The sequence below is a fragment of the Aplidium turbinatum genome, chromosome 7, assembly GCF_918807975.1.
Source record: "Aplidium turbinatum chromosome 7, kaAplTurb1.1, whole genome shotgun sequence".
NCBI lineage: Eukaryota > Metazoa > Chordata > Ascidiacea > Aplousobranchia > Polyclinidae > Aplidium > Aplidium turbinatum.
The window spans coordinates 14,943,806-15,204,401 of NC_137478.1; the positions used below are offsets into that span (position 1 = coordinate 14,943,806).

At 38.7% G+C, this 260,596-nt stretch overlaps 2 protein-coding genes and 1 non-coding gene across 3 annotated transcripts; 2 read left to right on the forward strand and 1 right to left on the reverse strand.

The window, feature by feature from the left end:
• The first annotated feature begins 15,783 nt into the window (after positions 1-15,783).
• LOC145773775 (gamma-aminobutyric acid receptor subunit alpha-6-like) lies at positions 15,784-213,774 on the forward strand. The gene is made up of 13 exons (XM_082584905.1): positions 15,784-15,788; positions 16,188-16,321; positions 19,244-19,346; positions 43,678-43,875; positions 44,444-44,540; positions 75,460-75,592; positions 86,079-86,182; positions 96,982-97,030; positions 148,558-148,701; positions 168,584-168,692; positions 187,242-187,381; positions 188,477-188,601; positions 213,631-213,774. Exons 1-13 carry the CDS (start codon positions 15,784-15,786, stop codon positions 213,772-213,774), a joined length of 1,485 nt encoding a protein of 494 aa, XP_082441031.1.
• On the forward strand, positions 69,125-69,207 carry Trnal-caa (transfer RNA leucine (anticodon CAA)). The gene has a single exon. It is a non-coding gene; the product is annotated as a tRNA-Leu (tRNA).
• Positions 213,775-220,257: 6,483 nt separating the features above from the next.
• Positions 220,258-221,397, reverse strand: LOC145773776 (uncharacterized). The gene has a single exon (XM_082584907.1). It carries the CDS (start codon positions 221,395-221,397, stop codon positions 220,258-220,260), a length of 1,140 nt encoding a protein of 379 aa, XP_082441033.1.
• Positions 221,398-260,596: the final 39,199 nt, after the last annotated feature.

The following is a 260,596-nucleotide window of genomic DNA, read 5'->3' on the forward strand; positions in this document are numbered from 1 at the left end:
CGTTTGTCCGGAAGTAGACGGAGTAGTGTGTAGACTAGGCCACGGCGCAAAACGGTTTCATAGGCTGTTCAACAAACACAGATGAACTTCATTTTGCAGAAAAATTCTTTTAAATGTCCTGAGTAAGTAGTGTGGCTTGATCTACGGTTGACCTCCCTTGTCGGAATCCAGCTTGTTCTTTGAAAAGCAATGGGTCAATTATTATTTCTGTGCTTGTGTAGATCAGTATCTTAAGGACCTTAAAAGGGATGCAGAGCAAAGAGATTGAGCGGTAGCTTTTTAGATCTTCTAGAGGTTTATTCGGCTTAGGTATCGCGACTGCCTGCTACTTTTAGGCAACAAGCAGATTTCAGTTTGTGAAATAACAATGAATAACCACTGTAACATGTGAACACTGAACATGCGACAGGCGTCATTTGGACAGCAGATATAAAGTAGCGTGTTAAACCGTCACCTCCGATATAACAAGGCCAATTGTCCGAATGTGACGTAAATGGCTACGTCACAGCTAGTAGATACACTACGGTTTACTAGCGACCAGCAAGTAGCCTATCTTGCTTTTTTTAACTCTACTGTACTAGAGACCAGTTATGCAATGTCCTGTTATTTGAAAACACAAACTTTTATGCAATTTGTTTTATTTTTAGTACACACAACAGGCACGACTAGATAAACATCAAAGCATGCAGTGAGAGTAGCAAAAGCAACATTTATTTATTGATGCCGATAAATTTCGAATATACAAAAGCAACACAAAACAATGAGACGACAGTTTCGCATTGGTTGAGCGTTTGACAATATTGAATCAATGTAAAGTTAAAACTCAGTCCTTCATCATGCAATAAAGGTAGTAAAAGTTCAGACAAATTTCATAGCACAATAAAAAAAATAAAAAAAATACAAGCACTTCAAAACAGCATACCTTGGCCACAAAAAGTATAAATTACTTCAAAGTTCTGAACAGAACAGAGTCCAAATATTGCTGCTCAGAAAACGATGCTTTGCTGTTCTCTATGGCCTTTGCGACATTTGCACTTTCTTTTAAATGGAGCTTTTCATCAAATGACCGCTTCTTTCATCAAATGCACATGTAGTTCTTTCAATGTCTTTTGCTAGGAAGTGCAATTCACAAACCTATGAAAATAAAGCCATGTAAATTGTAGCCTACAGAGTGTTCAAAGGTAGGCTACGTATTCTTTAAGACAATTAATATGTATGTATGTATTATGCATTCCCACTGTCGTAAATAGCGAAATTGGAAAAACCTACCTTACTGCTGTTGGTAACAACAAACTTTTTTTCTCTTCGAATAGCATTTAGCCACTTTTTTTTTTGAGCTTTTCATTCTTGGGAAATCCGAATACACGAACCTTTGGTCCATTTCTATAGTTACCTTGGCAGTTTGGTACCCAACATGAATAAGGCATATCTCAAGAATAAAATTTCACTTACGGTGTACAAATAAGCTGTAGATGAGAAATTAACAGATTAACTATTTAGCAACTAACTTTCCAATATGAACGTAAGTTTAACAGTACAAAAAGTTATACAATGTGATTTCTTACTGCTTGCAACCACCATATTAACGAATTTATTATTATGACCCATGTGCAAAAATGTAAAAGCTTAATAACACATGTTTTAGCCTATCACCTTGCACAGCAACAACCCCAATTTATCAAAAATGAACCTATGAACAAAAAATAAATAAGTATTGCTTCTGATAGGCACACAAACGTTTTTTCCGTATTTTTCTGCCTGTAACGTGCTGCTGCAAAAGTGCAGATAAACGGTAATGTAAAGATGGCTTAGCCTATATTCAGTACCGTAGTCTGCTGCTGGGCTACACACTATTTAATCAAATCCTATTTTCTTGCTAATCTAATGGAACATTTTGATGGAATAATTCTCCAGCAACAATAATTCAACGATCGGAAAACTTCACTTTTCCAATAAGCCTCTATAAGTAGCTATTCGAAACTACTATAGTAATAACTTATCAGAGATTTTGTCAGTCCGAGGATGAAGATTCAAAACCAAACCAAGGTACGATTATATAGCTTAATAATCCATCAATGTTCCCAGACCACTATGCTTAATTAACATAACTTGCTGCACACGAATCGCTAAACGTTGCTACCTAAACGCATTCTGTGTTTTATAGAGTAGTCCTATCACCTGAACATTTTTCTACAGCAGCACGGCCTAACTGTGGTCATGTACTTCAGCAATCTGTATCCACAGTGTGTGACGTTACAATCGGACAATTGGCCTTGTTATTACGGTGGTGACGGTTAAACACCTTTGTAAATGATAAGATTTGGCTGAAGGATACCCACTATCCACTACCTAACAATGGTTATAGTTTAAATTGATGAGCTTACATTTAAATGGCGGAAATAGTCATTGCTTCCTCGAGCTACCCAGTAGATGACTGGAGTTTCATGGCATATTACTCGTATGGTGTTGTGGCTTCCTCAATTCCTAGATTGATGGCTGGAAGTACAGTACAAACATAACAACACAGGCAACATAACAACATAACAATACATAACAAAATATTGCCAGGGCACGAGTATCACTGAAACTGTTTATCTTTCATTTGGATGTTATTCTTTTGGTGTAAGAGTATCCTTCTTACTGTCAGGAAATACTTGCCTATGCTGCAGTACAACTTGATGGAGGTGCTGCAGCTGATCCTCATCTCTTGTTATTTATCATCAATACTCTTGAATAAGTGCTACACTGCCTTCGGCATGATCGTTGATTAGCTTAACTCGAACTATTAAGGTTGTTTGAAAAATACCGTCTGCTTTTTATGTTTCCGCATCTTTCTTGAAAAAGCTCACGGAAAAGTTCGATTTTGGAAGAAAACTTTTGAATTTGATTTTACGAAGTCTGTCAGTAATGCTCATCAGTAATGTCAGTAATGCTCATCCACCTTTATTGAGTGCTTTTACAAATTGCTCCATTATACCCAACTTGCTACGTAAGTTATCATGAAGCAAAAAAAGCATTACTGTGCTTGCAACACCATCATTATTATTATATTAATGTGAAGAGGAGGTAACACAATTTTTGATCATTCCACCAGAGAATGAGCTTGAACATTTTTCTCTCGAGGAATCATTTCACTTCTCGTAGGCCAATGTTTCCTTTTCCAATGCTGATCTCTTGCCCTGCTGTCGCACAAACAGAGAAAACAAGGAAGCTTTGTGTATCCACCTTGGATTCCAAGCAGAAATCCAACCATTTTTAAATCAACTCAAAAGTCCAATTGTGTGCGTAATATGAAATGTTTTCCGAAACAAATTTGACTTTGTTATACTTTTCTTTGAGAGTTGTTGAATGTCAAAGTGGTACAAATCTATAAACATTTCAATTATGCAGTAGGCCTAAAACACATGTTAGACTCGTTTACAGCTGTCAATAAAAAGTCGCCAATTTTGAGGGTAGTATTCTGCTATACCAAACTTTTTAAGAAGATCTTCCACATCGGTACAGTATACAATATCATTTCCCTGAGAAAGAGGACAAAAATTCGACATGGCGTTTCTGATCATCGTCGGCGTATGAGCAGATCTTTCCAGGCTAGATTGGAGGGCAGGAAATCATCAGCCACTCAGCAGTCTCGTCGTCCAGGACCCTATGACCATTCGCAACCGTGTGGAGGCCAGTGGGTTAGGAAGTGCTGGATGACATGAACTGCGGCCTGTTCAGTAGCACCACACTCGCATTCTAATGAAGGAGCCAGGCCCAACTTGTGCATGTCCGAACGAAAGCGGCCGACGCAAGTTCGCAGGCGGCCTGACCCAAGCGAGCCTTGCGAGGGACATCCCTGGTGGACGGGGATCGGCGTCGGGTATGAAGTCACGGAGCGTGGATGTGTGGTTTTGCCACTTCGTGTTCCACATGTGGTTCGTCCAGTGTTCCGCACTTAAACCAAGTTCTTCTGCGTTCTTGAGTAGTTGTTGTGCGGCAGGCACAAAGGGGCGTCTTGATTTCAGCCGCTGCTTATAGGTGGTGGTCGCTTGAATGCTGCATGGAGGGGATGGTCTACTAGAGTGTGGCGAGCGAGAGAAATCGTGATTCCTATACGGCCTAGCTCAGCGGGTTGGATGCCTGCTTGGATGGGTAGGTAGTCCTTCTGAGTGGAACCTAGGCATCCAGTCACAGTACGCAGTGCATCGTTGATGGCGGTATCAACGTGGTGGGTGTGAGAGCTACAATACAGACTGGTGTGCAGTACTCAGCGATTGAATGGACAAGAGCTAGGGTAGCTATACGAAGAGTTTTGGCACCATTTCCCCAGCTGGAACCCGCCAATCGCCTCAGAAGTGCGACGCGTGTAAATATTTGTTTGCGCAGTGACTCCAAGTGCCGGCGGTACGTGAGTGACCTGTCTAGGGTTATGTTGAGGTAAGTAATTTCGGCACAGTAGGACAGGCGTTTCCCATCAATGTTGATGTTTAACTCATGCTATGGCGCCCGGTTGTTAAGGTGGAATACAGCCGACACTGTCTTTGCCTTGCTGAGCTGTGGCTTCCATTTCTGGAGGTAACCTGTTAGTGTTTGCATGTCTTGGCTGAGGTTCCTCTCCACTGACTGCTAGTTTCCCGCTGAGTGCAGGAGTGCCAGGTCGTCTGCGTAAACATATTTCCTGGAGATGGTGAGGGGCAGGCCATAGGTGTATATTTTGAACATGAAAAGATCCAAGACAGGGCGCTGTGGGTCACCGTTTTTGTCGGCGTAGTCTGCTTCGTCGGCCGCTACCTGTTGTGACGGTAAAACTACGGTTTTGCACAAGTTTCATCATCATGTGGACCATGTGTCTGTCAGGGAGCAGATGGAGTAACTTGCAGGTAAGGCCGCTATGCCATACGGTATCATAGCCGTGAGATCAACAAACACTGCGTCAGCCTTCTTTTTAGCCGAAAAACTGTCCTCAATGTCTTGGGTCATAAGTGTGACCTGATCTACGGTGTGTCGGAAACCAGCTTGTTCACGGGGAGCTGCGGATCTATTATTGGTTCGACACGAGCGTAGATGAGTCTCTCGAGGATCTTGAAGGGGATGTAGAACAGTGAGATTGGACGGTAGCTCTTCGGGTCCTCTGGGGGGCTTCTGAGGCTTAGAAACTGCAACTACAAGTGCTCTTCTCCAGATTCTGGGAATTCTCAGGTAGCGTTGGATTGATCTATTGGAGTCCAACTCAGTTGCTCATGGACAAACGTGGCGAGGCCGTGTTTCCTGGTAATGGTTGCTCCTGCGAATGTGGAGTTGGGTAATACCAACCTATCCAGAGATGTGCAGTGGGTCTCCTGGGGGAGAATTATTAGGGCCTGATGTTTTGAGGCCAGGTACTCGATGATGCTGATCTTGCTGGCCATAATGCCCTCAGTGTTCAGCTGCAGTACGGTGGGTCGTCGGCACTTTTCGCCAGAGGATCTGCCTCTCCCCGATAAGGGCGTTTCCCTATCCACCCTGCGCTGAACCCGGGTCTGATTTGCCCGGTGTGACAAGCTTAGCTTCTCATATCTCTTTTCTGTGTTGAAGATATGGTACTGACCGGAGGGACCACGAAAAGGTGCTTGTTCTTCCCCCCGCGTTTCCGATAAAAAGTGATGACAATACCTGGTTCTAAAATATCTTTTTCTTTGAGTTGTAACTATAAGTAACTCAGAAGATTCAATTGATAAATTTAAATCTCTCGCCAAATCATTGAGTTCTCCCGGAGAAAAAAGTGGACAAGATAAAATAGCAGGAGGAAATTCGATTTCATTAAGAGTGGAATTGCTGTCAGTGGAAGCTTGCCCGTCGTTGCTGTCAGGAAGTAAATCCAATTGTGGCAACACTTCAAAATCAGGAACAGGAAGTTCTTTTCTGTGTAGCACTGGCCTGATTGCTGAAGCTAGGTTTGGATATTGCAAAGAAGTCTTTTTTTCCTGTTTGTAACTTTTATGTTTACTGCACAAAAATAGCAGTCGCTATTATGATCCTTTTGTTCACGTCACACCATTGGAATAGCAAACCTTAAACGTCTGTCTACCGAAAAAAAAAATATATAAGTTTTACCCCAAATATCAAAGTATTTGCTTTGAACCAAAAAAAATCACCTCCGATGATGAAATTAAAGTTCAATAGGAAAGGACGTAACAGACTATGAAAATCATAACTTTTAAACACTGTAGAAAAACCAAAAATACTCGAAATTTAACAAACAAGTCGTACAGTAGCCCATGCACAAACCAAACTGATACGAAATTGGTCTATTCTTGAGCAATGGTCTAACTATTGAGAGATTTGGCTAAAAAACGCATATTAGGCCTACATATTAGTTCACAAGAAATATTGTGAGTTTATTTATTATCGCATTAATTGCAAATGATTTGCGAATGTCCTTGGCAAACGTTAAGTTTGCAAGTAGTACAGAATTGTCTGCATTTTTGGTGTGTGTGTCTTTCGCAAAGATAGCATCTAGCCTTCTTTGATTGTGGCGCCTGATCCTCAACAGCTGTTTCTTTTATTTTGTTACGGATTTAGATGTCTTGTTGATATTGAAGTCGAAACTGGTAATCCTGCAAGCTTTTTTCATAGTTGGATCTAAAATTTTCTTCTTATTCATGCTGAATGTTGTGCTGCTATTTTCGCCTTGCAATTGATGCCATATCAGTATCACAAAAGCATTGACTGCAGTGACATCGATCATATTGTAAAATAGAGCTATCGGCCATATTATCGTCATTTTTTTGGAAGGATATTTCCTAACCATTCTGTCGGTAGTGTCGACTCCTCTTTTAGTACTGTTGTAATACAAGATTACTTCGATTGTAGCAGGCTTGGGGTCCATTAGACCCCACGCTACAAGATGCTGTTATTTTTTATATGCTATTCCTAAACATGAATACTTTTTTTAATTATATTGCACGTCATATTTTTTCTCTAAATGGAACACTTTAAACATCTGACACAAACAATATTTAAAAAAATGTCCTCCAGTGCAATAGGTGTTCATGTTCACTTGATGATATCGCAGAATCCATTTTCGTTCCTATATGTTTATATTTGTACACAATAAACAACAATTTTCCTGCATAGAAATCACAAGTGGATGTATTAAGTGGTGACTAGATTTATCAAATTTTTGTTATGAAAAATGAATGGAAAAATTCCATTCCAAGTAATTTAGAGTAATAAGCAGTTTGTTAAATTAACCGTGGATGTATTAACCGGACTATGCTGCATTCCTTTGTATTTCTAATACAGACCTAGTGCTTGTTAATAATGTTCAATATCAATTTAACATTGGAAAGATTTAGAACATATGACTGAAACAGGCAAGATACTACTGCATTTATTAGCGCCTTGTTAATTCTTTCCAGAGTTGTTGGTGTCTGTGCAGTGTCCACCCGTGTGAAGAGAGCCTAATTAATGTGCTGTTGCTGCATCATGTCTGACTAGATGATCGCTTATGGTCTTTCGATGGTATTTTGTGCCATGGTATCCCAGTTATTAAGCAACATTGTTGTGAGAGTTTCATTCACTAATGATGCTCTTGAAACATATATAACTGTAAATTGATTGACTATCTAGAGAATACCATGCTGTTCAGTTTGATGCCTCGTCGTCAGCCTCGATCAGAAAATTTGTTGTCTCATTTATTAAAAGATATAATTATATTATACTATTGGCCCAGAGTATAAGGCTCATACTTCATATCAAGTGTGTTGCAAAAAGCATACTAAATCTCCTACCTGCTGAGTACAGTATGGGGAGAATACACCAAGCCATATGTACGGTTGCACTAAATTTTTTGTCTTTAAAAACTTATACTAGCATCATCAACAACGATGAAAAAATTTTGATCTTAACTATAAAAATACAGTGCTGCAGTTCACCATGCTACAGATTGGAATGATATTGTTGAGCACTACAATAACCAAAGCTTCATCATATCAAAGGTAGGTAATGGCGTGTATCATCGAGCAACAAAGTACAAATCATTCGACATTAATCACTACATTTTTTTGTTTTAGCCTTATTCGCTTAACCTATCTCCATCACTGAACAGTGTTTGCCTTGACTAGATTGAGAAGCTACTAAAATATAACCTTGCTGGTGGGCATAATATGATGGCCATTATTAATGTGCTTCGCGATTTGTTTCGTAGCACCAGTAGTAGTTTTGTATAGCACTTTCACACGTAAGGGTCGTTGTCTTCAAGCCAGTTTTCAAAAGAGTTTCCGCATTGGCGAACTGTGTTGTAACCACCAGGGTCGTGCAGCACGTGAACAGTGTAAAGCAGTTGTTCTCAACTTTTTTGATGCCTTCCTCCCTGGTAATTGCGGAACTTTTCATTCCCCTACTGTCTGCAATAGACAGAATAGCTAAAATAGTGAAGCTTTGCTTTTAGGATGCATATTATACGGTGAAATACCAACTATCATTCCAATCGTTCTCTTTCGTTGCGTTGTTGTACGTGGAAATAGACCATTGAAGTCATTCCAAGTTTCTGAACTGTGTACCGTTGCTCTGTAGAATGATAGATTATCTCTTATAAGGGGCAAGTGTGCCATATCCAACTGGAGGTTTTCATGGTTTACCAACGGAATGATAGTTCTAGCACTTTTGAATTTCAAAAAATGTGAGGTCCATTTTGCTCTTGGGTCCGTTTTGCCACGCCTTTTTATACTTCAATATATTTCTATACTATACTTTCTTATACTTGTTGAGCAAAACTGTCTTATGTAGGTGCAGAAACATTCTGATTATATCTCAATATAAGCTACTGTATGTCTTCATTATGGCAATAAATCCTCTTTAAAAACAGCAAAAGAAAAGTTCATTTGGGCTAACTATAGATCTACCTTACATGTATTTATGTTGAATAAATTAAATAACTGCACCAAGGACGCTACTGTTTCAACCTTCAGGTCTCTTCAGTGCAGTAAATCGTACACTAGACTGAACCACTTATTACCATACAAGTTACTTAGTGTTTGGTAAAAACATAAAATTAACTGCTGCGAACTCTCGTATTCCCAATTGCCACATATGGATGTAAAATTTGGCATGCAAAAAACGAGGCATTAAAAAGTTTTGAAATGTGGTGTTACAGTCACGTACAGTCACAGTGAGGTGTCACAGAGACTGTAACGCATCAGCTGGATGGAACAAAAACAAATGAATTTGTCACTCAACAAATAGACGATAACTGGAGTCTGATTGACAACATCAACCTCAAAAGATTAAAATATTTCGGACACGAAGCAAGAAGCCACTCGTTGGAAAATTTAATATTGACTGGGATAGTACAAGGCAAACCAACAAAAGTACAGCAACAAATGAAATATTTTGACAATATTAAGGTAATTACGGGAATGAAGAGCATGCCGGAAGTAGGCTACTACTAAAAGCAAAAGATAGAACAGAATGAAAGGGTTACTTATGGGATATCACAGCTAATCAATCTGTTGAACAAGAAGAACTTAGCGTGGTGATTTTTCCATTTGTGGTACGCAAGGAACCACATTTAGATACTTTCACCTACCTTGATAAATAAATTAAATATATAAAGTATATATTAAATCAAATATAGTTATTACTATCTGAAGAATTTGTAATTCTATTTGAATAAGACCTTCTGATGATCCGTTAGGTGAAACAATTTGTAAAGGCTTCAGATAGTAATAACTACATTTGATTTAATTCCCTCTGCTTTGCCTTTTTGCTTAGCATTGAACACTTTTTGTAGTATTAATAGTTTTCATTGTTTTTAAAATATATATTAAATAATATTAGTTCCAGTATTACAACATTAATTATATGGTAATCATATAAAAGAACAAAAATTGTCAACTAAGTTAAGAATTTAATTTCTATACACACCATCTGTGTTTGAGGTATGATGAAGATACTATATGACTAAAACGAAAATAATTGGCAGGCCTGTGAAATGACAACAAGGTCAGAATGGATAGATTCAGTACTCAAATTGCCTTATATACGAAGTACAGGTAAATTAAAAATTAAAATCAAAAAATAGGTAGGCTACTTCGAATTTCAAACAGATCTGCCAGATGATCGTTACAAAATAGTCAATTTAGGCTCATTTCAACAGAATAGTTAAAAAGGCAAGATAACCAAACAAAAATGAACATGACACATACTAAAACTTTGAAACAAAATTAAAAAATACATTGTACCATACTCGACCAAAAATTGTTAATCTAGCAAACCTTATGTTTTTTGAAAAGTGGTGAAAATTTGTTTTTGAGAGGTTGTTTTATAGATCATAGCATAAAGTAAACTGGGATTCAACTTAAAAAAATTTCCTCCATAACTGTAATTTTTCTGGCATTATTTTTTCAATGAATCCGCTGCAAATTGAAAATTTTATGCTATAGCAACAGCATTGTGAACGTCTTTCAAAAATGTCTAGTGAGTAGATTACAAATAAAATTATGCTGATATAATTATCAAAATCAGTGTTTTATTTCGTTAAAGTGTGTGGGTCAAGTCAATTTTTCAATAGGGCCACATATAAATAAACAAGCAAGGCAAATAAAAAGTAAAAACAATGCATTGTAAGTTACTGCTATTGGTTAGATTATGGCCCAATCAGGATAGTAGCGATGTTAAGTAATGATATTAACTAGTGATGTTTATATAAACTAAAACGACGTGTGGTATATTAATTTAAATATGGTTGACATACCTAAGAACAACCAAGTTATTTGCCACACAACCTAACGAATGTCAGTGTGAAACCTATCATCAGCTTCAATCAGCAATATTAAAATCCAGTGGGAATGTTTGTAATCGAACTATTTATTTAATCATCGCAATACTCAAACGATTGAAGAAAATGGATTCATTACATTTATACAACAGTAAATATTTTATGCTCTTAAGACCAATAGCACATTAACCGTTTCCATTTGGTAAGTTAACGTCATACTGTGCGTTTAAAAAGCAAACAAGACTTGATTCTGGAGTGCCATATCAAATTATTTAATGACGTTGCAAAGGGGACTACAAAGTTCAAACTTGGAGACTGTAAAAGTATATAAAACTATTAGAGCAAAGCTTTAATTTTTGTTTGCAACAGCAAACCGAATACATTTGGTCTATTATGCTAAAAACATTACTGCAATATTCCAGCAAACCAAAAATATGCCGTTTTAAATGTTTCGTGTGATTTCATCAAACTTAAAACAATGGTTCAGAAAAACTTTGCAAACTGCAATTGTATCGATTTTTGGATAACCGTTTCCTGACTTTAGTTTGTGGTTTTTAAGCAAATCGTACAACAAAGGTTTCTACAAAACGTTTGAAAACTGTTTTTGGTGAGTGCCTGCTGTAATATCAGATGTATTTTTTGATATTCATATGAAACAAAGTTTCTTCATTGCCCAATGTACAGCAGTTACTGTACTTTGATTACCTGATGAGTTATTGTGATAGTGAGAGAGGTGTACGAAGTCAATTTTATGAAATCTTGCTCCATTCTAACTCCGAAGTCTGCAACTCCAAATCCACTCATGTTCTTTAGATATTTTGGCGTATTGACTCCAAACTCCAATCCGACTCTAAACGCATAATATAAACCACAATTCAGATTTTTTTGTAGACTTCTACGTCTAACAGATATGTCTTTCTTATTATTTGTCAAGAAAAGAAAAGCTTATTTTTAAATAAAAAAATTACTGCTTGGAAAGTAAAATTATAGAAGTACACAATAATAACAACTGCGCCAAGTACAGAGGAAATATTTTCATGTTAAAGTATCAGCAGCTGGCAAAAAACAGACTCTGGCTCCTGTTTTTGCCAAGACTTTCAAACTCCGGCTCCACTTCGACTCCGGCCGAAAGCAGATACTCCGCCTCTTAAATACTTTAAAACTCCGGCTCCTGTATACCTCTGGATAGTGGCCATTGTCATAACTTTCTTTATTTAATTTCAGTTCTCCCGTTTGTGTCTAAAGTACGCTCTGTTGCTTTTCCATTTGTTTTAAGCTTTTTTAAGCTGCAGTAGTCAATCTTACGCAATTTAGTGATACTGTAGTAAACAGGAAACATTTTGGAAAAGATAAAGGAGGGGAGAAGCTGAGTGTTTCTCTGCTTGTGTGCAGTTTTACCATTTTGAAGATTAATTCCCCAGAACCAACATCTAACCCAAGGCTGTCACCCCATAGCTACGAAATCATGAAAATACTCTCTAGATGATCGGGCATTCATTAACAGAAAAACCACTCGTTTGTTACAAGAATCAATCGTTGCAAAAAGTCAGTCACCTTGGAGAGCTCAAGTCATGGTTGTCAAAGAACAAAAAAAAAAATGTTACCAATCGACTACTCACAAACTATAAATAAATTCACACTATTAGATGCTTTTCTGTTGCCTAACATGGGAGAATAAGTAAATAAAATTGCTCAATACCGAGTTTTCAGTAATATCGATTTAACCAGTGCGTACCGTCAAGTCCCTCTCCGAATAGAAGATCGAAAATTTACGGCGTTTGAAGGAGATACCAGGTTATTACAATTTATAAGACTGCTGTTTGGAGTCACTAACAGAGTATCTTTTCTTCAACGAGTAATCACTTGACGGTTTGACACCGCTCAAGAGCATGCGATTGTGTCTTTGGAAAGACACTTAAAGACATGCCTGCAGGTGGTCATGAAGATTGGCTTCCTTGCCTTCCTGTCCACTTAATTTAAATCTTCAATCAAAGGACGTAAACCTGGATACCACAAACAAAACGAGTAATCACTGAAATCATTAAAGAAGAACACTTAGAAGGGGTGTACCCATGTTTAGACAACATAACTGTCTGTGGACACCATCAAAACGATCACGACAAGAACCTCGGGAAATTCATGGAAGTCTCCAAGAGAAAATGAATCGTCCTCAATGAAGCAAAAAGTACAGTATTTGGACCACAAGGAAGTTACCCATACTTGGCTACGAAATTGCTGAAGGTGAGATCAAACGGACCCAGGCAGACTGGAACAATTGTCAAATGCCTGTGACAACTAATGCGAAGAGTTATTCGTTGTTTGGGATGTTTTTCGTATTTCTTCGGTGCTTCTTAAAGGCTACTTCTTCAACCCTTTGACCGCCAGCTTGGAAATAAGGAGCAAAAAAAAGTCATGCATGAGTAAACACAATTATTTTTGTTGATAACTTTTAAATGTACGAAAGTCCAAAAACGATCCCTTAGTTGATGAAGTACAACTCATTAAAACTAATTCACATTACGCTCGTGTAGAATTTCCAGATGGATGAACCTTAACAATAGCTACAAAGCATTTAGCACCGTATGAAGGATCTTCCGAATAACCGTAGGTCATACCCAATTGTGATAAATTGTGTGCTCCAGATGATGAAGATGACCATGAATAAAATATTACCAGTAGCAGTAAAGTCGCCGAACAAACCAACTTCACCGAAACTCCTCCAGGAACATCGGAATTGAATAATATACCGATTTTGTCTGAAGAAGCTGTCGTTCCAACTACTGAAACACAGCCTAAGACTGTTACGGACGATCTAACAAAAGGGCGAAGTGTTGTCGCACCAGAAACATTACGTCGATCTACTCGTGAACGACTACCCGTTGATCGTTTATGGCATTTTTAGTTATTGTCAAGTTTCTGTTAGTATGTATTGCTTTGATTTTAAAGTTTGGGAGAATGTTGTAAAACTCTTGATTCTCTCTTGTGATTGGTTGTGTTTAATTGATCTTGCCTGCTCTGTGCACAGTCAACGTGTTGCCTTTTGGGGTGATTCGCGAAGCTCTTGTTCACATTTATCTTTGTCCACTTTTCAATTGTGTTGTGAGGGTTGTAAAAAGTTTAGGTGTTTACTTTATAATTAGCTATGTTTTACAACGCCTTTGTTATGGCAATCTTATTAAGTAAATAATATATGCCACATGTGTTTTGATAAAATACAATACACAGATTGCTGTGGTACAGTAGTGGACCTGATTTGTTGACCCTTTGAATCTTAATGCAATACAATAAAAAGTTCAGATATTAATCTAACGTTACAGTATGATCTGCAAGAGGATAGAAAGCTTCATTTGCATTAATTTGTGGAATGACAACAAACCTTGAGTTTTATTTTCAAATATTTTTTTTATTATTATTATTGATCAACAGTTGCCAGCTAAAAAACTGTCCACTTCGCTAGCTTAGTTAATTACTATTGATTTTTTTTTCAAACTGACAATCACTGCGAACTAAAAATCTAAAAAAATTCCCTTAGGTCTTAGAAAAGCGATTTTAATTTCTCTCTATACGTATTTGGGCATTCAATTAAAACCAACTCAACTTTGTACTCTGTTTTTTTATTTTAACAAATTGTAGCTGGTTTGATGTTTCTTAATGTAGCAAAATTAAAACCAAAATCACATTGTGATATAAATTGTAATCAATACTTGAAAAACTGCTTCTTTTTGTTTACATTTCCTTCTCAATAATTGCTGAGGCTTCATTGCTAAATCTATCAACAATCTGTTGATTAATGGCTTTCTTCCTAACCATGACAATTAAACGTTTCATAGATTCCAAGCTTCCAAAAATTGAATGACTCAGCTTTTCTAAAATAAAATAAAATTATTAATAAAAATAATTTTTTTCTAAAATAATTGATTATAAGTAATTTTGCTGGAAGTCGAAATTAAATATAGTTTATACCAGACAGGCAAGACACAACAACACAACATGGTTGAGCATTATGAAATATATATTTACATATTTACACATAATTTATCTAACGTTTATGGCTTAACTTAAGCCTTCATCAGGAATTTGAAAATAGTTGTAAAATAAAATAAATTTCAAGTTCTTAAGGCAAGATTCACACCGAACATATAAACTGTCTTCCGCATACAATAACGTCGCACGAAAAATGGCGCATGTTTTTTTTGTTTTTTTTTAACCATTCACACTAGGAATACAATTTCTGGTGTGAATAGTAAAAGGAAACAAACATCCGACATTTTTCGTACGATGTTTTTGTATGCGGAAGACAGTTTTGGATGTTCGGTGTGAATCTCGCCTAAAAATAGCTATAACTGCGTAGTTAACTGACTGAATAACAAGACAAGCGCAGCGATGGAAAACTAACAATGTGTAAAAAGAAACAGACGAGACATATTGAATTGCGGCTTCATCAGATGAACGGATTTACACCTAAGGGTAACGTGATACATTATTAGTAAATGCTGAGAAGAATCGACCTGCTGCTTGCAAATAATTATTTGGTCAGGTTTGGATTGTGTCAAAATAATTATGCCTTTGCAAAAATTTTAAATGAGTCAATGGAGAATTTTTGGTCGATGCAAAATGGAAATTCCATAATATAGTCTTTGACGGCACATTTCTTTAAGTCCCTAAAGTTCAGATGCTCTGTACTCTCGTGGTCGAATGTCTGGTGAACATACAGTACCAATATGTGTCGTTGTCGAATCACACGGACAAGTAAAATTATAAAGGACATTTGAACTTTAGTTTAAAAATACGAACTAATTTTGATTGTTTTATGTAGGCCTATTGTATAGGAAAAATGTTTTCATCAAATTTTCTTTTGATGAACTACCCAATTTTACGAGCAAACGTTTTGGATTCCTTTTCCACAAGCAAAATGGATAAGCAATGCATCATGTTTATATTATTTTTGGCCTTTTCGATTGGTTAAAATTCGTGGACATCTTTTTACAAGCATGTTCTCTAACAAGGAAAGACTTTAAGATGATCTTATCTTATGTACGATCATGTAGTATGCCTACCCATGGAACATAACTGCGGCAAGGCTTCTCCCTTTAAGTTACCCACATCTGGTGCACTGACAAGTACTACTGCTTCGGGCCACAGTGGCTTTGAGAGTAATGAGAATTAAAAGAATAACTTCACATTTCTAAAATACCAAACACTCAAACTTTAGCTTTCACAAAATACAATTGTTCACAATATATAAGCGTTACCCAAGTTTGATCTACCTATATGCTTTTCTGATAACCTTTAGCAGAACGAAATTCATTGGCATGAAAATGAAAAATGATGGAATAGCAAAAAAATTCTTCTGTTCCAAACGATACTGTTGTTTTAGAAAATTAGTATCATAGAAACATCTTTGCTAAATCAAATAAGACAGATTGCTTATCTCATTATTTTGCAGCACGAAAGAACCTGTGCGTCATCATGGCAACCAAACAAGAGTATGTTTAAGAAATGTTTGCCCAGAAAATATTTCTCACACACTTGACAAGTTTCTTGAAAATTATGACAACAGAATTAGGCCAGGATTTGATAGTAAGTAAATAAAAATGTTCATTCATCTTTAGCCTGTATTAATCTTATGCATCGTTAAATAATGTTTGTTTGATGAATGATCAAGTACAAATGTTAAAATTCCGTTAAAAATATTTTACGCTATACAAGGGTACAGTAAATAATTTTTGCGATGGCAGATTTGAAAATATTTGAAAAAACATGTAATAGGGGAAAGCCGTGTAATATGAACTGCTGTGTATTATGAACCCCCTGTTGTTTTTAGAAAACGTGGCAATAAAAAAGTTTGACTTTTAGCAGTTTGAATTAAGTAAGTTTGCTGGTCATTCGACCGGAAAAGTTCTTGTTGAAAGTTGGCGTGTTGCTGAAGTTTTGAGGGTATGAAGGTTTAAAGCTTGTGTGATATTATTTTGCAGATGGAAAAATTGTTGTTTTTTTGTCAGTATATCAATGGACTTGTATTTTTTTGATTAATATACCCTCAAATAAACGTGATGATGGAAATCACAACAAGTTTTATTTAAAAAATGCATTATTTAGTTGATTATCAGCATTTTAACTGGAATCACCACAAGTGTGTAACATGAACCCTAGCTGAATGTGTAATATGAACCCAGGTTCATATTACCAAGTGCTTTATGATGGTGTAGGCCTAATGAATTTTTGTAAACTGGGGTTCTGTAAACTAGGGTGGTTCTGGGTTCTGTAAACTGGGGTTCAGACTTCAATTTTACCAGCATTCTCAATGCAGTGCACGTGGTTCGATTAGTGTTGCTTATCTTTTTGTGAATTTAATGCTTGCATTTAAAAAGTAGTGCATGTTTACTAAAATTGGTGTAGATTATTTGAAAACCTTGTGGTAATAAATTTTGTTATGCTCCACATGTAATGTGTCTTGCTTTGGTGCAGTTTTGTGTAGTCAATCCACCTCTATTCAGCAATGGTTCAAAGCGGTTCATATTACACATCACAGGGGTTCATATTACACAGAGGGTTGTGTAATATGAACTCTTTTGGTAAATTAATAAAATTGAAATAACTTTTTGATTGCAAAATATCACATACAAATATGTTGATGGGGAATAGGTATGCATGTTAGCTTGCTGTTGTGTGAATATCGTCCATGTTTTTGTTGAAGTTGTGAAATTAGGAACATTTATTGTTAGGGGGTTCATAATACACGGCTTTTCCCTAGCTTGTAAGGGTTGAAAATTATGCAAAACAGAAACGTTTTTGCGGTAATTGTGTGGTTTGGATTTTAACCAATTCAATTAGTAATGCAAGGTGAACAATTTACCAACCTTGTAACTTTATGATGGTGGAAAAGAGAACATAAACCTAGACCTTTAAAACTGATATAGTGCACTCCATAGCCACCTATATACACAAACCTTGCCTTGTCCGCTTCGATATCTAAGTTGGTTAGCGTGCGACTTCCTGAACAAAGAAGCTTCAACATCAAGCATTGCTAGTTTGACTCTCGGGGTGTGCGATTGAGCAATGCATTTCAGGACTGCTCTTCATTCATCGGCAGCTACTGGATGGAATAACTTCCCACTAACAAGACTTCAACAATTGGAAACTTCACTGTCAATCTCGGTGACCGGGCCTGCGTCAGTGGTTCAATGTCTCTTCAAGTATGCGAAGCTACCAGGATTAAGCTCTCAAAGAAGCTTTTGCAGTGCTAGGATAAAGATTTAATGAATCTGTAGCGTCTTACGGTTTTTCTTATGTGTATTTTACGTCTTATTACTATAGTAAAATCTGGAGGCCTTTCATCCCATGTAGTTTTTCTTTTCTTTAGGACATTGTGTTGTTTATTAGAAATTTGAAACGCTAGCTATAAATTCAAGTATTTGTCCAATTCTTCAAGTATTTGTGTGCTTTTTAGGAATTTGGAATGCCACCAATAAGTTGAGCGCATTCTTGCTACTGGCAGTTTAACATTTACGACACGCAGTTTTACGTCTTCTTAGCGTTGTAACCTACATTATGTAACATGCCACAGTGCTTTTGTACTTTGGAAACTCCTTAAACCAACGCGTTTAGCGTTGAAATTTCATTAGTATGATTTTTTGTCAGTCGTTCAGTACTATTCTTTTTCAGTCGTTGAGTGGTGACATCGTTCGATCAGTCCACCATGTTCTATTCGTAGTCAAGCCATGATTCCAGTTCAGTTGCGGTGATGGCTTAATTTATGTGACATGAACTGATTTCAGTTATTTTTAAGATCGAGACATTTTGCGGTTGCAACCCTTTAAGTTAGTGTGTAATACGTAAAAGATTTGTGTGAAAATATGTCCTGTGTACGAAATCATGTTCACAATCAAATCAAAAAAACAAGAGTTGTTTGAAACAAAAATGTTACAAAATAATTTCTAAAAAACAATACAACTTTTTTTCTACTTAAACTACAGTACAACTATCCTGTTTTCCTTTAGATATACAAGCAAATTAGTTTCAATATGCAAAAAAAACAGAAACAGCCAATGGTAGTTAGGTCTATACCGTTTCAAAAAAAAAGCTAGAAAACTCGAAGTGTGTGTTCTTGTTCCTTGTTCTTAAAGAGTTGACTGCATGTAAGGAGTTGAGTGTATTCTAATAAGCTCCAATATCACAATAATCTTAAATCAGTTTTAAACTTCAAATAAAATAATGCAAACCTCATGCTGTTAGAAATTCTTGGTTTATACACTACAAGTTGGAAACAATAAAACCTGCAGTACATGACGTTATACATTGCAATCAAGAAAGACTATACACTAACAAACAGTTGGGCTATAAAATTAAAATCTTAAATTCTACATTAATTCATTGTAATATTAAGTAATGTTGTTTTCTCACTGTTTTTCTCAGCTTGTCGGGACGTTTTTTCATGTACTCCTACTTGACGTAGGATAGTTGTTGAGAATGTAAAATAGAAAGTGTACTGTTTTATTGCAGCAAACGAACCCACAAAAGTTCATAGTTATTATTTTGTTACTGGATTTGGTCCTGCCTCAGAACAAGATATGGAATACACGCTGGATATGTTTTTTCGACAAAAGTAAGCTGCTTTATGGTTCAGTATCCACGTGCTAACTATAACCAAAAAGTTAAATGCCTTTACAGACCACGATTGGCCGACAGTAGGCTATGACTACAATTTACATTCTACAGTAATTTTTATTGAGATAGGCTTGTCAGGAAAACTAGAGTTGGTAAAATTTCACTGTTTGTTTCTCGTATCCAGATTTACACCTGGTGGTTGAAGATTTAGATTAAGTGGACGGGAAGGCAAGGAAGCCAATCTTTATGTCCACCTTCAGGCATGCCTTTAAGTGTCTTGCCAAAGACACAGCTGCATGCCCATGAGCGGTGTCGAACCGGCGTCCTTTCGATTGCCATTCCAGCGCTCTCACCACTTGGCTATGCAGCCGACATAAATGATAAAATGACAAAAATTTCACTGCATGAATACAGTATAGAAGTGCTTACAATTCATAATTTTGTGTATTGAACAGCTTATTGATTGCAAAAATGAAATATGTTCTGACAGGTGTCAAACCTACATTAAATGCCTTTGCTTATTGATTGCGTTGTTTTATTTTGTGCACACGACCATAAAATGTGTGGCATGTATTTGAAGCTATGTTTTCACTGTCATGTTGTATTGCTCTGTGACAAGTGGTAAACTATCAGCAGCCTGAGCTAAAAGTTCTAAAATATTTAAAGTTTGGTCTCAAACAAATTACAAACCTACAGTAACAGGTTTTAATAACTACTGTATACCAAGCACAATGTAATTTGTGGGAAGAAATAAATAAATAATGTCGTAAAAAATACAGTATAACATGTGCAAAAAAGTCTTTAACTTCATCATCATCAGCCGGTCATGCCACTGCTGGCAGATGGCCTCCACATATGGCCTTCATATTATTAAGGTTATAACTGTAATCTGATATATTAGTATGATCTGTGACAACATCCAAACCTGTAACATCCTATTAAAATTATATGTACACTTTTGAACAATTAATTATTATCAGTTAAGTGTTTTACTTTAGATTAGAATAGTCACAAAAGCTTTGAAAATGAAATAAATTGTTATCACACAACGATTTAGCCCTTGTTTCATAACACCACTACATTATTAATCTATTGCAGATGACGAAATTTGTAGAAAGATAATTAAATTAATCTCATCAAAAATTCTCTTCCAATTTATGCTTTTGACCTTTATGTCGGTTAACTCCCCTTCAATCATTCATCGTATTTGCCAGTCTTTCACGCTACTTTGCGTTGCTCGATACATTTTCTGGGGCATTTCATTTCATTATTTATTTATGGACAGTGTGTTTTCGTAATGCACTTTTGAGTCAAGAGTTTCAATTATGCTGGCATTTATCTTTGCTTCATCAACGTACTTTGGAAAGCAAGTGATTGAAAGGCAACTACTGTAGCTGCCTGTATATGATGTAACTTAAGTTTGTTTTCTCATCAGGGCACTTTTTCCTTTTCTATATACTGTATACTCAGGGCAGACTACACTTTTCAATATACATGAGCACTTTTCAATACATTTTTTTCCATTTTTCTGTAGTTTGTTGAATAAGCAAATGAATAAGCAACTTAATTTTCCCAAATTTACACTTTGACATCACATTTAAGTGAAAAGTTGAATTCCATTTTCTGTATAACTACTCCAAGTAGGACACCAATAGTGGTTCCCATTTGAGTGTACAAGCCATTTGACACTAACGTTTTTGGAAAGTTTTTAAATCAAATCGTTGATTTGAATAAAACGCTTAAATACAAACTTACGATGGAGGAGTTCAATTTGAATCCAAACCATGTCGGGTATAGCTATAAATCTAAATATACAAATTATTATAAACAACTTAAATACTCAAATGCTGTTTACTTTAATGAATTAACATTATAATGAACATAAAAAAATCAAGGGAGTGTTGGGATTTGTAAAATAATTAAGGGCGGTCGAACGAAAATGGTGGACACCCTATTCGAGTTTCAACCTTGTTTGTGATCATCAGGGATACATATGTGTCGAGCGGGAATACAATTTCCAACATTGTTCGATCAGGTCTTAATGACTTTACAAATCCCCACATTCTCTTACTTGCTTATGATTGCAACGTAAAATCCGGTTAGTAAAGTTCCTAGCATAGAGATTGTTAGCATTGTAGATTCATGCATCTCTGCGTACTTGGAAAAACCAGGTACCCTCTCTCGTATTGAACGGAATAAGACTGCAGTTAACAACAGTTTCATCGTCTAGTCGTCTGTGAAGACGTGACTGAGTGTTTAAGAACGGCATGATATAGTACATTCTTAACGGAGGTCGATTCCCATTCAAGTCGTAAACGTCTACAATTCCCATCTAAGTTGGAAGTTCGATTCCCGCTCGACACATGGATATGCACCACTGATGAACCCCAACAAGGGTGAAACTTGAGTAAGGCGTTTTCCATTTTCATTTAATCGGGACCTTAGTAGAATAAAAAAGTATGATACAATGATAAATTTTTTTTGTCTAAACACTATTTTTATATTCAGTTATAGTAGGAATTTCACATCCTTTAAATTACCATGACGTACAACGGACAAATTCTGCCTTCGCTCGACCTCTAGTAGATTTATGATATTAACGACAACGATATGGTTTCTTGACTCGGGTCCATTGCTGAGATATTTTAATACAGCGGTTTTTAACCACAGGGGCACTCCTCCTCACGGGGGCGCCAACCATTTAACAATAGGGGAGGTGCGAGATCCAACATTACAGTATTTAAACATTTTGCAGTATGCAGTGAATTAAATGTCCTGTATGCTACTATTGTTGCTGTTCACATTTCTTTGGGAACTGGAAGCCACTGATAAATGTTACGTGCAGACTGAACTTTTGTTGTGTTTGCTTTGCAGTCGGCTCCTTTATATGTGAAAAAGAATAAAATCCATTTTTAGTGCTATGATTCATTGCATTGTTTATCGCGAAGTTTTAGAATTCAAAACTTTGCCTTTAGAAAACCATGAAGGGTGTCCTGAACATAGTTATCAAAGTGCTCAACTTTGCTAAAGCTAGAGCTCTTTCAACTGTCTTTGTAAGGACATGCAAACTGATCGAAAACCTGGATTTTCCACAGAAATGTTTGATGGCAGAAGCATGCTACTTGAAACTTTGATATTCAAACTCAACCTCTAGAGAAGATTCGATTTGAACAAGGAAATCGAGTGGGCTTCAGCAAGTTGAATGTTGCACTTAATGGTAGCCTAACTTTGAATTCGAGCGGACAAATCAAGCAAAAACTCAGCCAAATGCCTTGAAAGCTAAAATCATGAAATAGTTTTCAGATATTGATGAAACCTAGAATCCACCACAAATATTTTTGAACAACCGCAAGAGTTTTGCCTTGAAGTTTGACCACACAGCTAAGAACTGAAACTTGAGATTATATTCCCAGTTACTCGCTTGCCTCAACTCAGGATATTTAAATACTAACAGTGCTTGGATCCACATATCTTCGCTATATTTTCTACTGCAGTTGCTGTCAAAGCCAAGTACAGGTTGTGAGTTGAAGACTAGCTAACATTCGTTGCGCTACTTCTGGAGTTAAACTTCGTAATAATAATAATATTCTAGCTGCTAAAAAGCAATTTCAACTAAAGTTTCTCACTTAAATGGAGGTTAACATGATCAGTAAATAAACAAAATTGCTTTTAGTGTTACGCTTTTAATTGAGAAGGGGGCGTAAAGCATGTGATCCACACTGAAGGAGGGCTTGTCAGAAACAGGTTAACAACCACTGCTTTAACAAAAAGACAACCTGGTTTATCTGTGAAGTCTATACGGTCTCTTCATGTCTAAAAGTATTATTTTGCTTTAACTTAAACGAAAAACAACTCGTGCTCGACAGGGGTGCACAAATGGTAAAGCATGCATTGCCAGGATATTGAATAAAGGGTGTCCATTTATTATCTTATTTAAAAAAAAAACATGATTGACGTGACTGCTTGCAATGCTTTTATGGTGTGGTAGAAACTTAACGGTAAGAATAGCATCCAAACAGTGAACTAGCATACAATTCATTCATTTAATTTTCGTTATCCAATGACGTTGTTAAGCCAAAACAATCCTTGAACAGTTTGACCAAGTGTACAGTGAACTGCATCTCACTATTTTTACCTGTTCAGTGGATATTACCGACGCTTTTGTAAATGATTAATCAAAGACCCAGGTTTTCTGCAGTGTTGATCAGGAAAACCATACTAGATATTGTGTGTCCTGATAGTCCAGTAGTGTTGAGCACTTGATGTTTAAAAGAAGAAACATCAGTTCTTCACTCCTAGGGAAACAAGCAAATAGTTCTTCACTTCTAGGGAATAATGATTAAAAAAGCAATATTTCAACTAAAAGCGGAAACTTTGCACTGTCAACATCGCTGATTGGATATGCGTCAATGCAGGCCACAAAATAAAACTTATAGAAGGAATTTATCAATCATTTTCTATCAACTATTTTCGAAGGCTTGGCTACGTCTTTGACATGATTAGAGCATTTTCTGTATATTGATCGAATTTCTTTATCAATTATTCAAGCTCAAAGTTCAATAAAAATTTACAAGAACAACACGTAATTAATTTCTGAATCTTTAGCGCTGGGATTTAGTTGACTCATAATCTTGTTGAAAAATGCAATATATCGATCTCTTGTCACAGTTGACAAACTTTATGGTCATACAAAGATTTCCCTTGGGGAGATTTTTGTTGTTGTTGTTTTAAATGGTATCGCAGAATTCAAGGGCATATGGAAAAATGTTAAACCAGAACGTTCAAGAAATGCGGCAGCATATATTAAAATTAAAGTGACTGAAATTTTGATTTACCTACAACTAAAAACGGTGTTATTTTGACATCCATGCACATTGTATATTTGAGTCCAAATTTAGTTTTTATTTAGCTTTTTTATATTGCAAAACAAAAAACTCAAGTCAAATCAAATTAGACTGATGATATCCGATAGGAAAATCCGTAAATCTATTTTTATGCAGCACGTACGCTGAGCATTTGTTGTGCAGTACAAGGTCTTAGGTTTTTGGAATGGCACTAGTGTCTGATTCTTCAGTGGTTCTTACATTTCGTCGAATCTAAAACGTTCTTCTTCTTCGTCGTATGAGCTGTTCTTCTGGACTATATGTTTGGACATGATGTCATCAGCCACTCGACAGTCTCGTCATCCAGGGCCTTCAGTCCAAGCGTTCCATGTGGTGGTTGATGGATTGGGCAGTCATGGACGACATGATCTACTGTTTGGTCTGTGGCGCCACACTCGCATCCCGGTGAGGGAGCCAGACCCCATCTGCACATGTCTGAACGAAAGCGACCGACGCCGGTTCGTAGGCGGTTAAGCCGGACCCACGCAAGTCTTGCGAGGGAGTTCCCGGAGGGTGGGGATCGACGTCGGGTAGGAAATCACGGAGTCGGGAGGTGTTGTTTTGCCACTCCATGTTCCATGTGTAGTTCGTCCAGTGTGCCGCACTTATTCCAAGATCTTCAACGTTGTTCAAAAGCTGTCGTGCGGCGGGCACAAATGGGCGTCTTGATTTCAGTCGCTGCTGTCCTCCAGGTAGGCGCTGGAGTGTACTGTGGAGGAGGTGGTCGGGGTCCAGTGCGCGACGAGCAAGGGAAATCATGGCTCCTTTACGGCGAAGCTCAGCAGGTTGGATGCCTGCAAGGATGGGAAGGCAGTCCGTTGGAGTGGGACGCAGGCATCCAGTCACAGTGCGTAGTGCGTCATTGATGGCGGTGTCAATGTGGCGGGTGTGAGAGCTGCGGCACCACACTGGTGCGCAGTACTCAGCGGTAGAATGGACGAGGGCCAAGGTAGCTGTGCGAAGGGTTTTCGCATCAGCTCCCCAGCCGGAACCCGCCAGCCGCCTCAAAAGTGCAACGCGCGCAGATAGTTTTTTGCGCAGTGACTTCAGGTGTCGTCGGTACGTGAGTGACCTGTCCAGGGTTACGCCGAGGTAGGTAGGTTCGGCGCAGTAGGGGAGGTGTTCGTCATCGGTGGTAACGTTGATCTCACGTTTTGCTTCCTTGTTGTTTAAATGGAAGGCCGCCGACACTGTCTTTGCCTTGCTGAGCTGTAGCTTCCATTTCTGGAGATATGTTGATATAGTTGACATGTCCTGGCTTAGGTTCCTCTCCATTGACTGCCAATCTCCGGCTGGATGCAGGAGAGCCAGATCGTCTGCATAAGCATACTTCTTGGAGATGGTGTCAGGCAGGTCGTAGATGTAAGTGTTAAAGAGGAGGGGAGCCAGGACAGAGCCCTGTGGGACGCCGTTCCTGAGTCGACGAAGTCTACTTCGTCGGCCGCTACCGGTGGAAAGGGTAAAACTGCGGTTTTGCACAAGTTCCATAATCATATGGACCATGTGCCTGTCAGGAAGGAGACGGAGTAGTTTGCAGGTAAGGCTGCTGTGCCATACAGTGTCGTAGGCAGCCGTGAGATCGACAAACACGGCGCCAGCCTTCTTTTTTGCCGAGAAGCTGTTTTCGATGTCTTGGGTCATCAAAGTGACCTGGTCTACGGTTGATCTTCCGTGGCGAAAGCCGGCTTGTTCCCGAGGGAGCTGAGGGTCTATTATCGGTTCGACACGGGCGTAGATAAGTCTCTCGAGTATCTTGAAGGGGATACAGAGCAGAGAGATGGGGCGGTAGCTCTTCGGATCCCCTGGGGGCTTCTTCGGCTTTGGGACTGCAACCACTAGGGCTCTTCTCCAGATTCTTGGGATGCGCAGGTGACGCAAACAGCAGGAAAGGAAGTCTTTTAACCAGGACCTCATAGAGGGGGCAGCTTGGAGTATTAGTTCCGGGCAGAGGTGGTCAAGGCCCGGGGATTTGCCTGGCTTTAGGTGCTGGAGGGCGGAGGCAAATTTTTCTGGGGTAAACTCACCAGAGATTTTGCCCTCGACAGGTGTTGGGACCTTCCAGAGGTCCGTCATTTCCTTGAGGACGGACTTGTCTGATTCACGGTCTCTCGTTTTGTGCACTCCATTTTTCACAAGTTGTGAGGCGATGGAATTTGCTGAGATGGGGCATTGGCGACGAGAGGCACGTGATCTGCCAGTGAGGTTGTTGAGTGTACTCCATGCTGTGCGGCTGGAGTGCGTGAAGTCGATTGAGTCTATGGCTTCTGTCCAGCGCTTCTTCCTCTTTGAATCCAGTCTTGTCAGCAGGGCTGTTGCTGAGTTGGTGGTGGCGGTGCCCTGGGGGGAACGGAGGAAGTCGCGGTAGAGCCTGTCGCACTCCACATCCCAGCAAGGTATGTAGTTTTTCCGTCGACCTCGAGGGATGGAGTCTTTTGCCGCAGATATGATTGCATCACAGAAGTCCTGGTACGCTTCATCCACTTTGATGGTGTGTGGGGATGGGAGGTACTGCGTAGCTTCGTTTGTGAGGAAGCTGTAGTATTCCCAATCGGCCTTTCTGAAGTTCCATCGCTTGACAGGCTTGCTCGGAATAGGTGTGGCGAGCAAGGGGGCCGTGATTAGCGAGGGTCGGTGTTGAGACCTTGGGAACTTCTCTAGCACACGTCTGTCCGGCTGGCGATCATCGGGGTCATCACTTGCGAAAGCCAGGTCTGGGTTCGTGCCAGTGTTCCAACGACCGGAGTGGAAGCTCGGTGCGCCCTTGGGATCGTATAAGAGGGCGAGGTTGTTGTTGGTTGCCCAAGCGGCCAGACTTTCTCCGTCGTTGTTGATGGAGTTGTAGCCCCAGTCAGTGTGGTGGCAGTTAAAATCGCCAGCGTAGAGGCTGGGGTGGGGGAACACTGGGATGGCTGTTGATGTTATCCGCGAAGGTGGGGGCTTGTAGACATTGGCGATGTTGTAGCCTGCTACATCTACACAAAGCCACTCGATCTCCGATTGAGCTTGGGATTGGTCAACCAAGGACCAGCTCAGCTAAAAAAATCTAAAACGTTGCCATGGGACTATCCCTGTTCAAAAATGAAAAATTTTCAATTTTTTTTTAGCTTCTCGCATTGTTTTCTATGATTTTGACCATGATAAATCCGAAAATGACAATCATTTGCTCTCAGATGATGGGATACCCTGCCCAAAAAGGCCTAAATCTTCCCATTTTTACCAAAATTCATGACGGTGGAAGTCTTTATTTCAATTGAAAACACTTTCACCCAATGAATTACTGATAGCTCACAAGTTAAACCTAAAGTTTAGATGTTTGGCATAGTTTTGAGAAGTGTGGGGGGATTTAAAAGATTAAAAAGCAGCACTTAGCTCCACTAGAGGTGAAAATGCATTTTGCTTATTTCAGGCTTTGGAAATTTTTCAATGGCTCTAGTCCAGGGGTTACCAACTGGCGGCCCGCCACGCTGTTATGTGCACCCGCGGAAGGTATCAGGGCACAAGTATAACCAAAAATACTTTTCTTGAAGAGTTAAAGAACATGAAGGCAAAACATACTTTCCTGGAAGCATATTTTTGCTTTACATACAATTCCACCGACCGACCAATCAGATTGTAGTTCTAGGTTGGGGTCGCTTAAAGTTATTCCAATGCGATGTCCAACCACACAGTCATAGTGGTTGATTAAAACGTCTGTTTTCGAAATTGTCTGTGAGCATAGGGTTGCTTATTTTAAGTTTGTAAACGTCATGTAAACACTAGTGTGCGTTTCATCGTTATTGTGTTTCATGAGCAGTGTTTCCTTTGTGCAAGTTTTTGTTGGCAAAATAGGTCGGTGTGCCAACTCAATTTATAAGAAATTGGCAAAATATTATATATAAATTTAAAGACGTTTTCTGGTTATATTATGAAAATATTTAGCTTAGTACTGCAAAATGTTGTTAATCAACAATTCTTGCCATGCTTATAAGCACCACTACAGTTGTCTAATAATTAATCAAAGAAAGACGGTTTTATAGACTTTCACAAAAATGATGAAAAATCAGCTCATTGCTTTTTTAGAGGGAACCAATCAGGGGCGCCGGAAGCGGGAGACAAGGGGGGCGGATGCTTCCCTTGACCTCCATTTTTCTGTGGATGGGGGGCAGAGGGGGTAATGGTGCCCTTTTAATGTCATGTAAGCTACTGCACATTTTGCGATACGATATAACAATTTCAGCTATTCTGTTTTAGCCTAATTATAATCTTTCATTTCTGCCTCAAAATATTTTTATTTATTTATTATTTATTTGCGTCAGACAAAGCTATCCATATCCAAAACAAAGCAACAAAATAATACACAAACATTACTGCAAATGCACAAAGGTTACAGAGAGCCACTTTGGATGTGGTCAGTTTAAACTCTCACTAAGCAGGCTATCTACTGTTACAAGTTTACATACAATGGTGCGGTAGTGTTACAAGTTAGAAGAATTGAAACTATTCAGAACGATAAGAACAGTCAGATGACATCAGGTCTGATATAAAGCGATTTGAGGAGTGAATGCAACGATTGATAAACAAATACATGTTTTTCTTAATTTTATTTTTAATTATTTATTTGTATCAGATAAGAAAGCCCGTATTCCAATTACAAAAGAAACATCACAAAGAAAGTATAAAAATAAGAGGCATACAAACTGCAGCAACGCAAAAGCATTCAAAATGAAATTACGAGCTCATTTTGATCAGACAACCAACCAGTAAAATTTAACGTTATCAAATGATGACTACCCGGTATTGATATCTTTCAGATATGGCAGCCATTAAGACTAGGTAACAGCATACATAGTATTATTATAATGAGACGAAATATAATATTCACGACACAAAGTTCTGTATCACAGTAGGTTAGCCTACATCATTATAACATAGCATGATGCCCTTCCTTGCCATTGTTCTTTGTATACCGGACACTTGTATCATCCACCAACTCAATGGATGGATGGATGGATGGTCATTTTATTTTTGTTTGGATGCGAAACGCCGAAACACACATAAAACAAAAACTGACAGTGTGCATCCAATGAGAGAGTGCGAAAGACCGGTTTAACAAAAACAATGATGAGCTGATGGATGAGCATTATCGCTATATCTGATCTTAAAACTGAAAAAAAGTGGCTTTTTAACAACAAAAGTGTCCTTTTTTGATAATCCTGCTCTCCTATAGTCAAAAACCGTTTCGGCGCCCCTGGAACCACTGTTCATGAGTTACGATAGAAACGTTTTTTCGGTGATTTTCACAAATGTTTGTTTCATGGTGCCTGGTTTCTTTCTCCCTGTTATTGGAGCCTATCTTTCGCTGATATGTTTGCAGGTCACTATTGTTGTCTGTATTGCGATGTGTCAAACATTTCCTTGTTTACTGAAACTGTTAATTGCAACTTGCAAGATATGTTTTGTGAAGCGAAGTAACAACACTATACTCTTGTTTGGCGATGAATATTCTGATGAAACCGCTCGCCTCGCTATAAGTGGGCAAAATAAGTGGCCTCGTTTATTAGGCATTGTTAAAGTCAAAAGTGTTGTTAAAGAAGCTTGGCCTGGTAGTAACGTTGTTCGATTAATTTTGTTGTTGCGTTATTCTAAGATAAATATTAACAACATGTAACGCTGGATAGTGGATACTGGGTACGAAATGCGTTCTTTTCTAGCATAAGAATCAACCTACCTTAAATTTTATTAGTGCGGCCCGCCACAGCTCTCCTTAATGCCAAAGTGGCCCGCGTGCAAAAAAGGTTGGTGACCCCTGCTCTAGTCTAACAAAAAGAGACCTCAGATTTATTTTTGACAATGACGTAAAGGTGACGTCAAAAAAAATCATGATGACACCATCCCAAAATTTTAAACTTGAGCTATGAAGATCTATCAAAGAGCATGAAATCAGCTCATTACTTTGTAAGATAACACAGTAAAATTAGTGGGCTACATTGCGTTATTGCTAGTTCCCATTTCTATCAAATTGCAAGAGTGAAAACAATTGAACTGCGCAAATAAGAAAGAACGCTCACTCTGAAAAAAAAAGTGTTGCTGTAATATCGATGCAACGTTTTTCAAAACATATTAAATTTCTTGCATAAAATAAATTACAGCTGAACATTAACAAAATGCATAGACAAAGACAATGGCTAATGGAAATATTTGCACCACAGCTGATCATAGTTCGATGTCAAACAATCAAACCACTTCCAGAGTCGCTGTTTTAGGCCAACTGAAAGCTGATGGTGCAAACCTTGAAAAATCTAAAATCTCAACATTGACCACAAGAGGAGAATCAGGTTTAAGGTGAGACTTAAGCCAAATATGCATGAACCAATTTCTAGAAAAGCGAGCGTCATAGCATTGTGTTCTTCAAAGGGTGGTAAACTCTTGGAATATATGCTGGGTTCTCAGCCAGGCCAGGCTTCCAAAACTTTGACAGTATCAGTATCTGAGACACTTAAAATATGACGAAGGAAAACTCCTGACTGGGTCAAATCTCATAAATTATTTTGATGCATCCCAAGCAAAAGCATCACGACAAAATAAATCAAATGTGTTGAAGTATTTATGGTAGAAGAAAGAAGAAAAACGAAATGTAAATTGGCTTATCAGACTAATTCAAAAAGAATGAGATTTGAGGCATATTATATTTTAAGGCATTGCTTGTCTTAAAGCTTCTTTGTTAATTTGAATTACTCTGATCAGCCAAGTTTACATTTCGTTATTCCTTTTCTTTCTATCTTATATACTCACCACATTCGATTTATTTTATTCTGACGACAGCTCCTGAAGACAATCAGACAAAAACCCGCACCTTCGAGATATGACCAACCTTTTACTTATTATTTTTAAGTTTTGTATCATCAATTAACTTTCAAAGCATCACTTGAGTTGCTCAGCATATGGGATCTATTGAAAAGTAGCCAAAAGTCTCTTTTAAAGTATACCTCTTGGTGGATTATCACCCAGCAGAATCAAGATTATTTCTGCCACATCCTTTTCTGCTTTTAGGGATAGGGCTGGATTCAAGTAAAGGATATTTTTGCTTAAGTAATAAGTAAAAAATGAAAAATGTTCACCTCATGATTCTTTTTGTCGACATTGTATTGGCACGATGGGCAGTTGCAATATCACGTTCACTTGGTAATAATGAAGGTTTAACAAAAACAATCAATCAATCAAAAACTCTATAATACATGAAAATAAATTGCCTAGTCATTACAGTCACCTAGTTAGATTACAGTTGTACCTCTCTCACTGGTTCTGGAAGCGACTTCTTAGAAAGCACAAAGAATCTACCATAAGCTACTGTACTGTCACTAAGAGAAGACTGAGTTTAGAGTCAAATAGTTCAGCTACACTAAAGCATCTTTTAGTCTCAACTGAATATAGTGGAGAGAGGAAACGCAGGATTTTATATTTTAAAATTTTTGAACACTTTTCTGGGACTTTGTAAAAAGTAATCTCCCTTTTTATGTAAGCCAAGGCATTTTCTTGGACAACATACAAACAGAATTTGTACCCTGCAGATAAACATTCATTCAATATTTTGGATTTTTCTCTGGCTGTTCCTCGTTGACATCATGGTCACTTTTATAAACTCCAATGTCCTCCTTAAGAAAAAGTATGATGTAATCTTGACCAGTATCAAACAGTTTACGAGCCTCATTTTTTAATCATAAATCGATTTCGTTATCACAGCATCCTCAGTATGATCTTGATCATACTGAACCATTCATGGTGTAAAGAATTGGCATTGTATTGGCATTCCCAAAAGCAAGTAGCCTATCGCCAATGAAAAAGTTTATATCACAGCTGATCGTCTTTGGATGTCAAACAATCAAACCATTGCCAGAGTCGCTGTTGTAGATTGATGGAAAGCTGGTGGTACAAACCTTGATGATTTTAAATCTCAACATTGACCACAAGGAAAAAAAAAAGATTCAGTGGCAACAATCCATTCAAACATGCATGAACCAATTTCGAAAGGAGCGAGCACCAAAGCATTGTATTCTTCATTGAGTGGTAAACTCTTGGAAGATATATTGAGTTGAAAGCTCGGTCAGGTTTCAGAAACTTTGGCAGTATCAGTGTCACTAAAATATGAAGACACTAAAACATGAAGAAAGAAAACTGTGTGCTAAATCTCAGAGATTTTTCTGATGCATTCCAAGCAAAAGCATCGCTCCACAATAAACCGAATGTTGTGAAGTACTTAGGATAGAAGGAAGAAGAAAAACGAAATGTAACTTGGCTGATCAGACTAATTCAGATCAAATAAAGGAGCTTTAAGACATATTATCCTTAATTTGAATTACTCCTTTCAGCCAAATTTACATTTCGTTATTCTTTTTCCTTTTCCCTTAAATACTTCCTCACATTCGATAATTTTATTCTGAAGACAGCTCCTGAAGAGAGTCAGACAAAAACCTGTACCTTCGAGATATGAGCAATCTTCTACGTACTTGTTACTTGAAAGTTCTGTAGATTACCTATCAACCTTTCAAAAGCATCACTTGAGTTGCTCAGCGCATGGGATCTACGGAAAAGTAGCTAGAAGTCTCTTTTAAAGGACACTTCTTGATGGATTTACGTTTTGTCTGGCCTCTACCTTTCGACCAGCCTGGCTTGGGTGGCCCTTTAAGAAGCAGCTGCCAGTACCGCTCAGCATTTAAAGATGCTTTGGAAGCTTTCACCAGAAAGCTTGATAATTGAAAGAGAAAAGTTAGAATGAACAATTGAACATGTCACCATGTTTAAAGAATTATCATGGGTGCTGGTTGTTGACGACAAAGAACAAGTTCTTTCAGAGTTGGAAAAAGAATTGATTTTGCAACATCTCATAGTATTAGAACTAGAATTCATTCTATATTTTCCTGAAGCTAATGACGATGAGCTTGATTTAATACGAAATTCATTCACATTGTTGATGAAAAACCTTCCTGATAAGTTGCAAGATGAGTTTTTAGAACTCAAAACGGATTCTTGCGCAAGAGACTTATTCAGAGAAAAATCAATCACTGGATTTTTGCCATTAATGTGTAATTCCTATCCCAAAGTGGCAGAGAAAGCTATACGAAGTATCCTCCCGTTTGCTTTCACTTATCTATGCGAATCAGGTTTTTCAATTGGAAATGAAAACAAAGCAGAGAAACAGATTAGACGTGGAGGATGATATTCGTTGTGCTCTTTCCAATACTCTTCCACCACATTAAAAAAATCACAAGCTTTACATAGACTGTTAAATGCATTGACTCTTATGTTTCAGTGTATTCTTTGAATGAAATACGTTTCAATACCGTTCTTCATTAATTAAATTATTTTAGCATAAAAAGGAATAATAGGCATACATGCTAAAAAGCTTATTAATAGCGAAAGGTTAGTTTATTTTCCAAGACTTAGATTAAAATATTAATGTAAACGAGTTTTTAACAAACTAAATTTATAGGGGTGGGGGGGAGGAATTTAGATTTGAATATCGACTAAAAGGGTCCACCGGATAAAAAAGGCTGGGAACCACTGCGGTTTAGGGAATGCCAATGCAATAGTTTCTGAACTAGTCGATAGCCTGCATTCTGTAACATTAGTCATCTCGACTGTTATCAGTCAAATCTCTGTATCGTCACTAACGAAAAATGTTTAACAGCCTCATCTTCAATCATGTTGCCATGCACCAAATTACAAAGCTGACAAGTTTGGAGCAGTATTGGATACCATTGTTGTATTTGTGTTTTAGTAATGTTCAGCTGCAATTCATTTTTTGAGATTTATTTTTATGCAGGAAAATTAGTTTGTTTTGAAAAACGTTGTATCGATTTACCACAACAGTTTTCTTTCAGGCTGATTTTTTTTTCTTATTTGTGCAGTTCAATTGCTTTCACTCTTGCAATTTGACAGGGATAGAAAGTAGCAATAACGCAATGTCGCCTACTAATTTTACTGTGTTAGCTTGCAGAATAATGAGCTAATTTCTTGCCCATTATAGAGCAAGTTTAAAATTTTAGGATGACGTCATCAGGACTTTTGTGATGTCATCTTGACGTCATCGTCGAAAATAAATCTGAGGTCTCCTTTTGTTAGAACAGACCCATTGAGAAATTTAAGAAATGTCTATAGGTTGCCTGACATAAGCAAAATGCATTTCACCGCTACTGGCGCAAAGTGCTGCTTCTAAATCTTCTTATTCTCGCCACACTTGTCAAAATGATGCCAAATATTTAAAAGCTGACTTTCATTTGTGAGCTATTAGTAAGGCATTGGATGAAAGGAATTTTGAAATTTTGAAATAATCAGTTCCACCGTCAGGATCATGGCTGAACAGGTCAAAAATGGGTGATTTTGGCAAAAGTGAAAATGTTGAAGTAGGGTATCCATTATGAAAGAAAAATGGTTATTATTTTCGGATTCATCATGGTCAAAATCATGGGAAACAATGCGACCAGCAAAAAAATTTGAACATTTTTTGAATTGGTTTACTACATTAGGGACTCAGGAAAAAAGAATCACAACTTCGTATAGAGTATGCTCCGTTTACATATCGTGCAAGAGAAGTGATATCACATAGATTCCAAATAAGAGATGAATTTTCGGTAGAAAGTAAAAGTATCTATATTTTGAGGATCATTAGTTCTTCTATAAATTTAATATTCTATCCAAAACATTTGATGATCTGAAAGGTCTGCTTGTTTTGTTCTTTTATTTCATCGACATCTTGACACTTGACATCAGTAACTAAACTCAAAATGTAGCTAAACCAAAGCTTTGATATATAAAACGTGTCATCATATGAGTTTAACTCTGACTGAACTGAAAATCCTTGACAAGCTAAACTGATGAGATTTTGTTACAAGAACTTCTCTTGTTACCAAGAGACATCTTTGTTGTCTGTCTGTCAAGCCTAGGTAACGTTTTGCCTTTTTATCCACATTTTCGAATTTGTTTGGCCTCCATAACTTTCACCATCATTTTCTTCTTTTTGAACCATGGTACAGGAGATATTTCGTTTCTTTACAAGCTTTTCCAAGTTCATTTCGAACAATACTTTCACTTGTATTTATTTATAAGGATTTTAATCACAGCTTTGCTCATTTTAAGCATATTTAAACTGATGGCTGTAGGCTACTGTTCAGCGCAAAAATTAAAAAAAAGATTGGCATTTTGTAGGCCTATTGGAGGGAATAATGTATTTTTCAAATGATAAACACGATCATTGTATAATAGTGTTGTATTAACCAATTAGTGTGCATGGTCTGCGCGAACTGGATGACGAATCATTTCAGTGGTTGCTCGACACCCGCCCAAACATCTAGACCGAGTCGCCGCCACTGTTCAATGGTGGTAAAAGGCGGAGCCCCCCGACCCCTGGAATGGAGAAGAAGATTCAAACAAAAAGAAAGAAGAGATGTACCAGTATAAACTCTAACCACATCATTGAACAATTTTGAGCACAAATTTTTATTTGAAAAATAAAGTAGTTACATGATTTATCCTATATTCTGTATGCTGCATGTTGTATCATAAAATTACTTTTTAGACATTGCGAAGACTTTAATGACAAGGTCCATCGTAGGTCATGCCTAAAAGCTGGCCTAAAGTTTAAAAATTAATGATTTTACCTCTTTCATATGAGAAGTTGTTTTAGACTACATTTCACTGGGGTCAGATGTCCGGGCATTCCTCGAGCAGTCACTTGATGGTAGAGTCCTCCAGCGTTGACAGACCAACTGCCCTTGGTGGAGTAAAAGTCTGGCAGCGGTGGAGTATGTGGTTTGCAGTCTGTTTCTCTGCACAACAGTTGCATGCGCTTATGCTGATAGGACCCACCCGTACATCAAGGATCTAAAGCTCCCAAGTCCTCAACGCCCAAATTGATGCTATTCAGACGTACCCAAGCGGGTTAACTGAGCTCCTTTCCTGATGGCATGGTCCAGAGTCGAGGACAATCGTGTGGAGTCTGGAGGCGTTGTGTGTCCACTTCTCTATTCAGGTGTTAGTGATCCAAGATAAAGCACTAGTGTTATGCTCCAGAAAGGACTGTGCTTGAGCAACAAAGGGATTTCTTGACTTCAGGCGTTTCTTTATCTTCGGTCTGGTGGTGTATCTGTGGAGTGCATTGACTAGATCCAGTGATTGGCAAGCCATGGAAAGTATGGCAGCTGTCCCCAGTATGGCAGCTCATGGCAGCTAAGCTTAATCCATTTATGCCTAGCGTCCTATAATTATGTAGGACACCTATTCAAATTAAAAAATTTTCTCGCACGTTTAGTTTTTAGATTTAGACGAAGTCAAAATACTGTATATTTATGAGTATTTTTGCAGCATATATCACAACTTTTTTCAAAAATTGCTTTTTTGGTTGAGGCTTGATATCATTTTCAATTTTCCAAGTCTGAAATTTTGAAGGTGCATGTCGAATTATGATAATAAATCCGCATATGCAAATAAGCATCCAAAAATATTGTCATTGGTTTTATTCGTTATGTATCAACATATTTTACAGCAAATGTTTAAATTTATTTGGCTGTAAATTTTTTGAGAAAATTGGTTCAAAAAATTGGTGTCCTATAGGTCGCTAGGCACACGTGTTAGCAAAAGCGGCAACCAATTCCCACGAATCAAGCGGTATCAAACACCGATTCCCTACGATTTCTACGCTGTATAACAAAGTAGTTGTGTTTGTTTTTAGAACAATAACATATTTATCGTAATTTACCGAAATTTTTTTGATAAATTTTTTGTTTTCTTTTGGCGTTTTTACATGTGCATCGTGACGTAAGCGAGGTAAGTAAAGTTGTAGTAAGTACGAAGTAGTTTAGGCCTTGGAGGACCCCTTGTCAACAATTTTGCTGAAGTCCTCGCCAGCTGCGGCAGAAAGTTTTTCCACTTGTGCTACGACAACTTTTTCAGTAGTGTGAAATTGGCTACGACGCTGGAGGACAAAATTAGTGAAAACAACAGCTACAATTCGTGAAAACAGCATCAAAAAATGTCCGCTGATCGCTAAAGATGCTCTGAAAAAACAAGGAAGAGACAAGTTCGATTTTAGAGCCGATACCGACAAGGGCGTGCTGGTTTGCAAATGGAATGACAACAGTGTGGTAAATTTATGCTCGAATGCGGCTGGAGTTTACCCATCTTCTAAAGCCTCTCGATATTCGTCCTCTAAAAAGAAGCGTGTGCAAATTGAACAACCTTGATTGATCAAGCTCTATTACTAACATATAGGGGGCAACGTTGATAAAATGGACCAGAACATTTCGAACTATCGCATCGCAATGAGAGGTAAAAAATGTTATTCGTGCTTGATTTCATACATGCTCGATATTTCTGTCTATAATGCATTGCAACTGCAAGAAATTTGCAATAGAGGCATTTCAATAGATTTGCTTTCTTTCGAAGATAGGTTATATTGCCAGAGTACACTTGTCACAACATCGAAAGCCATCTCAACAAGGAAAGCGGGGCAGACCACAAATGGTTTTATCCGATGTACGTTACCATGCCTAGGCTTTGAGCATTGGGAGGTAGCCCAGGACAAACAAACTCGATGCGCCTATTGCCATGCAATAACTACTACAAGATGCAAAAAATGTGGTCGGTCTGCATGTCAATTGCTTCAAGCAATATCATATTTCCCAATGACTTGTTTCAGTGATGTGTTGCTTTGCTACTTTTCATCTTCGTATTTTGTAAATTTTCATTTCAATAAAATGCTCGATGACAAGACATTTCCCATTTATCGCTTTGAGCGATAACGATTAGGCCTACGCATTACGCACAAGAAACTTGCGAAACTTGATAGCGGATTTGCCTAGCGTCCAATATGTAGGACGGCTTTTTTCTCGACCGGTACTAACATAATTAAGAAAAAATTAATTGTTAAATATTTTTTAGGTCATGATTATGCAATATTTAAATTTTCAAGAAAATTTTTTAAGTACTTTTACTTTCGGCACAAATGGATTGACTCGGGCTATGCCTGAAAGAACTGGTAAAAACTCTGTTTGTCAGGTTTCAGGCATCCTAATACAATACGTCGTTAATTGGTCTGTCGAGAAGAGGAGTATGAGTGTTACGACTCCTCACAGGGGCGGGCATAGTTCTTTGCATGGAATGGATAAGAACCAGGATTGTGGTACACAAAGTTGTTGCTCCACCCCAGCTTGTACCTGCCAGTCAAAGAATATGGGCAACGCGTGATGTTGCCTTCTTGCGGAGTGATTCCAAGTGACGTTGATACGTGAGAATCCTATTCAACTAGCATCGATGCATAATTGCATATAGGTATAGAGTTAAAAGGCTGGGTGTTTCCACTGATGTTGATGGTGATGATGATGGTGTTCAGCTTACGCTTTGCTTCCTTGTTGTTCAGATTGAAAGCAATCAACATTGTTTTAGTTTTGCTGAGCTTGAGTCTCCACTTGTAGAGGTAGTCTGTAGCATGTAGTTTCTGGTCTGTAAACGATCAAAAACTACATGCCTGTCAAAGCTTCAAGCAGCTCGGGAGCACTCTTTCTAACTCAGCCACCATTAACTTGGAAATCAACAGTACAATTGCCAAAACATCTATCGCCTTCGTCGGTAGATTGAAGTGTAACATGTTGTAGAGACGGGGATTCAAGCTGTCCACAAAGTTAAAAGTATACAAAGCTGTTATTCTGACGACCCTTCTATACGCGTCTGAGGATTCTACTCTTTATAGGAGACACGAAAAGCAGATGAACCACTTCCACGTTTTTTTCATCCGAAAACTTCTCAAGATTCGATGCCAGGACAAAGTACCAGACACCGAAGTTCTCAGTAAAGCGAACATGCCCAGCACTTTTACCATCATAAAAAAGGATACAAATCAGATGTGCAGGCCACGTCCAACGAATGTCGAACCATCGCATTCCTAAACAACTGCTCTATGGAGAACTGATTAACGGCAAACGCCATGTGGGTGGTCAAAGAAAACGTTTTAAAGACACTTTAAACGCTTCCATAAAAAAATTTTCTATTGACGTAGATTCGTGGAAAGACTTAGCCTCAGAGCGACCAAAATTGCGCAGTCTTATTTATAAAGAGACAGAATCAGCTGAGAAACATCGTACGCTATCTGCAGTCAAAATACGAGAACACCGCAAGGCCCGAACCTTAACCCTATTTGTAGAAACGCGGGGGTTTATGAGGATGCCCCACTCTATTAGTGAAATATTTCACAGAAGGATATATGCTAGAAATGTGAAATTTCTTGGCTTTTAGTTTTTATTCTTTGCAAATTTTCTACACCTAAACAGGTCATCTTTCTACCTTTCTGCCCTTTACAATAAGCATTTCGTTTTAGGTGACTAGACATTTTCGTGCAATGGTAGTTATCATATATATATGTTAATGTTAATGCAATATAAATGGGAGTGCAATTACTTTGAAATGTAGAAACGTTCAAAAATGCCTTATATTAATGAGCACAAGTAATTTTTTGTTTAGTTTAGTTACAATTCAAAAATTTCAATTGTGAAGCTATTTTCGGAAAATTAGAATAAAAACCGACTTTCTGACGTTTTTTCATGTCAAACACTTTAGTTCAATGAATAGCGATTAATTAGCACGCAGCTAAGATAGCCCGTGACGTGCTTACCGCGTACGAAAACAGCTCGTATTAAGATAGAGTTAAACAAGAACCCTAGCCATTAGCCAACCATCCTTTCCGTATCCATCCTGCAGCAGAAGCTTCATCGCATAGATAGGCCTCGTCCGTTATCTCCGCACTCATGTACAATGACCATAGCCTACACTAAAGCTTGATTCATTCTCATTGGCCATCTTCGAAAACGAAGGGGGAAGATCAATCAATATTCATGTTGGGATATCCTTTACAATGAGGACCATTCCGAAGCGTTGTGCACTAACTTATAGCGAGGTCGTCAGCATAAGCATACAATATAGATGTTGTTGGTTGAAGGTCATGGATATAAACATTGGAAAAAAGTGGAGCCTGGACGGATTCCCGAGGGACACCTTTCTTGAGGCGTGTTGGCCTGCTTCTTCGTCCGCGTCCGGTGGTAAGGGTGAAACCGCAGTAGTAGACAAGCTCCGTGATCATTCTAACCATATACCTGTAGAGAGATCAAGCGGCGTTGGTTCAACTTTCATGATGTGCGCTTGAGCAAAGTATTTCAGGACTACTCTCGATTCAGTGGCACCAAGTGGACGGCACAATTTACAAAGACAAAAAAATTCAACAACTATCGGAAATGTCACTCTTCCAATGCTGGTAACCAGCTCTGCGTCAGTGGTTTAAAGCCCCTACAAGTATACAAAACTGCCAGGAATAACCTATAAAAGACTTTGCCAGTCAGGGGGTAAAGATTCAAAATCAAACCAATCCAATCGCCTAGTTGCAATTATCGAACAAGTCCAATGTGCATCTATCGATAGAGTCAAGCTGGTATTTTCAACCAGGTGGTCCTAAACTCGCACTCCAAAGATCCCAGCGCTTAAGATCTCCACGCCCTTTTTTTTGCCATGCTGCAGATAAATGCAATACCAACTGCACTATCAGAATTTTGGAACAGTAAATGAAAATAAGTCGCAAGACCACTTCACGTCACATACCTCACTAATACCTATGCTTCACCCGGAGCAAAACTATCTAAATAGGAATGAGTAAAACTCAATCGTTTGCGAAATGGACTGTGCCATTTCAATAGCAACATGTTTCAGTGGGGCCTCGACGACTCAACATCTTGTCATCTGATACAGCAACCTGCAGATTACAATTACTCGTACGAGTACATTGGGCATTAATGGGTTAAAATGTGTGAAAAAGATGGACCCTTCCGATTTCCACCAGATGTTTTAGAGAGAGCATCAAATTTATGAAAAAAATTATGATCCTCAAAAATTGGAACTTTTTTTTATTTCTGCAAAAAATTTAACCATTAGCTTACTAGAAATCTACATGATGTAACTTTTTCATGCACAGTATTTACTCGGAGCATGTGCCAGATAATAGCATTTGTGATAGTTTTGTTTGCTGATTTCATGATGTAACCTTTATTGAACTGTATTTTGTGTGTTACAACTCGATGGTTTTGGTTCACTTTTCAGCATGGTTTTGAATAAAAATAGTTTCTCAAAATTTAAGATATAAAACTGTATCAACTTATCTTTAGGGTGTATCAATTCACCTTCGTTTGTCCACTTCTAAAAAAATAATTTTGAGGGTAGGAGGAAGTGGATAAAAATTAAAAAAAAACAGAAGTTTTGTAATATACTGGTGTATCCAAAAGCCTGGGCTAAAGTTGAATTTGATAATAATTGCCAAACACTCTCATCGCTTACTTTCATCATCGGTGAAGGGGCATGCGTAATTAGTTCAAGACTTTGTAGCTCCTGCGAGCTTTGTATACGTCATTTCTACGTTCTCGGATGCCACTCATAGTTTGGTTCTGGAATCTTTGTAATCTTTGTAATCTTTGTAATTCTTGTCACCCATAGCACTGGAATTCTACAGAGCGCGTGGCCGCTCTCTCACAATGCGTTACAAAACATAGTTTTACGTCCATCTACGTTATTAGTTTGTTGCGTGCTGCTAGTAATCAATAAGTCGTGGCCACGTTTGTAATGTAGAACTAGCTTTTAAGCGGGAACGTTCAACGCCTTAACTCTTCACTCCTCTTAATTCCTAACTCTTGATATGAAAGTTTCAATATGTTATCTAGACTGTTGGTTTCAATTATGTAACTTTGGTACATGTTTCAAGAAGTTCCAAAATTTTTCAATATGTACTATGTAGTCGAAATGTAGGAAGGTAGTTTCAATAGTTTTCAAGATGATCAGTAGCCTATGTTTCAGTATGCAATCGGTACGTTTCAATATGTATAGACATGTGCCGGAGAGCTTTGTTATGGACTTCAATTTCAAGTTTGATTTCAATCAGTTCTGCGCTCTGTTGTTGGATTAATTTCTGAGCGTCAAACAGATCTTTCCTGTTTGTTCTGATGGTGTCAAATAGATTTTTGTTACTCTAATAAACTGAATACGGAAGAGTATAGATATTCTCCTCAGGTTATCCCTACCACTATCGTGCTCGCGATGTTGCTGCACTAACCGCAGCTGTGTATGGGCGGATTACTGTCAACAGTGCCGTTACAACCTCTAAAAGTTTATCTAATTGGTAGTAACAGCTAGCAAGGTAAACCATCTCAAAACACTTTTTCCAAAAAAGGCTCAATCTGGGAAAACATTTTAAATAATGTGGCATTTCATAGTTAGGTGAAAATTTGAAAGTTTGGTGTCACACTGCCACTGCAAATATTGCTGTTCTGTAATTGAAAAAGTGTTCAGATGCCTAAATGCAGTGCCTGAAGTCGACGTGTTGATTTGTACTGTTTACTGTTGGTAAAACTGCGTTTCTGTTTGCAGTTTCAGTTTGTGTAAGTTGTTAATAAAGATATTGGTTAGCTGATTTGGCGTTAACCCTTAGAAGGTTGGGCTCCTGGAGTCTTGCTCAGTTTGGGGGGGGGGGGGGCTGTCGATTCTTCTTATGCTTTAAGAGTGATATCTCTGTTATTTTTTAAGGTACGGTTTCAAAATTTGGGATTCATTTTGTAAAATTATTCACGCTGAGCATATCCGAAAATTAAATCTATGTGAACTTTAGAAATTGCACATATACGTTGAAATGTTGAGGTGACTTATGACTGTAATTGTACCGTGAGTTTACACATTATTTTTTGGTAGAGTAATGAAGAACATACATTGCAATGTTGTGATTAAAATTTTTTTAAATAATTTTACATAAACAGTTAGGATTAACAATACATGGGCCAAATTAATTACTTTCATCCAGCTGGTGGGAAAATTTTGAACAATAGAATATGAAATATTTCAGAGGATGTGCTGGGAAATGCCTTATATCTCTCAATTTATAACCTTTATTCGCTCAAAATTTCAGCTCAATAGAGGTGAATAAAAGTTAGGAAAAGTCAAGAAATCTCGTAGTCGCAGCCTCAGTGGTTTTAAAGATACAACTGTTGATACAAAAAAGTTGAATTGACAGCCCCCCCCCCCCCCAAACTTCAAAGGGTTAAGTTCCAGTTGTATTGTAGCCAACGTGGTTATTTATTTTGCAGATTCAAGTTTTATGTTTAATAAAACCAAATCAAGGTTACAACAACTATTGCAAAATTTGTTTTACTCCAGGCGGGAGTTTTACTGGTTTGTTTGTTTGGGCAATGGCCTTCCTAGGACTAACCTTGAGAGCGTTTTGTATTGCCATTGTGACTGCTGTTCTTTTTTTCTTTTTCTTTTAAAGAGTCCTCTTATACCAACTAAACATTTATCTAAAACATTTGCTTCAGAGTAATTTTAATTTCGCTGCAAAAACAAAATCCTTCTCTGGAAACTTGTGTGTTTATCACAGTTTTTAAACAATTTCGTTAGATGGAGAGACGACAGACTTGCATTTGAAACACTCAACAAAGACATCAAGGAATTAAGTCTTAATAGCAAAATGGTGAAGAGTGTATGGACTCCAGACAGCTTCTTTCGAAATGGAAAAAAGTCCATCGCCCACAAGATTACTGTACCAAATCGTCTGTTACGTATTGATCCGCAAGGCAACGTTTTATACACCATGAGGTAATAATGATTTACTACATAAATTTGAATACTTTCACCGTTTCTCGAAATAGCGCTTTCACTGCAAAAGATGCTTTTTCCAATGTTTATGTTGATATGTTTGTAATCAATTAAATTTATTTAATGCAACTGAATAATGCGTAATCTGATGATCAAGTTATTGGTGAGAATAATGTGACAAAAAGAGTTGTACAAAATATTTGCTGAATTGTTTGTTTGAGTGGCTGAACATAAAAAATAATAATATAGATTTTCCACAAAGATAAGAGTTAAACTGACTGGTAAAGCGGCGGTCGATTACCCAAGTGGCAAGAATACGGTGCGATACTGATGAGCCCAGCCTCATGGGCGAAACACGTGTCTGTCGCTGTCTATTCGATGCTACAATCGGCTGCCCAGAAACTTATCGTTTATTGGAGGTCTTTATGGCTAGCGTGGAAGCTACACCGTTCTGGTTAGCGAAGCGTTACTGCTGCTCGCTGTACTAGCGAGTGATCAGCCTTGTGCTGATGGCCGGGAAGAACACCCCTTCTTCACAAATATAGATTTTTTTTGCTTCACTGTGCAGATTAACCATCAAAGCTAAATGCCCGATGACGTTGATTGACTTTCCCATGGACGTTCACACATGCCTATTAGTGTTTGGGAGTTTTGGTTACACAAAGGTAATTTTTGCATGCAATTACTTTTCAATTATTCATTTGTAATAGCGATAGTGTGACAAGAATCATGAGATACATGTTCAATTTTTCATTGCGATGCAATTGTATAGCCTTAACACTTTGCTCCTCAAAGGGAGGCCAGATTTGGCCCCCCCTCAAATTTCCTTTAATTATTTGAAGCACAGTAACGCCATGCACTTGGTTTTTCTTGACTTTTCCTAAAATTGCCAGGCGGATCTGATGATATTAAATTTGATGCTAAAAGTTGTGTAGTTTTCTTGTAAATTCAAGATTTTAGTGAATTTTTGCTATTTCTAGCTAACTTCCAGCAAAGCGTGAAATGGATTATATTGCGATAACAAGCCATAAGCTCATAATTGCTTCGTGCATCGACATGCGCGAGCCGAGAGAAGCATCCTCTTGCTTTCCTTTGTTTGGTTTGACCTCAATAATACAAAGCGCGTAATTTCTTATGCTACAAAGAAAAGCCAGTGATCGCAAAGCTGTTAATTAGAAACAATAATAGCAAACGTTTTTTGCGTTATCAGCTCTACAAAGAAGAATAGCAATCCACGATCAAAACAGTAGGCTATGGAGGCCACAAACTATTCAAAACAGTTGTTTCAAGCAGATAATATTCATTGACGAATAAAAAACGTTACAATAAGAAATCTTCTCTTGGGTAAAGACACGAAAACCTGGTTTCGAAATAAACGTTCTATGGAAATGCTCTCATTGACAAAACTTGCAATTGAGGAAATGTATCACTGCAAATGCTTTTGGGAGAAGCCGGAGAAATAGCGTTTTTGCAAACAGTAATTGTGAGATACACTCAAAATTGTGAGATAGGCTCCATTTACACGTAGCAGCTAACTCGATGACGTCTCTTCCCTGCTTTATGTCGCCTACTTGTTGTTATGTCCTGTATTTTTGTTTCACAGTGCACTGTGTTTTGTTCCAAAGAGCGCAAAATAAAGATGATAATGCCTCATCTACATTACAAAATATTTTGTAATGTACAAACAAAATGTACAATGTACACAATGTACATTACAAAATATTTTGTAATGTAGACGAGGCATAAAGTTAGGCGTTACATAAGACAAACAACAAATCAGCTTTCTTCATCATTGATTCAACATCTGAATACGTTGCCCCAATGTATAAGAGGCCGGCTATTGTGAAGACCCGCCATTTATAAACGATTCGATTATACCAAAAGTGGGACAAACTAGTGAATCAAAGAATGAATAAACAATGCTGAGAAAACTAAATCTAAGTGACGAACAATACCGATGTCTTCATTTATCTTGGAAAAATGCTGCCTAAACTTATCAACAAAAAATACCGTAAATAACGGCAAGGATCCCGAAAGCAGAATTTGCTCGACTTTGGCATGAATTTAGTCAGACATCTACAGTAATAATTCCACACATACAATAACGGGCTCTCAACGGCTGTAAGATAGGCTACATAATAATCAACCTGGTTCTGGACGATTTGTGTAACAGTTTAGGGGAAGACACTACTTGAAATGATGCACCACACAAAAGATTTTTAATGAAGACTGAGTCTAAAAACCGATGTGGATTGTGCTGCACAATAACTTCAAGTTTAGGACAGAAGAGGCGGAAAATATCACGATAAAAATAAAGACCTTGTGGGAAATTTTCGAGAATCATAACACGATGCAATTACCATAAACGCTTAGTTTGCATGCTGCTCTAAGCTGGCCGGCAACCACAAAGGTAGACAACACAGGCAGTTTATAATTTGATAACAGCGCAATAAACATTATAAATACGTAAACCGACAATTTTCTTTTACAAACGTTTTACGTCTAATAGTAAATTTTCCCCCAACAATTTTTTGTGAAGCGCTTGCAAACCACGGTTTTGTAAAATAATTCATCATTATTATTTTTTACTTCTCGGATATTGTAAAACGTCATCAGCAAAATCACAAAAAAATTTTTCATTGCTTCAATGTAGTAGGCCTAAGAATTTTTTATAGAATTGTAGCCACGTTGTTTCAACAAAGACGCCATTTTTTGGCAATATAAAGTTATAGAAAATAATTTGCAATCATGCAAATGGTTGGAAAGAATCTAGGAAGTCTTCTCACAATCTGGCACAAAGTGATTATGTTTATTGTATTGTATCTCTGCAAAATGTTTTACGACAAACTTTGAAGCTTCGTTATAATCATTTTTATCTTTGAAGTCAAAAGTTAATTTTCTTTTGGCCAGAAACATTATCACTGCCTTGCTGATGTTGTCGCCTTTACGCGTATTTTTTGTGCTTCAAACAATAAGGACCCAGTCAGCAATCCAGTCTATTTACATTGATTCAACATTTGTAAACGTTAAATTTATGTAGATTTGCTCATGGATTATTTCACATTTCCTTTGTTTACGCATGTTCCTCAATTCGCTGTTGCATTGTTTCGACGCTGGCGGACTAAAATTGTATTTTCAAATTGATTGACGCAATCTTCAATAAAAAGTGGGCTTCGAACTTAGCTTTGTTGATGTAAATGCTGTATTTTTTGTGGATGTAATTTATGAGTCATGTTTATAAACACCCGTAAGCGAAATGACTTATGATGGAGCCTGCATGATATTTGTGATGCGACTTGACACAAATCCACAATTCCAAAAGCACCTAATTTGAACTTAGAAATTTCAGATAATTTCAACAATTTGTTCAATTGTCTTCTCTCTACTAAAAATATTCATACTACAAACTCAATTGTAGACCTAAAATACACAAACGAAGATGTAAACAGCTATTCAAGCAGGCTAAGGTGTTACTTATGAAAAATTTGGTTCCATAAAACTAGAAGCTAGCCATGAGTTTCGGAATGCATTAGTTTAGGACAAAAATGTAAGACAACAAACGCAGTTTTGTTTTTTCAAATTCGTGTAACAATATTACTCTAATTGTAACTATTTTAGAATCAGTGAGTAGCTTACAATAAGATTTGCTCGCAAATCTTTATCAATGCAATGATTCGGCACACCGCACACACACTTCATGCGTTCGATTGAGCTCTTTGTTATTCAGAACTTTGCATGAAATCGGATTAACATGGTAATTAAATAGCGGCAAGATAAATCAAAATTGTCGTTTTTGGGTACCTTTGCAAAAATTGAAATATCAAGTTTAACATATAAAATTTCAAAATAATGACTTTTCAAACTTATAGACAAATGATTTGTTTTCACACCAGTGCAACTTCTGTTGAAATAGCACCAGCGGATAACACGTAACAGCTGATTGAATTTGATCCAAAAACGGCCCCCCCTTGAGCAGTTAACTTCCAAAAAAACGTTGAAAAGCAAAGGGTTAAATAATATGTTTGAATGAAATATCTTTACCACGTTTTAAACACCGGATAATTTTCGTTTAGGTGGCTGTGAATTTTAATGTAGCCTACTATTTTAATCATTTTATGGTGAATCCCACTTGGAACGATTTTCATTTGCAACACAAGCTGATATAACCTTAATATTATCTTTAAATTATTCATGACATATCGAAAGGCTAAACCACCAAAAAGACTTAGCCCTGGTAAGTTACAATTGTAAAAAGAAAATTAATTTCAAAAAAATCAAGAAATTGGTTGTGATGGGTTTGTGGATGCTTATTCCAGAATAAAGTAAGCCAAATGAACGTTATAAAATGTAGAAACTAAAATGCTTTTCAAACTCTTCTACAAATGCTAAGGAAATTGCCATCTATTTTTACTTATTGATTGATTGATTGATTGATCGTGTTTATCATTTGAAAAATACATTATTCCTTCCAATAGGCCTACAAAATGCCAATTGTTTTTTTTTTTTAATTTTTGTGCTGAACAGTAGCCTGCAGCCATCAGTTTAAATATGCTTAAAAATGAGCAAGGCTGTGATTAAAATCCTTATAAATAAATACAAGTGAAAGTATTGTTTGAAATGAACTTGGAAAAGCTTGTAAAGAAACGAAATATCTCCTGTACCATGGTTCAAAAAGAAGAAAATGATGGTGAAAGTTATGGAGGCCAAACGAATTCGAATATGTGGATAAAAAGGCAAAACGTTACCCAGCTTGATTACCCAGCTTACGTTACCCAGCTTACCCAGCTTGACAGGCAGACGACAAAGATGTCCTGAGGTTTTATTCAAATATAAACTTTATTCCGGGTGATCAAAAATAGGAAAAACTTTTGAAATCAATAAACTCTTGTAGCAAGGGCGTTTAAACTTCAGTGCAACCAAGAAAAGTTCAAGCCAATAAATAGTACAAGGCTACGAGTAAAAACATTTTCAGCAACAGTATTACGATACAAAAATAATCACAATTTAAAAAAGGTAGGCTATAGTGCTATTGTTTTGTCATAAAAGAAAAGGCTGAGTGACTCTCAGTGCGACCTGTTAGGCTGCATGAAACTAGCGCAATGTGACCGTATAATTTGACAAACAAATTGAATAGAATGTAAATGAGAAATAATTGAGTGTAATCGAATAACACAATAAGTCAATAATGTTTTTTTCAGACGAAATTTAACAAATCAAATCCAGTGACGTATTATTACAAAGTTTGAGCCAAAAATAACAATTTATGACAATTTTTGTCACTTTTCCACTGACATAAAGCAACAAAATTTAAATTCAATTTAAAAAAAAATCAAACACTTTGCATTGAAATAAAAGCAAGAAAAAAAGCATTTTTGTCGATTTAAGCTAAGTGCGATTGATCCAAACTTGTCTGGCAGTGGCAGCCCTTCTTAAAACCTGACTAGGCTTGATTGCTGGCCAACGTTCGATTTTTATGTCAAAAACTAAGTAATTTATCATTAAAGCCTCTTGCGCTGGTTTAATTAAATTGATTTATACCGATAAAACACACACTAATCCAGAAAAGTTTAAAAAACAACTGAATTTAAAACAAAAAATTTTAGGACAAACTTTGAACCGATTTGATAACGGGCAGCAAACAAGATGTTACACAATAGAATGTAAAACAATTAATCCACATGGCTTACTAATCGTTGTTTGATAAATTTTCTACCGTACTGTACTTCAATTGCTTCACTAGATAATAATTTACTTTCCTCATCCCTATTCTTTCAAAGCTGAGGCTGGGGAGTCAATTGCTTGTTTGCTACATGCGGCAACCGCAGACGTGGATTCTTGATAGACCTATGGGTTTCTTTGAATTGTTCTGTCTTTGCGAATTCTTTATCAATTTCGAAAAATTTTGGACTGAAATGACCACAATTAAATTCTTTTCTTAATTTGTCTAAAATTTGTTATTCTCCAGGCCTAAGTTTTTCTTTGATCTAATTTAAAATATTTAGACCTGGAGAGCAAAATCTTGGCTGCTTACTTTGTAAAAACGCGGGAAAAAAAGGAATTATTTCATGGAATATTTCTGTAAACGATGAGGTCTTGCATCATTCCGAATTATGAAATATTGCATCAGCCAGTTTAACTTGTGTGAAATTACACAACAAACCTGTTGACTATTACGTCATAGAGGCAAGTTATGTGCTTTTGAAATATAGCAATCACTTTCGTCATTTTGTAGATTGTCGATGAGAAAGCTCGTCAGATATTAAACATTTATTTAAAAAAAGGGGCGATTATTTAAACCTGTATCAACGTAAAGTCAATCGGGGATCCGCGTAAAGCAGATACAAAAGCATCAAAAATTTAAGAAAAATGAGTTCTGCTTTGCGTACTAGCTAGACGAAATTACCGTTAATCCAAAAATCTGTCTTGTGGTGACAAGTTAATGTTTTGTGCGTAGTGCATACGTGTTGCGCTATCCCTTGTAACATCCTGTGCTGCATCTGTCCTGTGTACTGAAATACAATTCGTGAAAAGACTTTTTCTGAAGAGTGTTTCTTTCGATCATCGCATACAGACGAAGGATTTGGGAATTTTATCCTACAACTTTCCCACGGAGATATATGGTTTATCGCTGTGACTGGAAATAAATAAACAAAACAAACAGAACTTTCAGATGATCAAATGCTTTGGAAAGAATATTGAATTTATAGAAGAACTAATGGTCCTCAAAATATAGATACTTTCTATTTCTACCGAAAATTCATCTTTTATTTGGAATCTATGTGATATCAATTCTCTTGCACGATAATTATGTAAACGGAGTTATCCATCTCTACTGTTGCCAACCTTTTTGAACTACAGTATGTAAGTAGTAAGGCATCATCATTCGCAACTTCAACAATGTTAGCAAGGTACCAGTATTATTCGCTTCCTTCAATCCAGATGGCAGCTACAAACTCACCAACTTGATAGGCTGGTGCTGCAGAATCAGTTTCCTGGTCATTTGATGTGGAGCTTGAATTTATCTCTGTAAGCAAATGCATAGCAGAAAGCAAACTTTGGAGGTCTGACATTGTTATAGTTGCACATGAACGTGAATTATCTAAGTAGCTGATAAGGTTGTTGGCATATTCTTTAGATCTAAAGTTTTTATAGTCTTGTTTCAGTCGAAATATTGAAGCACTTGATTTTAGGGAGAGGCATGTCTTCTTTGCATAGAGAACTTCAGTCCAAAGTCTTTTGTTCTTTATGTGATCTGTTACAGAATCGCTTTGAAGGCAGTGATGGGCATTATCGGCGATAATTCATCGGCGATAATTATCGGCGATAAATTTTTATCGCTTATCGTTATCGCTCAATCATTTTTTCAGTTATCGTTTATCGTTATCGCCAAAGGCAATATTGGATTATCGCCGATAAATTTTATTTTGGATCAACACACAAATGGAAAGATCATGAAAAGTTATATTTTTAATAGCCACCTACAGTAGTTAATGAAACTAAAATTAAAACCAGTTCTTCTTCAGTGCCTGAAGTGTGTGTGCACAGGTTGTTATCAGGGGAGGGGGCACGCCCCCCTGCAGCGACGGCCCTGACAACACAATAATTTTATAGTTGCAAATTGCAATGCAATGAAATGCATGCAACAAGTCTCTTGTTGTTTTGCTGCAATGGGCAATCACGAGTGAATTTTACAATTAAAATGTAAGCGCACAGGCGCCGCAACTTCCTTTGAAGCGAAGCGAAAGAAATTGGCAAGTGGTTTGTGAAAGTGTCGCAATACGAGGCCGCTTTTACATCGGAAACATGGTCTTTCGCGCCACCTCACGATCAACTATTTTATTCTTGTGTTTTCTTTTTTCGTTGGAAGTGTTAGTTTTTAGTAATTGTCGTAAAAAAATAAAACCTCTCTCGTCAAAACATGAAACTTACTGTTTTAAGCGCATTAAATCTTTAGATGAGTAGATTAACTAAAATTGCAAGAACTTGCCTTGAGACGTGCGGTTACGTCACAAACTCAGATTAAAAGACAAAATTCATACACAATAACAACACAAGATCGGTTATAGACTGTAAGATCGATTTTTTTCTAGCTTGGCGATATAACTTTAATCCAAAAATAATAACCGAATGCATAAGTGCCATTTAACTTAAAAAGTTAACCCATTTGTGCCGAAAGTGAAAGTACTTAAAAAAAATTTCGGAAAATTTAAATATTGCATAATTATGACCTAAAAAACATATCATAATTATTTTTTTCCTAATTGCGTTTGTACTTTTTGAGAAAAAAGCCGTCCTATATATAAGACGCTAGGCAAATCCGTTGTCAAATTTCAAAAGTTTCTTGTTCGTAATGCTTAAGCGTTTGGTGTAAAAGAAGCTGAAAATTTAAATGATTTCAATACTCGCTTGAAAACATTCTATTTCACTAAACATTATGCCTGAAAGTAGGCTACCGTATTATTTATCACCATTGTCATGTTCATCGCCCAGGAGCATAGTTTACACTGTGGATGTGGCGCTAAATCAATGTCGTCATTATTATTAAGAGAAGGTGGGGCAAGATGGAACGTGGGGCAGGACGGGACACCGTGGATATTTTTAAAAGTATTAGCTTTAGCATCATTTAACCATTTAGATGCTACAACGTACATTTTACTTATCGCTCAAAGTGATAAATGGGAAATGTCTTGTTCATGTCTTGTCATGTCATTATTGTTATCGAGCATTTTATTGCAATGAAATTTCAAAAAATATGAAGATGAAAATTAGCAAAGTAATACAACATCACTGAAACAAGTCATTGCGGAATATGATATTGCTTGAAGCATTTAACATGCAGACCGACATCACATTTTTGCATCTTGTAGTAGTTTTTGCATGACAATAGGCGGATCGAGTTGCGTGGTAAAATTATGCTATATACAGTATAACCTTTCTCATTTACTGTAGCCTACCTATGCGACATAGCCTACTTCAATCAAATATTTTTATCCCCACTAATACAGTGCCTACATTGTAGTTCTTATCTCAACAACTCAGCGTTCTGCCATTGCTTTAATGAGGTGTCGGCCGAGGTGTCGAAATCGACACTTTTAGAAATTTAGTTCACTACTTTGGGCCTTAATTGTTATTGCAACGTTTTCAAACTTTCAGTAGCTTCCCAATTATGCTTAGATTTTATAGTTCAGTACTTGTTTTCTAAAAAATCTTTTTATGTTATCTACAATGTGCGGATATACCTCCAACGGCCGAGGTGTCGAAATCGACACCTCATACAAATTTAGTAAGATTTGTAAAGTATAAAAGATTTTCTGTGTGAAAAAAACTATTTCAATAGCTTTCCCAATTACTTATAGCGTTTCTCATGGTAATTGTCCAACGCTCGGCTTGATGTGTGTTATCTCTCGGCTTGATTTTAGGTCATCCTACTGAATTTAGAAATACCTTCCACAAATCTATCAGCGATTTGCAACAGATAAGTTTATTCATATTCGAGACCCACTGGAAGGACTTGTTGCTAATTGCATCAACAATTACACTCCGGATTGGAGCCTACCAATCGATGAACAGCTATTTCCAATGGAAAACAGATGCCCTTTTATCGTGTTCATGCCAAACAAACCAGACAAGTTTGGCATGAAATTCTGGGTATTATCCGAGATTCATTCCAAATACGTATGCAATACTGTACCGTACTTATGGTACCTCGGAACTATTGAAAGAAAGCAACGAAATGGAAGGCTTCTCTCCGAGGATGTAGTGATCAAGATCACCACCAATTTACACAGACAAAGCGGGTACAACGTCAAAACAGTTAACTTCTTTACTAGGGTGAATCTTGCTGGTTTACTACAGGAAAGAAATGTATAACCATTGTTGGAACTGTTCGTGCTAACAGTAAAGGACTGACAAAGAAGATGACTAAGGGTGGAGGAGAAAGATTTTCCAGTAAATTCTTCTACTGTTCAACGAACAGCTGCATGCTTGTAAACTATCAGTGCAAAAAAATGCAAGTGTCTTTTCCACCATGCATGACAGCCCCAGTATTGATGCAACAGAGAAAAATAAACCCTTTGTGATTCATTTTGATAGCGAGAACAAGGTAGCGGTTGATGTGTTTGACCAAATGGCAAGAAAATGCATCACACATGCAGCAAGCAAAAGATGGCCTCTTGCAGTTTGGACAAATATGCTAGATATTGCAGCTTTGAGCTCTTGGATTATATTTAGAAAACGTTCCGGCAGCAACATCACCCGACGTGATTGCATCTTCCAGATTGAGAGCTTGAGAACTGCTCATGTGCTGAAACGAAAGCCGACACTGCAGAGAGAAGAGCAGGGACGACCATTTAGAAAACGCGGAAAATGTGATGGATATTATTGCAAAACAATACAGTTACCATTTGCGGCCACTGTCGAAAAGTGGAAAGTCTGATAATGGTGACTGAAAAGTTATACAGTGCAAAGGCTGCACTGCGTAAAGTGTTCGTGGGTTTGTTTGATTTTTTTTCTCTCCTGAATAAGAAAACTTTGTGCTATTTTTATGATAAATATGTCTTCGCTCTATTGAATTTTTAGATCATCGTACAGAGTCAAGATACAGATAGACCTACAGTCAAGCTTCGAACTGATTAAAACCTGGTAGCTTTCGTCATAATTTTCGTCTAAAGCCAACAAATGAACAGCGCAAATAGGTGACAAAAGTATTAAGTGCTTCAGATAGTTTTATCACTGTAAAATAAAACGAACTCTTACTGTTAATTTTGTGGAAAAATAAAGTTTTTGTGAAAAGTGTCGATTTCGACACCAGCGGCCGTTGGAGGTATACTTTTTTTCGGCCGTTCTAGTGTTAACGTTGTGAGAGAGTTTCTGTACCTCAATGACCTCTACTGTGCTGGCGGGAGATAACTGCTCCCAGAAAGGTCACCCATGCCAGGTTGGTCGAAAGGTAGAGGTCAGACAAAACGTAGTCCAAAGTTCCCAACGGCGGAACAGGCGGATGAAGCCAGCCAGGCTCAACGACTGGGAAGGCGGATGAAGGCTGCAGCATGCCACCAGCTCCAATCGTCTTGGTTTGCCTTACCATTGGATAAAGCTGATGGCCTTGTCAAGTTTATGTGTGCTTGTTGAGTGTGCACCAGCAAGTCCACGCTAATCAACTCACGCACAGGCGTCTTCGCAAGACACTCATTTTATTGCGAAGGCCATCATCCTCGAAGACGAGGGATAGCCATCATCATCATCATCACAAAGAAAACAAAAAAAAATATCTGAAATTATCAGTAAATTACGATAATTATGTTCTTGTTCTTAAACAAACACGAATAATTTGACAAGCTTGATGGATTTCACATTATGCACATTTTTACTACCAATAACGCTTAAGATTACTGATAAATTTTCAAGCATTTTGTGTTTTTGGGAATTTTTTCAATTATTGCTGACTTTGCTGTAAACAGTCCTTTAAAGGGGTATTAAAGGAAAAACCTGACTTGGCGATTTTCCACGTTCTTTGTGTTTAACATGCTACCATAAAACGATTTTCAATAAAATTTTGCCCCATTGCGGTCTGACCACCATTGTGCGCGTGCTTTTGTCAGAGCTTTCAAAACGAGATTGGCCTGAGCAACGAAGCGTGCGACTGTAAAAAACGTCATAAAGTCTACATCATAAAGTCTAGCAATCAACCGATCACGCAATAATTGTTACTGCGGGCGATTTGACTGTAGGCTATGTATGTATTTACATCAAAACAGCACATTTTAACATCAAAACAGCAGACAGTTTGCTCAAAACATCAGATTGGTAACGTGGCTTTTGTTATTGCTGGACTTTATGACGTATTCTTGAGCTGTGTTTGCACGTTTTGGTCATTTTGAAAAAAATGAAAATAAATGAAACACTGGACTTTGGGCCTTGCCAGCGCCATTGAAAACAAATTTTTTTGGGTAATTGTTTTTGAAATGTATTCTTGAATGTTCAGTTTACTCATTTTAATGCTTAATTCCGGTTTGAAATTTTCCTTTAGTATGCCTTTAAGCAGAAAGCAAAATACAAAGTTTGGAATTTTTTATGGTATTTTCATTTGATTTAATTATTTTGCCTACTGCACGTAAGCGGCAGTGTAACTCAATTGATAAAAGCATCCAACTGGTATCTGAAGGTATAATTATAAGCACGGCGGTTACCTCAGTGGTTTGATTCTGGATCAAGAGGTTGAAGATTTGATGCCCACTGCCGCTATTGCGATTCTATTTATGCATAACTTATAAAAAGTTTTGTCCCTTTCCAGTATATTATGTTCGATTTTTCGGCATGTTGATAAAAACAGGTCGTGCTGCATGGGATGGGGCAGCGCTAATCAAGAAAAAAAAAGTATCGTTATCGGACATTATCGGCGATAATTTATCGTTTATCGTTATCGCTTAACTTTTTTTTGATTTATCGTTTATTGTTATCGCTTTAGGCATTTTTCGTTTATCGATTATCGTTATCGCTTAACTGAAAAATGAGTTATCGCGCCCAACACTGTTTGAAGGTAAGCAGTCACTTCCTCAGAGGCGGTAAAAAGCCCTGGTGAATTTTGAGCTTTCAAGAAATGTAAATCAGCAAGTTTACTTTGCTCTGATATTAACACTTTGCTCCTAGGGAGGCCAGATTTGCACCCCCCCTCATATTTTCTTTGATTACTTGAAGCACAGTAACGCCATGCACTTGGTTTTTCTTAACTTTTCCTAAAATTGCTAGGCGGATCTGATGATATTAAATTTGATGCTAAAGGTTGTGTAGTTTTCTTGTAAAATCAAGATTTTGGTGAATTTTTACTATTTCTAGCTAACTTCCAGTAAAGCGTGAAATAGATTACAATGCTATAACAAGCCATAAGCTCATAATTGCTTCGTGCATCGATATGCGCGAGCAGAGAGAAACATCCTCTTGTTTTCCTTTGTTTGGTTTGACCTCAATAATACAAAGCGCGTTATTTCTCATGCTACAAAAGAAAAACCAGTGATCACAAAGCTGTTAACTAGAAACAATAATAGCAAACGGTTTTTGCATTATCAGCTCTAGGAAGAATAGCAATCCATGATCAAAATAGTATGTAGGCGACAAACTATGCAAAACAGTTGTTTCAAGCAGATAATATTCATTGACGAATAAAAAACGTTACAATAAGAAATCTTCCCTTGGGTAAAGACACGAAAAACCTGGTTTCGAAATAAACGTTCTATGGAAATGCTCTCATCGACAAAACTTGCAATTGAGGAAATGTATCACTGTAAATGCTTTTGGGAGAAGCCGGAGAAAAAGCGATTTTGCAAACAGTAATTGTGAGATACACTCAAAATTATGAGATAGGCTTCATTTACACGTAGCAGCTAACTCGATTGCTACATGTCCCTTCCCTGCTTTATGTCGCCTATTTGTTCTTATGTTCTGCATTTTTGTTTCACAGTGCACTGTGTGTTGTTCCAAAGAGCGCAAAATAAAGATGATAATGCCTCGTCTACATTACAAAATATTTTGTAATGTAGATGAGGCATAAAGCTAGGCGTCACATAAGACAAACAACAAATCAGCTTTCTTGATCATTGATACAATATCTGAATACGTTGCGCCAATGTATAAGAGGCTGGCTATTGGGAAGACCAGTCATTTATAAACGATCCGATTATACCAAGAGTCAGACAAACTAGTGGATCAAAAAATGAACAAACAATGCTGAAAAAACTAAATCTAAGTGACGAACAATACCGATGTCTTAATTTATCTTGGAAAAATGCTGCCTAAACTTGTCAACAAAAACTATCGTAAATAACGGTAAGGATCCCGAAAGCAGAATTTGCTCGACTTTGGCATGAATTTAGTCAGACATCTACAGTAATAATTCCACACATACAAAAACGGGCTCTCAACGGCTGTAAGATACATAATCAACTTGGTTCTGGGCGGCTTGTGGAACAGTTTAGGGCAGAGGTGACGAACCTGCGGCCCGCGGGCCGCATGTGGCCCGTCAAAGAATTTTGTGTTGCCCGCAAAACAATTTGACAATCGTTCATGCATTAAAGACAAAAGACATCTCAAAGCTATTTTATGCCTTCACTGGTACACCTTTCCTTTGCTATTTTCTTGCCTCCAACTTGAACTCATAAAACTACAGAGTGATGACACGCTAAAAGCGATGTATGTGAATAAGCCGTTGCTTGAATTTTATCGTGCATGTTTATCAAAAGAAGAGTTTCCAAACTTGAGAGCTCACGCTCTCAAATGGCCATCTGTTTTCGACAGCACGTACCTATGCAACAGTTCTTTCCTAAAATGCACTTTACAAAAATCGTTACAGATCGAGGCTGACAGATGAAAATCTTAGTATGCAGTTGAGAGTTGCCACATCGTCTGTTCGACCTAATATTGAACGCTTAGTCAAGCAAAAAACTTTCCAAAAATCCCACTAAGCAAAAAACTCCAATACTTTAATGTTATCTTTTAATATTTTATGCTTCAATGTTGCATTAGAAAGCTTCAGCTGTATGATTCGCATGGGCTTTTGTTTGTTGTTTGAAAAAAAAATTTCATTAACTGATTTGTTGTTTCGGAGCATAATGGTCGAAACATTTAGTCAACTTGAGTAAAAAGGATAGAGCCAAAAAAAGAAGAAATCATACTCATATGGAGCAAACGCTTCGAAAATTAAACTGTCTTCATTATCAGTGCAAGTAGCCACCTGTTGCTCTATCCTTTTTGCTCAAGTTGATTTGTTTTTATTTTTTACTGTTGGTAGGCTATGTTTCGATTCTGCGTAAGATAATTTCAACTGTCAACTTTGTGGGTTTTATTACTTTCATCTGCCGTTTGTTACTTTTCATGAATAATATCTTGAGTCGCTTATAAAAGATTTCATAGTAGCCTAGGTTACAATTAAAAAGTTGTGTGGCCCGATAACTCATGTGTAATTGACAAAGTGGCCGCTACCGCAAAAAGGTTCGTCACCCCTGGTTTAGGGGAAGACACTATTTGAAATGATGCACCACACAAAAGATTTTCAATGAAGACCGAGTCTAAAAACCGATGTGGATTGTACTGCACAATGACTTCAAGTTTAAGATAGAAAAGGAACAAAATATCACGATAAAAATAAAGACCTTGTGGGAAATTTTCGAGAATTATAACACGATGCAAATACCATAAACGCGTAGTTTGCATGCTGCTCTAAGCTGGCCTGCAACCACAAAGGTAGACAATACAGGCAGTTTATAATTCGATAACAGCGCAATAAACATTATAAATACGTAAACCGACAATTTTCTTTTACAAATGTTTTACGTCTAATAGTAAATTGTCCCCAACAATTTTTTGTGAAGCGCTTGCAAACCACGGATTTGTAAAATAATTTATCATTATTATTTTTTACTTCTCGGATGTTGTAAAACGTCATCAGCAAAATCACAAAAAAAACATTTCATTACTTCAATGTAGTAGGCCTAAGAATTTTTTATAGAATTGTAGCCACGTTGTTTCAACAAGGAAGCCATTTTTTGGCACTATAAAGTTATAGAAAATAATTTGCAATCATGCAAATGTTTGGAAAGAATCTAGGAAGTCTTTTCACAATTTGGCACAAAATAATTATGTTTATTGTATCTCTGCAATATTTTTTACGACAAACTTTGAAGCTTCGTTATAATCATTTTTATTTTTGAAGTCAAAAGTTTTTTTGTTTTTTTTGGCCAGAAAGATAATCGCTGCCTTGGTGATGTCGCGTTTACGCGTATTTTTTGTGCTTCAAACAATACGGACCCAGTCAGCAATCCAATCCTTTTACATTGATTTAACATTTGTAAACGTTAAATTCGTGTTGATTTGCTGACTGTGGGTTATTTCACATTTCCTTTGTTTACGCATGTTCCTCAATTCGCTATTGCATTGTTTCGACGTTGGCGGACTAAAAAGGTATTTTCAAATTGATTGACACAATCTTCAATAAAAAGTGAGCTTCGAACTTAGCTTTATTGATGTAAATGCTGTATTTTTGTGGATGTAATTTATGAGTCATGTTTATAAACACCCGTAAGCGAAATGACTTATGATGTGGCCTGCATCATAGTTGTGATGCGACTTGACACAAATCCACAATTTCAAAAGCACCTAATTTGAACTTAGAAACTTCAGATAATTTCAACAACTTGTTCAATTGTCTTCTCTCTAATAAAAATATTCATACTACAAACTCAATTGTAGACCTAAAATACACAAACGAAGATGTAAACAGCTGTTCAAGCAGGCTAAGGTGTTACTTATGAGAAGTTTGGTTCCATAAAACTAGAAGCTAGTCATGAGTTTCCGAAAGCATTAGTTTAGGACGAAAATGTAAAACAACAAACGCAGTTTTTTTTTTAAATTCGTGTAACAATATTACTCTGATTGCAACTATTTTAGAATCAATGAGTAGCTTACAATAAGATTTGCTCGCAAGTCGTAAATGTTTATCAATGCAATGATTCGGCACACCGCACACACACTTCGTGCGGTTGATCGAGCTCTTTGTTATTCAGAACTTTGCATGAAATCGGATTAGCACGGTAATTAAACAGCGGCAAGGTAAAGCAAAATTGTCGTTTTTAGGTACCTTTGCAAAAATTGAAATATCAAGTTTAACATATAAAATTTTAGAATAATGACTTTTCAAACTTATAGGCAAATGATTTTTTTCACATCAGTGCAACTTCTGTCGAAATAGCACCAGCGGATAACACGTAACAGCTGATTGAATTTGATCCAAAAACGGCCCCCCTCTTGAGCAGTTAACTTCCAAAAAAAGGTTGAAAAGCAAAGGGTTAAGAGCTTTTTTTAGAGTAACCTTTTTCTTCATAAGCTTTCATCTTTTCATTCCATTGCAGTCTAATTTCTTTGATGTCTTGTACTGGTTTTTTTCATTTCTTTTTGTCAATCTTCTGAATATTTTCAAGTAAATCCGTGCTTTTATTGAAAACTACCATACAATTCTGGAGACTGTATCAAGATTTCTTTTACCATAAATATTTAACTTGTGGTTCACTAATCCGACACTTTGTTCTTCACCCAGGTTGTGAACTGGCAGATTATCCAGTTTCTGTAGGACATCATAACTTGCCTATCCAATTTTCAACAGCGATCCTGTGTCCTCATTTGCAGCATGACCAAAACCAAACAGAGACCCTTTTTGAGTTGCCAAGCCTTTTGCAATAGATTGAAGAAATAGAGCAAGCAAGCTCTTAACTTCAGTACAATGTTTTTGCAAGCAAACATCAATTGAGCTGAGAATTGTTGGTTTAGGTAATGTCGATTTGAACATATCAACTGACGAAAAAGAAGTAACACACTTTGATGTTCACAGGAAATGATGTGCCTGAAGTAAAGTCAAGTCAGGCATATATGACTCAAAATGCAAAAATATTGCAACCCTATCATACCTTATTAATTAAAAATTTTAGGCTCATTTCCAACTCATTAAGGCCAATTATTGCCAAATTTTCAATTTTGTACCATCAATCGGTAAAGGGTGTATTTTGGACTAAAATGGCCTTGTCCGGCCAAACTACATACATCTGACACTTCTAAAACTGTTACATTCCTATCTTAACTTTTCAAGACGAAACGTTTGAGAATGGTCCCACCTTCTATGACAACCGGTTCAAAAGTTAGGTGTCAAATCCCATGCATTTTGGAAATTGCTCGATAGACCTCTGGTAGTGGAGAGTTTCCGGAGGGGCAATCCAAAAATGTTTTCATAATATGTTTTTTTACTCCCAGTGGCATAATTTTTGGGAGATACTGAGATTTTCTTAATTTTAACATACCCCTATAGTAGTATAGTATGTAAGATAAGAGTTGTAAATGTAACAACCCTCGGTACTAACCGGCAATAACCTGGCACAAACACATTTGATTTTATACCACAAACACATTTGATTTTATAATTTTTTCCCTGTGCCACAAACACATTTGATTTTATAATTTTTCCGTGTACCACAAGCACATTTGATTTTACGTCAGAATTCAAAACATAAATTCTGTTCTCACCTAAATTAACTCACCACATTCATATTTCTGATAAAAGCCTGATAAAAAGTCACCATATTATGAAATAAGCGGGGAATTGAAAAATGCTCATAACATATATAAAACAGAGATTTGTGCAATGAGAACACCCAAATGAACAGCTATAGAACAAATTATTGTAACATATACTTCTACAATCTGACAACCAGAAAAAAGTCAACAAACTCAACGCAATCTACATCACAAATTGTTACCTAAACTTAAGACAAGCATGAAAAAATACCAACTCTAGCAGAATGCGGGCACAAATTTTGCAACACGTAATGACACCTGCTGATAAAAAAACACAAACAAATCTACGAACACAGATTTTAACGTTACAAATTATGCAACAAAAACTCGTGATACTTTATTGTAGTTTCTTAAGCTTGTAAAAATAAAATTGTAATTTGCTGAAAATATTTTCAAGTTTGTAAAAGAAAATTTAAGTTTGTGACTTAAAATAATTTTTCACGTGTATGTCTTCAACGATAAACTTTCAGATTACAATTTGTTGAAACTATTTTTTTATTTTCAGTTTGTAAGTTATGGAACTTATCAGTTTGTAGTTTGTTAAATATTTTAGTTGTAGGTTTTGCAGTGAAAACTTTGTGATTTGTTAAAATTATTGTTCAGTTTGTAAACAAAACTTTAAGTTGTGATTTAAAATAATTTTTCGTGTGTATGTTGTTAGAATAATTTTTTTAGTTTACAATTTGTCAAAACTCCTTTTTTTAGTTTGTAAAACAAAACTTAACAATTTTTTTATTTAAAATAATTTTTCGTGTGTATTTTCTTTGAGCAAAACTTTCATCATGTTTCCTTATTTCAGGTTTATTAACTTTACAAAATTACATTTGAATAGTTATATATTATATATATATATATATATATATTATATAATGTAAACTTGGTATTTGATTTAACTTATAAATTAATTAAGATAATAATAACTCAAGTTGATAGTTTTATTGTACATAGTTTTGTTTGAAACAAGAAAAAATTATGATAATGGTTAGTTCACAATAACTTATTACTACTCATTGCGAATTAATGTGAGTTATTCTAAGATTGATATTTTGTTTTCTTATTTCTAAAAAAAATACATTGGCTTATCTATTTTTTATATGTTGCACAATTCAGTTTTTAAAGTTTTTAGAGTAAAAAATCAAAATGTGGTATTCCAACATCCTTAAGCGTATTTCCAGCAACTTAAAGCACACTTATGATTTGCAAACTCTTAAATTGCTTTTGTAATCTTAATCTAAAAATCATAAAATACTTTGGATGTGTCACATGGAACTTTTAAATGGCAACACCGTTTACTTAAAGTTACATCTCCTTTCTGTTCTGAACTTTTTATTGTTGAGCTGTTGTTTCCGTGATCGATCCCATGCTTCCATTTGTAGGAAGTATTAGTTGTGAAGAAAGGAGCGTTCTTCCCAGCTATCAGCACAAAGCTAAGCACTCACCAGTACAGCAAGCAGCTGCGATTCGTTAACCTTAACGGTGTAGTTTCCACGCTTGTTAATACTGGGGTCACAAGTATTTTTTTCACATTTTCAACCCTCCTGTTATTTTTTTGAAACGCAAGCATGATCTACTTCGCAAATGCAAGCTCATAGTAAAGCCCGGCCCATAGAGGGTAGAACTATCACTGACATCCAAATAGATGATGGAAAGATCGAAGTGGTAGACGCTTTCTGTTACTTATGTGACATGCTCAGTGCAGGTGGAGGTACCGTCCTCAGCTCCACTACCAGAGTGAAGACAGCCTGGGCTAAATTCAAACAACTACTGCCCATACTCACCAACAAAGATATTCCCCTTTCCAGTAAAGGCAGGGTCTACAGCAGCTGTGTGAGGAGTGTGATGTTGTTTTCGAGTGAATGTTGGGATGTGACAAAAGAGGTACTGGGAAGAACCAAACGAAATGACAACGCAATGATACGGTGGGTCTGCAACATCGGACTACAAGAGAATCAGTACACCAGCTCAGACACACTACTCGCCAGGCTGGGCTTGCGAAAGATTGAAGATGTCCTCCGATTCAACCGTCTCCGCTGGTTTGGACATGTTGAAAGGAGCAGTAGATGGATAAATCAATGCCGAGATGTGCCAGTTGCTGGTACAAAGAAGCCTGGACGTCCCAGGAAGACATGGAGTGATACCTTGATGATAGGAAGTGGTGGCAGATGACCAACACTAGCCCCCTAGATCGTGATGATTGGAGACTGAGGATGTGCCTTGCCAGACCCCGTCCTACCCTGATTCTAAGAAATGAGACGTAAAACAGGAAGAAGAAATGCTAAAATTTTCATTCTGGTAGTTTTATCAAACATATTAGAATATATTACAATTCATCTTTAAAGATAACGATTAGGTTATCTAAAAGGCGTTTCAAAACCAGGCGTTCCAACCATTATGAGAGCGAAAAACGTAATAGAAGTCATGTTTTTTCATGAAATGATGCGTACCAGAAGTCAGTATTTTACGATAAGACTTGTAAATAGCTTGTTGATGAGTCTTTGTGACGTCAGCCGCAATTTATTTTAAATCTAAGCGGCATCAGGGATTGCTTACATTTATACTACTGAAGATGAAGACAGTATAGTTTTCGAAACGTTTGTTTGCTGAACATGAGTTTGGTAACTACATTTTGGGCTCTTTATTTTTGATTAGATTAACCAGGCGTTCCAACCATTTTGCTCCAAAGGAAGTTATGTTTTTCAGCTATATAAATCTCGATGCTTAAACTGTTTGTAATTATATCTAACCTAATAGGTAACCTCTAACATATACAGTATACGAAACTATTTTATTACATTGAAAGATGTTTTCTAGCAACCCATTGTTTTACACGTTCTATATGCCTTTAACTTTATGTGATAATTTTACCACATCTACTTATAGCTTAACACTTTGCTCCTCAAAGGGAGGCCAGATTTGGCCCCCCCCTCATATTTCCTTTGATTATTTGAAGCACAGTAACGCCATGCACTTGGTTTTTCTTGACTTTTCCTAAAATTGCCAGGCGGATCTGATGATATTAAATTTGATGCTAACAGTTGTGTAGTTTTCTTGTGAATTCAAGATTTTGATGAATTTTTGCTATTTCTAGCTCACTTTCAGCAAGGCGTGAAATGGATTAAATTGCTATAACAAGCCATAAGCTCATAATTGCTTCGTGTATCGATATGCGCGAGCAGAGAGAAACCTCCTCTTGTTTTCCTTTGTTTGGTTTGACCTCAATAATACAAAGCGCGTTATTTCTTATGCTACAAAAGCCAGTGATCACAAAGCTGTTAATTAGAAAAAAATAATAGCAAACGTTTTTTGCGTTATCAGGTCTACAAAGAAGAGTAGGAATCCACGATCAAAATAGTAGGCTTTGTAGGCCACAAACTATTCAAAACAGTTGTTTCAAGCAGATAATATTCATTGACGAATAAAAAACGTTACAATAAGAAATCTTAGGTAAAGGCACGAAAACCTGGTTTCGAAATAAACGTTTTATGGAAATGCTCTCATTGACAAGCATTGCGATTGCGGAAATGTATGACTGCAAATGCTTTTGGGAGAAGCCGGAGAAATAGCGATTTTGCAAACAGTAATTGTGAGATACACTCAAAATTATGAGATAGGCTCCATTTACACGTAGCAGCTAACTCGATGGCGTCCCTTCCCTGCTTTATGTCGCCTACTTGTTCTTATGTTCTGCATTTTTGTTTCACAGTGCACTGTGTGTTGTTCCAAAGAGCGCAAAATAAAGATGATAATGCCTCATCTACAATACAAAATATTTTGTAATGTGGAAGAGGCATAAAGTTAGGCGTCACATCAGACAAAAAACAGATCATCTTTCTTGATCATTGATTAAACATCTGAATACGTTGCGCCAATGTACAGTAAAGAGGTCGGCTATTGTGAAGACCCGCCATTTATAAACGATTCGATTATACCACAAGTGAGACAAACTAGTGGATCAAAGAATGAATAAACAATGCTGAGAAAACTCTTATGTTCTGCAACTTCTTATGTTCTGCATTTTTGTTTCACCGTGCACTGTGTGTTGTTCCAAAGAGCGCAAAATAAAGATGATAATGCCTCTTCTACATTACAAAATATTTTGTAATGTGGAAGAGGCATAAAGCTAGGCGTCACATAAGACAAACAACAAATCAGCTTTTTTCATCATTGATTCAACATCTGAATACGTTGCGCCAATGTATAAGAAGCCGGCTATTGTGAAGACCAGCCATTTATAAACGATCCGATTATACCAAATGTGGGACAAACTAGTGGATCAAAGAATGAATAAACTATACTGAGAAAACTAACTCTAAGTGACGAACAATACCGATGTCTTCATTTATCTTGGAAAAATGCTGCCTAAACTTATCAACAAAAAATACCGTAAATAACGGAAAGGATCCCGAAAGGAGAATTTGCTCGACTTTGGCATGAATTTAGTCAGACATCTACAGTAATAATTCCACACATACAATAACGGGCTCTCAACGGCTGTAAGATACATAATAATCAACCTGGTTCTGGGCGGTTTGTGTAACAGCTTAGGGGGAGACACTACTTGAAATGATGCACCACACAAAAGATTTTCAATGAAGACTGGGTCTAAAAACCGATGTGGATTGTGCTTCACAATGACTTCAAGTTTAGGACCGAAAAGGCACAAAAATATCACGATGAAAATAAAGACCTTGTGGGAAATTTTCGAGAATCATAACACGATGCAAATACCATAAACGCGTAGTTTGCATGCTGCTCTAAGCTGGCCTGCAACCACAAAGGTAGACAATACAGGCAGTTTATAATTCGATAACAGCGCAATAAACATTATAAATACGTAAACCGTCAATTTTCTTTTACAAACATTTTACGTCTAATAGTAAATTTTACCCCAACAATTTTTTGTGAAGCGCTTGCAAACCACGGTTTTGTAAAATAATTCATCATTATTGTTTTTTACTTCTCGGATATTGTAAAACGTCATCAGCAAAATCAGAAAAAAAAATTTCATTACTTCAATGTACAGTAGTAGGCCTAAGAATTTTTTATAGAATTGTAGCCACGTTGTTTCAACAAGGAAGCCATTTTTTGGCAATATAAAGTTATAGAAAATAATTTGCAATCATGCAAATGTTTGGAAAGAATCTAGGAAGTCTTCTTACAATCTGGCACAAAATGAGTATGTTTATTGTATCTCTGCAATATTTTTTACGACAAACTTTGAAGCTTCGTTATAATCATTTTTATCTTTGAATTCAAAAGTTAATTTTTTTGGCCAGAAACATAATCGCTGCCTTGCTGATGTTGTCGCCTTTACGCGTATTTTTTGTGTTTCAAACAATACGGACCCAGTCAGCAATCCAGTCCTTTTACATTGCTTCAACATTTGTAAACGTTAAATTTATGTAGATTTGCTGACTGTGGGTTATTTCACATTTCCTTTGTTTACGCATGTTCCTCAATTCGCTGTTGCATTGTTTCGACGCTGGCGGACTAAAAATGTATTTTCAAATTGATTGACACAATCTTCAATAAAAAGTGAGCTTCGAACTTAGCTTTGTTGATGTAAATGCTGTATTTTTGTGGATGTAATTTATGAGTCATGTTTATAAACACCCGTAAGCGAAATGACTTATGATGTAGCCTGCATGATATTTGTGATGCGACTTGACACAAATCCACAATTTCAAAAACACCTAATTTGAACTTAGAAATTTCGGATAATTTCAACAACTTGTTCAATTGTCTTCTCTCTAATAAAAATATTCATACTACAAACTCAATTGTAGACCTAAAATACACAAACGAAGATGTAAACAGCTATTCAAGCAGGCTAAGCTGTTACTTATGAGAAATTTGGTTCCATAAAACTAGAAGCTAGCCATGAGTTTGGTAATGCATTAGTTTAGGACAAAAATGTAAGACAACAAACGCAGTGTTTTTTTTCAAATTCGTGTAACAATATTACTCTGATTGTAACTATTTTAGAATCAATGAGTAGCTTACAATAAGATTTGCTCGCAAGTCGTAAATCTTTATCAATGCAATGATTCGGCACACCGCACACACACTTCGTGCCTTCGATCGAGCTCATTGTTTTTCAGAACTTTGCATGAAATCGGATTAGCACGGTAATTATATTGCGGCAAGATAAAGCAAAATTGTCGTTTTTGGGTACCTTTGCAAAAATTGAAATATCAAGTTTAACATATAAAATTTTAAAATAATGACTTTTCAAACTTATAGACAAATGTTTTTTTTTCACACCAGTGCAACTTCTGTTGAAATAGCACCAGCGGATAACACGTAACAGCTGATTGAATTTGATCCAAAAACGGCCCCCCCCCCCCTTGAGCAGTTAACTTCCAAAAAAGGTTGAAAAGCAAAGGGTTAAATAGCGGCAAGTTAAATCAAAATTGTCGTTTTTGGGTACCTTTGCAAAAATTGAAATATCCAGTTTAACATATAAAATAATTACTTTTCAAACTTATAGACAAATGATTTGCTTTCACACCAGTGCAACTTCTGTTGAAATAGCATCAGCGGATAACACGTAACAGCTCATTGAATTTGATCTAAAAACGGCCCCCCCTTGAGCAGTTAACTTCCAAAAAAACGTTGAAAAGCAAAGGGTTAATTTCAGTGAGGTATGTTTAAAACAACAACTTTGTATGAGAAAAACCCACAACTAAATTTTTTTCATTTTAATTCATTGTTGGGTGGAAGCACACAGGCAGGTCTTGGAAACGAAAATTAATTTATGCCTGTCCTAATGCATTGTTTTGTATCCAAACTACAAAACTTATATGTTACACTGATTGATTTATATAAAAAAGAACCCATATTTCCTTAAGTCCTATCAAATTGGTACAACGAAGTGTATCATACAACTTAAGCGCTTCCTTTAATTGGATGACACCCTTTAATAAATTGCTGGCACCTCCTGTTTGGATAGCTTAGGCACCTGCTATAGCACATAATGTCATGATTACAAGTTTTACACTCGCAGTACGACTTAAACGTTTTTGTTTTATTATAGTCAAAACATTTTTGAAATAAAATTGCAATGAACTGTTTTATGTTGTTTAAAACAGACCTTAATTGGGTCGTGCGTACTGATCACTTCTTTAGGCTATACCAAACTAGATTGACCGAGTGGTTAAGGTGTTGGTCTCAAGTACCGATGGACTAGCGTCCGCGTGGGATCGAATCCCACATCTAGTATTTTGATTTTGGGTTATTTTTTAACACATAATTCGATTTATTTTGTTTCTGGCACTTCAGTTGCTCGTACACAAGGTTGTATTTTTTTTCTCAGTCATAACAAGATTCCTTTTTCACATAAAAACATAGAAATCTAAACTAACCGGTTTGTTTACCATCAACTTACGTTTAAACATAAGAAAATTACATTAACACTCTACTTGGTTACATAGTACCATAGGTATTTATTGGAAATTTTCAGATTTCTATGTTTAAATGTAATTTTGTAAAGTTAATAAACCTGAAATAAGGAAACATGATGAAAGTTTTGCTCAAAGAAAATACACACGAAAAATTATTTTAAATAAAAAAAATAGTTAAGTTTTGTTTCACAAACTAAAAAAAGGAGTTTTGACAAATTGTAAACTAAAAAAATTATTCTAATAACATACACACGAAAAATTATTTTAAATCACAACTTAAATTTTTGTTTACAAACTGAACAATAATTTTAACAAATCACAAAGTTTTCATTGCAAAACCTACAACTAAAACATTTAACAAACTACAAACTTATAAGTTCCATAACTTACAAACTGAATATAAAAAAATAGTTTCAACAAATTGTAATCTGAAAGTTTACCTTTGAAAACATACACGTGAAAAATTATTTTAAGTCACAAACTTAAATTTTCTTTTACAAACTTGAAAATATTTTCAGCAAATTACAATTTTATTTTTACAAGCTTAAAGTGGAAGCTTAAAGTACAAGCTTAAAGTGGAAAGGTATAGTACGACCATGGCCACCTGGAGATTCGGCCTGATTTGTCACATTTTACAGATTTTGATTACAGCTACTGCTTGTGCTTGACTGACATTTTTTGAGATGTTTTTACTTTTTGCGGTTTCCTGATGACAAATAACTTTTTTGTTGCCTTGGAGAAGCAGTAACAAATGAGAAAAAGTAAGTTGAAAAATGCAAAATCAGACTGTTATTGAAAATTAACAGTCTGACTAAAATCTTCGAAATCAAATTTTTTTTGTTTTTCAACATGTGAGGATGTTAAAACCTATTGTGTCATCTGGGGAAAAGAATAAAGAAAGCGTAAAATCTTAATTTTTAGAAAAATTTATTTAAACGTTCGCCTAAAGTTAGAAAAACCTGGAAATTTTTGCAAAATGTGACAAATCTGGCCGTATCTTTAGGTGGCCATGGTACGACTACAGCAAAACGTCAATGTGTGGGGCTCGGTTGGTTTAAAGCATGTGTAAAATGAGAATTACCAAAATGAAAAAGTCAACTTATTATTACTGTCAGGTTTAGATCAAATAGGTTGAGTTTATTTTTATCAAACAACATCTCAATTCAATTAAAATTTCAGTTTTTCTAAACTCTTGTAGGGCTACAATTTTGATAATTTTTTATTTGTCCTAATCTGAGCCTGGCTATAGCCATTTTCAGTGTAACAGCAGTCTCTCACAAATAGTACCCTTAATTTATGGTTGAGGTAATGCCGGCAAATTGCTGTTTATGTAACAGTGTCGTGACAAAGACGTGTGCTATCTTTTCGCGCTTTCAAACAAAACAAGGTGCTGAGAAGAAAATAGTCAAAGTTTTCTTCAAGTTTTCGAAAGTGGGATGGGCCTTACAAAACTAGTCGTACATGTTCTCTTCACTTCAATGAAGATTATTTTGTTATCACAACCAACGAGATTTGGATTTTCCCAGCAATGAGTGGCGTGCTGGGAACTCTAGGTGGTGAATTTGCCACAAGTGCGAGTCTGTGCCCCAGCTCAATGAATGTGTATGTTGCCATGAAGTGCTACAGACGAAAGAATTTTTGAAGAAAGGCAAGAAAGACGCATCTAGCTGTCTTACCAATTTGACCGATTTTGAGGCACACTTACATCCTTCAGTTCTGGGGACTTTTTTTATGAGGAGCAGGAAGAACTGGAGAAAAAGCATTAAACCGAAAGGAGAAAACGGATACCTATCAAAAGAGTAAGGATGTTACATTAGGCTAAAAATACCCTAAACGCTAAAGAATGCACACTAAAAGAAGTGATTTTATTTCCTTGCAGGCAGTATCAGTAATTAGTCGCTTACAGGCATGTATTGGAGTGGATACTACAAGGTGATACTCTCGGAAGCAACAATCGGATTGTGCTGCCGTCACGCATTGTTTGGCAAATCCGAAACAATTTTCCAAGTCCAGACACATTATGGGAGAGAGAGAGAACTTTTATTTATTTATGAATAGTGATTAATTAAATATGAATGATGATTCGTACGATTTCTTCATTTTTCACTTCAAGTATATTTCAGGTTTTGTAGGAACGTATCCAGTACAGTTTTATTAAACTGCAAAAAACAATAAATCTTTGAAAAAGCAACCGCTTGTACCAACTCTGACTAAACTGTGATCCACCAATTACATCTAGAAAGCATTTGTTTTATCCGTCGCTAACGACGCCCACCCAGGATGACGTAATACCACCAAAGTCGTCCCAGAGCAGTGAAATATGGAGTTTCGCCAGTGGTGGCGCTGCGAAGCAGTCGTTTTGCATAAATTTCGCCCTAACCAGTCGAGCTTCGAGGTTAAGATTAAAAAGTTGGCTAAGCATAATTCTGCGCTAGGAAATGCTTAGAAAAGTTACTAAACTTGGGTCCAACCTGTCAGGGGTACTTTAAGAAACTACAATAAAGTATCACAAGTTTCTGTTGCATAATTTGTAACGTTAAAATCTGTGTTCGTAGATTTGTTTGTGTGTTTTTATCATCAGGTGTCATTACGTGTTGCAAAATTTGTGCCCGCATTCTGCTAGAGTTGGTATGTTTTCATGCTTATCTTAAGTTTAGGTAACAAATTGTGATGTAGGCTAGATTGCGTTGAGTTTGTTGATTTTTTTCTAGTTGACAGATTGTAGAAGCATATGTTACAACAATTTGTTCTATAGCTGTTCATTTCGGTGTTCTCATTGCATAAATCTCTGTTTTATATATGTTATGAGCATTTTTCAATTCCCCGCTTATTTCATAATATGGTGCCTTTTTATCAGGCTTTTATCAGAAATATGAATGTGGTGAGCTAATTTCCTTGAGAACAGAATTTATGTTTTGAATTCCAACATAAAATCAAATGTGCTTGTGGTACACGGAAAAATTATAAAATCAAATGTGTTTGTGGTATAAAAATTTTTTTTGTAACTAAAATGGTTTTCAAACAAATTGACGTGAACTGAATCTTTAAATTTCTCTAGACTTTGTTGAATGAATTTAGCAATAACATTGCCATCCTTCAAGTCTAAGGAATATACGACAATCTTTATTTTAAAAAAATTTCTACTTCGTAAAGTTTAGATAACACAATCCCACTCAATTCTTGCTGTACCATGCGGCGACAGTATTGATGAAATTTTTCTCTGTCAACAGCTTCTAAGCTTGTCACTGCATTCCCACATTTTAATGTGATACAACCAAAAAGACTCCAATTATTATCATTATACGGGGAACCATTGTTTAAATTTTTTGTACTGCAATGACCCCCTTCTTTTTTGTCACAAATTCTGGCAAAATATTGCACACCTAATCGGAACGTCATTACTAACATCAGTGACTATTTTCCAAAATAAAGAGCTACCAGCACACCTGTGGACAGTGGAATACCGGGACGGCTCATTTACTGATTTTCTTGCGAAATGGGCAGCTGGAGGGTTTACTTTTACATAAATTCATTCTCATCAAATGAATTGCTATGTTTTGCTTGAAATTTTGAGTGCTGGAACATCCGCATAACCTTACTGCATCAGTGTGAGGCTACCTACCGTTACCGCTGTTGTGTGAAGTCTACCCTTGCAGTATCATGACTTCAATACTATTAAATAAACATGAAATCACATGTTTCCTATATTTATTTTGGCAATGCACACTTAGTACACACGTGGACACTGTCCACTGGACAGGTCACACGCGCTGCACCTGATATGCGACATATGGTGGTAGACCTCAAGCTGTAGTTGCACCAAATTTTGTCATGACACTATGACCCTCCAGTTGCCTTTCGTTTTTAGTGAGCAATCTTCGTTTTTAGTGAGCAATCCCCCACTTCTACCATCTCTAAACGAACACTACTCGAAACAGGTAATTCCACATCTTACTACTTGCCTCGGTAATTTTTATTATTAACTTCCTTTTTTTTGGCAATAGCCTACTATTAATTATTTATCATCCAAAAGTAGGCCATTTCTATCGTGGGAGATAAGGCTACAGTACATATGGCCTATTACAAACATGTTACGGTCAGGGACTTTAACCTAGAGTAGATTTTTACAGAAATATCCATGCATTTCACCACACAAAAGAGCAAAAAAAAACTGTTAAAATTTCGAAACAGATTTTAAGTGGATATGTTTGTATTTATTTCATTTGTTAATTTAGCCAGCTTAATACAAAATTTTGAAATAAAACTTTGTGAACTAACTTTTCACCGAAAATTGAATTTACCATTGATCCAAATGGATGCTAGTGCGATAAATACTAATCAAAGAAATAGAGAGTAGGCTTGCAAAATAAATTGATTAAATTGTAAAGCTTTCGCCATACAAGTGTGGCTTCGTTAGTAACTACATATCTAGGCCTATTTTATCTAAGAACAAGGTTTAAAGTTCTACTTTTGTAAGAATGATGTGTTTTGACTAAGCCATACTTTTGTGACAAAAGCTTTTGTACAACATCATTGGATCAATTTATTTAATGTGGTAGCATACTCTCAGTTTCTTCACTACAGATTAACTGTATTTCCAATACGATTTTGGCATTCGCGTAGTCATGAGCATAAATTGATATTCAGTTCAGTTGTTTTTTTTTATTTCTGACCATCACAGCGAAAACAATACACGTCAACATAGAAAGGGTCTAGAAAAAGGTAGAAGCAACAAAACGCGAACGTTAAAACGTGCTTGAGACCAAAATAAGTAATTAAGTTAAAATATTGGCAAGGTCGCAACACCTTTAGAAAATTTAAGAAAAAAAAAGGAAATAAAAATTTACAAATAAAAACAATAACATATAACCAGACTATAGCTGTATAAGCCCATATAGCTTTAAGCAGATATTTTCAAGATTTGTATAAATAGTAAATAGACATTTGCTCTGAAGATCGGCCATGGTGCGCAAGAGTGCTGATGGTCGTGTGGGTAACACTTCTTGATGTGCTTAGCTCAGAGCAACGAAGAGCAAGGCAGGCAAAGAAAACCCCAAAAATAAATACTATCACGAAGCCATTTCGAAGCGCAACGCACCAGGCCTTGCACGACCTACAAAATTGTAACAATTTGACGATACGAAACAATGACAGAAATAAATAAAAACAAACAAACAAAAACAACATTATCATCTTGCGGAAATCCAATTTTACCCAGGGAAGTTATGTCTTAACAGATATCAAGCGTGCTTTGACATAAAATTACGTAGATAGAGCAATAATTTTAAGACGTAGTAGTGGCATGTCACAGTAATATGAGAAATTTGGGTTATATTTTACGAGTTAAACCAAAACAGAATAAGTAGCTAAAACAATTCGGCACATTATGTTGAAAAGAAGGTTGTAAACAAATAATGGCGTGACGATCCAGTCCAAGATATTGATAAAAAACAACTGGTTGGAACATATGGCCACCGCTATGGCGATTGGTCAAAGAGGATGGAAAGATTTCTGCAAAACAAAAGCAAGAACTACGTAGAAAGCCAGTAGGTGTATCTACAAATCTTACTATTTTGATGATAAGTCCACAGAGATGACTACTTTAACGTGTTTTAAGATGGCACCTCGACCATAAAAATGTTTGCGGCTGTCTTGCAACATTTTAAACGTGTTTTGGTACAGTAGCAAACAATATTTGAATTTTAAATGATGCCATAAACAAAAAGTGACGTCAATACAATATGAGGCAATACCAAGGTCATGAGCAATACTACGCGAAAAGTAACTTTCAGGCTGAGGAGGGGTGTTAGACGAAAATTAAAAAAAGCGTATACCATAAGTTTTGCAATCAGGTGTTACAATCAGGCTAAATTTAAAATTGAAATTAACCTCCCGCCCTCCTATATCGTATTCTACAAAAATTAATAGACACTGAAATGGTGTCGTCGTAGCAATTGACTTGCAGAGTGTTTGAAATCATACCACCAGGACATTTATTCGATTATGCATTGATATTTCATTGCAACATTTGTGAAATGCAAAGTCGTCACTTTTTGTTTGAAACACGCAGGACCAAGTACAATTCTTGTGGTACGATGACAATGGAACACAATCGGTAGACGTTCCGGTGACTTCGTCCAGACTTAATCAATTTAAGTTGATCAACTATACTTGGTCTTCCGATGTTATTGAAACAATATCAGGTAAAAAAAATAGATCACTTGAGCATTTCATTAATTACACTGGTCTACACAAAATTTCAGGTTGGGGTTTTTACAACTCATTTTAGCTAATTTTGGGGCGCTGAATCCGAAAATGAACTCAGATTTTCTCTATCACATCACGTTTTTGAGATATGAAATATCCCTAATTTTTGAAAAAAATCAATTTTTGCCCCCCTCTGTTGTCAAAACAAGGAATTCTGATGCAATAAACACTGTTTTAGCCTACCTGCAATAATCTAGCTTTAATTAGAAAACAAGCATTCTATATTATATTCACACAAATTTGCGTTGTCTTTATTAAAATTTCATGCCTTGGAATAATAAATAGGCATGCAAAAGAGCAACCATAATAACATCAAACGCTACATTATGCTGACGAACATGTCGATAGGACAGTGACAAGGTATTATCTGAATTACAGCCTACAGTTCACACAATATGCACATAGACTTTCCAATGGAGTATAGAAATTCTGAAGACACATACAGAAATAGCAAAGTGCCAAAATAAAGATTGACTCAAAGGGACTTGGGCAGGGCAAGTTCAGAAACAGTCAAAAAAAGAGCTTTCATACAATATGAACTGGTCCCCCAACTTATAAGCTTAAAAATGATCAATGAAAAGTCTCCATTCGTCTGCATCATACTGTGGTAATCCCATTTCTAGAAGAAGCCCTTCTATATTGTTGCAATAAACAAAATCATTGTGGGGAGCAAAATATGGAAGCAGTTCTTCTTCTCGTTTGCGGTAAAATGTCACGCTTGTACCAGCTTTGAGAAGTTTACTTTCCTGTAGCCTTGATGCCAATAACTCCGCAGATTGCTTAGGCAAATACAAATTTCTCACTAAATCATTTAATTCCATCTGATTAAACTGGGAAGGCTTGTCTGACAGATCCTCGGGTGCTGGTTGAAAAATTTCACTTTGTGATGTAAATACTGGCAGTGGCTTTTCATCACTGTGAGGAACTGGCCGCAATGCCGAATCCAGATTTGGATATTTCAAACGATGTTTACTCTTTTTGTTATACCCTTTCACACTAACAAGACAAAAATAACAATCGTCAACATGATTTCGTTGCTCTCGCCAAATAATGGGTATTCCAAATTTCACTTGTGAACCTTTTCCTTGCGACCAACTTCTCAGACATTCAACGCAGGTCTTGCACACTTTATGAGGAGCCCAGCTTTTGTCCTGGTCCCCCAACTTGACTTTAAAGTAAGCAGGATATGCCCTTTTTACAAACGTGGTAATATTGCATTGTTGAGACTTCAACATGAAGCATCCACAAATGTAACAAAATATATCCGGATCATTACAACATTTTCTTCTTTAGCTGGAACTGGAAGCAGACATAGCTTGAGATCAAATATAACCTTGCTTTGTTAGTAGTTTTCTAAGAGCAAGTTTTTCCACAGAAACACCTCTATACCAAAAACTCTAACCGACTTGAACTCAAACTTATAAAGTATGAAAATACCTTTTCCTTCTACAAACCACTTTTCAGCTTGAACTCTGATGTTGGTCTGTACAATGTACATGTGCTTTATGAAACTTCTAAATAAATCTTCCTTACTAAGCAAGAATTTATTACTTAGTCAAATCTACTCCCACCAGCTGTCTTCCTACGATATTCCATCTGCACACTGCACAGAGATAGCAGCTGACCCACGGATAACGCCTGAGAAGCCAATACAGGGAGTTCAAGCCAGCATGGAAAAACTCAACGCTACCAATCTCCACTATGTCCTATTACGATTATCATAACAGGAATTTTTTTTAATTTAGAGGAAATCTGAACCAATTTACGAATTTAATGTAAAAATATCTCTATGTTTGAAAGTTGATAGCTGTCAGAAAATAATTATATTTGACATTTTACTGCACTAAAAAGGGTAAAAATTGGTCAATTTCATAAAATAATGGCAACGATAGAAAGAAAACTTGATGTGATAGAGAAAATCTGAGTTCATTTTCGGATTCAGCGCCCCAAAATTAGCCAAAATCAGTTATCAAAACCCAAACCTGAAAAAAAAAGTTGAAATTTGTAGACCAGTGTTATTTACAAAGCACTGTCTCGTTCTTTAGTTTGTTGCTATATTTTAATAAATAAGGTATACTTCTAATAAACACTTATTATGTAATAATTGGGCTGCACTACATAAAAAAGAAACGAAGAATGAACAAATTTTGAAGTCACTAGTGAATATAAATTAAGGTGTTTCATTTGTCATCCTGCGAACCTAACTGAAGCAATAACAGTTGCTTATAGTGCAACTTAACATTTAAAAATGTCAAAAGGTTGACTACTCAGCAGAAATATAGATCCAGTTAAAATTACTGATGAAAAGGCCTCGAAATACACAAAGTATATCACGAAAGTGATTTCAGAAAGTTAGATGGATGATCAAGGACTACCTAGTGGGTAAAATGGTGCCATGGTGCATTGCCTATAGTGCGAGTTGTTTAGTGGATTTCTCTTTGTGTAGACTTGGTGGGGCAATACATGAAATCACTGGCAATGCGTAGGTCGATGGAACATTGGAGAAGGCATCCAAAAAACAATGGTGTCGTTAAAAAGGCAATGTTCCTTTTTTTGCATGTGTGCTGTCAGAGCAGACTGAGAAAGCATATAGAGCAGCACTGTTCAGTAAGGTGCGTCAAACTCCCCTCATGAACAAATTTTCTTATGGCAGTGTATTAAAGTTAACCCTTAGAAAAAGAAAAAATGCAAAAATAGGGTCAGCATCCTGCTGAACAGCCAATTTGAAGATGTTTCGAGCATGATCCCTCTCACATTTTGCTGAAACGTTCTCATACTATGACAGGCTACCAAACGAAAGAACCCCACACTTTAGATCAATACCTCAAAGGGTTTGTCCATGGCGGTCATTTGAATTTCGAGTACCACCATTGTTTTTGACTTGTTAGGGTATAGGGTATAGCAATTTTTCCATTTTCAAAACCCCATAACTTCTATTGTAAATGCAATGAAAGACTAAAAATTGCTGTGCTAAATCATTATAAACTATAATTATAATACACAAATCAACAACAACAAAAAACAACATTTCTTGATGTATGAGCTGAAAGTGCCTAAAAGTGGGTTTTATCGTCAACCTGTACTGGAATACTGAGTGGAACTTTTTTGAAGAAATAGTTAGAGGGGTTCATTAGGAAAAATTTTAGAGATGTTGCCACCTCCATAACCTGGACAACATCTCAATTTCGTTCGGTTTCCAAAGTATGTAAAGTCGGAAAAACTGTCCAAGGCAGACTTTGGAAAAAGCTCAATTGGTCCAAACATAGCCATGTTATGTATCAATTTAACAGATTTTCTGTCCAGTTTAAGAATATGGAGGTTTTAAAAGTTCTAATCACTTTGAATTTAAGTAATTTGACTTAATAATTTCCTACTTTTTATATAAAATAGTAAGAAAAAGAGAAATTTGGAGAAGCATTATTTTGAAACACTGCTGAACTCTTTTTTTTTATTGAATAAAATGAATAATCATTTTTTAGCACATGAAGGTTTTTCACCATTCATATTGTCGTTGTCACAAATTATGCCCATTAAAGCGTGAAATCAATGCTGTGTTGTGTTCATAGCTTTCCAAACCTTTTCCTGTTAAACGTTTGTCTCAATTTTATGGTATGAATTCTGCAACGGAAACTGATAATGTGGATACTGACACAATGCAATCGATTTTTCAGTACCCCTGCAATTAATAACGTGAAACCCACTGACAAAATTTTATTTTGCTCTCATTGATATAAAACAGTTGTTCAAACAAAGTGAAAGCAACCAACAGACAACGGCTTTTATGTTGATTTACCGTCTGCAAACTTTGAAACAATACCAAATCACACCAATGCACCAATGACTGCTGCACTTTTGGATTAGTTATTATCGTACCAATGACTGCCGCAGCGGTGTTGACCAGACAGAACAAATAATATACGTTACATCACGCTAATAGACCTTTACGACAGCCAACCAATAAAGCGTGACATGGAAAACAAACCACTTCAACAGTTGAGTTCATAGTGGTAAAGCACAGTTTTAGATCGTTTTGGTTGTTGTTTTGATCGAACAATCGCTCCTTTTAGTCTTACATTTTTTACTTAAAATATTGCAATTAAGTGAAGAATTTTGAATTTACTACATGGCCGTAGCCACACGCTTAACTATACCGCCGCCTGCACAGCGGTATGCTGCATTAAACGAATAAAGAACCTTGCACTGACAAATTTTATTTTTAAATATTTCAGTTAACAACTAAAGTAGCATAAACTTGTTATTATTTTATTCACACTACTGTAAAATCCACACTTATAATCGTTTCGTGCAACATTTTCGTTTATTGCTTGATTTTTTGTCGTAGCTTGACCTGTAGGGCCGCTCTAGGCTTCTAGCCACTCCATGTTTCTGTTTGGTTTGGCTTCATTAGTTGATATAAAAGTGATATGTTGAATTTAGGGTGGATCGATTTAGGTAGGTGAAAACCTTTTTTCCTCATTTTGCTTAGCTTGGGATTGGAAAACTTGCCATTGGGTGTATAGAACACTGTGCAAAAAGTTTATTTCGATCGAACAAATTTTTGATCTGCCAACAGCCACTTGAAAATTTACTATTTCCTTCTACATTAGGGTGGATCAATTTAGGGGAGTGTAAAACTTTTTTCCTCATTTTTCTTAGCTTGGGTAGCCAAAACTTGCCATTGGGTATATAGAACACTGTGCTAAAGTATATTTTAATCAAAAAATTTTTTGATCTGCAAACAGGCCAATTCTTATCGACTAAAAGCGCAAAAATTCAAAATTACATGAAAATGTATTTGAACTTGAGGTTAGCATAGAGATTTATTGCAATGCAATGGAAATGATAATATGCATCAAACTTCCTCGCTTTAGATGAAGTAGTCACGTTTCGACTCGATCTTGGGCATTTCTTGTCGTAATTCAATGCGCAAGCATATAAATCCATCTCGCGAATTAACCCGCACACCGCCGGTGTAGCTTCCGTCACCAACTTGACGCACTTTTCCACCAAGTGTGTGTGACACGGAAATCGAAGGAATAAAAGTTCTGGAATGTCCTTAGCTGCAAGCATGTCTCGTAGTTTTTGGTCCCCCATATTTCTTGTCACAGGAAGCTCGGTGAGATTGAGAGCATGCCAGTCAACCATATCGTAGTATTCATTGGCGTCAAACTGGGCTGCATGCAGAATCGTCGCATTGTTCTCTGTTCGCAATGTCGTGATGAAGCTTTTTGAATTTGCTTAAGTCCAAGCTCACGGATTATTATCTGCCTCTCATCTGTAATCATGGTCAACGCAATGTTTTCTGAGTGTGCGAAGTACCCATTTCTCTAGAGAACAGTATGGTGTATTTATATGAGACATGTATTTGCACATCTGGATGAACTAACAACTGGACCACGTGAATTTTCCGGTCCTGTTGGAAAAGCTCTTGCTTCGTGTATAAAACATCTTCCCAAAAAGTTCGAGAAGATTCTTCTTCTTGCGTTTGAGACCGCCGCAGATCACGTTGTTACATCCAGGCACAGCAGCCAATGGATTGTGTGTTCATCGAACGTTGTGAGGTCCACACTCCATATATCTGTCTTGGGGTCGATATACAGGACATTGGTATTTAATGTGCTATGCCGTCTGAGATTCTGAAGCACATGCACAAGATGGTGAGTCGGTGAGGTCCCATTGAAACATGTTGCTGTTGAAACGGCCCACCCCAGTCGGCAAGCTATTGAGCTTCACCCATTCCTTCCGAGGTAGTTCTGCTCCGTGTGGAGTGTTGGCATTGGGAAGGACTGTGAATTGGGTTGGTTTCGCAACTTCTCTCCATTCACTGTTCCAAACTTAGGTAATGTGGAAGTAGGACTTGCAGATATCTGCAGCATGTCGGGAAAAGGGGCGTCGAAATTTCAAGCTCTGGGGCTTTTGAGGGTGCGAATTTAGGACTATCTGGTTCAGGAGATGGTCATCCCTTGACATGGCTTGTAAAACTAGACTGCGTACGTGATTTTCCCTACGCAGTCTACCTGGGCAATGCCGGATAGCACCGGAAAAAAGTCGGTGAGAGTGGGAAGCAGGCAACAAGTGATTATTTTCATGATAGTGTTCAGGGCAGTGTTAATTTTGCAAGTGTGTGCGCTGCGGCACCAAGTGGGGGAAGCATATTCGGAGGTGCTGTAAATAAGTGCAAGAGCACTTGTACGAAGTGCAGATGTACTAAAACCCCAGGATGTTCCAGCTAAGCATCTCAGCAATCTTAGCAAGTTGTTGCGTGCTGATAGCTTAGCATGGAGGGCTTCAGCATAGTGTTTGCAGATTAATTGTCTGTCGAGATTCACTCCTAGGTCGGTGGGGCATTGGTTGTGTGGGAGTGGGTTTCCGTTGAAACTGACAATTGGCGCGTAGATTCCATGTTGCAAAGGTAAAAAGGTGTGACAGTGATTTTTTCCAGGCTCAGTTTCAGCATCCAAAGCTTCAGGTAGTCTTCAATTCGTCCATGTCATCTGCAAGTGCTTCCTGCATGTCAACCACATGCCAATACCTGTCAGAATGGAGTAGTGCCAGAACATCAGCATAGCCGTACTGGCGTGACGTAGTCTCTGGCATGTCGCTGATATAGATGTTAAATATAGTACAGGTGATAAGCATTATCCTTGCGGAACACCGTTTCTTAAGCGGCTGGGCCGGCTGCACTGCCCATCACTCGTCTTCAACAAAAAGGTCCGATTTTCCATAATGTTGGCGAGAAATCGCACTACTTTTTTATCTGGGAGCATGCGGAGGAGCTTCAGAGTTAGCCCTTGGTGCCACACAGCATCATATGCAGCAGTGAGGTCTACCAAGAATACTCCTGCTTTGTTGCCCTTCTCGAAACTTTTCTCTATATCCTCGGTCAGCTTAACTGCTTGATGAGCCGTACAGCGTCCGTGCCGAAATCCAGCTTGTTCTTTTGGTAGCTGGGGATCAACAACTGGCTCGAGTCTAATTAGCAGGAGCCGTACCAGGATCTTATATGGGACGCAGAGTAATGATATTGGACGATAGCTCTTGGGATTAATAGCTGGCTTGTTTGGTTTAAGTAGTGCCACTGCAGTTGCTTTTTGCCAGATTTTAGGTATGGCCTGGTGGGCCAGGCAAGCAGAATAAAAGCTTTTCAAACATACCAAACATTTGGGACCACAGTGCCTTAACAATTCTGGAGGGATATTATCGGGCCCTTGTGCTTTCCCGCTTTTAACTTGTGTAATGAAAGATGCTAGTTCTCTGGTGCTGAAGGGGGCTGACAAATGGCCATCTGCGCTTGGGGCGTTCCAGAGCCTGCCGCATTCCTGCTTCACTGCAAAGGTGTGCTCCTTATTTGCCACTTTACATCTGCCATTGGTACTGATAATCCGTGAGCTTGGACAAGCGAATTTAGAAAGCTCTATCAAGGCATCGCGAATAGAGAACAGTGCAACGATTCTGCATTCCGCCCTTAAAGTTTGACGCCAACGAATCCTACGATATGGTTGACTGGCAGGCTCTCAATCTCACCGAGCCTCTTGTAACATGAAACACTACGAGACCAAAAACTGGGGGACCAAGTTTTCGACCAAGTTTTTGGTCTACGAGACCAAAAATGGGGGACCAAAAACTACGAGACGTGATTGCAGCTGAGGACATTCCAGAACTTTTATTCCTTCGATTTCCGTGTCACACACACTTAGTGGAAAGGTGCGTCAAGTTGGTGACGGAAGCTTCAGCAGTGATGTGCGGGTTAATTTGCGAGATGGATTTATACACTCACGCATTGAATCACGACAAGAAATGCCCAAGTTCGTTTTGAAACGTGACTACTTCATCTAAAGCGAGGAAGTTTGATGCATATTATCATTTTCATTGCATTGCAATAAATCTCTATGCTAACCTCAAATTCAAATACATTTGCATGTATTTTTGCGTTTTTAGTCGATAATAAGTAATGGCCTGTTTGCAGATCAAAAATGTGTTCGATCGAAATATACTTTTAACACAGTGTTCTACTGTATATACCCAATGGCAAGTTTTGGATACCCAAGCTAAGCAAAATGAGGAAAAAAGTTTTACATCCCCTTAAATTGATCCACCCTAATGTAGAAAGAAATAGTAAATTTTCAAGTGGCTGGTGGCAGATCAAGATGTCGTCAAACTTCATTCAAATTTTGCACAACTGTTTTTAGTAGTAATTGGCAAGTTTTCCAACCCTAAGCTATTAAAAGTTTTATAAAAAGTGTTTTCACTCCACCCTAAATTGTTGGTATAGAATCAAACAGCATAAAAATTATGTATTTTTTACAATTATTATTACTTTCTGTCGAAATAAAAACAATCACAAGTTTGCAACATGTCACAAACGCTCTCATTTCGAATTTGACTACAGCGCAGATGGTACCACCCAATACTATATTTTTTGGTACTACGACAGTTTATCGAACAACAGTTTATCGAACAACAGTTTATCGAACGACAGTTTATCGAACGACAGTTTATCGAACGACTATTGATAGAACGACAGTTGATAGAAACGACTGTTTATCGAAACGACAGTTCATCGACCCACTGTTTATCGAAACGACTGTTCATCGAACGAATATTAATCGAACGGCTAACCCTAACTCTAGATAAAATTTGTTTCAAGAGATTCGTCGTCCGATGAACTGTTGTTTCGATAAACAGTCGGTCGATGAACTGTCGTTTCGATAAACAGTCGGTTCGATCAACTGTCGTTTCGATAAACAGTGGGTCGATGAACTGTCGTTTCGATAAACAGTCGGTTCGATCAACTGTCGCTTCGATGAATTGTTGTTAGATAAACTGTCTTTCGATAAACTGTCTTTCGATAAATTGTCTTTCGATAAATTGTCTTTCGATAAATTGTCGTGTCACGATATTTTTTAGTTACAACGGCTTATTGTATTGAATTATTAGCCTACTAACTGTTGTATAAGTTTTATTAAACTGTTTAGATTTGAGTAACAACATTATAAAATTTTGATTGACTACAATAATATATAGCATTGCGGCGGATGCGTGGCCAAGTGGTGAAAACGTTTGTACGACGTTTGCAAAGAACGTCGGTTCGGCACCGCTACAGAGCTCGCTGCTGTATCTCGATAACGACACATAAAAGCATGGTAAAATAACGGTAGCAGCTGACTCGAAAACTACATTTCTTATTGCTGTGTTGCACTTGCGATTGTACAGTAGTGTAGGCTACACTTCTGCATATGGGAGCAAAAAAAGCGATTAGCTTATTACTATTAACGTATTTTGTGAATGTAGTGATGAGAAACAGACTGCATACCACATATTTAACGATTCACCATCTTCAAGCCATCTAACGGAGTAGACGGTCTGCATGCCTTGACTTAGATGAAGAAACTAAAGTCTGGCTGCTCTCTAGTAGCCATCCAACGTAGTTTGGGAACATAGTGAACCTGGGGTGGTAAAAGGATACACCCTCGGCCATAGAGGCTCACACAACGATAATCAGTATGAAAAACTATCAAAACGGAGCAAAAAAATGACTAGCTAAAAGAAGAAAAATAAAGCTTTGGTAGAGAGTTTGCTTTGTTGAACCATAGAGAAATAAAACAAAGTAACTTCAGCGGGTTTAAGCTTCAGCTTCAGAAGAAAAATAGCTGAAGCAGCAAGAAACTCTCAACGATTGAGCTCGTGGCTAATTCAACTACACATATCAGAGCATGCAGATGGTTTAGCAACAGCCGAGCAAATAACTTAGTGATGAGTTGTGTTTAAAGCGCATTTAGATGGCCATTAAGCAATCTGAGTGCTTTCTTCAATTCATTTTTTTTTGCTTTTTTTGTTTTGTTTTATTAATATAACTAGTTGAGGGAAGCCGACTAGATGACCAAACTCGGTATGAACCTGAAGAGAGGAAACTCTTCATTAAATAACACCATATCGCTATATATGCACAGTTTCTACGTAAACAAGATTGTCAGAGGCTGTTGGCCCGCGGGCACTTCCGCAACATCAAATATGCCTGCCTTGGAAAAGTTTGTACACCTCTGATACAGCATCTAGTGTCAGCTCAAAACAAATGTAGCTCGTAGATCATCCTGTTTTTGTTCCGACTGGTAGCGAGTAACAGGAGCGTCACTCTATCTACATATTGTAGCCGTAACGATAGCGCGCTACTTTCAAAGTAGCCAGTGCTCCCCTCTGAACCCTCTTCTGAATAATACAGTAAGTCGCTGAATCCTTATGACTATTGCGATGGAGTGTGTTTTTGTTTTTTTAGAAAAACTGTTGCTGTGCACTGTGCATTTAAAAATATACCTTATTGTTAACAGAACACATGAAAGTTGTTGTCCTAGACATAATTATTGCTTTATTGCAAAGTTTAATCAACCTGTGTCTATTATTATCAAAATGCGATTTATTTGGCAGGTCAATACTCTGTCCTCGAAACTCGTTTTCATTTAAAAAGACAAATGGGATACTTCATAATTCAAGCTTATTTGCCTTGCGTTTTGATTGTCATTCTCTCTCAGGTACAAGTATGTGTAGAATTAAGTCAAACAATAGAACAGTTATAATAAAAAACAGGTTCATAGCGAGCATCTCTCCATGCAACTGATGTAGATATTTAACGTGTATTGTAAGTATTCGCCCGGCCTTTGTGGCCAGGATGTCCCAGCGTGGTTTGCGCTGTAATACACGTTGAGAGCTACACAACAAACGGTGACAAATTTTTTTCTGTGTATTTTTTCTGTGTATTGAATGTCGGGCATCAACCCTTCTACTTTAAATTTTTATTTTATTTATGTGCCATAATTGGGGAATACAACGTTCCGGCCGCTCGATTAGATGTACTTTGAATTTGAGTTCAACCGTTGCGAAGTGCAAAAGTGTGTACAAAAAACTAAGTTTTCATCCCCACTGCCTACGCAATAAATCAAAATAAATAAAAGATTTCAAGTTATGGTTTTTGTGACAGGAAATAGGGAGTGTAGGTAAGCATTAAACTCCTACTCTTGTGACCACTTGGAAATTTACAATGTGTGTAATTTTGATCCATCGATTCAGCATAAAAAGAATTTTTTTTAAATAACTTAATTTATACTACAACTAGGATAAAAAAGTAGATATCTTAGGACAAATAAATTTTGTGTTTCTGCTTCTTTTGAGCTTGTTTGACCCTTCCAGCTTAAGTAGTTTACAAGATATGACAGTTTGACCATTAACCTTTCGGACTAGGTGGCAGTGGCACGGATGTTGGAGGGGGCCACTCTTCAAAATTTTGGGAAATGATTTCTAAGTACATTTGGTAGCTTTTTGGAACACCTTTTTTCAAATTCATAAAAAGTGTTTCTCAGCCCTCCCTATCAAGTAGCCTATACAGCATTTTTATTGCTATTTCTGAAAACACGAATTCTACGATATCTCGAAACTGTAATGTGCTACAGAAAACATAAAGGCAGATTCGGAATCGGTATGTACTTCAGCGTAAGACAGTTTTCCGCGCATACCTGCTGCCACCATTTCTCCGCAGGGCATTGGTTAAGAAAGGTAGGACAATTTCCCTTATGAACTCAACGGATTGCAGTCATTAATTAGTCATGCCAGCAAGGTGATATTAACAATAATTAAAAAAGACTAGAAAACAAAATTGAACACGAATTTGCTCCTGAACAGGTTGGTTATAGACCCCACAAAGGAACAAAAGACGCAATATTCAATCTTAAAACGCCGATAGAGAAACGAAGAGAACGCAACCTTTGAACTCATTTATGTTTTCTAGACTATCGAAAGGCTTTGATTCAGTGAAGCACCAACAATTGTAGACAATTCTGAAAAGTTATGGCTTTCCTACACAATCCGAAGCCTGTATAGCCTACTGCTCAAAAAGCAGCAGTGAGAGCTGGAAGTTAACTCACCGAGTGATTTTCCATAGGAAAATGTGTCAGACAGGCATATATATTGTCACCTTATCTTTTCGATCCTGAGAAAAGTTTTGGAGAATTTTGATGGCTCTGTGAAAATTGGAGAAAAAATGGTAACCTACTTTCGATATGCTGACGACATAGTGTTGATCGGTGGAAATGTAACAGAACTGCAAGAACTTTAATGAGAAAACATAATGAGAAAAGTTTTGGAGAATTTGATGGCTCTGTGAAAATTAGAGAAAAAATGGTAACCTACTTTCGATATGCTGACAACATAGTGTTGGTCGGTGGAAGTGTAACGGAACTGCAAGAACTTTTGAATAGGGCCAAGTCAAGAAGTGAAGAATATGGTTTGCAATTACATCCCACAAAAACAAAAGTGATGGCCATAAGTAAAAAGGATGAAATTTGTCCAAACTTATACATTGGTGGTATTGTTGTTGAAAATGTAAATAATTTCTGCTGTCTGGGCAGTGTCATAATCGACACTTACTATGATAGCACGGAAATTAGAGGGCGAATTGCTATGGTAAAACAGCTGTGACATCATTTACAACGGTGTGGAAACAGAGGTCAATTGGTAAAAACACAAAATTAAGATTGCTGCGAACTCTCGTTTTCCCAATTGCCACATATGGATGTGAAATTTGGACATGCAAAAAACGTGACATTAACAAGTTAAAAAGTTTTGAAATGTGGTGTCACAGAAGACTAGTACGCTTCAGCTGGATAGAAAGAAAAACAAATGAATTTGTTTGCCAACAAATAGACAATAAATGGAGTTTGATTAACAAACTTAACCTCGGAAAATTGAGATATTTCGGACACATAGCAAGTAGCAACTCGTTGGAAAATTCAATGTTGACTGGGATGGTGCAAGGCAAACGAACAAAAGGACGACAAAAAATGAAATATTTTAAAAATATCAAGCAAATTACGGGAATAAAAAGATGCCGGAAGCACTAATAAAAACAAATCACAGAACAAAATGGAGGCAGTTCGTATGGAAGATCACAACTGACCAAACATGAATAATCTGTTAAAGAAGAAGAATTGAAAGGTTTTGCTCAAGCAGAACCAGAAAAGTTTTATGGGAAAATGGAGATCTTACTTTCGCTGTTTTGTAAGCATATAAAGAAAAAAAAGTCTGCTTATACTATGCTTCTCTTGCTTCTGTTTACAAAATTACTGCTCAGGTATCTATCCCCGTATTGTAACATAGATTGTGAGGTCATCGTGACGTCATCATGGCGATGCACTGTCACGCTTGAGCGACAATCTCTCATTATTCTTTCATTATTTTATTAACTCGTGTTTTCGCTCTTTGGGGAAAACTTTCGTCGTTTTGACGATGTGCGAATCTATCGGACAGCCGTATTAGAGTGTGCAGTAACTATTTCACATCACAATTGAACCCGTCTCTTGTTGACAATACAGTATATAATCACTCAACACATGTGGAACTTGAGTCAAAAGTTAGAAAGAAAGCAGGTTGGGTAGCAGTTAATACATAGGTGTTACCAGGAAGAAAGAACATCTTCAATTGTGTGGCACTGGTCACTTCAATCGTGAGGCTCTAGTTAGGCTACTGATCTTCAATTGTTGCTGTGGATACTTTAATCGTCAAGCTCTAGCTACAGGAATTGTGCTTCGCTGGTGTTTTAAAACGTATATTGCTGGTCGATTGAAGCGGCCAAAGAAGAGCAATAGGAAAAGTGAAATAAAATCTCAAGGTCGAGAAGTCACTAGTTCCACTGTGGGGCAGCATAAGTACGCTTACTTTATACTGCCTGAAGCGGCTGACGAACGGTCACCAGACCAACAATCCATTGACAATCAAAACTATCGAACTGTCCTTCTACTTGTGGCAGTATAAGCACGCTGACTTAATACTGCCTGAAGCGGCTGAGGAACGGTCACCAGACCAACTTCTTCTTGCTTATGAGGCAGCAATTCAGGCAACATCTTGCAAATGTTGCAACTAGTGCAATGCCTTCATATCAGGGTCTATGAAATCCACATGTTCTGCAGATCGAAACACTTGGTCACAACGGTAAACCATAATCTCTTCGTGGGAAATTTGTAACATAAATTTCCCGAATCCGTTCGTCTGTATGCAATGACCCAGGGCCTGATTAAGGCTCACGGGGGCCCGAGGCACAGCTAAGTTTAGGGGCCCCTGATGGCAATCGCTTTCAATGCAATACCATGTAGTCTCTGCGAATGATGAAATATGGGCTAACAAATAGTTCAAGCAAAACTATAACTTCATAATTATTAATTTAGCCAATTTACCTACAACTTTCTAACAGTATGCTTGAGCAGCAGTGGCCGAGTGGTTAGCGCGTTGGGCTCGCAGTCGAGAGCCTGCATGTTCGACTCCAGCCACCCGCACTTGCTATTGTTTCTCTGGGCAAGAAACTTTACGATAATTGTCTCTACCCAGTGATCGATTTCGAGTAATGGGTAGTAGGCTACCAAATTTAAGTCATAAGTAGCCTAGAGTAGACAACCGGAAACAGACATTGTAGTCGGCTGCAGCGTGGGTCAGGTGTATGTCGGAAGGCGTACACCGATGCATAGCGCTCAAGTCCGCTTTCCCGCAATGCAGGATAAAGATAATAAAACAAAACAAAAGTATGAACACTCTTATACTTGTTACAAAAATTATTGGATGAAAAATCTCTCTAACAGATTGGAAATTGAGCTCATTTCAATTTCATACTGGAAACACTAGCAAAATATATGCTACATTTGAACTTGAACTAGCAGAGTTTATTAATTGATCCTTGAACCAGTGCTGTGTTAAGCCCTTTGTGGGCCCCGGGGCCAGAATAATTTTGGGCCCTCTATCGTCAAGCAGACCTATAATATTGTGTATACTTTCACTGCACCGACATGGAAATGTGGTTCATTTCAATAGACTTTTTCACCAGTTTAGAAAACAACACAAGTGTAAGTAACCGCAAACACAGGTCTATCATTTCTTAGCTACACCTTTGCTCGGAATGAAAGCCAAAAGTGTTAACAATTTCTAATAAAAAAAATACTGGCAATGGAACATATCAATCATATCGGTCACGACGCGGTAATACTATCGTACAAAATTTTGACTGTTTGAACTTTGCCGCCCGGTACCGCGCAGATAAAACCAAAACTGTAGAAATTATTAATTTCCATTCAGTTTTGGTCATCTGGTAACATTATTGTTTTTCCCAATTTTTATTTTTTATCTGGCAACATTACTTGTTCTGTCAACCAAGGTAAAAACATTGTAATTGTAAACAAAAGCAGTGTAAAGCGTTTTGAGGATCAGGTGTTCAATTATTTTTATTCAACATTATTTCATTCCAAGGCAAAGCTTTCATAATTTTATGCAGGCATTCAAGTCTAATTAAAGTTTTTAGGGTATGGTAGCCTAGGTTAGTGGCAAGAATAAACAAGTCCTTGTGTTAAGAATGATTTTTGTTTTGTACCGTACAACATGTGATATGCCAGGCTTATAAGGTATTTGAAGATAAGAGCAATTTCATGTGCATATATTCAGAAAAAGTAAATACAGAAGAACGTTTCTGCTAAAAGTACAGGACAGGTTTTTCCTGCTCGCAACATCCCTAGTCAAGGATATTTATAATTATGGTATTGTATGTAAATGTTAAAAATGAAATGATAATTAAACTATCTGAAATGCTATTTTGCTTACACCTAACAATTTTTTAAAACAAAACACTTTTATTGGTGAAAATAAATTGAATCTGTGAATTCACAAAAGGCCTAACCCCATTTTTTTATTTTACTTTTTGTGCTTTCCGATTTCTTTCAATGAAAAGAAATTGAATACGTGAATTCAAAAAGGGCCCTCCAGTTTTTTTTTTTTTATTTCACTATTTGTGCTTTCCGATTTCTTTCAATGTCTTCTAAACTAAATGATACTTAAAAAAACAGCCAAACCTTCAAACGTATCGGTAAACACATAAACAATACCCTATCATTTTTACATTGATTTTGAAATGGGCCCAGCTACAGCAATTGCACTTCAACTTCTTTATAGTTTCTCCACAGAATCCTCACTGAGTGAACTTTTTAGGTATGATGCTTCTTACCAGTATGTTTAAGCATATAATCATTATCGAAGTTTCACCACAAATGTAAATGACCAAAATAATCAAAACAGTTGTGCCAAAAACACTTTGTGGCAATTGGGCCCTTTTTGAATTCATATATTCAATTGCATCAAACCTGTTATATGTTAAATACATTTCTGCAGATCATGTTACTAACGTTATCGCATTTTAACTTTGTTTTTAGAGATGTTTCATTGTAGTTAGGGCCCAAATTTGTATAATAGGGCCCAAATTTGAGATGTTTTAGTATAATAAGGGCCTAAATCATCTTCTTAATGGACAAGTACGTGCAGTGAACTTTAGCAACTCAAAAAACACTTTACTGAAACGCAAAAATATATTATTTGTGGGCCCCTGAGATGGTGGGCCCGAGGTCCGGGCCCCCTTTACACGGCACTGCTTGAAACCTATAAAAGTATTGACGCCTACGGTACTAAGGTAAAAAAAATTGGGGGCCCCCAAAGCCAGGGGGCCGGAGGCCTGTGCCTCGTGTGCCTCATGGTTAATCGGGCCCTGCAATGACCGAAAGCAACACTCTTCTGAAAACGTCTATTCTAGAATTGTATTTCTGTAAAAATAGCCTCAAGGCTGTCGAAGAATGGATGAAACACCGTACCCACTAAAACTTGTCACTACAATACAAATTACTGAGATAAAGACGGAAATTTCGTCTAGTTGGTATAAGCACAAACAAAACCGTTTTAATATGCGACCAACTTTTCAAGCAACAATTTTAAAAATGAGAGAATAGATTGCAATATTCCAAACGCACGTCACCATCTTCTGTGACGTAATAATGATAAGCATTATGAAGCTATTCAAGCACCTGTTAACTCTGGCTTACACCATATCTCGTAATTCAAGATTTAACGATGATGCATTGCTTCACAGGTGTGACAAAGGTGATGCAATCTTTGCTTATTTGTAGCAATAGTCCATATGACGTAAGACGTCAGGTTCAGTAGACAACGGTTTTATGGGACGTTTGATTTGTACAGAGATTGTCCGTAACAACACTGGACAGTGATTTATGATGTGCTATGCTGTTTGACATTCACCACAAACACAGGCTGGTGAGTCACACAATCCCTAGGTAAACATATTGTGTTTGAAGCGACCAACACCAGTACGGAGACGATTCAGAATTACCCATTCTTTTCTTGGCAGGTCTGAGCCATGTGGTACTGTAGTGTCTGGTTTGACTTAGAACTTGTTGGGCCGTTAAGTGGTTTCCCAGCAGTCTCTCCATGACTTCATAAGGTCGAAAACGTGTCGAGAAAAAGGGCGCCTGGAAGGCAGGCGTTGACGTTTGAGCTGTTGTACGTCAATGATTACGGTGTGGAGGAGATGGTGACATCAGTCCAGCCTCTATTTGATGACATCAATCCAGCCATGGGACAGCTTGGGATACTGAGAACCAGGGACCAAGTCTTAGAATTGGAATCCCAGCATGTCAAGGCTCTAGATTGGAGAGTAAGAGACTTTTGTGCCGCTACGCATAGGGAGGACTCCGAACCTCGGGTCCCCCTCGAGTTGAGATGTTGGTTAGGAGATGTAAGGAACGATGGGAGAAGCTAAGAGACTCGCTCCCAATCAATTCAGCTTCCCTGCCAAACATTACAATTGGGATCCCTCTCTCATCTGCTGAAAAGAAGATGGTCTGCACATATTCTAGCCCATTGATCAAGAAACTTAATGAGAACGGATTCAAATCGAGAACCGCTTAGATCAGGCCAGGGAGACAAGGAAATTAAAGGAGGTCCGGGAACAGGGAACCCGGGAAGAGCGTAAGCTGGCCAGAGAGCTTAAGGCAATTGTTTGGTTGTTGCGGCATTCCGTTATATCGCCTTTTTTGGTAATGGGACAAATATTGTCTTTACCCAATCATCTGGCCAAATGTTGGTTTGCCATATTCAGATACAAAGTTTATGAATTGTTCTCACTGCATTTTTTCCAATATTTTTCAATAGTTTGATGGGTATATCATCAAATCCGGAATTTTTTTTTGTTTTTAATAGTGTTTAAAGCATTTTCTAGTTCTCTCAGCAGTGTTTCATTTTTGCATTGTGTAATTGGATTTGTTTGCACATTATCGATAGGATCTTTTTTTTTGTATAATTCTTAGCAATATTCTTTCCATGTATTTTTTACCTCATCGTTCTGCCACAAAACTTCACCATATTTACTTTTTATGTTGTCTAGCTTATGTTTAACTAAACTTATTGGTTATGCTTTTACCGCTTGATATCAATCGGGCAGTGATGTACGTGCATACAAAAAATATTGACGCCGTCAGCGTGGCGCAAACGTTCGAAAAATCATACACCGTTTGCGTCAACGTAACTTGTAAAAAAAGTTGAGCGTCAGCGCATACACTAGCGTAAACTCATTTTGTTTGCTAGGTGCCAAACATTCACACGGTATAAACCACTCGAAACAAAAAAGTTTTATTTTAAATTTCCATGAAGAAACACAAGCATCTGAAAGTGTTTATCTGACATTTTGCTGCGTTTTGGTTTCAATATGTCTTTGCCCATTGAAAGCATTCTTTCAACTGCAGTGCTGGAAGGTATCGGTGTGTTGTAGCAAAAAAACATTTCGCAGATTGATAAAAAAAAATGCAAACAACAGCTAAGACATTAAAAAGTATACGTTAACGCTATACGCAAAAAAACGCGAAAACTTTACGGCGTAGCCTCAAGCGACAGCTATCCAAAAAACTGTGGCCGTAAGCGTTAGCGTAAACAAAAAGTCTACGCCGCAAGTCTACGGCGTAGAATTTGCGGCGTATACGTACATTTCTGCAATCGGACCATGAGTTATTTGATGCCTGTTTTTCGATTTTACAACATTGTTGTTCTATATTATCTCGTTTGTCTGTTCCCATGGCCTTTTGTACCTCCCTATTGAGCTGAGCGTACTCTTGCCTGGCCTGTTCTGAATGGGAAATTTTTGCTTTTAATTTTTTCCGTTGTTTTATTTTCATTAATGTCTCTTCTCTAATCCAGTTGTTTCGTTTCCTGTTTTTCATTGCTAATGTGCTCTTGAATGATTTTGAAATTTTTTCCTTTGTGTTATTCCAAAGCTTCTGAGGTGATGATTCTCCGTCTATACCTGATAACACCTCAAATCTGTTACTTGCTTCAATGGAATAATCTTCTGTCATATTGTCATAATCGAATTGAAGTGGGAGCAAAAAGTGTGTCATCTTTTATAGCCGAAGCTTTAATATTGCTTTTAGCAGTTGATGATCGGTACCACAGTCAGATCCAGGATAGGCTTTTACTTTTTTAATGCTGCTTCTCCATTTTTGTGAGATCGATAAAATCATATGATGTTCAGGTATACAGTCGACGAGGATGCTATGCAAATGTTGTGTTTGTTACTACAAGCTTGTTGTTTTCACAAAACTCTATTAGTTGTTCTCTTTGTTCATTCTGTTGACCAAGTCCATGGATTCCATGTGTAGGCTACTTGATGCACGTTTAACTTTTCCTATTTTTGAATTTGTGTCTCCCATACCCACTAAAATATCTATTTTTGGAGTTTTGTCCATTTTATCTTATAATGAATCATAAAATTCTTCGATAACTGAATTTTCTGCTGATGTAGTCGGTGCATATATTTGTATAATTGTTAGCCTATGTTGCAAGCCCTTGCTTTGATTCTTATCATTAAAACTCTGTCATTTACTGGGAGATATCCCATAAGACTGTTCAATGTTTTCTTTTCCAACAAAACACCAACGCCATGGCAGTACCCATCTCCACCTTCCTTCCCCGAGTAAATAAGCAAATTAGTATCAGCTGTTTACCTTTCTCTTTCAATCTTGTTTCACTGAGCCCTAGTATTTTTATTTTTTGTTGTTTCATTTCATTACTTACTACTTTTAATTTTCTATGTTGTATTAAGCTTCTTACGTTCCATGTTTTAAACACTATATCTTTTCTTAGTATCACACGTTCAGCAGTTACATTTTCCGTGACTAGACTTCCAGAAGGATTTAATCTAGCCACATCATAAATGGCATGCTCTGCATCACTATGTAAACCAATGTCACCAATGTGGATCTTTTCCCTAATCGCTTTTACAAAGCTGGGGGGCCAACTAAAGTTTGTTTTCTTATTTAGTTTGTTCATAGTAGTAGATAGTCTGGAGGTATAAAAATTATGGTGGTAGAGCCTCCAAAGTTCTTTCCACAGTCGCAGTATCTCGCTAACTGAGATTTTTGATCTTTGTCGTTGTCCTCATGTAGGGATCTTCCGCCAAACATCTTATTCCGACCTCATCGTTGAACTCATCTTGGAGCACTTCCGATGAGACAAGAAATCCATCACCTTACTGCCAGCAGTTTTGACAATTTTTTGGAGTTGGTTTCACTAGATCCGCCCAGGCTCTCCTCGTGCAGGTTTTATCTGGGACGGTCATGCTACACAGACAGAGGCTGAAGTTCCCTTTAGCATGTCCTTTCGCCTGGGTTGTGAGGACCAGTAAAAGACGAGAGGCTTTGTATGGCACATCAGTCAGTGAAAGGTTTTACTTCTCCGTACCCCTTGAGCCCACCTTTTGTTTAGAAATAACAAATCTTAGATACAATTAGAAATTAACAATTACAATTAACAAATCTTAGGTACCTTTTAATTAGCATACAATTTGGGCAGAGAGGTAACTTTTTTTTAAACCATCAACAGACATAACCCAGCAACAACACTACATTTAACATTATAAAAACAAAAAACAATAAGCTAAAGTTTTCGGCTAGCAATACAGCTCTTTTCAAGCCAATAGGAAAATAATTTTAAAAGAAATACGGTACTAAAGAATTATACACTATCACAGCAAAAATGTGGTCAAATTTAAACATTTGAGAAGCTTACATAACTAGCTCACACAAAACGATAACTGAAAAATTACGCAGCACAACGGGTCAAGTATTTGAGAGGTAAAGCTAATTAATTGTTCAGAAAAGGACTCAAGCAGATTATGCAAACGCCGAAAGCGTTCGCGTAATGTCTTTTGTTTTTATAATGTTAAATGTAGTGTTGTTGCTGAGTTATGTCTGTTTATGGTTTTAATTAGAAATCAAAAATTGAAAAGCGCATTACTAAAATAAACACTAGCTATGGTAATCTCAAAAAATCTTAGTCTATAATGCAAAAAAATTACTTGCAAAGCCCATGATCAAATATATTTTGCGCTGATCGCTTGATTTAGGTTTACATCTGAATCTTTTTTACATTTTGAGTTAGGCCCTATGTAAAAAAATATACTGTATTTTAGATCTCATTTTGGATTAACAAGGAAGCAGTACCGGCACGAACTGTTTCGGGTGAGTTTCCTGTCAAACACTGTAAAATTAAAAAAAAAAAGTAGATAATAGCTTATTACGTATTATTCTTTTATTATACTGAATAGCCTATATCGCATTGATTGAGGGAAGTCTTATAGCAGTTAATTGAAGGAAACACGGAAACTAAAAATAGCTTTTTCGATTTTTTAGGTCTCACTTCGAATTGTACCTAAGATAATAAACGACATTAAACAACTAACTTTTGATAAGTTCTTTAATTATTTTCGTTGGTTGGTATTGCAAGCAATTTTGGATTAAAAAACTTAAAATATTTACTTGATGATTTAGACCAGGGGTGTGCGAATTTGCAGCACCGTTGCGCAAAATGCATATACTGTAACCAGCTTGGTTTGCGGGCCACAATTGTGTTCCACATAGACTATGTAGTAACTATAGCATGAAAAAAAGGATTTTCTTGCAAACAAAAATCAATATTTTTACTAGTACATTTACGTCTACACGAAGGTTGAAATTGATTTAATGGGAAATGTGCATCTGCAATATTTTATCACCTCACTATCATGATTTACATTGAAATGCTGGCAACTCGAATCCCATTTTCCAAGTGTTCATTTGTCAGAACTGATGGATAGGAGGGTTTCATGAAGCCCATTTTTGAAAAAATGTTCACATACGTATGTTGAGCCAAACAGTGTCATTTTGGAAACTCATCTTGGTCAAGACATTTCGGTAAAAATCTCCAAAATTCATTTCAGCATTTTTAGCCATCAGATCAGTTCTCTCTTGGAGATTAATCAGTTTCATTTGAATATCAGTGGGTGATTTATCAATGTCAATGTTTGGCCAGGAGTATATTTCGTTCGTATACTAGCCTTTTCGTTACCAGCTTTGTATGGAGGTCATGTGCGTAGTAACATCAACTAAAAAACCTAGATTATAAGTTGCAACCAACATTTGTCTGGATTTTTTGTCTAGTTTTTCGGCGTGTGGAAGACTTAATTTTTAGTTTAAGTTTTGCTCTGCGTGGAAGCAAATAGAATTAGGCTAACACAGAGACCATAGTACATCTTTTGATTGCAGTCACATTTTCTCTGTAGTAGCCTAACTACGAGGGATAAAAGTAAAAATTTGTTTTCCTTATTTGACACTAGTAGAACTTATCAGGTTGATAAACAAAAAACAATGTGTATTAAGCGTTGCAAACTTAAGACATAAATTGAAATTGTTTGTCTAGTGAGTAACACATTATTTACAATTCTGATCTTTCCGCGGCCAAAATTTAAGCTTGCCCCCCACATTTGGCCGCGGCCACGGTTTTCACACTCTTGATTTAGACAACAAACAGAAGTTTTATTGTTATCATTATTTTAACTAAATTCTAAAATATCTATCTGTTAATGCTTACAGGTTAAAACAACGTTTTTCGAGCGTTTGAATTCCAACATCGAGAGCTCCCACTCTTACATGTTGGGTTGATAAACAACAAACAAAAAAACTACTAAAAACAAAAATGAAGGAATTTGTGAGTGGGTAGCTTGCATTTTCTTACTAAATTCACAAAAAAAGGAAAAATTTTGAAATAACACGTTGGCTGCCAGGGTTTTTTTCAAAAAAAATTCCTTGGGGTGCCAAAATATTTTTTACAAAGTATATGTTGTAATTGTTTTTTTATGACTTTTGATGGGACTTACACCTGTTTGCCATCATTACTCGACCATGATTTTAAACTTTTTTTACCAACACGTCACGTATAATACATATTTTATACAGGATTGTATTTATTTGTTCTAAGATTTGCATTTAATTTGAAGGGCAATGTCTTAGACAAATTTAATGTCTATGTTTAAAAATGTTCTTGTTTTCGATTTAAGTCCTTACTATGTCTTAATTTCAACAATTGCAAAACTTTATCTTTTTTTGGAATATATCAGTAAATGGTATCGATTTGAGAAGCATCCAATGCACATCAACTGGACCCTGCTAAACGCTCGAACAATTGAGTACGAGAAAGTTAAAGGGTTGGCGAAGCAAATTAAACCGTCACTGGCAATGAGAGATGAGTTATTCGATGAGGTTTCGGCTGTTCATATTCTGCTCAAAAAGATTCCAGATGATGTGTTCGGCAAGGATGAACCTGAGAACCATTAGATGAAGATCTCTTTTCCGTTGCTTTACAAAGTGGTTAGCACCGTTTTCTCGCCTCCAGTCGGCAATGCGTTGTGGAGTGAGTATTCTCTCTTGTTTTGGCTCAGTGGACCAACAAAAGGAACAAACTTAATAAAAATGACAATCTAATTCCCGCTACAGGAAAAACAAACCTACAGTAGACCCGAGCTGTCGTGAAATGCACAAAGTATTTTCTATGAACAAGGAGTTGCTGGAACAAACTGACTTGAGATATTTCAAATGCAGGCAACCAGCCTCTGTGACGCAACATTGACAAACATTGTTATGCAATTCCCAACAGGTGTCGAAACGGTTTGTGCAATGCTTCACTGGTGTTACGAAGTATGTTGCAATCTCCGCTTATTTTTTAAAATATTCTATGACGTAAGTATGTGACGTTTCATTTGAAGAACGATTGTTCGTAACATAGCGGCCCCTAGTTATGACAGTCTGACATGGCACAACTAAAAAATAAATTGACGACAATTGTGAGCCAATAAATGAAAGACTCGCGATACACAAATTGTTTGAATCACTCACGGTTAGGTTAATACGCAAAATTAATATAAAGGGCATGCAAAGAATGAACAGCAATAAGAATAATATATACGACGATACATGAAATTGGTACCATAGGTACACGCTATACTGTATAGTACTGTATATACAATGGTTGCGATAATAACCGATTGTTCTTGGCTCAGACAAATGTCGGCCACCTCAGACAGAACTAGGCTCAAACCCTAACTCTTAGGTGTTCTTTACGGGGGTGAGGCACGAAATATCCCTCAACACGTAGTCTACTTTCACTTCCCCCGTACTCTCATCATAGTTGCAAACGGCAACTTTAGCTCTCCGAACCACAGGCTTCCCTTTCCTAATTTGTGGGACCACCTCATGCACCCTCCCAAGTTGATACTTCCCACGTTCACCAATGTCTTGGAGAGAACCCACCACTACAAGTTGAACAGGCTCCAAATTCTCGGCCATTTTTAACCATTTTTTTCGGCTCTGAAGCCCTGGCAAGTAAAAATCGATCCATTTACTCCAAAACTGCTGAGAAAGTGACAAATTGAACCGACAATCCCTTCTTAGTTGGTCACGATCATGTGGTTGCCCAACAGCACAATATGGGTCCAAATATGGGGTCAAAAGTGAGGCAGGGGTGATGGCTGTAAAATCCCTAGGGTTGTCACTCAAAGGTACCAAAGGGCGTTCGTTCACGATCCGCACAGCACTGTCTGTGTACGTAAGCAGTTCAATGAAATTGGGCTTGCGTATTGAAGCTTCCAAAATGTGAAAAAAGTACTTAGTCACATCGGTCATGAAACCAAATCTACTAAGCCGAAATCTAGCCAAGACATCTACCAGAGAGTTTAACAAGTCAGGACACGAAAACATTATATCATTAACACAAGTTCCTCGGAATTCAGACTTGCCATCGTAAATAATGCGCTTTTTTAATTGTGACTTCACAAAGTATGGTAAATATACCACTCAAATCCCTTTGCATTTTCTGCTTCACCAGCACGCGCAATATAACCATTAGACTTAAAATCTTTCATGGTGTCAGTAAGGAAATCACGAAGTTCAGGTTATTTTAAAGCCTTCTTTCTTAAAGCAGTAGCTCTATCCAACGCCAACACATAATTGTTGGGTAGATCAATATCTTCCTTCAACGGTACAGGTATCTCAAATCGGCCATCTTTCAACTCAATATTCGGTTCAACAAGTTCTCTAGCCAAAATGTCATTGCGAGATAATTCACAGGTTTCATTTTGCAACGTCAAATCTTGAATGACTTTGTTCAGGTCTGCTATTTCCATATCACGAGACTCAATTTTACGCTGAAAGCTAGAGATGACATCCGACTCTGAAGACGTCTGCACTATGCACACATTAGCAACGCTTCCATCTAAGGGTGACTTACCACCACAAGCCAACCAACCAAGCGGAGTAAGTACAGTAAAGCATGTGGTTCATTACGATTTTCACCAACACGCTTTTCTTTAGCCCACATCAAATAAGTGTTGCCGTTGCCAATCAGTACATCTACAGTACTACATTCACTCAAATGAAATATATTCACGTCATGAAAATGACGGAAACCACTTAAATCCTGCTTATACGGTAAAGTTTTAACATCGTCAGCCCAAACTGGGTTAACCACCGAGGTTATATCACAAAACAGTTCATCCGTCTCTAACGATTTGATGTCTCTAACAATCTTAACATTACGCACAGGAACTCTGGCACAAGCATCATCTTTGCCGACCGAATCCAGAGAATCACGTGACGTCACATAAAAATCATGCAGAAGAAAAAAGTGTTTCCTATCGTGGTTAGCCCCACACTTATGACTGTTTGCATGAACACAGTCCCTAACCATATGCTGGCACAAATAATTCAAACATTTGCCAGCTTTCACGATAACATCTCTCCGATCTTTAGGTGTCAAGCGCAAAAATTCTTTACAATTAGATAAAAAATGATATTTTACTTGACCGCGTGACGAACAATAAATACATGCCGGTAGGTCTCTACGTCTGGCCACACCACCGCGCGGTGCGCCAACAGCAGTCGAGTACTGCGAATTCCCTGAAATCACATTATTATGGGATTTTACCGACGTCTGCCTAACCGGACATGAAGGCAATTTTCCTTTGCCAAACTTTTTAAAATGCTGCGACTCACCAGAATCGCCATTAGCATAATGCTAAAATCAGTCGACTTGCACGTTTCCTCCCGTACTACAAAATCGAACAAACTCTGAAAAGTAGGCTCATTAGTGCTACCATAACCATACTGATCACCTAAAAAGTCAAGATAGCTGTACTAAAATACATTTAGTTTAAGTTGACCTTTCTATTAACTCTATAGAACATAAAATAGAACAATAATAAAAAATGCGCTCATACTAACAGCATGCAACGCTTCCTAGCCACTGCACTACAATGTGAGTGGCAACTCATCGATTAAGCAGAGTCACGCAGCAATCAACCAGCCAGAAGCAAAGTAAAGGAAACACAGTAGCAATAATAGTAACGCAATAAAAACGCAATTTTACGACATTCTTCCCTACAACAAAATGAGAGCATATACAGAATTACAGAAATATAACTAGGCATTTACATATAAGGTAGAACTCCATATCGATCTACTCCTTTTCGAACCCTAGTAGACCGACGAGGTTCTTGAATGAATTCTTCGGAGCATGTCGGCTGAAGATTATTGGAGGGTTGATCTGCCGGTTCGTCTGAAGCACTTGTTTGCTCTTCGGTAGGGCCGTTGTCAACACTCGTACTTTGACCAACACTCGTACCGCTGGGGTAAGTTGTTTCATTTAGAGCAGGTTCTTCTTCCATTCTCGAAGCGATGTCACGTAAAGACACAGTTGTGTCCGCCCACTTGGCAACCGGACCACGGCATAATTCGGTGTAGTGTGTACCACATCAACCTCGTCTACTAACGGGTCGTATTTGCTGTTGCAGACATGACGTTTCAGATAAGCAGATTCTGGACTACTCAACCATGTAGGCACAGACGTTCCAAATGAAGATTTACGTTTGTAATTGAATAAACGTTCGTGGGGGTTTGATTGGTCGCTGTACAAAGAAGTGATCGGATTGAATGAAGAGCATCAGGAAGCACTAATTCCCACTGACGAGTATCCAATTTTCGAGACTTTCAAGCTAACTTGATTGCAGACCAAACAATTCCATGAAAACGCTCGCACTGACCATTACCGGGTGCGTTATACACAGACGTGCGGCTACTTGCAATAACACGCCGCTGAAGACAAGAAGACAGTTCACGAGACATAAATGCAGTACCTCTATCAGTATGAGTATAACTTGGCATATCAAATAACGAAAACTATTGATTCAAACAAGTTATCACAGTTTTTGAGTCAATATTCGAACAGGGAAACGCAAAGGGAAAACGTGAAAATTCGTCTACTATCATTAGTATATAGTGATTTTTACTGGATGACGGCAACCGACCTTTGAAGTCCAAACTAAGCCTTTCAATGGCTGGGTCGCTTTTACTAGTTTCCGCATTAGGCGGCTTGTAAAATTTAGGTTTGATTTTACTACATATCTTACAACGGTTAACAACTTGTCGCACATCTTCAATGGAATAAGGCAAACTTTTTCATTCGAATAAAATGATGAAGACGGGTGATACCGGGATGGCACAAGGATTCGTCAATTTAAATCGCGTATTATCAAACAAGCTTGCACAAAAGGCTCGCGACAAGGCATCCGGCACATTATTGAACTTGCCTGCCCGATATACAATTTAAAAATCAAACTTACTTAATAACATACGCCAGCGCATTATCTTCTCATTTTTGATCTTTCCATAATTTTGGGAACTGTACATAAATGTTACTGATTTTTGATCAGTAATGATCGTAAAGTGGAGCCGGACATTTCCGAACTGCCTCAACTATGGCAGCGGCTTCTATAATTTTTTCTGAAAATTTTGGTAACCACTGTGCATAATAAGAAAATGTACCAATAATACGTTGAAGTTCCTTTGAGCTATTTGGCACAGGTAGATCAAGAATCTGTTTTATTTTATCGGAATTGGGTCTTAAAATGCCCTCTGAGATTTGATAGCCCAACAGTTTGATGGAATTCGTCGCAAAAATACTCTTATCCTTGTTCAAGGTGAGATTACATTCTTTTACAGCTTTCAAAAATGTGTTCAAATTAGCATCGTGCTCTTCACGTGTGCGACCACAGACCGTAATGTCATCCAAATAAGCAAAAGTACCCTTGCAGTTAAATTTTTTAATGACTTGATTTACCACACGCTGGAAACAAGGAACTGCATTTTTAAGGCCAAATGGTACTCGCTTAAATTGATACAGTTGCCCATCCGCTTCGAATGCAGTGTACTTTTTTCTTCAGGAAGCAACATCACTTGGTGATAAGCACTTCGCAGGTCTAGTGTGGAAAACCACTTGTACCTAGATACCTCACTAATGATGCTTTGGATTTTTGGTAACGGATATGCGTCTCGATAAGTGAATTTATTAATTGTTTGACTATAGTCCACGCACATGCGTTTTTTATGATTCTCGCTTTTTACAACCACCACTTGCGCACGCCATGGCGATGAGCTAGGCTCAATGATGTCGTCCTCCGACAGTCGCGAAATGTGATCAGAAATAAACAACTGGTCCGCTTTAGAATAGTTACGTCTTTTAGCGGCAATAGGTCGACACTCGGAGGTCAGATGTCCGAACAACCGTAATGGTTTAAGACCTCGAATTGGCTTTAACCCTATCTTAATGCGAGCTGTTTTCGTACGCGGAAAGTTCGACACGGGCTATTTTAGCCCCGTGCTAATTAATCGCTAATAACCGGAGCTATGAAAATCACAGAGCCAAAATATTTTACAAGATAACAGCCATGTGTATTGTGCGTATAGAAATTAAATTTTTACCCAACAAATTTATTAAAATGAAGTGTTTAAGATGAAAAAACGTCAGAAAGTCGGTTTTTATTCTAATTTCCCAAAAATAGCTTCAAAATTGACCGTTCGAACGCATATTTTTATTTACTTTTGCTCATAAATATAAGGCATTTGTGGCCGTTTTTACATTACAATGAAATTGCACTAATGTTTATAATCTACCATATAATTTGTTTTCTCAAATGTCAAGCAGCGAAAAATCAACTCTGGTTTGCCGCTCTTGTCCTGACCGAATTCTCATCCTAGAGAAATAAGCACAGCTTGATTGTCCTATAGTGTCATTGCGAGTGCTAACAGCTTATAGATACTTTGCTTATGTCGATACAACGTTCAGCGGTGTTGCGATACAACCTAAGAAAGTCATGCGTTTGTTTCAAATTGCATTCCTCTTGAATGAATGCTTTTTTGTTATGCAAAACTTTTGCAGGAAATATCTGCCGCTTTACAGGGTTTTACTGTCGTCAGACGTTGAAATAGTATAACATTTGATCTGTGAAAGTAATGCCTATCGGCGATAATGGAAACACATAATGTCATTCAGGCACTGTTTATTGAAAATGAAGACATGCAGCTCGTCATTGCATTGAGAAAAACTGTCTTATCAAAATTCTTCGAAGAAATTCCAGTCACAAAAAAATATGATTTGTGCGAAATATTGTACACAACAACAAACCGTATTGCAAGTGTAGTAAATTGGCATCGTCAAGTATAATGGTAATGAAATTGAACCGCACAGCTTTACAAGTAATATTTCGATCAATTTATAGATAGAAAAATACCCCGCTTTTAAATAAAACGGTGATGGCCAAATACTGTGATTAAAATATCTAACCCTGCTCAACGATAACATAAAAACAAATCTTATGATAACCCGCTATTTCATGATGAAAACCACTGGTAATAGCAAATTTGAGTTTGCTGTTTATCTATAGTTTCGTCCCAAAAATGTTGACATTGTATGGCAGAGTGACCTAAGGTGTTAGCGGATCATCTTCACCATTAGATAGAGGCAAATCAACATCACTATCCGAAAAATTTGCATCTCTTTCATCTTCGGTTGCTAATAAATCTGCCGCTTGCCTTGCATCATAATACACATTTGAAGCCATAATTTTGAACTGTATTATAAGGTACAGTACACACGGGCCACTTGCTCAAACAAAATGACTACACTTTGCCAGAAAAATAAATTCAACATAGGGTGTGAGAAAATGTTTTCCTTTAATTGTTCGTGTTCTGAGAAATGAAGAAGTTAAGTTTACAATAATTGGAGGGGGAGCAGACATTCGTTACAATTATTCATACGCCAGATTAAAAAATTTCTTGTGCTAATATAATATGAACTGCCCGGACCTCTATACTGTCCCTTGCTGGCGGAGTCAGCCGTTTGCATTGATTCAACGTTGACAGATGTTGAATCGTTGTTGAGTGACTGATTTTGCTGGCCGAGGTGACTCAACTACTGTATGGCAATTTTTTCGCTCGATTTTACCATTGTAAAAACATAGCTTCATTTTTACTTTTCATTGACGATGAAAACGGCAGTTTTCGAAACGTTTGAATAAAATGTTTGCTAATGCGTTAGCTTTGATATTCATTGTCCAAATTTCCTCTAAATCCTTCGGTTATGCTCCGAAATTTATTACTTTACTTCTGGCCTTTTCAATACCAAATTAGTTGAGCCATGAAACATATTTTTTTCATATAATGATGTAACCTGACTTGTAATATCGGCATCGCCATGGTATTATGTGCATTTCTACATTACTCCTGTACGCAACGTTGGTATTTAGCATACTAACATATTGTAGATGTCGTTTTATTTGGACAGGTGCTCATAATACTCCCAGAGCTAAATATACTGCAACCGTACTGTTTCAGACAATCTATATCGCACCTTTACAGGAATTCATCATTACGATTTTACATAATTCAAGAGTTTGCAGCGATAACCAGGAATGCTTTGTGTCTTATTCAAAGTATTCTTCATCTCAAAACAAACAAAGTGCCATGAGACATCAAAATGACGTAGAATAGCTGTAAAGTTCATAAGTTTTGCGCACAGAAATTAAAACGAGCGAGGATACTTTGTTTGCTGTCCGATATAAACTCATCTATATTTGTCTAATAGGTTGAATGACAGTAAATTGGCATAATGTGACGGTTACAACCGATTATACAAATATGTGAAACGTAGCAATGATGGGACGGCTTGAAGTATACCTCTCATTCTTCATTGTAGCGACGCTATGATCTCACGACGAAAATCAATGACCTAAAATTCATTACACCATGGTGCTGACAAAACACGTTATGTATGTAGCATGACAGGTGTTATAAGTTATACATATGTATCGACGCTCGACGAGATAAATATAAGTGAATAAACTTACAAGAATCTAAGGTACGATAATGCGTTTTGAAGTCAATAATCGTGCAATTTTGTTATAATTGCGGGAGTACAGCATGCATCAAAAAGATCAAATCAAAAATAATTAAACATGGGCTTCAGTATCTTCTAAGAAACAAGCGTATTTATTAGTTCGGCAATGTCGTCGAACAAGGGTAGAGCACATAAAAAGAAAAAATCGTAATGTTTGATTTGTAGTTTGTGCGATACAACCAAAGTAAGCAACATATTGTTACAAAAATGATCAAGCATTTTACGTTGATTCAACGTAGAAATGCAGGGCGAAATATCAAGGGACAGACATTCTGTAACGGAATAAAACTTGTTGATTCTATCTGGAAAGCAGCGAAATGTGGAAAGCAGTCGCAATTCTAAGGGCATTGTTCGAACACACACAAGATTGTAATTGAAACCCCACAATTCAGAGTTTGATTTCTTTTTGTGAAAGTCAGACATAGCAGCTTTTATCCGTGGGTTTGTTCGCTGTGTAGATTGGCATTTTCTAGCATAAAGCCCCATGCGTCCACATTTGCAGCATATGGATTGTTTTGCCGGACAGTTACTTCGTTTGTGTAGAGCTCCTCCGCAAAACGTACAAGTTGCTTGATTGAGCGTAGAAATTTCTTGATTAAAGGTGACACATTCAGTCTGAGGTGATGCGACATCCTGGCTGTTGCAAGGAGCGATCAAATTTTCGGAAGTCATGCTACTGCTTACCAAATCATAGCAATCAGCACTCTTGCGAGCTTCTTCAAGCCTTCTCGTCTTATCAAATACAGCAGTAAGCTGAAGAGCGTTGTCTTTGAGTATTCGCTGTCGGATGTATCCAGATTGAAGACCAGCGATAAAGGCATCCCTGATTGCCGCTTCTTTGATTTTCACGGAGGTAGAGTCCATGAAATTGCAATTGCCACTTAGCGATTTCAATCGTTGTAAAAAATCTTCTAACGATTTTCCAGAGTCTTGATGGCAAGTGTTGAGCTGGTGTCTGGCGAATACTTTATTTACAGGCTTTACATATGCACTTTTTAAATGCGCAACTGCCTCATCAAAGGTAGCGCATTCACTGATGTAGAAAACACCGATGCATCAATCAAACTGATCAGAATATCGAGCTTATCTTCGGCTGTAGCATTTTCGATCCGACATAAATAATTTTGAAATGTTTTCCTCCAATGCTTCCATTTCTTGGTGCTATCCAAGGCATTTACGTCTACGTCGAAAGTCGACGGTCTCAGGCACTTGCTGTCCATCAGTAAGCAGCTTGTTAAATTGTACTAAAATACATTTAGTTTAAGTCGACCTTTCTAAGGCTTTAACAAGCTGATTGTGAACTTAACTCTATAGAACATAAAATAGAACAATAATAAAAAATGCGCTCATACTAACAGGATGCAACGCTTCCTAGCCACTGCACTACAATGTGAGTGGCAACTCATCAAGTAAGCAGGGTCACGCAGCAATCAACCAGCCAGAAGCAAAGTAAAGGAAACACAGTAGCAATAATAGTAACGCAATAATAACGCAATTTTACGACAATAGCGTTGTTCAGCATCAACACGGGAGTCGCTTAGCCAAATCCCGGGGCCAAAACTAAAACAAAACGTCCTTCCAATTTATCACGCTGACCACAAGCTTGCGCGTAAAGCAAGCACTGCGACAATTCATCTTTAACACTAGAACGGCCGAGGTGTCGAAATCGACACTTTTGGAAATTTAGCTCACTATTTTGGGCCTTCATAGTTATCGCAAGGTTTTCAAACTTTCAGTAGCTTCCCAATTATGCTTAAACTTTGTAGTTTAGTATTATTTTCTAAAAAATCTTTTTATGTTATTTACAATGTGCGGATATACCTCCAACGGCCGAGGTGTCGAAATCGACACCTCATACAAATTTAATAAGATTTGCAAAGTATAAAAGATTTTCTGTGTGAAAAAACCAATTCAATAGTTTTCACACTTACTTAGCCTATAGCGTTTCTCATAGTAATTGTCCAGCGCTCGACTTGATGTGTAGTATAGCTCGGCTTGATTTTAGGTCATCCTTCTGAGTTCGCAAATACCTTCCAAAAATCTATCAGCGATTTGTAACAGATAAGTTTATTTATATGCGAGCCACTGAAAGGACTTGTTGCTAATTGCATCAACAATTACACTCCGGATTGGAGCCTGCTAATCGATGAACAGCTATTTCCAATGAAAAACAGATGTCCTTTTATCGTGTTCATGCCAAACAAACCAGACCAGTTTGGCATGAAATTCTGGGTGTTATAGCCGAAGTTATTTCCAATACGTATGCAATGCCTCACCGTACTTATCGTACCTCGGAGCTATTGAAAGAGAGCAACGAAATGGAAGGCTTCTCCCCGAGGATGTAGTGATCAGGATCACCACCAATTTATACGGACAAGGCGGGTACAACGTCACAACAGTCAACTTCTTTACTAAGGTGAATCTTGCTGATTTGCTACATGAAAGAAATATAACCATTGTTGGAACTGTTCGAGCTAACAGTAAAGGACTGACAAAGGAGATGACCAAGGGTGGAGGAGAAAGATTTTCGAGTAATTTCTTCTACAATTCAACGAACAGCTGCATGCTTGCAAACTATCAGCGCAAAAAAATGCAAATGTCCTTTCCACTATGCATGACAGCCCAGTATTGATGCAACAAAGAAAAAGAAACCCTCTGTGATCCATTTTTATAGTGAGAACATAGTAGCAGTTGATGTGTTTGACCAAATGGCAAGAAAATGCACCACACAGGCAGCAAGTAAAAGATGGCCTCTTGCAGTTTGAACAAATATAGTAGATATTGCAGCTTTGAACTCTTGGATTATTTTTAGAAAACATTCCGGCAGCAACATCAGCCGACGTGATTTTATCCTCCAGATTGAGAGCTTGTGAACTGCTCATGTGCTGAAACAAAAGCCGACACTGCAGAGAGAAGAAAAGGGACGACCATATGGAAAACGCAAAAAATGTGCTGGACATTATTGCAAAAACAATACAGTTACCATTTTCCGCCACTGTCGAAAAGTGGGAAGTGTGATAATGGTGACTGGAAAGTTACAGAGTGCCAAGGCTGCACTACGTAAAGTGTTTGTTGGTTTGTTTGATTTTTGTTTCTCCTGAATAAGAAAACTTTGTGCTAATTTTATGATAATTATGTCTTCGCTCTGTTGAATTTGTAGATCATCGTACAGAGTCAAGATACAGATAGGCCTACAGTCAAGTTTCGAACTGATCAAAACCTGGTAGCCTACGTCATAATTTTCGTCTAAAACCAAAAAATGAACAGTGCGAATAGATGACGAAAGTAATAAGTGCTTCAGATAATTTAATCACTGTAAAATAAAACGAACTCTTACTGTTAATTTTGCGGAAAAATAAAGTTTTTATGAAAAGTGTCGATTTCGACACTAGCGGCCGTTGGAGGTATACTTTTTTTTCGGCCGTTCTAGTGTTAAACTCTTTCAAATCACTAGAAGAGATCGAAGTCAATTTGCTATCATAGCGGTACTTCTTAATTTCCGGTTCGGCAAAAAGACCTCCACGAACTCCAAAACGTTGGGATGAGCGATCTAACGACATTTTTATCCTGTCTTCCTCTGACAAGCCAGGAGTGTCGGAAACCAAATTAGCAATCGTTTGAGCAGCTGTTCTAACACAAGCTGCTTGTAACAAAGTCAAACAAAGGCGTAACAAAGGCGAAGCTGCCATCAAGGCCGTAACACGATTTTTAATGAAGATAAATGGCATATTATTACCATCGTTACCAATCAAGGCCGCCTTATCAAAAATCGTCCCATTACTTATTTTGGTATTCAAAAAAGCAATCCTGTTGTTGAGAACTCGATTTAGCGGGAGAAGACAAGCTATATCCCTTAAGGGGCTGAGGGAGCTCAGTCACATGCACAGCCCGATCACGATCCTCACACACGTTAAAATCAGTAGACGCGACACGCCTCTCACAACCACTCAAATTACGTGTAGGTATGCGATCAAAATCTAGCGGCGCAGAAAACTGTGAAAGGGCAAAACATTACTTTTGATAGCGGCCCGTGACCTGTACGCTCTGGGGCAGAAGTTCAGCTAAAATTTGCAGGCCTTGGTTCTAGATCCTTTGGATGACCCTTAGCCGCGGCTCCGAGACCTCCTGAAACAGCTTGAAAACATGTGGATTGTACTGGACCACTTCCGATTGAACAGATGTCTGGAAAAGGTTATCTAAATTTAACCGCGATTGATGTTCACTTCTGGAATGCCTAGAAGAGCTCTTTTAGAGCTACGCCGGGAGCCCACCTCTGATGGATATTCAGCCAAAGCTACCTCCTTACGTTGTTCATCCCTCAACTGAGCGTCTTTGAGTGCAAACTCAGCAGCTCTCGCTTCGGCTCTCGCTTCGGCCTCAGCAGCTCTCGCTTCGGCCTCAGCTCTCGCGGCAGCCTCAGCTCGTATGGCCTCAGCTCTCGCGGTGGTGTCAGCAGCGCTTACTTCGGCGTCGGCTTGTATCTGGAGTTCCTCTCGTCTTAGCTGCAGGTTAATTTGTGCAACTATCCGTGACAAGCTTCTTGACATCCTAGTGCTTACATTTGAGGCGCTATCCTCAGGATATATGCCAGCATCCGACATATCTGAGTACTCACTTTCTTTTTGTTCAAAGTTATTTTTTAACAAGTTAATTTCTGGATCTACCCTATCACGAAGTTCTACCAAAACTGCAGTTAAAAATTTCACTCAAAAGTGCATGGAAATGCCGTAAATCCTTTTCCAAAGTAGGGAAGTTAGATCTAAAAACTAACAATTGCCGCTTATTACCCAAAGAACCTAGTGCTACAGAAAGTTCCCCAATTCGAGTCAAAATATTTCTTCTAAGAAATCGGGCTTCCCTAACTAACTTAGCCTCATCATTACTGGGTCCCTCCCCAGAATGGCCTGCCCGACCGCAAAGAACATCATCAGGTTTAAACCCAATCGAGTCGACGGCGGTCGAGTCCTTGTCGACACCGAGTGTAGAAATATTAAAATTAAATACTGGGCTTAACAATTAAAATTAAATTACACACACACAAACAATTACAGTAGTTATAAAAACTTAATTGCAATGACCGTAAAAAATAGAAATAAGAATTTAAATGCATAGTACCGTAGTTGTAGGGATATATCAAGTCCAACCCCTTCTGGAGACTTTCAATCTCGGCTATTGAAAGTTCCACACAACTTGCTTGGATTCGTCCAGTTGAATCTTCAAGCACAGATCGATAGTCTTTACGAAGAAGACCGTCACGAAGATATTATCAACGATAATATCTTCGTGGGAAAGTTGTAACATAAAATTCCCGGATTCTTTCGTCTGCCTGCGATAACACCGAAAAAATACTCTTCTGAAAACGCCTTTTCACGAATTGTATTTCATGAAAAAAAATAGCCACAGGCTGTAGAAAAGGAGCGCAACGCGGTACGCCACTAAAACTTGTCACCACAATACAAATTACTAGGATAAAAGACTGAAATTTCGTCTAGTTAGTAAGCACAAGCAAAACAGTTTTAATATTTGACCAACCTTCCAACGACGATTCTAAAATGACGAAACTGACTTGAGATATTTCAAATGCAGGCAACCAGCCTCTGTGACGCAATAGTGACAAACATTGTTATGCAATTCCTAACAGGTGACGAAACGGTTTGTGCAATGCTTCACTGGTGTTACGAAGTATGTTGCAATCTCCGCTCATTTTTTAAAATATTCTATGACGTAAGTTATGTGACGTTTCATTTGAAGAACAATTGTTCGTAACAATCTGATGCTAACAGTTGTGTAGTTTTCTTGTAAATTCAAGATTTTGGTGAATTTTTGCTGTTTCTAGCTAATTTCCAGCAAAGCGTGAAATGGATTACATTGCGCTTACAAGCCATAAGTCCATAATTGCTTCGTGCATCCATATGCGCAAGGAAAGAGACGCATCATCTAGTTGCCCATTATTTAGTTTGACCTCAATAACACAAAGCGCGTTATTTCTCATGGTACAATAGAAAAGCCAGTGATCACAAAGTTGTTAATTAGAAACAATAATAGCAAACGTTTTTTGCGTTATCAGCTCTACGAAGAATAGCAATTCACGAACAAAATAGTTTGTAGGCGACAAACTATTCAAAACAGTTGTTTCAACCCGCAAATATACATTGACGAATAAAAAACGTTACAATAAGAAATCTTCCCTTGGGGAAAGACACGAAAAATCTGGTTTCGAAAACGTTCTATGGAAATGCTCATTCGTGTTTTGACAAAACTTGCAATTGAGGAAATGTATCACTTAATGCTTTTGGGAGAATCCGCAGACACAGCGTTTTTGCAAACGGTAATTGTGAGATACACTCACAATTATGAGATAGGCTCCATTTACACGTAGCAGCTAACTCAATGCCTACATGTCCCTTCTCTGCTTTATGTCTCCTACTTGTCGTTATGGCTTGCATTTTTGTTTCAACGTGCACTATGTGTTGTTGATGATAATAAAGATGATAATGCTTTGTCTACAATGCAAAATATTTTGTAGGGTAGATGAGAAATAATGCTAGGCGTCACATAAGACAAACAACAGATCAGTTTTCTTGATAATTGATTCAACATCTGAATACGCTGCGCCAATATAAAAGAGGGCGGCTATTGTGAAGACCCACCATTTATAAACGATCCGATTATACCAAAAGTGGGACAAACGAATGGATCAAAGAATGAATAAACAATGCTGAGAAAACCAAATCTAAGTGTCAAACAATACCGATGTCTTCATTTATCTTAGAAAAATGCTGCCTAAACTTATTAACAAAAACTACTGTAAATAACGGCAGGGATCCCGAAAGCAGAATTTGCTCGACTATGGCATGAGTTTAGTCAGACATTTAATAATTCCACACATACAATAACCGCCACTCAACGCTTGTAATATACATAATCAACCGGGTTCTGGGCGGTTTTGGTAACAATTCAGGGGAAGACATTACTTGAAATGATGCACCACACAAAAGATTTTCAATGAAGACTGAGTCTATAAAAAGCGATGTGGATTGTGCTGCACAGTGACTTCAAGTTTAGAACAGAAAAGGCACAAAAATGTCCTAGAGAACAAAATCCTTCATTTTTGCTGTCTGGGATCACGACAAAAACAAAGACCTTGTGGACAATTTGCGGAATCATAACACGATGCAAATACCATAAACGCGTAGTTTGCATGCTGCTCTAAGCTGGCCGGCAACCACAAAGGTGGACAATAAAGGCAGTTTATAACTCGATAACAGCACAATAGGCATTATAAATACGTAAACCGACAATTTTCTTTCACAAACGTATTACGTCTATTTGTAAATTTTCCCCAACAATTTTTTGTGAAGCGTTTACAAACCACGGTTTTGTAAAAACGTTCTTCATTATTATTTTTTAATTTTCCGATGTTGTAAAACGTCGGAAAAAATAATTTACAATCATGCAAATATTTGGAAAGAATCTAAGAAGTCTTCTCACAATCTGGTACAAAATGATTGTATTTATTGTATCTTTGCAATATTTTTTACGACAAACTTTGAAGCTTCGTTATAATCATTTTTATATTTGAAATCAAATTTTTTTTTTGGCTAGAAACATAATCGCTGCCTTGCTGATTAATTATCGCTTTGTCGCCTTTACGCGTATTTTTGTGTTTCAAACAATAACGACCCAGTCAGCAATTCAGTCCTTTTACATTGATTCAACATTTGTAAACGTTAAATTCACGTAGATTTGCTGACTGTGGGTTTATTTCACATTTCTTTTGTTTACGCATGTTACTCACTTCGCGGTTGCATTGTTTCGACTTTGGCGAACTAAAAATGCATTTTCAAATTGATTGACACAATCTTCAATAAAAAGTGAGCTTCGAACTTAGCTTTGTTGATGTAAATGCTGTATTTTTAGTGGATGTAATTCATGAGTCATGTTTATAAACACTCGTAACCCAAATTACTTATGATGTAGCCTGCATGATATTTGTGATGCGACTTGACACAAATCCACAATTTCAAAAGCACCTAATTTGAACTTGGAAATTTCAGTTAATTTCAACAGCTTTTTGAATTGTCTTCTCTCTAATAAAAATATTCATACTACAAACTCAATTGTATACCTAAAATACACAAACGAAGATGTAAACAGCTATTCAAGTAGGCTAAGGTGTTACTTATGAGAAGTTTGGTTCCATAAAGCTAGAAGCTAGCAATGAGTTTCGGAAAGCATTAGATTGGACAAAAACATAAAACAACAAACGCAGTTTTGTTAATATTCAAATTCGTGTAACAATATTACTCTGATTGCAACTATTTTAAAATTAATGAGTAGCCTACAATAAGATTTGCTCGCAAGTCGTAAATATTTATCAATGCAATGAGTCGGCACACCGCACACACACTTCGTGCGGTAGATCGAGCTCTTTGTTATTCAGAACTTTGCATGAAATCAGATTAGCACGGTAATTAAACGGCGGCAAGATAAATCAAAATTGTCGTTTTTGGGTACCTTTGCAAAAATTGAAATATCAAGTTTAACATATAAAATTTTAGAATAATGACTTTTCAAACTTATAGACAAATGATTTTTTTTCACACCACTGCAACTTCTGTTGAAATAGCACCAGCGGATAACACGTAACAGCTGATTGAGTTTAATCCAAAAACGGCTCCCCCTTGAGCAGTTAACTTCCAAAAAAAGGTTGAAAAGCAAAGGGTTAAGAAAACACTGAAAATGGCATTGATATCTAACAACAATGTTATATTAGGTGCTGTGTGAAAAATAAGCGCATGACACTTATGTTATACTAGCACCCACATGAACCCCTCTTTCTCCCCATCGTATTACATGCGTGTTATGCATGACAGTCAACGTGATCCCATTTTTTACTTTTTGATTACCCATGAAACCAACCATTAAATCAGAAAGACTAATTCAGGTATTCAATCGCCACTTTACAATGGACTGCACTGATGATAACCAGTTCAAAACAACTAAACGCTGTTTGCAGATAATGATGTCTATTAGCTATTTTCTATTCAAAACATTAAAAAAAAATTATGTGAAGTCCGTATTATTTTCATTGCGTGTGAGAATCTATATTACTGTTCACTTGTTGGCATATACAGTACAGTGCCAACTCCGCAATGCAAACTATGTTTCTGGGCTCTGTACATGACAATGATGAAAAAATAATAGGCTACAATTCGTCATAGCACTACAATTCGTCATACTATTCGTCATAGCACATGACTAGGAAACTGTGTTCCGAAAGATCGTGTAATTCGATATTGCCACCACGAACCCGCAGCATCAGGCTAATACAGATCATTAGAATCTACACTGTGAAGTAAGCAACGATCATGCTGCTAAAAGCGAAACTCAATCAATTGCATAATAGGCTACAAATCGTGAGCATAAGTTCATATTTTGAGTAATACTCGATAAATATGATATTGTTGTGTTATTTAAAGCTACTTCTGTGCTATTGTTACGACATTAACAATAATAATAATGAATTAGATTTTGGCATTATAATAAATTAGTACTTTGGCAGGGCTTGTGTACTATGCATAGATTGCTGTGGTTCAAACCATTACCCTTTTGTCGTATTTACATTGAAACCAACCATTGCATTGTGACATGACCTACATTGAAACCAACAAACTCATTTCAGTAAAGTAGGCTTTAATAAACCTAAAACGTGAATATCCTGCAATTGAAAACTAGCTTTAAAGGGCGGGGAAACCCAAAATCACTTTTTGCGAGTTTTTTGTTTCAGCGTGATGTCATTGCGTACAACATGCGTTTTAGCAAAAAAAAAAATCCAAATTTTGTTGCCCTCGTCTCGCTAAGGCCGCTTTTGTTTGATACCCGTTTGCGAGGTCTCGCGCGCATCAAGCTGTGATTCTGTTCGCTGTGACGTCACAAGGTACATATAGTTATGGCCAAAAGTTTAAGACCAGACTTGATTTATGACGATTTTTGCATTACTTCAAAATACTGCATCATATATTGTTTCAGTTGCATCATCTTTATGCATCATCTTATATCTGATGCAGTATTTTGAAGTAATGCAAAAATCGTCATAAATCAAGTCTGGTCTTAAACTTTTGGCCAAAACTATATGTACCTTGTGACGTCACAGCGAACAGAATCACAGCTTGATGCGCAACGAGACCTCGCAAACGGGTATCACACAAAAGCGGCCTTAGCGAGACGAGGGCAACAAAATTTGGATTATTTTTTTGCTAAAACGCATGTTGTACACAATGACATCACGCTAAAACAAAAAACTCGCAAAGTTAATTTGGGTTTCCCCGCCCTTTAAAGAATATTAACAGAAAGTATTAAATGAAAAACTAAAACAAGACTCTACTTAAACTGCCGATTGCACTGCTACACTGTTAACTGAAAACTAGAGAATGAATCAACACGGCAAGGCAAGAGAGATGTGGTGCGTGACGACACGCGCTACACCACATTCTCCTTCGCCAAATAAATTTCGAAAAGAACCAGACAAGATGTTGACTCAGAAACCATATCTTTTTGGTGACTTTCGAATTCTAGTAGAACGTCTCAAGATAGGTGTACTGTTGTCGGTAAACCCTTCATTAGTTGATGTGATCGGGTTTGTAATATCACAAGTAGGCCTACTGTCTTCGCGAACGTCAGTAGTTAAATTCGAAGGAGCGTTTGTTGACGGCGTGTTATAATCGTTTGTTAGTATGTGTCACAATCAAGGTGCAATGCCTCGCGATGGCTTGCTTTGTATCTTCAACGAGCGTGTTGTTTTGATTGTAGAATTCTGGTGCGATGTGTTATTATCGGTTATGACCTGAAGTAACCTCTGATTACGAAATCTGTATTATGTAAAACGTGTTTTCTGGAATCATTTTCCCTACGTGACCTTCTAGAGACTTCTGTTGTTTACATTTAAATGCTGCTTGATAGAACAATGGTTCTTTATGATGTAACCTTACGTAACCTTCTCGAAGTTACTGGACTGAACATCCAACTATAAATAGTGGTGTAGTTTGTGTAATGTTTATTATTATTATTATGAGAGTTGTATTATGATGAGTTGATTATTATGATGAGTTGGTGATGAGAGATCATTGTTGTAGTAATAGCAGTTGTTAATAGACGCAAAGATTATTGTTGATCGAGAGTGGAAGTATTGAATACGAGTACTGTAAAGCAAAGTTGATGCTAATATAATTTCTGATTGAAATTAGAATCGTATGAGAAGCTGTGAGTGGATCATGTTAAACTCGATCAATAGTCGCAAGCATTGGAATCTATTGCTGTTTACTATTACTTTGATTAATTGTTGGAAGTGGTGAACCATTTGTTGGAGTCCTTCAAGCGTTTTTATATATCATTTCACCAGTAGAACTATCCGTGAATTTAATTGACTGCTTTTCGGTTTGACCCATTAAACTACGTCATTGAACCTTTCCAAGTCTTTTTCCTGGTAAGAGATAGAAAGAAATCGTGACAGTATGTTATGGATTTCAGGTTCTTCCGGCACATTTAAGGTAAGATCCGTCGTTGTAGAAAGGCGTTCTTCTGCATCAACCTCAGTTTGAGGAGAGGGTGCCAAATCCGAAGTCGAAACAGTCGCCTCTCTTCCACTTTGATATTGTACACGAGCATAAGTAGGATTCGCATTGAGTAATGTTACTGGATCACAGACAGGTTCACCTTTATTACGCACAAAGCATCGCAATAAAACTGTTTTACCGGAGTCCAAAGCCACGAAGGCATTGCCATGCCATACACAGCTCGTCGTGCAAATGAGAATAACCTCTCGTGGGGTGTTTGATTAGTCGCGACACATAGCAATGACCTAATAGAATGTAAACCCTGTGTAAGGACTTTCTCCCAATCGTCCTCTAGAACATGGTGCGTTCTCAAAAGAAGTTTTATTGTTTTCCATACCGTTTGGTTTGTCCTTTCGCACTGTCCACTTCCTTGAGGATGGTAAGGTGATGAGCAACTAGTAGCTATTCTACGCGTAGAAAGAAAATCTTTGATCTCTCAGCTAGTGAAAGCAGTTCCTCAATCGCTGTGGATGTAAGCAGGGAAACCAAACAGGCAAAATAAGTTAGTTAAACAATCAATGACGGACTCGGAAGACATTCTTTTGCATGGAAACACAAATGGGTAGCGACTATACTCATCTACAATCACTAACAAATAGGGCTTCAAACCTTCAACAGGACCCTTGAAATCAACAGATAGTCGTTCCCATGGGTGCGTAGCTTTAATAAGAGTTCCTCTTGGTGGTTTGTAAAAACGTGGTTTGAGTTCAGCACAGGTTTGGCATTGGTTGCAAATTCCTTTAGTCTCTTCGCTGGTGTACGGCAAGTTGCGGGATCGAATAAAGTGATACAATCTAACATATCCTGGATGTCCAAGTGATTCATGTAAAGAAAGCAAGTCTTTGCCAGGGCTCAGAGTTGCCAAGTCTTTGCCAGGACCAGCCTTCAATGAAAATCTTTCAATCCATTTGGCATAGTATGCAAACATACCACAAATTCTTTTCAATTCTTTCAGAGTTTTTGGAGGAGGCATTTCCAACAGTGGTCGAAGTCGTTCAGCGTCTGGTTTCTTTTGGTTGTGCGAGATTCTGTAGCCAAGTAAATTGATTGTAGATTGTCTAATGTTCGATTTGTCTTTATTAAAAGTAAATCCACTCTTCTCTGCAGCATCAAGCAAGGCATTCAAGTTTTCATCATGTTCTTGTATAGTTTCCCCTGTGACGATCAGATCAGGGATATCTAGAGAAGGGGAAATGAAGGCTCGCAGCGATTGCCTTATTTTCATGACACTACCAGGGCGGTAGTTTGTAATGCTTTAAACATGTGCTTCTTTTTAAAATCGCGGAAAGTTTTGCAGTGCAGCTGGTACAGTGAGCTACAAGAGGCAGTTAGCAAAAATTAAGTGGAGCATATTTAAAGAATACTTGTTCACTAAGACAGTTGAAAAGTTACCAGTAAGCTGTTTCTTTTAACAAAACCTTTGCAGTAGGCTAGATGTAAAGCAAGTATACGGGTAGTTGAATTAACAAGCAACCATGAGCATGCTGTGAATATCCAGGCCTGATGCTAATAGCGCAATGCAAGTTATCATAACAAGATTTATTAAACTACTATCGCTGCCAATTGTCATTTTACGATAAACACAGATTATTTACGATAAACAAAAGCCCTTCTTTTGTCAGACGTAATAAAAGCCTTCGGGTCCCCTTGTTTAGATATCCCTGGGTCAGATCATCTAAATAGGCGTAAACTTTCTTCAGATTGTATCTTTTGATGAAGTCATCCATAACTCTTTGAAAGGCAGCAACTCTATTTGTTACACCAAAAGGCAGTCTTTTGTATTGATACAAATTGCCGAGAGCTTCGAATGCTGTAAATGGTCCTTCTTCTTGCAAGAGGGAAACTTGGTGGTAAGCGGACCGTAGATCAAGAGAGCTGTAGATTTTATCTTTTGCAACCTTCTTAACAATGTCTTCAATTCGCCGAAGGGGATACGCGTCCAAAAGTGTAAAACGGTTGACGGTCTGTGAATAATCGATCACAAGGCGGCATTTATGTTGGTTCCGGACAACAAGCACCTGCGATCTCCACGGAGATCTTGAAGGTTCAATTATGTCTTCGGCTAATAGTCTTTCCACCTTCTTTTCAATACATGCGATGTCATCTTTTGAATAAGAACGGGAAGAGGCTGCAATAGGTTTATAATTAGGTTGCATGTATTGGAAAAGACTTGGTGGATCCACGCGAGCTGAGGTAAGTGCTACGAGCTTCGGTGTCGCTGAGGAAATTACAAGCGGTTTTTTGGGGCCACAAAACTGAAAGGTGACTTTATCGTGTTTTTGAAAAAAATGTTGGCCTAAAATCACATCAGCACAAGAGTTTGGAATGACATCGAAACAAATCTTTGGATAACTCCTATCGAGGAGTTCAAGATGCAAACAAGCGCAGCCATCGGTCTTGACCAAGTGATGGGTCGATGCCATGGTCACAGTGTGAGGTTGTTTTGTAAGGTTTATCTTCAGCTTGTTTACCAATTTCTATCAATAAAGTTATCCGAGGCACCCGAATCCAGCAATGCTTTAACTGGATGTCCATTTACCAAAGCGTCCACCACTGTGCGATGTAGGCAGTTAGGAGCTCCAGCAAAATATAACGAGCCTCTGTGCCTGGAAAGCGTTGACGAGTAATTAAGAGAATCCGCGTTAGCAACTGGGTTTTCTGCAGCAGAAGCCAAAGATACTGATGAACTTTTATTGCGACAGACCTTGGAAAAATGCCCTAGTTTTCCACAATTGTAGCATTTCTGTTTGTGTGCTGGACAGGACCAACAACCAACAAACACTTCGATAGTCTCAACGTGGCTGCAGAAACGCCGTGATCCTTGTGCTCTGGATGCATGTTGTTACCTTCTCGCGCATAATTTGTCGTTGAGACTATCGAAGTGTTTGCAGCTCTCCCCATGATGCAAGATTGTTGTTGTGCTCTTTCTATACTGTCGCTCAGTTCCGAAGCAGGTTGAAGGTCTATGTTATTCTCTTCCAAAAGACGTTGGCAGATGACAGGAGACTGTAAGCCATTTATGAAAGAATCCCGAATAAGCTGCTCTTTATACGTTTGGGAAGAAACGCCGTCAACAGTGCAGTCCTTAGAGAGTAGTTTCAGCGCTCTAAGGTATTCCAAGACCGTTTCTCCACTGGCTTGCTTTCGGCTGATGAGCAAATGCCTGGCGTAGACATTGTTCTTCTTCTTTACGTATGTTCTCTTGAGAGTATCTAAAATTGCATCATAGTCGTCAACTTCCTCGACATAGAGGTATACCTCTGGGGACAAGAAACTACGTATTATTCTAGTTCTGTTGATATTAGGAGTTCCTTCCTGGCGAACCTCTTCAAGTGTAGCGATGTAGTCAGTGACAGTCTGAAACCAGAACTTGAAAATAGTAGGAGCGTCAGCGGAGTTAGGATCAACTGAAAGGTCTTTAGGACGAGGAATATGTCTGTCCATCTTTCTGATTGTTGCTTAAATAAGTTTATTAAATTGACATGACCTACATTAAAACCAACAAACTCATTTCAGTAAAGTAGGCTTTAATAAACCTAAAACGTGAATATCCTGCAATTGAAAACTAGCTTTAAAGAATATTAACAGAAAGTATTAAATGACAAACTAAAACAAGACTCTACTTAAACTGCCGATTGCACTGCTACACTGTTAACTGAAAACTCGAGAATAATAATAATAATGTTATGGTTTTATTTATTGTCGCTCTACAACAGCTAAGGTCTTTTAGCGACAGGGCTCATTTTTAATTTTATATCAGGTTTACGATGTTATCACATTATTACCCGACTCATTCTCGCTGCGTTATGCAAGAAAGAACACAATCGGTACCGTTTTTAAAGTCTTCGGTTTGACCCGACCTGGAATCGATCTCAGATCTACCAGCACCAGAGCCGAAGGCGAAACCACTCGGCCACTGAGCTGGTGAAAACCAAAGATTGAACCAACACGAAAGAAGCCAAGAGAAGCCAAGCCAGGCAATCGGCAAACCCACACTGCGCTGTCGGCAAGAGAGCTGTGGTGCGTGACGACACTCGCTACACCACACTTTGTAAGCTTCTGTATACTGTAGGCTACGCTTCAAAACTCAAATTTTTTAAATTTTGAAACAAAAAGAGAGATTTGCATGCAAGCCTTGGTCGAATTGGTCGATGACGCAAGAAAAGGATCCGCAAAGTATACACGGTGACACATAGCCTACTGCGGTTCACGAGATGTAGATGATGATGTAGTTAAATTTTAAGAACTTCAGTCTTGTCTGTTTCATGAAAGCCAGAAAATGAAAAATCAACGTACAAGGATCTGTTGACTAAATTCCTCCAGTGGTGTGGTCAAGACATGGAAGGGTATTCCTGATTAAACTAATTTTGTTTGAAAAGCATTGAATAAATGATTCTGTAATTTCTTGAGCAGACATTCCAGATGGATGAATACGTCTGTTATTTTTGCCAATCAATGTTTTAGAAATTTTGAAGAATTGTTTTTGAGTTTTGTTTTGACTGATTTGCTTAAGGTAGTAATTTTCAACTGGCTTGGCTCGTGGTGATACATGTGGGTCATTTTCGTTTCCAAGACCTTCTTGTGTGCTTCCACCCAGCAATGAATTGAAGTGAAAAAATTTAGTTGTAGGTTTACAGTATACTCATAGAAAGTTGTTGGTTAAAATATAACTAGCTGAAATTAGTCTATAAGCAGATGTGGAAAACTTGTTATATAAAGTTAAAAGCATCTAGAACCTGTAAAACAATGGGTTGCTAGAAAACATCTTTTAATGGGATGAAATAGTTTAGTATATCTGTTAGAGGTTACTTATTTGGTTAAATATAATTACAAACAGTTTAAGCACTGAGCTTTATAAAACTGAAGAAAAAACCTGTAATGAAAGTTCATAAAGAACATTGATCAGTTACTTATGCAGGTTAACAATGAAGCTAAAGTGAATCTTGTGTAATAAACTTATGAGCTACCAACCCTTGAATGGTAAATATACGTCAATGCTACAAAAATTTTACCCTTCAAAGCATTTGATCGAAACAAATGCAACTTTGTGACTTCCTCTGTTTCTTAAACAATCTCGTGTAGCGGTTCTGGAGTTCGCAAAATGCAACGCATATGTAACCTACCAAAGACGTTTTTAATAAAACAACTTTAAAACTGATTTATGCAATACAACTTATCACGATTCAAAAATATTGAGTTGTTATTTTAAAACAGTAAGTTATAGGTAATCATTACACTGGCCAACAAAAAGAAACTTTTTTTTGAGTGCCGAAGATATTTTAACGGTTTCTGGGCGATTTTTGGCCACTGAATCCGAAAATAACATCGGTTTCTTTGAATTGGCTCTACTTTTTGAGATATTTCATGGTTTTGCTCTAAAAAGTGGGTCATTCCATATCAAAACAGCCAATATGAAGATATCCTGTATATGGTACCTCTCAGATTTTACTGAAAAGTTATCATACTATGCCTGAGGCTACCATACGAAAGAATCCTAAGTTTCCGATCAATATCTTAAACGGCTTTTCTATTGCGGCCATTTGAATTTCGGGCGCTACCCTCGTTTTTGACTTGGGGGTGGGGGTAGCAAATAGCAATTTCAGCCATTTTCAGAGCCTCGTAACTTTTATTGTAATTGTGGTAGAAGACTAAAAATTGCTGTGCTAGTTCATTATAAACTATACTACACAATTCAATTGTAAAAAACAACATCTCGTGATGCATAAGTGTTGGGTGGGTCATCAAAATCCTGTTTTTTTGGCCCGTATAAGTGTTTTTATCAATTTTCAAATGCTTCTATCACACAAACCAATCAAAATATTTCTCTAAAACGTACGGATTGAGTGCTCGAAAATAAAAACTTAACCAAAAAGATTATGTAAATGTTCTGACACTACTTCCACAGTTTCTTAGCCAATATATGATAGATAAGCTGATTTGAGCTATGCATTTTACATAATGCAGAATTATAGTGCAAACAGAAAACAGTTTAATTTTTGAACACGACTTGATCATTTTCCTACAATTTTATCTCCACACCATAGCTCATTGATTGCAGGTGGGTACTTTTCATGGGTGAGTTCAGTTTATTGTTTTGCTGGCGATAAACAAACAAAAAGTACATACAAATTGAGTGTCTATCAACACAACAGGATGGCAACGAAAGATCTGTAAGGTCATATGAGGTCATTCATTCATAGCTTGTCACGCCAGTGTCGGAGCCAGATAAGAGCATTGTTTGTGATGTTTTTGAGGTCGTTGTCATCACATGAAGGGCTAAGAGGGCAGTTGGTGAGGATGTGCTTCATCGTCTGATTGTCTAGGCCGCAATCACACATTGGGTCAGGAGTCATCTTCCATCGGAAAAGATTGCTTTTATTTCTCCCGACTCCGCAGCGGGCTCTATTTAGGCAGCACCACTCTCTTCTCTCAAGGGTGGGAGTTTGTTGTAGACTTTCGGAAGGACTTGGGATGGCAGGATGTTGTGTCCTATCGGGCTCAGAGGTCCACATTTCTAGTCGTGCAGCTGTCGCGCTTGTGTGTTCCAATGGGCCGACTTTGATGAAGCTTTTGCGTGACTTGAGTCTTGCTGGAATAAGTTTGTGTTCATAGAGAGGGTGGCGTTGGTCGGATATTTGTTTTACTCTTTCCTTTTTTGTAGTGACTTCTCTTCGGATATGAGGTGGAGCTATAGTTGCTAAGTTATAAAGGTCGGCGATTGGTGTTGGACGGAGTGTGCCAGTTATGATTCTACATGCTTGGTTTAATTCGGAGTCAATTACTTTGGTGTGGCTTGACCTAGCCCATACTGGAGCGCAGTATTCAGCGGTCGAATAACAGAGAGCCAGTGCTGTTTGCTTCAGTGTGTGCTCATGAAATTCATATGAGGTGAAAAGGTAAAAGCATCATTTTGAACATAAATTAATGGTCAACAGTGTCAGCATTCCAATGTTTATGATCACTAAGCATAGTACCTACTTACGTATTTTCACTGTATTAATGATAAATCATTGTTGAATTTTCTCTGACCTACATTACGGACTTGAGATTATTTGCTAAAAATTACCAAAATGTTACATTTTAAAGACATGAAATTTATAGTGAAGGAGTTTGATAAACAAAGATTTTGTTTCATGAAATGAAAGAATAAATGGATGTGTTTGTCTGGTATAAATTTCAGCATGACCATAAAATGCCCACGCGACCATTTGTGGCTCTGAACATAGGAGTAAAAATGGGCCATTTCTGCCTGATAGGGTTTTCAGACCCCCATAAGATCTCTGTTAATGGCAACACAACTCCCAAATTCAAGTTGACAGAAGAAAAGTTTACAAATATGACAAATAATTAGGTTTTAGAAAAATATTTTGATTGGTTTGGGTGATAGAAGCATTTGAAAATTGAGAAAACACTTAAACGGCCAAAAAAACAGGATTTTGATGACCTACCTAACACCTATGCATCACGGGATGTTGTTTTTTGTTATTGAATTGTGTATTATAGTTTATAATGAACTAGCACAGCAATTTTTAGTCTTCTACCACAATTACAATAAAAGTTACGAGGCTCTGAAAATGGCTGAAATTGCTATTTGCTACCCCCACCCCCAAGTCAAAAACGAGGGTAGCGCCCGAAATTCAAATGGCCGCCATGAAAAATCCGTTTAAGATATTGATCTAAAACTTAGGATTCTTTTATTTGGTAGCCTAAGGCATAGTATGACAGCTTTTCAGCAACATCTGAGAGGTATCATATTATATTTTCTGTTTAGATATGGAATGACCCACTTTTTTGGAGCAAAACCATGAAATATCTCAAAAATTAAAGCCAATTCGTAAAAACCAAGATCATTTTCGGATTCAGCGACATCAAAATACCCCAAAACCGTTAAAACGTTTTGGCACCAAAATGTGTGTTGCCCAGTGTTATCTTTACAGATGAATTGTACTTATGGAATAGGAAGAATAAACATAAGTAATCTTTAAATCGCTAAGAATGAATGTGAATACTGTAGTGCTAGAAATGAATGTGAAATTAAATTGCAGTTGTAGCAAGTAGGAAATATAATCACTTTAAGTAATATGCTTCATAAAACTATATACCAGTATAAAAATTGTAGCATCTACAAAGTAAACCATGCGTGTGTTTAAGAAAAATAACAGGAGTTGAAAATGTGAAAAAAAATACTTGTGACCATAGTATAAACAAGACACTAATCTTTTTTACAAATGTAAGCGTGGTATCGATCACGGGTCCAACAGCTCAACAATAAAACATTCAGAACAGAATGGAGGTGAAACTTTAAGTAAACGGCGTTGCCATTTAAAAGTCTTATGTGACACATTTACAGTGTTTTATGATTTTTAGATTAAGATTATAAAAACAATTTAAGAGTTTGCAAATCACAAGTGCGCTTTATGTTGCTGGAAATACCCTTAAGTTTTCTGAAAATACTTCATATTGATTTTCTATGATAACTTTACAAACTGAATTGTGCAACATATAAAACATAAATAAGCAGATGTATTATCCTTGAGAGAAATAAAAAAATACTTCAACAAACTGTAAACTAAAAGTTTTTGCTCTAAAAACATGGAGACGAAAAATTATTTTAAGAAATTGAAAATGTTAGTTCTGCAACTTGCAAAACGGAAAAAATAATTTTAATAAATGATGGGAGGAGCTAACAGACTCGCTCCTAGTTTCCCTGCCAGACAAAACAATGCTTCCCTGCCAAACATAACAATGGGGTCCCTCCCTCATCTGCAGGGAAAAGCAGAAGGTTTGCACATATTCTAGCTAAAATTGAACTAGAAACTCGATTAGAACTGATACAAATTGAGAACCGCTAAGACGAGGCCCGTGAGACAAGAAAATTAAAGGAGGCCCGGGAACAGGACGCCCGAGAAGAGCGTAAGCTGGCCAGAGAGCTTAGGAAATTACAAGTACGTGCAAGCTTACAGAAGCAGATGGCCATGTCGGAATGCTATACAGAGAAGACACCTAGTGTTACCGCCGCTGCTCGCCTACTTAATTTTAGTGGATAGTCTGGTAGATCAGTCGTCAACCTGTACCTAATTATTCCTGACTTGACACCCACACTGTCTAAAATACCACACTCAGTTAAATCACCAAAGGAGATGGGTAACATAGTGTGGTATTTTAGACAGTGTGGGTGTCAAGTCAGGAATAATTAGGTACAGGTTGACGACTGATCTACCAGACTATCCACTAAAATTAAGTAGGCGAGCAGCGGCGGTAACATCATTACCAATTATTGAAACAACCACTGTCTAGTAATTAAGAGACAGCAAAATTATGACAAGATTATCCAGTAGGCTACGCCCTATATAGCGCCAAAGTTAGATCATCGGTTACAGACACTAAAAACAAAAATGATATCAAATTCATAGAGCAGTCAAAAAATAAAAAATAAAATTAACAGACTAAACCTAAAGATAGCAGTCGTGTATCACTAATAGCAGTGCTACCAAAACTAGTAATTGGCAGTGCAATCCAAGACAGGTTAAGCCCATCTGGTGAAACATAGCAATGCCTAACTTAATACATATAACAAACAAAATTGTCGATCAGCGAAGCCGCAGCAGAAACAGTTCATGTCACAGAGGGCTGAGTGCCCAAATGTCCTTCCAGCAAACAGATTTTCCTCACGTCTCTAATCAATACATTGTCCGCAGTTTGGACGCGCACCCGACGTACCAGGCCATCTGAATCAGCGTAGCATTCTCTCACTATAGCCTTGGGCCAACAGCCACGTTTGACATTATCGTCCGCTATTAACATCAGGTCACCAATCTCCAGGTTTGGAGAGGTCCCATACCACTTGTTTCTAGGCTGGAGCATTGGCAAATAATCGGTAAGCCAGCGACTCCAAAATTTGTCCGCAACAGCTTGGGTTTTGCGCCAGGATCGTCGATACAGATCTCTCTTCGTCGACACTTCACTCGGCAAGACCGTTTCCAGCGTCCCGGTAAGCAACATACTTGGTGTTAAAGCCATAAAGTCTTTTGGATCTGTTGAAACGTCAGCAATGGGGCGATCATTCAAGATTCGCTCTATTTCGCTGATCAAAGTTGACAGCTCGAAATCATCTAAGCTGGTTTCCCCTACCATGAGGCGCATGTGCTTTCTAACCGATCTGATTAAACGTTCCCAGACACCACCTGAGTGTGAACAGGCTGGGGGGTTATATTTCCACTCGATCTCGCTTTGAGTCATTGCATGTTGGAACTTAGCACTCTTCCAAGACTTTACGCCGTCGTTCAGCTCACGCTCGGCGCCTTTAAAGTTGGTGGCGTTGTCACTGAAAACAACCTCTGGTTTGCCACGCCGACAAATGAACCTTCGAAATGCTTAAATAAATGCAGCTGCTTCCAGCGATTCGGCGACTTCTAAATGGACGGCACGTGACGCCATACAGGTAAACAGAACGACGTACCTTTTGACGGTACTCCTTCCCTGCTAAATAAGCAATGGGCCCATCAAATCGACGCCAGTGGAATGAAAGGGTTTCTTTCCGGCTTCCGTTCTTGATTCTGGGAGATCGCCCATACGTTGCGTCCCAACGCGAGTGTTCCACACCCGACAACGAAGGCAAGAGCTTAGAACCTTTTGTACGGCCGCACGACCACGAATGATCCAGAAGGTTGACATCAAAGAGTTCAAAACATGCGAAGTTCCACTATGTCCGGACTCTTCATGCCGGTTACAAATTATCAATTGTGTTAACGGATTGTTGGGTGGGAGAATCATGGGATGCTTGATGTTTAAAGGTAGATCGACATTCCTCAGCCGTCCACCTACTCGTAATACACCGTCCAACAGAATGGGACTAAGCTTCCGTAGTGGCTTGAGGGCTGGATTGTGGCACAATTCCCTATCAGGTAAAAGTCCCACTGTACAAGTTTGACGAGGTCGGTAGTGGCTTCTAACATCTCTGCGCCTGTAAGTGGACCAACCCTCGGTTGTGGTGAACTGGAATGTTTCCACAAGATATACGCTTTGAATCTCTTTAACCATGCCACTGATCTTTGAATTTTCCAGAACTTCGAGTGACGCGTCAGGAGCAGTTTCAGCAAATTGTCTTCCGTAGCTGCGGTAGTAGCCATGCAAACGTTCTTGATTTCATCATCATCATTCAATGGCACTGTGATCACGTCTGGCTGCTGCGCCAATTGCTTACACATTTACTTAAAAATTCAGGACCATTAAACCAAAGTCCAGCAGTGTCGACCCGATTAGGCATTAACCCACGAGAGGCAATGTCAGCCGGATTGACACTGGTGGGAACATAACGCCATTGTTCAGGTGTGGAATAGTTATGAATGACCTGAAGCCGATTAGCCACAAACGTATGAAAACGAGAGGCACAATTCTGGATGTACTGGAGCACAATGGTAGCGTCAGTCCAAAAATACACCTTGTTAAAGTCAAATTCAAGCATGTTGCAAATAAACGTACTTAGTTTCACGGCCATAGTGGCTGCAGTCAACTCGAGTTGGGGTACAGTCACAGGTTTAGAAAGTGCTACTCGAGATTTCCCCATACAAAAGACACAACTTACTGAATTATCAGCATACACAATACGAATGTAACTGGCCACACCATACCCCACAGTGCTCGCATTAGAAAAAACATGTAACTCGATGCTAACGTAAACCTTGTCTGCCAATTTAAAGCTGCGTGGTATAGAGACGTTACGCAGTTGTGGTAGTCTATGCAACCAAGTTTGCCACTGTTGGCGTGCAGTCTCTGAAATGATGTCATCCCAGCCGCTCCCATCTCGACACGATTCCTGTAAAAGCTTCCTTATGGGCAAAACAAACGGTTGAACTATGCCTAAGACATCATACACCTGATTAATCATGGAAAGAAGTCCTCGCCTGCTCATCGGCTTCTCCTTCACGTCAACTTGGACCTTAAGACAATCTGCCGAGGTGCTCCAGAAAACACCCAAGGCCTTCTCAACTGTCTCGTCATGCAGTGAAACATCCTGTCCAGACTTGGCGATGTCATCGTCTAAAACACAACTCAAAACATCTGGGTAATTCGCGACAAACTTGGTCAGATGGAACCCACCACTGTGCAGCAATGGAAGAAGCTCACTTATTAGTTTGGTAGCTTCATCTGCACTACCACATGATTTTAAGAGGTCGTCGACATAAAAGCTGTTACCTACTGTGTCTCTTACCTCTTTGCATGCACCGGTGGCATTGTCCTTTGCTGTTTGCAGGAGTGCGTAAGATGTGCAACTTGGCGAACATGTTGCACCAAAGGGAAATGCATTCATTTGATATTCCGCTGGCGTCTTACCCAGGTCACCATCAGGCCACCAAAGAAAGCGGAAAGCATCTCTATCTGCAGGGTCCACTCGCACCTGGTGGAACATACTGCGGATGTCTGCAATGAATGCGATTGGATCCTGACGAAATCTAAGAAGTACACCGGTTAAATTGTTGCAGAGGTCTGGACCCTGCAGCAGTGTGCTGTTTAAGGGAAACCCCCTTGTATTTGGCAGCACAATCAAAAACCACTCGAAACTTCGGCCCTGTAGCGTGGTGAGGGAGGTACCATGCACGATCTGAAGGAGTGGGATTAGTCACCTGACTGGCATATTCGTTTACAATGTACTTATTAATTTTTTGAGCATATAAGCCCCTTACCTCCTCGTTACAAACAAGCTTGTTTTTAAGAGACTGAAGATGCCGCTCTGCCACAATCCGGTTATTTGGAATGGGTACCTTTTCATCTCGCCAGGGGAGTCTCATTTGATAATGGCCACCAACCTTTTTAACAGTGTCTTCCATAATTGATAAGGCCGTTTGATCCTCCCTGGACATGGACACCTGTTGGACCTCTTCAGCATCCTTAAAATCCTACTCCAAGAACTGTAGCACTTGTTCATGGAGCCTTTTCGAGGTTTTTACTGCCGTAAGGCTGATGCCAGTGCCACCACTATCCGAGTTGACATTTTCTTAAAATTCGGCTCCAAACAATGTCCATCCAATTGCTGTATGCCACCCAAATGGTTCACCAGCCTTACCACAGCGCTGCTCTTTAATACGGAAGACCTCATGGGCATCCATGCCTATCAGTAAATCCACTTGTTGTGAAGGCAGTTTAGGAAATTGAATGTCCCTTAAGTGATTGTACTCTCCTGCAATCCTATTAGAGGGGATATTGTCTGACAGATTAGGTAGTTTTTGTAGTACCATCACCGAAGGAATTGCAAAGACTTCATCTTCTGCCATTCCCTGGATGTGCAGCGCTTTGACTTTAGAATGGCAGGTGGCCGAGTTACCAATGCCCTGGAGAGATGCACCTCCAATGGATTCTTTTAACCTCAATCTTTTCACCAAGCGTTGAGTGCAAATACTTGTGGTGGAGCCGGTATCCATAAGAGCATAGGTGCAAATAGCTTGTTCCTGGTCGCCCCCCCCCCCCCCCCCAAACCTTTACCGGTACAATGCTTAAGACGGGGTGGGTAGGTACTTCTATCGGCGATGCAAAGAGGGACTTGTTAGGTGCAGTTGTTTGCTCGCTGTCGTAATGAAGTAGAACGTTGTGTCTTTGATGACATTTCTGGCAATGCTTCCTAAAGTTGCATTTAGATGCAAGATGACCCCCTTTTAGGCAGTTGAAACAAAGTCCCCACTCACGCACCAAATTGCGGCGGTCGGATATGGATGTCTCTAGGAAACTATTGCAACACCAGATGGGGTGGTCCTCACTGCAAACAGGACATTCTTTTTTTGCAGAAGTTTTAACATTCCCCGTCATGTTGTTGGAGACTGCCAATATCCTGTCCTTCCGATTGTGTTCTTTCTGGTGTGTTTTCAAATGGAAGTCATTATTTTGCCTGTGCCTTAAATACCTGTTGAGCCCACTCCATTTCGGCATAGCGAGCTGCATCGTTAACTAACTCCAAAAGATCTACAAAAGTGGCCTGCTCCCCTACACGCTGTTTGTGAAATGCCAACTCAGCAAACCTTTCTTGAAGCTTTAGGGGTAAGCGAGCTAACAGGAGGCTTAATATTTCCGAACCGTTAAGTTCTCCCAAGTTGCCACCTGCTTCAAAAAGGCATTTGCAATTGTTCATCCGGAGAGCCATGTCATTGAGTTGCTCTGAGTCTGATGAACGGATTTTGGGACCCTTTATCAGTTCTTCCTTAACTTTCACCCGCATCCTGAGGTTGTTGCCATAACGATTATTTAAAAGCTCCCATGCTTTATAGTATCCTTCCCCCTTGTCTGGGTAGACATTACAATTTTGGATCAACCTGGCTGGCTCTCCGGTGACATACATCTGTAGGTATAATAGCCGTCTATGACTATCATAGCAGCTGCCTTCAACAAATGCCTTAAACTCTTGGACAAAGGATGGATACTGCCCAATGTCCCCACTAAATTTCCTCAGCTGCAGCTGGGGAAGCTGCACAGCCGGTGATGTAGGCGCCATATAAGGCCGACTGGGTTGGGGTGCAGAGTGTAAATAACTAGTCTGTCTAGGAGTCCAATCTCTGGGCATGTGACCCTGATTATCAGACCAAATATTGGGCACATCAGACCTGGACTGGAAGCCAGGTGGCACACTTGCTCTTCTTGAGAATCCATAACCAGTTGCATATCCGGGCGTCAATTGTGGTTCACCGCGAAAGTCAGGCGGCACTGTGGTTTTGCCATGAAACTGAATCTCGCTTTTCAGACTTGGAGAGAGGTCGTGACCCGAGAGCGCATCTATAACTTGATATTGCTCCTTGCTAGTACCACTACTGCCAGAAGTCCCATCCTGGTCGAACTGGTTGGCTGCCCCAGATGACCATGACGGTTCAGTTTTACCTTCAACATTAGAATTAGCCTTATTGCTGAGTTGACTCTGCACTAGAGACAGCAACGCCTCTGTGCGGTCTGTAGCCTTTGCCAGCTCTGCACGCATGTCGTTCAGTTGTGCATACACGTCTGGCTTGGTTTCCACATTTGGAGGCAAACCATCTTGCTGAGCAATCTTTTCAGGCTCAGACATCACAAAATTAATCACAAAGTAAACAAATTAATCAAATAAAAGAAACAATGAACAACTTACCGCACCAATAAAACACTTCACTTCCAGGGAGTAGTCTACAACCAAATTTAACTAGCGTACTTTAACTTACACAAAACAATTTTAATCGATCACTAATTGGTAATGATGTTACCGCCGCTGCTCGCCTACTTAATTTTTGTGGATAGTCTGGTAGATCAGTCGTCAACCTGTACCTAATTATTCCTGACTTGACACCCACACTGTCTAAAATACCACACTGTGTTACCCATCTCCTTTGGTGATTTAACTGAGTGTGGTATTTTAGACAGTGTGGGTGTCAAGTCAGGAATAATTAGATACAGGTTGACGACTGATCTACCAGACTATCCACTAAAATTAAGTAGGCGAGCAGCGGCGGTAACACCTAGCTTGAGGAGTTATCGTACGCGAGATTCTAAGACGAGCGCCCAAGTGAAAGAAGGCCCTCATTTCAAGGAAAGCGAGAATCCTGTCAATAAAAACGCTCCTAACTCAGTGTTGTCTAAATTCTGTACCCATATGGAGGCTGCTAACGAAGCGGACAAGTTAATGGCTCCTAGCTTAAATGTACCTGTCTATGAGAGACCTATTAGACCTCCGCCAAGATTTACTGATACTACTAGGTATATCCCAAAGGGTCGTGCAGTCCATGATGGGTATCATAGCTTTCCCGTGCATGAAGGTGACGTAATGGCAAGGAGAGAACAGCACCGCCCTTAGCCTACGACAGAGCGTGCAAAAGAGCATCAAGGAAGGACTATCTTGATATGGCCTTGCTCATAAAATATGACTGGTTTTCTATGCCCTTTATTGTTTTTAGAAACGAGATAAATGCTTTGTTAGAAAAATGCCCGTATGAAGATATAAGATTGAGCTTGATTAGAGCAGCGTGTATTAAAACTGCTGCACCAGACATAAGCTTGGTGATAAGTAGCACCCCAGGTTACAACGAAGCAATGCGTGCTAATATGGCATTGGAGCGTTTGTCTTTAAGATTTTCTGTTCGCGGCGGTTTTAATTCTGAGGCTTGTGTTAAGAGTATCCGATTTGGACCGCGTGTGTCGGGGGCTGACATTACTGGTTGGCGCAAGTTTCAGGCAGAATTACTAGCTTGCCAAATATATGCAGCAGCATACAAGCGGTTGGACTACCTTGAAGGGAAATTTGTCTGTGATCTAGCTAAACGTTTGCCCGTTTATGCGCGTCAGCGCTTTATTGATTTCTTAGGTGATAAATTTGGTGGTACGGCGAACCCTTCCTTTGATAGTTTGTCGCAGTTTGTTATTGCGGAAGAAAACGCGAAATCAACTGACTTTGGCGTTTGGTTAATGAGTGAGGACCATAAGTCGAACAACTACCATGCTTCTGGTAAGTCGGAGAGCAAAAGAGGCGCGAGTGCATTTCAAGTGAAACATACGGCGGCCAAGGTTGATGGCTACGGTAATATCAATTCCACAACGTCAAAAACGAGTGTCTCGCTGTGTGAGTGTTGCCTTTTGTTCGGTGTGAATGTGGATCATGGTTTGGAGGTATGTCATCGTTTGCAGAGCATGACTGTGGCAAAGCGTGAAGAGTTTTTTTACAAACATTGGCTCTGTTATAATTGTGGAGGAAAGCATCGGGCTAGTGATTGTCGCTGTGCCATGAACTGTGATCAGCGTCAGGATGCTAACGATAAAACGCCAAAGCATTTCGCTATGTTGCATGAATGGGTCGTTAGTGATAAGCCAGTAAACAAACCAGTTCCAAAGAAGGTACGCGAGTCCGCGGTGGACAAAGTTGACAAGTCTGCGGTTCATAAAATTGGAGTTCAAGGTAGAGAAAAATCAGTCTTATTGAGAAATGTGAAAGTGACACCTTGTAAAGTTTTAAACCGAACAGTTGCTGTGAAGGTCATAAACCCGGAAAGTGGCTTAGAAAAGTTAGTGTACTGTCAGCTTGATTATGAATCCCAGATAACGCTGGTATCAAAATCATTGTGTGCAGCGTTGGGGTTACAGCCCTATGAAAACATTTCCTTTACCATGAAAACCTTGAACGGTGATGCGAAAGTTGATGCTGGTTTGGTCAAATTTGTGGTAAAATCGTTGTCGATGGGTGAGAGTTTTAACATAGATAATGTTGTTTGTTCGACGCCATGGAGCGATGACATTGAAACCTTGCCCCATAAGCAAGAACTGAGTGGTTACCGACATTTTGATGACATCAGTGTGTTTGAATTAGAAAATCGTCAGACTGTGGACATTTTGATGGGCGATGACTGTCCATTCTTGTTAACTGTGCTTGAAGAGCGCGTTGGTAAAACGTTGTATGAGCCGCAGACAATAAACACACCGTTAGGATGTGTAGCTAGAAGGGGGCGGTATCCTCTCTGTTCGGACAGTCATGTCACAGTCAGGAAAGCACAGGTTCGCGATGATCTTGAGAACGTGAACTGGTTAAAACGTGAAATTTTGACGCGCGACTGCATTGTGGATGAATTAAGGCAGGAGTTAAAAGAGGCCACGCTGGCAGATTTGCAGCGTAGCATGTCACTCGCTGATAAGTTTTAGGGTCACTGGACAGATTTCTACCTACCTAAGCTGCGGGGTTGAAGAAAATGGAGACATATCTGTCGCAATTTAGAACCCGGAGACTTGGTTCTGGTATGGGATATGAACTATCGGCCCAAACTAGGGGACTACCGAGTCAGAGTTGTTGAACTTTTACCGCAGCATCGAAGGGGTAAAGAGTTTGTGAAAAGTGTGAGGGTGGCTGTGGTAGTATGGGACACTAACACAAAGAAGTCGCACGTTGAAACCGTGATATTTCTTGCGTTGCTCCGGTAAAGGGCGCGCGGGCACGCACTGCTGTGCTTGCTACAATTGGTTCGGGCCCCCCAGATGGATGTTAAGGGACGTCACTCGTAGAAAATGTGTTCACTTTATTATTAATGTTTAATTGTTTATGACTTGTATGATGTATGATGCTTATGCTCGCTGTTTACAAATTAAATAGATACAGTCTGGCTGGAACCGTATGTATTTGTCAAGTGCATATTGTCACGTTGAGTTACGCCAATATCGCTCACAGCAAATTTGATTGTGATACCTGTGACTAAGCTGAGCATCTTATTCATTCTCTCACATTTATTCAGTATCTTCATACGACAAGTTTGTTTTTGAATAACCTTGTGTAGCCTATAGTGTGTTAATAATGTCATGTAAACATGGTCCGTTTTAAATACCTTCAAACAGCAGTGTGGAACTACAGGTTTATCTACATGACTATGCAGTATATGTATGTTATTTATACGACAATATTATGCGCTATTGCAATTATGTTTAATGTGTGTTAGATATGGCCAATGTTGAGTAATTTCGTTTAGGTAAAAATAATAATTATTCTGGAAGATGGATATTGTAATATTCATCTTGAAGGCTGCTATGTTCACAAAATTATGGCCAAGCTATCTGTCTCCGTATTGTGACATAGACTGTGGCGCAATCGTGACGTCAACATTGCGATGCACTGTCCCGCTTGAGCGATAATCTCTCGTTTTTTTCTCTATTTTTTAACTCGTGTTTCCAAACGTGTTTCGGCTGCCTTTTACGATGTGCAAATCTATTGGACGGACGTGCCGTAATGAGAGTGTGCAGTGACTATTCCACATCACAATTGGACCCGTCTCTTGTTAACAATATACAGTCAATCTTCACTCAACACATGTGGAACTTGAGTCGAAAGTTAGGAAGAAGACATGTTGGATAGCAGTTCATACATAGCTGTTATCAGAAAGAAAGAACAGACATGATAAAGAAACATGGGCTTTCATACCACTCATATGCTGATGATATACAATAATTGTATTTGCATATTACTGATGACGATTCATTGTGTTGCATTAAATCAAAATTCCAAAAATGTATGGTTGATATTTCAAATTGGATGTACTATAATATGTTGAAACTGAATTAAGAAAAAAATTGAGTGTATTGTATTTTCTCCAAAACCGGGTATTTCGAAGTTTAACTACATGACCGTTACCCTGAGTAATATTATTCTTTCTTCTTCTAATTCAATTAAATTGCTTGGTGTAGTAATCAACCTTCATGTTGGGAGCATTTTGTCAGTGACATTGTTAAATCTTGCTTTTTTCACCTCAAAAATATTCATTTGGTTTCATCAGACAGATAAGAAATGTTGATGCTTGTAAAACTTTAACCCATGCACTTGTAAAATCTGGGCTTGCCTATAGTGAGGGTGGCTGTGATTGCAAAATAACATTCCACGTTGTATTATTATATATAAATTGATTGCAAAATAACATTCCACGTTGTATAGTTTTGCGTCTTCAAAGAGTTCAGAATGTTACAGCTCGACTATTTACTTTAACACGTAAACATGAGCATATTACTCCTATACTACAATCCCTGCATTGGCTTCCAGTATTGTACCGTATTCGCTTCAAAATATGTCTATTAATTTATAAAGTTTTCCATAGTTTTGCTCTGAACTATCTGGACACTTTGCTTGTTCATTATAAACCTGCCAGAACTATGCGTTCTCAACATCAATTGCTCTTATGTGACCCTTCATGTAAGACACAATATGGAAATCACACCTTTTCGGTTGTTGCTGCCAGATGCTGAAATTGTTTGCCTATTGGTATTTATAGCAACTAGCCATTAAAGGCTAGTTGCTATAAGAAATCTTATCAAAACTTTTCACATTTTAGCATGATTTCAGAAAAATCTGGAAGATGATACGTGGTCTAGAGAAACAGTAATAAAAGTGCGTTTTGTGGTATCTGACTTTTTAGATATGAGTGGTCACAACGGTAAACCATAATCTTTTCGTGGGAAAATTGTAACATAAGATTCCCGGATCCGTTCGTCTGTATGCAATGACCGAAAGAAACACTCTTTTGAAAACATCTATTCAAAAAGTGTATTTCTGTAAAAATAGCCCAAGGCTGTCGAAATTGCGACGCAACACCGTAGCCTACGCCACTAAAAACTTGTCACTACAAAACAAATTACTTGGATAAAAGACGGAAATTTTGTTCAGCTGGCAAGCACTAAGCAAAACAGTTAAATTTGCAACCAACTTCTTCAAGCAACAAGTTTAAAATGACGAGAATAAATTACGATATTTCAAACGCACGTAAGCAGTTACTGTGACGTAATAATGATAGGCAATGATAAGTTATTCAAGCACCTGTTCAAGCCTGGTTCACACCTGCTCAAGTCTGGCTCACACCTGCTCAAGTTTGGCTTACACCTGTTCAAGTAATTAAAGATTTAACGATGATGTAATGTTATGCTGCAGCTGCAAACGATTGTGCAATTTAAGATTTAACGATGATGTAATCTTTGCTATTTTCTAGCAACAGTCCATGACGTAAGACGTCAGGTTTAGTAGACAACGGTTCTATGTGACGTTTGATATGAAAATTGTTCGTAACATGCGGCCCCTAGTTATGACAGTCTAACATAGCATAACTAAAAAAGAAGTTAAGGACAATTTTGAGCCAATGAATAAAAACACACGATACACAAATTGTTTGAATCACTCAAGTTAATACGCAAGAACAAAGGGCATGCAAAAGATGAACAGCAATAAGAATAATACGCGACTATACATAAAATTGGTACAATAGGTACACGCTAAAATGACGCTATATATGATTGTTGCGATAATAACCGACTGTTCTGGGCTCAGACAAGGGTCGGCCACCGCAGACAGAACCAGGCTCAAACCCTAACACTTAAGTGTTCATTACGGGGGCGAGGCACGAAATGCTTCCTAATTTGCGGAACTACCACATGCACCCTCCCAAGTTGATACTTCCCACGTTTACCAATGTCTTGGAGAGAACCCACCACTACAAGTTGACCAGGCTCCAAATTCTCGGCCATTTTTAGCCATTTTTTCCGGTCTTGAAGCCCTGGCAAGTAAAAATCGATCCATTTACTCCAAAACTGCTGAGAAAGTGACAAATTGAACCGATAATCCCTTCTTAATTGGTCACGATCATGTGATTGCCCAACAGCACAGTATGGGTCTAAGTATGGAGTCAACAGTGAGGCAGGGGTGATGGCTGTAAAATCCCTAGGGTCGTCACTCAAAGGTACCAAAGGGCGTTCGTTCACGATCCGAACAGCACTGCTCGTGTACGTAAGCAGTTCAATGAAATTGGGCTTACGTATTGAAGTGTCCAAAATGTGAAAAAAGTACTTGGTCACATCGGCCACGAAACCAAATCTACTAAGACGAAGTCTAGCCAAGACATCTGCCAGAGGGTGTAACAAGTCAGGATCCGAAAACATTACATCATTAACACAAGTTCCTCGAAATTCAGACTTGCCATCGTAAACAATGCGCTTTTTAATTGCGACGTCACAAAGTATGGTAAATACCACTCAAATCCCTTTACATTTTCTGCTTCACCAGCACGCTCAATATAGCCATTAGATGTAAGATCCTTCGTGGTGTCAGTAAGGAAATCACGAAGTTCAGGTTGCTTTAAAGCCTTCTTCCTTAAAGCAGCAGCTCTATCTGACGCCAACACAAAATTGTTAGGTAAATCAATATCTTCCTTAAACGGTACAGGTATCTCAAATTGACCATCTTTCAACTCAATATTTGGTTCAACTAGTTCTCTAGCCAAAATGTCATTGCGAGACAATTCACAGGTTTCATTTTGCAAAGTCAAATCCTGAATGACTTTGTTCAGGTCTGCTATTTCCATATCACGAGACTCAATTTTACGCTGAAAGCAAGAAATGACATCCGACTCTGAAGACGTCTGCACTCTGCACACATTAGCAACGCTTCCATCTAAGGGTGAATTACCACCACAAGCCAACCAACCGAGAGGAGTGAGTAAAGCATGTGGTTCACTACGATTTTCACCAACACGCTCTTCTTTAGCCCACATCAAATAAGCGTTGTCGTTATCCAATCAGTACATCTACAGTACTACAATCATTCAAACGAAACATATTTAAGTCATGAAAATGACGAAAACCACTTAAATCCTGCTTATGCAGTAAATTTTTAACATCGTCAGCCCAAGCTGGGTTAACCACCGAAGTTATATCACAAAACAGTTCATCCGTCTCTAACGACTGGATGTTAAGTAGGTTTCTGACCAGCCAGAGTATCCATTTTAAACGACGCTTTATCATACGGTTTAACGCCAAGTTCGTACACCAAATCACTTGAAGCAAAAGTCAACTGCGAACCAGGATCATGCTGACAATACACCAACTTCGACTTGCCAGTCATTGGATTCAAAACACGAGCAGCAGTAATGCGGTGAAAAGCTGCTTTAACATTTCCAATCGTAACATTACGCACAGGAACTCTGGCACAAGCATCATCACATAAAAATCATGCAGAAGAAAAAAGTGTTTCCTATCGTTGTTAGGCCCACATTGACGACAGTTGTTTGCATGATTACAGTCCCTAACCATATGCTGGCACAAACAATTCAAACATTTGCCAGCTTTCACAATAACATCTCTCCGATCTTTAGGTGTCAAGCGCAAAAAATCTTTACAATTAGACAAAAATGATATTCAACTTGACCACGTGACGAACAATAAATACATGCCGGTATGTCTCTACGTCTGGCCACACCACCGCGCGGTGCGCCAACAGCAGTCGAGTACTGCAAACTCCCTGAAATCACATTATCATGGGGTTTTACCGACGTCTGCCTAACCGGACATGAAGACAATTTTCCTTTGCCAAACTTTTAAAAATGCTGCGACTCACCAGAATCGCCCATTAGCATAATGCTAAAATCAGTCGACTTACGCGTTTCCTCCCGTACTACAAAATCGAACAAACTCTGAAAAGTAAGCTCATTAGTGCCACCATACTGATCACCCAAAAAGTCAAGATAGCGCTGCTTAGCGTCAAACGTGAGTCGCTTAACCAAATCCAAAACAAAACGTCCTTCCAATTTATCGCGCTGACCATAAGCTTGCGCGTAAAGCAGACACTGCGACAATTCATCTTTAAACTCTTTCAATTCATTGGAAGAGATCGAAGTCAATTTGCTACCATAGCGATACTTTCTAATTTCTGGTTTGGCAAAAAGACCTCCACGAAGTCCAAAACGTTGGGATAAGTGATCTAACGACATTTCTATCCTGTCTACCTCTGACAAGCCAGGAGTGTCGGAAACCAAATTAGCAATCGTTTGAGCAGCTGTTCTAACACAAGCTGCTTGTAACAAAGTCAAACAAGTCCCTTTAAAAGGCGAAGCTGCCATCAAGGCCGTAATACGATTTTTAAAGAAGATAAATGGCATATTATTACCATCGTAACCGATCAAGGCCGCCTTATCAAAAAACGTCCTACTATTTTGGTATTCAAAAAAGCAATGCTGTTGTTGAGAACTCGATTTAGCGGGAGAAGACAAGCTATATCCCTTAAGGAGCTGAGGGGCTCAGTCACGTGCACAGCACGAACACGATCTTCACACACGTTAAAATCAGTAGACGCGACACGCCTCTCACAACCACCCAAATTACGTGTAGCTGGGCGATCAAAACCTAGCGGCGCAGAAAACTGTGAAGGGGCAAAACATTACTTCTGATAGCGGCCCCGTGACCTGTACGCTCTTGGGGAGGAGTTCGGTTATAATTCGCAGGCCTTGGCTCTAGAGCCTTCGGAAGACCCTTAGCCACGGCCCCGAGACCTCCAGAAACAGTTTGAAAACGTGTGGATTGCACTGGTCCACCCACGGATTGAACAGGCGTCTGGAAAAGGTCATGTAAATTAAACTGCGATTGATGTTCACTTCTGGAATGGCTAGAAGAGCCCTTCTTAGAGCTACGTCGGGAGCCCGCCTCTGATCGATATTTAGCTAAAGCTACCTCCTTACGTTGTTCAGCCCTCAACTGGGCGTCTTTGAGTGCGAACTCAGCAGCTCTCGCTTCGGCCTCAGCTCTCGCGACGGCCTCTGCTCGTATGGCCTCAGCTCTCGCGGCGGCTTCAGCAGTTCTCGCTTCGGCCTCAGCTGGTATGGCCTCAGCTCTGGCGGCGAGCTCAGCAGCTCTCGCTTCGGCCTCGGCTCTCGCGGCGGCCTCAGCAGCTCTCGCTTCGGCCTCGACTTGTATCTGGAGCTCCTCTCGTCTTAGCTGTAGGTTAATTTGTGCCACTATCCGAGACGAACTCCCAGACATCCTAGTGCTTACATTTGAGGCGCTATTCTCAAGATGTATGTCAGCATGCAACATATCTAAGAACTCACTTTCTTTTTGTTCAAAGTTATTTTTTAACGAGTTAAATTCGGGATCTACCCTATCACGAAGTTCTGCCAAAATTGCAGAGTTAAAAACTTTACTCAAAAGTGCATGGAAATGCCGTAATTCCTCTTCTAAAGTAGATAAGTTAGATTGAAAAATTAACAGTTCCTGCTTATCACTCAAAGAGCCTAGGGCTACAGAAAGTTCACCAATTTGAGTCAAAATATCCCTTCTAAGATGCCAGGCCTCTCGAACTCACTTAGCCTCATCGTTACTGGGTCCCTCCCCAGAATGGCTTGCCCGACCGCAAAGAACATCATCAGGCTTAAACTCAGTCGAGTCGACGGCGGTCGAGTCCCTGTCGCTTGTGGACATATTAAATGTTGGGGCTAAATTTAACAATTAAAAAATTAAGTTACACAAACACACAAAATATTAAGTTATAAAAAACTTGACTGCAAAGACCGTAAAAATACAAAAAAGAATTTAAATGCACGATACCGTAGTTGTAGGGGTATATATATATAATAATATAAAGTCCTAAAGTTCCACAAAACTTGCTTGGATTCGTCCACTTGAATCTTCAAGCACAGATCGATTGTCTTTAACCCATTTATGCCTAGCGTCCTATATGTAGGACACCTACTCAAATTAAAATTTTTCATCGCACGTTCAGTTTTTAGATTTAGACGAAGTCAAGATATATTTATGAGTATTTTTGCAGCATATACCACCACTTTTTTCAAAAATTGCTTTTTTGGTTGAGGCTTGACATCATTTTCAATTTTCCTGATTTTGCTAAGTCTGAAATTTTGAAGGTGCATGGTGAATTATGATAATAAATCCGCATATGCAAATAAGCTTCCAAAAATATTTGTCACTGTCTTTATTCGTTATGTATCAACATATTTTACAGCAAATGTTTAAATTTAATTGGCTGTAAATTTTTTGAGAAAATTGGTTCAAAAGATTGGTGTCCTATATATAGGTCGCTAGGCACACGTGTTAGCAAAAGCGGCAATCAATTCCCACGCATCAAGCGGTATCAAACTGCAATTCCCTACGATTTCTACGCTGTATAACAAAGTAGTTGTGTTTGTTTTTAGAACAATAACATATTTATCGTAATTTACCGAAATTTTTTGATAAATTTTTAGTTTTCTCTTGGCGTTTTTACATGCGCATCGTGACGTAAGCGAAGTAAGTAAAGGTCTGGTAAGTACGAAGTAGTTTAGGCCTTGGAGGAAACCTTGTCAGCAATTTCGCTGATGTCCTCGCCAGCTGCGGCAGAAAGTTTTTCCACTTGTGCTACGACAACTTTTTCAGTAGTGTGAAATTGGCTACGAATCTGGAGGACAAAATTAGTGAAAGCAACAGCTACAATTCGTGAAAACTGCACTGGAAAATGTCCGCTGATCACTAAAGATGCTTTGAAAAAACAAGGAAGAGACAAGTTAGATTTTAGAACCGATACAGGCAACGGCCTGCTGGTTTACAAATGGAATGACAACAGTGTGGTAAATTTATGCTCGAATACGATTGGAGTTTACCCAACTTTCATTTCAATAAAATGCTCGATGACAAGACATTTCCCATTTATCACTTTGAGCGATAACGATTAGGCCTACGCATTGCGCACAAGAAACTTGCGAAACTTGATAGCGGATTTGCCTAACGTGCTATATGTAGGACGGTCTTTTTCTCGACAGATATTAATTTAATTAAAGGGGTATTAAAGGAAAAACCTGACTTGGCGATTTTCCACGTTCTTTGTGTTTAACATGCTACCATAAAACGATTTTCAATAAAATTTTGCCCCATTGCGGTCTGACCACCATTGTGCGCGTGCTTTTGTCAGAGCTTTCAAAACGAGATTGGCCTGAGCAACGAAGCGTGCGACTGTAAAGAACGTCATAAAGTCTACGTCATAAAGTCTAGCAATCAACCGATCACGCAATAATTGTTCCTGCGGGCGATTTGACTGTAGGCTATGTATGTATGTACATCAAAACAGCACATTTCAACATCAAAACAGCAGACAGTTTGCTCAAAACATCAGATGTGGTAACGTGGCTTTTGTTATTGCTGGACTTTATGACGTATTCTTGAGCTGTGTTTGCACGTTTTGGTCATTTTGAAAAAAATGAAAATAAATGAAACACTGGACTTTGGGCCTTGCCAGCGCCATTGAAAACAAATTTTTTTGGGTAATTGTTTTTGAAATGTATTCTTGAATGTTCAGTTTACTCATTTTAATGCTTAATTCCGGTTTGAAATTTTCGTTTAGTGTGCCTTTAAGAAAAAATTAATTGTGAAATGTTTTTTAGGTCATGATTATGCAATATTTAAATTTTCAAAAATTTTTTTTAAGTACTTTCACTTTCGGTACAAATGGGTTAATTTTCTTTTTTCTTGCCAATGAATGCCAATGTTGTTTTTTGTGATAACCAACAAAGAAACGTCTTTAATTTTCAGCCTGAAGTTCTTTAGTACCAACTGAGAAGAAACTTCTTTATTATTGTGTTTCTGTAGACTACCAATCAGCAACTTCGTCTTTCATTATTTCTTGTGCTTCTGCAGCCTACCAACCAACAACTTCGTCTTTTATTATTTATGGTTACAACGGTAAACCATAATCTTTTCGTGGGAAAATTGTAACATAAGATTCCCGGATCCGTTCGTCTGTATGCAATGACCGAAAGAAATACTCTTTTGAAAACGTCTATTCAAAAAGTGTATTTCTGTAAAAATAGCCCAAGGCTGTCGAAATTGCGACGCAACACCGTAGCCTACGCCACTAAAAACTTGTCACTACAAAACAAATTACTTGGATAAAAGACGGAAATTTTGTTCAGCTGGCAAGCACTAAGCAAAACAGTTAAATTTGCAACCAACTTCTTCAAGCAACAAGTTTAAAATGACGAGAATAAATTACGATATTTCAAACGCACGTAAGCAGTTACTGTGACGTAATAATGATAGGCAATGATAAGTTATTCAAGCACCTGTTCAAGCCTGGTTCACACCTGCTCAAGTCTGGCTCACACCTGCTCAAGTTTGGCTTACACCTGTTCAAGTAATTAAAGATTTAACGATGATGTAATGTTATGCTGCAGCTGCAAACGATTGTGCAATTTAAGATTTAACGATGATGTAATCTTTGCTATTTTCTAGCAACAGTCCATGACGTAAGACGTCAGGTTTAGTAGACAACGGTTCTATGTGACGTTTGATATGAAAATTGTCCGTAACAGTGGGTTGCATATATAATAAACAAACAGAAAATTTCAAAATGCCAGTCGTTGGGGCAAAACTGGACAGAGCTGCTTGGGGCAAGATGGGACATCTGTCCCGTCTGTCCCGTCTTGCCACACTGAAGTTATCAATTTTCAATAATATGCTAGCCCAACTTGTCACATAGGCAAGGCCTACTAATAGAAAGCTTTGCATCACACCCCACATTGGGGCTGCTCCTATTATAAATGGTAGAGGAGAGGTTAAATGGATTTTGTTTTATTGTAAAGTTGAAGCAGTTTTAGCATGCTGTTGCCAACCTTTGTAAAAACAGTTATTATTTTAGCAATAGGTGGCTTGACTGAATGACCGTAGAACATAAAATGGTTGTCACATAATTATGTTATTTTCTCTTGATTATTATTATCTCATTGTATCGTCAAAGCCTCTACAGACCAAAGGACCACCTTTACGGTCAAGTGAAAGACCACCTTTTTTGTCTCAAAATTCTATCTTTGATGTGAATAAACACAACTGAAGAAGCAATCAATCAATTGTCTGTATTGAAAGCCTAAGATAGTTATTCTTTGTGCAAAAAATGATGCCACGAAAACTGTTCTGCTTATAATGGGCGTGGCAATTTTATATGTGATTTTTATGGAAAAAAATAGTCTGTCATTGTCACAATCAATGTGTGAGGTCTCGCGACGGGCTGCTTTGTATCTTGACAGAACGTGCTGTTTTTTCATTATGGAATTTTTGAGCGATGTGTTATTATCGGTTACTGACCTGAAGTAACCTTTGATTGCGAGATCTCTATTATGTAATGTGTTTCCAGAGCATTCGGGACATTCATTCAGAACAAACTTGGACTGTTCTTTTGTTTTTCACAATTGCCGAGTGACGTTTGTCATGACGTCATAAAGATGTTTACCAGTAGATCTGTGATTGCGAAATCTTTATGATGCAACGTGTTTTCTAGAACCTTCTACTCCTACGTGACAATCTAGAAGCTTCTTTAAACCTGCTATAAATAGTGGTGTAAATTGATGGATTATTATTATGAGCTGATTATTATGAGTTGATATTGAGTTGATTTTGAGAGTTGGGTTATGAGTTGTGGATTAGTAAAAGGTGCAGAAATTATTGTGGATTGAGATTTAAAGTAATTAAATACAAGTATATGAGAATTGGTGCTGATATAAATTGTGTTCGAAATTAGAGTTATTTGAGAAGCCGTTCGTTAAAGTCCTTCAAGAATTTTCATTATCATTTCATCAGTAGAACTTATTCGACATTTAATTGACTGCTTTTCTATTATACCCATTAAACTACGTCATTGAATCTTTCCAAGTCTTTTTCCTGGTAAGAGATAGAAAGAAACTGTGGCAGTTATTTTGCCCTGATGTCATTATGTGTGCTGTAAATGCAAGTCATTTTTGAAATTACAAGATATTATCAGTGGATTTGTGGTTTTACAGTTGCTTCCCTTTATAAACAATACTGCAATGAATTTTGGTGACAATGGGGCAAGATGTGACATGCGTCCCGTCCTGTCCAGGTGTGGAGCAAGATGTGACAAATTAATTTTTTATTTTTTTGTTAATTATGAGGTAATGCGATACTGACTGAGTCTCTTTATCTTGCTGGTTAGCAGTGGTGTGCAATAGAAATAACATGATACCGGTACCAAAGTTACCGATATTGATAAAAAGGAATTCAGCAAAACATCGATTAAAGTTAAGTGTCCCGTCCTGCCCCACCTTCCCCTATTATCATTATAGCCCTACACTTCTCATAATGATGCCAAACATCCAAAAGTTGATTTTCACTTGTGAGCTATCAGTAAAGCATTGGATGAAAGTGTTTCCAGTTGAAATAAAAACTTCCACAGTCAGAATAATGGCTTAACAAGTCAAAAATGGGTGATTTTGGCAGAAATGGAATTTATTTGGCCTCTTGAGGCATAGTATCTCATCATCAGGACAAAATGGTTTTCATTTTTGGATTTCTCATAATCAAACTCATGGGAAACAACCTCAGGAGCTACAGAATTTACAAAAAATGCGATTTTTGATCATGTCTACAGCCAGTCGCTATGGTTATAGGCTATAGCCTATCCCTACTTGAAACATTTCATCGTCAAGGACTGTGTAAAATATTGTTCTGTTGGATATTAAAAATCATTATTTGTTGTGTTATAAAAAGTGTTCAGTGAGCAAGAACTTTGTTGTGTTTTTAAACATTGACTTTTTTATTATGCTTTTACGTAGGCATCATGACAGTGCTAAACATAACAACACTGAGCATTAGTACAAGGAAATCATTACCTAAGGTAGCGTACGCTACTGCATTGGATTGGTACATGGCGATATGTTTTGCTTTCTGTTTTTCTGCATTGATTGAATTTGCTTCAGGTAAGTTAAATATAACAGTTTGCTTATTTGTTTAGTTCATATTAAGTTCAATCTCAGATAAGATAGGCTCAATACTATTGGTCAGTGCGCTTCAACCGGTGCACCCTTAGGCGCGTCAAAATACAGTACTGTATACATAGGTTACACAAGGTTGCATCAAAAACTTGTCACACTAAACAGATGTTTTTACAACATCTTTTTGTTAGAAAAAACAAACCACTAACCAGCCAACGATTTTAAGACTTAACTTGAATTTGCTCTTTTTAAAAAAGTATGTTGTTTGTGAAAACCAGATTGTAAACCAGCAGACAATGAAGCATTTATTCACTGTGCTGCGTTTGAAAATTATTTCGCAAAGGTCAAAGATTTTTTAACTGTTTCTGAATCAATTTGTTGCGCTGAACTCAAAATTGCAACCAGTTTTTTTCAATCAGGTCAAGTTTTTTTTTCATCACATGTTTAATTATGCTAGCTTTGGTCATTATTGTGCACAAAGAACTTCTGTGGTACTTCTGTGGTAGCTTAATTGGTCATGCATGTCGTCAATTTTCGCAAGATGATATTTTTATTTGAATGCAAGGTTTTTGGAATGACAGCCATTTTAAATACTACAAAAATATAATGACACAGTTGAAATAAAGGCACTTACAACTAACCAAGAAAGCTTCCTAACACATAATTTTATTCAACGGCGCTCAACCTAACAGTAGAAGTTAATCTGTTACACTATAAACACGTAAACACTTAACATCACAAATGTGTTTTAAATGCGAAATAATTGCCAATATCAATGTGTGGAATAAAAACGAAGTGTTCAAAATAGCTTAACACAGAAAGCATTGTGCGGCACATGATGATATTCCGACGATAATTACAATAACAATGTAAATGCAAATGTCGTCATCAATGTCGGCGTCAAGCGATGCCAGTAGCTCGTCGAACTCCTTCGTTACACGGTCAGTTGGAATGAATGCTAGCAATTGGAACGTTTTGATGAGAAGCGCGTTGTCTGGGGATTCTCTGTACCACTGCTGAAGACCAAGTTCAAAGTGAAACATACAACCCTTTACTTCAGCAGCCGGGAAAGCGGCCCTTAGCGCTTGGATTGCGGCCATTTTAAAATCCTACATCACCGAAACAGGAGCCAGGTCATTTCGACGATCCTTCAAGTAGGTAAAAATACGGTTGTACGTAGTTCTGCTCTTGTTCTTTGCGAGACAGTACACAACCGCTATTTTTCTTGTGCCGGCTGCGATCATGTTGATGATGTAGATTGTAGAGCTGATAGCCATTAGGAGCACTGTAAAATGTTCATTCACAATACCGGTGGTGTCAGGCAGACGTTCTAGGTTTCGTTCAGTTGCGAAAATGTACAAATCTAATTCCTCGTCAAAAAGGGCCAGAAACTCCTCACCACGTATTGTACGGCGCAGCTCGTCGGAAATGTCGTCACCATCGGGGGCTTTGCTATTTCTTCTGACCATTTTCGCTAATGTATCGACCTTGGGTAGACTACCAGATGCTCCCAGAAAAAATCTTGTGTACTGTACAGTTCTGGATAACGTTGCTGGTAGATTCTTCGGAATTAACGACGGGGTGTTGAATTGCTGAAATAGTCTTGACAACAACTCAAAAGTAGCCCAATTGGGCGTGAAAGCGCCCAATCTGGCAACCCTAAGACTTGGCGTCGCTTCAAAGTAATTTTTAGGCAAACAATAGTAGCAAAGTAACTCTATTTCAAAGGCACTGCTTGCATAGTAACGAGACTTTGTGTAACTTCAAAGTATTTTTTTCCAAATTGTTTCGGCAATTTGTCCATTCTGCAATTAGTTCTTTCGGCAATTAGTCTTTTCGGCAATTAGTCCATTCGGCAAAATGTCCTTCGGCATAATGTCCTTTCGGCAAAATGTCTTTCGGCAAAATGGTTTTCGGCAAAATATCCGTGCACGGATTCTGCCACCTCATCAAGACTTATAAAGAAGAACTTCACATCAAGATTCGTTCAATCGTCTCAAGTACAAACGGACCAGCAGCCAAATTGTTACATCTAGTCTGCACCCTACTCAACCCCTTATTGAAAAACGTTCCGGCACACCTTACAAATAGTCAAGTACTACTCAACTTACTCAGAGACATGCCACGAGACACCCTGATAAAATTTAACTCCCCCGTCAGCCTGAATGAGACAGCAATGTACACCTCCGCTCCTCCTAAAGAATCGATCAACAATGTGATCCAAAAACTGTAGACAGAAACACAGCTCTGCAGCCTGTTCCACCCTGAAGAGATCGGTTCCCTTCTAGAAATTATCCTTTAAAACAACGTCTTTACATTCAAAGAGTACTTTTACACAGCCAAGTTGACGGTTTACCAATGGGAAACTCCGCATCTGGAATTCTCCTCATCCTCTTTATGGACACCCTTGAAAAGCAGACATTGCGAAACCAGACTAACATTACCTTTTACAGACGATACGTTGACGACACATTTTTGCGACAGTCAACAACAGAGAAGCTTTAACCAATCAAGCGCACCCAGTTATTAACTATGAAGTGGAACTACCAACAGCAGACAACGTCATCTCACTACTGGACTTCACCATTAAGATCGACAGAGACGACACAATCTACCACGAGTTCTATCAGAAAAAATCAAAGGCAAAGCTATTCCAACACTTCGACTCGGCCCTAACCACAAGTACCAAGAATACCATACTCCTAAGCGAAATATAAAGAAGAACAGATAGGTGTTCCTCACCCAACAGAGCAACACCACACCTGACGGAATTCAAGAAAGCGATCGAGAACAACGGATACCTCAAGGACTTTCTTAAGCGACCACCCAAACGACGACAATACTAGAAAAATAGACAAATCTCCAAAACACCATATAACTCAATACATTTTAAATTTCCTTTTACGAGCGACGACGTGGACCGTAAAGTAAAGAAAGTCTTCAAAGACCTTGATTTTCTAGTCGGCCTCTTTCGACGCTCACAAACCCTCTGACACGCATTTCAAAAACTATAAAAATCCAAACCTTGCCGGCTACAAGACCGCCCACTACGGAAAGACGACATGTGTATCACCAAGAACTGTGTCTACAAGATCATATGCAAGAAATGCAGGAAAAGCTACATAGGCAGCACGGTCCGCCCACTCCAATTCCAACCTGAAAGAACACCTTAGCTCAGATAAAAGTTCGGTCTTTAATGATCAACAACAGTGCCACGCCGACTTTGAATTTACAATCATTGTCAGAGAAAACGACGCGGTACAATTGCACTTCAGAGGCCATTTTTATAAGTAGGCAAAGTCCAAAGATCAACAACCCTGCCGAAAAGGACGAACTACGTCACCTAATCTAAATCAAGTTATTCAACAAAAGTTCACAGCAATAACGCCTAACAACACAGAAACTCAACAGACAGCAGCCACAAGCCAAACAAAGGAGTAGTACAGTATAAAACAACCACCCACTGACTTCAACACCATTTGTCATAGCACATGACTATTGAACTGTTCCGAAAGCTAATGCAATTCGCTATTCTCACAGCGAACTCACAGCATCAGGATAAAACAGGTCTTTGTATCTACATTGCGAGGAAAGCCAGTTTGGTTGAATTATTTTTTTTATTGTTTTGTTCGTTAAATGATTTTGTGTAGGCGTCATAAAGGTGATGAGGTTTGAGGTAGATATCTAAAATCGAGGTTCGAATTTGTAAGCAGCAAAGATCCTTTGAATTGCAAATGGTGGGCAATGAAAGCTATTTTGTTAACTTCGTTTATGATGACTCTTTTTGTAGCCTACTTTAAAGCAAACATCCTTATACAAAGCTGGTATCAGTAGAGCTTTACTATGTCTCAAAGTAGAAGCAGGTTTGATTCATAGTAATTAGAAAAAGTTGGAAGTTCTTCAAAGAAGTAATGCTTAGCTAAAGAAGTAGTGCTTCAAAGAAGAAGTTGATCAAGTTTAAATACTTCTTTAACTGATACCACAGTTGATTTTACTGCCGATGTCCAAGTAGGTATAAATGAGTTGCATGAAATGAAGACTTCCTAAAAGAACGAAAAAGAAATTTTCAAGAGCGGCTGCTCCCATTTAATGATGTCTATCTTAATTTGTGGCAAGAAAAGTTTGAGAAATATGTCAATGCTTGACAAAATTCCATATAGGCTAACCTTTATTTTACAGCACATAATTTCTTCCATCAGATTTTAGCAAATTTTAGATTTTTTGTTGTGATAAAAAGTTAGTTTGTGAAGTTTTAGGGTCGTAACATATCTCTAACGGAAGTTACGTCATGTTCCCTTTCAGTAGCACTGGCACTTTTCCGTACAAGATTTTCAACTTTTTACTCTAGTGGCTAAGAACTACTCTGTCTGGTAGGAGGTACAAATTGGTGGAAAAACATGTGTTTGTTTTTTATTACGCACTGACAAATGCGATAATTAATCTTTAAAACAAGTTTTGCCACGCTCCTCATAAAGAAGGATGCTGCACTTTGTGCACATACATCCTGTATTCTTTCAGGAAGGTCATGTTTTCTGGCCAACAGCTTGCGTTTTTTTTTTTTTTTGTAGTAAGCCTATACTATACAAGTACGCAGCAAATATACAATGGTAAGGTAATCGATTAACAGTAACTTGCATATTCTGCGATTACTACAACTCAGCCTACTTGAACTTCTAGATAAATTGATTACTCTATACAATAATCAAAACATAAATATGACCATTATCATACTACAGTCCGGTTGTTTACACACTTTTTGAAGTACTTGCAATTTTATAACTTATTTACTTTTTTGATTGAAAGTTAAAAAATGCATAAAAGCATATTTATACATTCTATTTAATTTTAAACCATTAAATTGCCTACTATTAACACTACAAAAAGAGCTCAATGCCAAGCAAAATGCCAAGCAGAGCAAATTAAATCAAATATACTTATTACTTTTTAAAACCTCTGCAGCCGGTTTTACCCTAAAAGGGAGATCATCAGAAAATCCTGAAATCAGGACCCGTTGACAAGATTTCTCGGGCCCGGTATCAATTTATTTTCGGGCCCCCTTTATCGACAATGTTATGAATATAAAGGTTGTGTACAAACTTTTATTGATGTCATTTAAGCATGGTCATTTAACAAATCTTGCGCAATTTTAAAATTTATTGAACGGCAAAACTTACTATCTTTATCTAGCAGTTGCTTTTTGAACTTTTATTTGTCACATGGCGCAAGAGTATTACTTTCCGATTCCATTGATGTTTCACTGGTCATTCTAGACTCACCAGAAAAGAATTTACAGCAAAGGTAGTGCAGACAGTCAGAAAGTTTTCAATTTGATTTGGGAAAGGCGTTTGGGCATCTGTCAAACATTTTCTGATTGCTGCAATCTGAAAAGCTATTTTGGTCTAATTTTTAGTGCAGAAACAGGGATAGCAATCTTCTTACCTGTGCCATTTCAGTTTACGAATATTAGTCTGTTTATTTTGAAATTCGTGTTTCTGGTAATATTCGTGGTTAGGGAAATCACTATACTAGACTAAATTCTTATTTTACTGTTTGGTGGCTGAAGTGGATATTTTACCACCAGAAAGCTGAAGTGGGCCGGTACCCAGAAGGGGGCCCGGTACTTAACCATCTGACGGCTGAAATGGCTGTTTTAACCTCTGATGGCATTTCCTTTAGATCTGATTTTATTTAGATTTTGATAATGTTTGAAGTCGCGGGGAATTTTTTTTTAAATCTGGGCTCCTTAAATATTCCGGGCCCGGGTCCAAAAGTACCATCTAGACCACCCTGCCTGAAATATGTGCAAAAATAATAAGTCGGTAATAACTGAAAAGATATTAAACATTATTACCTTAATTTAAAAATCATTACCAAAGGACTACCTCCATCGGATGCCACAAAAGCCTCAATTATGACATTCAAATGGAGACCATCCTGATTTAATAACACCATTTGTGACGTCATAGAGAAGCAAAATGTGATAAAATTAAGGTAACATGTAGAAATAAAACTACATTTGTGCTATGTTGAAGTACTGTATTTGAGTTTAAATTTGTTGCGATGACATTTATCCCCAGTTCAAAGTGCTTGTTTAGAAGGTGGCTACAATCGGCCTTTAGAATGGCCAGCTTTTCAGCAAGACAAAGGCTAGAATTATTGCGGCCACTTCCACTGTAAGGCCGAGCATAGGTGTGGACTATGGATAGACCATGATATCTTAGGATCAACACCCTTACTTTCAAAGTTCCAAACCGCCTTAGATAGTTTTGTACCATTTCGTTTAGTTTTGTACCATCCATGAAGGAACATTGGTGGTTGGATAAGCGTTTTTTTTTAAGTCGTTTCACAACAACCAATGTAATTTAGAACCTTTGAGCAGTTATCGATGATGGCTTTGTAAATAAGGGCCTTCAGCAAGCATTGCCCATTCAAAGGACAATCTGATTTCACCCTACAATTGCAATCAGTTGAAATGGTTCGTTTGCAGGCTGCAATATTGATTTTTTGTTGGTGGGTATGATGCTTGCAAAATTTGGAGTAGCTACAACTGTAGCTTACCTTAATGGTATTACCGTTGAATATCTTATGCAATCTATGATGGGGCGGAAAGTGGATGAAAATGAGTCTATAAACTTCCTTACCAATGTTGCTATCACCCTGTAAGCTGAAAGGAGGATGAAACAATAAACTTTCCGACTCCTTTTTCTAGATATCCAAAAGTTATTAGCAGGATTGGAGCAAACCTTCTCTGTAAAGCCACTTTTCAAAAGGGCATCATCACAAACAGATGCTGTTTTATCAAATTCATTCTGGCCAAATGATGTGGTGCTGTGGTGGACAATCGTTTTGCAATCATTGCCAGGACTTGTTTCTTAATATTAGGTGGGTGGTTGGACTGGTCATGGATATAAAACGGATCACTGTTAGGCTTTCGGTAAGGCCATAAATTACCAGATAGTAAATTGAAAGTCACATCAAGAAAATCAGTTTCAATTAGGCCAGTTTCCAGAGTAATACTTAAGCCATGTTGTTTGAATGATTGAATGACATTTTTGTTTTGAGCCAGGTAAATTACGCAAAATAGCCAGACTATCATCACAATACAACCCAAGCATCTTTCCGTCAACAATAGCAAAAAGTTTGTTCAAAAGAAACAAACCAACCAACCCGCAAACCTACGCACAATCAAATGAGCCCATAGTCGCATCAAACAATCCATCTTTCTTAGCCCAAGTACCACCACCAAGAAAAAGCAACGATTTTCTAACATGAAAAATTGTTTGTATAATATAATCATCTATATTCATAAATGATTTGGAAAAATTGATAGGGTAACATAAAATTCCTCTGCAATAGATGGGTAAAAATCAGCAATATCAAGTTTCAAAACGGAGCATTGACGTTTAGATGGAATAGTCTTGAACTAGGATAACACGAAGTCTTTGTTTTTCCATGGATTCAGGCTTGATGCATCACGGATGATTACATTAATTGAGTCCAAGTATTGCTTACTTATACGGCCAATCTGAGGCTTGGAAGGGTTAATCAAGTTGCATTTTGGGTTGGATGCCAAATAAGGTTGATGACCATTTAGAGTAATAAACATTGGGTTGCTTGATACCTTTTCAACCCAATCATCAACTTTTAATGCTTTAGCAATCTCTTTAGCCTCAGTATTGATCGTGTCACCAATAGCAGGATTCACCTTTTTGTATTTGGCCGATCAGTAAGCAATTTATTGTAATCCCGGAGCTTAACTTTGTATAAATTAGTGGTTCTATCTACTGATATCAACCAATCTGGAGAGTTAATGATGTTCCTAATATCATTGATCAGCTTGTTTTGAAAAGAATTGTAAACAAGTTTAAACTTAATATTACGAACCCTCTCGTATAAACCATTCTGAAGCGGTATTAAAGCATCAGGCTGTGGAGATGATCAGTCATAAAGCCAAAGTTATTGACATGCTCAGACTGGGCACCACATACTGGATCAGACGAGGTCCAGCATAAAAACACCTGTGTTTCTCTTGTCAAAAATCGGAGCCTAAAACTCGACTACAGACTCTATGCCTATTGCCAAACAGATAAAAGTACTATTGCTAAACATTGAAGGCATCTCACTGCCAAATGCGAAAATCTGTCCAGAATACTGCAAGAACACAAAGTCGACATCATTAGCCGACATCATTAGCCGACATCATTAGCCATCATTAGCATAGCCGAGTGGTGAGAGCATTGAAACGGCACTCGAAAGGGCGCCGCTTCAATACCGCTTAAGAGCATGCGGCTGTGTCTTTGGCAGGACACTTTAAGGCATGCTTGAAGGTGGACACGAAGATTGGCTTCCTTGCCTTCCCGTCCACTTAATCTAAATCTTCAACCACCAGGTCTAAGCCTGGATACAACAATAACATATTATTACCGACAGCAACAACAACAACAACAACATATTATTACAACAAAATCACCTAACAGAGAAGTATGCTCCATCAAAGAGCAGAATACCAGGATACACACTTATATTTGTAGTCTACCAAAAACAATAGACATTTCAATCGATGCAAAAGATCCTACAAACGTGACCAAGCTAGACACTACTACATCTTCAAACCACATTGAAATGACAACGATCCAAGTAAACAACGTTTCCATTGCCAAAATTTACAAACCACTAAACATAAACTGGCCGACACCCTCCCTCCCGAATCTGAACCACCCAGCCATATATAGCGGGGATTTCAACATCCATAGCGATGGCCACCATTAGGACTGGGGTTACTGACACGGCAGGAAACATGCTCAACCAATGGTTAATAGATTTAAATCTTCATTTAAACTACAGTTCAAAAGATAGAGGAACATTTCACTCAGCAAGATGGAAAAAAGACTACAGCCGGTCCGGATTCATGCCTATGTACAGAAAACGACAATTTTGAACCCCTCAGTATCCAAAGAAATACTACCTAACTTCCCCCACAGCCAACATAGACAAGTTTTGATAAACATCGGACTGCAAATAACAATAATTCTATTCCAAAAACAGATAAAATTTTCGCAAGGCAAACTGGAATGATTTCAGATCTGCAGTAGGAAAAACTGTAATCGCATCCCACCAGCGAAAATATCCCAAGATTCCACAAGTTAATTCCCAAGAACACTGGCAAACACATCCCAAGAGGAGTACGAAAGCAATATATACCCAGATGAACAAAAGATAGTGAAACTCTTCTAAAAAAACTACCAACAAAATAGCAACACTCGCACTGCTAGAGAATTACTGAATTTTCTCGATAAAAATTGAAAAAAACGATAGATTGAAACGAAGCAACAAATAGACTTCAAATACTCTAGCCATGAAACTTGGAAACTACTAAAGAAGCTTGATCCATCTTTTAAAAGAACATCAACTGCAGCACCACCTATTACTGCAAACAGAATTGTTAAACACATTAAACAACGAAGTACTCAGCCCCCCAACATACAAACAATAAATTCGAAAGCAAAATAAGGAAATACCAGGAACTGTATACAATAATAGCTATCTGGAAAACAATGATGACTTTACATCAGCACTTCCACTAACAGAAATAAAAATAGCCATAAAAAGCATAAAGTCAAGTCGAGCAGCCGGAGTCGACAGAATTCACCCCGAAATGCTTAAAAATCTGGGAGATAAGAACTTACACTGGATTGCCACAGCTTTCACCAACATTTTAAACAAAGGAACATTCCCATCAACATGGAAGACAGCCAAAGTTATTACACCAATAAAACCTAGCAAAGACCCAAACAACCCTTCAAGTTAAAGCGGTTTGGTACTGAGACATCAAAACTAGGCAAGGGCTTTCTTTGACGCAGTTTGTCACGTTTGATAACAAACATTTTTTTCAATCTGCATCAGGCTAAAACAGGTCGTTAATATCTACATTGTGAAGTAAGCAACAATCATGCTGCTGCTAAAAGCGAAACTCAATCTATTGCAGTTTTTTCAAATTATGCAATTCTCAATGCTTTTCTTAATAAGCCTGCAGTAGGCTACATGCGGAAGAAAATTTGCAGAACGACGTTTGCAGAGCAATTATGAACTCTTTGAGAGTTCGCAATGACTGAGAGGGACGTGAAGCTTGTGAATATTTTTTTATATTTATCCAAAACTGAAAACAATCTTCCAAATTGTGTCCAGGGGGAGAAATAAAGAAGGAAGATTCCTAACATGCCAGAACATCCCCTGATGTCTGATTGGGAAAAGTGTTTGTAACGTGTTTGTATATCTTTTGTTGGTTGTTTGAACTGATGAAAGTTTAGTTATGTTAACAGAAAAATGATACAATCAAATCACTTAAATTGATACTTCACTGCCTTGTAGTGGCTGTATTACAATATGCCAGTCCCCAAAATAAAACCCTCACACCATAAAAGAGGCTATGCCAAATTCTGTTCAAATTGGTAGAGTAGTATTTTATGATTAAAAATGCATGGAGAATCAGCAGAGCCCTATTTATGGCATATGCATTTCGCTCTACAACTGTAGAGCATCACTAGTGCCTAAAAAGTAAATATACGAAAGCATTACCTAAAAAACTATTACTAAATAAATAAATGAATTTGCAGTAGCCTAACTAACAGTAAGATACTGGCCAAAACTAACTGGTACAATAATACTGCTTAAAAAATTGTACTGTAGGCTACGGCAAATTGAAACTCAGCTACAGGAAACTATGCTTCAAGAAAATGAATGGAGCAACACCAATACCTCTACACTGTCTTTGTTGATTTGACAAAGGAGCTTTTGACACAGTCAGCAGGAAAGGATTGTGGTAGATCATGAATGAATACAGATGCCCAAATACATACATTTCCATGGTAGGCTGACAATTTAGTAAGAGTTGAAGACTTAACCTACGTTGCGCAACTTCTAGAGTTAAACCTCACAGTAATCCACTTGCTGAAAAGCAATTTCAAGTACGGTATCTCACCAACATGTACGTGATCAATAAATACACAAAAGCAAAACTGCTTTTAGTGTTACACTTATTCAAAATTTAGAGGTTTGGAAGTGAGGGTGTAAAGCATGTCATCATTGCTAAAGGGAGGCGTGTCAAACAAAAGGTTAAGAACCACTGGTCTACACCCAACTCATTGGTGGATACCGCGGAGGCGGTCTTTACAAGATACCAATTGAAATGCAAGCATGGAAATCTGGGAAGCGCGAATGGCCGGAAAAGCTGCATGCGATTTTCGGGAGTAGGCAACAATATGCAAAGGCGTAGCCAGCAAACAATTTTGAGAGGAGGCATATAAACATTAGTGCACATATCAGTGATTCCAGCAACAAGTCGGCGAAAGCGAAGCACCCAGAAGGGGTGTGGGAGACCTCATCCATAAAAATTAAAATTGCGCTTTCTGAGAATACTTTCAGCCTAAATTTACAATAAAACTCTGTCAAATGATGCAGTAGCAGAAAGTAAAATGTCATTCAAAATATCTTGGGGGAGTTGACCTCTGACTATGCCTCTGGCAATATGGTGCTGCAAGAGATCGTCATTGAGGTTAATGAATCTTTTGTGTTTGTAATGGATGACGTGTCGTGCGATTTTTTCTGGCAAAGAACAACTCAACATTGCTTTGAGGTACGGTACTTCTACATCGAAAGCAGCCAAGTGTAAACATGGTGTAACTTACTAAAGCGTCACAGAAATTGCAGAAAACTGGAGATCTCGATTTAGCGGAAATAATTTCATTAAGTATTTTAGCCATCTCTTCAGGCTTGGAGTGAATTTCCAAACATTTGTAGAGCAGGGGTATGGTGGTATATTAACAATGACAGGTTACTTAAACATGGTATAGAGCTATAGGCTACAAACACGCATTCGCAATTCAGATAGATCATCGTTCCGCTACAAGCAACAACTGTTGAGGCTGAGAGGTCTTTTTTATGCAAAAAAAAACGAATCAAAACATGAGACCACTTCCAATCTCCTCTCAGACTTGTGTGTGTTCTTCATTGCTATGGTAAAAGAATCAATGGGGAGAAAACAAATCGAGTTGCAGCGAGGCCAGTTAGCAAGAAGCTACGAATGAACTTTTAAATGAACTGAAACCTCCTGCTTGTGACCAGAAAGTTTTGGAAATTCCTAATGTATATCCAAGTCTAACTCTTCGCTTTCTTGTATCACACATGCTAGCTTCCAAGGTTCATTCAGACCTCTTATTCCAAGTCCCTAATTTCAAACATTTATTGATTGACGATAAAGTCCTGCCTGTTTGTCCACAGGTGCATCACCTGGCTAAACTACTGTGATTCGTGTGTTTTACTGCACTAGGTTTGCCAAGATGTGAATTGTTCAACTTGTGTTTGCAGTACTCATGACAATACAAAGGGGCTAATAATGTACGTCAGGGCTCCAAAACTCACGCACTTAGCAGTACCATGTTTGGTTAATTGCGCCAACCGTTGATCCTAATGGATTCATCCGCTTGCCATCATTTCCAGTCACCGTTGACGTTGAGTTTCTTACCGACTTACATTCCTCCGCTACTCTGAAAACTGACACCCCTTGCCCAAGGGTGGCCTGAGAGCATACGGCAGGTACAAAGGAGCTCTAGTTTCCCCAATTCAGAAAAGCTGTTGTTGGATGCAGTTTTATGTCATGCCCAGGACATAAAACTGCATTAAGCCCGTTTCGCCTCAAACAAGTTACCAAAGAAAATCACTAATCATAAAAAATGAAATATTTAGAAGCAAACTTTTCGTAAGATAACGAAATATTGTCTACTCATTTTTAAAACCATAGATTTGTTTGATTTAAAAAAACAACACGCCTCAATATCACCACATTCCAGAGATTTGGATTTTTTAAAACAAGTGCACGGAAAACGACTTCTTTCTTATGCCACCAGTGTGAGCTTGAAAGTAATGCAAATTAAAGAGCAGCTTCAACTTATTCAATACCCTAAGATTTCTTAACTACGACCCTTACACTAGTTGCAATCTACTGTCTAACCCAGGACGAGGAAGATTTTCGCAAAGTCGCCAAAAAGTATATTACCTTGATTCCAAGCCTATGCCAGAGCAAGTTCAATATTTGCCAGTAAATCATAATAGTCCGGCAGCCGTGACGTATTTGTAACATCATAAGGTACAAAAGGTTTGAGTGTTTTATCAACCTTGCCCCACTGTAGGATGTTCAGAAACCCACATCCGAGGTTTCACTGCTGGGGCGTTTGGGGGCTACGGCCCGGTAAAAAACCCATTTTGGGGGTCAAAAAACATCATAAGGTACCAGAACAAAACCTACGCCAGATTTTATGCCTTCACTTGTAGACTTTGGAACAAGTCGATCTGGGTGCCTCAGGTGGGGCATTCCCGAATAAGGAGCTCCCAAAGTTGGGGCAAAATACGTAAAAATAACATCATAAGGTACAAAGATGGAACTTCTTTCATCAGTTGGGGAATGCTCCACTGAGTACGAAACAACTTTTCTTATGGCCCCAAGGTGGGCTTAACCTCATTTTGGGGGTATAACCCCTAAAGTTTACAAAATTAACATCATAAACTACATGGATGAAACCAAGTGTAGGTGATAGTACCTCACTTACGGATTTCAGAACATTAAAATTTGGTCGCCTCAGGTAGGGCATTCCCGAATAAGGAGCCCCCAAAATTGGATCAAAATACATAAAAATAACATCATAAGGTAGGCTACAAAGGTGGAACTTGTATCATCAGTTGGGACGCGTTCCACCGAGTTCGAAAAACTTCTTTTTATGGCTCCAAGATGGGGCCCTCATTTTAGGATATACAACCTCCAAATTCAAGGTTGTAGCCTATTTGGATGAAACCAAGGGTTTGCAAAACGTCAAATTTTTTTGCTTCAGCTGAGGATTTTTCCTAGCACAAAGACTGATACCGGGTGCGAAAGTCATAATTTCATAATAAGCAACTGCGCTATAATTTAATATTTCACCGGTTGAAGACTGTAGTGTACAGTAGCATACAATGTGATAATGATTTGGCGCAACAGGCAGGCTTTCGTCATAGACTATTAACTGTTACTCTGTATGACAACATAATGATACTATGCTACTCTTGTGGTTATATTTATATCATACAAGAGTCGAAGACGATAATAGCGCATAGAGAACTCCACGTGGTGTTTCTGAAATTCTCATACTGACTGCCAGTTAACCTGCGCCATTAGAAATGTAAGATTTAGTATTATTGAAAAGGATGAAAAGAGAATTCAAACGCACAAGACTTTGCAAACTTTCCTACGATCGATTCATTGTGGATGGTGTCCCTTGCCTTGGGTATTCCAAGGACACCTATGTGGGTCGGATGGAATGCAAAAGTATTCGAAGATAACTTCCCAAGACAGAAGATCTCGTATCTTCCGCAGATCAACCAGTCTCCCACCAGTCTGCAAATGATTGCTGAAACAATGAGAAGATCTTTGCAGGTAGCAGATGAATGCCAGCAAGAGTACATGTGCGTTACATACGATCTGGCCATTGCAAAACATGCCCTCACCATTCAAGAGCAAGAAAGTCCAAAATATGACCGTTTGTTCATATTACTGGGTGGTTTCCACATTTGCATGGCGTTCTTTAAAGCTATGGGTAAGTACTTGGATGGTTCAGGTGGTCCATACATCCTAACAGAAGCTGGTATTCTTGCCGAAGGATCCCTTAACGGGTTTCTGCGTGGTACTGTACTCATTACAATAGGTGCGAACGAATACATGTTCTTTTCGGAGCAGCAATAGAAATCTTGCATTTTAATCAATTCTTGTTACAATGGCCTGCTCCTGAAAATCTGGACGAAGAACTACATCGTTTATGTATTCGTCCATCCCAGTCAACGATTGGCTTTTTGGATGACGATGTTAAAGACTTTTTGAGTTTCAAACAAGAATTTTCAAGGAAAACCGTAACAGGAGAAAATGGCAAGACTGCCCAGTACTGGAATGGATACTTAAAACTTGTCAAGACGTACCTACTCTTTGCTCGGAGTATTCATTCTGCAAATCATCAGTTGTTTGTGCACTGCATAGGAGAGATGTCAAGCGTGTTCTTCATTTTCAACCAACCAAATTATGCAAGATGGATTTTGCGATTGCAGGATAACATGCTAAAAATGAAAGAAACTCACCCTGGAATAAGTGATCTGTTTGAACAAGGCAACTTGTCCGTACAAGAAACTGAAAAACTTCTGTGGATGTGATGTTGATCAAACTTTGGAGCAAACAATCAATGCAGAATCCGCCAATCGACTCACTGGGATTACGTCTTTCACCAATGCAATTGGTGCCAGACAGAGATGGGCACTTACCCACTTTATGCGCCGATCGATCCTTCACCACTTCTATGCAGATCTGGGGATGATATCAGCAGAAAAAGCATCATTTGACTTTCGTCCTTCAAGCATCCATAGAGATTGCAGACATTTGGATAAACTAATGCAAAAAATAAGCAGTACAGTTAATCCATTTAGTGCAAGCTTCGATGTATCCTTTCTATTCAATATTAGCACAGGAAAAGCAGTCGCTCCTGCCACTTCAAATTTTCTTTTGAATGTTTTTCAAAAAGAACTGAGGATAGAAACAAATTTATAAGTCAATGCCACCAGGACGCTAGCACCTTCAACAAGCCAATACGTAAAAACAAAATCTGCAACTTTGCTTCTGAAGGTGCTGTTGTGAAAAGCATAACCCGCGAAGGCAAATTTTCTCAGTTGAGAATGGAACGCAAATTGACGACCTGTTAATTTTGCAGCCGTAATGAGGAATGACAACTTCAAGCAAGCATTGGTGCATTTTCTTGTTAATTCTTGGAAATCAGATGAGTATTCCATCTTCCTCGACTTAAAGGTTCTTTATGCTACACTTGATGAAAAATGTTATGTTCATTGAAAAGATGGCGAAAAAATGTTGTGTGGTAAAAAGGAGTTCTTGTTACGCTACCACGAAGAAGCAGATACGCGCCTAATGTTCCACATCGTCACCGCATGCCAAAATGTGAAAAATGTGGTAGTCCACTCTAATGACACGGATGTTCTGATTATACTGTTGGGAAATTTGTCGTTTGTACAAAAAGACGTAAACATATGGCTGGAAGTTGGTGTACAGGCAAACAACACTCTGAGATATATTGATGTATCAAAGCTTGGCAGTACTTTATTTCCAAACAAGCTTCCGTCACTTCCGGTTTTCATTGTTTTACAGGCTGTGATTATACAGCTGCTTTTTCGGGTAAAGGGAAGGTTCGACTCCTTAATATATTGGAGAAAAATGTGCATGCTCAACATGCTTTTGCTGCTTTGGGATATTCGAAAAATCTTGAAGAAAACATTGAAAAAGGCATTGAAAAATTTGTGTGCCAGATGTATGGATGTAAAAGTGGTCATTGCGTTAATGAATTACGATTTAAAAAATTAATTGAGACATACAAACCGAAAGGTTCCAATCCATTGCGACGACTGAAAGGTTCAGATGGAAGCAATTTTCCCCGTGCAAAACTGTGCTCCATCAGAAAATACTCAGAGCGAATTACATTTGTGGCATTTGGAATCATGCTGCCAAAAAGGGAAGCTTTTCCAGACACCGGCTGGCGTTTGGAAGATGGTAAATTCACTCCAGGAGATCCAGTTCCGTCCACGCAGGACAACGTTCTGCAAAGTGAGAAGGGTTTGGACCAAGACAGAACAGAATCAGATTATGAAACAACAGAAACGGATGAATGTGACTTTTCTGACGACGAACCTGCAGACCTTTAATGAATAGATGTTTTTGCTTTTCTCCACCTCAAGTATAAATAAACTGTAAGCTATAGCCTACATAAGCAACTTTTTACCTTTATTCTTGTAAACATGGGGATAGAGTATGATTTGAACTTGTATTAATTTTACGGTTTCCATCAGAACTCACGAAACTACATGGAATAAAGTGTTAGGATTGATCTTTTCACATGGCTGCAAACCGGGGCCAATGCTGCATAGCCTACTCGAGAGAGATTATGCAGGAGGCATGCTTTTTCAAGAAGCCTTTTGACTTGATGAACAGGGCATACGTTTTCAAGTCGTTCAATGTGCACCTTTTCGTTCTAGTGTATAGTTAAACGTTTCTTTCGCACGCCGTTCCAGGTTTCGTTATTTTGTAGCGAGCAATTTTTCCATTCCTTTCAGCACAAATCACATGTTATTCGAGAAGTCCTCTCAGTTGTTTAAATGAGACCACATAGTGTGCTTTGTTTCTGTTCAGTGTTTAGTCTGAGAGAAACTTAAATGTAGGTAGGCCTACGTACAATCAGGGGCGGATTAGCAAACTCAATTAGCTCGGAAATTTAAAAATAATAACGGTCCACTTCTATCAAATAGAATTAGCATAAAAATGCTCGTTTCACAAACAATTTATTTCATTTCAGAAATAGTCTTTCACCAGTAATATGATGTAGACTATAAAATTAGACATTGTACGTATTTGTATAGCAAGCTTCGATTTGTAACTTGAATCATTGTCAGTGTTATTCAAACAAAGAATAAGGATACATCGCTACGACTATTATTTTTCAAATAAAATTTTCTTATGTACATAAAACAGGACAGTGACCCTCTGACCGGCCAACCGGGAACGTTTTCGAATTCCCAGTAGGCTAATGATTAGCCGCCAATCCTCCCCGGCGTAAAATATCTATTTTCATAGTGATAAATTTTAACCTAATAAGCAAATGTTATGCTGTGTAGATATTATATCTTACATGCTTCGTTGATTTTCCAAAATATTTGCCGACGTTTTGAAATATATACGAAAGACACTTGGTTTTATACCTTATAATGTTAATTTTGTGAATTTTATGGGTTATACCCCAAAATGAGGTTAAGCCCCACCTTGGAGCCATAAGAAAAGTTGTTCCAAACTCAGTGGAACATGCCCCAACTGATGAAAAAGTTCCATCTTTGCACCTTATGGTGTTATTGTTAGCCTACCGGTACGTAATTTGATCCAACTTAGGGGGCTCCTTATTCGGGAATGCCCTACCTGGGGCAACCAAATTTGATCTTCTGAAATCCGTAGGTAAGGTACTATCACCTACACTTGGTTTCATCCATGTACCTTATAATGTTAATTTTGTAAATTTTAGGGATTATACCCCCAAAATGAGGTTAAGCCCCACCTTGGAGCCATAAGAAAAGTTGTTTAGTACTCAGTGGAACATGCCCTAACTGATGATACAAGTTCCATCTTTGTACCTTATGATGTTATTTTTACGTATTTTGCCCCAACTTTGGGGGCTCCTTATTCGGGAATGCCCCACCTGAGGCACCCAGATCAACTTGTTCCAAAATCTACAAGTAAAGGCATAAAATCTGGCGTAGGTTTTGTTCTTGTACCTTATGATGTTTTTTTGACCCCCAAAATGGGTTTTTCACTGGGCCGTAGCCTCCAAACGCCCCAGCAGTGAAACCTCGGATGTGGGTTTCTGGACATTCCCCATTCCATTCCAAGCATTCCGATATTCCACAGTTGATAAAACACTCAAACCTTTTGTGCCTTATGATGTTACAAATACATCACGGCTGCCGGACTATAATTCCTTTCTAGTCTCAAAATAATTGGCTACATCCAATGTATCCTTCCAACTCTTACATATTATGGAACAGAAATGTAGAACTTTAAAAAAGTTAACTCCAAAATAAAGACAAAAATCAATAGTTTTTTTATCTAAAGTCTAAACCTTCAAATCATTTAACTAGGCTAACACTCACAACAGTATTTGAATAAATGTTATAATTTATGTTGTGTAACGGGTTTTCATCCAATAGGTCTCCTCAGAACAACAGGATCGAAACAAAAAATACAAGAAATATGGATATGATGCTTGCAACATTTGGAGTACAACTATAGCTTAGCTTAATAATATTACCGCTGATTATCTTATGCAATATATCATGGGGCGGAAAGTGGATGGAAATGAGTCTTGATCCCCTTTCTGCCCCATCATAGATTGCATAAGATATTCAACGGTAATACTATCAAGGTAAGCTATAGTTGTACTCCGAATGTTGCAAGCAAGAATCTTATCCACCAACAATAAATCAATATTGCAGGATACAAATCAACCATCTCAGCCTGATTGCAATTGTAGGGTGAAATCAGATTGTCCTTTGAATGGGCAATGCTTGCTGAAGGCCATTATTTACAAAGCCATCATTGATAACGGCCCAAAGCTTTTAAATTACATTGGTTGTTGTAAAACTACTTTTAAAAAACGCTTCTCCAACCACAAATGTTCCTTCATGGATAGGTCTAAACGAAATAGCACAAAACTATCTAAAACGGTTTGGAACCTTAAGAACAAGGGTATTGATTTTAAAATATCATGGTCCATCCACTCCTATGCTCGGCCTTACAGTGGAAGGGGCCGCTATAATTGTGGCCCTTGTCTTGCTAAAAAGCTGGCCATTCTAAAGGCCGATTGTAGCCACCTTCTAAACAAGCATTTTGAACTGGATGGTAAATGTCGTCATCGCAACAAATTCAAACTCAAATACTTCAAAATAACATAAAACTTTTGTGGTATCCGATGGAGTTAACTCTTTGTAATTCTGAGGGGTTTTTGGAAAATTAAATTAAGGTAATAATGTTTCAACTCTTTTCAGGTAGTACCGATTTATTGTTTTTGCATATTTTTCTGGACCTTTTGCTTATGCCCTTTTAGGGTGAAACAGACTGTAGAGGTTTTAGAAAGAAATAACTGTATTTGATGTAATTTGCTCTGCTTAGCTTTTTTGCTTGGTATTGAGCAGTTTCTGTAGTATTAATAGTATTTATTGTTTGTATACTTTATAAATACCTTTTGTTATTTAGTGAATTACTATCAACTAAAAACAAAAGAACGAAGAAAAGAGAATTTCAATACAAACCTTTCTAAGTTTGAATCCAGTATGTTTCACTCCTGTGCGGCTTTACGGAAAAGGCAAGTAGACACGCACAACATTAAGTTAATTTAAGTGGAAGGTTATCAAATTCAAGTTTTAACATGGCCTTGAGGCGCTAATAGACCAATCAAAATGTTAGGCTATAGTATAGTCTGCAATCAATTAAAGATGTTTTGATTCACATGTGAAGATATTGCCTCATAAATATATTACTGTCATGTAGCACACCAGTCTTGGTGTGTCTATTATGTGCACTTTTTGTGCAGTGCATCTTTCTTGTGGTCAACATAGCGTCTTTGAAAACTTCTACAAAATAATTTATAGCAGAAAAGACGCTAGTTGTTTTTGATGCTTGATTAGCTAGTTTAAGAAATAAGTTTTAAAGTATTCCAGTCTGAATAAGTTTTCCACTCATGTACTGTACACTGCACAAGTGTTGCGATCATGTCAAATTATGAATTATATTTAAATTGCTTAACTCATTATTTGTTTCGGTCTCAATCAAGCATCAATTAGTGTTTCTAATTTGAGACAAAATTTTAGAACCCGGATTTCAAGTATTTGAAAAACAAAAATCCCGAAAACCAGGGGGTTTTCAAATTTATGATAAACTGGGATTTGGCCGGATATTAAATTATTATTACTTACAATCATGGCGACCTTTATACACAGGCTATGGCAACGTGCAGCTTAAAATTTGACTGAAGGCCGATCTGTTAGTAGCCAAAATCGCAAATATAAGTTGATAGTTTGAGTATTAGTTGATAAATAGAGTCTTTGTCTATATTTTGTGAGAGTTTGAGTTACTTTTGTGCTGTTGTTACCATTCAAATACGAAATAGATTTTGGCACTTATACTGGAAATCCAAAAAGCGTCTGGCAACACCAGTATTTCGGAAAATATTGTCATTTTGTCAACATAATTTTAGGAGTTTTGCAGTGATTTGGGATTCAGTGATCACACTTTGGCAATTTAAATTGTTTAAATTATCATTTAAAAGGAATATAAAGTGAATTTAGCTTAAACTTCAAAATTGAAAATACATCGGCCTTCAGTCAGCCCTCCAGTTCGTACGTTGTAAAGGCCTGTGTATACAGATCGTCATGCTTACAATATACAATAAAAAAAAAACTTTAATTAAACGTTTATCGCTGAAACCCCTTGTTTTCAAGTGATTTTTCTAATCTTTACGCACGAAGATCAAAGCGTTGAGACTTTAATCATCCAGTTTATCTATCAATTTTGTGACAAATAGTCCTATGGGTGAATATGCTCCTTTAGGCTCCACTGATGGCTCCACAGGGGTGGGAAAGACGATAACCTTCTCGCGGTTCACCCTGTCAGTAATGATTTTTCAGGAAGCTAATCATCGTCTAGGCTTGCGGGCTGACAGCCGCATAAACACCGAGTGGGTGGTAAAAGGATAAACCCTCGGCCCACCTTCGGAAAGATGTCTAACTTTCAACAAGCACCAAGTTTGCAGCAAGGCCCAACACTATACCATGGGAAATCACCATCGGCACATGGAATGTACGAGGCCTTAATGCTGAAACCAAAAAGCAAACTCTGGGCAAAGACTGCCAAAGCTACAATATTGACCTCTTATGCATTCAAGAAACCAAAATCAAGGACCACCAAGAAGTCAACCTACAAACAGGGCACAAACTTGTCCTGCTGCAACAAAACAAGTCAGTTCATTATGGCTTGGGATTTATTATTGGCCAAAGACTGATCAACCACGTTGTGAACTATAAGTACGTTAGCGACAGAATTGCAACTATGGACCTCGCTATTCCAACTCGAAATGGTAGTCTAACAAAAATGCGGCTGATCAACGCCTATGGACCAACCTCTGAAAGAGCAGCAGAAACACCAGAAAATCTTGAAAATTTCTATGCAGAACTTCACACTGCTAGCACCACCCCCGCTAACTGGCTTACTTTTATATGTGGCGACATGAACTCCAAACTCGGAAAGCTTACCCAAGATGACATTGACACGGGCCTAAACGCATGCCTGGGCAGTTACGGCACTGGCCAACGCAATCTGAACGGTAATGCACTCATGGATTTCCTTTCTGTCAATGGTTACTTTGCTAGCAACACTGCCTTTCAACACCCAAGCAGACACCGCACTACCTGGACGGGATTTATCAAAGATCCAAACAACCCCAACTTAAGTAAGTCTATTTACAACCAAATTGACTACGTCATCTGTCAACAGAAAGCACGCCCTCTACTACAAAACGCAAGGTATTTTGCAGGCACGGACCTAAACTCTGACCACAAGCTTGTTTCCACGAAACTAAGAATTGATAAAAATTCATTTAATTCACAAACGCCATCCAAAGAAATCCAAGCAACAGAGAATCAACATCCATCGTCTGAGAGATGATCGAAAGACCCAGCAATCATATAGGAAAATTCTGAAGAATATGTTGAGCGAATTAGACCGCAACGATGATCCAAACACAACTATAAACCATCTACTTGACTGCATGAAAGTTTCAGCCATAAAAGCTGCCGGCATCACCAGAAGCAACCCACCACAACATATTACGTTTGATCAACAAGTAGCAGATCTGTCCAAACAGCAAAAAGCCTTAAGGCTACAAATTTATCAAAGCACAAACAACATGGAACGCTCTAACCTCCAAAAGAAACGTACAAACATCCTACACAGCATATCCAAAAGATTAAAGGAGGTTACAATAGAAAAAGCCAACTCTTTGGCAGAAGAAATATCCGCATCTGAAGACAGCAGTAAAATGTTCCAAGCAGCAAAACTACTTAAAGCGAGAAAGCTCCCTACCCCCATCATGATTCAAGATGTCAATGGCAGTTTTGTGCTCTCAGACAAAAGCAAAGTAGAGATTGTAAGAAAATGGTTTCAGCAACAATTTACAGATTCAGATGATGAACCAATACAACAATTCACCGGAGAAGCAAGACCCTTGCAAACACCAATAACCACTGAGGAAGTGTCTGCAGCAATTTCTTCTTTGAAAACCGTCGTTCTGCTGGCCCTGATAACGTCAACAACGAACTCTTCAAATTCTCCAAAGACATAACCTCCGGTTTAATATCACAGACTATTAATGAATCTTTCAAACAACACAAACCATTAGACACCATCGGCGAAGGCATACTAATTGCTATACCAAAACCCAAAAAACTAAAAGGACCACCAGCTAATCTTCGACCCATTGTGCTCCTCAATAGCATCAGAAAAATCCTCTCCATCATCATTTTGCATCGGATTAGAGACAAAATTGACAGCTTTACTGGACCCTTCCAAAGCGGTTTCAAACGTGGCAGAAGCTGTGCTGACATTGTCTGGGCACAACGTATGCTCGTTTCAGTGGTAATGGCTAGAAAATGGGATTTCCACAAAATGGGAATAGATATGTCCAAAGCCTTTGACACCATCAAACGCAAAAAAATCCTTCAAATTTTAGACCAAGCTGGCTGTGATGAAGATGAACTGCGACTAACCCGCACCCTGCTAGCTGGCACGAAACTGCATGTGCGCATTAACAACGAAATGTCCGCAAACTTTGAGACTACCATCGGTTCCCCTCAAGGAGACAGCCTCTCCCCAATACTCTTCACCTGCTACCTATCTGCAGCATTGAGCTCAGTGCGAGAGCAGTCCTCCAGACCAAACCCCCCTATATCTGACACATGCTTGCCTTTGGAAATGGAGTATGCAGACGATGTTGAGATTCTGGATGAGGAAAGACAGCCACTTGATATGCTACAGTCTATTGCTACAAAGAACCTGAAAAACTACAATCTTTTCATGAATGAGACTAAAACTGAATTTACCCACATATTTCTTGCAGACACAAATGAAACTGATACTGGTAGCCTACCGATTCGAGGAAACGAAAAATGGCGTACACACAAACTTTTGGGATCATTATTGTGCAGCACTGCCGATGTCAAATCCCGCTGCAATTTAGGCAATGTTGCTTTCAGATCACACTGGAAACTATGGAGCAAGAGATCGAGAATCCCATTACAGTTGCGACTAAGATTGTACAACGCGTACTGCATCCCAATTATGATCTACAACTGTAATAGCTGGTCTGTTACCAAAGCAAGTCTTGAAAGATTGGATGCCTGTCATCGAAGACATTTACGTGTCACAACTGGTCATACTTGGCCAAACAGTCTTATCTCGAACAAAAATTTCTACAAAATATGCAACAGTGAACCATTGTCTTGCAAGATCTCCACCATGAGATGGAACATGTTTGGACACATTCTGAGACTTCACCAGGACTCACCTCCTCAGAAAGCCCTTGAATTTGCAATAATTGGCAGCAAAAAGTACCAAGGCCGAACCGGACGTCACCGTACCAATTTATTACAACTGCTGAGATCTGACATCAGAAAAGCTGGCCTGGGATCCCTGCTCAGCACACCACATCCCCATCGATTGCAAAATATCGCAAAGGACAAAACAGAATGGAGATCCTATCAACCTTGTTGAAAGACTGATCGAAGCCAGCAGATGCCAAACGATTTGGCTACACTGGCGGCGGAGACAGTTACAATAATAATAATAGGCTCCACTGACGTAAGTTGATTACAAGCTAAGATTTTCAGTTCTTTTGTTTGTAACTCGAAAAAAAACTCATTGCTTTTTTACTATTCTTGGCTTCGTTGCAATGGCCTCGCAATAGTGATTTTCACTTTTCAGAAACCAGCGAACTCCCCAGCAAGAATCCTGACGTTTGACTCTTAAATTTTCTCAACTTTAACACTTTCTCGGTCCTCTAGTCTATATGACCGTCAAGGCTCTGTGGATAGATTCTTTCTAAAGAAGATTTTTCTGAGGATAGGCTACAAGTTTTGGCTTCTAGTATTTGTGTCTAAATTAGTACTCGTACTCGTCTAGGCATTTGAAAGACTTTAAATATCTTAATGCTTGCATCAGTTCTACATTTCTTCTTTCTTGCACACGTTTATTCAATCTCTCCTGCAGATCCTTACTGATCCGTTCTGTGTCCAGGTCTCCCAGCTTTTGTAGGGTGAATGTGACCTTTTTTCAGCTGGACAAAGGTCAGCATTCTCTTTCCAAAGGTATTCAACTGTCATTTTAGTAGTATAAGAGCTTTACAAAGCTCATTCATTGTTTCACATTCATCTTCCGAAAACTCAAAACTCGGCCCAAACCTTATCATCGCCACAATTACTTCTTTGCGCTGCTCGTAGAAACGGCAAATCATCGAAGAAACTATTTCTCTGAGTCTTACAATTAAGGAAAAGAACCTTTTTTTTCAAAGGCGGTAATATTGTGAAGATGCAAGTTGTCATCATTGCGCACCGGGGATGTTCGTAATAGCTTCACAGCCTTGAGGACTTTTGCAACGATTATCTCAGTTCATTTTGTTTTTATTTCTGATCATCACAACGAAAACCTATATACGGTATACCAAATCTATTAGAGGTCTACAATCTTCATCTCATGAGCAAATATGTGTACGATATCACCCTTCAACTGCGAGTCCCACTGCACTTTTTCAACACTAGATGCATCGTAAAATTGCCCAACTTTATTCTGTATTGCAGAGACAGTAGGAAATAATGTTTTATGATGCTATATAGACAAAACCAGTGAGTACAAAACAAAGCGTAAGCAGTAGCTTATGATTAGCATAGACCTAGTGGGCTACAGCCAAAGATGTACGTATACGCCGCAAATTCTATGCCGCATACTTGCGGCGTAGACTTTTTGTTTACGCTAACACTTGCGCCACATTTTTTTGGATAGTTTGCGCTTGAGGCTACGCCGTAAAGTTTTCGCGTTTTTTTAGCGCATAGCGTCAACGCATACTTTTTAATGTATTTTTTTTTTCGCTACAACACGCCAATACCTTCCAGTGCTGCAGTTGAAAGAATGTTTTCAATGGGCAAAGACATATTGGAACCAAAACACAGCAAAATATCAGATGAACACTTTCAGATGCTTGTGTTTCTTCGTGGAAATTCAACATAAAACTTGTTTGTTTCGAGTGGTTTATTTATACTGTGTGAATGTTTGGCACCTAGCAAACAAAATTAGTTTACGCTAGTGTATGCGCTGACGCCGCCAACTTTTTTACAAGTTACGTTGACGCATACGGCGTATGGTTTTTCGAACGTTTACGTTTACGCTGACGGCGTCAATATTTTTGTATGCGCGTACATCGCTGGCTACAGCTTGACTAAATCATTTAAACTTTTATAGATAAAAATCATTTTCTCATTTTGTCTGAAACTTCGGGTGTCCTGTGGCGAAAAACAACCAAAAAGCAGGTTTCGTGTTTGGATAAACCCAGGTTGAAAACATGGCTACCTAAAGATACGGCCAGATTTTGCCAACTTTGGGCGAATGTTTAAATGAAATTTTCTAAACATTATATTTTTCCCCTTCTTTACTGTTTTACCTAGACGACACAATGGGTTTTAACATCATCAGATGTTGAAAAACAAAGACAATTTGATTTCAAAGATTTAGTCAGACTGTTAATTTTTCAATAACAGTCTGATTGAGCGTTTTTCAACTTGTTTTCTCATTTACTACTGCTTCCCCAAGCCGACAAAAAGCTTTTGTATCATTAAGAGACATCAAAAATTAAAAACATCTCTGAAAATGTCATTGAAACACTAACAGTAGCGGTAATCAAAATCTGCTAAATGTGACAAATCAGGCCGCATCTCCAGGTGGCCATCGTCGTCGTCGTCGTCGGCTCCAGCTCGTGTCCGAGCATTGGTTTTGTCTTCAAATTGAATTTGGTTTTGGATGGTGATGTCGTATGTGGCTTTGGAGGCCCAGTCTGTGATGGAAAAGACGTGGGCAAAAGTCACATTGTATGGAGGGTGGGGGACGTGGTAGTTTTAGCTTTTCTTTTCTACTGTTTCGTTTTTCTCGGGCTTTTTGTATCCTGTTTTTTTCAAAAATTTCCGTGCCTTCCCTAATTCTTTTTCTCCAAAGTGATCTGTCGCTAGCAAGTAGTTCCCGTGAATCCAGATCAATATTTGCATGGTTGAGGGAGACTTTCAGCTGATCTTTGTATCTCATTTTTGGTCTTCCGGGGGGTCTCTTTCCTGTCTCTAGTTCACCATAAAGCATTATTCGTGGAAGCCTCATTGGGTCCATTCGTATGACATGCCCTGTCCAGCGAAGGCGGTGTTTCAATATGGTGGCTTCTAGACTGGGCAACCTAGCGTGATCAAGGATTGCATCGTTAGTAAGATAATCTTCCCAACGAGTACCTAGCATTTGCCTCAGTTTCCTCTGCTGGAAATTCTCAAGACGTTTGATGTCACGGTGGTATAATGTCCAGGTTTCACAAGCATAGAGAAGGGTAGATAGAACGACTGCCCGGAAGACCATAATTTTTGTGCGGATGGATATAGCGTGGTTGTTGAAAACACGATAGTTAAGTCTTCCATAGGCACAGTGAGCTGCTTTTATACGTTGTTCAATATCCTTTGCACATGTTGGTGCTGTTGAAAGTATGCTACCAAGGTAAGAGAAGTAGTCTACTTCACCTAAAGGTGTTTCGTTGATATTGATCTCTGGGGAGGTGTGGTCAGGTGGCGTTTGGTTGAGTATCCTAGTTTTATCAGTGTTTACTTCCATTCCAAAATGCTCATAAGAATTATTGTAGAGGGTGGCTATCGTTTGGAGATCATCAGAAGTAAAAGCAGGTGTGGCATTGTCATCGGCAAATTGTAACTCATGAATTGTATGAGCAGAGGTTTTCGACTTAGCACGGAAGCGAGCAAGATTGAAGAGCCCTCCGTCCATGCGACAGCGCATGTTGATACCAGGGGAGATTTGTGGGACCTCGTTAAGCATTGCAGCCACATAGAGTGAAAAACATGTAGGTGCAAGAACGCATCCTTGTTTGAGTCCACCTGTAACAGGGAATGGGTCGGAGAGGGTGTTTTGGTAACAGACTCTGCCAAGCATACCATCATGGAGAGCACGGATCAGGGTGATAAAGTCGTCAAGGCATCCAAATCGAGCAAGAACAGACCACATAGCAGGTCGAGGAACTTTATCAAATGCCTTCTTCAGGTCCCAAAAGATAAATGAAAGAGGTTGTTGTTGTTCTTGACACTTTTCTTGGAGTTGTCGAGCACAAAAGATCATATCTACAGTGCCGCGAGAAGGCCTAAAGCCACGTTGGGACTCTGGGAGTACGTCCTCTGCTAGCGTGATAAGACGATCAAGGAGAATGCGGGCAAAGATCTTGCTAGTGAGTAGATCTTTGCCCGCATATATCAACACAATCAATTAATCTGCAATGGAGTATGTGGTGGAATGGACGTAGTTGAGGTAATTTCTAACAAACTTTGTTACCACGAGGCAGGGGAAGGAAGTCGATGGACGTCTTCTGCTAAATAACTAACTAAATTGCGTCAACGTGTGTTGAAGCTCAATGAGGATTTCTAACTGACTGAGGATTATGGAATGCGAGTAGCCTTGCTGATTACATTGGAATAATGATTGAGATCAAAAATCCACTTTGTATTGCTGCCACATGTTGAAGTAAGCAGAGCGAGAAGTGGCGCAGCCTCCGTCAGAAATACAATTGAACGAAAAGAAAATTTACGTTAGAGCATCAATTTATGTTAGTTCAAGCGATTGTGACGTAATAATGGCTATGTGATGCCAAATTCACAATGAAAATGAACTCGTCGTCGTCGTGTGAGCCTCTGGGGCAAAGGGTCTATCCTTTTACCACCCCAGATTCACGATGTTTCCGGACTACACTGGAAGGCTGCTAGAGAGCAGCCAGTCTTTGGTTTTATCATCCATGACACGCAGACCTTCCACTCCATTAGGTGACTTGAAGATGGAGCAGTCATTGATGATGTGATCTGCGGTCTGTTCCTCGGCATCACATTCACAGGAGGAGGAAGAGGCCATTCCCCACTGGTGCATGGTTGAGCGGAAAGGCCCGACGCCAGTACGGAGACGGTTGAGGCGCACCCATGCCTGTCTTGGTAGTGTTAGACCGATGGGGCGTGTGTCGGCGTCGGGGATGAACGAATAGAGTCTGGTGGCGGTTGACTTCCATTCAGAACTCCATTTATGGTCCGCCCAAGCAGCTGCAGAGATGTCCTGTACATCAGCTTCGTTGATAAGAAGTTGAGCGGCTGGCACGAATGGGTGTCTTGATTTCAGTCGACGGGGGTGCTCGTTTGGGAGGGCAGAGATTTTTTATGGTGGAGAAGGTGGTTAGGTTCCAGTGCCCGTCGACCGAGGGACAGAGTGGCTTCTTCGCGACGAAGCTCAGTGGGTTGGATGCCAGCCAGAATGGGAAGACTGTCCAATGGTGTGGGACGCAGGCATCCGGTCACTGTGCGCAGGGTGCTGTTTATGGCAGTGTCGATGTTATGGCAGTAAGCACTGCGGCACCAAACAGGTGCACAGTACTCTGCTAAAGAGTAGACAAGGGCTAAGGCTGCTATACGCAAAGTTTCAGCCCTCGCTCCCCAGCTAGAGCCTGCCAGGCGCTTGAGTAGAGCAGCGCGGATGTGAGTTTCTTGCGCAGTGACACCAAATGGTGGCGGTATGTGAGCGATCTGTCCAGTGTCACCACAAGATATCTTGGTTGGGGGCAGAAGGACAGAGATTTTCCGACAGAGGCAGGGGCAGAAGGACAGAGAAAATGAACTAAACTTAAAGGATGAAAGTTAAATACGTGAGAGTATTGGACTGCATTGCAGAATATGACACAAACGAGTAAGAATGCGAAACCGCAGTCGGGACATACGTGGCCCTACTCAAAGCGAAGTTAATACGTAGTAGGGACTTCGGGAATGACGAATACAAGATAGACGAGATAGAGACAAATAAAATTAGCTTAGGGGCTGAGTATATAACTATGACAGTTGCTCAGTTGACTGAAATTGAATACTAGAGGGCAACTGTAAAATCAATCAGAAGATGAAACAAATTACAAGTAGTTTTAAGAAACATGAGGTAAGCTACACAATTATTATGTAAACTATAGACAGGTGAGCGTCCATTACTGTCCAATGTCTATGTCCTGCCTCCAAAGAGATAGGCCTTGACACCCACAGGCCCGGATTTAGGGGGGCAGAGGGTGCACTTACCCCGTGCCCCCCGACTTTTGGTGGACCCCCCTACGTGAAAAGAATGTGATTTTGTGTTTTTCTATTTTTCTTTCAGCCTTTGAAGTTTCTGCAAATTGCTGTGTAGTGCTGGATTAAAGCTACTGTACACGTAGAGGTGGTTTTTGCACGGGGGCCCCCCGATCTAAAAGTGCCCCGGGCTCCCCATCAGCTAAATCCAGCCCTGGACACCCATTGCAGCAAACCAGAATATTAAAAAAAATATATAACCTAGTGGCGCGCTCGCGGTTGTGCGAAACAAGGATGACGTCTGAGAGCGGTCTTTGAAAATATTCTATTAGTTCAAGCATGTGGATTGTGGAGTTTGGTGGGACGACACAACGATAGCAGTGCTGATAAGCAGTTCAGTTGGAAGTCCAGTGACAGATGAGTGCTGGATGACAGTGCAGCTCTGGTGCACATCGGAGTGGCGCGAGTAGCGGCACTGATGTGTTTGACGTTGAAATGTGCTTCTGACGGATTGAAACGTCATGGTGTGCTTCTGAGGCAGAGAAGGCTTAAAGGAGGGACAATGCAGCTGCAGTGCATGCCGAAGGTTGCGTCGCAGGGAGTAGTGGCAAACATGGGGTTGACCACGTTGGAGTTTGCGTCAGCGGTTGTGTTTAGCCATATTGAAGTCGCCTCGGTGGAGGCATCTCGAGGTTGAGGAATCTCGTGCTGAGTCATGTGATGATGGATTGTGCGAGTCGTGGAGAACAAGGGGTGTCATGTTGTGTTCTCATCAGTGAGACTATCGTGTGTAACATCGTGCTGGTGCTGTGTTGTAGTCCCTGAACTCTCACATTCAGTCTCGCAGCAACCATGTTGATGGGCGCGTCTGAAACGAAGTTCGAACAAAGTAGAGTCTGCTAGAAAGTAGCACATACTGACTAGGCTAAGAACACATTACCAAAATAGCGATAAATACTAGCATAAAAAGTTGTTACAATTACGTAGCTTGACATGGTCATGGCGGAAGATGATGTGTAAGAAACTGTACGAGAACCTATAAGAGTCGTTAGTTCTGTCTACAAGTGATGATGCAATGTCAGTGAAAAAAAAACAATGTCGTTGAGACAAGGCGTAGCTGAAGGTAGACACTAGTAACGGTAAGATGACGCTAGGCATAACCAAGACCGACTTTAAAGTTAATTCTACAAAGATGTGACGTGAGCACAGTGAGACATCATGACATGGTTTTAAACATTGCTGTTGTGATGCATAAAGACGATTCAAACCTTAATAATGTAGGGTGGTAGAATATGTGTGATGAAAAAGTTTGTGGGGTGACACTAGAAAGTCATGATGGATATTATGACGTGCATGTGGGAGCATTGCTGTATTTATGCCATCAATTCTAGCGGAAGTAGCTTGCTTAGTGAAAACGTAAGATAATGGCGGAAAGTATAATAATATAAGGAATAATGGATAGGCTTATAATGAATATACTTCATAGTTACATGCAGCTAAAAAATTCTATGTGCTGTGGTTTCTATAGCAACTACTGAAATAAGCTACGCTACTAGATGAAAAGTGATTACAATAACTCAAAGCAAGGTAGAAAAAGCACATGTTAACATTACCAGCCGCCATTGAAATGCGGTGAGATCTTGGTTCAAAGTCTTGAGTTTGTTGTAACAAAGCCGTGAAGTTCAGCAATTTCGGGGCACCACTGTAACAGAGTGTGCGTGGTATTTCGGGGCACCATTGTAACAGGGTGAGTGGTGGAATGGACGTAGTTGAGGTAATTTTTAACAAACTCTGTTAACACGACGCAGGGGAAGGAAGTCGATGGACGTCTTCTGCTAAATAACTAACTAAATTGCGTCAACGTGTGTTGAAGCTCAATGAGGATTTCTAACTGACTGAGGATTATGGAATGCGAGTAGCCTTGCTGAGTACATTGGAATAATGATTGAGATCAAAAATCCACTTTGTATTGCTGCCACATGTTGAAGTAAGCAGAGCGAGAAGTGACGCAGCCTCCGTCAGAAATACAATTGAACGAAAAGAAAAGTTTAGGGTACGCGAATCAATTTATGTCAGTTCAAGCAATTGTGACGTCAGAATGGCTATGAGTGAGATTTGCTAAGCCGTGGCCAGTGATGCCAAATTCACAATGTAAATGAACTAAACTTGAAGGTTAAAAATTAAATACGTGAGGGGACTGGACTGCATTGTAGAATATGACACAAAAGTGTATAGGAATGCGAAACCACAGTCTGTACAGTGTACAAATCCATGAAAACTGCTATTCTAAATGTTACTGGGAGTCGGCTATGCATGGTACAGAGGACAATATTTTTTTTGCATGTAATCTAGTTCAACTTTTGGTAAAGCGGGTAGGTTACAAGTATTACATTTAAGAGCAGTGGTTTTCAATTTTCTTTTTTTCTGGTACAACGCACTTCAAAAAACTTACTAAACTAGCGACGCACTAATGATAAATTGTGACGACATAGGTTTACATTGAATAAGTTATGCTATAAGGTATGTGTGAACACTGGGGGTATAAAAAAGGCGAAGTTTTCATTCCTCGTGTTACCATGAGTAGAAGTTTTTCATGTTTTGAAAAAAATACCAGTAATAAGGTTTAACAAGTAAAAAAGCCACCCTTTGTATTGAAAATGTTTTCACGTATATTCTGTCATTGCAAGCTAATAAAAATGCAAATAATCAAATAGGCTACAATAAATTCCAAAGAACAACATATCTTGGATAGATATTACAAACTCCATCTTCATGTGTGAAAAGCAAAAAGAGAGAGTTGTGTTGATACCAGTAAAACAATTATGAAATAAGCCAAATTTACAATTCAACAAGATAAATCAATCGTTAAAAATGTAACAGTTAAAAATGTAATTAACAAGTAGGCTACGAAAGACTGTTCAATATATTAGATTCTTGAGGCCGCCGCAGATCACGTTGTTAAATCCAGGCGCAGCAGCCAATGGATTGTGTGATCATCGAGCGTTGTGAGGTCCACATATCTGTCCTAGGGTCGATATACAGGACAGGAATAGATAATATGGTGTGCAGTCTGAGAATCTGAGCCACATGCACAAAATGGTGAATCGGCGAGGCCCCATTGGAACACGTTACTGTTGAAATGGCCCACCCCAGTCCGCAGGCGATTGGGCTTCACCTAATTGGATTTACAGATGGCTGCAGCATGTAGGGAAAACGGGCGTCGAGATTTCAAGCTCTGGGGCTTTCGGGAGTCCAAGTTTAGGACAATCTGGTTGAGGAGGTGGTCATCCCTTGACATGGCTTGTAGCACCAGACTGCCTACGTGGTTTTCCCTACGAAGTCTACCTGGGGCGATGTCTGATAGTAGGCCTACCAGCAGAAAGTCAGTGGGAGTTGGAAGCAGGCAACCAGTGATTATTCTCATGGTGGTGTTGAGGGCAGTGTCAATTTGCAAGTGTGTACGCTGCGGCACCAACTGGGCGAAGCATATTCGGAGGTGCTATAAACAAGTGCAAGAGTACTTGTACGGAATGTGGATGTACTAGCACCCCAGGATGTTTCGGCTACGCACCTCAGCAAGTTGTTGCATGCTGATAGCTTGGCATTGGTGTCTGTAGGTTAATTGTCGGTCGAGCTTCACTCCTAAGTAGGTGGGACACGGGTTGTGTGGGAGTGGGTTTCCGTTGAGAGACGCTGACAATTGGCGTGTAGATTCCATGTTGCAAAAGTGAAAACGTGTGACGGTGGTCTTTGCCAGGCTCAGTTTCAGCATCTACAGGTAGTTTCAGCAGCAGGTAGTCTGCGATTTGGGCCATGTCATCTATAAGTGCTTCCTCTACCACATGTCGGTACTTGTCAGAATGGAGTAGTGCCAGATCATCACTGCTTAGACGTACTGGCGTGACGTAGTCTTTGGCATGTCACTGATGTAGATGTTAAATAATAATAGGAGTGATAAGCATTATCCTTGCGGAACACAATATCTTAAGCGGCTGGGCCGGCTGCACTGACCATCACTCGTCTTTAGCAAAAAGGTCCAATGTACCAGAATGTTTGCTAGAAATCGCATTACCTTTTTGTCTGGGATCATGCGGAGGAGCTTTGCGGTTAGCCCTTGGTGCCACACAGTGTCATAGGCAGCAGTGAGGTCCACCAAGATTACTCATGCTTTGTTGCCCTTCTCGAAACTTTCCTCAATATCCACGGTCAGCTTGACTGCTTGATGAGTCGTGGGGCGTCCGTGCCGAAATCCAGCTTGTTCTTTCGGCAGCTGGGTATCAACAACTAGTTCGAGTCTAGTTATCAGGAGCCGTTCCAGGATTTTGTATGGGATGCAGGGTAGTGATATTGGGCGATAGCTCATGGGATCGTCAGCTGACTTGTTTGGTTTAGGCAGTGCCACTACAGTGGCTTTTCGCTAGATTTTAGTTATGGATTGGAGGGTCAGGCAAGCAGAATTGAAGCTTTTCAACCATGCCAGACATTTGGGGCCACAGTGCCTTAAGAATTCTGGAGGGATGTTATCGAGCCCTTGTGCTTTCCCGCTTTTAACTTGTTTGATGACAGATGCAAGTTCTCTGGTGCTGAAGGGGGCTGACAAATCGCCATCTGCGCTTGGGGCGTTCCAGAGCCTGCCGCATTTCTGCTTCACTTCAAGGGCGTGCTTCTTATTTGCCATTGGATAAGAGCTGTTGTGCTTAATGTACTATGGCATTCGCAGTCACAGGGCATCGTTTAAGATTGGAGGTGTGGCCTGTAAGGCGATTGAAAGTTTTCCATGCAGCTATGCTTGAGTGGGTGAAGTCAATGCTTTGTACTGTATCTTCCCAACGCTGTTTACGTTTTACGTTGAGGTGTTCCAACAGAACAGTGGCAGTCATGGATGTCTCTTCACTGGTTTTTGAGACCAAGAACGCATCATAGCGTTTGTTGCATTTGTAACAGAAGTGATGAGAGCAGATGTCATTGTGACAGAAGTGGTTAAGCTAACATTCTGTATACATAGATCAAGCACTACAGTTGCTTCTCAAAATGTCTTCTGTATTGATAACGCAGCATTTGTGTCGATGTTCCCAGATATCCAGGACAAAAGCACAAGACGCCAAGTTGTGTCAATTTGAAAAGGAAGAAAAAGGACGAATCTAGCCACGCTAGTCTGTTTTATACGCGAAAGTATTCATCCGCCTGAGTGCTGCCAGGCCCAATGCTAATGAATTAATAAAACTTGAAACAGTTAAATTATGAGAACGCTGGATTGCCGAATATTGGCTAGTGACGAATATAAGACAGCAGTCGGTACACATTTTTCGTCCCAGGAAGGTATGAATTGACGACAGAATCCACGTGGGATGAACTTCTTTTCTGCCATGAGCAAGGTTTTATCGATGGCTTTGTAAGACTTCTCCAACCCGCTACAAGTTGGTTCTGGCCGGTGCCGGATTTTCTTTTCAACCAAGAATGTGAACTTGGTCCAGTTTGCCTTGCGAAAATTCCACCTCTTTACAGGTTTGCTTGGGACTGGGTTGAATGGGTTTTCAGGGGCGATGAGCGATGGTCTATGTTGGGACTTAGGAAAAGGGCTAAGGATGGTACGGTTTGGTAAAGGTCCTTTTACGTTGGCAAAGGCCAGATCCAGATTGGTTGTTGTTTTCCATCTTCCTGACAAAAAACTGTCTGGTTCTTTTGGGTTGAACATTAACTGGATACCAGTGACAGCTGCCAATGATTCAAGCGCTATGCCGTCTGCATTTGAGTGGCGGTAGCCCCAGGTTGTGCTGTGGGAATTGAAGTCTCCAGCATACATGCATGGTGGAGCAAAGGCGGGAATGGAGTTAGCTTGCAAACGTGTATTTGGTGGTTTCGACAAGTTGATCACAGCTGTGCCTTCGAGTTCAGTGGCAGTCCATTCAACTTTACGGTCAGGGTTGAATGAAGCAATCGGTATCCACTTAGCGGAGTTGTTCACATACAGGTATGTGGCTATTCCATGAATGTTGCCATTGGTGCATGCTGCCAGGGTGTCCACTGCTTTTTGATTTCAATGCTTGGGTGGTGTGGGTTTCTTGCAGGAGCAATGCTGTCACAATGCTGAGGGTCTATCCTTTTACAACCCCGGGTTCCCTGTGAGTTGCAGTCTCTGGTTGTTGCCATTTGCTTCGTAAATTTGAATTACCAGGACTCACCACGAGGAGGTTGGAAAAATAAGTCCCTTACGAGCAGTAGCCTAAGGGATTATAGAATAGTGTTAAGGATAGTAAAACATTACCAAGGTGTGTTAATGAACTGTGTCGACTTCATGTGAAAAATCATGATGGTTCATTTCGCTTTACTTTGTACTTTGTAACAAATTGCTGGTAAGAGCTTCTAGTTAATTCAAAGCATTTAAATGCCTGTTGTTAAGATAAAATAGATGAAAAAAGAAAAAGGTTGTGCCAAGAAGATAAAGAGTTCTATTCACTGTAAATATCAAAAGGAAAATAGACCAAATTACTCCACAAAATATATAAAATGAAATTACCCAGGAAAGCTGAAATTATTAAAAGAGAAAGTATTAATCACAGAAAAGTTTGTTGATGACAGCAGCAAAGCTAAATCAGACACTGAAGAAAATGTGAGAGAAGAACAGTGTTTCAGAAGTTGTATAAAATTTGGAAGCCACCACCTTTCCAAACTGAGTTTGCAGTGCGTTTAACGAGCATTGCAAAGTTAACTACAAGAAAATTCCACAAGGTGTGCAAAACCTTGTGAGAAAGTGGTATTTCTATACCCACCCCATCTCAAAGTAGTATTTATACAGCTTTAATGAAAAAAGAACAATTAAAAACGAAATTTATAGAAGGCTCAAAAACATGAATACTGGTGTTTGCACTTTCATGAGACGAGCAAACATGCAGAAAAAAATGATCATGTGGTAGGTTTAAAGAAAGAAAATAATGAACTAAAAAACCTTTGAAAATTAAGCACTAAAAATCTGTTATTATTACCATATTTTAGATACATTGTTGAAACATGATTTACATAATCATTTTGGTGCAACAGCATTATCACTAAATTTCAAATATCCATTTATTCTAAGACGAAAAGATGAGTGTAAACCAGGGCTACTCAACTGGCAGACCGCGGTCCGAATCCGGACCTTCTGGGTATTGATGGTGGACCTTGAGCTTTAGGAAGAATAACCTCATTGCCACGTTTCAAGGCTTCTTTAAACAGATTTCTAGTAGGAGGAAGCAATTTATACTTTGATTATCCTAGTTGCTTGGGGGCTTCGACTCCTATAGACTCCCCAATTGTCACTCCCAGATAGTTTAACTTTCGTGGTTGCGTGTGAAATAACTTTTTCACCGGACCGCTAAAAATATTTAACTTGTCAAACTGGACCTTTGTTAAAATTAGTTGAGTAACCCTGATGTAAAGACCTCAAAATATCACTTAACAACACTGCAAAATCACTAGAGAAAGCAGAATGCAATCGTTGGCGAGATGGCATTGCTTTTCTTGATCATATTATACTAGGCACTACAAGATTATCAAGCTTTCCAAAAGTAAATTTTTACACTTCTTGCTCTCAGTATTTTTTTTTTTTTACAGTAATACAATTTGAAAATTCTGAGCGATTTTTACTTTGTTTGCTTTCAGTTTGATACCAGCATATGGGACAGTGACATAGCTAGAAAAAGTTTTTAGGGGCAAGCAAAAACAACTGTAGGGGGAAAATATATTTCAATACTTGAAATATAGAGTGTGTTTAAAGTTATAGCTGCTGAATGCAGCCATAGATTTATGAAACGCCATTTAACATGTAATGCAATGTCATTAAAGCGTCGTTTTAATTGTTTTAAAAACATATCTTTTGGGAGAACAAGCTACAATTTTATATGGGCGATTGCTCCCTCAACTGTGAGTGCTACTGGGCGGCTGACTAACGTTTGCATTTTTACATCAAGTATAGATCAATAACGTGCTACCTTAATTTAAAACAATGAAGTTCGTTAGTCATATACAATGTCAAGTTGTGTTGAACTCAGTGTGTAGTTGTTTTATATTTTTTTTTTTCATCGGCTTGAAGCTTCTGTCTTGACTGCGGTTTGTTGATTTTGTGGATGTACTTTTAAAATAGTCTAGTGGTACATGGTTTATGTGTTGAAAGGAGTGATTGCTGTAAAATTTGTCGAATCAGTTGAATTACGACACCTAATCTATTAATAAACTGATTCAACAAACTTTACAATAATCACGCTCGAAGACACATAAACTCAACAGATCTAAATGAAGACAGCCGCTTCAAGTCGAAGAAAACAAATTTATAAAATAACAACACACAGAATCATCGCCATTCACAATTCGTCATTGTACATTAGGGAAATGTGTTTCAAAAGCTAGTGCAAACCGCTACTACCACAGCGAACCTGCAGCATGAGACTAAAGCAGGTCGTTTGTACCTACATTTGTGAAAAGTTGCTTAACTTGTCTAGAGTTGTGGAAATGAGCGTTGATGGAACATCATTCATGGTCAATCTGAGTGACTTGATCAGAATAGCTTCTGGTCTTCCTCGAGAACAAACCCATGGTTTCAAACATTTGTTTCGTCAAATTTTCGGAATCTTGCTACCTCGTAAGTAAAATTTAATTAAAAACATGTTTTATTACAAATTAGCACTCATTTAAACCACATTCAGAGGTCTTTTGAAAGGTGAACATGTGCACTAACATCCGTCTACGCAGTCGATCGCTTAATCTCGATGGTGACCAATTGCGAAATCTTTTCAGGTTTCTCTCGACGGTGGCGGAGTTGTAATAAGCGAGTGGTTTCAATGCAATATTTAATCTATTTTGATTGGTTAGCAAGTCGAAACAAAAGTAAACATCACTAAAACTCTACAAACACATTAATAACGTAACTATTTGAAAGTATGGTAGGCAGTATTTTCCCAAAATTATAAAGTATTTAGGTAAAAGGTTCTAAATAAAATACCTACAATACAAAATAAAAATACCTGTTTATGTACTTTTTCATAATAAAATCTTGTTTTATCTTGACGCAAAGTTTATTTTCCGTGAGTTTATTTTCAAAAAATTGCTGTAAATCGTTTCGGTTCAGTTGGAACCACTTTTCAATTTTATTTTGAAAAGCCTGAATTACTGAAGTGTGCTTTACAGCTCACGACTAGTTTTAATTCTAATTTACCTTTATTATCACTTATTTCCTTGCCTGAATTGCTTATTTATCTCTTGCTTTCCAGATAATCGCGTCAGATTTGATTGCTGTTCTATTTATTTTATTGTAAAACTACTGAATTTTCGTCTACGAGAATTACCAAAGGGGTCGATTGATTCTTAGCTTTATTATTCAACGTTTGGATATAATATGAATGTTTAGAAATAAGTTGGAATTTTTTTAGAGTCAGTACTAAAATCTCAAAAAGTTAATTGGACCAAATGGTGGTTCCAGGATTAAGCTTTGTGGCATTAAATCTATCAATGCTTTACTATAGCCTATTCTGTAATTTGTCAAACTGCAATATTTTACACTAGCATGCTTCATTGCTTCTTGAGTTACAGGCTACTTGAAGTTCGAATGCAAGTTTAATTTTGGAGTATTTTCTATCTGAAAATAACACAATAGTTTTGAAGATTTCAAAAATGTGTAATATCTGTGAGTGTTTCGTGTTTTGCATACTCTGAATTTACAAAACGCTTTCCTAACCAGAAAACGATCTTGATCGTAAGGATCAAGCAATCAAAAACGAAAAAATTAGTCCTGCTGAAAAACAACTAGCTCAGTACCTACTTTCATCAGCAAAAGAAGAAATTAATGCTGTTGCAAATTCACAAGTAAGTGCTAAAAAATTTTTCTATCCTATTTGTTTAGTTGTTAAGAATTCATAAAATGTTTGTAACAGCAGCCTTTTATTTGAACTACAAAGTGGCAAAATGGGAGTTAAAAGTTTGAAAGATAAGGATGCTAGTTGAACTCGGCTTCAATAATAATAGGTCGAAAAATACCATTCTCCTATAGGCTACCCAGTGTGTAAAAAAGTAGGTCTACTGTAGGTATCTGATAAAGAAAAGGCAACACGCTCGGATTTTTTTCTCTTTCAAAAGCTAGTTTATTTATTATCTCATGATTGTTAAAACCCATTATAATAGAGAGACAAAGATTAAAATATTAGAAGTTAAAAGGGACAAAGAAACTCTACTCTAAATTCTTGAGAAAAAGGGCAAACAAACTAATCTTTAAAAGAAACTTTGAAATTTGGATAATCACACTACCAAAGTTTCCTTAGATATAGCGAGAGTTTAGTGAACTCCTTGAATACTTGAATACATGCCACTGTCAGCAAAATCATGTGTTTTATCAAATTAATTTTAAAGATTAAACTACAGTTTCCTCTAACTACGTAAAAAATTGTTTCGAAATGTCACCTCTTTAGAAACCAGTAAGATGAATGTACTTTATTATCTTCGTTATCATCCAACAGTAACTTTTTACTTCATTGTGTGCCTAATTTCAGTAGGCTACAGGTAAGTGCTATTAATATCCAGCATCTTCCCAATTTTACCATCGTTTATTGCTGCAGGAGACCTTTTGTTTGTTTGTCTGTTTGTTTGTTTGTCATATCTTTATCCTGCATTGCGGGAAAGCGGACTTGAGCGCTATGCATCGGTGTACGCCTTCCGACGTACACCTGACCCACGCTGCAGCCGACGGCAATGTCTGTTTCCGGTTGTCTACTCTACTTATGACTTAAATTTGGTACTACCCATTACTCGAAATCGATCACTGGGTAGAGGCAATTATCGTAAAGTTTCTTGCCCAGAGAAACAACAGCAAGTGCGGGTGGCTGGAGTCCAACATGCTGGAGTCGAAAATACTGCACCAACTAAAATTGAGTGGGCCTCTAGCTAAGTGGTAAGCCCCGGGATGAGAAATTTTTGGGACCATTAAAACGGTCGTATGTCGGACATGCATTCCAGACAAGAGTCTGCAGACAGAATTCGAGTTTACAATTTCTTTAATTTTGGAAAAAGAAAACAATTTTGAAAGGCATGAGAAAAAATTAAGACAGAAACTTAAAATGAAAAAAAGATACATAGACATTTCAAACTTATTCATCAAAATAGAGGTCGGAAAAGAAGATGTCTTGGTCCACCACAAACATAACAAGCCATGCGATACAACCGGACTCAGTAAATTTATTTAAACACGCAAAATTCAATTAAAAAGTAAATTAAATATTTTCCACACTACAATTAGGAGTAAGAAAACTATTCAATCGCAATAAAAGAACAAATTTTATGACAGTTTGAGGCTAAATTTGTATATCCGCAAGCTACAAACGGCAGGCCTATCTATGAACAACACATGCTCAACATCAGCCACACGAAATAACAAATCAAAAGGTAAAAAAAATTAAAAAGAAAAAATCAGTTGTGAAAAAAATAGGAAATTTTCTTCACATTTCAAGAAAAAAAAGAAGAAGGTTTCAGTGGCAACCAGTGTTGGGCGCGATAACTCATTTTTCAGTTAAGCGATAACGATAATCGATAAACGAAAAATGCCTAAAGCGATAACGATAAACGATAAATCAAAAAAAAGTTCGTCGTCGTCGTCGTCGTGTGAGCGTCTGGGGCCGAGGGTCTATCCTTTTACCACCCCAGACTCACGATGTTTCCGGACTACACTGGAAGGCTACTAGAGAGCAGCCAGTCTTTAGTTTGATCATCCATGACGTGCAGACTGCAGACCTTCCACTCCGTTAGGTGGCTTGAAGATGGAGCAGTCATTGATGATGTGATCTGCGGTCTGTTCCTCGGCACCACATTCACAGGAGGAGGAAGAGGCCATTCCCCATTGGTGCATGGTTGAGCGGAAAAGCCCGACGCCAGTACGGAGACGGTTGAGGCGCACCCATGCCTGTCTTGTTAGTGTTAGACCGATGGGGCGTTTGTCGGCGTCGGGGATGAACGAATAGAATCTGGTGGCGGTTGACTTCCATTCAGAACTCCATTTATGGTCCGCCCAAGCAGCCGCAGAGATGGCTTGTACATCAGCTTCGTTGATAAGAAGTTGAGCGGCTGGCACGAATGGGTGTCTTGATTTCAGTCGACGGGGGTGCTCGTTTGGGAGAGCAGAGATCTTGTGGTGGAGAAGGTGGTTAGGCTCCAGTGCCCGTCGACCGAGGGACAGAGTGGCTTCTTCGCGACGAAGCTCAGCAGGTTGGATGCCAGCGAGAATGGGGAAATTGTCCAATGGTGTGGACGCAGGCATCCGGTCACTGTGCGCAGGGCGCTGTTTATGGCAGTGTCGATGTTATGGCAGTGAGCACTGCGGCACCAAACAGGTGCACAGTACTCTGCTGAAGAGTAGACAAAGGCTAAGGCTGCTATACGCAAAGTTTCAGCCCTCGCTCCCCAGCTAGAGCCTGCCAGGCACTTGAGTAGCGCAGCGCGGATGTGAGTTTCTTGCGCAGTGACATCAAATGGTGGCGGTATGTGAGCGATCTGTCCAGTGTCACCCCAAGATATCTTGGTTGGGGGCAGAAGGACAGAGATTTTCCGTTGTTCAGAATGTGTAGCTCACGATCAGCTTCCCGATTATGGAGGTGGAAAGCTGCTACCACAGTTTTGGTTTCGCTAAGTTTCAGTCGCCAGTTCTGGAAATAGGCTGAGAGAGTTTTCATGTCCCGCTCAAGGTGTCTTTTAGATTTTCCCACGACTTTGCGGAGTGGAGAATTGCCAGGTCGTCCGCATAAGCATATTTTGCGGAGACCGTAGTAGGCAGGTCGTGGGTGTAGATGTTGAAAAGAAGTGGAGCCAGGACCGATCTCTTTGGGACGCCGTTTTTCAGGCGTCTCAGTCTGCTTCGTCGTGAGCTACCAGTGGTGAGGGTGAAGCTTCGGTTCCTGACAAGTTCCATAATCGTATGAACCATATGTCGGTCAGAAAGCAGGCGAAGCAGCTTGCAAGTAAGGCCGCGATACCATACGGTGTCATAGGAAGCTGTAACATCTAGAAAGACAGCGCCGGCCTTCTTTTTTGCCTCAAAGCAATCCCCGATATCTTGGGTTGAGAGACAGCGGCAGTGGGTATCGAATCTTCAACCTCTTGATCCAGCATCAAACCACTGAGGTAACCGCCGTACTTATAATTATACCGTCAGATACCAGTTGGGTGCTTTTATCAATTGAGTTACACTGCTGCTTACGTGCAGTAGGAAAAATAATTAAATCAAATGAAAATACCATAAAAAATTCCAAACTTTGTATTTTGCTTTCTGCTTAAAGGGCTGTTTACATCAAAGTCAGCAATAATTGAAAAAATTCCAAAAAACGCAAAATCAAACGAAATTTATATCGGAACAACAATATTGAATTTTTCAATGTTAAAATTAGCCATTTAATGCTAAAAACTCTCTGATAAACTCCTTGAGCTTACAATCCTCGGATTCCACTGAGTGAGTTTGCAGCACTTCCCCAGTTCTCTGTCTAAATTTTAAATGATTTTTCATTCAAATTCACTACGCTATTATTTGTTACGTTTTTGTCTCTGTGGCCTCTCCTTATAAACCGATTTCTTATTATGTTGATTAGTTATTTGTTGAATCTGATTTGCAAAATTACCATTCAGCATTCATAATATGGGTGCCCCACGAAAACTTATGGCGTTTATTATGTGATCGGCTTTTTTATGAATTGTTCATTAGGTTAAGATTTTGGGGCTCTCTCAATTTGGGCAGGTGCTCACCCCTCCCTGCTTTTCGCTCTGGCGAGAGCACTGAACTATAGGCCTACTGTATTGTTCTTGCATCTTTTCTCGACGGTCATACATAGCCTATCTACTTTATACTTACTGTATGGATAATTTTCTTTACCTTTAAACAGGAACAACTTTTAACTTGCTACGCCCCTAATCTAAGCCTAGGTTATGCAATAAAATACCACTCTCCAGAGTCTTGATCTTGAAAAGTGCGGTAAAATGCAAGATGCTGCAATCAGAGTTCTCTTTCTGCTGGAATGCTTACTTGAAAGCGGCCTCGTATTTATAGGCGTAGCCAAGATTCCGAAATTGAGCCCTTTGTTAAAAATGTAATAAAATTTGTAGAAATTTATTACGTTTTCCAAGATATCTGGCTAATAACACCTCCAAGGATTTGTTTTAGACACACAGAAAGACACCAATAAATTTTGCAAATCGTAAATCGCGTAAAATTTACGCGATTTACGTTTCTTTGAACTAATTTGTGGAAGCAATTTCAGAATGGCTTACTCTGTTGGGTTTTTGGGTAGTTATTGAGTTTTTGTGTACGGTAACTGAATTTTTGGTGTTCTCTAATTTTAGCCGCAGTTTTGCCCGTTCGTGTGTAAGAGCTACCTTTAATAAGTTAATAGCTGTTTATCTGCTAATAAATTTCATACAAATATTACCCTAAAAGTGTTTCTAGAAAGCGCTGTAATCCATTATTTGAGTGTAATTTTTCAAAAAATTTCTGGGGGAACATACCCCCGGACCTCCTAGAATACACGTGCCTTAGGCACGCTCTAACCTCCCATCAGCTTTATCGCTTCCCTTGCTCAACCCACCAGGATACGTCACTGCACATCAAGTGGCGATGGCTTAAATCAAACATTTTGTTGTTCTCTTCAATTCATCAAATGTTTGCTCCCCCCCCATTTTTTTCTGGCTACGCCACTGCTCGTCAAACCACTTGCCAATTTCTTTCGCTTTGCTTCAAAGGAAGCTGTTCCGCCTGTGCGCTTACATTTTAATTGTAAAATTTACTTGCGATTGCCGATTGCAGCAAAACAACAAGAGAATTGTTGCATGCATTTCATTGCGTTGCAATTTGCAACTCTAAAAATTATTGTGTTGTCAGGGCCGTCGCTGCAGGGGGGAGTGCCCCCCTCCCCTGACAACTACACTGAAAAAGAACTGGTTTCAATTTTAGTGTCATTAACTAGGTAGCTAGTAAAAATATTACTTTTCATGGTCCTTCCACTTGTGTGTTGATCCGAAATAAAATTTTATCGGCGATTGTCGGCGATAATCAAATATTGCCTTTGGCGATAACGATAAACGATAACTGAAAAAATAATTGAGCGATAACGATAAGCGATAAAAATTTATCACCGATAATTATCGCTGGTAAATTATCGCCGATAATTATCGCTGGTAAATTATCGCCGATAATGCCCATCACTGGTGACAACACAGCATCAACAAACGATTAACACACAGAACTTACGAATTAGGCCTAATGCGGAATTATAGATAACGAATTATAATAACGAACCCTAATAAAGCCCGTCTTTTTGGTGTTGTTGCAAATTGATCATGAAATGAAAAAAGCAGGTACCAAAATGAAAAAAGCAGGTACCAATCTTCACAATGTGTGTTTTATTGTGTTTTAGCATCTAAAGCACTTCTTTAGAATAATTTTAATAACATGTTGACCACAGTTTTATAATTATAGTTGATTTGCTAATTACTTCTGAGTGGGCCTTAAAAGGACACCATTGCCTTAATAAGGCCAGCTTTCTAAACTCAATTTTTTGAACCATAAATTGCGGAAAAAAACAATACACCACATCAAAACAGTGAAAAATCCCAAAAACAATTTAGTTGCCATAGTTTATTACAAAAAGAAATGTTAGACTTCACGTAGTGAGTTCAAGTAAGTTCTTTTCCAATCAATCGTAAGTTCGTGCAAACAAGGTTTTTTTTTAATCACAAGTTCAAATAAATTTCTTTAAATAAATTATTTTTCAACAATAAAACATTTCCATATCACAATCAGGGCATACAAATTCATCATCATCTTTTGTTAAACTAACACAGTCTTCATGGTTGCCTACCATATTTTGAAATTTTTACGTTACCTCATGTCGGAGACTGCATTTTCTAAACATACTGGGCAACACCAATCTCCTATACTTGGACGTCTTTGCATATTTACTATTTTCCCCTTTCGTATTGCCTTTTCTCTCCCTTTTCCATACGTGTCAAACAGAGACTTCGATACAGTTGTTGCTCGATAATTTTAATCTCCTTTTTCTTTGCCCACGCTTCTTGCTAGAGGTATTTGCTGACGGTGTAGCCATAATGCTTTGACATGGTGTTGATATGGGGAACTGTGTTGAGATCTCATGACTTGTTGATGTTTGAGGAGAGATCCCATGACTTGCTTATATTTGTGGAGACATCTCATGACTTGTTGATATTTGTGGAGACATCTCATGACTTGTTACCGATTGTGGAGACATCCCATAACTTGTTGATATTTGTGGAGACAACTCATGACTTGTTGACGGTTGTGGAGACATCCCACAACTTGTTGGTGGCTGTGAAAACATGTCATAACTCGGTCATGGCAGCTGAGATTGGTCACCGACTGTATGGTCAATAATGTTGGTGACATCACTTGGAGCAAAGATATGGTCAGCAGTAGCCTGGTTATCAAATGGAAAAATTCCAAATCCTAATAAAAGCAAAACCCAATTTTCGCAAAACAGGAAACAGATAAGTTATTTTGTGTCCTAACTACATGGCGGTGGTGTTTTGTGCTGAGGTTGTGCTTGTTTTCTGACAGTAAGGGAGTATCAACTGCACTATCTTTCTCCTAACAGCCCTAACAAGCCCACAATTGAATGCCAAGGGTACCTGCCCCAATAAGGCCAATGGCTGATTTTGATGGCCTTGTTAGGGCAACTCTTCACAATCGGTTAAACGTAAACTACCTAAATACACTATCCGAGAAAGGTTGAAATTTTAGACCCTTTAGCATATCCTGAAACTCTAACAAAGGTAGAAAACAAACACCACTTACGAAAACACGCCGATAGATTAAGTACTGAACAAAATTTTACTCCTGCAAGATAGCTATCAGAAATTTACAACTAACTCTGCTGGCATGTGGTTTCTTTTAGGAAACCAAATTACTTTTCTGTTCATTCACATGATTATCGCAGCCAATTAGATTATAACAGCTGTTCCTTGCTTGCTTTGGTTTTCCGGATATGAAAGGGTGGGCCTTATTTAGGCACGGGCCTTATTTGGACAGAGTACATGTACCTCAGATCCTCATTTTTTACAGACTATTTTGTGACTCACGGATACAACACAGAGAGAAACCCAACAATTGAATTCAACCATTGTAGATCTAGACTGAACAAAATTATAAACAGTAACATAGTAGCCTAGGCTATTAAATTCACATAGGTGAGTCCCATGCTTGATCCAAGCATCGGGGAATCAGGACTAGGTTCTGATTACACTACTAAGCCATCGGCACTAAATTCACATAACCTATCAGTAAAGGTCGCAGTAGAATATTAAGCTTACGGTGAGCTGTGATGATTAAGCTACATAGGCCGACGACAGATGAATAGCTGCGCAGACTTTTAACACAGTAACGCACTTATTCTGATCCAACTAAAAAACAGCAGCACCGTCATCAGCTCAAATTGTTTGTTTTTTTTTCATATCTTTATCCTGCATTGCGGGAAAGCGGACTTGAGCGCTATGCATCGGTGTACGCCTTCCGACGTAGCCTACACGTGACCCACGCTGCAGCCGACTGCAATGTCTGTTTCCGGTTGTCTACTCTACTTATGACTTAAATTTGGTATTACCCATTACTCGAAATCGATCACTGGGTAGAGGCAATTATCGTAAAGTTTCTTGCCCAGAGAAACAACAGCAAGTGCGGGTGGCTGGAGTCGAACATGCAGGCTCTCGACTGCGAGCCCAACGCGCTAACCACCCGGCCACTGCTGCCGACCGACTATCAGTCGCTAACTAGTTGCTGTAAAAACGCTAAACTGATCTTTGCATGCACTGCATCAAACTCAAACAAAGAAACGTAGCAACGAACTCAGATGTGATTATGACGTAACCATCACACCTTGGGGTAACACAGCACGAGTTGCCACTAATTCAACACATAAAAAAGAGGGCGGACAAATACGATGTAACAGTCACTGTAGTCTATTGCAGTCAGTGCTGTGTTAAGGGGAGGGCCAAGGGGGCCCGGCCCCCGGGCCCACCATCTCAGGGGGCCCACAAATAACAGACATTTGTGTTTCAGTGAAGTTTTTTTTGATTTTCTAAAGTTTACTGCGTGTACTTGTCCATTATAAAGATGATTTAGGTCTTATTATGCTAAAACATCTCAAATTTGGGCTCTTACTACACTGAAACATCTCTAAAAACACCATTACTATCTTAAAAGAAAGTTAAAATGCGATAACATTAGTTCCGGTAACATGATCTGCAGAAATATATTTAACATATATACAGAGATGGGCAAGATCGCCAGTATTGGTGATCTTGAAGATCAAGATCAAGATCACCAAGAATAGGTGATCTTGAAGATCAAGATCAAGATCACCAAACTAAGTGATCTTGAAGATCAAGATCAAGATCGTGATCTTGAAGATCAAGATCACTTTCAAGATCACTTTTTGTGTACTTGAAAAAAAATGAAGTTTTTGGTCAATGATGTTGCAAAAAATAGTTACTATACTGTATATAAGCAACCCGGGTAAAGGTATAGTTGGTATTGCTAACTTTTACTTTTAACTACTCGATCGCTGGCCTAAGAATTGTAATGAGTTAGTGACTGTTGCTATTAGGCCTATCAATTGTTGACGTAGTTTGCGTAGAATCGCAACGTCACCCCAAGGCCGAGGTTAATTACAATAGTAGCCTACTGAAAAAGCAATTAGTTTTATGCTTTTTATTTATAATAAATAAATAATAATAAAGTTTAACTGCATCATTTTTTACCAAATTTTTGTCTGGTTTATGTTGGAGTTTTTATTCGTGTTACTAAGTTGTTTTAACTTTCACTGTGTTATGTCAATGTTTATTGCACCATTTACCCATCTGGCAACCTTGATACTGTTGTCTGCTATCAAAAAAGTTCCAGAGGTTTGCGGTCAAACAAACCGCTCCATACTCAGACCGTAAACAAGTCTTGGTCTGGTTGATTTGCTGCAATAAACCACTTTACATGACCAAAGTCGGCTAGAGTCCAGATTTTTTAACACCGCCATTCTACACTTTTGAAACATCTAAAATTGGGTCAAAGAAAGCAAACATTTCTTTAAAATTCACACATGGAAATTGTGAACAAAGTTACATCATTTTTTATTATACGTCAACATAAAGTACACGGAAGTTGACTTATTTATTATCACCAACACCGAAAACGTTTTCAATTTTGAAATGGCAACACTGACCAGATTAGATGGAGATTTTAAATCGTCTTTTGTTCGACACATACCAGATTAGCAGTGGCTTAATGTTAGTAGTCGCCACTAACTACTTTGTACAGTACAAGTTTTAAAAAAATGCCTCTATCTAGGAAGTAAACTTTAATTTTAAAGTGATCTTGATCTTATTGTTCTTCAAGATCAAGATCACACAAAAAAAAGTGATCTTAGATCAAGATCAAGATCACCAAAAAAAAAGTGATCTTGAAGATCAAGATCACTTGTGATCTTCAAGATCAAGATCACGCCCATCTCTGCATATATATAACATGTGGGATGCAATTGAATATTGAATTCAAGAAAGGCCCAGTTGCCACAAAGTGTTTTTGCACAACCGTTTTAATTATTTTGGTCATTTACTTTTGTGGTGAAACTTCGATAATGATTTTATGCTTACTGGTAAGAAGCATCATACCTAATAAGTTCACTCGGTGAAGATTCTGTGAAGAAACTATTTAGAAGCTGAAGTGTAATAGATGTAGTTGGGCCCATTTCAAAATCAATGGAAATATTGATAGGGTATTTTTATGTGTTTACCGATATGTTTGAAAAATTTGGCTGTTTTTTTAGTATAATTTACAATACATTGAATGAAATTGGATAGTGAAATAGTGAAATGAAAAAAAATACTAGAGGGCCCTTTTTTAATTCACTTACCGGTGTAGCAGTCCAAGAGTTACTGCATGCCAAAAGTTACAAGAGTTGCCAAATATTTCATTTAAATTTTATTTAATTTTGTTTTAAAAAATTATTAAATTTTTAACCTCTCAAAAGGTCAGATTAATAATTATAAGTATTTTGTAATGTTAACTGAAAAGCTTGCATTAGTTTGAGAGCAATGAATTCATTACACTTAGTTGAAACAATTTTCGCTTTTCTATCGCTTGTGAAAACGCCGGGCACCGCTGGTAACTTTTGGACTGACAGTAACTTCCAGACTGCAACGCCGCAGAAGCAGTCCAAAAGTTACTGCTATTGTAAGTGGGTGTGCTTTTTCGAAATTCTTTTGGGAAAACTTGTAAATGGACTGAAACTTTACTTGGTCAGTAGATTAAACCCTCTGCAAGTATGCGAAAGATGAATCCCAAGGATAAATATTCTCACCACGAAACCATAATTCTAGACTTAAGTTTCGTGCCACGTGTTTTCGATGGGAGTCCAACGGAAATTCATTGGAATCTCAAAGTGTTCAAAACTTTCGTAAAACCTAAAGCCTTCCCCTCGTGTGAGACTGTGATAGCCTACTCACTGAAGGTTTATGGCGTTTTGACTACCGGTTGGCCTACATGTAGCCTAAGTTACTTTATATTTCTTCAAAACGGTAGTTATGAGAAACCAGACCAAAAATAGGCTCAGAGCTTCATTCACTGGAAAACTTTGGTTTTAACTTTCATGAAATACATAAAATATAGTCAAAGACTATGTTCATCAATTAGGCTACAACTCAAGACCAGCGGCTAACAAGTCAGTCTTCAAATGCAAACTTTGCACGATATATTAAGGCCTGTAGCTTATTAAATGCCACCGATTCATGTATAGCCACGATTCAAACTTTAAAATGTTTGGAGCGATGATCAATTAAATTATTTGTTTCAACAGAGCCATATAGCGTACAACGAGTCAATAAAACACTCATAACACTTGTGAAGCGTAGGTTGCATCATAGCACAATCAGGATGACAGTAAAAGACAATAGGCTAAGTGGTCATCTAGTCAATCACCTCCCCATGCAAATTTATTTGCCAACGCACGTAAGGCACGGACACAACTTCAAATGGTATAATACAAACAAATCAGGTTAAAATGATAGCCTACGTAAATTGTTAGGTTACAAATTAAAATTTCATACCAAAACATCAACAACTTCTGGTACAAAACTCATCTTTTAACTTTCATCTTATTTTCGCTTCATTCCCAATTACGTTTCTGCTGTAAATCATGTTGTTAAGATGCAATGGTGGATAAGTCTTAATTCAAGTTCAACATGTTTCCAATATTGAAATCATTTATACAAATCTGCTGCAAGCGTCAAATCTGAAAACCCTGTTTTAGTAACTTCTGGACTGGCAGTAACTTTCAGACTGCGTATACGCGGTCCAGAAGTTACGGTAACTTTCAGACTGCAGTAACTCCTGGACCGTTACACCGGTATTCAATTTCTTTTGATTGAAAGAAATCGGAAAGCACAAAAGTGAATTGAAAAAGAAATGGAGTTGGGCCCTTTGTGAATTCACATACCTATATATTCAATTTATTTTATGATTTATCATTTCATTTTTAACATTTACAATACCGTAATTATAAATATCCTTGACTAGTGATATCACGAGCAAAAAAAAACTGTCCGCTGCCGCACTGCACATGTCTTCCCGTACACTACAACGCAAAACATCTCGAAATGTCATACTGCCTCTGCAGTCTACTCCATGAAGAATAAGAGTGCACTTGTGCAAGTGCACATCAAATGCAAAGGAATCTATTAAACAAAAACAAATTTTGGAAAAAAATTTAGGGTCTATTTAGGCAATTGAGGAACTTGCACCACTTGTTATCCACCTTTTATAGCTCATCTGAGTTGCTTTTTATTCAATGCTGGATACTTTTAGCAGAAACGTTCTTCTGTATATACTTTTTCTGAATATATGCACATGAAATTTCTCTTATTTTCAAATACCTTATAGGCCTGGCATATCACATGTTGTATGATAGCCCACTGAAATTGCTTTGATCCAAAATAAAAATCATTCTTTCACAAGTGACCTGTGTTTAAGTGTTTATTCTTGACACTAACCAAAGCTACCATACCCTAAAAACTTTAATTAACTTGTATGCCTGCATAAAATAATGAAAGCTTTGCCTTGGAATGAAATAATGTTAAATAAAAATAATTAAACACCTGATTCTCAATACTCTTGACACTGTTTTGGTTTTACTTTACACGTTAAAATTTACAATCACAATCATAAAACTTTACCTTGGTTGACTGAACAAGTAGTGTTGCCAGATAAACCATAAAAATGGTGAAAAACAATAATGTTACCAGATGACCAAATCTGAATGAAAATTAATAATTTCTTCAGTTTTGGTTTTATCCTCAGATTTTATCCCGGTACCGCGACGCAAAGTTCAAACAGTCAAAATTCTGCGCGGTACGGTGGTATTACCGCGTCGTGACTATACTCCATTGCCAGTATTTTTTTTTTATTAGAATTTGTTAACACTTTTGGCTTTCATTTCGAGCAAAGGTGTAGCTAAGAAATGATAGACCTGTGTTTGCGGTTACTTACACTTGTGTTGTTTTCTAAACTGGTGAGAAAGTCTATTGAAGTGAACCACATTTCCATATCAGTGCAGTGAAAGTATACACAATACTATAGGTCTGCTTGACGATAGAGGGCCCAAAATTATTCTGGACCCGGGGCCCACAAAGGGTTTAACACAGCACTGATTGCAGTGCTCCGCAACCGGTGTGCCGCGAGGCGATGCTAGGTGTACCGCGAGACAACTATCATCAGAACATACTTTTTGAAAAGAAAGGAGTTTTTTTGTGTTAAAATTTCGCGATTTACCACTGCAAGACAACTCAAACTTTAGCTAGACTTCCCACAGTGCATTTATGAGGTTTTTGCCCCACAATTGAAGTTTTCGCAATGAGAAGGCTGCCCTAGTTTTAAAAAAGGCTGGTTAGCGTGTTTTTAGAAGTCAGGCTAGGTCATTTGGAATTGTCAGTCAGCAGTGTTTAATAAAAAAATTCGTAATATTTTCGTAATATTAAAAGCACAGCTGTTAAGTGTAGTACGTTTTGTCAATGGCGACTCCATAACAAACGAACATAATCTATATTTTGCAAAGAACTTCCAGAACGAACGACTGGCCAGGAAATTTTAGAGTGACCAACGAGTTTTTCATAGCCCATGGTATCGCTTGGAATAACTGCACCAACGTTTGCACAGATGGTGCTTCAGCAGTGGTGGGCGAAGGAAAAGGTTTTGCTGCATGGGTAAAACGTCAAAATCCAGCCATTCAACTTACGCTTACGCATTGCTGCTTACACAGGGAAGCCTTGATGATCAAAAAATTGCCAACGGAGCTGATATAAACAATGAACGACTGTATCCAAATTGTTAACTTTATTAAAGCAAGAGCTTTAAATTCAAGAATTTTTTCATTGCTATGCGAAAAAATAGGATCAGAACATCCTGTAGCGCCACCCATCATAGGGCTAAGGGGCTCAAGCCCCCTCCAAACCCGCCACCAAAAATAAAGTTTGCTCACATGATGCGGTAATGATAGTGATAGAGTTATTTTATGCTGTTGTCCCAGCCCTTCATAAAATATCGCTGGATTGGACAACATAGATAGGGTTGGACAACACAGTCAGTCACATTAACAAAGAGGTTAAGGGGGTACTTTTGGACCCCGGTCCGGAATGATTTTAGGGGCCCGTAACTTGTAGCACACCCAGCATGGGGCTAAGGGGGGTCAATCTCTCCCCAAACCCGCCACCAAAAATGAAGTTTGCCCGACATGATGCGGTAATGATAGTGATAGAGTTATTTTATGCTGTTGTTCCAGCCCTTCATGAAATATCGCTGTGGAGTGATAAAGAGTTCTCTTCTGATGTTAAATTACTACTGTGCAGAATATTTAAACCGGACTTCGTATTTTCTCTTGTGATATCGAACGAAATATTTTCGTTCAGTTTGCCACTTATTAGCCTAAGCAACTACAAAGTAAACAATTGGATATGGAGTGCAATTACACACGTGAAGCTCTTGAGAAAGTTTTAAATGACGTGAGGCTGGATGCTGTCGAAAAGCTCAACGCAATTTACACAAAAGGTGCAAAAACTTAGGAGCAAAATGGTTGAAACGCCTGGTTAATCTAATCAAAAAATAAAGAGCCCAAAATGTAGATACTCATGTTCAGCAAACAAACGTTTCGAAAACTATACTGTCTTTATCTTCAGTGTTATAAATGTCAGCAATCCCTGATGCCGCTTAGGTTTAAATTAGTGTAAATGTAATTAGTGTAAATGTAAGCAATCCCTGATGCCGCTTAGGTTTAAATTTGTGACGTCAGCCGCAATTTAATTTAAACCTAAACGGCATCAGGAATTGCTTACATTTATAACACTGAAGATGAAGACAGTATAGTTTTCAAAACGTTTGTTTGCTGAACATGAGTTTGGTATCTATATTTTGGGCTCTTTGTTTTTTGATTAGGTGCAAAAATTACTTCTGATTTGTTTCAAGACAGCGTTGCACTGAGCAGAATTGCTGAACATCAAATTCATCGGAACAATGTTGTTGCAGAAACGCCTGAAGATTATTACCGAATATCTAGGCCTATATTCATTCCATTCATCTACGATTTCATCTCCGAACTCAACACCCGTTTTTTAAAGCAATGATGATGATGAACATACTTGAGGCGATTTTTCTGTTACTTCCCACTGGACGTCAGTTGATAAACCTAGATAGGCAATTTTTCTAAAATTTGTGTGAATTTTATTGCGAAGATTAGGAGTTGGATTCTGATTCTTTGTTACAAAATGAATTGACGCTTTGGAACGAACACTCGAACAGTTTCGCCGTAGATCGCAGTAGCTAATGCTAATGACGTACCTCAACCGACACCGGCAATTGAAGCAATATTGCTATGCGATTCAGACACCAACTGTAATATTTACAAATTGTTAAAAATATTTGTTACCTTGCTAGTTACCACTTGTACAAGCAAACGTTTGTTTTCAACACTGAAGAGGATCAAAAGCTATTTGCTGTCCGCCACGTTAACTCAGTGGTTACGCGCCGGCTCAAAATCACGCGGCGCTGGTTCGACTCTTGGGATGTGCGCTTGAGCAACGCACTTCAGGACTGCTCTCCATTCAATGGCACCTAGTGAATGGAATAATTCCTCGGCAACAATACTTCAACAATCGGAAAAACTTCACTCTGTCAATCTCGGTAACCGGCCCTGCGTCAACAACCTCTACAAGTATGCGAAACTACCAGGAATAGCCTATCAAGGCTTTGTCAGTCCGAGAATAAAGATTCAAAACCAAAACCGAACTTATATCTGCAAAGTAGCATGAGAGAAGAAAGGCTAAATAGATTGGCAATGTTGAGCATTCATTGGGAAATTCTAAAATCACCAACAGAAATTTTAAATTAACTTCAGAAACATCAAAGACGGCTTGGCATGAAATTGTAGCTCGTTGGCTGGTGAGTTTTGTTTTCCTTCTGGAGTTATGTTACAACCTGTTTCTTTTCGTCTGTTTAAGAATTCTTTTGGTTTTGCATTCTTACACCAAATTTAATTTTTACACAAGGCATTGTATAAATGTAAAATATAATGATGGGGGATAAAAAGTTTTGATTTATTCCATTAGAAATTCAGGAAAGTGAAAACGTGCAGTTTAGCAAAGTAATGTAGGTTATATGGCCCTTATTAGGAGCCTATAAAATGGTTTATTTTCATTGCTAAAATCAAATATTTTTCCTAAGGAGCTTAAACGCTCCACTGGAATCCTGACACAGGTATTGGCAACCGGTGGGTTGTGGGCCGTGAGTGCCTTTAAATAATAATCGAAAGAATGGGCATAGGCATATTTCCACTGTCACTATTGTCGCAAATCACTGGGCTAACATTTCTGAATTAGCCCCCCCCCTAATTTTTTTTGTGGGTGCACTACTGAGAACATCACTTACTGCTATTTTACACTTCTGTGCGTTGGCTTTCTCAGGGAAAAGTTCTCGCAAGACTTTTCGAGCTACGGCATGAAATAAGTCAATTCTTATTAAAATCAGAACAACCATGATTTGTACAAACATCTTGGAGATAATCATTGGGTTGCCAAACTTGCATACATGGCCGACACATTTGAACACTTGAATGAACTCAATATCAAAATGCAAGGCAAAGGTGAAACACACTGACATGTTCTGACAAGATAAGAGGATTTAAAGAAAATCATACTTTGGAAAAACGAGTTAAGAAGGGAGTCACTGAAAATGTTTCTCAGAAGCAACCTAAATAGCAGCCTATTGATAAAGAATTTTTGTTTGATTTGGCCAAAGAGCACTTAACTTTGCTCCATGAGAAATGTGACCATTACTGTTTCACAATTAACGCGGAACAATACGATTGGATCCGAAATCCTTTTGCGGCTAATGCTGGAGAAATATCAACGCAAGACTTGACTTGCCTGTTAGAGAAAACTTTCTTAAACTACGAAATGACAGAACTTTGAGATTAAAATTCAGCGATGTTCCACTTGATGAGGTTTCGATTTCTATTGAAGAAGAATACAATCATATTTCACAGGCTACTATTAAAATTCTGCTCCAGTTTTTCACCACTTATTTGTTTGAACAAAGTTTTTCTACTTTGGTATTGATCAAAAACGATAAAATATCCTGCAAGAAATTGATGGTGAACTTCGAGTTGTTCTTTCCAATATTGAGACGAACATACAGCGACTGGGCTCATTGAAACAAGCGCAAATATCTCATTAAAATAAATTAGCCTATAGTTTTTTTTTACAGTTTGAAAATGTGTCGACCGAATTGTGCCGCAGAGTTTTCAAAAGTTTTTCAGTGTGATGTGAGTAAATAAATGTTGCGGAGCACTGGTCTATTGCATTACAGCTACAATAGTCGATATGATTTTTGATGAAATAAGATGCTTATCTGGTAAATTTAGCTAGCGTTCCCGTTGTTGTGCAGTGTGCACTGCCGAAATCAACATGTGAATTTGGGCATCAACAAAATATCAAATCATTTGAATTTGAATAATCCTGTTTTGAAACTATTCAAATCAACATGATGCAATATTGCCCAAAACTAATTTTGTTTATTCATGTTTTATAAACTAGGCCTACATAACAAAAAATTACTACAAAGTTTACCAAACTAAAAATATGAACAAAACTATACCAAGCAAATCAATGGTTAAAACAACTGTAAACGTACTATTCTAAACACAAAAGTCACTTACTCAAACACCGGTCACTTTCAGCAACTATGCGTTGTAAAATAAGAGAACTCAAAGAACACAAATAGCGTTTGCAGTGCGCCGTTACCTGAGGTGGATGCGGGCCGCAGTAGTGGCCTTTGGGGTGGGCAAACTGGGCGACCGCCCAGGGCCCGCAAATTTATGGGGCCCGCGATTATCCAAAATATGCATAAATAAAATTTACATTAAGCGCTAGCAGAAACCAGTAGGCTAACTTAAACTTTTTCACCATAGTTTATAGTTTGCATCCCTATTTTTTTAGAGTCGGTTTTGCATGTTTTTTCAACCAGCACCTGGCAACCCTGTTTGAAAGTGTTTCCTTTTTTTACTTTTATAGGTGTGTTTTTCTTCATTAATTAATTATTAAACTACTAAAGATTACTGACAAGTAGGATCAAAATCATGTTTAATGTTTGTAATGTGTTTACTACTAACTTAAGCATTTAAATGTTTAGTAGTAAACTATATCTAAAACACATTACAAACAGTAAAAATTATGTTAATCCTACTTATCGGTCATTAGGGCGGCCCAGTCAGTCCCTCGACTGTAATATTTTGATTGTTGTTTTTTAAGCTTGTAAATTTCAGTTGCAGACACTCCGTTACTTGCACTTTATAGCTACTACTGTTTTGTGATTGAATTTATGGTAGAAACTATACATTCTATTAACTGTGAATGGGTGGCATTCTTTAGTAACCATGTCTACCACACGACCTTACAAGTACATGTCTGAAGCCCAAAAATTCAAAGAAAACAAAAAAAGTTCTAAACTAAAGTTGATAAAAAATTACCTTAATCTACAATGAGCCAAGACCGCTTGGTTGGACTAGCTGTTGTTTCAATTGAGCACAACGTGGGCAAAACATTGGACAATGCTTCCACAGTTTGTCGCAATAACAGCTAGAAAGGTTCATTTTGTGTAAGTGCTGCAGACAGGTGGTGTAGGATTCGGAGGGCACTGGGTATGGTGGCACAACATAGCATCAGAGTGATGTGAAAAATGAAGATGTCACAGCATGAAATACAACTTTCTCGCTTACCATCGCTGTTTGTTGTTGTATCATGTCAATTCCTTTTTGTGTTATTGTGATTTATGATTATTTGAGTTTGCGTACTTTAATTTGTCGATACCGGGCTGTAGGGGGCCTTCATATTACTTCTTTCCCAGGGCCCACAAAACCTTGCCACCACTAGATGCGGCGCCAAACTGAAGCATCAATAACCAAAGGGAATTCACTACATTTTTCCTCCCCTTTGCTATGGATCAGCATAGTGTCGAATCACAGAATAATTCGTAATACGGTAATATTTTGCTACGAACTTTGAAACCAATCCGGTTTGTACCGTTCTCTGCTTGAATGGCGCAGTTCCACCACATTGTCTGGAGTTTCACTTTTCGTGTGATTTGAGTTCTCAGTTTAGTTCTGGTTTTATCAGCTGAGGATGATTGTACACGTAAGTTACCAAAATATTTCCCGATGTCCACGACTTCCTTCGATACGTTTTCTGGAACAACACACTTTTTGTACAGTTTCTGTTCATGTTGCATTTTATTTCCAGCAGAAACAGAAGCAACGTCTCTTAGAGAAACCGTGACTTCTCTGCCTGAAATCGAACTTGAGCGTAATTAGGCGTAACATGAATCAAATCGACTTTTTCAACCACGATATCATTTTTACTGGGCCTCACATGAAGTCGTAACTAAACTAGGCTGAGTTGATTAAGCGACGAGGAAAAGCCGTACTAGTGGACGATTGGCGTCGAAAATTGAACATGCACTCATCTGGTGTAAATTTTGTATATGTACACAATAATGAACGCACAGAATGAAGAGCGTCTTGGAGAATTTGATGTCAATGTTGTATGGGAAGCTTTTCAGCCAAACATAGGCCACAATTGTTACGACCACCTCCACTATAAGGCCGAGCACAGCTGTGGATGGACCAAGTTATTTTAGGATCAACACCCTTGTCCTTAAGGTCCCAAACTGCCTTAGATAGTTCGGTGCTGTTTCGTTTAGACCTATCCATAAAGGTACATTTATGGTTGGAAAAACGTTTTTTAAAAGTAGTTTCACAACAACCAATGTAATTAAGAACTTTCGGGCTGTTATCAATGGTGGCTTTGTAAACAACGGCCTTCTGCAAGCATTGCCCATTCAAAGGACAATCTGGCCTCACCCTACAATTGCAACCAGGCTGCGATGGTACATTATCAGCCAGCAATATTGCTTTATTGTGGGAGGATATGACGCTTGCAACATTCCGAGTACAACTGTAGCTCAGCTTAATAGTATTACGGTTGAATATTTTGTGCAATCTATGATGGGGTGGAAAGTGTATGGAAACAAGTTTGAAAAATTCCTTACCAATATTGCTATCAACCTGCAAGCTGAAAGGAGGGTTAATTTTTTGGGTGAGGCCAGATTATCCTTTGAATGGGCAATGCTTGCAGAAGGCCGTTGTTTACAAAGCCACCATTGATAACAGCCCGAAAGTTCTTAATTACATTGGTTGTTGTGAAACTACTTTTAAAAAACGTTCTTCCAACCATAAATGTACCTTTATGGATAGGTCTAAACGAAACAGCACCGAACTATCTAAGGCAGTTTGGGACCTTAAGGACAAGGGTGTTGATCCTAAAATAACTTGGTCCATCCACAGCTGTGCTCGGCCTTATAGTGGAGGTGGTCGTAACAATTGTGGCCTATGTTTGGCTGAAAAGCTGGCTATTTTGAAGGCTGATAGTGGCCACCTTTTGAACAAGCGTTCGGAACTGTTCGGCAAATGTCGTCATAGAAACAAATTTAAACTCAAGTACTTCAAAATAAAATAAATTCCCTTTGATTTTCACAGGCTTTTTAAAAAAAATTTCATTGGTTTTTACAGGCTATAAATCTCATTTAATTTTTACAGGTTTATAACAGATTTTATTTCATTTGTTCAGGTCACTACAGGTTACATCATCACAATTATTTGGGATTTTCACAGGTTATAATTTTGAAAAAATTAAATTTCATTTGATTTTTACAGGTTATAAATTTCATTTAATTTTTACAGGTTTAAAAACAATTTTTATTCATTTTGTTCAGGTTACTACAGGTTGCGCTGATCATCAAAAACGCATTTTGCTTCTTTGTGATGTCATAGATGTTGCCATCATGTTGCTTGGTTTCCATTGGGACAAATTGATTGAAACTTCGTCGTAACGGATGGAGGTTGTCCTTAGTATATCTGAAGTTTTTTTTCTGCAGATTGGATTACGGTTATAATATTTAATATCTTTTCAGGAATTCAGCTTTAGAGGGTTTTTTTTGCAGATTAAATTACAGTTGTAATATTTAATATCTTCTCAGGAAGTACAGGTTTAGAGATATTTTTTGGCAGATTTAATTACAGTTGTAATATTTAATATCTTTTCAGAATTATCGATTCTCTGCTGTTTGCATGTTTTTTCAGACCTTCTGATGATCCGTTAGGTGAAACAATTTGTAAAGGCTTCAGATAGTAATAACTATATTTGATTTAATTCGTTCTGCTTTGCCTTTTTGCTTGGCATTGAGCACTTTTTGTAGTATTAATAGTTTTCATTGTTTTAAACTAATAAAATATAATAATAATAAAATGTAAAAAAAAATCTGTAAATATAATAAACTTGAATATGTTAACCTTGATAACGTTGCTCGGCTTCGTATGCCTATGGTTGAACTAAATCTGCAGATAGAAAATTTTGCCTTAGTCCTAGTGGATATAGGATGGTAAAACAAAGATAGTAAACAATTGGTTTAAGCACCGAATCACAGTTCAAGCTTCCATGTTAAGACATGCAAAGGGAAACCGAAAAAATTCGTGAATGATTGTTAACATGTAATTAGTTTTAAAGCACGACAGCAGGGTTTTTTTAAATTCAATATTTAGCCGTTCAAAAGGCTGTGTTGCTTTTATCATGTGTGCTTGCATAGGTTTATAAAACTTAGGCTTATGCTCAGCGCAGACGCGGCAGTTAGCGATTGTTTGTCGTATTTTCGACACAGAAAGTGGTAATTTTTTTAATTGAACCGAGTCACTCCATAGTGACAACAAAATGCACGTATGTTACTCTGTGCTTCATCAGTTAAGCTTGCGGAATAAGCTCTAGAAAAAATGTCATCAGCCGCATTTTACTTTCCGCACACTAAATTATGTCGTAATCGTACTCAGCAAGCTCCACGCGCCAGCTCAAACCTTTGCTATTCTTGATCTTGCTATGCTTTTTGCTGTCGTAGCCTACATAAATGTTACAGATTTTTGATCTGTAATCAAAATTAAAATAGCGGTCGTGCAGAAAATTACTTCAAATCTATTTGGTGGCAATTAAGTCTATTTTGCTGGCAAGTCTATTTGGTGATATGCGCTTTTCAATAACGATGAATAGATGTCATACTGTGAAACTTGATTTATGATATCCTGCATTCCAGGTAAAGGACATCCATCCAACTGAGTAAATTTGTTAATCTAGTTTTATTTGGTTTGGATTGTTTGCTACCACGATTTGTGTTCTCCATGAAGAAAAGCTTGGCTCTATAATTCCTTCTCCTAACTTCTAAGAGACATGCATTTTCTTGTTTAATGAAAATACGGTTGGAGGTGGAATGTCGTCTTGACTTTGTCGTTGCCGGATAGCAATCCCATCGGCTGCGATAAGGCTTTTAGAGGTTTCAGATCTCCAAGATCAAGGCTGGTTAAATTCCTCCAAAATGGGTGTTGACGCTTGCATGCCGTTGCATGAGATCCTGCCCTAACGCAACATCTGTCAACAACCCTGGTCCTTGGTAGTAGCCTAGGCTACAGACATTGACATGGCTTAGTATGTTCTTCCTATTAACTCGATTGAGGAATCACATGTTCTTGAGCAATGAAGTGAAGCCTTTTACAGCAAGGCCAACACAGTTCGACTGTTTATAAATCTTCAGTTTCAACCGCTTTGCAATGTTTTCACTTACATGACTGTTGGTATCCCATACCCATTATCCAAGAGACAGTTGACAAGTGTACCGTTTAACTTGATATGATTGTTTTGTGGTCGAGTTTGAGACCGGAAAAAATTTCCATGATATTAGAATCTTGCAATGCAGCTGAAGTACTTTCGGTATCAGAAATCTGAGAGCGTCACATTTCTAGCAAAAGAGAATTCATTACATCATATAACTGTAACACATTGATTTGGGAAGATACAAAATACATAATTATTCAAATATGATTCATTCCTTCTGTGAAACTACCCGAATCAACATGTTGATTTGAGGAGCCAGAAAGTAAGAAATTATGTAAATCTGATTAAGCTAGTCTTTTTATGAAAATGACCAAATGAACATCTTGCAGTTAGCCTACTCAACACTAATTTTTTTTATTCCTACAAATGTAACATGTTGATTTGGGCAGCTGCAAAGCATGAAATTAACTTAGTCTGATTAATCCTCCTATGAAACTGTCCTAACCAACATGTTAATTTGGGCAACCACACATCAGTATGAAATTATTTGAATCTGTTAATCCTTATATGAACTGCTCGAATGAAGATAATCCAGCCACCCGCACTTGCTGTTGTTTCTCAGGGCAGGAAACTTTACGATAATTGCCTCTACCCAGTGATCGATTTCGAGTAATGGGTAATACCAAATTTAAGTCATAAGTTGAGTAGACAACCGGAAACAGACATTGCCGTCGGCTGCAGCGTGGGTCAGGTGTACGTCGGAAGGCGTACACCGATGCATAGCGCTCAAGTCCGCTTTCCCGCAATGCAGGATAAAGATATGAAAAACAAAACAAACACAAAAAAAATCTTCTGTTTGTTGTCCGCCCCGTTAGCTCAGTGGTTACGCGCCCGGTTCAAGATCACGCGGCGCAAGTTCGACTCTCGGGGTGTGCACTTGAGCAACGCACTTTCAGGACTGTTCTCCATTCAGCGGCATCTAGTGAATGAAATAATTCACCGGCAACAACACTTCAACAATCGGAAAACTTCACTCTGCCAATCTCGGTAACCGACCCTGTGTCAAGAGCCTCTACAAGTATGCGAAACTACCAGAAATAACCAATCAAGGCTTTGTCGGTCCGAGGATAAAGGTTCAAAAACCAATCCAATGACATCAAAAATCTGCTCTCAATTGATCACATTTTCAGTAATTTAAATATATACTGCAAAGCTGTTTCTGTGAAATTTCAGAGCTATTCTTTCAGTATGAAAATACAGTATGTTTGTCTGCTAGCTGAGCACATTTTAAGTGTGTGTTGGTTAATTTTTGTGTGAAGTTGATAGTGTAAGGAGATGAGGTTCAGCATTTGTAGTGATGCATTTTAACTTGAGCACATTTTTTCTACTTTTAAGCTTCTCAAAGTTGACCGTTGAACTTGTAGTTTTGAAACGATCTGTTGATTTGTGTGATTATTTTGTCAGTAAAGGTGGTCCTATAAATTAATGCCAAGCATCAGGGATTATGGGTACTTTTGTGTTATTTTTGCCATATAAATAATGGACTAGGCTACTGTAGATTTTGGCACTTGTGCTTTTAATCAGGAGAACATCTGGCAACAACAGTAAGAACAACATATTTGCCACTTCTTTAACTTGAAACTAGGAGTTTTGCAGAGATTTGAGTTTGAGTGATCACACTTTGGCAATTCGCATTCTCAAAACTATCATTTTAAAGGGATGTAAAATATTTTTAGCCCACAGTTAAAAATCAAAATATATTGGCCTCCAGTGATGATTGCAGATTTTCACGTTGTGCCAGGCCTGTGTACATACGTCGCTATGGTTAAAACAGTGTTCTGTCTGCAGTTGTGTAACGCCTTTGGCTCATGCTAATTCATCACAAAAAAAAACAGAAAGTCACCAAGTTGAACTATTTCATAAAATGAAAAGCATGTTTGCCAATGTATTTTTATTTACTTGACCATTGAAACAGAGTCCCTGTTTGGAGTTCTGAATGTATTTTCTTAATCTGAATACAAATAGCTATTTCAATATGTAAAAATGGATACTTTCAATAAAATAATGCAGATTTGAGCAAATTTTTATTCTAGTCCCCTAAAATATTTTAGTCCCCTACGGCTATGTGTGTTGTCAACCTATGCACAAAAGTAGTTTAATCGGTAGTTTAACGGTAGTTTAATCGTTATGATTTTTATACAAGTCAAAGTGTTGTACGGAAAAAGGTTGAATTAATCCTTTATTGAAATTTCTTCCGTGTTTTCATAAATATGCTGAATGGTGTTGCGTCACATGCTTTTATATCTTTGTGGCATAGAAAACGCCGTTCGTACTGATTGAAAACCATCAAGCTCCAACTTACCAACATTAGTGAATAATATGAATTTGGTAAATTTGATGGAATTTGCAAGGTTTGCTATGATTCATAAAGTGGATTTGAATGGGACTCAATTTTGTGGGCACGTGACCTTAAATTACTACATGATGCTAACCTTTGTTCTAATATTTCATTTCGTGTCAGACAAGATCTGAAAGCCAATGATAAAGCGATCATTTGCTTGGTACTGTTGTAACCTTATTTATGCCTTTATATTTCAGGGCGGAGTAAGCCGGATAGATCAAGTTTCAAGAGTGGCATTTCCTCTTGCTTTTTTCTTTTTTAACGGCATTTATTGGTTTATTTATCTTTCACATCAAAGTCATGAAGTTGCGCACAGACTAAATCCAAAACTCGAGTACTAAAAATGCTTAGCCTACAGTAGCCTATATAGAACAAACCTTTTTGCTCAAAACTTTGTTTTTATGTTAATAAATGACCATCGCTTTTTGTATGTTAATAATAAACGAGTAAATACCATTTCATACCTGAATTGGAAATAAAGTTACATAAAACACATACTTTTTGGAAGCAAAGCTGCTGCGTCTAATTCAATGAATTCCAATAGTCGTTTGACTAACAGCGGTAACAAACATAGAAATGCTTGCTTTTTCATTTCAATCATAATTCATAACACTGGTCTACACAAAATTTCAGGTTGGGGTTTTTACAACTCATTTTAGCTAATTTTGGGGCGCTGAATCCGAAAATGAACTCAGATTTTCTCTATCACATCACGTTTTTGAGATATGAAATATCCCTAATTTTTGAAAAAAATCAATTTTTGCCCCCCTCTGTTGTCAAAACAAGGAATTCTGATGCAATAAACACTGTTTTAGCCTACCTGCAATAATCTAGCTTTAATTAGAAAACAAGCATTCTATATTATATTCACACAAATTTGCGTTGTCTTTATTAAAATTTCATGCCTTGGAATAATAAATAGGCATGCAAAAGAGCAACCATAATAACATCAAACGCTACATTATGCTGACGAACATGTCGATAGGACAGTGACAAGGTATTATCTGAATTACAGCCTACAGTTCACACAATATGCACATAGACATTCCAATGGAGTATAGAAATTCTGAAGACACATACAGAAATAGCAAAGTGCCAAAATAAAGATTGACTCAAAGGGACTTGGGCAGGGCGAGTTCAGAAACAGTCAAAAAAAGAGCTTTCATACAATATGAACTGGTCCCCCAACTTATAAGCTTAAAAATGATCAATGAAAAGTCTCCATTCGTCTGCATCATACTGTGGTAATCCCATTTCTAGAAGAAGCCCTTCTATATTGTTGCAATAAACAAAATCATTGTGGGGAGCAAAATATGGAAGCAGTTCTTCTTCTCGTTTGCGATAAAATGTCACGCTTGTACCAGCTTTGAGAAGTTTACTTTCCTGTAGCCTTGATGCCAATAACTCCGCAGATTGCTTAGGCAAATACAAATTTCTCACTAAATCATTTAATTCCATCTGATTAAACTGGGAAGGCTTGTCTGACAGATCCTCGGGTGCTGGTTGAAAAATTTCACTTTGTGATGTAAATACTGGCAGTGGCTTTTCATCACTGTGAGGAACTGGCCGCAATGCCGAATCCAGATTTGGATATTTCAAACGATGTTTACTCTTTTTGTTATACCCTTTCACACTAACAAGACAAAAATAACAATCGTCAACATGATTTCGTTGCTCTCGCCAAATAATGGGTATTCCAAATTTCACTTGTGAACCTTTTCCTTGCGACCAACTTCTCAGACATTCAACGCAGGTCTTGCACACTTTATGAGGAGCCCAGCTTTTGTCCTGGTCCCCCAACTTGACTTTAAAGTAAGCAGGATATGCCCTTTTTACAAACGTGGTAATATTGCATTGTTGAGACTTCAACATGAAGCATCCACAAATGTAACAAAATATATCCGGATCATTACAACATTTTCTTCTTTAGCTGGAACTGGAAGCAGACATAGCTTGAGATCAAATATAACCTTGCTTTGTTAGTAGTTTTCTAAGAGCAAGTTTTTCCACAGAAACACCTCTATACCAAAAACTCTAACCGACTTGAACTCAAACTTATAAAGTATGAAAATACCTTTTCCTTCTACAAACCACTTTTCAGCTTGAACTCTGATGTTGTTCTGTACAATGTACATGTGCTTTATGAAACTTCTAAATAAATCTTCCTTACTAAGCAAGAATTTATTACTTAGTCAAATCTACTCCCACCAGCTGTCTTCCTACGATATTCCATCTGCACACTGCACAGAGATAGCAGCTGACCCACGGATAACGCCTGAGAAGCCAATACAGGGAGTTCAAGCCAGCATGGAAAAACTCAACGCTACCAATCTCCACTATGTCCTATTACGATTATCATAACAGGAATTTTTTTTAATTTAGAGGAAATCTGAACCAATTTACGAATTTAATGTAAAAATATCTCTATGTTTGAAAGTTGATAGCTGTCAGAAAATAATTATATTTGACATTTTACTGCACTAAAAAGGGTAAAAATTGGTCAATTTCATAAAATAATGGCAACGATAGAAAGAAAACTTGATGTGATAGAGAAAATCTGAGTTCATTTTCGGATTCAGCGCCCCAAAATTAGCCAAAATCAGTTATCAAAACCCAAACCTGAAAAAAAAAGTTGAAATTTGTAGACCAGTGTAATCTAAAACATTATATCAAGACGTTTGATGTATTTAAGTGCTTAAATTTCTTGAATTTCTTAGGGTGTTTTTTCAGATCTGATGTACTGTAGTTTTAAAATATATTAGCATCAAGGACAATTTATGCGTAAAAACACTGTAAATGTTTGTCAAAATTTTGTTTGCCTCAAGCTATAAATTGTACAGTATATTTGCTTGATTTAGTAATGTGTTATTGTAATTGTTGTGCAAATACGATGCAAAACTGGTTTAAGAGTTTGTGTACACTAGTTTAGCATCAGGCTCTTGTTTGCCTTGAGCTTTTAGTAAAAACACTCACAGTAAAAGTCTCCGAAGAAAATATACAGTACTGTTATCGTGCTGAAAAGTATCGATACTAAATGTACCAAGTTATTGTACCATGATGAATAATTACTGTAGACTACAATGATAAATTGAGTGGCTTTTAGTCGGGGGATATACATTACCTCATAGTCATAGGGGACTTTTATCTACGGTACCTTTTTGTTTGCTAAAGACCAACATCATCGCCTTAACGTGGCGGAACTAGTAAAGATGAGGATCAACCCGAAGCATCCAAGGTGGTGGGGAACTGTAGATCAGGACTGGCCGACTTACTACAGTAAACGGTTGTCCACATAAACATCAATAAAAAGTATACATGAACAAATAATGCTGAACAGCGTGAAGGAGGCTTATCCCTCACTGGGCATTTGGAAAAAAATGTAGAGGATTTCCTGGACTGTCAAAACAACAACCAAAATCCTTTAAATATAATTAATCAAACAAAGAATCTACTGCAAAATATCAAAGAAAAACAATCTCACTTTTAGGACACGTGCTGCGAAAAGAAAACTTAGAACATCTGTCACTCTCACAGGCAAAATTAAAGAAAAGCACTCTCAAAGCAGACAAAGATAACCGACTTAGACCAACAAACTGACAAAAACAACATCAACATACACCCAATAGGCTACACACACCAAACAACTGACAATTTTAGAAACTTTTCATATAAGAGGCAGTCAAACCTTGAAATCAAGTACGACAATTACTGGAATTTTTTTTTTTTTTCCTTTACACATTTGTTAGTTTTATAAAAAGTAATTGCAACAGAAATAAATAGCAACAAAAAAATTTTTTTTTAAATATGTTTGACGACTTTTTTAATGCAGTAAATTCAATAGTTCTCAATTCACAGCAAAACGTTTGCATCTCAACCAAGTTATGACAAGGGCAAAGTCGAAATCCATAGCCAATTAAGCAAAGCCTACTAATAATAATTTCAGAGTCAGATAAAAAGAATTTTCTGACTAGTTTTAATGTATGCAAACAATGTCAATAAGCAACATTAATTTACAACTCATATAAAATGAAGGAGTGGACCAGCAAACATCCATAGGATTGGCCCATGATTCAAGAGAAGGATCCATAGAGGATACAAACTGATATGCATAAATCAGAAAGCTTAAAACCAAAGATAAAGGACTTTTACTTATTTCTTGTGTAAAACTGTTCCTTTTTGTTGAAAACGTGTGTAAAACGTTTTATTGATTGAAAAAGTGTATTATTGGGTGTTGTAAACGAACTTTTTTCATTCAAATGAAAGTAAATTTTATTCTTGGAAGGCGGTTAGAAACGAAATCAAACCAAGCAAAAATTTTAATGATTTTCATCCAATTTCGTTTAGATGTTGGCTGTAAGCCAATTTGTTTGCACGATGTGAGTTTTACTGCATCGCTTATACTTTGACAACTGATGTGCAGGTGACGTTTAGCCAGAAGATTAAAGGACAAAGATGATGGAGCGAGTTTAAATCATAACAATGTTATTAAATATTACGTATTAAATTGCTGATCTTGTTTGAACATGAACTTTTTGTTAAAAGTCTTTTGTTCGTGAATAAGACTCTTATTCCAGCACAAAATGTACAAAACCTGTCTATCAAAACTTACAATGAAAGAATCAATAAAGAGTTGTATGCAAAAAGAAATTCTTACTTTACAAACGTATTTAATTCAGTTATCTAACTTATTGTGCCATTATCTTTTAAATTGCGTAATTATGTCAGCATTTTTTGTTTGTTATCATTGTAGGCTAAACCTGTTTTCTAATACTCAACAAGGCGTTAAAAACATAAGCATATATTTTTTTGTTTTTATTATGATAAATACGTTGATTTGTTCATTTGTTATCTACTGTAGTAGACGCTAATTTTGCTGAGCATCTCTTCCAGTTTCGCAATGTCATTGAGAATGAAAAGTTATACAAAGATGTTTCATTTGAGATGCAACGGAACAATAAACCTTTTTTACTTCTTCGTCTTCCTCTTAGGCTACTCTTCTTCTTTTTAGTGTACCATGTCTGTTCCAGGCTTAGGCGTTCATGCATAGTTCTTTCAATTAATCCCGGCATTTGACTGTATTACAAATTGTTGTGGTTGTAAATTGAACATGATCCTTTAGATTATTCAGAAAAGTGAGACGCTGTCTTCCATGAGCTCGTTTTCTTTTTATCTTTCCACAAAAAGCTGCGAATTGTATGTAAACATAAAGGAAGACAGGAAGCGCCCTTGCATGGACGTCCTGTCACTTACGTTTGTCGTAGGCTCCCTCGGGTGCTATGCTCTGTTGAGCTCTCGAGCTCTGACGCCTTGAGTGTTCCTTCTCGTAGTGTAGCAGAGGTGGCTAGAAAAGTGGCCTCCCTTTCAATCGAAGGTTTCCTCCGTGTCTGGAGAGCTTGGAACGCCGGGCTTACTCGTAAAGGGGCTGCATCATAGAAAAGACGACTCCAGCCATCAGAAGCTCAATTCCCCAACAGCAGAAGCTTTGCAGTAGGTATCCGAACGCGCAAGACAGCAAACTTCACAACCTGCCAGTAATTGTGTGACGTCATAGTATGTTAAATCCATTGTTCCATTATTATCAATTAATCTGTAAACAATTGTCGTTTCATTAGCAAGCTGCAGCCCAATGAAGAATACATTCATCATCAATAAAAAAATAATCATAATAAATGAATGAATTAAGTATTTATTGCATGTTGTGAATGGACTCATATCATCTATCAATTACGTCGTGACGCGACAATTTATTGAAAGACAATTTATCGAACGACAGTTCATCGAACGACAGTTTATCGAAAGACAGTTTATCTAACAACAATTCATCGAAACGACAATTCATCGAACCGACTGTTTATAGAACGACGAAGCACAAATGCCCATGGAATACTCAGGGGTTGGGGGTTAGAGGTTAGGGTTGGGGTTAGGGTTCAGGGTTAGGGGCTAGGGGTTAGTGTTAGGGGTTAAGGTTAGGGATAAGGATTAGGGTTAAGGGTGAGGAGTTAGGGGGTAGGGTTCGGGTTAGGTTTTAGGTTAGGGTTAGGTTTTCGATTAACCGTCGTTCGATAAATTGTCGTTCGGTGAACAGTCGTTTCGATTAGCCCGTTAAGTGCGTAATTAATTTTTCGAAACTCTCCTTACTGTGCGTATTTAATTTGATCACTCGCAGTATTTTTCGTCGCATTATTGCTTGCTAGGATATTGGGGAACCCCCATGACCCAGCACAATACGCTTTTGTTCAATTTATTTTTGTGTCCATTGCTTTAACTTTTCATCAACTATTGCGGAGAAGTCTCCGGCTGAACTATTGTTTTCTGGTGTAATCGCATTACTCTCAAGTGATTATACCTTTCACCATTGTGAAATTATTCAACTAGTTGCTTATTATGAAAAAAAGTACATCAGTTTCCAGAACAGAATAATTTCTAAGCATTTATAAGACACTAAACAAAGTACACGTAAGTTTAGTTTAGAAATATTCAAACTCTATCATTTTCTGACGCTTGTTCTAACATTAGCAGCAACACAAAACCTTATTCTTTTGTGCTTTTGTTGACTATAAGGTATGTTACAAAATATGTTTTCAAACACAACAAAATATTTCTGAAACTGCTTGCAACATTACATCAAAATGACTTCACACTGACTGAACGCGCATGATGTGGTTCGAATTTTATACACCGAAAGGAAGTCATTTCAGAAATAAAAACCATTTAGGATGAAATCTTTTTATTCTTGCAATTGTGGTTATATTGTGGGTGTTACCGCCGCTGCTCGCCTACTTAATTTTAGTGGATAGTCTGGTAGATCAAACTTCAACCTGTACCTATAACTCCCGGTTACAAATTAACAATTGTGTTAACGGATTGTTGAGCGGGAGAATCATGGGATGCTTGATGTTTAAAGGTAGATCCACATTCCTCAGCCGTCCACCTACTCGTAATACACCGTCCAACAGAATGGGACTAAGCTTCCGTAGTGGCTTGAGTGCTGGATTGTTGCACAACTCCCTATCAGGTAAAAGTTCATTGTTGGGTAGAGATTGTAATCTTGCCATGGCTTCAGGGAAATCATCCCACTGTACAAGTTTGACGAGGTCGGTAGTGGCTTCTAACATCTCTGCGCCTGTAAGTGGACCAACCCTCGGTTGTGGTAAACTGGAATGTTTCCACAAGATATACGCTTTGAACCTCTTTAGCCATGCCACTGATCTTTGGATTTTGCAGTACTTCGAGTGACGCGTCAGGAGCAGTTTCAACAAATTATCTTCCGCAGCTGCGTTAGTAGCCATGCAAACGTTCTTGATTTCATCATCATCATTCAATGGCACTGTGATCACGTCTGGCTGCTGCGGCCAATTGCTTACACATTCACTTAAAAATTCAGGACCATTAAACCAAAGTCCAGCAGAGTCGACCCGATTAGGCATTAACCCACGCGAGCCAATGTCAGCCGGATTGACACTGGTGGGAACATAACGCCATTGTTCAGGTGTGGAATAGTTATGAATGACCTGAAGCCGATTAGCCACAAACGTATGAAAGCGAGAGGCACAATTCTGGATGTACTGGAGCACAATGGTAGCGTCAGTCCAAAAATACACGTTGTTAAAGTCAACTTCAAGCATGTTGCAAATAAACGTACTTAGTTTCACGGCCATAGTGGCTGCAGTCAACTCGAGTCGGGGTACAGTCACAGGTTTAGAAGGTGCTACTCGAGATTTCCCCATACAAAAGACACAACTTACTGAATTATCAGCATACACAGTACGAATGTAACTGGCCACACCATACCCCACCGTGCTCGCATCAGGAAAAACATGCAACTCGAATGCTAACGCAAACCTTGTCTGCCAATTTAAAGCTGCGTGGTATAGAGACGTTCCGTAGTTGTGGTTGTCCACGCAACCAAGTTTGCCACTGTTGGCGTGCAGTCTCTGAAATGATGTCATCCCAGCCGCTCCCATCTCGACACGATTCCTGTAAGAGCTTCCTTATGGGCAAAACAAACGGTTGAACTATGCCTAAGACATCATACACCTGATTGATCATGGAAAGAAGTCCTCGCCTGCTCATCGGCTTCTCCTTCACGTCAACTTGGACTTGGAGACAATCTGCCGAGGTGCTCCAGAAAACACCCAGGCCTTCTCAACTGTCTCGTCATGCAGTGAAACATCCGGGTCACTCAAAACATATGGGTAATTCGCGACAAACTTAGTCAGATGAAACCCACCACTGTGCAGCAATGGAAGAAGCTCACTTATTAATTTGGTAGCTTCATCTGCACTACCACATGATTTTAAGAGGTCGTCGACATAAAAGCTGTTACCTACTGTGTCTCTTACCTCTTTGCATGCACCGGTGGCATTGTCATTTGCTGTTTGCAGGAGTGCGTAAGATGTGCAACTTGGCGAACATGTTGCACCAAAGGGAAATGCATTCATTTGATATTCCGCCGCGTCTTACCCAGGTCACCATCAGGCCACCAAAGAAAGCGGAGGGCATCTCTGTCTGCAGGGTCCACTCGCACCTGGTGGAACATACTGCGGATGTCTGCAATGAATGCGATTGGATCCTGACGAAATCTAAGAAGTACACCGGTTAAATTGTTGCAGAGGTCTGGACCCTGCAGCAGTGTGCTGTTAAGGGAAACTCCCTTGTATTTGGCAGCACAATCAAAAACCACTCGAAACTTCGGCCCTGTAGCGTGGTGAGGGAGGTACCATGTACGATCTGAAGGAGTGGAATTAGTCACCTGACTGGCATATTCGTTTACAATGCACTCATTAATTTTTTGAGCATATAAGCCCCTTACCTCCTCGTTACAAACAAGTTTGTTTTTAAGAGACTGAAGGCGACGCTCTGCCACAATCCGTTATTTGGGATGGGTACCTTTTCATCTCGCCAGGGGAGTCTTATTTGATAATGGCCACCAACCTTTTTAACAGTGTCTTTCATAATTGATAAGGCCGTTTGATCCTCCCTGGACATGGACACCTGTTGGACCTCTTCGGCATCCTTAAAATCTTGCTCCAAGAACTGTAGCACTTGTTCATGGAGCCCTTCGAGGTTTTCACTGCCGTAAGGCTGATGCCAGTGCCACCACCATCCGAGTTGACATTTTCTTCAAATTCGGCTTCAAACAATGTCCATCCAATTGCTGTATGCCACCCAAATGGTTCACCAGCCTTACCACAGCGCTGCTCTTTAATACGGAAGACCTCATGGGCATCCATGCCTATCAGTAAATCCACTTGTTGTGAAGGCAGTTTAGGAAATTGAATGTCCCTTAAGTGATTGTACTCTCCTGCAATCCTATTAGAGGGGATATTGTCTGACAGATTAGGTAGTTTTTGTAGTACCATCACCGAAGGAATTGCAAAGACTTCATCTTCTGCCATTCCCTGGATGTGCAGCGCTTTGACTTTAGAATGGCAGGTGGCCGAGTTACCAATGCCTTGGAGAGATGCACCTCCAATGGATTCTTTTAACCTCAATCTTTTCACCAAGCGTTGAGTGCAAATACTTGTGGTGGAGCCGGTATCCATAAGAGCATAGGTACAAATAGCTTGTTCCTGGTCACCCCCCCCCCAAACCTTCACCGGTACACTGCTTAAGATGGGGTGGGTAGGTACTTCTATCGGCGATGCAAAGAGGGACTTGTTAGGTGCAGTTGTTTGCTCGCTGTCGTAATGAAGTAGAATGTTGTGTCTTTGATGGCATTTCTGGCAATGCTTCCTAAAGTTGCATTTAGATGTAAGGTGACCCCCTTTTAAGCAGTTGAAACAAAGTCCCCACTCACGCACCAAATTGCGGCGGTCGGATATGGATGTCTCTAGGAAATTATTGCAACGCCAGATGGGGTGGTCCTCACTGCAAACAGGACATTTCTTTTTTGCAGAAGTTTTAACATTCCCCGTCATGTTGTTGGAGACTGCCAATATCATGTCCTTCCGATTGTGTTCTTTCTGGTGTGTTTTCAAATGGAAGTCATTATGTGCCTGTGCCTTAAATACCTGTTGAGCCCACTCCATTTCAGCATAGCGAGCTGCATCGTTAATTAACTCCAAAAGATCTACAAAAGTGGCCTGCTCCCCTACACGCTGTTTGTGAAATGCTAACTCAGCAAACCTTTCTTGAAGGTTTAGGGGTAAGCGAGCTAACAGGAGGCTTAATATTTCCGAACCGTTAAGCTCTCCCAAGTTGCCACCTGCTTCAAAAAGGCATTTGCAATTGTTCATCCGGAGAGCCATGTCATTAAGTGGCTCTGAGTCTGATGAACGGATTTTGGGACCCTTTATCAGTTCTTCCTTAACTTTCACCCGCATCCTGAAGTTGTTGCCATAACGATTATTAAAAGCTCCCATGCTTTATAGTATCCTTCCCCCTTGTCTGGGTAGACATTACAATTTTGGATCAACCTGGCTGGCTCTCCGGTGACATACATCTGCAAGTATAATAGCCGTCTATGACTATTATAGCAGCTGCCTTCAACAAATGCCTTGAACTCTTGGACAAAGGATGGATACTGCCCAATGTCCCCACTAAATTTCCTCAGCTGCAGCTGGGGAAGCTGCACAGCCGGTGATGTAGGCGCCATATAAGGCCGACTGGGTTGGGGTGCGGAGCGTAAATAATTAGTCTGTCTAGGAGTCCAATCCCTGGGCATGTGACCCTGATTATCAGACCAAATATTGGGCACATCAGACCTGGACTGGAAGCCAGGTGGCACACTTGCTCTTCTCGAGAATCCATAACCAGTTGCATAACCGGGCGTCAATTGTGGATCACCGCGAAAGTTAGGCGGCACTGTGGTTTTGCCATGAAACTGAATCTCGCTCTTCAGACTTGGAGAGAGGTCGTGACCCGAGAGTGCATCTATAACTTGATATTGCTCCTTGCTAGTACCACTACTGCCAGAAGTTTCATCCTGGTCGAACTGGTTGGCTGCCCCAGATGACCATGACGGTTCAGTTTTACCTTCAACATTAGAATTAGCCTTATTTTTATTTTATTTTTTTTATTACACAACAATAACAATTGCTGAGTTGACTCTGCACTAGAGACAGCAACGCCTCTGTGCGGTCTGTAGCCTTTGCCAGCTCTGCACGCATGTCGTTCAGTTGTGCATACACGTCTGGCTTGGTTTCCACATTTGGAGGCAAACCATCTTGCTGAGCAATCTTTTCAGGCTCAGACATCACACAATTAATCACAAAGTAAACAAATTAATCAAATAAAAGAACGAATGAACAACTTACCGCCCAAATAAAATACTTCACTTCCAGGGAGTAGTCTACAACCAAATTTAACTAGCGTAGGCTACTGTAGCTTACACAAAACAATTTTAAAATTAAATATTTGATAATGATGTTACCGCCGCTGCTCGTCTACTTAATTTTAGTGGATAGTCTGGTAGATCAAACTTCAACCTGTACCTATAACTCCTGACTTGATACCCACACTGTCTAAAATACCACACTCAGTTAATTCACCAGGAAGGAGATGGGTAATACAGACAGTATAATTGTGGCTCAAGCCATTGATGCAAACACTTAAAGGAATACTAATAACTAACGTAAGATAGTTGTTGAAAGGTGAAAAGGTTGATGAAAGGGATTACCAAATATTTAAACGACCACTATCTAGTAATTAAGAGACAGCCAAATACGTACTGACTCCAACGATGTCAGGCTCTAAAAAGACAGTTCTAAAGCGACTGCGAAATGACGTCACGAATTTAATTGATCGACAATCGATAAAGAATTTAACAGTTGCAAAGAACGCTCAAATTTGAAGAGGATCCGTAACAGTGGGTGAGTGCAGAAGCTACCTAATATTGTATTAAAGTGATTTAGGGATTAATGATTTCCGTCAGGCTGCAATCGTTATTGTAGTTTAAACAACGCATTTATGTTTCTTCACAAGTCGTAATTGCGCCTTCCAGATAAAGCGAATAGAGGAAAGCGAAATTAAAAGTGCCATGAATAGCTGCGATCACGAAAACGACAACTGTCGTCTTACGCACAGCAAGAGCTGTCGTTTCGATTAACTGTCGTTCGATCAATAGTCGTTCGATAAACTGTCGTAGTACCTAATAATTACGTAATACCATTAACAACACTGGATCTGTGTTCTCATCGTTCAATATTTTGGAATATCACACACTACCTTGTCCTGATATGCTGCTCTTGCCCACTCGGATCAACCTCGCGTTGCTTTTAACACATCGATAAAAACGATTATCCGATCAACTCGATGCAACTTCCTAAGTTTCATCCCACTATCATATTTTTCCTGGTAATTTAACCTAGTCATATCTGCGCTTTGATCGCTAGTCCCCGGACCCAGCTGGGAAAATCTTCCCCAACGTCTGGCCAGTGCATATCCGTGCTCATTGGTTCAACGTCTACACTTCTCCAGCAGGTAAAGTATACAATATATTCCCACCTACCATTTTTACATCAATTAATTGAGCCTTCGCTCCAGATTTTATTTAAATTTTGTCTCCCACGAGAATTTAAGTTTTCCTTGTTGCTATAAGCTCCTTTTTCTCGTGAGAGAACAAAAAGTTTATCCACTCTACCTACGGGCAGACCGGCTTTAAGAGTCAAACGTACCTGTGTTACGGTCACGTGATGGAAACATGGGCGCTGACCGGCTTTAAAACTACTGTCGATACCAGTCACCCCACACGTAAGGCCGCCCAGCTATTGATCAAAACAGAACAGTTCATCACCATGATTTTCAACAAAGTTTTGGTTTGATTGGTTGTTAAGTCTTCATTTGTTTTGTGGCTGACGTATAAAATTCGTTGCATTTTTCAAAAGAACCACATGTCAGCGGCGTTTAAATACTCCTGCGTTTCTTTGTTTAGTGTCTAGGTTTCACATCCATCCAGGAAAATAGAAAAGATATACCACGTTAACCCTTTTTCCTGTGAAATTTTTGGCCAGTTGACTTGCGGACTGGGGGTCAATTCGACACTTGCACTTTGAGCTCGTGTAACTCAAAAACTACGCAAGATAGATCAATCACATTTTCACATGATGCATATAATTGACCTGACAACACAGCATCGAAAATCTTTTACAATTTGTTCAACAGCACAACATGAAAAATGAAATAATTTGATGGTTGGTCATATGGTTTTTCATACGAAGCTGAAATGATTCATGGAGCATTTCACGTCAAGTAGTTTTCCTTACGACACAGATTCTTGAACTAGTTGAGTAACAGTGCTTGATAAGAGATACTTTTGATTGATCGCCCTGAAAATTTTATTCAACATTACTTTGTTGTCTGAAAGTGCGGTGTAATATTGTACAGCGAGTGCGATTGATGGTTGGTCATATAGTTTTTCATTCGAAGCTGAAATGATTCATGGAGCATTTCACGTCAAGTAGTTTTCCTTACGACACCGATTCTTGAACTAGTTGAGTAACAGTGTTTGATAAGAGATACCTTTGATTGTTCGCCCTGAAAATTTTATTCAACATTACTTTGTTGTCTGAAAGTGCGGTGTAGTATTGTACAGCGAGTGCAGTCACTGCAAAGCAGTATTCTGTGGGCTCAGAAAGACCACCTCGATCTGCCATTGTAGAGATCCGTTATTGCGCCAGATAAGTTTTCCTTCCTAACAAGTGAACCATTTTAACCCACACGTCATCTTCCAAGGATTTTGTATTTTTCTATCTAAACCGTTGAAATAGAAAAAAGGGAACAGAAAATAAAACTGTTCACATTCGCCTTTTGAACACACAGTCAGACCAGTTAAGCTCCGCTTATATAACATCAAAGTGATTGTGTACTTTTATGTAACATTTGGACGACTGTTAAAAATGTAATAATTCGTGATAATGTTTCACTGTCTTGTAATTTCACTATTCTGTAATGTTTAAATTCAATTTGTGTTATAGACCTACAATATTATACGAACACCTTCTGATAACTTAAAATTATAATTCGAGTAATAGTTATGTGAAAAAAGTCAGATAGCCAAATTATTTAGAATATCCGTTAGACAGACAGAATTTCATTAGACAGCCAATTAACATAGGCTACTGTATAAAATCTCAATAAAACCATTCTTATACTTAAATATGAAAATAACCACTTTGATTACCCCAAACGTAAGTAGGTTTTTTAAACGTAAAAGTTAAGTTTAACAAGATAACCAAAATATGAAGAATCTGGTAAGTAGATTACGCTACAAAATTTTTATTTCTATGTCAAAAAAAAAGAAACAAAAAAAAGAACAACACGAGCTCATAATTATCTTCTCAAAGCATGTTAACAAACTTTCACGCATTGGTTTGCCAACAATTTTTCTGTAGCTCATTGTAGCTTAATTTTTATAGCACTAGGCCGGTAATTTATTGCTTATCAAACCTAACTGATTTTTGTTGTACGATCAATGGATATAATAAACCGAATTGTTCAGCGGCAGACAGACAATTTAAGCTGCCGATGTCTACAATTTTATTTTTATGCCAAAGCGCCATTCGCCAATTTTAATGTTTTTTAAACGTTGCTTAGATACTAATTGCCAACAAGTTGCCTTTGGAGGGTAACATAGTCATGCAATTTTTATAGAATTATCGCAGTGTCAAATGTAACTTGAATACTTAGCTCATTTTAATATATTTTTTATTTTGCCTTAAGCTACATGCAACTAGCATGGGTCGGCACACCCGATTGCGAGGCCGCGCTCCAATCTTATTTTTATACAGACGTGCACATGCAGGCACAGCTCTGCAAATCGTTATGGTATTGCTTCCAAGCAACCATCCGTGAGTTTGTGAGTCTTTTTACTCCGACAAGGAGAATCTCCAACTAGGAGACATCATTGTGAAGACTTTGCTTTACAACTTTGCTACCCTTATGTTCTCAGCTGAAACTATCAGTTCGTATAACTCTATAGCGCAAAGACAGTTCGTTTCAGTTTCTATTCTTTTATTTAGTTTTGCTTCTCACCACCTTTCTTGAAATTTCATTGTGCATTAAAGTTATGTTGTTGTAAATAATAGAAGTTTGGTCTTATTTATTACATTGCAAGCAGTTAAAATTGCAAACAAAACTTTTGTTGTTCATCGTTTTGTATGCAGCTGGAGTTGCAGTCGGCCTTTTTTTAACGACTTGTATTCCAGAGCCCTGATAAAAACCATGCGCATTTTCATAAACAAACAAATGGCAAAAAGTTTATCTCTTTTTTATTTGTGACGTCAGTGGACCCAAAGCCCATGATCTCACCTCTTTCTGTTTTGGAGAGTAGGCCTACACTATTGCGAAGAAAATAGAGTTGGCATTCCGCTGATACACGGTTTATGAATTTTGATCAGTAAGGGTCGAATGCAGAAAGGTAGCTCAAAACTACAGTAGTTTTAAGCAAGCGGGCTTGGATAGTGGTTTGAGCCGAGTTTTGCGCTGCAGAAACTATTCTTACTTTGAACCTAGCTTAAAACTCGTTTCATTCCAGGTTTTAAGCCACCGATGTCACCAAAAATGGCGACTTAAGGGTCGAATGCAGAAAGGTAGCTCAAAATAAACCTAACTTAACGCCAAGCTCTTCTCAGGCAAGCAGAGTTTCAGTCAAGTTCGGTTTAAAACTTGAGCGCGCTGCAGAAACTAATTTGCGAGGTCGCTTGGCCAAGCCACCCTTTGAGCTGTGCTTCATAATAAAACTGGTTTTAAGCCACGTTTTTGACGCAAAGTGTGACGTCACTCGACTTGCCATGGTGATTTTTTAAACCTACCCGACAAATAAAGTAATTGTAAGTTTAGAAAGTTGTTCGTGTAATTTGGGATGCTTTATTAATGACATCATAATACCTTTTGTTACATTACAATTGAATTTGAAACGCAGTTTCCAGTTGGTGGTAGCAACTAGCAAGTTAGTAGCCTGTTGTAAGACAAAGCAACTGTTGTTGTTGTTGACAGCAACTAGCAAGCATGTAGTAGACAACAATTTGTAGGCTACAAGTAGCAGTTGTTTATTAACAACTTTGTAACTGAAAAATAGCAGTGAACCAAAAATATCTGGAGGTTTGTCAATGAGCTAAATAGGGAGGGGTAGGCTATTACAGTAGAATTCGCCTATAGTGACACCTGAAGGGACCGCGGAAAAAGTGTCACTATAAGCGAAGTGTCACTATAGACGAATGATGACGTCGTTGATAACGTCACTTGTGCAGTATCTGCGCATGCGCATCCCATGTTGGTTTAATTCAAACCCAGTCAGCAAATCAATCCTTTATGGTTCAACCTCTGCATAAGTTAAATCAATGTAAAGAGATGGATTTGCTGGCTGGGAACTGGCGAATGCTGATAAGGACAAAATATGATTCCAACTTAAACTGGAAATACACCGTAAAGTGTCCTTATACGGAAATTTTTGAGCCCAAGGGACAGAAATGTGGTGTCACTGTAAGCAAAGTGTTCTTATACACGAAGTCACTATAGGCGAAGTCATTTCTATGCAAAACATATGGTTTGCAAACGGGACTTTGCAACAGGTGTCACTATAGGCGAAGTGTCACCAGTGACGTTCGGTGGCTTAAACCGTTGGGAAAGCAACTTGGAAATATGCTGCAGCGCAGCAAGGTAGTAGGAACGATGGGCGTAACCGTCGGGCGAAGCCCGAAGGTGTGTTGCCGAAGGCAACACTTCCAGCGGGGGGTCTGGGGGGTCTCCCCCAGAAATTTTTGAAAAACAATTCCAATTTGGTGCGCTCTGAGAGCATTTCCAAAACAAATCAAAAATAAAAACCTGTCAAATTGTGCTTCGCCTATGTCGTGATCATACATCCATTTAATGTTTAGAAGTCATGAACAATCTTAATTTTAACGTTGCAGGACCAAAATCCAGTGTTAGACATGGAATAATAGTTGTCTAAATATTTAATTCGTCATGAATGTTCATTCTCAGATATTCAGTTAGGCCTACACTACAAAAACTAACACTTAGGCCTAAACATTACAACCGCAAGCAATTTGTACAAAAAGCTGGATAAGTTTGCCTCCTGCGTATAGAAGCTTAACGAACTAAATATTGCATCCGCACCTGAACGTTCATTGGCGAAGTAACGTTATATCAACGCTGTAAAAAGGGCAAAGTCATGACTATGAAAGCTAGTAGGCTAAAGTACATGGCGAGGAGACATCAAAAAACAGCAACAATTATTTCGGCATTATGATGCTGTGCTCTGTACCGTGACGAGAGACCATTCTGACGAGTTAGTCTAGCCGCTCTAGCGAATGTTCGCATTGACGTCACTGGGAAAGCAAAACTAACCATACCATAACCATAACACATCTGATTGACTAAGCAGCTGGTGACGTTTTGCAAAACGAGTGAGGATTGGATAAAACGAAGGCGTTTTTTGACATTTTTGAATCTGGGAAAGCAAGTTTAATAGTTGCTTACCTGGAGCCTCAGTGATTGTTTCTGACAGAAGCGTTTGCGTTAATTGGCATTTATAGGCAAGACATGCGGTTTGGTGAGGACTTAGACTACTCACAAGCGTTACGAGTAATTCTAGTCACGAATACAGTAATTTTCAAGTAAAATAGACGTGATAAAAATAATAAGAAGTTAAACCTAGAATTCAGTCATTATATTTTGCATAGTTTTCGCTCAGGTAAGCACTGCTTTCCTTGCTTTCCCTCACCGATCGTCACTGAGTGTCACTGTAGCCAAAGTCACTATTGGCGAATTCTACTGTAATAAGAACTAAAATTAAAAGTATTATTAAAGTCTACAAAATGGCGAGAGAGGGATGATTCTTTATGAGAGCCAAAAAATCAACTAGCAAGTATGAACAAACAGCAACTTGTGCAAGTAGCCTACTGTAGAGTTTTTTTCTTTTATATCTATAGACCTTCGTTGATAAAAAATGGTTGTAGAAAGGCAAAGCCTCATCTTACTGAATGTATAGCCATAAAATAGCTTACATGCATGCTGTACTACAGCCTCTGCAGGTATACTTCGGAAATAGTTTTTACAACAAAAACATAAAATTGCCGAAGTGATAAGCATTGGTTAATCATGCATCCAATATTCTGTTTGCTAGCAAGAGGAGGATAACAAAAGTTTGTTTATTTTTTACCAGAAAACGGTTTACTTTTTAGCAATAACATACGGTACTTTGTGGATACATTAGACTTGTTTGAAAGATTCATTGAAGATGAAGAACCAACGGTTAACTTATCACGCAGGATGATTAGGGATGCACAAAATCCATTTGACTATTACGATGATGACCAGTTTCATGCACGCTACAGATTTAGCAAAGCTGTTGTAGTAGAACTGTGCCAGCAACTATCCGATAGTTTTACAGAGCGAAGTCAATCCCTATCACCAATGCTACAGTTGCTTGTTGCCTTGAGATTCTATGCAACTGGACATTTTCAACGGAGTGATGGTGACTTGATTCAATGTTACCAAACGACTGTATGCCGTACAGTAAAAAAAGTTTCAGCATATATAGCTGCAAGGAAAAACACATACATAAAGTTTCCATCATCGCCAGCAGAAATTATGCTTACCAAACAGAAATTTTATGGTGTTGCCAATTTTCCTCGTGTAATAGGTGCAATTGATTGCACACATATACCTATAGTTTCACCTGGTGGTGAAAACGCTGAAATTTTCCGGAACAGGAAAGGCTATTTCTCAATAAACACCCAGTGCATTGTTGAAGCAGAATTACGCATTACAAATACAAATATAAGCTTCAAAAAGTGCCCTGCACGATGGACTGATTACACAACTTCACCGCAATCCTTTGAAATCCAGTTTGCAAAAATGCTTAAGTCAAGATCCGCCGCTGTTAAGTCGCCTTTTTTGGCGACTTAAATTGGTGGCTCAAAACCTGGAATGAAACGAGTTGTAAGCTAGGCTTAAAGTAAGAATGGTTTCTGCAGCGCAAAACTCGGCTCAAGCCACTATCAAAGCCCGGCTTGCTTAAAACTAGTTTTGAGCTACCTTTCTGCATTCGACCCTTACAGTGGTGAATCTTGACTTAAGCATTTTTGCTAACTGGATTTCAAAGGATTCCGGTGAAGTTGTGTGTTCGATACCTCTAGAGTCTAGAATATGTTCGGTATTCATTTCGTGAATGCAACTCTCGAAAATACAACTTTGCAATCTAACGAGTTACTAAACACGATTGATGCTTGGGCAAACAATGGATCGACCACGCAGCATAATCAGTCCATCGTGCAGGGCAGTTTTTGAAGCTTTCTAAAATGTGCATTTATTAATACCCCTTCCTATTTAGCCCCTTGACAACCTCCGGATATTCATGGTTCACTGCCATTTTTCAGTTACAAAGTTGTTAAAAAGCAACTGCTACTTGTAGCCTAAAAATTGTTGTCTACTGCAGGGATCCGCAAATAGTGGGTCGCGACACCATCCACAGTGGGTTGCAAAACGGTTTAACTTATTATAAATTGTATGGCAAAAATAAATGCAATTATATACTCTTTTTAGATGTGCTGAGTTTCGTACAGTTTTGTACAAGAAAATTTATACTTTCGATTGTAGTAGGCCTTGAGTAGATCATGCTCATTAAGGACACGGTTAGAAAGCCTAGAAGACACCTTGAGCCAGGACATGAAAACTCTCTCAACTTATGAGCTACATGTTCAACTCGTGAGCTACATGTTCAGAACAATGGAAAACATCTGTCCTTCTGCACGGAACCAAAATATCTTGTGATGACACCAAACAGATCGCTTACATACCACCACCATTTGGTGTCGCTGCGCAAGAAACTAATAGCCTATCATGCTCTGCGCTACTCAAGCGCCTGGCAGGCTCCAGCTGGGGGGCGAGGGCTGACACTTTGCGTATAGCAGCATTAGCCTTTGTCTACTCTTCAGCAGAGTACTGTGCACCTGTTTGGTGCCGCAGTGCTCACTGCCAATAACATCGACCAGCCGCTCAACTTCTGATCAACGAAGCAGATGAACAAGATATCTCTGCGACTACTTGGGCGGACCATAAATGGAATTCTCAATGGAAAGTCAAGTAGCCTACCACCAGATTCCAGTCGTTCATCTCCGACGCCGACACACGCCCCATTGTTTATTTCCGACGCCGACACATGCCCCATCGGCCAGACACTACAAAAACAGCTATGGGTGCGCATCAACCTTCGTAAGGGCGTCGTGCTTTTTTGCTCCACCATGCACCAATGGGAAATGGCCTCTTTCTCCTTCTTTTAATGTGGTGCTGAGGAACAGACCACATCATCAATGACTGTATCATCTTCAAGCCACCGAACGGAATGGAAGGTCTACGCGCCATGGATGATGAAATCAAAGACTGGCTGCTGTCTAGTAGCCTTCCAGTGTAGTCCGATCACATCGTGAGTCTGGGGTGGTAAAAGATTAGACCCTCTTTCTCAGAGGCTTAAACGACGACGAAGCGCATGGTTAATAAGTCCACCCACTTATTAAGCCCAATTTGGTCCATTCCGGAATTACTGAAGGTATAGAAGTGGTAGAAAATTGTTCCCCGCTTAATAAGCCCAAAAAATCAGCATTGGCCGAGTGGTTAGCGCGTTGGGCTCGCAGTCGAGAGCCTGCATGTTTGACTCCAGCCACCCGCACTTGCTGTTGTTTCTTTGGGCAAGAAACTTTACGATAATTGCCTCTACCCAGTGATCGATTTCGAGTAATGGGTAGTACCAAATTTAAGTCATAAGTAGAGTAGACAACCGGAAGCAGACATTGCAGTCGGCTGCAGCGTGGGTCAGGTGTACGTCAGAAGGCGTACACCGATGCATAGCGCTCAAGTCCGCTTTCCCGCAATGCAGGATAAAGATATGAAAAACAAACAAACAAACAATCGTCCAGTCCCAATGTAGGCTTAATAAGCGAGAACGACCGTGTCGGAATTGATATTAAATTGCAAAGAATTTTGCGCAAAATTATATGCTTCTGAAACGTTTGGGTCGCGAAGATTTCGAACAAATGTTTTTTTGGGTCGCGCCAACAACTATTTCCGGACCCCTGGTCTACTACATGCGCTTGCTAGTTGCTGTCAACAATCAACATGCTTGTCTTGTAACAGGTTACCAACTTGCTACCACCAACTGGAACCTGCATTTCAAATTCAATTGTGATGTAACAAAAGGTATTATTGTGAAGAAAGGGGCGTTCTTCCCGGCTATCAGCACAAGGCTGAGCACTCACTAGTACAGCGAGCAACACCGTTATGGTTGGCGAATCGCAGTTGCTCGCTGTACTAGTGAGTGCTCAGCCTTGTGCTGATAGCCGGGAAGAACGCCCCTTTCTTCACAATGTCCTCTGCCCTGGCGCCTGCTGGTTTTTTTGTTGGCTCTTTCTTTGTTTCCACAAAGATAAGAGTTAAACTGACTGGTAAAGCGATGGTCGAATAAATTTGTGGCAGAATACGGTGCGATACTGATGAGCCCAGCCTCATGGGCGAAACACGTGTCTATCGCTGTCAATTCTTGCTACAAATCGGCTACCGAGAAACATATTGTTGATTGGAAAGTCTGAATGGCTAGCGTGGAAGCTACACCGTTATGGTTGGCGAATCGCAGTTGCTCGCTGTACTAGTGAGTGCTCAGCCTTGTGCTGATAGCCGGGAAGAACGCCCCTTTCTTCACAATGTCCTCTGCCCTGGCGCCTGCTGGTTTTGTTGGCTCTTTCTTTGTTTCCACAAAGATAAGAGTTAAACTGACTGGTAAAGCGGTGGTCGAATAAATTTGTGGCAGAATACGGTGCGATACTGATGAGCCCAGCCTCATGGGCGAAACACGTGTCTATCGCTGTCAATTCTTGCTACAAATCGGCTGCCGAGAAACAAAAGGTATTATGTTGTCATTAATAAAGCTTCTCTAATTACACCAACAACTTTCTAAATTGACAATTACCTGTACTTTATTTGTCGGATAGGTTTCAAAAATCACCATGGCAAGTCGTGTGACGTCACACTTTGCGTCAAAAACGTGGCTTAAAATCAGTTTTATTATGAAGCGCAGCTCAATAGGTGGCTTGGCCAAGCGACCTAGCAAATTAGTTTCTACAGTGCGCTCAAGTTTTAATAACAACCATTTTTCTTCATAAAAAGATGGCTTACCTGTTTGACACCCCAAATCTAAAATTCGGCAAAATTCGGACATGTGGAAAGGCCTTTTTCACTGGGACAATTATTGATCGGCGCGCCATCTAGCGGAAGAAAAATTTATGTATTTTCTGTCGTGCTAATTCCCGAATTTCATGTGAAACAAGGATGATTAACATAGTGTCTAGAATTACCCTTCTGCAAAATTTGCTATTTTACGTCGGTTTAACGTCTGGCAACGTTGAATCGACGCAAAATAACATATTTTGTTTGCTGAGTGCCTCATGTAACAGAAATTAGGCTCCAATGATAGTGTAAAAAGGTGGTCCCATACTTCATTCATTTAAGTGTTGAGTATGAGAAGATAAGGTCCTCATTGTATTAAGCCTTCGGCACTAAGGGGAGTAGGGTGACCAGTTCCTTTCTCTCGGCCATCTTTCCTGCAGCAATTATGCCCACCCAATTTATTACACCCTAGGTAGAGGTGTTTTCAACAACCAGCTGAAGCCGGGAGTCGAATTAGATTTGCATAATTGGAAAGCCAACGCCTTACCCGTTGTGCCATCCCACAGTGTAGTGCATTGTGAAAAAAATTACTATGAACGTATGCTGTAAGTGGTTGTTGCGCCTATGGCGCAAAACTATTTAGAGAAATCAAAAAACTGAAGTAAAGTTAGTTGAAAACCTGATGAAAAAGTGTTTACGTGGAAGGCAAATACAATTTTTGAAAATTGCACACTCGAGCAAATTACATGTAAATCATAATCTTGGGGGAAGGGGGTAAGTGCTCCTTCCCTGCCGACACCCATGATCACAACCTTTTTATGATTATTACACTTATCTTTTTGTGAGTGTTAATTACGTGTATATGCTTACTAAGTTGCACTTCATTTAAAGCAAATATTTACAACCGCTAGTTGGCGCGTTATGAAAATTTAAAATGCGGTTTTGGGGCAGTTCCCCAAGTCCGATTTTGCCGAATTTTAGAATCGTCGGTCTGACTACCAGACAAGCATCCTGCAACCAAAAAAATGGTTGTTATCAAAAATGTCCGTGTCCAATGTCACTTCTTACTCGCCTATGATGTAAATGCTTGATATAAAAGTAGATATAACTTTCACTAATGTTTTGCAAGATAGTCATCCACATTCTACGATGATCATCATTTTTCCATTTTGTTTTTTATTTCGATATATTTTAGTAGGTGAAGCAGTGCCTCCTATCTTACATACTGCTTAGCCTACGTGCATATGGACACTGCAAGATAACAGCATCAAACTGTTCAAGTAAAAAACGTGATGGTAATCAATCTTCTTCTTCTTGCGTTTGAGGCCGCCACAGATCATGTTGTTACATCCAGGCGCAGCAGCCAATGGATTGTGTATTCATCGAGCATTGTTAGGTCCACATGTCTATCTTGTAGTCGGTATACAAGACATTGATAGATAATGTGGTGTGCAGTTTGAAAATCATTGCCACACGCACAAGATGGTGAATCGGCGAGACCCCACTGGAACATGTTGCTGCTGAAACGGCCCACTCCAGTCCGCAGGCGATTGAGCTTCACGCATTCCTTCCGGGGTAGTTCTGCTCCAGGTGGGGTGTTGGTATTGGGAAGGACTGTGAATTGGGTTGATCTCGCAACTTCTCTCCAATCACGGTTCCAAACTTCGGAAATGTGGAAGTTTGATTTGCAGATAGCTGCAGCATGTCGGGAGAACGGGCGTCGAGATTTCAAGCGCTGGGGCTTTTGGGAGTGCGAGTTCAGGACAATCTGGTTGAGGAGGTGGTCATCCCTTGACATAGCTTGTAGCACCAGACTACGTACGTGGTTTTTCCTACGAAGTCTACCTGGGGCGATGCCTGATAGTAGGCTACCGGCGGAAAGTCAGTGGGAGTTGGAAGCAGGCAACCGGTGATTATTCTCATGGTGGTGTTGAGGGCAGTGTCAATTTTGGAAGTGTGTACGCTGCGGCACCAAGTGGGGGAAGCATAATCGGAGGTGCTGTAAACAAGTGCAAGAGCACTTCTACGGAGTGTGGATGTACTAGCACCCCAGGATGTTCCAGCTAGGCATCTCAGCAAGTTGTTGCGTGCTGATAGCTTAGCATGGAGGGCTTCAGCATGGTGTTTGTAGGTTAATTGTCGGTCGAGCTTCACTCCTAGGTAGGTGGGACACGGGTTGTGTGGGAGTGGGTTTCCGTTGAGAGAGACTGACAATTGGCGCATAGATTCCATGTTGCAAAGGTGAAAAGGTGTGACGGTGGTCTTTGCCAGGCTCAGTTTCAACATCCACAGCTTCAGGTAGTCTGCGATTTGGGCCATATCATCTGTAAGTGCTTCCTCTACCACATGCCAGGACTTGTCAGAATTGAGTAGTGCCAGATCATCAGCATAGCCGTACTGGCATGACGTAGTCTCTGTCATGTCACTAATGTAGATGTTAAATAGTAGGGGTGATAAGCATGATCCTTGCGGAAAACCGTTTTTTAAGCGGCGGGGCCGGCTGCACTGCCCGTCACTGGTCTTAAGCAAAAAGGTCCGATTTGCAAGAATATTTGCGAAAAATCGCACTACCTTTTTGTCTGAGAAAAAAAAATCAATCGTAGCTAGCGATAGAGTGATGACTTACAGAGCTAATTATCATAAAGTGCTTTCGCTCTTTGAATACAAGTGGTAAGCACAGCAGAGTAGCTCTCCAGCGGTCTTCAAATACAAAATAACTATTAGATGAGCTTAATAGATAAGGTAAATGTGGTGCTAAACTCAGTTACTAACTTTCGGGAATGAGAAGGTTATAATCACACTATAGGCTTTCGGTACTAAAAAGAGGAGAGAGGTGTTACGAACAATCGTTCCCCAAATCAAACGTCACTTAAACCGGGTCTACTTAACCTGGCGTCTTATGTCATGGATTATTGCTAAATAATGAGCAGAGATTGCACAATTCCTTCGTAACACCGGTAAAACATTGCACAATCCTTTTCAACACCTGTGGAAATTGCTTCACAATGTTTATCACTGTTATGTCACAAAATCTGGTTACATGCATTTCAAATATCTCAAGTCAGTTTCGTCCTTTTAGAATTGTCGTTGGAAGGTTGGTCAAATATTAAAACTGCTTTGCTTGTGCTTACCAACTAGACAAAATTTCCGTCTTTTATCCTAGTAATTTGTATTGTGGTGACAAGTTTTTGTGGCGTACCACGTTGCGCTCCTTTTCGACAGCCTGTGACTGATTTTTTTCATGAAATACAATTCGTGAAAAAACGTTTTCAGAAGAGTAATTTTTCGGTGTCATTGCATACAGACGAAAGGATCCTGGAATTTAATTTACAACTTTCCCACGAAGATAAGTTATTATGGTTTTCCACTGTGACCATAAAAATTAAAAGACGTTGTCTTGTCGGTTGGTACAGAAAAACTTAAAGCACAAACGAAAAATAAAAGACGTGTTCTTGTCAGTTGAGACAGAAGCACATCAAGAAAGAAAAATAAAAGACGCTTTCTTGTCAGTTGGGACCGAAGAACTTCAAGCTAAAAATTAAAGACGTTTCTTTGTTGGTTCTTAAGCAAGAAAAAGAAAAATAGCCTATCTGAAGAAGCTTATCATTTCATCTGGAAGCAGCAAAACATTCATTGGAAAGAAAGAAGATTAAAGACTATCGATCTGTGCTTGAAAATTCAACTGGACGAATCCAAGCAAGTTGTGTGGAACTTTCAATAGCCAAAAATGGAAAACTCCAGAAGGAGTTGGACTTGATATACCCCTACAACTACGGTATTGTGCATTTAAATTCCTTTTTCTTTTTATAATTACTGTAATTGTTTGTGTGTGTGTAATTTAATTTTAATTGTTAAGCCCAGTATTTAATATGTCTACACTCGGTGTCGACAAGGACTCGACCGCCGTCGACTCGATTGGGTTGAAACCTGATGATGTTCTTTGCGGTTGGGCAGGCCATTTTGGGGAGGGACCCAGTAATGATGAGGCTAAGTTAGTCATGGAGGCCCGGTATTTTAGAAGGGATATTTTGACTCGAATTGGGGAACTTTCTGTAGCACTAGGTTCTTTGGGTGATAAGCGGCAATTGGTAGTTTTTAGATCTAAGTTCTCTACTTTGGAAGAGGATCTACGGCGTTTCCATGCACTTTTGGGTAAAATTTTTAACTCTGAAAATTTGGCAGAACTTCGTGATAAGGTAGATCCTGAATTTAGCTCGTTAAAAAATAACTTTGAACAAAAAGAAAGTGAGTACTCAGCTATGTCGGATGCTGACATACATCGTGAGGATAGCGCGTCAAATGTAAGCACTAGGATGTCTAGAAGCTCGTCACGGATATTTGCACAAATTAACTTGCAGCTAAGACGAGAGGAGCTCCAGATACAAGCCGAGGCCGAAGCAAGAGCTGGTGATACCACCTCGAGAGCTGAGGCCATTCGAGCTGAGGCCATACGAGCAGAGCCCGTACGAGCAGTAGCCGTCGCGAGAGCTAAGGCTGAAGCGAGAGCTGCGAAGCCACCGCGAGAGCTGAGGCCATACGAGCTGAGGCCGTACGAGCAGAGGTCGTCGCGAGAGCTAAGGCCGCCTCGAGAGCTGCTGAGTTATTACTCAAAGACGCCCAGTTGAGGGCTGAACAACGTAAGGAGGTAGCTTTAGCTGAATATCGATCAGAGGTGGGCTCCCGGCGTGGCTCTAAGAAGGGATCTTCTAGGCATTCCAGAAATGAACATTAATCGCGGTTAAATTTACATAACTTTTTCCTGACGCCTGCTCAATTTGTAAGTGGACCAGTACAACCCACATGTTTTCCAGCTGTTTCAGGAGGTCTCGGAGCCGCAGCTAAGGGTCTTCCGAAGGATTTAAAGCCAAGGCCTGCGAATCATAGCCGAACTCCTGCCCCAGAGCGTACAGGCCACTGGGCCGCTATCAGAAGTAATGTTTTGTCCCCTTCACAGTTTTCTGCGCCGCTAGTTTTTGATCGTCCAGCTACACGTAATTTGAGTGGTTGTGAGAGGCGTGTCGCGTCTACTGACTTTAACGTGTGTGAGGATCGTGATTGGGTTGTGCATATGACTGAGCCCCCTCAGCCCCTTAAGGGATATAGCTTGTCTTTTCCCGCTAAATCTAGTTTTCACCAACAGGATTGCTTTTTTGAATACCAAAATAGTAGGACGTTTTTCGAAAAGGCGGCCTTGATTGGTAACGATGGTAATAATATAGCATTTGTCTTCTTTGAAATTCGTATTACGGCTTTGATGGCAGCTTCGCCTTTTAAAGGGACTTGTTTGACTTTGTTGCAAGCAGCTTGTGTTAGAACAGCTACGCAAGCGAATCCTAATTTGGTTTCAGACGCCCCTGGCTTGTCAGAAGAAGACAGGATAGAAATGTTGTTAAATCGCTTATCCCAACCATGGCTACCTAAAGACATAGCCTGATTTGTCACATTTTGCAGAAATTTCCAGATTTTGCTAACTTTTTGTAAATGTTTAAAAAAAAATTTTTTTAAATTATATTTTTACGCTTTCTGTACTGTTTTCCCCAGATGACACAATAGGCTTTAACATCCTCAGATGTTGAAAAATAAAGAAAATTTGATTTCGAAGATTTCAGTCAGACTGATAATTTTTCAATAACAGTCTGATTCAGCGTTTTTCAACTTTATTTTTCTCATTTTCTACTTCTTCCCCAAAGCAACAAAAAGCTTTTATATCATCAGGAAACAGCAAAAAGTTAAAAAAATCTCAGAAAATGTCAGTCAAACACCAGCAGTAGCTGTAATTAAAATCTGCAAAATGTGACAAATCAGGCCGCATCTCCAGGTGGCCATGTCCCAACGTTTTGGAGTTCGAGGAGGTATTTTTGCCGAACCGGAAGTTAGGAAGTACCGCTATGGTGGCAAATTGACTTCGATCTCTTCTAGTGATTTGAAAGAGTTTAAAGATGAATTGTCGCAGTGTCTGCTTTATGCGCAAGCTTATGGTCAGCACGATAAATCAGAAGTATGTTTTGTTTTGGATTTGGCTAAGCGACTCTCGTTTGATGCTAAACAACGCTATCTTGACTTTTTAGGCGATCAGTATGGTGGCACTGATGAGCCTACTTTTCAGAGTTTGTTCGATTTTGTAGTACGGGAGGAAACGCGCAAGTCGACTGATTTTAGCATTATGCTAATGGGCGATTCTGGTGAGTCGCAGCATTTTAAAGAGTTTGGCAAAGGAAAATTGCCTTCATGTCCGGTTAGGCAGACGTCGGTAAAACCCCATGATAATATGATGTCAGGGAGTTCGCAGTACTCGACTGCTGTTGGCGCACCGCGCGGTGGTAAGGCCAGACGTAGAGACCTACCGACATGTATTTATTGTTCGTCACGTGGTCAAGTAGAATATCATTTTTGTCTAATTGTAAGGAATTTTTGCGCTTGACACCGAAAGATCGGAGAAATGTTATTGTGAAAGCTGGCAAATGCTTGAATTGTTTGCGCCAGCATATGGTTAGGGACTGTAATCATGTGAACAACTGTCATAAGTGTGACAGTTGTTCACATGATTACAACGATAGGAAACACTTTTTTCTCTTGCATGATTTTCATGTGAGGTCACGTGATTCTTTGGATTCGGTGGGCAAAGATGATGCTTGTGCCAAAGTTCCTGTGCTTAATGTTAATAGTTAAAGCAGCCTTTAACATTTTGAAGGTTAGGGGGGGCTGTCAATTCAACTTTTTTGTATCAACAGTTGTATCTCTAATACCACTGAGGCTGCGACTACGAGATTTCTTGACTTTTCCTAACTTTTATTCACCTCTATTGAGCTGAAATTTTGAGCGAATAAAGGTTAACTTGAGAGATACAGTATAAGGCATTTCTCAGCACATCCTCTGAAATATTTCAAATTCTATTGTTCAAAATTTTCTCACCAGCTGGATGAAAATAATTAAATTGGTCCATGTCTCGATAATCCTAACTGTTTCACAGCGTGAAGGGAATTAGCTGTATGCGTAGACCTTTTGTTCTTACCATGGCTTATAAGCGACGTCGATACAGTGAAAGCTTCAACTTTGATACGATGAGTTACCGTCGCTTGCGGTTGAAATTGCGTAAAATTAAACACAAGACTTGGTGTCAATGCATCTAGCGCGACAATTGTTTTTCGCAGAGAATGATGTTCTTTCAATCAAACAAAGCATACAACGTTATTGCAATGACTCTCTCATAGACGACCAACTCATCAATGAACAAGCAGGTTTCCGACCTGGTAAATCCTGCACAAGACAACTCTTGAATCTAACACAGCACCTAGAGAATGGGTTTGAAGAAGGTTCCGTCACTGGAGCTGTTTTTGTAGATCTATCTGCAGCGTATGACACTGTCAACCATCGTCTCCTTATATCAAAGGTCCTCAATATCACCGAGAACTTTCGATTCACTAAGCTGATACAATCATTGCTTTGCAATCGCCGTTTCTATGTTTATTTTGTGGCAAAAATAGCACATGGAGACAGCAGAAAAATGGTCTACCACAAGGGAGTGTTTTAGCTCCCATCTTGTACAACATTTATACAAACGACCAACCAATCCATCCTGGTGCAAGAAGCTTCATATACGCTGACGATTTGTGTATAACAACACAACACAAACACTTCACTTCCGCGGAGAGAGTACTCAGCGATGCTCTGGATGGGCTGACAACAAACTACACGGACAACCACCTGCGTGCCAACCCCAATAAAACCCAAGTCTGCGCATTCCACCTTAGATCCCGGGATGCATCACGCCAACTAAACATTTCCTGGAATGGAACCAAACTGGCACATTGTATCAATCCCACATACCTCGGTGTCAAATTAGATAGGTCCCTCACATATAAATCCCATATCGAAAAAGTAAGAGCTAAGGTGGCTTCTAGAAATAATATTTTGCAGAAACTCGGAAACTCTGATTGAGGTGCCCTCCCTGACACAATACGGTCACCTGCTTTAGCCTTATGCTATTCGGTTGCAGAATATGCTTGCCCCGTGTGGGAACGCTCAGCACATGCCAAGAAAATTGACCCCATGTTGAACCAAAGCTGCCGTCTGATTACAGGTTGTCTCAAACCAACCAACATCACGTCGCTGCACATTCTGTCTGGAATTGCTCCCCCCAACATCAGAAGAAGCTTGACCAGCAGAAAGGAAAGATCTTGTCAGGACATAAATTTGAGACACCCACTGTATGGCCAAACTCCAGCACACAGGCGTCTGAAGTCAAGAAAAAGTTTCCTTGCTTCAGTTGTCCCATTAGGTCAAGATGATGTCTCCGCCAATGTGCGGGTTCAACTATGGCAGGAGGGACTGGCAGCCGGACCGACATTGGCCAATATGGAGCTCACACCCATGGAGAGCCTTCCTCCGGAAAACGTGAACCGTGGAAGTATTGGCGATGCCTCAACCTCTTAAGAACTGGTATTGGCAGATGTAAACCTTGATGAGACACTGGGGTATTCCATGGGGAGCACAAGTTGCAAATGCGGACAGGAGCAAACGATGTAACATCTACTCGAATGCCCTGACCTAAAAGCAAGGTGCTCTGCACAGGATTTGGCCGAGTTCAACGATAGAGCAAGAGCCTGCGTGATGCTCTGGGCTACGGCCGTGTGACACACGATGAAGAAGATTGCAATGACTCAGCGTCATTTGGAGTAGATTTGACGTAAAATCTGAGATAAGTATTGAAAGTGATCGACTTGTTTTTTTTGATTGCATTTTTCTTTCTCGTGACATATTCAACGTTGTGGACTGTTTCTAGATTGCTCTGTTTGGGCCATAACGCTTTTATGAATAATTTGAAATTTAGCTACTGTAGAAACTGCGCTGTAACATATTATGATTTTGGTTTCAAACCTTTCCTTCTGTCCGACACACTTTAAAAAGCAGAAAAGGCGTCGATGTTCCAAAAACTTCTCAAATATACTTGTAAACATTTATTCCCAAGTCGACATGTAAAGATTTGAAATGCAATACGCTTCACATTCGTATAGGATAAACCAGAACATCACGCTTTTGTGAAAACGACGATCGTTCCACCACGTTTATACGTGACGCGGCTTAGTTGAATCAATATATTCAAGGCTTCTTGTACCAGGTTCACCGTCACTAATAAACTGAAACGCAATGCAGTAGCCTACCTCGCAAAGCAATTGTAGCGTAACATTGCCATGTGCTATAACTTGTCATAAATTGTGAAAACTTGTGTATTTACTTGTCAAGTTGTCATGTGAAATATATGTTTATATAGCAATGTCACAATGAAATCTTATCTCCGTTTACCAAACTGAAGATATGAACTTATGCAACGTCTTGCAACGTTGAATCGACAGAAAGACGGGTAAATGAGAATGGCTATGCTGCCAGTACTTGGTCTAATGCGATGCCGGTGTACAATGGGAGAAAGGGCCGAGCTAACATTATATCAAGCCCGACTAGTGTTAGAGGAGAAGCCAAAGAAGCCAAAACTCCTCGGCAAGCATGGGAACTATTTTTTTTTCTTTAAACATTTTGAACATTATTGTTCAAGAAACAAATAGAAAAATTGCCACACTCTTTCTCAATTGCCAGAGAGAATTTTAGATGACAGCAGGTACTGCTATTTTGGCCCAACCAACAACGAGGAGATGCTGGCCTTTTTGGATTGGGGTATCTTCGGGGGCTTTTAGGACAGGCTGGTCATTCCACGGATGTATTGTTCAATCAACTGCAAGGGCATCCCGTGTTTAGTGCAACAATGAGCAAGAACCGCTTTAAATTTTTATTTTCGAATATTTCGTTCGACGACCAAAATACTAGGCCGCAACGTTGGAAGAATGACCGGTTTGCCGCATTTCGAGTCGTTTTCGAAATGTTTAACGAAAACTGCATCAAACATGTCATTCCAGGTGACTACTTGTCGTTGGACGAAACGCTGTACCCCATGAGGACACAAATTGCCTTCAAGCAATATAATCCAAACAAGCCTGCGAAATATGGCCTTCTGTTCAAGTCGGTAAACGCCAGCAGATTCCCATACACATTTACGGCATCGGTGTATTCAGGTAAACTGAAGGAAGAGCCATTTCATTTTTACGTTTGTGGAACAGAAGAAGTGGTAAAAGGAATGGTGATGAGCCTGGAACAACACGGTGACCTTCAAGGTCGGAATATTTCGTATGACCACTTGTACACCTCTTCACCACTCGCGCAGTGGTTGCTTGACAGGGGTATAACGTCAGTGGGAACCCTCAACGCTATACGTAGAGGAATACCCCTAGAAGTGAAGCAAGTACGTGGTAGGGAAGAATTTTCTTACGAAATTCATTGGCAGACGAGTGAGGCTGATCTCAGCCTACATTCTAAGTAGTAAAAACGAAGAGTTCTGGCATGCGGAATTTGTTGATGTTGACGACCATGCAACCTCTATTGGGGATTACCAAGGATAACGGCAAAAAGAAGCCAGGCTTGTATAAGCTTTACGGCTTCACAAAGGGTGGCACCGATATCATCGACCAAAGAATGGGTTCATTCACGTGCAAAGCGAAGTCCCCACGCTGGACAACTACTGCGTTTGCTTATTTTTTAGATACTTACCGCGTCAACGGATCTACAGTTTTAGCACTTAATGAAGGAACTGATCCACGCAAGCAAAAATCCTTCGACTTCGGTTGGGAACTGGCCATGGAACTCGTGAAGCCATTCATAAAGTCGCGATCTCTCCAGGGCCTGAACTATCACACCATACATAAGATTGAAGCAGTAGTAGGGAAACAACCTTCAACCCCTATATCAACTCCAAGCGGCAGAAGGGCCACCCGGCCCCAATTATCGTCGACACGACGTAGATGCGACGTATGCAAACACGCTATTATGGGAGAAGGTGCCAAAGCCAGTAAAAATAAACTACCAAAAAATCGTGGCCAATGTCAATGCTTTGAAAAGCCTTTATGCCCTGCACATTCCATACGAGTACGTCCAGAATAAAGTATTTGAATGATTGCGGTTTTGTAAACTTTGGCTTTAACCACAGCCTAAATAAAACGCAGGGCTCAATGAAAGATTTTCCTTTTTTTCTTTCATTAGACAGATAGCTATTTTTACGTTGATTTAACATATCAAGACGTTGAATACTTGTAAACATGCGCGGTTTTGCAATTAGATTGCTAATCAAAATCATCGATCCTTTTTTGTATAAAAAGTTGGTCATAAAACTAATCATAATAGGCCTACTCGATGTAAAATTTAGCATTTTTATATGCTGAAACAGTATTGTATTCATATTTTATAAATCCATTTTCAATTTAGAAAATATCAATATAATGCGGTTTGAACATAGCTGAATTTTAGCACGGACAAAACGACTGATTTTATGACATTTATACAAACAAGGACAGAAGAGAAGTAATCTAATTGCAAACCCGCACATGTTTACACCGTCTTGCGATGTTGAATCCACGTCGAAATGATTGCATAAACGCCACGTCCCTGCTTCTTCAGCTGGTCTACATTTGTTAATAAAGTGTAGGAGTTGTTGTTCTAAGAACCGAGGTCACAAGATCGTAATCCAAATTGGTGTGACACGCGTTCAGAAATCTCATTACTGCATGTAATTGATGAAGTCTTGTTCTTTTAGACATGCAGCGAGCTTATGTTTGAGCGTGGGAAAAGTTATTATTTTGCATGAAAAATATGGATTCAAATTAAGATTATGTAAAAAAATTTTAGCACAACATTGCAATACGTGTTCTTCATTACTCTACCAGAAAATAATGTGTAAACTCACGCTACAATTGCTTTAATCGCAAAATAATCCAAAAGTGATAAGTCACCTCAACATTTCAACGTATATGAGCAGTTCTAAAATTCACATAGTTTTAATTTTCGGATATGCTCAGCGTGAATAATTTTACAAAGTGAATCCCAAATTTTAAAACCGTGCCTTAAAAAATAACAGAGAGTCATCACTCCTAAAGCATAAGAAGAATCGACAGCCCCCCCCCCCCCCCCCCCCTAAACTGAGCAAGACTCCAGAAGCACAACTTTCTAAGTGTTAACCGCATTACTGCTGCTCTTGTTTTGAATCCAATAACGGGTAAATCAAAATTGGTGTATTGTCAGCATGACCCTGGTTTGCAGTTGACGTTTGTTTCGAGTGATTTGGTGTGCGAATCTTGGCCTTGAACCGTGTGATAAAGCATCGTTTGAAATGGATACTCTGGCTGGTCAGAAACCTACTTGTGCTGACCTTGTTAAACTCAACATCCAGTCGTTAGAGACGGATGAACTGTTTTGTGATATAACTTCGGTGGTTAACCCAGCTTGGGCTGACAATGTTAAAACTTTACCGCATAAGCAGGATGTGGCTTCCGTCATTTTCATGACGTGAATATGTTTCATTTGAGTGAATGTAGTACTGTAGATGTACTGATTGGTAACGACAACGCTTATTTGATATGGGCTAAAGAAGAGCGTCTTGGTGAGAATCTTAGTGAACCACATGCTTTACTCACTCCGCTCAGTTGGTTGGCTTGTGGTGGTAAATCACCCTTAGATGAAAGCGTTGCTAACGTGTGCAGAGAGCAGACGTCTTCAGAGTCGGATGTCATCCCTAGCTTTCAGCGTAAAATTGAGTCTCGTGATATGGAAATAGCAGACCGTAACAAAGTCATTCAGGATTTAACATTGCAAAATGAAACCTGTGAATTGTCTCGCAATGACATTTTGGCTAGAGAACTTGTTGAACCGAATATTGAGTTGAAAGATGGTCGATTTCAGCTATAACGTTGAAGGAAGATATTGATCTACCTAACAATTATGTGTTGGCGTTGGATAGAGCTACTGCTTTAAGAAAAAAGGCTTTAAAACAACCTGAACTTCGTGATTTCTTTACTGACACCATGAAAGATCTTAAATCTAATGGTTATATTGCGCGTGCTGGTGAAGCAGGAAATGTAAAGGGATTTGAGTGGTATTTACTATACTTTGTGACGTCACAATTAAAAAGCGCATTATTTACGATGGCAAGTCTGAATTTCGAGGAACTTGTGTTAATGATGTAATGTTTTCGTGTCCTGACTTGTTAAACCCTCTGGTAGATGTCTTGGCTAGATTTCGGCTTAGTAGATTTGGTCTCATGGCTGATGTGACTAAACGCTTCTTTCAAATAAAGTTACCTGAGTCGCAAAGGGATTTGTTTCGTATATTGTGGTTTGAAGATGATGACTTTGAAAATGGTAGGATGGTACCCTTTCGTTTTTGTGTACTCCCTTAGGGAATAAAGAGTAGCCCATGTATCGCTTGGTTGGCTATAAAGAAAATGATTGAGCAGAATCCCAGCGGTGCTGGTGAATTGACTCTCTGCAATATTGTAGATAATATATACATGAATGATTTTATATTTTCTGCTGATAGCTTGGAGGAAGCTCAGCAAATCACTCATGAGTCAATTGCTTTGTTTGACAGCCGTGGGTTTAAACTTGTTAAGTGAAGTGCTAACAAGGAGGCTATGATTGTCTTGTCAAATTAGGATAGTGAGATGCTCTCACCTTTGATTCGTTATGTTGACTTTCAGACTGAAGATATGACTTTGCCATCAGCGAAGACATTGAGTTGTGTGTGGCAAACCGAGTCTGACGAGATGCGTATCGCATGTTCCTTAAAGCCCTTAGCTAAACATACGTGCAGAAGTATGCTCAATCAGCTTGGACAAAATTTTGATCCGCTAGGCTTTGGAGCGCCATTTTTTCTAAAAGCACGCCTGATACTTCAGCAATTGGCGATAGATAAGTTTGATTGGGACACCGAGGTCCCTAATAGCTTTGTAAAAGAGTGGGAGTCGTGGCTTTGTTCTTTGAACCTGCTTAAAGATTTTTCGTTACCAAGATGGTATTTTGCAAACTCTGGTGTGTGTGGTCCGGATGATGTTATTTCATATCAATTGCATGGGTTTAGTGATGCTTCTAATTAAGCTTTCTCGTCTGTTGTTTACCTACGTAGACTGGTTTACGGAGTTCCTAGTGTGTCTTTCGTTTTAGGTAAATCTACCATTGTTGTAAAGAATCAGTTTTCTCGGCCGATAGCTAGGAAAGAGCTTGTTGCCGCTTTAAATACATCACGACTCGTGAAGCAGGCCTACGAGGCATTGAAGATGCCTGACTGCATTAAGTATTTTTGGTGTGATTCTCGGACTGTGTTGCAGTGGGTTAAAAACCCTGATTTACGTTGGAATAAGTTTATCACCTGTCGAGTTGAGCATATTTTATTGTTGTCTGGAACGCAGGATTGGCGTTTTTGCCCTACCGTTATGAACCCAGCTGATGTTGGCACAAGGCCAAATCTTATTACAAAGAAGGAATCTCGAGAGTTGTGGTTAACACTTTGCGTCTCAAAGGGAGGCCAGATTTGGCCCCCCCCTCATATTTCCTTTGATTATTTGAAGCACAGTAACGCCATGCACTTGGTTTTTCTTGACTTTTCCTAAAATTGCCAGGCTGATCTGATGATATTAAATTTGATGCTACAAGTTGTGTAGTTTTCTTGTAAATTCAAGATTTTGATGAATTTTTGCTATTTCTAGCTCACTTCCAGCAAAGCGTGAAATGGATTACATTGCGATAACAAGCCATAAGCTCATAATTGCTTCGTGCATCGATATGCGCGAGCAGAGAGAAACCTCCTCTTGTTTTCCTTTGTTTGTTTTGACCTCAATAATACAAAGCGCGTTATTTCTTATGCTACAACAGAAAAGCCAGTGATCACAAAGCTGTTAATTAGAAAAAATAATAGCAAACGTTTTTTGTGTTATCAGCCCTACAAAGAAGAATAGCAATCCACGATCAAAATAGTAGGCTATGTAGGCCACAAACTGTTCAAAACAGTTGTTTCAAGCAGATAATATTCATTGACGAATAAAAAACGTTACAGTAAGAAATCTTCTCTTGGGTAAATGCACGAAAACCTGGTTTCGAAATAAACGTTCTATGGAAATGCTCTCATTGACAAAACTTGCAATTGAGGAAATGTATCACTGCAAATGCTTTAGGGAGAAGCCGGAGAAATAGCGTTTTTGCAAACAGTAATTGTGAGATACACTCAAAATTATGAGATAGGCTCCATTTACACGTAGCAGCTAACTCGATGGCGTCCCTTCCCTGCTTTATGTCTGCCTTGAGGATTGCGACATTTTGATCATGTTTCAATAAATGATTTCTTAAAAAAACTGGAACGTTTTGCCCTTTTGATTTTATGAGCGACCGAGCATAGAAGTTCACACCAGTTAAGTGATATAGGAACGTTACTGCAAAGGCTGGACTGAGCCTGAAAATGAGCCTAGAAAATGTATAAAAAACATTTCTTAAGTGTGCTCATGATAATAAAATATAAAACAATATCGAATGAAAACAATTGTACGGTACGGTACCACATAGTTCATGGCGATCTTTATTCTCCTATGGCAGGAAGGCGGCGGCTGCGTTAATACATAGGGTGGTTGCCCAGACCCGTGCACGATTTGCCAATTTTTCTTGTTTGATGGATATTTGTATATTGCCCAAATTTGGGCTACCCGAAAGATTCCACTGGATAGTTGAGCTGTATTGCTCAGACATGGCATATCCACTAGCAGTGTGAGTCGAATTTTCATCGTCGACAAGAACAATACTTCCACGCCTTGGGCACTCGACTGACAACCATTTCCTCGATGGCATAATTATTGAAGTAAAATTTTAAAAATTTTTGCACTTTTTGTACAATGCCCATAATATAGGCTACTCTCGCCGCTTGTGGCGCTTAGTTTTGTCATTAAACCGCACCTGGGGTCAAAATGCCCCCTTGAATCATTATATGAAGCTCCGTTCTGTCTAAAAACAATCTTTTAGAACAAATGTATTGGATCTGCAATTATCAATGGGCTGGGAGTAAAAGGTAAATAACTTTAATTTAATGACGTCAGAATGATGTCATTTAAATATAAAAAATATTTTGTCAGATGTGAGTTGTCTCTTTCTTATACACGTAGAGAAAAAAGTTGAAAAATCGACACTGCCATAAACTGCGCACAGTGACCGGATGTCTGCGTCCCACACCATTGGAAAATCTCCCCATTCTCGCTAGCATCCAACCCGCTGAGCTTCGTCGCGAAGAAGCCACTCTGTCCCTCGGTCGACGGGCACTGGAGCCTAACCACCTTCTCCACCACAAGATCTCTGCTCTCCCAAATGGGCATCCCCGTCGTCTGAAATCAAGACACCCATTCGTGCCAGCCGCTCAATTTTTATCAGTGAAGCTGATGTACAAGACATCTCTGCAGCTGCTTGGGCGGACCATAAATGGAGTTCTGAATGGAAGTCAACCGCCACCAGACTCTATTCGTTCATCGCCGACACACGCCCCATCGGTCTGACACTAACAAGACAGGCATGAGTGCGCCTTAACCGTCTCTGTACGGGCGTCGGGCTTTTCCGCTCAACCATGCACCAATGGGGAATGGCCTCTTTCTCCTCCTGATGTGGTGTCGAGGAACAGAACGCAGACCACATCATCAATGACTGCTCTATCTTCAAGCCACCTAACGGAGTTGAAGGTCTGCGTGTCATGGATGATGAAACCAAAGACTGGCTGCTCTCTAGTAGCCTTCCAGTGTAGTCCGGGAACATCGTGAATCTGGGGTGGTAAAAGGATAGACCCTCGGCCCCAGACGCTCACACGACGACGACGATGTTTGAGACTGAAATTTTTGTTGAGTTTACATTTAATAATAATAATAACAATAATAAAAGCGAAAATTGTTAAAACTTCTTGCACTGCGATCATGCTACAAAGATTTCCGATGTCTCGACATGAAACGCTTCATGACTTGTGTTTATATTTTCCACTTTTGTGATCGATCTCTTCACGTATTAAATTTTTTTTATTGTTATATTTTATTTTTTATTGCCTAAGATACAATATGCCTGAAAAACAAGCGACCCAAAAAAATTATCAGGCGACCCAACTTTGGGTCACGACCCATGAGTTTGGAACCACTGTTCTAGACGCTATAAATCGTATGTGCGCGGAAAATCCAAAGTCTCTCAGAGACTTGCTATTAACTTACGTTTGCAATGTTCTATGTGAAAGTACCAGGCCTCGAAATTCACGGCGGTTGTCCGCCGTCGCAGCGTGTGATGTCCGCGGGAAGTACCATCTAGATCGGTCATATTTGTCCGCCGAAAAAAGGAGCGATACAAATCGTCATTGCATAGCAAAAACAATTGTTGCGAGAATATAATTTCCCGCGCATTCTAGCGCGCATCTACAAAATGTGAATACTGTATAATATCCCTTCAGTGCCGGTCTTTGGGGTGTGCAAACCGTGCGATCGCACAGGGCCCGCAGTTTACTCAAAAAATACAGTAATTTTTGTCATTTGCAATGGAAAAATTCAACAAGTGAATTCAACAAAGGAATTAGCAACAAGAAAACATATTAGAGACTCAACGGATGCAACCTATTTTCTCCCCTGAACATTTCGTACCCTGAAAAGAGCAAGAGAAAAAAAAACAACAGAGCCGAAGTCGCTGATCGGAATTGCCGCAAACATTTCAAAATTTCTCTCAATCGTTTCAGGGTACAAAATAGGTCTAAATTAGATTTTGTTGACAGCGGACAAACGTGTCCAGTCTGAGCAGCTATCTCGACGGACAAATTAAGTCTCACGGCGGACACACCAGATTTAACTTCGATCGTCATGCTTAATCACTTTATGTTGATAATGCTTTCAGGGATGATTCTTCACTCTGAAAGGCTTTCATCAATCATCAGACCAGACCATTGAAGAGTCAAAGCGCCCTGTAGCTGCCCAATACACAACATAACTGATTAACTTTCACCGAACAAGGTCATGTGGCTTCTTGCGTCACAATGCTCTGAGTCGGAAAACTCCGCATTAACGTTAGTGCTTTCTGCTGTGCAACGTTTCACTAGGCTTTTATCTTTGCTAGTCATGTGAGCGAAAGTGATAAAGCGCAAGTAGGTTTATCGTATTCATTCTCACTTATAGAATTTTTCCTTGGCCTTTTCTTTCTTACGGTAATACCAAAACTTAGCCTACTCGTATAACTTAATTTTGTAACCAACCTTACCTTATCAATATTACTCCGAGATCAAAGCCAGACATTGTGATGTAAGACTTAACTAAATTGCGCTGATTAGTGTAGAAGTAGGTACTCCCATCCATTCTTAGCGAAGAATTTACCGTGATTACACTGATTCAATGTCATCAATCGTTAAAGCAACCTAAAAATACAAAGGTTTTCTGCTTAAACGGAAGCTAAGGCATGCAGTATTAGCATTTTTTATATGCGCCCTAGAATGCGTTGGAAATTATATTGTCTCAACAATTGTTTTTGCTATGCAATCACGTCAGGGTTAAAAATGTTTAAGGATTCAACCTATTTCGTACCCCGATTTCAGGGTGCGAAATCGGGGTACGAATTTTTTAGGGGACGAAATAGGTTGCATTCAGATTCAACATAGAGACATAGCTTTATTTCCGAAAAATGCCAAAGAAAACATGATCTTATCCTTTTGCTATGCCACCTGACAGCATCCTTTTACAGTAATATTTATACCCAAATTTTTGTTGAACATGCTCTCAGAATGCCCTAAATTCAAATTAATTTTTCAAAATTTTCTGGGGGAGGCCCCTTAGACCTCCCACCGCTGGGTGTCGCCTTCGGCAAACACGCCGTCGGGGTTTTCCCACCGATCGTCAACCCACTCCCCTCCCCTTTCAAAATACCTAGCTACGCTACTGAATTGGATCATTGTCATAGGGGCCCACAAAGTATCTTCCGCACAGGGCCAGAAATACCCTAAAGCCTGGTCTACACTACAAAATATTTTGAGCTGATCGTGGCGCATTCTTTGTTTATTTAACACAAAGCTTCTCTCGGCAACAGCGCCGCCGTCGGCCTAAAAATGTCTGGTCATCGCGAGCTTTTTTTTACGCTCTGGAGAGATTCGCTTGACCAAGGTTCTGGTGCAAAATTTAGTTTAAGCAGGCTTGCCATATTGGCTTTTTTACGGCCAAATTTCACAAATTTGGCCTTTTTTTAAGTCGTTTGGCCACAAAATTTGGGTTTGGCTTTTTGGCTTTATTTTGGCTTTTTTTTCATATTGGTTTAGCCGGAAATTTTTTGTTTGGCTTTTTTTACATTTACTGTATTTTGTAAGATTGAAACAACAACGGCAACACTTGTCCTTTATTCTTTCATTGTGGACCAGGGTTACCAGATTGGCCTTTTTAAGGCCAAATTTCTCGAATTTGGCTTTTTTTAAAGCCGTTTAGCCTTAGAAATTATACGTTTGGCCTTTTTCTAGATTTGGCCTTAAATTTGGCCTTTTTTAAATTTAATCTTCAAAATGCATAATAATTAATATTTCTCATATATCGTAACTTTACCAGATGAAAACCGTATTCACCATTGTTCAATACATGTTCTATACTTGTTAAATACTTGTAATGTGACGCCGAGTCAGACTGCGCTCCCTTCTAAGCCAGCCAGTGGTGCCAGATGTCACCACTGCAGCGGATTAAAACTCATCTGCTACAGTCCTTTTATTATTATATACTTGCTACTTTCAGAATTATTTTTGCTATAATTTATTAAAATCTGCTACAAGTCATAAGATATCGATAAATATGAATGTTATAAACATTATTTTGGAATTATAATGTTAACGCTCAAAAGTAGGTGGCCTAGACAGAAATGTAACGACTAACATGTTCACTTTTCAGTTCAATTTATTTTTGTTTTGTTGGCGAAAAATAAAGAAAAAAAAAATATACAAAAACACAATAAACACAAATAATTCGCACAACAAGGATGGCAGCGAAAGATCAAAAGGTCACTAAAGTCAGCTGCATTTTCGATCGATCGGTAGTCCAACACAACCGCTGGCTTGCCAGCAGAGCATGCTTTCAGAAATTCAGTTGTTGAGCAATACAAGTGATTCGTGGTTGTGCAATTGAGTGCGTTTCAAATTACCATTATTGTGATGCTTTGTGATGTTATAAATAAATTTGTGATGAGCAAATATATTATTGATCATAGACTTGTTACAAAAGAATCTCTTTTTAATAATTACTGTAGTAATGTTCACTTAAATGATACATACATCATTCATTCATTTATTTTTAGTCATTAACGCGTCAGGGACGAAAAAGATACTAACTAAGTATAGTAACTACAATAGTCGATATAGGCCTACCAGGACGTTAATGAACGGGAAATGGTGGCAAATCCTTGAAAGGTTTAAAACATGCCTGAATAGTAAATCATGTAGTAGCCTGTATGTTTGCAGTTAGCACGCCACAAAACCCAAAAAACAAACAGAAGCACACATGTAGCAATAAATGATAGTCTAATGAAAAGTGTTGTGGTTCGCATTTGCCTGTTCCAATATTGATGTGGATGAGCAGTCATCATAATAAAAATAGGATGGAGAAAGAAAACCGGACATAAAAGAAACCCATCCTTAGGCAAAAGCCCGTTTCGATGCGGCCCACGAGAGCAAAGTGTTGAGCTCTTCCCATGGTCAGACTGCACATCACGCAGTAGCCTACGACGATTGAGGAATTTAGACGACATGAACATAAATTATTCAATTATGACGATATGAATTTAGCTTTATTCACTGACGACATTTTAATATTGATTGCTGCCTTCATATTTGACCTTCTTATTAAAAGTGTTCAGCTCTGTTCGACACTACAGTAACACTCTTTCCTGTTGGACCATTCCTTTCATACCTTGCTAAGGTATTGCCTTTGTAGCGGACGTCGAGTGGTCTGAACATCCGCCCATACCTAGCTGTAGCTGCTACAGCAACATCCCGGGTACTAGCGTGTAGTGGGGATGATCTTGAGAACAATACCTTGCTTCTTTTGCGAGTAGGAGTTTATTACAAAGAAATTAATGAACTTCCACGTCGGAACGTTGTAGCCAAATAATGCCTTGAATTCAAATAGAACGAGCTAAACTAATTCAGAACATAAAAAACTACACTACAACCATAATGTAACTAACACCGTGACTTCCGAGAAAGGCATCCGTGACAAACTGACTGAGAAAATAAGGCACCACACAAGTGGCCGACAGAAACCATACTGGAAACTCACAAACTGACTGTGTTTAACGCTGAACGATTGATTTAAAGGGGCTTATTGCTTCAAGCAATGCAGCATGCAGGGCCGTAGCCAGACCGCAGAGCAAGGGGGTCTAACTGTTTTTAAGAAGGGCCGAAAAAATTTAAATGGGCAAAATCATTATAATTGTGGCTGTTGCTCGAGAATGTTGGGATTTTGCCAGGGGGGGCGAGGCCCCCCTGGCCCCCGGCTGCTTACGGGCCTGGCAGCATGTGTCAAATGCGCAACACCTACAACAACGTAGGCTATAGGCTAAAACTACGTATGTAAAGCCAAACCCTGATAAGTGGTGAAAATTCCGAGGAAACGCCTTAATTTTTAGCCAGCGTTTCAAATTCCTACCAAGCACAAACTTCACAACGGCAATTAGACTGTCTAAACTAAAGCAAACATGAAAAAAGACTGCAGGCGCTAGGCCTACACCTCCTAAGAAAATTTTCCACCGGATTTTTCTTTTAAGTTATTATTTTGGCATTAAGACCTTTTCACAGTCTGACAACCCTGATTACAATGCTTATTTTATCTTGTTTAAGTTTGGCTTATTTTTGGCCTTTTTTCTACCTATTTGGCCTCAATTTGGCCTTTTTTCTTGTTGAGTTTGGCTTTTTTTTCAAATTTCAGTCTGGCAACCTTTCTGTGGACTTGTTATTTGTTAATGCGCATGTGCAATTGTGCACTGTGCAGAGCAGACTCTGCTCACTGCAGGGACAGACTGACAACCTGTGCAAGGATGGATTGGAGTGATCAATGATTATATCTATAATGCGGATGCGCACATACTTTTTATGCTCCACAAAATGCTTTGTAGGACGACTTGACTTGTGATGACACCAGTCGCCAGTGCTAACATTAGTTGAATCATTATATAATACTTTAGCTGTGTAGGCTACCATAACACTGGACACTATTTTGTAAACATCAGAGTGGTTTTGTTAGTTGTCAACTATTTTTTTGCCATTAGTTTTCTCTTTTGTCATTCTTTTTTCCCGTTAGAGTCAAACTGTGAGGTTACATTCTTGCGTGTTTTGTAAGTAATTGATTGCATGTTTTACTTTCTGTACAACTGTATGGTTAATTGGACTGTGGGCTATAATACTGTGACAATATTTGAAAAATGAAAATGCACGCACAACATCAGTGTTGTTTCTAATGTGATTGATTCCTACATCATTGTGTTGGTTGTCATTTGTCAACCCGTCTTTTTTACTTGATTTTTATACAAAATCTGTTTCTTCAGTATGAATCGAACTGTGTTGGTACCCTACTTTCTTGTTTGTTTTGTAGATACCTGACCAACCAAAATTTAGGTTGATAGCATTAAAGAAAAATGTAGTACAGTAGAATTTGCCTATAGTGACTTTAGCTATAGTGACACTTCGGTTATGGTGACACTTTTTTCGCGTTCCCTTCAGCTGCCACTATAGGCAAATTTTACTGTACAAGCTGACATGAACAGCATAATCATTACTAATTAGGAGCTCCTATTGCTTTTTTTTAATGAATTACAAACTGTTAGAACGCAACGTGAGTATTACCTATCAAAATTGGCTTTTACAAGTGACTTGTTTGGCTAGTTTTTGGCTATTTTTAGTTCAATGTTTGGCTTTTTTTTACAGTTTTATTGGCCTTTTTTGGCTTTTTTTTTGTGAAGGTTTGGCTTTTATTTCAATTTAAAATTTGGCAACCCTGCTCAGGTCTTGGCATTTTGTGGGACTTTGGTGGAAAGGCAGTTTCAGTTTTCTGGAAAGATGGTACCGTACTCTGTTTCAGTTAATAGGTTAGTTGGTGTGTGTAGATAAAAATTAAAAGGTTAGGTTTAAAAAAGTCTTACATAGGCCTACTTAGCTGTTACTTTGGTTAAGGTGGCACTTCACTAGGCTTTTGATATGATTAAAGTTGGCCTTCCAGCTAGTATGGTGGACGGTGGTCCTACCTCTTAGACGGATTCAAACTATCTTTAGCTGTTGGTCAGGTTCAGGTAGCACTTCACCAGGCTTTTGGTCAAACTTGGGTTGGCCTACCTGCTAGCCTTGCATTGATTGCAGTGTTCAACTGTACAAGTTATAGGATAGCTCTAGGTCTACAATACTATTCTAGATTATTTTCAGTGGACCTATTACACTGTGTCAGTACAGTGATGGATGCGTTTGATTGATAAGTTTAAATCAATTGAAGGCGATTTTCCAGCCAGATGACGTAACCAAGCAGAAAGTGACGTTGTTAGCGCTTGAATGCACACGGTCGCAAGATCAAATTTGCCAGTGTAGACAGTTTTTAGTCAGTCGAGGCGGGACATGGACAATGCAGGCGTTTGCGCTTTTCTGGCTTGTAGAGTAGACCAGGCTTAAGACCGGCACTGATCCCTTAGCTTCCATTCAAGCTGAAAAACTTTCGATTTTTAGTTGCTTCAACTATTGATGACATTCTTCTTCTTGCTGATATTGAATCATTGTAACAAAGGTGAATTCTTTGCTAAGAATCGATAGAATGACCGGTACGGTACTTCTACACTAATCACACGCAACTTAGTTTAAATCTTACGTCACTATGTCAGGCTTTGATTGAGTAACGTTGATAAGACAAGGTTAGTTGCAAAATTAGATTTATACGATTAGGCTATTACAGCAAGATGCAGCAAGATTTGTTAAGTTTTGGTATTATTAAGTAAGAAAGAAAAGGCCCAAGAAAAATTCACTTTCGCTCACATGACACGCAAAAATAAACCTAAAGAAAAAAGCCAAGTGAAACTTTACACAGCAGAAAATAGTGTCGTTAGTGTAGAAGTTTTCCGACTCGTGCCCAGAGCATTGTGACGCAAGAAGCCAATCGATCTCGTTCGGTGGAAGTTAAACAGTTGTGCGGCGTATTAAGCAGCTACACGACGCTTTGACTCTTCAAGCGCACGTCGTTGTACTGATGATAGCCCTTCAGAGTGACTTTGCTAATATTTTATAAAGCGTTCTAAACCGAAGCTATAGTTCTCAAATGGCGAAGAATTATCAAGATAAAGTGATTAAGCACGACGATCGACGCTAAAACTGGTGTGTCCGCTGTGAGACTTAATTTGTCCGCCGAGATAGCTGCTCAGACCGGACACGTTTGTCCGCCGTCAGCAAAAACGAATTTCGAGGCCTGAAGTAACAATAAAACTTTAATGTAGACCAACCATGTAGACCAACCTACCAAACCAGCTACTTAGTAGTTGAGATCTCAGCACTGGCTGACCTAGTGACCTACCGCAAGTGTTTATAATATTTAGAGACTGGATTGTGTGTTGCAAAATAATGTGTCAAGATGATGTCACAATGCAAATTAACATCAAACAGCAAGCGCTATTACTAGACTACAAAAACAATGACAATGTTGCTTCCAATGCTTCGTGAAACTCAGCAACTTTATAATGACTGACAAGCTTCGATGACTTCAACCACTCTTTGGCCATTCGTTTGTCTCTTTTCTGAGAGGTTTCTCTTAAGCTTCACAAGAAACCGTGACGCCGCAAAGCAACTAGATAAATTATATATGTCACCACCACTAAACTTTCACTACCGTCGCCCCCTTTGGCCGTCGCCCACTTTGTCCGTTGCCCACTTGGTCTGTCGCCCACTTGGCTCGTCGCCCACCTGGTCACGCCCAGTTGACGTGCACCGTTAAAACACAAGCTACATTGCTCACACTAAAAAAAAATACTCACATTTATCACTGTAAGTTTTAACGCACAAAGACATTGAATATTTAGTCAAAATTTTACCATATTAAGAATCCTGATGAAATTGACTACTTACAATACAAAAAAAAATGATAATTCCATCAGGAGTGTGTCCTTAATTTAGAAATACAAACGTTAGTCAACATCATACTTAGCCTTCTCA

Bases quoted from the DNA above. Each gene is read 5' to 3' on its own strand.
- LOC145773776 (XM_082584907.1), bottom strand. From the start codon at position 221,397: ATGGGAGCGGCTGGGATGACATCATTTCAGAGACTGCACGCCAACAGT.
- LOC145773775 (XM_082584905.1), top strand. The intron at 43,876-44,443 runs GTAATAATGATT...TTCACTGTGCAG, and splicing joins AACGTTTTATACACCATGAG to ATTAACCATCAAAGCTAAAT. The intron at 187,382-188,476 runs GTAAGTAAAATT...TTTCCTAACCAG, and splicing joins TTTCGGAATCTTGCTACCTC to AAAACGATCTTGATCGTAAG.